We start from the raw sequence: 254,126 nt of genomic DNA on the forward strand, positions 1-254,126 counted from the left end.
TCGGGTGTTTTTTTTGAACCACTAGTTCATCCTTGAGTGGTCTCTTTCCGGGTCACTGTACCCCACTATTGTCTCTAATTTAATTACATTGGCTATAGTGTGTATTTTTTCATATTTGAGATCTGGTTGTTTGGTTCAATTATTGGAATTTATTCCTTATAGTACTATCACCTCATCTGTTAGGGTCATTTAGGGCCCGGAGGGATAGTCTTCATTCAGCGGGGGCGCCAAGTGCGCAGGCCTCTAGGGTGCCGACCTCCGCGGCAAGGAAGGGGCGAGTTTTAGGGCGAATCAAGGGTCAGGCCCCTACCTTGTACTTTTGGATATCTGTATTATAAATCTGATGTTGGGATTTTTCCCTTTTTAAGACTAAAATAATAAAAAATTGGAATTTTAGGAGTTTTTTGTTTAATCATTTTTTCACTGATCAATCAGAGCCTAAGTAATTCTTTTTTTTGTCTTGTATTCACAGATGTTTATTGCACCAAATTCATTAAAATTGGTGCATGTGGTTCAACAATTTGGTGCAAATAAAACAAAAAAAAAACAAAAACGGACGTTTCCTGTCCAACATGGTCAAATTGCATATTTGTGTTTTAATTTTTTTCTTCCCCTCTTTCAAGAGCCGTAACGTTTGTTTTTTGTCCACAAACAAAATGAGGGGCTTTTCTTGTTTGAATAATTGTACTTTTCAAATGACTGATTTATTTTACCATATAGTGTACTAAAAAAAAAACGCATCAGTATGCAAGGTTGTTTTTTTTTTTTCTTTGCAGCTATTAGGCAACTTTCATTTACAGCACCATTTACACTGTTCTATGTTGCAGTGGCGCAATATATAAAAAAAGAAGGGAATTTTGTTTACTTACCGTAAATTCCTTTTCTTCTAGCTCCAATTGGGAGACCCAGACAATTGGGTGTATAGCTACTGCCTCCGGAGGCCGCACAAAGTACTACACTTAAAAGTGTAAGGCCCCTCCCCTTCTGGCTATACACCCCCCGTGGGAGCACGGGTCCCTCAGTTTTAGTGCAAAAGCAAGAAGGAGGAAAGCCAATAACTGTTTCAAAACCAATTCAATCCGATAAACAATATCGGAGAACTTAACTTATCAACATGAACAACATGTGCACCCGAAAAACAAATACCCTAAGAAAAAACAGGGCGGGTGCTGGGTCTCCCAATTGGAGCTAGAAGAAAAGGAATTTACGGTAAGTAAACAAAATTCCCTTCTTTTTCGCTCCTAATTGGGAGACCCAGACAATTGGGACGTCCAAAAGCAGTACCTGGGTGGGTAAAAGAATACCTCGTGATCGGGCTGTCAGGCAGCCCTTTTCTTACAGGTGGGCCACCGCCGCCTGAAGGACTTGTCTACCTAGCTGGCATCCGCCGAAGCGTAGGTATGCACCTGATAATGCTTGGTAAAAGTGTGCAGACTCGACCAGGTAGCCGCCTGGCACACCTGCTGAGCCGTAGCCTGATGCCGTAATGCCCAGGACACACCCACGGCTCTGGTAGAATGGGCCTTCAGTCCAGAAGGAATCGGAAGCCCAGCAGAACGGTAGGCGTGAAGAATTGGTTCCTTGATCCACCGCGCAAGGGCGGATTTGGAAGCTTGCGACCCTTTATGCTGACCAGCGACCAGGATAAAGAGTGCATCCGAACGGCGCAGAGGCGCCGTGCGGGAAATGTAGATCCTGAGTGCTCTCACCAAATTGATGAACTGGATGCGGACACAAAGATGGTAAAGCGATCTCCTGATTGAGATGAAAGGAAGATACCACCTTGGGAAGAAACTCTGGAATTGGACGCAGTACTACCTTGTCTTGGTGAAACACCAGGAAGGGAGATTTGCAAAATAACGCCGCCAGCTCTGACACTCTCCGAAGAGACGTGACCGCCACCAGAAAAGCCACTTTCTGTGAAAGCCGAGAAAAGGAAATCTCCTTCATAGGCTCGAAAGGCGGCTTCTGGAGAGCAATTAGAACCTTGTTCAGATCCCAGGGTTCCAATGGCCGCTTGTAAGGGGGAACGATATGACGAACCCCTTGCAGGAACGTGCGTACCTTAGTAAGTCGCGTCAGGCGCTTCTGAAAGAATACGGATAGCGCAGAGACTTGTCCTTTAAGGGAGCTAAGCGACAAACCTTTTTCCAACCCAGACTGCAGGAAGGAAAGAAAAATAGGCAATGCAAATGGCCAGGGAGAAACTCCCTGAGCAGAGCACCAAGATAAGAATATCTTCCACGCTCTGTGGTAGATCTTGGCGGAGGAAGGTTTCCTGGCCTGTCTCATGGTGGCAACAACATCGTGAGATAAACCTGAGGTCCCTAGGATCCAGGACTCAATGGCCACACAGTCAGGTTCAGGGCCGCAGAATTCAGATGGAAAAACGGCCCTTGAGACAGCCATTCTGGACGGCCCGGTAGCGCCCACGGTTGGCCTACCGTGAGATGCCACAGATCCGGGTACCACGACCTCCTTGGCCAGTCTGGAGCGACGAGAATGGCGCGACGGCAGTCGGACCTGATTTTGCGGAGCACTCTGGGCAACAATGCCAGAGGTGGGAACACATAAGGTAGTCAGAACTGCGACCAATCCTGAACTAAGGCGTCTGCCGCCAGAGCTCGGTGATCGTGAGACCGTGCCAAGAAAACCGGGACCTTGTTGTTGTGCCGTGACGCCATCAGGTCGACGTCCGGCATCCCCCAGCGGCGACAGATCTCCTGAAACACGTCCGGGTGAAGGGACCATTCCCCTGCGTCCATGCCCTGGCGACTGAGAAAGTCTGCTTTCCAGCTTTCCACGCCTGGGATGTGAACTGCGGATATGGTGGATGCTGTGTTTTCCACCCACGTCAGAATCCGCCGGACTTCTTGAAAGGCTTGCCGGCTGCGTGTTCCCCCTTGGTGGTTGATGTACGCCACCGCTGTGGAATTGTCCGACTGAATCCGGATCTGCTTGCCTTCCAGCCACTGTTGGAAGGCTCGCAGAGCAAGATAGACTGCTCTGATTTCCAGAACATTGATCTGAAGGGTTGACTCTCTCAGAGTCCACGTACCCTGAGCCCTGTGGTGAAGAAACACTGCTCCCCACCCTGATAGGCTCGCATCTGTCGCGACCACCGCCCAGGATGGGGGTAGGAACGACTTTCCTTTTGACAATGAGGTGGGAAGACCACCATCGGAGAGAGTCCTTGGCTGCCTGAGAGAGGGAGACATCCCTGTCGAGGGACGTCTACTTCCCGTCCCATTGGCGGAGAATGTCCCATTGTAGAGGCCGCAGATGAAACTGCGCGAAAGGGACTGCTTCCATTGCTGCCCCCATCTTCCCTAGGACATGCATGAGGCGCCTCACGGAGTGGGACTGGCTCTGCAGGAGAGATTGCACCCCTGTCTGCAGAGAGCACTGCTTGTCCAGTGGAAGCTTCACTATCGCTGAGAGAGTATGAAACTCCATGCCAAGATATGTTAGTGATTGGGTCGGGGTTAGATTTAACTTTGAAAAGTTGATAATCCACCCGAAACTCTGGAGAGTCTTCAGTGTCACGTTCAGACTGTGTTGGCATGCCTCTTGAGAGGGTGCCTTTATGAGTAGATCGTCCGAATACGGGATCACGGAGTGACCCTGCGAGTGCAGGACAGCTACTACTGCTGCCATGACCTTGGTGAAGACCCGAGGGGCTGTTGCCAGCCCGAAAGGTAACGCTACGAACTGCAGGTGTTCGCTTTCTATAACGAAGCGTAGAAAACGCTGATGCTCTGGCGCAATCGGCACGTGGAGATAAGCATCTTTGATGTCTATTGATGCTAGGAAATCTCCTTGAGACATTGAGGCTATGACGGAGCGTAGAGAATCCATCCGGAACCTCTTGGTTTTTACATGTTTGTTGAGCAACATTAGATCCAGGACGGGCCGAAAGGACCCGTCCTTCTTTGGCACCACAAACAGATTGGAGTAAAAACCGTGACCTTGTTCCTGAAGAGGAACGGAAGTCACCACTCCTTCCGCCTTTAGAGCGGCCACCGCCTGCAGCAGAGCATCGGCTCGGTCGGGCGGTGGGGAAGTTCTGAAAAAACGAGTTGGAGGACGAGAGCTGAACTCTATCCTGTGCCCATGAGACAGAATGTCGCTCACCCAACGGTCTTTGACCTGTGACAGCCATATGCCGCCAAAGCGGGAGAGCCTCCCACCGACCGAGGATGCGGAAAGAGGAGACTGAGAGACATGAGGAAGCCGTCTTGGTAACGGTTCCTCCTGCTGTCTTTTTGGGCGTGACTGAGTCCGCCAAGAATCTGAGCCTCTCTGATCCTTTTGAGTCCTTTTGGACGAGGAGAATAGGGACCTGCCTGAGCCTCGAAAGGACCGAAAACCAGACTGACCCCTCCTTTGTTGGGGCTTGTTGTGTCTGTGTTGAGGTAAGGATGAGTCCTTACCCTTGGAGTGTTTAATGATTTCATCTAAACGCTCCCCAAACAATCGGTCACGAGAAAAAGGCAAACTGGTTAAGCACTTCATTGGAAGCAGAATCTGCCTTCCATTCTCTCAACCACAGGGCTCTGCGCAAAACCACAGAGTTGGCCGACGCCACCGCCGTACGGCTCGTAGAGTCTAGGACAGCATTAATCGCGTAAGACGCGAATGCAGACATTTGAGAGGTCAATGGTGCCACCTGCGGAGCAGATGTACGTGTGACCGAGTCGACTTGTATAAGCCCAGCTGAAATAGCTTGGAGTGCCCATACGGCTGCGAAAGCTGGCGCCAACGACGCTCCAATAGCTTCATAGATGGATTTCAGCCAGAGCTCCAACTGCCTGTCAGTGGCATCTTTAAGTGCCGCTCCATCTTCTACTGCAACTAAAAATCTAGCTGCAAGCCTGGAGATTGGAGGGTCCACCTTGGGACACTGGGTCCAACCCTTGACCACGTCAGGGGGAAAAGGATAGCGTGTATCTTTAAGCCGTTTAGAAAACCGCTTCTCAGGATAAGCGTGGTGTTTCTGGATTGCATCTCTAAAGTCAGCGTGGTCCAGAAAAGTGCTTAATTTACGCTTGGGATATCTGAAATGGAATTTCTCATGCTGTGAAGCTGACTCCTCCGCAGGAGGAGCTGGCGGAGAAATATCTAACATCTTATTGATGGACGCTATAAGATCATTCACTATGGCGTCACCATCCGGTGTATCCAGATTGAGAGCGGTCCCAGGATCAGCATCCTGATCAGTTACATCCGCCTCATCACCCATAGATTCGTCCCGCTGGGACCCTGACCAGTGAGACGAAGTTGAGGGCCCCTCATAACGAGCCCGCTTAGGTTGACTGGGACTGTCGTCCGAGTCAGAGTCGTCACCCTGGGGTGCATGTGACACCCCCGTAGCTTGGAAGTGTTCCAGCTGAGGGGGACCAGGGAGCAATGATGCAACAGTGCCCATGGTCTGAGTTACTGGTCTAGACTGCAATGTTTCAAGAATCTTTGACATGGTCATAGACAATCTGTCAGCAAAAGCTGCAAACTCCGTTCCTGTCACCTGGACAGCATTCACAGGTGGTACACCCTGGGTCACGTCCAGCAGAGGCCCCGGCTGTGCAAGTGCCACAGGGGCCGAGCACTGCACACAATGGGGGTCAGTGGAACCTGCCGGTAGAGCAGCCCCACATGCGGTACAGGCAGCATATAATGTCTGTGCCTTGGCACCCTTGCGTTTGCGGACGACATGCTGTTGCCTCCTTGTAATCTAGGAGGGTATATAGCCGAGAATCACCAGCGACTGTACAGTACAAAGTATTTGCAAACACAAAATACTCAGTATACAAACGGCACAAGTGGGGGTGAGCCCTAGAGGGCTGCTTACCGCCCGCTGAACAGCGGGTATGAGGCCGTAGAATCCCGTGTCTGGGTCTCCCAGTCTCCCCTCTGCAGCTCAGCGTGCAGGCAGGAATGGCTGCCGGCATTCTGTGAAGAGGGGCGGACCGTGGGCGTGCCACAAACAAAAGTGCGGGAAACTGCGTCCTACTGTGCCTGGTGTGAGGGCTGGAGTATGTAAAAAAGACTCCAGCCCTCAGCGCTGATGCTCTGTACAGCGTCCCGCCCTCCTCCTGACTGGCAGGTGCGGAGGCGGGAACGAACGAACTAGGCCGCAAAAGCCGGGGACTGTAGTAATAAGCGCGGCCGTGATATATGCACGGTCAGCGCGGAAGTCCCCGGCGCACCACAAGTCCCAGCCGCGTCGCAGTCCCAGCGGCCGGCGCGACCGTTCCCCCTGAGTCTACCCACTCAGCTAAGCTGAAGTGAGGAAATGGCACAAGCGCAGCAGCGCTGTTGTCCCCGGCGCACTATCACACCCAGCCATGCTGCGGTGTGCGCGCGTATGCACGGGGACACAGAGTACCTTGACGGAGCAGGGCCATGTCCCTGACGATACTCAGCTCCATATCCAGCGGCTTCTCCAGTGGCTGCGGATGGAGCACGGTCTCAGTGCCTGGAGACCGGTAAAATCCCACTTCGCCCAGAGCCCTAATGGGGATGGGGAAGGAATCAGCATGTGGGCTCCAGCCTCCGTACCCGCAATGGGTACCTCAACCTTAACAAGCACCACCGACAGAAAGTGGGGTGAGAAGGGAGCATGCTGGGGGCCCTGTATGGGCCCTCTTTTCTTCCATCCGACATAGTCAGCAGCTGCTGCTGACTAAACAGTGGAGCTATGCGTGCGTGTCTGACCTCCTTCGCACAAAGCAAAAACTGAGGGACCCGTGCTCCCACGGGGGGTGTATAGCCAGAAGGGGAGGGGCCTTACACTTTTAAGTGTAGTACTTTGTGCGGCCTCCGGAGGCAGTAGCTATACACCCAATTGTCTGGGTCTCCCAATTAGGAGCGAAAAAGAAAGTTAGATGGCATACGTATGATCGTGACAGATTTTTTTTTTCCTCACGCTCTTGGAGCTGCATTGTTGAGTCTTAGCCATTTTATGTGAGCATATGCAGCATGCTATGAATATTTTCCTCAGGCTGAAAACAGCTGAGGAAACCAAAAAAAACCCCACAAAATTGCAGATCAGCACTGTCTCATTGACTAACATTGGCATGAGTGCAATGTGAGCGAACCCTAAATGAGAGACAATAAGGCACACTTCTGAATTTTTTAATCCTATAATTCAAACATTGCAAGAAATGTTAATAGTTTAAAAAATAAATGTAGACTGACTTGATAGACAAATGTATATAAATAGATATCCTTTACAAGGACTAATAGACTTTGTATTGTTATAACAACTCTTCTTTATGAAGAATAATCTCATCGAATAATCCATGTTGGATCTTTTGCAATACTTGTATTTTCAGGGCCCAGGATCGCTGCTCCATGTGTGCACTGACCAATAGCTAAATATCTGCAAAAGAGAAAAGACAAAAATAATGGTTTGGTCATTACATTATTCATATTTTGCAGATTTAAGTATTAGTTTTTTTTTTATATTGGAACATTAATGTATTTTTCTAGTGTCTTTCAATCTTGTTTGTTTAATGCATGGTTTATTGCTGCTTCTGTCTTCTCTTTTACCTGCTACATAGTGCTCTGAATGCTACATAGTGAATAGACGTCTCCGCAATGCATATACCTGGCAAACAGCAGGGCCCTTATCTATTTCTCATAGCCTCCATTGGGGGAAACAATACACACTCCTTTGTTCATGGTGTGTGCATGTATATTAATGGAGATGTATCTTCTCTGCTCCTCCTAGTGTGTGTGTGGTGTGTGTGTGTGTGTGTGTGTGGTGTGTGTGTGTGGTGTGTGGTGTGTGTGTGTTGTGTGTGTTGTGTGTGTTTTCTTGCGTATTAATAAAGATTAGTCTTTTATGCTTTTCTCACTAACTGAATAGCTTGGTTGTCAGTAGACGGGTGTAGCACTGGTGACCCAAGGTTTTTTTTTTTCATTTTTGCCTTAGCATTCTGTCAGCCATACGTCTATCTTAATTTACATAAAATTGTGTTTTGTGAAGAACAGGATGTAGTTCTTTTTAATCATGTTTAAAGTAGTTCATTTTTTCAAAAAACATTTTTTATTCTGATTTCTACAAATGTCTATAGTTTAATTTCCTTGAAGTTTTGTCCTCTTCAAAAAAATGTACCCATGTGGACTACATCAACTGGTTAAGCAGAACATAACTTTAGTATGCCTTTGTAGATGTACATGTACACAGTAAACGTATCATGGTGCTTAAGGTACCCAAATGCCCGTCTCCATCTTACTAGTTTAGGATGTTGCCTATTAAGTCTTATTTTATCCTGTACTGAAATTCTTAAAAGAAATTGTGCACTACTTTATCATTGATGGCCTATTCTTAGGATAGTTCATCAATGTCTGGTCAGTAAGAGGTTAGACACCCCCTGGAGCAGCCGTTCTCGGTGCCGGTGGCAGCCGTAAATGCTCAGTTTCGGAGCTGTCCTATCTACTGATATCGCCCGCGGCCGGGTAATGTACATCCGCCTACCATTCAAATCAATGAGCCGGCCGCAGCCACCATCAGTTGACAGGGCAGGTCCGGAACTCCACATTTCCAGACGCCTGCTGCCGGCACAGACAACAGCTGATCAGCGAGGGTGCCGGGTGTCGGACGCCAGCTGATCAGACACTGATTACCTATCCTAAGAGTAGGCCATCAACCGGTTTAAACTAAAATACAGTGACAAGAGGCTGACCCCACTGTAAACTGTTACTGTAAATGCATTCTTAGTAATGGCCACACTTACCTGCTGGCGACATTAATAAGGTCGGAATGACTGACCGCAAACAACTGCTCTCTGTGCTTCTGTCTCATCTCATCGCTGATGCCGTGCAGGAAAAGATTCATACCTAATGATTAGATGTTGCAGGTGATTCATTGGCGCCAAACAAAGGTGAAGATATCACAGAACAGATGAAGATATGGAAAAAGTGTACAGTATACGCTGAGTGATCGTCAAAATATAATTGTTTTTAGATGGTTCCTATTACTGGTTTGGAAATAGCTGGCTTTAACCCCTTAAGGACTGGACGATTTTTCATTTTATGCACTTTCAGATTTCCCTTCCCTTATTCCAAGAGTTTATCCACATATGGTAAAATATAAATATATATATATGAAATTCTGTTTTTTTAAGTTGTGTTCATCCAATCGCTTGTGCTATGCAGAACGGGGCATCAGCAGAAAATCACAAACTTTGTCCACAGGGGGATCTTCATGACAGACAGAGTTCACCAGCAGACCCCCGACTGTCATGACAACATCGGCGCCCCAGAATCACGTCACGGGATCGCTGACGGGAGCGGGGAATGGCGTGTGTGTTAAATCCCTCTGTTGGAGATTGACAGCAGGATTTAACTGATTAGCAGCCACAGGCGAATCTATGATCCATCCGCGATGCAAGGAGTTTGTATGTTCTCCCAGTGTTTGTGTGGGTTTCCTTCAGGTTCTCCAGTTTCCTCTCACACTCCAAAGACATATAGATATGGAATTTAGATTGTGAGCCTCAATGGGAACAGTGTATATGACAGTATGTAAAGCGCTGCAAAATATGTTAGCGCTATATAAAAATAAAGCTTTTAATTTTTAAGATACAAGACAGCTGATCAGATCAGCCAACAGGTGCAGGAAAAGTTGAGAGCTCAGTGAGCAAACCCTCATCAAAGGCAGAGACACGACCCAAAACTGACATAGTACATCACTGGTTGTTAAGGGGTTGTTTAGTTAATACTGTTCACATAAAAATTGCATCATGGCTTATTTGGCTGAAGTTGTCAGCAAGAATAAATGTGATAGTAATGGTAGGAAAGATAGAATGATTACAGAAGGCAATGTGACTTTTCAAAACAAAGATCAGCCGATCGGTGCAACTTTGGCGTGGCCAAACCATTCTGTACACCTTCACAACAACACACATACACAATACAAATTGACAGCTCTGGTTTTATACAGCCAGTGACAGGTGGCGTTAGATGGAAGACAAGTTGGGAAGGTGCACTGAACTGTTTGGTCTGCGTGGTTCATGGAGAAAGAAGGGAATTTTGTTACTTACCGTAAATTCCTTTTCTTCTAGCTCCTATTGGGAGACCCAGACGATTGGGTGTATAGCTACTGCCTCCGGAGGCCACACAAAGCATTACACTAAAAAGTGTAAGGCCCCTCCCCTTCTGGCTATACACCCCCCGTGGGAACACGGGATGCTCAGTTTTAGTGCTAAAGCAAGAAGGAGGAAAGCCAATAACTGGTTTAAACAAATTCACTCCGAGTAACATCGGAGAACTGAAAACCGTTCAACATGAACAACATGTATACCCGAAAAAACCAAAAATCCCGAAGGACAACAGGGCGGGTGCTGGGTCTCCCAATAGGAGCTAGAAGAAAAGGAATTTACGGTAAGTAACAAAATTCCCTTCTTCGGCGCTCCATTGGGAGACCCAGACGATTGGGACGTCCAAAAGCAGTCCCTGGGTGGGTAAAGAAATACCTCATATTAGAGCTGCAAGACAGCCCTCCCCTATAGGGAGGCAACTGCCGCCTGCAGGACTCTTCTACCTAGGCTGGCGTCCGCCGAAGCATAGGAATGCACCTGATAATGTTTGGTGAAAGTGTGCAGACTCGACCAGGTAGCTGCCTGGCACACCTGTTGAGCCGTAGCCTGGTGTCGTAATGCCCAGGACGCACCCACAGCTCTGGTTGAGTGGGCCGTTAGCCCTGAAGGAACCGGAAGCCCAACAGAACGTTAGGCTTCAAGAATTGGTTCTTTGATCCCTCGAGCCAGGGTGGATTTGGGAGCCTGCAACTCTTTGCGCTTACCAGCGACAAGGACAAAGAGTGCATCTGAGCGGCGCAAGGCGCCGTGCGGGACATGTAGATTCTGAGTGCTCTCACCAGATCTCACAAATGTAAGTCCTTTTCATACCGGTGAACCGGATGAGGACAAAAGGAAGGTAAGGAGATATCCTGATTAATATGAAACGAGGATACTACCTTAGGGAGAAACTCCTGAATGGGGCGCAGCACTACCTTGTCCTGGTGGACCACCAGGAAGGGAGCCTTGGATGACAGCGCTGCTAGCTCAGACACTCTCCGAAGAGACGTGATCGCTACCAGAAAGGCCACTTTCTGTGATAGTCGAGAAAGTGAAACATCCGTCAGAGACTCGAAAGGCGGCTTCTGGAGAGCAACTAGTACCCTGTTCAGATCCCATGGATCTAACGGCCGCTTGTACGGGGGGGACGATATGACAAACCCCCTGCAGGAACGTGCGTACCTGCGGAAGTCGTGCTAGACGCTTCTGAAAAAACACCAATAGCGCCGAGACTTGCCCTTTAAGGGAGCCGAGCGACAAGCCCTTTTCCAACCCAGATTGCAGGAAGGAAAGAAAAGTAGGCAATGCCAATGGCCAGGGGGATACTCCTTGTACAGAGCACCAGTAAAAGAAAATCTTCCACGTCCGTGGTAGATCTTAGCAGACGTGGGCTTCATAGCCTGTCTCATGGTGGCAACGACCCCTTGGGATAATCCTGAGGACACTAGGATCTAGGACGCAATGGCCACACAGTAGGTTCAGGGCCGTAGAATTCAGATGGAAAAACGGCCCTTGGGACAGTAAGTCTGGCCGGTCTGGTAGTGCCCACGGTTGACCGACCGTGAGATGCTTGTCGCCAGAGCTCTTTCTCTGTCTTCCACCCCCAGCAGAATCCGGCGGACTTCCTGGGAGGCTCGCCGACTGCGTAGTCCGCCTTGGTGGTTGATGTATGCCACCACTGTGGATTGTCCGACTGAATTCGGATCTGTTTGCCTTCCAGCCACTGCAGGAAGTCTTGCAGAGCAATATACACTGCCCAGAGCTCCAGACAATTGATCTGAAGAGTGGACTCCTCTGAAGAGAGTCTTTGATCGTCTGAGAAAGGGGGACGTTCCTGTAGGGACATCGACTTCCCCTCCCATGAGCGAAGAATGTTCCATTGAAGTGGACGCAGATGAAACTGCGTGAAAGGGACTGCCTCTGGATGAGGCGTCTCCTTGAAGGAGAGACTGCACCCCCGTCTGTAGTGACCGCCGTTTGTCCAGTGGAAGCTTCACCATCGCTGAGAGAGTGTGAAACTCCATGCCAAGATATGCCAGCGAGTGGGTTTAACTTTGAAAATTTGAAGACCGACCCGAAACTCTGGGAAGTCTCCAGCGCCATGTTCAGGCTGTGTTGGCATGCCTCTTAAAAGAGTGCCTTGACAAGTAGATCGTCTAAGTAAGGGATCACAGAGTGACCCTGAGAGTGCGGGACTGCTCCCACTGCTGCCATGAACTTGGTGAAAACCCGTGGGGCTGTCGCCAGACGGAAGGGTAGGGCTACGAACCGAAGATGCTCGTCTTCAATAACGAATCGTAGCAAACGCCGGTGCTCTGGAGCAATCGGCACGTGGAGATAAGCATCCTGCTGTCTAATGATGCTAGGAAATCTCCTTGAGACATTGAGGCAATGACGGAGCTGAGGGATTCTATTCGGAACCGCCAGGTTTTCACGCGCTTGTTGAGCAGTTTAAGGTCCAGAACGGAACGGAAGGAGTCGTCCTATTCTGTCACCACGACCAGATCGGAGTAAGAAGCATCTCTTGTTCCTGAGGAGGAACAGGGATTACCACTCCTACTGCCTGCAGAAGAGCCTCGGCTCGGCCGGTGAGGAAGTTTGGCGACAAACTGTCTCTCACCCACCGGCCATTGACCTGTGGCCGGTAAATGTCGCTAAAGCGGGGGAGTCTGCCACCGACCGCGGACGCGGAGTGAGAGGGCTGAAAGTCATGAGGAAACCGCCTTGGTAGCGGTTCCTCCGACTGCCTTCCCCGGGCGTGATTGAGCCCGCCAGGAACCTGCGCCCCTCTGAGCCTTTTGAGTCCTGTTGGACGAGAGCAATGATGGTTCTTGTTTGATGTGGGCTGGGGTAAGGAAGAATCCGTACCCTTGGACAGTTGAATGATTTCATCCAACCGCACACCAAACAGTCTGTCACCAGATAAAGGCAATCTGGTTAAGCACTTTTGTGGAAGCAGCATCTGCTCCAATCCCTTAACACTAGGTGCGTAACAACACGGAGTTGGCGGACGCCACTGACGTACGGCTCGTAGAGTCCAGGACAGCATAAACAGCTTGAGTCGCAATGCCGACATTGCGAGGTGAAGGACGCTACTGCGGCCAAGATGTACATGTGACAGCGTCCCTTTGCGCAATACTAGCTGAAATAGCTTGGGGTGCTTCTATGGCTGCGAATGCCGGGGCAACCGACCCGCCGATAGCTTCATAGACAGATTGCAGCCAGAGGTCCATCTGTCTGTCAATGGCATCTTTACGTGAAGCCTCATCTTGCACTGCAACTATAGATCTAGCCGCAAGCCTGGAGATTGGGGGATCCACCCTTGGAGCGCTTGACCACGTCAGGGAGGAAGAGACAACGCGTATCCTCAATACGGTTGGAGAAACGCTTATCTGGATAAGCGTGGTGTTTTTGGACTGCTTCTCTGGAGTCAGAGTGACCAGAAAAGTACTCAATATACGCTTGAGATACCGAAATAGGGATTTCTCCTGCTGTGAAGCTGACCCCTCCACTGGAGGAGTTGAGGGAGAAATACCAAACCTTCCACTGATGGACGCTGTAAGATTATTCACTATAGCGTCACCATCCGGTGTATCCGGATTGAGAGCGGTCTCAGGATCAGAGTCCTGAACAGCTACGTCTGCATCATCATACAGAGAGTACTCCTGCTGTGACCCTGACCAGAGATAAAGTCGAGGGCCGTTCCTAGGGAGCTCGCTTAGGCCGTCTGGGACTGTCGTCCGTGTCAGAGCCTGCACCCTGGGATGCATGGGACCCCCCTGGAGCCATGATTTGTTTCGAAATCAGGGAGGCCAGGGGCATTGAAACAACATTGCCCAAGGTCTGTCTGGACTGCAAAGTCTGTAAGATGTTAGTCATAGTCACAGACAATATATCAGCGGAAACTGCAACCCAGTCCCTGTTCCTGGACAGGGATCACAGGTGGTTCTTTTGGCCACCTGTAGCAGAGACCCCATTGAGTAATTGCACACACTGGGGGTTCTGGAACAGTATCGCATGCAGTACAAGCAGCATAGAAAGCCTGTGCCTTGGCACCCATGCTTTTTTGCTGTTGTTGTCTAGCCATCTATGAGCATTAGCCAAGAATAGCGACCATACAGTGAATGTCTAGCATACAAGCATGAAGTACAATAAACACTTCAGCACATGCAAACACTGCAGCACATGCAATCCAAGCAGCATTGAAAGCTTGTGCCTTAGCACCCTTGCTTTTCTGCTGCTGTTGTCTAGTCATCAAGGAGCATTAGCCAAGAATAGCGACATACAGTGAATGTATAGCATACAAGCATGAAGATAAAAACTGCAGCACATGCAATCCAAGCAGCATTGAAAGCTTGTGCCTTAGCACCCTTGCTTTTCTGCTGCTGTTGTCTAGTCATCAAGGAGCATTAGCCAAGAATAGCGACATACAGTGAATGTATAGCATACAAGCATGAAAATAAACACTGCATCACATGCAATCCAAGCAGCATTGAACGCTTGTGCCTTAGCACCCTTGCTTTTCTGCTGCTGTTGTCTAGTCATCAAGGAGCATTAGCCAAGAATAGCGACATACAGTGAATGTATAGCATACAAGCATGAAAATAAACACTGCATCGCATGCAATCCAAGCAGCATTGAAAGCTTGTGCCTTAGCACCCTTGCTTTTCTGCTGCTGTTGTCTAGTCATCAAGGAGCATTAGCCAAGAATAGCGACATACAGTGAATGTATAGCATACAAGCATGAAAATAAACACTGCATCACATGCAATCCAAGCAGCATTGAACGCTTGTGCCTTAGCACCCTTGCTGTTTGCTGCCGCTGTCTAGCCATCTAAGCGGGTAGACAGCCAAGAATAGCCCTTACAGTGCCATGTAAAGCTGCAAGACAAGCAGCATATAAAGTCTGTGCTTTAGCACCCCTGATTTTTTGCTGCTGTTTCCAGGTCTGCATCCTGAATAGCGACCGTACAAAAGTACAACAGGACACTTCGGCATTAGTGGGTCAGCACTTTAGTTGCCGCTTACCGCCCGCACAAAAGCGGGTGTATGGTGCCGGAATCCTGTGCTGAATAGCTCAGCGCTTGTCTCCGTTTTCCCGCTCTGCGTGCCGGAATGGCTGCCGGCGTCCAGAGGAGAGGGGCGGGCTGAGGGCGTGCCCGAGACAAGAGCGGGAACCCGGCGTCTCACTGTGTCTAGTGAAGGGGGCTGGAGAATGCAAATAAGGCTCCAGCCCTCGGCGCTGCTATAGAACAGCGTCTCTCCCTTTCCCTGAGTGACAGGGTGGGGGCGGGAACGAAGCGGCGCTAGGCCGCAAAAGCCGGGGACTAAAGTTAGAAGCGCCGCCGCCGTAAAAGCGCGGTCGGCGCGTCCCCGGCGCACTACAAGTCTCAGCCGCGCCGCCGCTCTAGGGGCGGTCGGCGCGGCGGTCCCCAACACATAAAGTCCCCCAGAGAATCTGCAGGGACTATAACCCCAGCGGGCAGCGCTACAGTCCCCGGCGCACTAGCACACCCAGCAAGCCTGGAGTGTGTGTGGCCTGCCATACGGGGACACAGAGTACCTGAAAGTTGCAGGGCCTTGTCCCTGAACGGTACCTCGCTCAGCATCCAGCAGGTTCTATGGGTCTGTGGATGGAGCCCGGCCTCAGGGCTTGGGGGCCGGTAAGATCCCACTTCCTCAGAGCCCCTAAGGGGGATGGGGAAGGAAACACAGCATGTGGGCTCCAGCCTCCGTACCAGCAATAGGTACCTCAACCTTACAAACCGCAAGTGGGGTGAGAAGGGAGCATGCTGGGGGCCCTATATGGGCCCTCTTTTCTTCCATCCGATATAGTCAGCAGCTGCTGCTGACTAAACAGTGGAGCTATGCGTGGATGTCTGACCTCCTTCGCACAAAGCTTGAAAACTGAGCATCCCGTGTTCTCACGGGGGGTGTATAGCCAGAAGGGGAGGGGCCTTACACTTTTTAGTGTAATGCTTTGTGTGGCCTCCGGAGGCAGTAGCTATACACCCAATCGTCTGGGTCTCCCAATGGAGCGCCGAAGAAAACGGATTTTTGTGTACTCACCGTAAAATCGTTTTCTCTTAGCCATCATTGGGGGACATAGGACCATGGGTGTTATGCTGCCTATCCATAGGAGGACACTAAGTAGATGCAAAAGCATAGCTCCTCCTCTGCAGTATACACCCCCTGGCCGGGCCAGGTAACCTCAGTTTTAGTACACAAGCAGTAGGAGAAAAAAAACAAAAAAACAAAAAAAACAGTAAAAACATCTCAACAGAGGAACATGAGAAAAGAAGAGTCATAACCAAATAAGGTACTGAGAGAACCAAGGCCCAACAGGGCAACAGGGTGGGTGCTGTGTCCCCCAATGATGGCTAAGAGAAAACGATTTGACGGTGAGTACACAAAAATCAGTTTTTCTCCGACGCCTCATTGGGGGACACAGGACCATGGGGCTTCCTAAACCAGTCCATGGATGGGTAAACAAACAACGCAACCCAAGGACTAGGAACCAGTCCCAGATAGCCAGGAGCGCCTACAGAGATAGGTACCATCGTTTCCAGAATTTTCCTACCTAGGTTCGCCTCAGCCGAAGCATGGGTATGGATTCAGTAATGCTTTGAAACAGTATGTAGGCAAGACCAGGTCGCAGCCTTACACCTCTGTTCCACGGAAGGCTGATGCCTAATGGCCCAAGGGGCGCCAACTGCTTGCGTGGAATAAGTCCGCAGCCCACTAGGAATGGACTTAAGTTGCAAGTGGTAGACTTCCTGGATCGCAGAGCGAATCCAGCGAGGTCTATGAAGCTGCCTCTCCTTTCTTAGGCCTTTCAGGAATGACGAACAAGGAGTCTATGTTCCTAAAGGGGCTGTCCTGGGTACGTAATATCTGAGAGCCCTCACAAGATCTAGCGAATGTAGAAACTTTTCCACCCTATGGACTGGGTGTGGACAAAAAGGAAGTCAGAATAATGTCCTCGTTCATATGAAACGGGAAAAAAACCATCGGAACAAAATCCGGAAGGGGGCGTAGAACCACCTTGTCCTGATGAAAGATCAGAAAGGGTTCGCGGCAAGAGAGTGATGCCAGTTCCGAAACTTGTCTGATGGACGTAATCGCCACTAAGAATGTTACGTTCCAGGAGAGAAGAGCAAGAGAAGATTCCTTAAGAGGTTCAAAAGGGGACCTCTGGATACCGTCCAAAACGAGATTGGAGGTCCCATGGGTCCAGCGACCGTTTATACAGGGAAACTAGATGGGAAACACCCTTGAGGAAAGTCTTGACTTGCGGATTGCAAGCTAGGCGGTATTGATAGAATATTGAGAGGGATGAAACCTGCCCCTGAAGGGAGCTGAGGGCCAACCCCTTTTGCAAACTGACTGCAAAAAAAAAAAAAAGCAAAAAAAAACAAAAAAAAACAAGAATTCTGGGGATCGCCAGAGGCATAGGTTGGACATTAGATTTTCTGCACTGGGAAAGGAAAGTTTTCCACGTACGGTGGTAAATATGGGATGAAGGCCGGCTTTCGGGCACTGTACAAGGTGGAGATGACCGCAGGAGAGACTCTCCCTCTTTTTAAAGACCAGGTCTCAATGGCCAGGCCGTCAGCTTCAGGGCTCTGGAGTTCTGATGGGAAATGGGCCCTTGGGTCAGCAAGTCTGGGATGCTTACGAGGCGCCATGAGCAATTGTACTAATTCAGCATACCAGGCGCACCTGGGCTAGTCCGGTGCTATTAGTATCACCGGGAGTCCATCTGCCTTGATCTTCCTGATTACTCGCGGCAGCAGGGGCAGAGGCGAAAAACATGTAAGTTGGACGGAAACTACTTCAGGAGACTAGAGCATCCGCACCAATGGACTGTGGGTCACGTGACCTGGCTAAGAACGCGGGTACCTTTGCGTTCAACCTTGAGGCCATTAGATTATTATTATTTATTTGTAGAGCACCATTAATTCCACGTCTGGTGTACTCCAGTGAGTGCAGATGTGTGGGAACACTTCTGGGTGGAGAAACCACTCTCCGGCGGCCAGGCCTTGGCGACTTAGAAGGTCCGCCACCCAGTTTTCTACTCCCGGTATTTGTAACGTTGAAAACACAGACCCCCGTCGATTCGGTCCAGGTGAGGATCCTGAGGACCTCGAGATAAGCTGTCTTGCTGCTGGTACCTCCCTGCTGATTGACATAGGCCACAGCTGTTGCATTGTCCAATTGGACCCGAATCAAACGACCTGCTAGCAGAAAAGGGGAATGACCTGAGCGCGAGAAGATTGCACTGATTTTCAGGATGATTTCTGGGAAGGGAAGACGCCTGGGGTGTCCAATGTCCCGAAGCAGTGTGGAGCCAGTACGCTGCTCCCCAGACTAAGAGGCTGGCGTCCGTGGTCAAGAGTAGCCACTCCACTTGGGGGAGAAAAAAAAGAGAATTTTGTTTACTTACCGTAAATTCTTTTTCTTATAGTTCCGTATTGGGAGACCCAGACCATGGGTGTTTAGCTTCTGCCTCCGGAGGACACACAAAGTACTACACCTAAAAGTGTAGCTCCTCCCTCTGAGCTTATACACCCCCTGGTGAGCCAGTCCCAGCCAGTTTAGTGCAAAAGCTGAAGGAGAATACCACCCACAAGTAGAACAGAGCAAGAACAACCGGAGACTCTGTCCACGACAACAGCCGGTGATAAGACGCAGAACAAGAAATTGCCAACAGGCAACAGGGAGGGTGCTGGGTCTCCCAATACGGAACTATAAGAAAAAGAATTTACGGTAAGTAAACAAAATTCTCTTTTTCTTTATCGTTCCTTTGGGAGACCCAGACTATGGCACGTTCCAAAGCAGTCCCTGGGTGGGAAATAAACAGAAAAACTAAGAAGTAGGCAGAACCTAACTTCACAAGTGGGCGACAGTCGCCTGAAGGATGAGTCTGCCCAAGCTCGCATCTGCCGAAGCATGAGCATGCACTTGGTAGTGCTTCGAGAAGGTATGCAGGCTAGTCCAAGTGGCAGCCTGACAGACTTGTTTAGCCGTAGCCTGGTGCCTAAAAGCCCAAGAGGCACCGACAGCTCTGGTCGAGTGTGCCTTGATCCCCGGCGGGGGAGGCACCCGAGTACTCTGGTAGGCGTCCGAAATGGTCGATCTAATCCAACGGGCTAAGGTCGGCTTAGAAGCAGGGAGGCCCTTGCGCCGACCTGTGGTTAGCACAAAAAGAGAGGTGCACCTCCTGAGCGCATCGGTGCGAGATACATAGATCCGGAGAGCACGCACCAGATCTAGAGTATGCAGCGCTTTTTCAAAGCGATGAACAGGGGCCGGACAGAAGGAAGGTAAGGTAATGTCCTGGTTAAGGTGGAAGGGAGAGACCACCTTAGGAAGAAAGTCCGGAGTCGGACGGAGAACCACCTTGTCTTGATGAAAAACAAAAAAAAGGTGACTCCGAGGAGAGCGCAGCTAAATCAGAGACTCTCCTGAGAGAAGTTATGGCAACTAGAAAGGCCACTTTCTGAGAAAGACGATACAAAGAAACCTCACTAAGAGGCTCAAAAGGGGGTTTCTGCAATACCGTGAGGACCAAGTTAAGGTCCCAGGGATCCAAGGGCCGCCGGTAAGGCGGAATGATGTGAGACGCGCCTTGCATGAAGGTGCGGACCTGAGCCAGCCGAGCGAGACGCCGCTGGAACAGTACTGATAGAGCTGAGACTTGTCCCTTGAGAGAGTTGAGGGACAGTCCTAGCTGCAGACCGGACTGTAGAAAAGACAGAAGGGTCAGCAAAGAGAATGGCCAAGGAGGATAACCGGTAGAGCGACACCAGGACAGGAAAATTTTCCAAGTCCTGTGATAGATCTTAGCGGAGGAAGATTTATGGGCCCGAGTCATAGTGGAGATGACTTCAGGAGGAATACCAGAAGCCGTCAAAATCCAGGACTCAAGAGCCACGCCGTCAATTTGAGGGCCGCAGAATTCGGGCGGAAAAACGGACCTTGCGAGAGTAGGTCTGGACGGTCCGGGAGATGCCACGGCATCTCTACGGACAGTTGGAGCAGGTCCAAGCTCGCCTGGGCCAGTCCGGTGCAATGAGGATGACTCGACGGCCCTCCATTCTGATCTTGCGCAGGACTCTGGGCAAGAGAGCTAGAGGGGGAAACACGTAGGACAGACGAAACTGGGACCAGTCTTGAACCAGAGCGTCCGCGGCGAAGGCCTGAGGATCGTGGGAGCGAGCCACGTAAACAGGAACTTTGTTGTTGTGACGGGATGCCATTAGGTCCACGTCCGGAGTGCCCCATTTGCGGCAGATTGACTGAAACACTGCCGGATGCAGGGATCACTCGCCACCCTCCACGCTTTGACGGCTGAGATAATCTGCCTCCCAGTTTTCCACGCCTGGGATGTGGACTGCGGATATGGTGGACCTGGAGTCCTCCGCCCATTGAAGGATGCGTTGTACTTCCAACATCGCCAGGCGGCTGCATGTCCCGCCTTGGTGATTGATGTAGGCAACCGCTGTCGCGTTGTCTGACTGGACTCGAATGTGCCTGCCCGCCAACAGGTGGTGAAAAGCTAGGAGAGCTAGAAGCACGGCTCTGGTTTCCAGCACATTGATTGAAAGGGCTCACTCGGACGGAGTCCAAGTGCCATGAGCTCTGTGGTGGAGATGCACCGCTCCCCAGCCGGATAGACTGGCATCCATGGTGAGAATCACCCAGGACGGGGCCAGGAAGGAGCACCCTTGGGACAGGGAGAGGGGCAGAAGCCACCACTGAAGAGAGCTCCTGGTCCGTGGCGACAGAGACACTAAACTGTGTAAGGAGGAAGGCCGCTTGTCCCAACAGCGGAGAATGTCCAGCTGCAGGGGGTGCAGATGGAACTGGGCAAAGGGAACAGCCTCCATGGACGCCACCATTTGACCCAGCACCTGCATCAGGCGCCTGAGGGTATAACGGCGGGGCCTCAGCAGAGAGCGCACCGCTAGCTGGAGAGACTGCTGTTTGATTAAGGGCAACTTCACAAGTGCCGGCAAAGTCTCGAACTGCATCCCTAGGTAAGTGAGACTCTGGGTTGGAGTCAGAGTGGATTTGGGAAGATTGACAAGCCACCCGAATTGGGCTACAGTGGCGAGATTGAGCGAGACACTCCGCTGACAGTCTGCGCTGGATGGAGCCTTGACTAGAAGGTCGTCCAGGTAAGGGAGCACTGCCAACCCCTGGAGGTGCAGAACCGCAATCACTGCTGCCATGACCTTGGTGAATACCCGAGGGGCCGTGGCTAACCCGAAGGGGAGAGCCACGAATTGGAAATGATCCTCTCCTATTGCAAAACGTAACCAACGCTGGTGTGAAACTGCAATTGGCACATGTAGATAGGCCTCTCTGATGTCGATGGACGCCAGGAAATCCCCTTGGGTCATTGAGGCAATGACTGATCGCAGAGACTCGATGTGAAAATGCCGCACCCGAACATGCTTGTTGAGAAGCTTGAGATCCAGGATGGGCCGGAAGGTACCGTCCTTTTTGGGAACTAGGAAGAGGTTTGAGTAAAAACCTCTGAACCGTTGCCGAGCGGGAACTGGTACAATTACTCAGTTTGCCTGCAAGGATGCCACGGCCTGTGAGAAGGCGGCGGCCTTGGAGCAGGGGGGAGTTAAGAGAAAAAAATCTGTTTTGCGGGCTGGAAGAGAATTCTATCCTGTAGCCGTGAGATATGATATCTCTCACCCACTGATCGGAGACTTGTATTAACCAAGCGTCGCCAAAGTGGGAGAGCCTGCCACCGACTAAGGACGTTGCTGGAGCGGGCAGAGAGTCATGAGGAGGCTGCCTTAGTGGCAGAACCTCCTGCGGCCTTCTGCGGACGCGCTTTTGGGCGCCAGTTGGATTTCTGATCCTTAGCTGAGTTAGCGGACGAGGCGGAGGGCTTAGAGGACGACCAGTTGAAGGAACGAAAGGAACAAAACCTCGACTGATTCCTACCCTGGGCGGGTTTCCTGGTCTTGGTTTGTGGCATGGAAGTACTCTTCCCGCCAGTAGCTTCCTTAATAATTTCATCCGGCTGTTCACCGAATAGCCGGGAACCAGCAAAAGGGAGCCCAGCAAGAAACTTCTTTGAAGAAGCATCTGCCTTCCACTCTCGAAGCCACAAGATCCTGCGGATAACGAGGGAATTAGCCGAAGCCACCACAGTGCGGTGAGGAGCCTCTAGCATGGCAGATATGGCATAAGATGAAAAAACTGAAGCTTGAGAAGTTAAGGCAACCATCTCAGGCATAGATTCCTTGTTGAGGGAATGCATCTCCTCTAGAGAAGCAGAGATGGCTTTGAGAGCCCACACTGCTGCAAAAGTTGGGGAAAACGCGGCCCCCGCCGCTTCATACACAGATTTGGCCAGAAGGTCAATCTGACGGTCAGTGGAATCCTTAAGTGAGGTGCCGTCAGCCACCGACACAACGGTCCGGGCTGAGAGCCTAGACACCGGGGGGTCTACCTTTTGGGAGTGAGACCACTCCTTGACCACCTCAGGTGGAAAGGGAAAACGGTCATCAGAACCACGATTTGGAAAGCGTTTGTCAGGACAGGCCCTGGGTTTGGTCACAGCGGTCTGAAAACTGGAGTGGTTAAAGAACACACTCTTTGCTCTCTTAGGCGAGGTAAACTGGTGCTTTTCTGCTAGAGGGTTGCTCCTCTGATACTGGCGGATTGAGATCCAGTACAGAATTAATAGAAGCAATCAAGTCACTAAGATCTGAGTCACCCTTGGAAAGATCGATGGGGTACATGGAGTTAGCCTCCGAACCCCTGTAAAGGCATCCTCCTCATCTTGCGAGTCAGCTCTTGAATCAGAGCCGCGGGATGAGGAGGGGGAGGAAACCCTGCGCCTTCTCTTAGGAGGACGGGGTCTGGAACCTGATGATGAATCCTCTGTGAGCTCCGATGGACGGAGGTCAGAGGATAGGGCTCCTAAAGGACCCTTAGCAAGAGCATTAGAGGCACCCTGTGAGGAGGGCTGATGCATATTCATTAAAGTCCTGGACAAAAGTCCAATGGACTCAGCAAATGACTGGGATATAGACCTAGAGAAGGACTCTACCCAGGCCGGGGGTTCAGCCACAGGTGCAGAGGCAGCCGGAGAGAGACCACTGGGGGTGAGACTCCAGGCGGTGGCACTGCCAAGTTAGAGCAGACATCACAATGTGGATAGGTGCTCGGCTCAGGCAGCAGGAGCTTACATGCAGCGCATATAGTATAAAGCTTTGGAGCCTTGCTCCTCGTGTGAGACATGCTGCTGGAGTGGGGGCTCTGCAAGAGAATGAACCCCAGGGAGAATATACAGAGGTCCACAACCGGAGACCGGCTGTGGCTTACCAGACCGCTGGAAGCGGTGTTGTGTGCCCTCCAGATCCCGAAGCCCGGACCCCCAATGCACAGCACCTCAGCAGGGATGCAGAGTGCAGAAAGGCCCAGCGCAGAGTGAACTCTGCCTGAGAAATGGCCGCCGGAGTGGAGAGGGGGCGGGACTTGGGGGCGTTCCTGTAGGAGAGCGGGAACTGGAGGGCCATAGAGACCTGCAGGGGAGGAGACACGCCCCAGCAGTGGGGAGTGTCCCTCCCCTGTGCAGGACGGCCGCCGGGAGGAGCCGTGCCTGTCCCTCTGCATGAGGGACATGCGAGGGTAGTTAACAGAAACTAGGCCTCCGGCAAAGCCGGGGCCTAAATTTAAGCGGCGAGGCCGACGAGCAGGCACCATCGGCGCGGTTCTCGGGCGAAAGCTAGAGAACCCGCCGGAAATGCCAAAATAAATACATTCAGCATACTCTCCCCATACAATAAAGAACAGGGACCCCCAACACAAACATCTCAGGTACTTAGCTGCTGAGACGCAGGGCCATGTCCCTGGGGATGAGTGCTCCGGTCCAGCAGAATCCTCAAGGGGCTGTGGATGGAGACCGGTCTCCTGCCAGGCATGGAGACCGTGCTGGCTCCCACTTCAAGCCAGAGCCCAGGAGGGATGGTGAAGGAGCACGGCATGTAAGGCTCCAGCTTTGGAAATCAACCTTACAACACCGCCGACACAGTGGGGTGAGAAGGGACATGCCGGGGGTCCAGACGTGGACCCGCACTTCTTCAATCTCTTCCAAAGAAAAAAATCATGAGAATGCATGTGTGGATGTATGCCTCCTGAACACAAAGCGATAAACGGGCTGGGATTGGCTCACCAGGGGGTGTATAAGCTCAGAGGGAGGAGCTACACTTAAGTGTAGTACTTTGTGTGTCCTCCGGAGGCAGAAGCTAAACACCCATGGTCTGGGTCTCCGAAAGGAACGATAAAGAAAACTCCTTGATATGGAAGAGGACTGAAGCCACCAGTAAAGCGCATACCTGACTGAAGGTGTCAGGTGAAAAGTTCGTCCAAGGAAAAGGGGCTCTTGACCCAGGCAGCTAGAAGCGCAAGCTGCAGTGGGCGGTGGTGTGGCTAAGCGAGCAGCACTGTCTCTATAGCCGCCGCTATCGTACCTAGCACTCTCATACTGAATCGTATGAAGTGACAGGAGTACGTAGAGGGCAGTGTACCGCTTGTTGTAGAGCGGTCGCCTTGACTTGAGGGAGAAATATCAAGCCCCGAAGAGTGTCCAGGGACATGCCCAGGGAGGTGACAGATTTTGACGCGACCGGGGATGATTTGACTGGAGTCAGAAGCCGCCCTAAGCGGGATAGGGTGCCCACAGAGATCTGCACGCTGGTTGAGCCCTTGATGAGGAGGTCATCCAAGCAAGGCAGAACAGCCACTCTCCTGGCGTGAAGGGCACTCATGGCGGCCGCCATGACCTTAATTAAGACCCTTGGTGCTGTGGCAGAGCAGAGGGTAGGGCCACAAATGAAAATAAGAAGTCCTGAACCGCTAAGCGGAGGAACTTTTGGTGAGCTGGAGCAATTGGTATGTGCAGGTACGCGTCCCTGATAGTTAGGGAAGCAAGGAATTCTCCTTCGCCCATAAAGGTAATAATGGACCCTAGGAAGTCCATTCTGAATCTCCTTACGTGCACGTTTGCTCAGGTGTTCGAGGTCCAGGATGGGACGAACTGACCCGTCTTTCTTTGGCGACCACGATAGGTATTGCCTTGAACCTCTCGCCGTCCGGAACAGGTACCATCACCCCCGCCGTTTGGAGGGAGTGGATTGCTGAGGAGAAGGCCTCGTGGTGTTTTGGAGCGTTTGGGGGGGTTTGAGAGAAAAGACTGACCAGGGGATCGGGTCCAGAATTCAATGTGGTAACCGGAAGACACAAGGTATCACACCCATTTGTGGTCTGAGGCGGCGGCCCAGATGGAGAAGGACGAGACTTCTCTGTCTTTGTCTAGACTGCCAGGACTCGGTGGACTCTGGGAGGGCTGAGAAGGTAGGGCCCTGCGTGTCTAGTAAAAAACATCCTAGAGTTGAGGGAGAGAGGTACTCTTTTCCTCCCGTGGCGTCAGACAAAAAAAAAAAAAACAAAAAAAAAAAAAAAAAAAGAGCCTGTCCAGACGATCGGCAAACCATCGGTCTGGAAAGGAGAGGCTTCTTAGAGACCGAGTCCACTCTCCATTATCGGAACCAGAGGGCCTTATGGATGGCTATGGTATTTGAGGCGGCAATAACTGCGCAGGTAGCATGAGGTACTCCGCCGCCGCAGCAATGTGAACAGTTACATCTGTGAGGGTCTGAGGAAAACTGGTAGTCCTAGTGCCTGTGCGACCCACACGGAAGGTGAGAGGGACCCGCGGCCTCGAGGCAGAGCGATCGAGCTGCTCCACTTGTCTGTCTGTCGGGTCCTTGAAGGAGGATCCATCAAGTAAAAGACAGGAGGGTCCTTCAGGCAGGCAGAAGCCGGGTGAGGGTCCACCGAGGCCGGATCGGAACAGCCCTTAGAGACAGCTAAGCCAAAGGGGTACCGGGACTCCATGAGTTTACAGATACCGAAGCAGCGTCAAAAAGCTCTTTTTTTTTTGACGTTTCTTCACCCTTTTAAAGGAGACCGCAGGGTCAGTAGTAGTGGATGGGAGATCTTCCACATGCAGAGTTTTGGTAGATTGCTGCAATAAGGGAGTCCATCGCAGCTTGATCGCTCGGGGAGGTTGAAACCAAGGAATCATCCCGGTACAAACATCATTCCCCTTCCTCCGGCTCCTCAGAGACCGCGGAACATGTGGGAGAACCCCCATCTGTGAACCCCAGAAGGAGACCCATGGGGGTCATGCCCTTTTTCTGATCTGCAACCGGTGAAGCAGAGGGCTGATTCTTATCAGAAGGACCCTCTATAGAGGTGTCATCAGGCTGCGTTCTGTCCAGGGGCCCCGAGGGGTGTAGGATGATGTTGCATAGCCAGCACCAGGTTCTGGGAACTGTGCCCATTCTGGGGGACTGGGAGCCGTAGGCTCTGGGCTGGCAGTGGTTGCTGCGGTAGTGGCGGGGGCTACAAAGGCACCGGACTCACAGAAGGAAGAGGTGCCATCATCCCCTAGTAGCTCAGCGTGGCAGGATACATTAATAGTCTTATAGTTGTTGCTGTAGTTGTGCAGGGCATAAAACATGTGACTGCAGCCCCTGGCTGATGAGCCACAAACTCTGATTGTAATGAGGGAGCAATGCTCTGCAGACTTAATATGTAAGTGAGGCTATAACTCATCCAGAACCCTGATGACCCTTTCCCCCTCCTGCGTCACAGTTCCTGTGGGAAGGAGGAAGCCAGCTCTGAGAGACGCCCACAGGCTTTGATCACAAGAGGGAGCAATGCTCTGCAGCAATGCTCTGCAGATCCTGTGTGAGGAGGGTTACGCGCGCTTTCGTGAGGGAGCGTGGCTTATCGAGTGTCGTAGGGGGCAGGGCTTAGCTCTGACAAGGCGGCATGAGAAAATATAATAAACAAAAAAATGGTGGGAAGGGACTCCCCTTCCCCCCCCTCCATCCCTGCACAACAGTGGTGGACAGAAAAACCTCTAAGTGTACACGCCGCGTTCCCGCCTGTTGATGGTTTTGGAAAATCGGTCCCTGAAGGAACCATTGCCCTCTAAAAACAAAAAATTCTTGCTGCAGTAGTCTACAGAGATGTGCCTCCTATAGACACTAAGCTAAAACGGAGGGTGCCTGGCCCGGCCAGGGGGTGTATACTGCAGAGGAGGAGCTATGCTTTTGCATCTACTTCGTGTCCTCCTATAGATAGGCAGCATAACACCCATGGTCCTGTGTCCCCCAATGAGGCATCAGAGAAATACATAATTAAATCAAGTCCCCAAAGGTCTTTGTTTTTTTTTTTCTTATGAAGCGTTTCTCAAGCGTTTTACAAACAACCACCCGATTCTGCCGCTTTAAGTCCTTCACGTACCTTTGTCTGACGGAGCAACCGGAGAATCCACAGCTGAGAATACCGACAGTTTGGCTTCGTCAAGGTCTTGTGCAGTAAACTTCCCCGACTTAGCCCAGTCTATGGCCTTCTCAAATGTGGACAGTGTGGACAGTGCATTAGGATCTCTGTAAATGAGCAAACATGAGATCTACTCTCTTACAGCTGGGTTTTCATGAAGTGATTTCTTTTTCTTACCGATATGAGTAAAATGTGAAAACGCCATCAAAACTCAGCCTGGCCCCACCTCCATAGGCGCCTCCTTTTTCTCGGATCTCCCCATGGAGGAATTTTGCGGTCATTACTCGTGCAAGTAAACAGAGGCTGCATGGAAAACAAATAAAACTGAATATTTAGACAATTTCAATCTAAACAGTCATATACAATATAGAGAGTTGTCTACCCTTTAGGTTTTCAATTTCTCATGGAACAAACTCTGTAATTTGGCAACATGGCAGCAAAACCCTTGATGGAGTGATTCATATCAACCACAGGGTGGCCACAAAAACTCTCATCATAGACTTCTTGTGACAAAGTATCACAAAGAAGGGAATTTTGTTTACTTACCGTAAATTCCTTTTCTTCTAGCTCTAATTGGGAGACCCAGACAATTGGGTGTATAGGCTATGCCTCCGGAGGCCGCACAAAGTATTACACTCAAAAGTGTTAAGCCCCTCCCCTTCTGCCTATACACCCCCGTGCTCCCACGGGCTCCTCAGTTTGGTGCAAAAGCAAGAAGGAGGAAAAAGAATTATAAACTGGTTTAAAGTAACTTCAATCCGAAGGAATATCGGAGAACTGAAACCATTCAACATGAACAACATGTGTACACAAAAAACAGGGGCGGGTGCTGGGTCTCCCAATTAGAGCTAGAAGAAAAGGAATTTACGGTAAGTAAACAAAATTCCCTTCTTCTTTGTCGCTCTATTGGGAGACCCAGACAATTGGGACGTCCAAAAGCAGTCCCTGGGTGGGTAAAATAATACCTCGTAAAAAAGCCGTAAAACGGCCTCTTCCTACAGGTGGGCAACCGCCGCCTGAAGGACTCGTCTACCTAGGCTGGCATCCGCCGAAGCATAGGTATGCACCTGATAGTGCTTTGTGAAAGTGTGCAGGCTCGACCAGGTAGCCGCCTGGCACACCTGCTGAGCCGTAGCCTGGTGCCTCAAAGCCCAGGACACTCCCACGACTCTGGTAGAGTGGGCCTTCAGCCCTGAGGGAACCGGAAGCCCAGCCAAACGGTAAGCTTCGATAATTGGATCCTTGATCCACCGAGCCAGGGTTGATTTGGAAGCCTGTGACCCTTTACGCTGGCCAGCGACAAGGACAAAGAGTGCATCCGAGCGGCGCAAGGGCGCCGTACGAGAAATGTAGAGTCTGAGTGCTCTCACCAGATCTAACAAGTGCAAATCCTTTTCACATTGGTGAACTGGATGAGGACAAAAAGAAGGTAAGGAGATATCCTGATTGAGATGAAAGGGGGATACCACCTTAGGGAGAAATTCCGGAACCGGACGCAGAACCACCTTGTCCTGGTGAAACACCAGGAAAGGGGCTTTGCATGACAGCGCTGCTAGCTCAGACACTCTCCGAAGTGAAGTGACTGCTACTAGAAAAACCACTTTCTGCGAAAGGCGTGAAAGAGGAATATCCCTCATTGGCTCGAATGGTGGTTTCTGAAGAACCGTCAGTACCCTGTTCAGATCCCAGGGTTCTAACGGCCGCTTGTAAGGAGGGACGATGTGACAAACCCCCTGCAGGAACGTGCGTACCTGAGGAAGTCTGGCTAGGCGCTTCTGGAAAAAACACAGAGAGCGCCGAGACTTGTCCCTTAAGGGAGCTGAGCGATAAACCCTTTTCCAGTCCAGATTGAAGGAAGGACAGAAAAGTGGGCAAAGCAAAAGGCCAGGGAGAAATACCCTGAGCAGAGCACAGCGACAGGAAAATTTTCCACGTCCTGTGGTAGATCTTGGCGGACGTTGGTTTCCTAGCTTGTCTCATAGTGGCAATGACGTCTTGAGATAACCCTGAAGACGCTAGGATCCAGGACTCAATGGCCACACAGTCAGGTTGAGGGCCGCAGAATTCAGATGGAAAAACGGCCCTTGAGATAGCAAGTCTGGTCGGTCTGGTAGTGCCCACGGTTGGCCGACCGTGAGATGCCACAGATCCGGGTACCACGACCGCCTCTGCCAGTCTGGAGCGACGAGGATGACGCGGCGGCAGTCGGCCCTGATCTTGCGTAACACTCTGGGCAACAGTGCCAGCGGAGGAAACACATAAGGGAGCTGAAACTGCGACCAATCCTGAACTAAGGCGTCTGCCGCCAGAGCTCTGGGATCTTGAGACCGTGCCATGAACGCTGGTACCTTGTTGTTGTGTCGGGACGCCATGAGATAGACGTCCGGCACCCCCCAGCGGCGACAGATCTCCTGAAACACGTCCGGTTGAAGGGACCATTCCCCTGCGTCCATTCCCTGGCGACTGAGATAATCTGCTTCCCAGTTTTCCACGCCTGGAATGTGAACTGCGGAGATGGTGGAGGCCGTGGCTTCCACCCACAGTAGAATCCGCCGGACTTCCTGGAAGGCTTGCCGACTGCGTGTGCCGCCTTGGTGGTTGATGTATGCCACCGCTGTAGAGTTGTCTGACTGAATTCTGATCTGCTTGCCTTCCAGCCACTGCTGGAACGCTTTCAGGGCAAGATACACTGCTCGTATTTCCAGAACATTGATCTGAAGCGAGGACTCTTGCTGGGTCCACGTACCCTGAGCCCTGTGGTGGAGAAAAACCGCTCCCCACCCTGACAGACTCGCGTCCGTCGTGACCACCTCCCAGGATGGGGGTAGGAAGGATTTCCCTTTCGATAATGAAGTGGGAAGAAGCCACCACCGAAGGGAAGCTTTGGTCGCCTGCGAGAGGGAGACGTTCCTGTCGAGGGACGTCGGCTTCCTGTCCCATTTGCGAAGGATGTCCCATTGAAGAGGACGCAGGTGAAACTGCGCGAAAGGAACTGCCTCCATTGCTGCCACCATCTTCCCCAGGAAGTGCATGAGGCGTCTCAAGGTGTGTGACCGACCTTGAAGGAGAGATTGTACCCCTGTCTGTAGTGACCGCTGCTTGATCAGCGGAAGCTTCACTATCGCTGAGAGGGTATGAAACTCCATGCCAAGGTATGTCAGCGATTGGGCCGGTGTCAGATTTGACTTTGGAAAATTGATGATCCACCCGAAACTCTGGAGAGTCTCCAGGGTAGCGTCGAGGCTGTGTTGGCATGCCTCTAGAGAGGGTGCCTTGATCAACAGATCGTCCAAGTACGGGATCACCGAGTGACCCTGAGAGTGGAGGACCGCTACTACAGTAGCCATAACCTTGGTGAAAACCCGTGGGGCTGTTGCCAGGCCGAACGGCAGTGCTGCGAACTGCAGGTGTTCGTTCCCTATGGCGAAGCGCAAGAAGCGCTGGTGCTCTGGAGCAATCGGTACGTGGAGATAAGCATCCTTGATATCGATCGATGCAAGGAAATCTCCCTGGGACATTGAGGCGATGACGGAGCGGAGGGATTCCATCCGGAACCTCCTGGTCTTTACGTGTTTGTTGAGAAGTTTCAGGTCCAGGACAGGTCGAAAAGACCCGTCTTTCTTTGGGACCACAAACAAGTTGGAGTAAAAACCGTGGCCCTGCTGCTGCAGAGGAACAGGGACCACCACTCCTTCTGCCTTCAGAATGCCCAGCGCCTGCAGAAGAGCCTCGGCTCGCTCGGGAGGCGGGGATGACCTGAAGAATCGAAACGGGGGACGAGAGGTGAACTCTATCTTGTAACCGTGAGACAGAATGTCTCTCACCCAACGGTCTTTAACCCGTGGCAGCCAGGTGTCGCAAAAGCGGGAGAGCCTGCCACCGACCGAGGATGCGGAGTGAGGATGCCGAAAGTCATGAGGAAGCCGCTTTGGTAGCGGCACCTCCGGTGGTCTGTTTGGGACGTGACTTAGACCGCCATGCATCAGAGTTCCTTTGGGACCTGCCCGCGCCCCGAAAGGACCGAAACCTCGACTGCCCCTTCCTCTGTTGGGGTATGTTCGGTTTGGGCTGGGGTAAGGATGTATCCTTTCCCTTGGATTGTTTGATGATTTCATCTAAACGCTCGCCAAACAATCGTTCGCCCGAAATTGGCAAACTGGTTAAGCGCTTTTTGGAAACAGAATCTGCCTTCCATTCCCGTAGCCACAAGGCCCTGCGGAGTACCACCGAATTGGCGGCTGCAACCGCCGTACGGCTCGCAGAGTCCAGGATAGCATTCATAGCGTAAGACGCAAATGCCGACGTCTGAGTGGTTATGGATGCCACCTGTGGCGCGGACGTGCGTGTGGCTGCGTCAATTTGCGCTTGACCTGCTGAGATAGCTTGTAGCGCCCATACGGCTGCGAATGCTGGGGCAAAAGAAGCGCCGATTGCTTCATAGATGGATTTCAACCAGAGCTCCATCTGCCTGTCAGTGGCATCTTTGAGTGAAGCCCCATCTTCCACTGCAAGTATGGATCTAGCTGCCAGTCTGGAGATTGGAGGATCCACCTTGGGACACTGAGTCCAGCCCTTGACCACGTCAGGGGGGAAAGGGTAACGTGTATCCTTAAGGCGCTTAGAAAAACGCTTATCTGGACAAGCATGGTGATTCTGGACTGCCTCTCTGAAATCAGAGTGGTCCAGAAACATACTCGGTGTACGCTTGGGAAACCTGAAACGGAATTTCTCCTGCTGAGAAGCTGACTCCTCCGCCGGAGGAGCTGAGGGAGAAATATCCAACATACGATTGATGGACGCAATAAGGTCGTTCACTATGGCGTCCCCGTCCGGAGTATCAAGATTGAGAGCGGCCTCAGGATCAGAATCCTGATCAGCTACTTCCGCGTCATCGACCAGCGATTCCCCTCGCTGAGACCCTGAACAATATGATGATGTCGAGGGAAAATCTAAGCGAGCTCGCTTAGTCGGTCTGGGGCTGGGGTCTGTGTCAGAACCCTCAGCTTGGGATCCATGAGATACCCCGGGAGGACATTGTTGGTCCAGCAGAGGTGGGCCAGGGAACAAAGAATCAACAGAGTCCCTGTGCTGAGATACCGGCCTGGACTGCAAGGCTTCTAGTATCTTAGACATAGTCTCAGAGAGTTTTGCAAACTCCGTCCCTGTCACCTGAACAGTGTTAGCAGGTGGCTCCCCCTGGGCCCCCCCTAGCAGAGGCTCTGGCTGAGCAAGTGCCACAGGGGCCGAACAGTGCAGACAATGAGGGTCAGTGGAACCTGCCGGTAGCGGGGTCGTACATGCGGCGCAGGCAACATAATAAGCCTGTGTTTTGGCACCCCTGCCTTTCGTGGGCGCCATGCTATTATCTTCCCTGAGCAACACAATAGGGTATATAGCCAGAAATCAACTGTGCACTATACAGTGTAAAATAAACATATAATGTTACACTACTGCACAATGGGGCTAGCACCACAGGTGCTGCTTACCACCCGCTTAAAGCGGTTGTGAGGCCACCAGAGTCCCTGCCTGGGTCTCCCAGACTTTGTCCCCCTCTGCAGCGTCCGAGGAGCTGACAGGAATGCATCCTGAGGAGAGGAGGTAGCCGTGGGCGTGACCCAGAAAGTGCGGGAACTGGTGCCTGCACTGTGCACAGTGAGAGGGGTGGAGTATGCAAAGCATGCTCCAGCCCTCAGTGCTGCTCGTTCTATGCAGCGTCCCGCCCTTCCCCTGCCTGTCAGGGCTATGGGCGGGAGGAAAGGAAACTAGGCCGCAAAAAGCCGGGGACTCTAGTAATAAACGCGGCCGCTGTAAAAGCGCTGCCAGCGTGGAAGTCCCCGGCGCACTACAAGTCCCAGCCGCGCCGCAGTATTTCCAAGGCAGCGGCGGTCAATGCGGCAGTCCCTCTACATAAACACACTCAGCAACGCTGAGTGTGTAATGGCACATATTAACCCGGTCAGTTCCGCGGTCCCCGGTGCACTAGCACACCCAGCAAAGCTGGAGTGTTGCTGTGCGCGGTCCCCACGGGGACACAGAGTACCTTCAAGTAGCAGGGCCATGTCCCTGAACGATACCCGGCTCCTATCCAGCAGGCTCCACAGGAGATGTGGATGAAGCACGGTCTCAGTGCCTGAAGACCGATAGGATCCCACTTCCACCAGAACCCTGAGGGGGATGGAGAAGGAAAACAGCATGTGGGCTCCAGCCTCCGTACCCGCAATGGATACCTCAACCTTAACAACACCGCCGACAAAAGTGGGGTGAGAAGGGAGCATGCTGGGGGCCCTATATGGGCCCACTTTTCTTCCATCCGACATGGTCAGCAGCTGCTGCTGACCAATCTGTGGAGCTGTGCGTGCGTGTCTGACCTCCTTCGCACAAAGCAAAAAACTGAGGAGCCCGTGGGAGCACGGGGGTGTATAGGCAGAAGGGGAGGGGCTTAACACTTGAGTGTAATACTTTGTGCGGCCTCCGGAGGCATAGCCTATACACCCAATTGTCTGGGTCTCCCAATAGAGCGACAAAGAAAATATAAAAGGAGATATACAATTTAAAACCGGTATAAAATAAATTTACCTGGCATAGTCAGCGTGCATGTAAGGGACCGTCCTTATACATTCACCAATATAATTTACTGGAAATGGCAGAGAAAAGTGAGTCTTCATCTGACAAGGCTTGAAAGTTGGATCCTGTGAAAACAAGAGCACAATGTCATGATTTTAACATACAAAAATAGATCAAACATAAACACTTGTTGTGTCTGTAAGGTGATAGTTCTAAAAGCAAAAATTTCTTCTTAGGTCCTTGTGAAATCTCCCTTAATACAATGTATAAATGTTCAGAGACCTGACAGACTAAAGGGGTAATTTCATAATTATATAATGCAAAAGGCTTATAAAAACGAGCTTCTTTGAAATCTACTTGTTAAATGGTATCTGTCGGCAGATTTTTGCTATGTAATTTGAAGACCGCAGGTGATAGAGGCTGACACACACTTCAATGATGTATCATCTATTACCCTGTGTGCTGTTTACTTATATTGAAGGTTTTAATCACCTGGACTACATGAATCAGACAATGCCCCTACCCCCTCTGATTAGCAGCTCACTATCTATAGACATTGTATATAGAGAGCCTGGGGGTGTGGGTGGGGGAGCTTTTTCATCTTTGCTACATTGCTAAATCTAAAAGCTCTGATTGTGTCACAACTGCTGCACCCAGTAATCAGTGATACATCTTTGGATTCAGAGTCTCTGCCCCTGCATCATGCTGCTCACAGATGAGCTAGCAAAAACTGCTGACAAATTCCCTTTAAAAATACTCTCCATTCTTAAGAAAAGAGGGATTTATAATTTTTATAGTTTACGTGGGTTACCGGCTTCTACTGAAATATTCTAAATAAGACGTGCCGGACATACAAGCTCTTTTGTATAGAGCTCGTCAGCACTCCAGTGCCACTTTGAGCCTCCACTGCTGTAGAGGCAAAACTTCTGCCTGCAGCATTGGCGAGGGCACCGTTCTGGCCAGCAGCGCAAAAAATATCACCGGTCCAAACTGTCAATTACGAGTGCACTGCTCCTTTCCAAGATGTGACAGTCTTTCGCTATATTCATCCACAGGGAACACACTATGTTGGCACAGGTTGCAAACTCCAGCTCAGATCTGTGATTGTTTACCAAAAAACATGGTAGAAAAACTTGATAAACTGGTGCCAACCTGCCAGCCTATCCCAACACTTTAGTACATGATAATAAATCTCTCCCTCCATCCTCCCCACCCATCTCATCTTCCCTTCACATTTTCCTCCACATTTCACCCAGTGTCTCCAGACACACACGACCATCTCATGGCCTCTCCTGCTCTCACCTACTAACACTCTCTCTGCTTCTCCTCACTGCTGGAGATATCTCTCCTAATTCAGGTCCTCCTCACCACATCCCTATTGTCACTTCAAACCCTCATCCACAACCTATCACAAATTTCCGCAACCTCTTTAACCTCATACCCATCCACCCAGTCCCCGCTCCCGCAGTCTCACTAACAGGAGCTCTATGGAACGCTCGCTCTGTGTGTAACCACCTTTCCTACATTCATGATCTTTTCATCACTAATAAACATTCCATTCTTGCCATCACAGATACCTGGCTCACCCCCTCTGACACAGCCTCTCCTGCTGCACTTTCTTATGGCGGTCTCCAACTCTCTCACACCCCCTTGCCCCAGTAACAAGCATGGTGGAGGAGTTTGTTTGCTCCGGTCCTACCAATGCACCTTTACACCAATTCCACTACCACCCTCTCTTACTCTTCCCTCTTTTGAGGTGCACTCCGTACGCATCTACGCCCCCTCCAACCCTCAACTGGCTGTCATTTACCGCCCCCCAGGGCCAGCCACTGCCTTTTTTGATAACTTCACCACCTGGCTACTACACTTCCTTTCCACCGACATCCCCACCATCATCATGGGTGATTTCAACATCCTCATTGACACTTCCCACTCATCTGTTTCCAAACTTCTAACACTCACTTCATCCTTCGGCCTCACCCAATGGTCTTCAAAATACTCGCACACACCAAAACTCACACAATGAACAGGCAACCCTGGCACACGAGTCAGACTGAAGAACTGAGACGGGCTTCCAGAATTGCTGAGCGCAGATGGAAGAGGTCTCATTCCACTGAGCACTTCATTGAATATAAAGAGTCCCTCACCACCTTCAAGTCCACACTCACTGCTGCAAAACAAACCTACTTCTCATCCCTCATATCCTCTCTCTCACAACCCTAAACAGCTGTTCAACACTTTCAATTCTCTCCTCCGTCCTCCAGCACCACCTCCCTCTCCCCTCATCTCAGCTGAAGACTTTGCCTCTTTCTTAAAGTAGAAAATTGACATCGGAGCAAGCTTTGGCCCACAATCACCACGACCCCCCCATCATAGCTACTCAGCCCTCTTCCTCCAAATCCAGCTTCTCCACCATGACCGAAAACAATCTTTCCACTCTACTCTCAAGATCACATCTAACCACCTGTGCACTTGACCCGCTCCAATCGCACCTCATCCCCCAACATCACCGTAGTCCTCATCCCAGCCCTAACCCATCTCTTCAACCTAACACTAACAAGTGGTGTATTCCCCTCATGCTTTAAACATGCGTCCATTACACCCATCCTCAAAAAGCCCTCCCTTGACCCATTCTCTGTGTCAAACTATCGCCCCATATCCCTTCTCCCCTATGCCTCAAAACTACTGGAACAGCATGTCCATCTTGAATTGTCCTCATACCTCTCCTCCTCTTCCCTCTTTGACCGGCTACAATCTGGCTTCCGACCACATCACTCTACTGAAACTGCCCTAACCAAAAGTCACTAATGACCTACTAACCGCCAAAGCCAAGCGACAACTCCATCCTCCTCCTCCTGGACCTGTCCTCTGCCTTCGACACAGTAGAGCATTCCCTCCTACTACAGATTCTATCATCTCTGGGCATCACAGACTTGGCCCTATCTTGGATTTCTTCATACCTAACCGACCGAACTTTCAGCGTCTCTCATTCTCACACCACTTCCTCATCTCGCCCCCTATCTGTCGGTGTCCCCCATGGCTCAGTTCTTGGACCCCTGCTGTTCTCCATCGACACCTTCGACCTGAGACAGCTCAGAGTCCCACGGCTTTCAGTATTGTCTCTATGCCGATGACACACAGATCTACCTCTCTGGACCTGACATTACCTCTCTACTAACCAAAATTCTACAATGTCTGTCTGCTATTTCATCCTTCTCATTGTCATTCATTGTCTTTCCTCCTCCTCACTCATCTCCTCCAACAAGACTTTCCATCAAACTTGATGGTTGCTCACTCTCCCCAGTCTCACAAGCTCGTTGCCTTGGAGTAACCCTCGACTCTGCTCTATCCTTCAAGCCACACATCCAAGCCCTCTTCACCTCATGCAGACTACAACTCAAAAATATCTCCCGGATCCGTGCTTTCCTTAACCAAGAATCAACAAAAACATTAGTGCATGCTCTCATCATCTCCCGCCTCGACTACTGCAACCTCCTGCTCTCTGGCCTCCCTTCCAACACTCTTGCACCCCTCCAATCTATCCTAAACTCTGCGGCCCGCTTAATCCACCTCTCCCCTCGCTATTCCCCAGCCTAGCCACTCTGCCAATCCCTTCACTGGCTTCCCATCGCCCAACGACTCCAGTTCAAAACATTAACCATGACCTACAAAGCCATCCACAACCTGTCTCCTCCTTACATCTGTGACCTAGTCTCCCGGTACCTACCTGCACGCAACCTCAGATCCTCACAAGATCTCCTTCTCTACTCCTCTCTTATCTCCTCTTCCCACAATCGAATACAAGATTTCTCCTGTGCCTCCCCCAAACTCTGGAACGCTCTACCTCAGCATATCGGACTCTCCCCTACCGTGGAAAGCTTCAAGAGGAACTTCAAGACCCACCTCTTCCAACAAGCCTACAACCTACAATAGCCCTCAGTACAGTAGACCACTGCGCAACCAGCTCTGTCCTCACCTATTGTACCATCACTCATTCCCTGTAGACTGTGAGCCCTCGCAGGCAGGGTTCTCTCTCCTCTTGTACCAGTCTGTTTTGTACTGTTAATGATTGTTGTACGTATACCCTCTTTCACTTGTAAAGCACCATGGAATAAATGGTGCTAAAATAATAAATAATAATAATAATAATAATAATAATAATAAATCTGCCCCTCTAAGTTTATATGTAATCATATATAAAATGCAAGTGATAAGAAGAGATGAAATGTGTTAAATTAGCAACTTACATGAATTAGCTTTCTGGTGCCCTTGTGTGAACCATCTTGTCCAACTAAGGCAGGATTTAAAGATTTCTGCGAAAAAAAAAAAAAATATTAAAAACAAAAACATCCTAAATATTATCATTTGTCAGAATGTATGGCGGCAGCATGGCGGTTACTGATTTTTGATAAACCTGAAATATAAAATAGTCTGTCATCGTATTCACACTGCCCAAACCATAGACAACATGAATCAGAGCCTGATACGTAATTACAGCCAGCAAAAAGGGGGGAGCCCGCATTGCTTGGGAATGGCATGCAAAAAATTAAAAGTGAAAATTGACATATTATTCCAACTGTACTATAATGCAAATGAGATTTTTAGCAAATAATTGATCAAATTTTCAGCCGCACCTGCCACGTCACGGCAAATCTCAATAGGGGGGTCCCACTCTATGTTTATTATTTACATTGTACCATGCGGCCTCCTCAATTAATTAAAAGCAGAACCATATTAAAGCAACACATATACCTAGAACATTTCAGATACCGCTCCCATGTTTTCAAGGAAAGGCAACTGCGAATGAAGGCAATCCAGGTCCCAGCATGTGCAGCGAACGCCACACACGGCAGACCTTGTGGCCTTGCTGCATATGTTGGCACCTGGACTGCCTTTATTCACAGTTATCTGTCTTTGCAACATGGGAGCGGTTCTGAGATGGCACAGGTACATAAATTGCTTTTATATGGTTCTGCTTATTAAAATATTTAGGTGAATTATATAATTTAGAGTAGGACACCCCTATTGAGATTTGCCGTGACGTGGCAGGGGTGGCTCAAATTATTGATAAATTGTTTGCTAAAAATCTCATTTTGTATTATAGTACAGTAGGAATGAATTTGTGAATTTTACACTTTTTATTTGTTGCATGCCATTCTTAGGCAGTGCTGGCTCCCCCTCTTTAATAATTATAGACAGGTATACTTTTCTCCAGCTAGAGTCCTAGAAACTATAAACTATACAGTGGCAAAGAAGAGACAACTGTTTCCAGCCCGGCTCTAGGCGATTGATTGTCTCTCGCTATGGGAGGTGCCTGTCAATCACCTTGAGTGGCGCTAGGAAAAGCCAGCTGGGGCACAGTGCTGGACTCTGTTTATGGTCTTTATCACAACATTAGAGGCTATGGACATTTCTGATCTGGAACACTACACTACATTTAGTGTAACTCTTTAACTCAAGGTAACAAAGCTTCAGTCTGTCATGTTCATGCCATCATTTATTCCCATAATCTCTGTCATGGAGTTTGCAAAGTGCCCCTAGTTTCAGCTTTTTCTGCTTTTTTTTTTTTTGGGGGGGGGGTCCTCTCAGTAACAGGCTGAATGTGAAGTCTGTGTGCATCATTGGTGCTGCCATCTTCATCTCTTGTTAAGAAGCACAGCTTCATTCATGGTCTGTTTCCCCTCCTATAATCCATGATATATTGTTTTCTGTCTTGTGCTAAAAGACATTGATGCTGAGGAGGTTTTTTTATCCCCCTCCCTCAGCAAATTCACTCCTTCCTCCCCACACCCTGCTTAGTCTATTTTTATAGACTCACTCGTAAACTATCAGCTACGCGTTTCCTATCCCTGAAGGCCTGGATGATTAAACCCTCCCAAAATTATCCACCTCTCACCAAAATCTGATTTATGACTATTTGCTGATATCTACAACATTGGAGAAAAAAAATAAAAAAATATATATAATATAATATATATGTAAATAATCAAAGGTTTTTTTTTCTTTTTTGTTCACCCTGTTATAGAGTCTGTAGTGATCATTTGTAACAACACACAGGTTCTGTAGTCTAGAAAGTATTAAGTTAAGTAAAGATAGGCATAACATGACTTTGGTATTGAACGGTGTGCCTTACCTCAACGATATAAGGCCGGATTGCTTTGCGCTCTTTTTTATTCCGATGGATCCCAGCCAAAAAGCGTTCAACCTCCTTTGCTGCTGCAGACATCTGCTGAGGAGCCGCATTCACCGAGCACCTAGTAAGACAGGAGACACAGTCTGGTCACACCAATAAAAGGCATTCCTAAAAAGCTTTTCATAAATTTGACTGTGAGCTTAAAGGGTTATTCTTAACTTTAGATGTCAGACCCCTGGTACCCCAATTGATCAGATAGGGGGTAGTCACAGCTCATTTTATACGCTACGGGGCTGTTGGAAAAAGCCAAGCACTGTACCCGGGTATCATCTCCGAACCCCATAGAGAATGAGTGAAAGGGGGAGATGCGCTCGTGTGACCACCACTGCATACGGATGGCGCACACAGTCCTGTTTTAAGAATCAGTGATTAAATCACATCGATCAGCAGAAAAATGAAAGAACTGCTTAAACATGAATACAGCACGTAAAATCTAAAGGTCCAGTTGTCGCTGGTGTCTGCTACCTATCATATCCCTGCAGACACTTCCCCAGCCAGCCACAACATGCTTATTCCTCTGATAGTCCTTCATATGCAATTAGATGGGCATATTATCAAGGTATATTTATTACACGTTTTAGACACTTTTTGTACCTGCTCTATGCTTAATAGAGGCATGGCCTAAAATGCAACAACGTGCGCCAAAAAATGCGCCACAATTTGGGTGCAAATTTCTGACACAAAATAAGTCCATTAATAGGAGATCTGAATGCAGACAGGATAGCCAGATTTATCCATCAGCATGAAACCATGATAACATTTTAAAGAGGACTTGTCACTAGGTCAAACTTGGTCAGTTTTTGCACATATGTTATTCTTACCGCTCCCCTGAGTAATATGGCCCCGGAGATATAGGCCTTTTTTGTTATAGTTCTGACTAGGACTGTGTGTTTACAAGGAGTGCAGGTACTTTAAAGTATTTCAAGGAGATGCATTTCCATTCGGTCTCCCCTGCCTCCTGCTTGTAAGAGATGACATAGAGAAAGCAGAAGTCAGGAGAGCAGGTAGGTGCTACATCACACAGGATACTCCGTGTGAATTAGGGGACGGCACTGATCTACCACGAGCTTCCGCTACAAAGAACTAAGAGCAGATAAGGTTCCCCTCCATCTTTAGGCTATGTGCCCATGGGAGATCGTACCTGCGGACTTTTCTACAGGTATTTCCACAGAATCACGCAGCAACTTCCCGGAATCCGCAGCTATCCATTGCTGCGGTATATCTGCGGAGCGGTTGCGGTAAACCTGCGGAAACCGTGTGGAATTCCTGCGGAATTTCCGCTCTGCATCTCCATAGTCGAGAAGCGGGAATTCCACAGATAATTCCGCATGAATAATGGACATGCAGTTACGTGCGGCTGCGGGAAATCTGCAGCATTTTACTGCAGCCGCAAAATACCGCAGCGTTGATACAGCACTCCCCAAATCCCATAGGATAACATGGGGAGTGTCTGTACTTGAGTTAACCAACGGATTTATCTAGAAAATCCGTTGGTTTTCCGCTGCAAAATCCGGTTACTTTCTCCTGAGGGCACATGGCCTTAAAAGTCCCATAAATGTCAGCAATACACCTACTGTGTGTTAATATAAGCGGAACTCTTTATTGGACATTTAAAGTATATTTTAAAGAGGTTTAACCCTGTAGTCAGTAAGGCTATGTTCACATGCATCGTTGTAACCTTTTTTTCCCTTTAGCTAAAACCTCTGCTCTTGGCAATCAAAATGCTATGTTCAAGACACCCAATTTGCTGTGTTTTTGTGGCTTTTTTTGGGTGCAGATTATATGTGTGCTTTGTCTACTACAGAAAGTTTAACATGTTAGTTTTATTCACCAAAAATGCTGCAAAAATGATTGTTTTTCTTCAGCGTCTTTTTCACTTACAAAAAATACGATTAAGGAATTGACATACTGTAGATTTCAAAAATGCTGTATTTCTCAGTAATTCAGTCAGGGGGAAACAAAAAAAAAAAAAAGAGAATTTTGTTTACTTACCGTAAATTCTTTTTCTTATAGTTCCGACATGGGAGACCCAAACCATGGGTGTATAGCTTCTGCCTCCGGAGGACACACAAAGTACTACACTCAAACGTGTAGCTCCTCCCTCCGGGCTATATACACTCCCTGGATGACAATCTACCCAGTTCAGTGCAAAAGCTGAAGGAGGACATCCACCCATAAGTAGAGATAGAGTAAAACTCGGAATAACCGGAACTCTGACTACTAACAACAGCCGGTGAAACACACGGAACAAAAAAACTGCCAACAGGCAACAGGGAGGGTGCTGGGTCTCCCATGTCGGAACTATAAGAAAAAGAATTTACGGTAAGTAAACAAAATTCTCTTTTTCTTTATCGTTCCTTATGGGAGACCCAAACCATGGGACGTTCCAAAGCAGTCCATGGGTGGGAATAAACCAAACTGAGAAGTAGGCAAAACCTAACTTCACAAATGGGTGACAGCCGCCTGAAGAATGCGTCTGCCCAAGCTCGCATCTGCCGAAGCATGAGCATGCACTTGGTAGTGCTTCGAAAAAGTGTGCAGACTGGACCACGTGGCAGCCTGACAAACCTGCTGAGCCGTAGCCTGGTGCCTGAAAGCCCAGGAGGCACCGACAGCTCTGGTCGAGTGCGCCTTAATCCCTGGCGGGGGAGGCACCTGAGAACACTGGTAGGCATCGGTGATAACCGACCTGATCCAACGAGCTAGGGTCGGTTTAGAAGCAGCGAGACCCTTGCGCTGACCAGTGGTTAGCACAAAAAGTGAGGTGCACCGCCTAAAAACGGCGGTGCGTGACACATAGATTCGGAGCGCCCGCACCAAATCCAAGGTATGCAACGCCTTTTCAAAGCGATGCACAGGGGCCGGACAAAGAGAAGGCAATGAAATGTCCTGGTTAAGGTGGAAAGGAGACACCACCTTAGGGAGAAAGTCCGGAGACGGACGAAGAACCACCTTGTCTTGGTGAAACACCAAAAAGGGGGATTCCGAAGAGAGCGCAGCCAAATCAGAAACTCTCCTGAGAGAAGTTATGGCTACTAGAAAAACAACTTTGTGAAAGTCTAAACAAGGGAACCTCGCTGAGAGGCTCAAAGGGGGGTTTCTGTAAGGCCGTGAGGACCAGATTAAGGTCCCAGGGATCCAAAGGCCGCCGGTAAGGCGGAATGATGTGAGATGCGTCCTGCATGAAGGTGCGCACCTGAGCCAGTCGGGCGATACGCCGCTGGAACAATACCGCCAGAGCCGACACCTGTCCCTTGAGGGAATTGAGGGACAGTCCTAGCTGTAGACCGGACTGTAGAAAAGACAGGATGGTCGGCAAGGAGAACGGCCAAGGAGCATGGTCGGAAGAGCGACACCAGGACAGGAAAATCCTCCAAGTCCTGTGGTAAATCTTGGCCGAGGAAGACTTCCGAGCCTGAGTCATGGTGGAGATGACCTCAGAGGGAATGCCTGAAGCCGTCAGGATCCAGGACTCAAGAGCCACGCCGTCAATCAGAGCCGCAGAATTCTGGCGGAAGAACGGACCTTGAGAGAGAAGGTCTGGGCGGTCCGGGAGATGCCACGGCACCTCTACGGACAGACGGAGCAGGTCTGGGTACCAAGCTCGCCTGGGCCAGTCCGGAGCAATGAGTATGACTCGACGGCCCTCCATTCTGATCTTGCGCAGAACCCTGGGCAAGAGCGCTAGAGGGGGAAACACATAGGCCAGACGGAACTGAGACCAATCTTGAACCAGTGCGTCTGCTGCGAAGGCTTGAGGATCGTGGGAGCGAGCCACGTAAACCGGAACCTTGTTGTTGTGCCGGGATGCCATTAGATCCACTTCCGGAGTGCCCCACTTGCGGCAGATTGATCTGAACACTGACGGATGCAGGGCCCACTCGCCGCTGTCCACGGTTTGACGGCTGAGGTAATCGGCCTCCCAGTTTTCCACGCCTGGGATGTGGACTGCAGATATGGTGGACTTGGAGTCCTCCGTCCACTGGAGGATTCGTTGAACCTCCAACATCGCCAGACGGCTGTGAGTCCCGCCCTGGTGATTCATGTAGGCAACCGCTGTCGCGTTGTCCGACTGAACTCGAATGTGCCTGCCCGCCAACAGGTGGTGAAAGGCTAGGAGAGCTAGAAACACAGCTCTGATCTCCAGCACATTGATCGAGAGGGCTGATTCGGACGGAGTCCAAGTGCCCTGTGCTCGGTGATGGAGAAATACTGCTCCCCAACCGGAGAGGCTGGCATCCGTGGTGAGGATCACCCAGGACGGAGTCAGGAAGGAGCGTCCCTGAGACAGAGAGAGGGGCCGAAGCCACCACTGAAGGGAGCTCCTGGTCTGTGATGACAGAGCCACCTGCCTGTGCAAGGAAGAGATCCGCTTGTCCCAACAGCGGAGAATGTCCAGCTGCAGGGGACGCAGATGGAACTGAGCAAAGGGAACCGCTTCCATGGACGCCACCATCTGACCCAGCACCTGCATGAGGTGCCTGATGGAATGACGGCGGTGCCTCAGCAGAGAGCGCACCGCCAGACGAAGGGACTGCTGTTTGACTAAGGGCAACTTGACAAGTGCCGGCAGAGTCTCGAATTGCATCCCTAGGTACAAAAGCACCTGGGTCGGGGTCAGAGTGGACTTGGGCAGGTTGACAAGCCACCCGAACTGAACTAGCGTGGCGAGAGTGAGAGAGACACTCCGCTGGCAGTCTGCACTGGATGAGGCCTTGACTAGAAGGTCGTCCAGGTAAGGAATCACTGCCAACCCCTGGAGGTGCAGGACCGCAACCACTGCTGCCATGACCTTGGTGAATACTCGAGGGGCCGTGGCTAAGCCGAAGGGGAGAGCCACGAATTGGAAATGTTCCTCTCCGATCGCAAAGCGTAGCCAACGCTGGCGTGAAACCGCAATAGGCACATGCAGATAGGCATCTCTGATGTCGATGGATGCCAGAAAATCTCCTTGGGTCATTGAGGCAATGACCGATCTCAGAGATTCCATGCGAAAGTGCCGCACCTGAACATGCTTGTTGAGAAGCTTGAGATCCAGGATGGGTCGGAAGGAACCGTCCTTTTTGGGGAAGAGGTTTGAGTAGAAACCGCTGAACCGTTCCCGGGCGGGAACCGGAACAATTACACCGTTGGCCTGCAGGGATGCCACGGCCTGAGAGAAGGCGGCGGCTTTGGAGCAGGGGGGGGTGGACAGAAAAAATCTGTTTGGCGGGCTGGAAGAAAATTCTATCCTGTAGCCGTGGGAGATGATATCCCGCACCCACTGATCGGAGACGTGTTGCAACCACACGTCGCCAAAGTGGGAGAGCCTGCCACCGACCAAGGACGTTGCTGGCGCGGCCAGATAGTCACGAGGAGGCTGCCTTAGTGGCAGCGGCTCCTCCGGTCTTTTGAGGACGCGGCTTTGCGCGCCAGTTGGATTTACGATCCTTGGCTGCGGTAGTGGACGAGGCCGAGGGCTTAGAGGATGACCAGTTAGAGGAACGAAAGGAACGAAACCTCGCTTGGTTCCTGCCCTGGACAGGTTTCTTGGCTTTAGTTTGTGGCAAGGAAGTACTCTTCCCGCCAGTAGCTTCCTTAATTATGTCATCCAGCTGTTCCCCAAACAGCCAGGACCCAGCAAAAGGGAGACTCGCAAGGTACTTCTTAGAGGAAGCGTCTGCTTTCCACTCTCGAAGCCACAAGATCCTGCGGATCGCGAGGGAGCTAGCGGAGGCCACCGCCGTGCGGTGAGAAGCCTCCAGGATGGCAGACATGGCGTAGGATGCAAAAGCCGAAGCTTGAGAAGTTAAGGCATCCGTCTCAGGAATAGAGTCCCTGGAGAGGGAATGAATCTCCGCCAGAGAGGCAGAGACTGCCTTAAAAGCCCACACTGCCGCAAAAGACGGGGAGAACGAGGCTCCTGCCGCCTCATATACAGACTTGGCCAGAAGGTCAACCTGGCAGTCAGTGGGATCCTTAAGAGAAGTGCCATCAGCCACAGCTACGACTGTGCGGGCTGAGATTCTGGACACCGGAGGGTCTACCTTTGGGGACTGGGCCCAGTCCTTAACCACCTCTGGTGGAAAAGGAAAACGGTCATCTGAACTACGCTTCGGAAAACGTTTGTCAGGACAGGCCCTGGGCTTGTTAACAGTGGTGTGAAAGCTGGAGTGGTTAAAAAAACATACTCCTAGGTTTCTTAGGAGAGGTAAACTGGTGTACCTCTACCAGAGAGGGATGTTCCTCTGACTCTTGTGGGTTGAGGTTCAGTACGGAGTTAATGGACGCAATCAAGTCACTAACATCCGCATCACCCTCAGACAAGTCAATGGGGTACATAGAGGTAGCGTCTGAGCCCACAGTAAACGAATCCTCCTCGCCCTGCACCTCGGCTTGTGAATCAGAGCCGTGGGACGAGGAAGGAGAAGGTTCCCTGCGTCTCCGTTTAGGGGGACGGGGTCCTAGGACATGCTCTGAGGGCTCTGCAGAGCTCGGAGCCGCAGAGGCACCCTGAGAAGGGGGCTGATGCATGGACAGCAGTGTCCGGGACAACTGCCCCATGGAGTCGGCAAAAGACTGGGAAATAGCTTGTGAGAAGGAAGCTACCCAAGCCGGGGGTTCAGCCACCGGGGCCGGAGCAGCCGGAGGGACCCCTGAGGAGGCTCCAGGCTGAGACACAACCATATTAGCACAGGCATCACAATGTGGGTATGTGCTTGGCTCTGGCAGAATGAGCTTACATGCAGTGCATATAGCGTACATGTTTGCAGCCTTGCTTCGGGTGACAGACATGCTGCTGAGGTGGAAGCTCTGCAGCAAGAATACACTCCTGTAGAATGCCCTGAGAGTGTAATAAAGTCCACAACCGAAGGTTGTGGCTTACCAGGCCGCTCTCTGTGTGCCCTCCGGATTCCACCGCTCAAAGACCCTGTGAAGCGTCAGCCTTCCTAACAGTATGCAGCATCCAGCGCCTTCCAGTGTAAGAACGCTGAGAAAATGGCGCTGGGAGAAGGAGGGGGGGCGTGTATAAGCCCAACAGCGGGAAAAACGGAGGGCAGAGAGATACAGGGAGAGATACAGGGGAGGGAACATCTCCCCAGAGAGGAGTGCCCTCCCCTCTGCTGGTCGGGCGGTGGGCGGCGCTGTATGCAAAACATGCAGAGAAGCCGAAACCGAAACTAGGCCCAAACTGAAGCCGGGGCCTAGATTTTAAAAAGCGGCCGACGAGCAGGCACCTTCGGCGCGGTTCTCAGGGGAAACCCCCAGAACCGGCCGGAATTTACAGTAACGCTAAAACACATACTGTCCCCCTAATAAAAGTACCCGGGACCCCTGAAAAACGTCTCAATACTTAGCTTTTGAGACGCAGGGCCATGTCCCTGAGTGGGGGTTAAACGCTCCTTCCAGCAGGAACCAGACAGGGCTGCGGATGGAGACCGGTCTTCTGCAAGCAGAGAGGACCGTGGAGGCTCCCACTTCAAACCAGAGCCTCGACAGAGGATGTGAAGGAGCGCGGCATGTGAAGGCTCCAGCCTTATAAAGTCAACCTTAACAGCACCGCCGACAGAGTGGGGTGTGAAGGGACATGCCGGGAGTCCAGACTGGACCCGCTTTTCTTCCAAATCTTTAAAATTAAAATAAAAATGAAAAAAATATCAGAGAATGCAAGTGTGTGATCCTCCTGAAACACAAAGCATTGAACTGGGTAGATTGTCATCCAGGGAGTGTATATAGCACGGAGGGAGGAGCTACACGTTTGAGTGTAGTACTTTGTGTGTCCTCCGGAGGCAGAAGCTATACACCCATGGTTTGGGTCTCCCATAAGGAACGATAAAGAAATATCCCACAAGTGTGTGCATGAGATTTCTGAAATTCCATAGCTTTGTTGGTAATGTATAAAGCAGCTTTTAATTTCACATAAAGTGGCAAAAACAAAACCGCTGTATGTGAACATAGCCTTAGAAGGTTTATGTGATTTAGTCTTTACAATTTTTATTTATGTTCCCCAGTTCTAGTTTCAAAATAGCTGCCGTGCAGTTGCAGACCCTTCATTTTGTTAATGAATATCCTGAGACCACTTTCTATCCACACTACGTAGCGCAGATCTTTACCTTATGCTGTCACTCAGTAGTAAGAATTTCCTTATACGTGACATCTTCCGGAGTAATGGGCTCAAATCAGACATTTCGGCAATCCTTTTCATCGTTTTGATCTATGGTAAAGATATTGAAAATTATAAATGTGCCAACAGGAAGTCAGAAATCAAGAAAAGTGATTAAGAATAAACGGATTTTTGTGTACTCACCGTAAAATAGTTTTCTCTTAGCCATCATTGGGGGACACAGGACCAAGGGACCATGGGTGTTATGCTGCCTATCCATAGGAGGACACTAAGTAGATGCAAAAGCATAGCTCCTCACCAGCAGTATACACCCCCTGGCCGGGCCAGGCAACATCAGCTTTAGTACACAAGCAGTAGGAGGAGAAAAAAAAAAAAAAAACAGTAAAAACGTCTCAACAGAGGAACATGAGAAAAGAAGAGTCATAACCAAATAAGGTACTGAGAGAACCAAGGCCCAACAGGGCAACAGGGCGAGTGCTGTGTCCCCCAATGATGGCTAAGAGAAAACAATTTGACGGTGAGTACACAAAAATCCGTTTTTCTCTGAAGCCTCATTGGGGGAACACAGGACCATGGGACATCCTAGAGCAGTCCATGGGTGGGAAAAATAAAAGACGACAACACAACCCAAGGACTAGGAACCAGTCCCAGACAGCCTGGAGCGCCTACTGAGAGAGGTGCTCTACTGCCGTTTGCAGAATTTTCCTACCCAGATTTGCCTCAGTTGAAACCTGGGTATGGACTCTTTAATGCTTTGAAAACGTATGTAGGCTAGACCAGGTGCAGCCTTACACACCTGTTCCACTGAAGCCTGATGCCGAATGGCCCACGAAGCGCCAACTGCTCGCGTGGAATGAGCACGCAGCCCACTAGGAATGGGCTTGAGTTGCAAGCGGTAGACTTCCTGGATCGCAGAGCGAATCCAGCTAGCCAGAGTCGCCTTTGAAGCTGCCTGTCCCTTCTTAGGCCCCTCAGGAATGACGAACAAAGAGTCCGTTTTCCTAAAGGGGGCTATCCTGGATATGTAATATCTGAGAGCTCTGACGAGGTCTAACGAATGCAGAGACCTTTCCACCCTATGAACCGGGTGTGGACAAAAGGAAGGCAGAACAATGTCCTCGTTCAAATGAAACGGGGTAAGAACCTTTGGAAGGAAATCCGGAAGGGGGCGCAGAACCACCTTGTCCTGGTGAAAGATCAGAAAAAGGCTCGCAGCAAGAGTGCTGCTAGCTCCGAAACCTGTCTGATGGACGTAATTGCCACCAGGAATGTTACCTTCCAGGACAAAAGAGCAAGGGAGGATTCCTTGAGGGGTTCAAAGGGAGACCTCTGGAGACCGTCCAGAACGAGGTTGAGGTCCCATGGTTCCAGCGGCCGTTTGTACGGGGGAACTAGATGGGAAACGCCCTGGAGGAAGGTCTTGACTTGCGGTTTTTGAGCCAGGCGGCATTTGTAGAAGATTGAGAGCGCTGAGACCTGCCCTTTAAAGGGAACTGAGAGCCAACCCCGCTTGCAAGCCAGACTGTAGAAAGTCGATAATTCTGGGGATGGCCAGAGGCATAGGCTGGACGTTAGTTTCCTTGCACCATGAAAGGAAGATTTTCAACGTACAGCGGTAAATACGGGATGAAGCAGGCTTTCGGGCGCTGATCATGGTGGAAATAACCGCGGGGGAGAATCCCGCTCTTGTTAGTACCCAGGTCTCAATGGCCATGCCATCAGCTTCAGGGCTCTGGAGTTCTGATGAAACATGGGTCCACGGGTTAGCAAGTCTGGGATGTCTGGAAGGCGCCACGGTGCGTGCGTCTGTGAGCATTTGTACTAATTTGGCGTACCAGGCGCGCCTGGGCCAGTCCGGTGCTATCAGTATCACCGGGACTCCCTCTGCCTTGATCTTCCTGATTACCCGTGGCAGCAGGGGTAGAGGTGGAAATATGTAAGGCAGGCGGAAGTGTTGCCAGGAGCAGACTAGAGCATCCGCGCCGATGGACTGCGGGTCGCGTGACCTGGCTATGAATGCGGGTACCTTTGCATTCAACCTTGAGGCCATTAGGTCCACATCTGGTGTGCCCTAGAGAGTGTAGATGTGTAGAAACACCTGTGGGGAAAGACCATTCTCAACCGGCCAGGCCTTGGCGACTTAGAAAGTCTGCTGCCCAGTTCTCTACCCCCGGTATGTGTACCGCTGAGATCACTGATCCCGACAATTCGACCCAGCTGAGGATCTTGTGGGCCTCGAGATAAACCGCTTTGCTGCGGGTGCCCCCCTGCCGATTGATATAGGCTACAGCTGTCGCATTGTCCGACTGGACTCGAATCGGACGACCCGCTAGCAGAGGACAGAACGCTCTGAGCGCGAGGAAGATTGCGTGGAGTTCCAGGATGTTTATGGGTAGGAAAGACTCCTGGGGCGTCCAATGTCCTTGAGCAGTGTGGTGCCGGTACACTGCTCCCCAGCCTAGGAGGCTGGCGTCCGTGGTCAGGACCAGCCAGTTCACTGGGAGAAAAGATCTCCCCTTCGATAGGGATGATGACCGAAGCCACCAGCGGAGTGCGTACCTGACTGAAGGAGTCAGGTGAAGATGTCTGTCCAGGGAGAAGGGGGTCTTGTCCTAGGCTGCTAGAAGGAGTAGTTGCAGTGGGCGGAGGTGCAGTTGAGCAAAAGGGTCACCATCCTGCCGAGCACCTTCATGCTGAATCGAATGGAGCGAGGCGGAGGACGTAGAAGGCAGCGTATCGCTCGTTGAAGAGCGATCGCCTTGTCCTGAGGGAGAAGGATCAAGCCCGACGGGTGTCCAGGGACATGCCCAGGAAGGTGATGGATCGTGATGGGATCGGGGATGATTTGACCAGATTCACTAGCCACCCTAAGCAGGATAGGGTGTCCCTTTGGTGATCTGGGGCGATGTGTATGTGCAGGTACATGTCCTTGATGTCTATGGAGGCGAGGAATTCCCCTTCGACCATGGATGCAATAATGGACCTTAGGGACTCCATTCTGAATCTCCGTACGTGCACATGTTTGTTCAGGTGTTTGAGGTCCAGGATGGGTCGAATTGACCCATCCTTTTTGGGGACCACAAAGAGGTTGGAATAAAAACCCCCGAACTTCTCGTCGTCTGGAACAGGCATTATCACTCCTGCTGTTTGGAGCGAGTAGATTGCTGAGAAAAAAAGCTTTGCGTCGTTTTCAAGTCTTTGGGGGGTTTGAGAGAAAGAACCAACTCGGGGGTCGGGTCCGAAATTCTATGTGGTAACCGGAAGACACAAGGTCTCAGACCCATTTGTCGTCTGAGGCAGCAGTCCAGATGTGATGAAAGAGCCGCAGTCGACCTCCTACAATGAGTGTGTCTTCCGGGGCGCCGAAGGAGTCATGAGGGGAAAAACCGTCGTGGCCGAGTCTCCCTAGTCCTGGACTGTTTCGGTCTAGGCTCCCATGATGTAGAGGGTTTCGGGGAGAGCTGAGAAGGTCGGTCCCTGCGTAGTCCGCGGCTGGTGGCGGGGACAGCACGGGATGTCGACCAACCAATGAGTTCCGAAGGAGCGGAACGAGGACTGTGGACGTCTGGTGAAGGACGTCCTGGACTTCAGCTGGGGTAGGGAGGTACTCTTTCCTCCCGTGGCGTCAGAAATGAGCTTGTCCAGACGTTCGCCAAACAATCGGTCTGGAAAAAAGGGAAGGCCCGTGAGAGACTTCTTGGAGGCAGAGTCCGCTCGCCATTGTCGGAGCCAGAGAGCTCTACGGATGGCTATGGTATTTGAGGCGGCAAACGCTGCGCAGGTAGCAGCGTCCATGGAGGCCTGCATGAGGTACTCTGCCGCAGCGGCAATTTGAGCTGTTACCTCTGTGAAGGTATGAGTGAACTGGGATTCCTCAAGCGAAGTGTTAAGGGATTCTGCCCAGACCGAGAGTCTTTGCGACCCACACAGCGGCAAAGGAGGGCGAGAGGGAAGAACCCGCAGCCTCAAAAGCAGAGTGGGCGAGGTGCTCCACCTGTCTGTCGGGTCCTTGATGGAGGAACCATCGGGTAAAGACAGGAGCGTCTTTGTGGTAGGGCGGGAGACCGGGGGGGGTCGACCGAGGGCGGATCGGCCCAGCCCTTAGGGGCAGGTGAGGCAAAAAGGTACCGGGACTCCATGAGTTTTCGGTTACCGAAGCGCCTGTCAGGCTTCTCCCTTTGCTTTGTGAGGATATCCTGAAACTCTGGGTGATCAGCGAAAACCTTTTGGGGTTTCCTTGCCCTCTTAAAGGAGACTGCATGGTCAGTGGTAGTGGATGGGAGATCATCCACATGCAGAGTTTGGTTGATTTCTGCTATAAGGGAGTCTATTGGAGTTTGATCATCTGGGGAGGCTGAAACCAAGGAATCCTCTTGGTATAAACAGCATTCTCCATCCTCCAGCTCTTCAGAAGCCGTGGAGCGTCTGGGAGAGCCTGCCCTGTGTGCTCCCGAGGGAGAGCCCGCTGGAGACACCCGCCCGTGTGCTCTTTTCCTGATCCCTGCAACCGGTGAAGCATGTGCCCGGATTACCTCAGAAGGATCATCCATAGGGGTATCCTCAGGCTGCGTTCCGTCCAGGGACCCAGAAGGGTGTGGAAGACGACATTGCATAGCCAGCACCAGGTTCTGTGACAGTTTTTCCCATGTAGTGGGACAGAAACTGTGCCCATTCCGGTGGGCTGGAAGCCCTAGGCTCTGGGCTGACGGCGGCAGGGGGGTCTTGGGGGGCTATAGGGGCACAGGACTCACAGAGAGAAGAGGTGTGTTTACGTGGTAGCTCAGTGTGGCAGGCAGTGCAGGCTGAATAATAGACTATGTGGGCCTTAGCACTCTTAGTGCCCTTAGAATTCTGCATGTTCCTAATAGGAGTATGCCAGGAGGGGGAGCAATGCTCAGCAGGGCTACAAGTGAAGCAAGCACCTCACCAGAATCAGCCGATGGCCCTGTCCTCAGGAAGGATTAAGCTCTATGGAGATCTTCGCACGCTTTCCTGGGGGGGCGGGGCTTATTGCGGCTGGGGGGGGTAGCGCTAAAAGAGCGCGAAGATGAAGTCAGTGTGCCCCCCCCCCCCCCCCGCTGTGGGTAGTAAAAAATGGGGGGAAAGGAGCTTCTGATAGTTTACCTCCCTTTCCCTCCAGTCAGCACACAGCTTGTCACTGGTGGTTATCAGCCGGCTTTTCTGCTAGAACAAATAAACAGAGCAAATAAACAGCGTGAGTCCGTGAACCCTGGGCCCTCCCCCTGCCACCGGAAAATTATCTGCAGGACTTTCTGCAAACAGGAGTGACTTCCCCCCCCCCCCCTCCTCCTCCAGCCAGCAAGCTAGAGAAAAGTTAACACCGTGTGTGCAGGATCCTTGGGGCTCTCCTCCCTGCACTCAGCACAAGGGACTTTCTCATAATAAATACTGTAAATGTCCTGGGAGCCGTCCCTGTAGCGTCTTTTCTCTCTTTGTCTGGGAAACCAGTCAGGGGGGGATCTCACCTTAAAACACTGCTTCCGTCCAGGCAGTGAAAATAGCAGAGTCAGCTTGCTGTGTCCGGTCACACCGGTGCCATATTCAACTCAGAGCCTGCAAAGAGGGGCTGAGGAATTGGGCTATAGGGGCACAGGCCTCTACCCTGGGCTTTGGAAAATCGGTGTCTGTGGAACCAGTCATCTAGCCCAGGATCCAGCGTCGCAGGAGGGGGTACGTGGAGGCGACACTCCACGTTTCCGCCCGTTGATGGTAGTGGGAGATCGGTCCCAAAAGGAAACAGTCGCCCTCAAAAAATAACAAACCTTGAAAGGAAGTGCCTCCTACAGACACTAAGCTAAAACTGAGGTTGCCTGGCCCGGCCAGGGGGTGTATACTGCAGAGGAGGAGCTATGCTTTTGCATCTACTTAGTGTCCTCCTATGGATAGGCAGCATAACACCCATGGTCCCTTGGTCCTGTGTCCCCCAATGAAGGGTCAGAGAAACATCAATTTTTTGCACAAAAATTAGCATACAAGGAAAGGTTGGTTTAAAGGGAATCTGTCAGCAGATTTTTGCGACCTCATCGGAGAGCAACATTGATATAGGCAAAGAGATTCTTAAAAGGGTGCTTCACCCATATTTATTATTTGCTAGATCAAAATTATGTTGAGAAACAATATTTCTCTCAAATACCTTATGTTGGCAATAGTACCTGTGAGAGGCGCTATTGCGGACCCGTTCCCCTCCCCTGATCCACGGGCTCCGTAACCGCAGGGATCCGGTGACGTCACGTCAACTTCCTGTTGACCTGACATCACCGCGGCTGGCCCCAGTATCTGAGTGAGTGGGCTATGGGCGGTGTTTCGCCACTCGTCACAGCCCAGTGTGTCTCCTGCTTGCAGCGCTCTGCTGTGAGGGAGAAGGGAGCAGGGAGCTGACATGCCGGGTTGTGATGAGTGTGAAACATCGCCCACAGCCCATCACCCACGGACACTGAGGCCAGCTGCACTGTCCATGAGTGATGGGCTGTGGGCGATGTTTCACCACTCAGCACAGCCCATCAGCTCCCTCCTCCCTCACAGCAAAGATACTGTGGTGATGTCAGGTCAACAGGAACTTGACGTAACATCACCGGATCCCCGAGGTCACGGAGTCCGGGGGTCAGGCAAGGTGAAAAGTGGTCCGCAATAGTGCCTCTCACAGGCACTATTGCCAACATAAGGTATTTGAGAGACACATTGTTTCTCAACATAAATATCGATATAGCAAATAATATGGGTGAACCACCCCTTTAATCCAACGATGTATCACTTAGATTACTGGGTGCAGCTGTACTGATGCAATGATAATTTTTAGATTTAAGCAGAGCTGAGAAAGCTTGCTGCTCACATCAGGCTCACAGAGAGTACAAAGACAGTGAAGTTTCAGAGGAGGGGATGTACCAAACTGTCCTACGCCATGATATTGTCCAGTTGGTTACACAAACATAGCAAATAAACAACAGATCAGAAGACAGGCATCCCTGAAGTCTATTTTTTAACCCTTTCAGTATGCTGTCTTTAGCTTACATAGCACATACCTGCTGACACATTCTCTTTAAGGACTTTGCCAGTGTTGGATTTCATTACCTGATCCATCCCATTGAAAAGCTCCTGAACTTCTCCAGCAGGTGTCAATGTGCGACTTGCTCGTATAGCAGCATAACTATGGCCAGAATCGGGGATGCCATTAGACATCTCCTGTGCGCTCATCCGCACTAACACTCGGAGTCGCTCCTCATCATCAAAACGGGGGCTAAGGGAAAATGAACTAGTCATTATCTAGAACAGTTTACATGGTCCAGTGACAAAATAATAAATAATGATCGGAATCAACTGAATGTAAAGAAAGAGAATAGAGTAATATAGAGAAGAAATAAGTGTATACACACACAATATTATATATATATATAATATATATATACATACACACATATATACACACACAGACACATATATACACAGACAGAGATATGTGTCTGTCTGTCTGTCTGTCTGTCTGTCTGTCTATCTATCTATATACACACACTATATTATATATTATATATATATATATATATATATATATATATATATATATATATATATATATATATATATATATATATATATATATATATATATATATATATATATATATATATATATATATATATATATATATATATATGTCTATCTATATATATACACACGCTATATATATATATATATATATATATATATATATATATGTCTATATATATACACACACTATATTATATATATTATATATATATATATATATATATATATATATATATATATATATATATATATATATATATATTATAGTGTGTGTATATATATATATATATGTATATATATATATAGATAGACATATATATACATATATATATATATATATATATATATATATATGTCTATCTATATATATACACACGCTATATATATATATGTCTATATATATACACACACTATATTATATATATATATATATATATATATATTATATATATATATTATAGTGTGTGTATATATATATATATATATATATATATATATATATATATAGATAGACATATATATACATATATATATATATATATATATATATATATATATATATATATATATATATATATATATATATATAATATACACACATATATATATATACACACACACACACACACATATATATATATATACATATATACATATATATATATACACATATACACATATATACACACACACACATATATTATATATGTATATATACATATATATATATACACACACACACACACACACACACACACACACACAGACATATATATATATACACAGAGATACATACATATATTATATATATATATACATATATTATATATATATATATATACACATATATATTTATATATATATACATATATATTTATATATATATATACATATATATTTATATATATACATATATATTTATATATATACATATATATTTATATATATATATATATACACACACATATACATTTATATATATACATCTACATTTATATATATACATATACATTTATATATATACATATATATATATATATATATATATATATATATATACATATACATATACATATACATATATATACATATATATACATATACATATACACACACACAGACATATATACACACACACACACTCTCTGGGATTAATTACTGCTCTGCAAACACCATATCTAATATTCTAGAAACACCGCTAACAATCAAAAAGCAAAAAGCAATAAAGGAGTAAATACCTGTTAAATATTTCACTCCATAGGTGCATCATGTCCGGCATATTCCTGTCCAAGCAGAGAGATGAAAACAGCACCCCCTGGTGGAATAAAACCACATAACAGATCAATAACATGGAAAGGTCAAAGCTTTGTTTCCATTTGTTAGGCAGGAGAAAGGATAGCTGATGATAGGCAGGGTTTGAAGAAAAATGTTGTAAATTAAGGAAAGTCCCTGTCACCTGTTCATAAGTGTCCATGTTAGAGTCATCCGTTACAATGTGCGGACAGACGGACAGCCCTCCTGTCGTCAGCTCCATCTGTTGTGCTTGTTCTCGGTAGTTATAAACCCCGCAGCCCAACCTGCAGAAAGCAAAGCACATCAGTAGGAAAGTTACTAAAAATAAGGTACATTACAGAGAGCTGTGCTATCATCACAAGAAAAAAAAAAAGTAATTTATGTGACACATGCAGATGTAGCAGAGCTGCTCAGGTCATTCACCAAATTCTAAATTATGATCTTGCTTTTCTATGGAAGACCACTACAGATATTATAAAGGAGGCAAAAACACTTAAATCCGAGGAAAACCCCTTAAAGCAACTGTTTAATCACGAGCTCAGAGGTTATATAAAAATGTCAGTCCCAACTGGAGCGAGAAACCACTATTTATTCCCCTCCTTTATCCTTGGCGCTTTTTAAGCTCCGCTTTATTAGGGCAGAGCTGTGACTACAGGGGGCTGAGGTAGTCTGAGACACACCCATCCCATCATCATTGGCTCAGGCTTCTGCCCTCTACCTCCTCCTGCAGATTTCCCTCTCTCTGATTGGCTGGGGTGTAGAATTATAAATCTATCACAGGCCCGTCAATAACTCAGTGCTTGGAGAGTGGATATTTATTACAGCAAGGGCTCAATAATTATTAAGTAGTCAACAAACCATGAGAAAGATGGCCAGATCATTGTTAAACATACACAGTCTCTAATGAGTATTAAAGGCAAGCCAGGAAATACAAGCAGAGGCCTATCTAGGAGGTGCAGTATGGCATATTCCTGTACTGACGGTGGTTTTGGTGATGTATTCATGTACTGTTATTGATTCTGATCTTGTACACATGTAGCAATCAATAACTTGTCAGAAAACAACAGTGCTATGTTTATAAATTATATTGCCATCTGACAAGTTAAGGGTTACTACATCTGTATTTATGTTCATTATTAAATTAAGCCCTGTAGCATGCCCTGTCATAACAGCGTTTAATATACTCACTGTCAGGATTAGGCTCTGTTTGCCAATTGCAGTAGTTATCACATGACCACTGGTGTGTTTTCATACTTACGGTCACATGCCGAATAGATGCTCTTCATTGGCAGTGCAGGGGCAAAAATTTTTCATGGAACTTTGAGAGAATTAGGAAGAGCAGCTAGTCGGCATATGGCTAAGCGTGCAAATCGCATGAGTTTTTACATGACTACTCAAACCACATAAAGGGAACCTGTCAGATGCAATATGCACCCAGAACCACGATTGGTTCTAGGTGCATATTTCTAATCCCTGCCTAACTGTCCCAGCCTATAGTAGCATAGAAAAAGAGATCTTTAGGAAGAAGGGAATTTTGTTTACTTACCGTAAATTCCTTTTCTTCTAGCTCCTATTGGGAGACCCAGACAATTGGGTGTATAGCTTCTGCCTCCGGAGGCCACACAAAGTATTACACTGAAAAAGTGTAACCCCTCCCCTCCGCCTATACACCCTCCCGTGGATCACGGGCTCCTCAGTTTTGGTGCAAAAGCAGGAAGGAGGAAACTTATAAATTGGTCTGGGGTAAATTCAATCCGAAGGATGTTCGGAGAACTGAAACCATAACCAAAAGAACAATTCAACATGAACAACATGTGTACACAAAAGAACAACCAGCCCGAAGGGAACAGGGGCGGGTGCTGGGTCTCCCAATAGGAGCTAGAAGAAAAGGAATTTACGGTAAGTAAACAAAATTCCCTTCTTTGTCGCTCCATTGGGAGACCCAGACAATTGGGACGTCCAAAAGCAGTCCCTGGGTGGGTAAAAGAATACCTCAATAAAAGAGAGCCGAAAACGACCCCTTCCTACAGGTGGGCAACCGCCGCCTGAAGGACTCGCCTACCTAGACTGGCATCTGCCGAAGCATAGGTATGCACTTGATAGTGTTTCGTGAAGGTGTGTAGACTAGACCATGTAGCTGCCTGACACACCTGCTGAGCCGTAGCCCGGTGCCGCACTGCCCAGGACGCACCCACGGCTCTGGTAGAATGGGCTTTCAGCCCCGAAGGAAGAGGAAGCCCCAAAGAACGGTAGGCTTCAAGAATCGGTTCCTTGATCCACCGAGCCAAAGTTGACTTGGAAGCCCGCGAACTCTTACGCTGGCCAGCGACCAGGACAAAGAGCGCATCTGAACGGCGCAGGGGCGCCGTGCGAGACACGTAGGGCCGGAGTGCTCTCACTAGATCTAATGATTGCAAATCCTTTTCACACTGGTGAACTGGATGAGGGCAAAATGACGGTAAGGAGATATCCTGATTGAGATGAAAAGGAGATACCACCTTAGGGAGAAACTCCGGGACAGGACGCAGAACCACCTTATCCTGGTGAAAAACCAGGAAAGGGGATTTGCATGACAGTGCTACAAGCTCCGACACTCTTCGGAGTGAGGTAATTGCCACAAGAAATGCCACCTTCTGCGAAAGACGTGATAAAGAGACATCCCTCAGCGGCTCGAAAGGTGGTTTTTGAAGAGCCATTAGCACCCTGTTAAGGTCCCAGGGTTCCAGCGGACGCTTGTAGGGTGGAACTATGTGGCAAACTCCCTGCAGGAACGTGCGGACCTGCGGAAGCCTTGCCAGGCGCTTTTGAAAAAAATACTGAGAGCGCCGATACTTGTCCCTTGAGAGAGCCGAGTGACAAACCCTTGTCCATTCCGGATTGAAGGAATGAAAGAAAAATGGGTAAGGCAAAAGGCCAGGGAGTAAAACCCTTATCAGAGCACCAGGACAAGAAGATCCGCCATGACCTGTAATAGATCTTGGCGGACGTTGGTTTCCTGGCCTGTCTCATAGTGGCAATGACATCCTGAGATAACCCCGACGACGCTAGGAGCCAGGACTCAATGGCCACACAGTCAGGTTGAGGGCCGCAGAATTCAGATGGAAAAACGGCCCTTGTGACAGCAGGTCTGTGCGGTCTGGAAGCGCCCACGGCTGACCCACCGTGAGATACCACAGATCCGGGTACCACGACCGCCTCGGCCAATCTGGAGCGACGAGAATGGCGCGACGACAGTCGGATCTGATCTTGCGTAACACTCTGGGCAACATCGCCAGAGGAGGAAACACATAAGGGAGTCGAAACTGCGACCAATCCTGAACTAACGCGTCCGCCGCCAGAGGTCTGTGATCTTGAGACCGTGCCATGAAGGCCGGGACCTTGTTGTTGTGCCGTGACGCCATGAGATCGACGTCCGGCGTTCCCCAGCGGCGACAGATCTCTCGAAACACGTCTGGGTGAAGAGACCATTCCCCCGCATCCATGCCCTGACGACTGAGAAAATCTGCTTCCCAGTTTTCTACGCCCGGGATGTGAACTGCGGAGATGGTGGAGGCTGTGGCTTCCGCCCACAGCAGAATCCGCCGGACTTCCTGGAAGGCTTGACGGCTGCGCGTGCCGCCCTGGTGGTTGATGTACGCGACCGCCGTGGCGTTGTCCGACTGTATGCGGATCTGCCTGCCCTCCAGCCACCGATGGAAAGCCAATAGGGCTAGATACACTGCCCTTATCTCCAGAACATTGATCTGAAGGGAAGACTATCGGAGTCCAGGTTCCCTGAGCCCTGTGGTGGAGAAAAACCGCTCCCCACCCTGACAGGCTCGCGTCCGTCGTGACCACAGCCCAGGATGGGGGCAGGAAGGATTTTCCCTGCGATAGAGAAGTGGGAAGAAGCCACCACTGAAGAGAGGTTTTGGCTGCAAGGGAAAGAGAGACGTTCCTGTCGAGGGACGTCGACCTCCTGTCCCATTTGCGGAGAATGTCCCATTGGAGTGGGCGCAGATGGAACTGCGCGAAGGGCACTGCCTCCATTGCTGCCACCATCTTCCCCAGGAAGTGCATGAGGCGCCTTAAGGGGTGTGACTGACCCCGAAGAAGAGATTGCACCCCTGTCTGCAGCGAAAGCTGTTTGTCCAGCGGTAGCATGACTACTGCTGACTGAGTATGAAACTCCATCCCGAGGTAAGTCAGTGATTGGGTCGGTGTCAACTTGGACTTTGGGAAGTTGATGAGCCACCCGAACTGCTGGAGAGTCGCCAGAGCGACGGTCAGGCTGTGTTGACACGCCACCCGGGAGGGTGCCCTGACTAGGAGATCGTCTAAGTAAGGGATCACCGAGTGGCCCTGAGAGTGTAGGACCGCCACAACGGATGCCATGACCTTGGTGAAGACCCGTGGGCCTGTCGCCAGGCCGAAAGGCAGTGCCACGAACTGAAGGTGTTCGTCCCCGATGGCGAAACGCAGGAAGCGTTGATGTTCGGGTGCGATCGGCACATGGAGATAAGCATCCTTGATGTCGATTGATGCTAGGAAGTCTCCTTGTGACATCGAAGCGATGACCGAGCGGAGAGATTCCATCCGAAACCTTCTGGTGCTCACATGCCTGTTGAGCAGTTTGAGGTCCAGAACGGGACGGAATGATCCGTCCTCCTTTGGCACCACGAACAAGTTGGAGTAGAAGCCGTGACCATGTTCCTGAGGGGGAACGGGAATCACCACTCCTTCTGTCTTCAGAACGCCCACAGCCCGAAAAAGTGCGCCGGCCCGAGATGGGGGCGGAGATGTTCTGAAGAAACGAGTCGGAGGACGAGAGCTGAACTCTATCCTGTAACCGTGAGACAGAATGTCTCTCACCCATCGGTCTTGGACATGTGGCCACCAGGCGTCGCAAAAGCGGGAGAGCCTGCCACCGACCGAGGATGCGGTTCGGGGAGGCCGAAAGTCATGAGGAGGCCGCCTTGGAGGCAGCGCCTCCGGCGGTTTTTTGGGGGCGTGACTTAGACCGCCACGCATAGGAGTTCCTCTGGCCTTTCTCTGGCCTGTTGGACGAAGAGGATTGGGACTTGGCTGAGGGCCGAAAGGACCGAAACCTCGGCTGTATTTTCCGTTGCTGAGGTCTCTTCGGTTTGGACTGGGGTAAGGACGAGTCCTTTCCCTTGGATTCCTTAATAATTTCATCCAATCGTTCGCCAAACAATCGGTCGCCAGAAAACGGCAAACCGGTTAAGAACTTCTTGGAAGCAGAGTCTGCCTTCCATTCGCGGAGCCACATGGCCCTGCGGACTGCCACCGAATTAGCGGATGCTACCGCTGTACGGCTAGCAGAGTCCAGGACGGCGTTCATGGCGTAGGACGAAAAAGCCGACGCCTGAGAAGTCAAAGACGCAACTTGCGGAGCAGAGGTACGTGTGACTGCATTAATCTCAGACAGACAAGCTGAGATAGCTTGGAGTGCCCACACGGCTGCAAAGGCCGGGGCAAAAGACGCGCCTGTGGCTTCATAGATGGATTTCACCAGGAGCTCTATCTGCCTGTCAGTGGCATCCTTGAGCGATGAGCCATCTGCCACTGATACTACAGATCTAGCCGCCAGTCTAGAGACTGGAGGATCCACCTTGGGACATTGAGCCCAACCCTTAACTACGTCAGAGGGGAAGGGGTAACGTGTGTCATTAAGGCGCTTAGTAAAGCGCTTGTCCGGAAATGCTCTGTGCTTCTGGACAGCATCTCTGAAGTTAGAGTGATCGAAAAACGCACTCCGTGTACGTTTGGGAAACCTAAATTGGTGTTTCTCCTGCTGCAAAGCCGACTCCTCTATAGGTGGAGGTGGGGGAGAAAGATCTAGTACCTGGTTGATGGACGATATAAGATCATTTACTAAGGCGTCCCCCTCAGGTGTATCAAGATTGAGGGCAACGTCAGGGTCAGAGCCCTGAGCTGCGACGTCCGCCTCGTCCTCCAGAGAGTCCTCAAGCTGAGACCCCGAGCAGCGTGAGGAAGTCGGGGAAGATTCCCAGCGAGCCCGCTTAGCCGGTCTGGGACTGTGGTCCGTGCAGGAGTCCTCCACGTGAGACCTAGGGGCCACCCCGGAAGCACGCTGCGGCGCAGACCGAGAGGGGCCTGGAGGCGATGATCCAACAGTGCCCGGGGCCTGTGTAAGGACTGGTCTGGACTGCAAGGCTTCTAGTAGCTTGGCAGACCATTTGTCCATAGACTGAGCCATGGATTGTGAAAGCGACTCAGAGAGTTTCTCAGCAAAAACGGCAAACTCTGTCCCTGCTGCCTGGACAGTGGAAGCAGGAGGGTCTGCCTGAGCCGAGGGGCCCACTAGTGACCGAGGCTCCGGCTGAGCAAGTGCAACAGGGGTCGAGCATTGCTCACAGTGAGGGTAGGTGGAACCCGCAGGTAACATAGCCCCACAAGAGGTACAGGTTGCAAAAAAAACCCTTTGCCTTAGCGCCCTTGCTCCTTGTGGATGACATGCTGTTGTCTCCTAGGAGAGTGATCACTGAGGGTATATAGCCACAAGTAAACAACTCGGCCGAACAGAGAGAATATATATATTTTATATATAATATAGATATAGATATAGATATAGATAGATAGATATATACACTCCGGCACCCTAGGGGGACCAGCACCGGGTGACCGGTGTGGCTTACCGACCGCCCAAAGCGGAGTGTGTGTCCACCAGATTCCCTGCCTTAGGTCTCCCAGAGCTGCAGAGCTCGTTCCTGAAAATCCTCCACCGGCAGAATGTGTGTAAAAATGGCTGCCGGAGTTCTCAGGGGAGGAGGGAGCCGTGGGCGGCGACTAGTAAAGTGCGGGAATCTGGGGCCCACAGTGATCAGTGAGGGGGGGGGGAGGAAACAAAGTATGCTCCAGCCCTCACTGCTGACGTCAGGTCGACCGTCCCGCCCTTACCCCTGACTGGCAGGCCCGGGGGCGGGAGTTATGGTACTAGGCCGCAATGAAGCCGGGGACTAAATTCAATACCGCGGCCGACAAACAGGCTCGGTCGGCGCGGAAGTCCCGGTCTTCACAAACCAGCAGCTGCTGCAGCGTCTGTGAAACAAGCGCTCCATGCACAGTCCCCATGGGGACACAGAGTACCTTTAGATGCAGGGCCCTGTCCCTGAGGATACATAGACTCCTGTCCGGCAGATTCCCACAGGGGCTGCGGAGGGAGCCCGGTCCCAGTAAATGGATGACCGGTCAGGATCCCACTTCTCCCAGAGCCTCTAAGGGATGGTGAAGGAAAACGGCATGTGGCTCCAGCCTCTGTTCCCGCAATGGGTACCTCAACCTTAACAGCACCGCCGACGTAGTGGGGTGAGAAGGGAGCATGCCGGGGGCCCTGTGGGGGCCCTCTTTTCTTCCAACCGATAAAATCAGCAGCTGCTGCTGACTAAAATGGGAATGCATGAGTGGATGTGTGCCTCCTTCCACACAAAGCATAAAACTGAGGAGCCCGTGATCCACGGGAGGGTGTATAGGCAGAGGGGAGGAGTTACACTTTTTCAGTGTAATACTTTGTGTGGCCTCCGGAGGCAGAAGCTATACACCCAATTGTCTGGGTCTCCCAATGGAGCGACAAAGAAAAGTATTTCTAAAGATCGCTTATGATATGCTAATGAGGCCAGGAACTAGTCGCAAGGGCATTAGTTCCCTTGGCTAGTCGGCCCCCTTAGCATGTAAGCACACCCAAAGGGGAGTGCTAACATGCTAATGAATGTGCAGCATTAGAGGCATGGTCGTGCTCACCTGCTGCCACCACACCAGACACTTGATTTCGGCTCAGATTCCCGGACTTCCGGTCATGTGCACTATGAAGCCGGGTGTATGCATCCTGGCTCCAAACTGGTGTAATGTGCATGACCGGAAATCCAGGAACTTATGATCATGTGCACTGACCCCATGTCCAGCATTCTGAAGCAGTGCAATGGACACAGGCATGCGTGTCACCACCGATGTGGACGCTGAGCATTGAATAGCATGTTAGCACGACCCTGTGGGCCAGTGTGCGTGCTAACATGCTAAGACGGCGGAATGAGTGCAGGAACTAAGTCCCTAAGGATCTTTAGAAATACTTTTTCTAAAGATCTCTTCATGTTTGCTACTATAGCCTGGGACAGTTAGGCAGGGATTAGAAATATGCACTCATAAATGCTCATGGTTCTGGGTGCATATTGCACCTGACAGGTTCACTTTGAGCTGTGTATAGGAGGGGGCGCAAACCTGAATTTTTGCCCCTGATACATCACAACGATCTCCTCTTCTGACACTTCCTGGTTGTCACTGTTTTTTTCCCCCACCTGGTCCTTCTCAGCAAACAGCAAATGGCTTCTAAGCCAACACTATGGTCCAGGATTAGCTAAGCGGTCATTTGTTTGCAAAACGGGGCAGAAAGAGTAAAGCGGATACCCAGGGGGTGGAGAACAAGAGCGGCAGGGGATTGGTGGGGTAAATATTACTTCTGTTTTCTACACTTAACGATGACTTTGCAAACCTGATATTCCAGCGTCTACCTGTTCTACTATTCCTGGAGTCTAGTAGTACACATATCATTACAATCAGAATGGTGCAACCCTGGCACTTACTTTGTTATTACAGAGCAGAACAGAGGCACATACGGCTTTAGCTCCTCGGGAAGAGGATTAAGGCTGGAGATTGCTCGGAAATAAACCATGCCGTTAGTTGGCTGAGCACAATACTGGACGGGAACCTCACCTGAAACACAACACGTTACTTAGTAGTAACAATACAGATCATTTTGTTTTAAAGAGAACCTTGGTTAACGAGAACAATCCGTTCTGGGAGTGTGCTTGTTAATCAAGTTACTGGTTCAGCAGAGCAAGGTTTCCCATAGGAAATAATTGCAATGCAGACAATTCGTTCCACAACTTGTTAAATCTCCCATCCTGGTCCCCTATTGTGTTATTCCACACACGCACAAACACGCACACACACACACACACACGATGCTCACCTTACCTTCCGTTCCATCGCCGGCCTGCTGGATCTTGTAGTTCGCCAGTACGGGCTGTGTATCGGGGAACCAAGGCGATCGATGCGGGACCTTCAGCTCCCAGCGCGCTGACGTCAAAGGCAGGAGCCGCTTGCCTCTGATTGGCCAGCGTGCTGCCTTTGAGTAGCGCCTGACAGGAGAAGTTCCTCCCTTGTCGCCGATGGTTACCGGATACACATCCTTGAGCGGCGAACTACAAGAACCATGAGGGCAGCGATGGAACGGAAGGTAAGGTGAGCATAATGTGTACCTTCTGTTCAATCGCCGGCCTCCTGGGTCTTGTAGTCCGCAGGTACAGCATGTGTATCGACAAGCCTTGCGACGAGGGAGGACCTTCTCCTCTCAGGCGCTACTCAAAAGCAGCGCGCTGGCCAATCTGCTCCTGCCTTTGACGTCAGCGCGCTGGGAGCTGAAGGTCCCGCATTGGTCACCTTGGTTACCTGATACATGCAAGTTCCAGGAGGCCGGCGAGGGAATGGAAGGTAAGGTGGGCATATATGTGTGTGCTTGTTTGTGTGGACTGCAAGAGCAGGTCAGCGCGCAGTGGATGTACGGAACCGGAAGTGTGTGCGGTGAGTATTTTGCTCGTACAGCAAAGCTTTCTCGTAAACAGAGTTCCAAATTTACAGAAAGCTTTGCTTGTTAAGCAAAATTCTCGTTAAGTGGGTTACTCGTTAAGCAAGGTTCCACTGTATAAGAAAACAAAGATATAGATACACCCATTAGTAATTCATTGAAACCGTCACTGTTCTGGACTCACCTGCATAGGCCCAATCCAGATCTGTATGTGGGATTGTTGGCTCGATGTCAGATACTTTGAGAGCAGGGAGACAAGAAGCGTCCTGGGGTTTACTCTGCAGCTCTAGTAGCTGTAAACCTGAAATAGAAGAATAATTTTTATTAATATACATGAAACTACATATAGATATTCACTGCATTATTTCCTTTGCCTTCTGTACAGACATAGCCATCAACACGATAGCCGACACACTACACTAAGGCTAGGTTCACACTTGTTTTGGAGGCTATATTAGGACACCCCCTTCGTAAGGTTTTTAAGATTTACAGAAAAAAAAAAAAAAAAAAAATTGTGCAGCATGGCAGAGAGATTGCACAGCCGTCAACTGTTATCAGGCCCCCTCTAGTCTTCCACTGACCCCAATGGTGTGATATTTTGACTTTTGTTCAGATTAGTACTGCCCTTTACCAGTCAGAAAGGCTAGTGTCTCTCTAATATTCCAAAATAGAAGGGGTCTTCCATTTCATTGAAGGGGTGAAAAATGAGCATTTGATCATTCCCTGCACCTAGCCGAACAACAGGGCGTCTCTGACATTTACCAGCAGATGGTTAAGCAAATTTTTGTTCTCTTGATATTTCATGATTTTGTGGAAAAAAAAGAGAATTTTGTTTACTTACCGTAAATTCTTTTTCTTATAGTTCCGACATGGGAGACCCAAACCATGGGTGTATAGCTTCTGCCTCCGGAGGACACACAAAGTACTACACTCAAACGTGTAGCTCCTCCCTCCGGGCTATATACACCCCCTGGATGACAATCTACCCAGTTCAGTGCAAAAGCTGAAGGAGGACATCCACCCATAAGTAGAGATAGAGTAAAACTCGGAATAACCGGAACTCTGACTACTAACAACAGCCGGTGAAACACACGGAACAAAAAAACTGCCAACAGGCAACAGGGAGGGTGCTGGGTCTCCCATGTCGGAACTATAAGAAAAAGAATTTACGGTAAGTAAACAAAATTCTCTTTTTCTTTATCGTTCCTTATGGGAGACCCAAACCATGGGACGTTCCAAAGCAGTCCATGGGTGGGAATAAACCAAACTGAGAAGTAGGCAAAACCTAACTTCACAAATGGGCGACAGCCGCCTGAAGAATGCGTCTGCCCAAGCTCGCATCTGCCGAAGCATGAGCATGCACTTGGTAGTGCTTCGAAAAAGTGTGCAGACTGGACCACGTGGCAGCCTGACAAACCTGCTGAGCCGTAGCCTGGTGCCTGAAAGCCCAGGAGGCACAGACAGCTCTGGTCGAGTGCGCCTTAATCCCTGGCGGGGGAGGCACCTGAGAACACTGGTAGGCATCGGTGATAGCCGACCTGATCCAACGAGCTAGGGTCGGTTTAGAAGCAGCGAGACCCTTGCGCTGACCAGTGGTTAGCACAAAAAGTGAGGTGCACCGCCTAAAAACGGCGGTGCGTGACACATAGATTCGGAGCGCCCGCACCAAATCCAAGGTATGCAACGCCTTTTCAAAGCGATGCACAGGGGCCGGACAAAGAGAAGGCAATGAAATGTCCTGGTTAAGGTGGAAAGGAGACACCACCTTAGGGAGAAAGTCCGGAGACGGACGAAGAACCACCTTGTCTTGGTGAAACACCAAAAAGGGGGATTCCGAAGAGAGCGCAGCCAAATCAGAAACTCTCCTGAGAGAAGTTATGGCTACTAGAAAAACAACTTTGTGAAAGTCTAAACAAGGGAACCTCCCTGAGAGGCTCAAAGGGGGGTTTCTGTAAGGCCGTGAGGACCAGATTAAGGTCCCAGGGATCCAAGGGCCGCCGGTAAGGAGGAATGATGTGAGATGCGCCCTGCATGAAGGTGCGCACCTGAGCCAGTCGGGCGATACGCCGCTGGAACATTACCGCCAGAGCCGACACCTGTCCCTTGAGGGAATTGAGGGACAGTCCTAGCTGTAGACCGGACTGTAGAAAAGACAGGATGGTCGGCAAGGAGAACGGCCAAGGAGCATGGTCGGAAGAGCGACACCAGGACAGGAAAATCCTCCAAGTCCTGTGGTAAATCTTGGCCGAGGAAGACTTCCGAGCCTGAGTCATGGTGGAGATGACCTCAGAGGGAATGCCTGAAGCCGTCAGGATCCAGGACTCAAGAGCCACGCCGTCAATCAGAGCCGCAGAATTCTGGCGGAAGAACGGACCTTGAGAGAGAAGGTCTGGGCGGTCCGGGAGATGCCACGGCACCTCTACGGACAGACGGAGCAGGTCTGGGTACCAGGCTCGCCTGGGCCAGTCCGGAGCAATGAGTATGACTCGACGGCCCTCCATTCTGATCTTGCGCAGAACCCTGGGCAAGAGCGCTAGAGGGGGAAACACATAGGCCAGACGGAACTGAGACCAATCTTGAACCAGTGCGTCTGCTGCGAAGGCTTGAGGATCGTGGGAGCGAGCCACGTAAACCGGAACCTTGTTGGTTGTTGTGCCGGGATGCCATTAGATCCACTTCCGGAGTGCCCCACTTGCGGCAGATTGATCTGAACACTGACGGATGCAGGGCCCACTCGCCGCTGTCCACGGTTTGACGGCTGAGGTAATCGGCCTCCCAGTTTTCCACGCCTGGGATGTGGACTGCAGATATGGTGGACTTGGAGTCCTCCGTCCACTGGAGGATTCGTTGAACCTCCAACATCGCCAGACGGCTGTGAGTCCCGCCCTGGTGATTGATGTAGGCAACCGCTGTCGCGTTGTCCGACTGAACTCGAATGTGCCTGCCCGCCAACAGGTGGTGAAAGGCTAGGAGAGCTAGAAACACAGCTCTGATCTCCAGCACATTGATCGAGAGGGCTGATTCGGACGGAGTCCAAGTGCCCTGTGCTCGGTGATGGAGAAATACTGCTCCCCAACCGGAGAGGCTGGCATCCGTGGTGAGGATCACCCAGGACGGAGTCAGGAAGGAGCGTCCCTGAGACAGAGAGAGGGGCCGAAGCCACCACTGAAGGGAGCTCCTGGTCTGTGACGACAGAGCCACCTGCCTGTGCAAGGAAGAGATCCGCTTGTCCCAACAGCGGAGAATGTCCAGCTGCAGGGGACGCAGATGGAACTGAGCAAAGGGAACCGCTTCCATGGACGCCACCATCTGACCCAGCACCTGCATGAGGTGTCTGATGGAATGACGGCGGTGCCTCAGCAGAGAGCGCACCGCCAGACGAAGGGACTGCTGTTTGACTAAGGGCAACTTGACAAGTGCCGGCAGAGTCTCGAATTGCATCCCTAGGTACAAAAGCACCTGGGTCGGGGTCAGAGTGGACTTGGGCAGGTTGACAAGCCACCCGAACTGAACTAGCGTGGCGAGAGTGAGAGAGACACTCCGCTGGCAGTCTGCACTGGATGAGGCCTTGACTAGAAGGTCGTCCAGGTAAGGAATCACTGCCAACCCCTGGAGGTGCAGGACCGCAACCACTGCTGCCATGACCTTGGTGAATACTCGAGGGGCCGTGGCTAAGCCGAAGGGGAGAGCCACGAATTGGAAATGTTCCTCTCCGATCGCAAAGCGTAGCCAACGCTGGTGTGAAACCGCAATAGGCACATGCAGATAGGCATCTCTGATGTCGATGGATGCCAGAAAATCTCCTTGGGTCATTGAGGCAATGACCGATCTCAGAGATTCCATGCGAAAGTGCCGCACCTGAACATGCTTGTTGAGAAGCTTGAGATCCAGGATGGGTCGGAAGGAACCGTCCTTTTTGGGGACTAGAAAGAGGTTTGAGTAGAAACCGCTGAACCGTTCCCGGGCGGGAACCGGAACAATTACACCGTTGGCCTGCAGGGATGCCACGGCCTGAGAGAAGGCGGCGGCTTTGGAGCAGGGGGGGGTGGACAGAAAAAATCTGTTTGGCGGGCTGGAAGAAAATTCTATCCTGTAGCCGTGGGAGATGATATCCCGCACCCACTGATCGGAGACGTGTTTTCCTTAATTATGTCATCCAGCTGTTCCCCAAACAGCCGGGACCCAGCAAAAGGGAGACTCGCAAGGTACTTCTTAGAGGAAGCGTCTGCTTTCCACTCTCGAAGCCACAAGATCCTGCGGATCGCGAGGGAGTTAGCGGAGGCCACCGCCGTGCGGTGAGAAGCCTCCAGGATGGCAGACATGGCGTAGGATGCAAAAGCCGAAGCTTGAGAAGTTAAGGCATCCGTCTCAGGAATAGAGTCCCTGGAGAGGGAATGAATCTCCGCCAGAGAGGCAGAGACTGCCTTAAGAGCCCACACTGCCGCAAAAGACGGGGAGAACGAGGCTCCTGCCGCCTCATATACAGACTTGGCCAGAAGGTCAACCTGGCGGTCAGTGGGATCCTTAAGAGAAGTGCCATCAGCCACAGCTACGACTGTGCGGGCTGAGATTCTGGACACCGGAGGGTCTACCTTTGGGGACTGGGCCCAGTCCTTAACCACCTCTGGTGGAAAAGGAAAACGGTCATCTGAACTACGCTTCGGAAAACGTTTGTCAGGACAGGCCCTGGGCTTGTTAACAGTGGTGTGAAAGCTGGAGTGGTTAAAAAACATACTCCTAGGTTTCTTAGGAGAGGTAAACTGGTGTACCTCTACCAGAGAGGGTTGTTCCTCTGACTCTTGTGGGTTGAGGTTCAGTACGGAGTTAATGGACGCAATCAAGTCACTAACATCCGCATCACCCTCAGACAAGTCAATGGGGTACATAGAGGTAGCGTCTGAGCCCACAGTAAATGAATCCTCCTCGCCCTGCACCTCGGCTTGTAGCCGTGGGACGAGGAAGGAGAAGGTTCCCTGCGTCTCCGTTTAGGGGGACGGGGTCCTAGGACATGCTCTGAGGGCTCTGCAGAGCTCGGAGCCGCAGAGGCACCCTGAGAAGGGGGCTGATGCATGGACAGCAGTGTCCGGGACAGTTGCCCCATGGAGTCGGCAAAAGACTGGGAAATAGCTTGTGAAAAGGAAGCTACCCAAGCCGGGGGTTCAGCCACCGGGGCCGGAGCAGCCGGAGGGACCCCTGAGGAGGCTCCAGGCTGAGACACAAACATGTTAGCACAGGCATCACAATGTGGGTATGTGCTTGGCTCTGGCAGAATGAGCTTACATGCAGTGCATATAGCGTACATGTTTGCAGCCTTGCTTCGGGTGACAGACATGCTGCGGAGGTGGAAGCTCTGCAGCAAGAATACACTCCTGTAGAATGCCCTGAGAGTGTAATAAAGTCCACAACCGAAGGTTGTGGCTTACCAGGCCGCTCTCTGTGTGCCCTCCGGATTCCACAGCTCAAAGATCCTGTGAAGCGTCAGCCTTCCTAATGCAGCTGCAGCATCCAGCGCCTTCCAGTGTAAGAACGCTGAGAAAATGGCGCTGGGAGAAGGAGGGGGGGCGTATAAGCCCAAGAGCGGGAAAAACGGAGGGCAGAGAGATACAGGGAGAGATACAGGGGAGGAAATATCTCCCCAGAGAGGAGTGCCCTCCCCTCTGCTGGTCGGGCGGTGGGCGGCGCTGTATGCAAAACATGCAGAGAAGCCAAAACCGAAACTAGGCCCCAACTGAAGCCGGGGCCTAGATTTTAAAATGCGGCCGACGAGCAGGCACCTTCGGCGCGGTTCTCAGGGGAAACCCCCAGAACCGGCCGGAATTTACAGTAACGCTGAAACACATACTGTCCCCCTAATAAAAGTACCCGGGACCCCTGAAAAACGTCTCAATACTTAGCTTTTAAAACGCAGAGCCAGTCCCTGGGTGGGGGTTAAACGCTCCTTCCAGCAGGAACCAGACAGGGCTGCGGATGGAGACCGGTCTTCTGCAAGCAGAGAGGACCGTGGAGGCTCCCACTTCAACCCAGAGCCTCTCAGAGGATGTGAAGGAGCGCGGCATGTGAAGGCTCCAGCCTTATAAAGTCAACCTTAACAGCACCGCCGACAGAGTGGGGTGTGAAGGGACATGCCGGGAGTCCAGACTGGACCCGCTTTTCTTCCAAATCTTTAAAATTAAAATAAAAATGAAAAAAATATCAGAGAATGCAAGTGTGTGATCCTCCTGAAACACAAAGCATTGAACTGGGTAGATTGTCATCCAAGGGGTGTATATAGCCCGGAGGGAGGAGCTACACATTTGAGTGTAGTACTTTGTGTGTCCTCCGGAGGCAGAAGCTATACACCCATGGTTTGGGTCTCCCATAAGGAACGATAAAGAAAGTGCATGAAGACATTGGTGTAACTGGCATGTGTGAACTTGGCATATTATACACTAATTTTTAGTACGATACCAGAGCGGAGCCTTCATATCGCCAATGCTGACATCGCAAAAAAGAGAATTTTGTTTACTTACCGTAAATTCTTTTTCTTATAGTTCCGACATGGGAGACCCAGACCATGGGTGTATAGCTTCTGCCTCCGGAGGACACACAAAGTACTACACTCAAACGTGTAGCTCCTCCCTCCGAGCATATACAACCCCTGGATGACCAAATCTAGCCAGTTTAGTGCAAAAGCTGAAGGAGGACATCCACCCACAAGTAGAGATAGAGTAAAACCCGGAATAACCGGAACCTCTGTCTACAACAACAGCCGGTGAAAACACACGGAACAAGAACTGCCAACAGGCAACAGGGAAGGTGCTGGGTCTCCCATGTCGGAACTATAAGAAAAAGAATTTACGGTAAGTAAACAAAATTCTCTTTTTCTTCATCGTTCCTTATGGGAGACCCAGACCATGGGACGTCTCAAAGCAGTCCATGGGTGGGAAATAAACAGAAAACTGAGAAGTAGGCAAAACCTAACTTCACAAATGGGCGACAGCCGCCTGAAGGATGCGTCTGCCCAAGCTCGCATCTGCCGAAGCATGAGCATGCACTTGGTAGTGCTTCGAAAAGGTGTGCAGACTAGACCAAGTGGCAGCCTGACAGACCTGCTGAGCCGTAGCCTGGTGCCTGAAAGCCCAAGAGGCACCGACAGCTCTGGTCGAGTGCGCCTTAATCCCCGGCGGGGGAGGCACCTGAGTACATTGGTAGGCATCGGATATGGCCGACCTAATCCAACGAGCTAGGGTCGGTTTAGAAGCCGAGAGACCCTTGCGCTGACCTGTGGTCAGCACAAAAAGAGAGGTGCACCGCCTAAGAGCAGCGGTGCGTGACACATAGATCCGGAGCGCCCGCACCAAATCTAAAGTATGCAACGCTTTCTCAAAGCGATGCACAGGGGCCGGACAAAGGGAAGGCAATGAAATGTCCTGGTTAAGGTAGAAAGGAGGCACCACCTTAGGGAGAAAGTCCGGAGTCGGACGGAGAACCACCTTGTCTTGGTGAAAAACCAAAAAGAGTGACTCCGAAGAGAGCGCAGCCAAATCAGAGACTCTCCTGAGAGAAGTTATGGCCACCAGAAAGACCACTTTCTGTGAAAGTCGAAACAAAGAAACCTCCCTAAGAGGCTCAAAGGGGGGTTTCTGTAAGGCCGTGAGGACCAGATTAAGGTCCCAGGGATCCAAAGGCCGCCGATAAGGAGGAATGATGTGAGATGCGCCCTGCATGAAGGTGCGCACCTGGGCCAGTCGGGCGATACGCCGCTGGAACAACACTGACAGAGCCGAGACCTGTCCCTTGAGGGAACTGAGGGATAGTCCTAGCTGCAGACCGGACTGTAGAAAGGACAGGATGGTCGGCAAGGAAAAAGGCCAAGGAGCATGGCCGGAAGAGCGACACCAGGACAGGAAAATTCTCCAAGTCCTGTGGTAAATCCTGGCCGAGGAAGACTTCAGAGCCTGAGTCATAGTGGAGATGACCTCGGAAGGAATGCCTGAAGCGGTCAGGATCCAGGACTCAAGAGCCACGCCGTCAATCTGAGAGCCGCAGAATTCTGGCGGAAAAACGGACCTTGTGAGAGAAGGTCTGGGCGGTCCGGGAGATGCCACGGCACCTCTACGGACAGACGGAGCAGGTCTGGGTACCAAGCTCGCCTGGGCCAGTCTGGAGCAATGATTATGACCGGACGGGCCTCCATTCTGATCTTGCGCAGGACTCTGGGCAAGAGAGCTAGAGGGGGAAACACGTAGGCCAGACGGAACTGGGACCAATCCTGAACCAGCGCGTCCGCTGCCAAGGCCTGAGGATCGTGGGAGCGAGCCACGTAAACCGGGACCTTGTTGTTGTGCCGGGATGCCATGAGATCCACTTCCGGAGTGCCCCACTTGCGGCAGATTGACCGGAACACTGCCGGATGCAGGGCCCACTCACCGCTGTCCACGGTTTGACGGCTGAGATAATCTGCCTCCCAGTTTTCTACGCCTGGGATGTGGACTGCGGATATGGTGGACTTTGAGTCCTCCGTCCACTGAAGGATACGTTGAACCTCCAACATTGCTAGGCGGCTGCGAGTCCCGCCCTGGTGATTGATGTAGGCAACTGCTGTCGCGTTGTCTGACTGGACTCGAATGTGCTTGCCCGCCAACAGGTGGTGAAAGGCTACGAGAGCTAGGAGCACAGCTCTGATTTCCAGCACATTGATCGAGAGGGCTGATTCGGACGGAGTCCAAGTGCCCTGTGCTCGGTGGTGGAGAAACACTGCTCCCCAGCTGGATAGACTGGCATCCGTGGTGAGAATCACCCAGGACGGGATCAGAAAGGAGCGTCCGAGACAGAGAGAGGGGCCGAAGCCACCACTGAAGAGAGCTCCTGGTCTGTGGCGACAGAGCCACCAGCCTGTGCAAGGAAGAGGTCCGCTTGTCCCAACAGCGGAGACTATCCAGCTGCAGGGGACGCAGATGGAACTGGGCAAAGGGAACCGCTTCCATTGACGCTACCATCTGACCCAGCATCTGCATGAGGTGCCTGATGGAATGACGGCGGGGCCTCAACAGAGAGCGCACCGCCAGATGAAGGGACTGCTGTTTGACTAAGGGCAGCTTCACAAGTGCTGGCAGAGTCTCGAATTGCATCCCTAGGTACGTAAGTTTCTGGGTCGGGGTCAGAGTGGACTTGGGCAGATTGACAAGCCACCCGAATTGAACAAGCGTGGCGAGAGTGAGCAAGACACTCCGCTGACAGTCTGCACTGGATGAAGCCTTGACTAGAAGGTCGTCCAGGTAAGGAATCACTGCCAACCCCTGGAGGTGCAGAACCGCAACCACTACTGCCATGACCTTGGTGAATACTCGAGGGGCCGTGGCTAACCCGAAGGGGAGAGCCACGAATTGGAAATGTTCCTCTCTGATTGCAAAACGTAGCCAATGCTGGTGTGAAACTGCAATTGGCACATGCAAATAGGCATCTCTGATGTCGATGGATGCTAGAAAATCTCCTTGGGTCATTGAGGCAATGACTGATCGCAGAGATTCCATGCGAAAGTGCCGCACCTGAACATGCTTGTTGAGAAGCTTGAGATCCAGGATGGGCCGGAAGGAACCGTCCTTCTTGGGGACTAGGAAGAGATTTGAGTAGAAACCTCTGAACCGTTCCCGGGCGGGAATCGGTACAATTACTCCGTTGGCCTGCAAGGATGCCACGGCCTGAAAGAAGGCGGCGGCTTTGGAGCAGGGGGGAGTGGACAGAAAAAATCTGTTTGGTGGGCTGGAAGAGAATTCTATCCTGTAGCCGTGGGAGATTATATCCCGCACCCACTGATCGGAGACGTGTTGAAACCACACGTCGCCAAAGTGGGAGAGCCTGCCACCGACCAAGGACGTTGCTGGCGCGGCCAGATAGTCAAGAGGAGGCTGCTTTAGTGGCAGCGGCTCCTCCGTTCTTCTGAGGACGTGGCTTCGTGCGCCAGCTGGGTTTTCGATCCTTGGCTGAGTTAGTGGACGAGGCTGAGGGCTTAGAGGATGACCAGTTAGAGGAACGAAAGGAACGAAACCTCGACTGGTTCCTGCCCTGGACAGGTTTCCTGGTTTTAGTTTGTGGCAAGGAAGTACTCTTCCCGCCAGTTGCTTCCTTAATAATTTGATCCAGTTGTTCACCGAACAGCCGGGACCCAGCAAAAGGGAGCCCAGCAAGGTACTTCTTGGAAGAAGCATCTGCCTTCCACTCTCGAAGCCACAAGATCCTGCGGATCGCGAGGGAATTAGCGGAAGCCACCGCCGTGCGGTGAGAAGCCTCCAGAATGGCAGACATAGCATAGGATGAAAAAGCCGAAGCCTGGGAAGTTAAGGCAACCATTTCGGGCATAGAGTCCCTGGTGAGGGAATGCATCTCCGCCAGAGAAGCAGAGACGGCCTTAAGAGCCCACACTGCTGCAAAAGACGGGGAGAACGAGGCCCCTGCCGCTTCATATCCAGATTTGGCCAGAAGGTCAACCTGGCGGTCAGTGGAATCCTTAAGTGAGGTGCCATCCGCCACAGATACAACTGTCCGGGCTGAGATTCTAGACACCGGGGGATCTACCTTTGGTTAATGAGCCCACTCCTTGACCACCTCTGGTGGAAAGGGAAAACGGTCATCAGAACTACTCTTTAGAAAGCGTTTGTCAGGACAGGCTCTGGGTTTGGTCACAGTGGCCTGAAAACTGGAGTGGATAAAAAAAAAAAAAAAACAAAAAACACATACTCCTTGCTCTCTTAGGTGAGGTAAACTGGTGTTTTTCTACCAGAGAGGCTTGTTCCTCTGACACTGGTGGATTGAGGTCCAGTACGGAATTAATGGACGCAATCAAATCACTAACATCCGCATCACCCTCGGTCAGATCAATGGGGTACATAGAGGTAGCGTCCGAGCCCACAGTAAAGGCATCCTCCTCGCCCTGCGATTCAGCTCGTGAATCAGAGCCGTGGGACGAGGAAGGAGAAGAGTCCCTGCGTCTCCGTTTAGGAGGACGGGATCTGGGAACAGATGAAAAATCCTCTGTGAGCTCTGCAGAGCGAGTCGGAGCAGCAGAGGCGCCCTGAGAAGGGGGCTGATGCATGGTCAGCAGAGTCCGGGACAGCTGACCCATGGAGTCGGCAAAGGACTGGGAGATCGCTTTAGAAAACGATGCTACCCAAGCCGGGGGTTCAGCCACCGGGGCTGGAGCAGCCGGTGGGACCCCTGGGGAGACTCCAGGCTGAGGCACCACCATGTTAGAGCAGGCATCACAATGTGGATATGTGCTCGGTTCAGGCAGTATGAGCTTACATGCAGTGCATATAGAGTAAAGCCTTGCAGCCTTGCTCCTAGTGAGAGACATGCTGCTGAGGTGGAGGCTCTGCAGTAAAGAACACACTCCTTCAGAATGACCCCCAGAGAGTGTATAAGAAAGTCCACAACCAGAGGTTGTGGCTTACCAGACCGTTTTGTGTGCCCTCCGGATTCCACAGCTTGGACCCCCAGACAGATTGCAGAGCTGCAGCAGCCAGCGCCGATCAGTGTGTGAACGCTGATAAAATGGCGCCGGAGTGAGAGGGGGGGCGGGGTTTAGTCCAAGAGCGGGAACCGGAGGGCCAAGGAGAAATACAGGGGAGGGAAACATCTCCTCAGAGAGGAGTGTCCTCCCCTGTGCTGAACGGCCGGTGGGCGGCGCCGCACTGTTCCCCTGCATGACTGACATGCAGGGGCAGTGAAAACGAAAGTAGGCCGCAGCCGAAGCCGGGGCCTAAATTTTTCCATGCGGCCGACGAGCAGGCACCCTCGGCGCGGTTCTCAGGAAAAAACCAGAGAACCGGCCGGAAATCACAGCAAAGTTAAATAACACACTCTCCCCACAATAAATGTACAAGGGACCCCTCAATAACGTCTCAATACTTAGCTTATGAGACGCAGGGCCAGGTCCCTGAGGGATGAGCGCTCCGTCCGGCAGGGTCCTGAAAGGGCTGCGGATGGAGACCGGTCTCCTGCAAAGTAGTGAGAACCGTGATGGCTCCCACTTCAAGCCAGAGCCCGAGGGATGGTGAAGGAGCGCGGCATGTAAGGCTCCAGCCTTGTAAAATCAACCTTAACAGCACCGCCGACACAGTGGGGTGAGAAGAAACATGCCGGGAGTCCAGGTTGGACCCGCTTTTCTTCCAACTCTTTAAAATCAAAAATCAAAAAAGAATGCATGTGTGTGTGACCTCCTGAACACAAAGCATTGAACTGGCTAGATTTGGTCATCCAGGGGGTGTATATGCTCGGAGGGAGGAGCTACACTTTTTAGTGTAGTACTTTGTGTGTCCTCCGGAGGCAGAAGCTATACACCCATGGTCTGGGTCTCCCATAAGGAACGATGAAGAAACTATGGACTATTTGCCTTCTATTAAAGGGGTTGTCTGGCATTAAAAAGATTGTTTTTTTTTTTTCTGGGATGTGAGCTGTTCTAAAATAAAAAGGTAGGCTAGGATTGTGCCCATGTTCAGATGGCTAGGAGCTATGTGCTGAATAGGGGCCACAGCCAAAAAGGATGCCTAGACATCCTTCACATTGTGGAAAAATCACACAGCTCAATTTATACTGATTTGCAGTGCTCTTCTGTATGGGGAAAGTGAAATTTTAACAGCGCACCCACCAGGACACTGTAAATGCCACTGCTGAAGAATGATGGCGGTATTTAAACATTTTAACAGTTGCGGGTGGAGCTGTTAGGGTATGTGCACACGATCAGGACCCGCTGCATCCTGGACGCGCAGATCCTGCCGTGCGGGGACGCCAGTCTCCTCCGCAGGAGAACGCAGCTGCTTGTGCCCATTATCCAGGCTCGGGCAGTTGCAGTCTCCCTCTTCTGTTCTCCTACAAGCGTTCTCCACAGAAAAGAATTGCCATGCTTGGGCTCAGAAAGTCACAACGCTGGTCAGTATATGCTGCAGGCAGTACACGCACAGTGGGCATGGGATTTCTAAAAGTTCCATCCACTGTACTTGTACTGTACATCATAGCGTTTGGGACGCAGCTTAAAAATGCTGTGTCCAAAACGCTGTAAATCTTGATTGTGGGCACACAGTCTTAGGCCTCCTTCACATGTCTGAAAATCACACGTTTTTTTACAGACGTGTCAAAGGTGCGTATGGTCCTCCGTGTGCTGTGTTTATGGCACATGTGTGTTCTCCGTGTGCTATCCGTGATAACACACGGGGAAGGGAATTTTCTGCTCATCTGTCCGTGGTGTTGCTGTCTGTAATGCTGATCTTCGGTCTCCGGTCCTGCCGACTCCCCGCTGTTGCTGCTTCTGGCTTGCAGTGTAGTGAATATGCAATGAGCGGGGATCAGAAGCAAGTGACAGCAGCACTGGAGAAGGCGAGTGTAGAAATTCTTTTTATTTCACAGACACGTCTATTTTCTCTGGTGCGTGTCCCACGGATCACAGCCATGCGGTCCATGTGACACCCGTGATGACGGAGAAAAACTGACATGTCTACATGTGGAGCACACGTATGCTCCACATATACACACGGTCCATGGCAAAACACGCACGTGTGTGCAGACCCATTGATTTTAAAAGGGTCTACTTGTGCCCGGGTCTCCAGCACATGAGGAAACGAGCCAAACATGTATCGGAGACACGGACGTGTGAAGGAGGCCTTAGAAACAGATGATGGCTGAATTACATTATCTGCGGAAAACTGGGAGAGCTCAGCTTTCCTTTCATCCTCTGCTGACAAGCAACATTCATGTATGGCGCTAGTCACTAACCATTTATCAAATGGTTTTCGTTTTGTATGAGAACCAGTTATGTGCAAGTGACATGTCAGAAATGTTACGGTCACCTTTCTCATATACTTCTTTTTGCTCCTCTTCATTCAAAGCTTTAACCTTCTGATTTAGTTTTTCATTTTCTAATTGACCTTGCTTCTCATAATACTTGTCATCAGGACTCATAGATAACGTCATTGTGTGTAGATTATCCTGTAAAATGAGAGTATGAAAGCAATCTTTATTTGCACAATGGGCGAAATCTGTCTTAATCCAGAGAATGCTGGAGTAAAGGGTACCAAATTTATTATGAGACGCGGACCTCTTAATAAATTTGCAGCATTTTTAACAGTCCAAACCTAAGGCTGCTTTCGCACTACGTTTTTTAGCATGCGTCATGAACGTTTTTTGCGGCAAAAGCGGATCCTGTTTTTGCAAAGAAAAACGCATGTGTTATTTTGCAGGATCCGGTCACTAAGTTTATGGGCGGGAATTGGAGTCATGTGATCGGGAGTGAGGGGAACTGAACGTGAAAGACTGGGAGCCGACATCTGACAGCTGCAGACGCTGGTAACCAAGGTAACCATCGGGTAACTTGCTTGGATACCCGATATTTACCTTGGTTACGAGCGTCCTCCGCTCTCGGGAGGGGGAGAGAAACTGATCACGCGAGGCTGGTTTCTGGTCATGCTCAGTAGAGCAAGCAAGATCCTGTCTATCAGCATGCCAGCGTTCACATGCGTTTGCGTGCAGTATAGTCAGGATCCAGCAATTTGCAGTATTTGGACGCAGCTCAAAAACACTACAAGTAGCGTTCTTGAAAAAAGTTAAAAACTGCAAGTTGCTGGATCCTTACTATAACGCACGCAAACGCATGTTGACGCGAGTCCATTGCAAATGCATTGAAATGAAAACGCATTTGCACTGGATTTGTTTTTGCGTTAAAAAAAACGTTCATGACGGATGTTAAAAAAACGTAGTGTGAAAGCAGCCTTAGACTCGCTTTTCTATCATTTACCTGGAAATACTGCTTGACCTTTTCTTGAAGGAATTTGGGATTTTCTTTAAGACACCGTCTGAATTTATTTATTTTCTCACCAATTTGCAACAAGTCAACAGGATCTCCATCGTGATTCCAGCAGGAGGCAACGTACTAGAAGAGAAGAGAACAACATAGAGGATGGGGGCTACAGAGGAAAACTGCGCCACAACAACATCGCTGTTTATGTTGTACATCCCCCGGATTAGGTAATAGTAAGACCTACTGATGCCAATGCAAGGCCAAAGCTTGTAGACTGATGCTTCATCTGGATCTCCAGCTTGTGGAGAAGCGCTTCAATTCTTTCTGGCTCAAATCCCTTCCTATAGTAAAAAAAAAAAAAAATTCAGCATAAAACTCATCTTTCCTAGCATCTGAATGGTCCGCATTCTCCGATCAGTTATCGTTGATGGATCTTAAAGGGAACCTGTCAGCAGAAATTTCGCCCAAAACCTAAAAGATTCCCCCTCTGCAGCTCCTGGGCTGCATTCTAGGAAGGTCCCTGTTATTATTGTGCCCCATGTGAGACCAAAATAAAGACTTTATAAAGTGCTACCTTTTTGTATGCAGCTTCTGTAAATGGGACACGGGGGCGGGCTCTCTGCCGTCAGTTATTCTGCCTCCTGGTCCTGTATGCCGCCCCCATCGCTCCTTTCCATATCTGATGCACGGCCCACTGCTCCAGCCATCCACGCGCATGCCCAGTGCCAGTCTCACGGGTCTGAGCAGTGTGACCACTGATAACGTGTGCGCAGACAAGTGATTATGGGCGGGACTGTGACTGTTATCAGCAAGTACCCGCCCATAATCTCGTGAGCGCGCAAACCTCTCCAGCGGTCACACTGAGCTCAGTGTAGATGCTAGACTGTATGGGCTGCTTCCAGGGATGACGTCCCTTTGTCACAGGGGCGTGTTCAAAATACTATCACGTGACAAAGGGACGTCATCCCTGGAAGCAGCCCATACAGTCTAGCATCTACACTGAGCTCAGTGTGACCGCTGGAGAGGTTTGCGCGCTCACGAGATTATAGGCGGGTACTTGCTGATAACAGTCAAAGAAAAACTTGTCTGCGCACACGTCACCAGCGGTAACACTGCTCAGTCCCGTGAGACTGGCACTGGGCATGCGCGTGGATGGCTGGAGCAGTGGGCGGTGCCTCAGATATGGAAAGGAGCGATGGGGGCGGCATACAGGACCAGGAGGCAGAATAACGGACGCCAGAAAGCCCGCCCCCGTGTCACATTTACAGAAGCTGCATACAAAAAGGTACCACTTTATAAAGGCTTTATTTTGGTCTCACATGGGGCACAATAATAACAGGGACCTTCCTAGAATGCAGCCCAGGAGCAGCAGAGGGGGAATCTTTTAGGTTTTGGGCGAAATTTCTGCTGACAGGTTCCCTTTAATATGGTCCTACTTTTATATTAATATTGTATAGTGCGAATACCAGAGGTGGCCAAGTATCATAATAAAACATTTCCATTTATCTAATGAAATAAAATGAGAAACCATTGACAGAACTGCTCATCCCCTGTGAGGGGGCTTCAGTCTGTTATGCTGCCTCCTGCTTGTGATAGATTACTCCCTGTCAGTTCTTACAAGTTGAAGGCACAAGGAACAAAGGCAGAAGCCTCATCACATAGAAGGTACACAGCAAACAGTGCAAGATGTGTGTGTGTGTGTGTTGAGCTCTTACTGCTATTATATACACACACAATGAGCAAAAATATAAGCCCAACACTTCTTTTTGCGCTCATTTTTTATGAGATTTAAGACTTTTTCTATGTACAGAAAAGGCCTTTTTCCTCAATTATTGTTCACAAATTTGTCTAAATCTGTGTTAGTGAGCACTTCTTCGCAGACATAATCCATCTACATCGTTGTGACATATCAAGGTGCTGATTATACAGATTTATTATTGCACAGGTGTGCCTTAGGCTGGCCACAATAAAAGGCAGCTCTAAAATGTACAGTTTTACAGTACTACAGGTGTCCAGGAGGTGGGTGGGGGGGTGAAAGAAACCCAGTCAGTATCTGACATGATCCCCATTTGCCTCACTCAGTGCAGCACATCTCCTTCGCATAGAGTTGATCAGGTTGTTGATTGTGGTCTGGCAGGAATTTGAACACACTGTTGTATACACCGATCCAGAGTATCACAAACATACTCAATGAGTGACATGTCTGGTAAGTATACTGCCATGCAAGAAATGGGATGTTTTCAGCTTCCAGGAATGGTGTACAGATCCTTGCAATATGCGGCCGGGCATTATGCTGCCACATGAGGTGATGGTCCTGGATGAATGGCGCAACAATGGCCTCAGGATCCCGGTATGCCAACTCTGTGCATTCAAAAGGTCATCATTAAAATGCACCTGTGTTCATTATCCATAACATACGCTTGCCCATACCATAACCCCAGTGCCACCATGTCACAATATTGACATCAGCAAAACAAATCACCCACCACACAATGCCATTCATGAAGTTTCCCATCTGCCCTGTACAGTGAAACTGGGATTCGTCTGTGAAGAGAAAACCTCTCCAACGTGACAAACTCCATTGAATGTGACCATTTTATCCACTCAAGTGCGTTATGACAACGAACTGCAGTCAGGTGGGGACCCCGGTCAGGACGACGAGCAGCCGATGAGCTTCACCGAGACCTTCCTGACAGTTTGTGCACAAATGTTATGTACAGATTGTTGCAGCCACTGTCCGGGTGGCTGGTCCCAGACTATTTTGGAGGTGAAGATGCTGGATATTGAGGTCCTGGTCTGGTGCGGTTACACATGGTCTGCGGATGCGAGGCCGGTTGGATGCGACGAGGCCGGTTGGATGTTCTGCCAAATGCTCTGAAACGCCTTTGGAGATCGCTTATGGTAAAGAAATGAACACTCAACTCATAGGCAACAGCTCTGGTGGACATCCCTGCAATCAGCAGGCTAATTAATCTGAGTCGCTGTCCCTCTCCAAGTCTGTAGTTGTATCTGGACCCACATCACTCACACATTGAGTTCATGTCAGTGTTTGTTGTACTTACTCAACCACCTCATGAATAGTTTTACTTATTATTTCTTTCACAGACTGGACATCATCAGTATTTATTCCCTGTAATCCAATGCTGAAGTACGTATCCCTGGTGCAATTGTTAAACCTGATATTAAAGACAAAACAAAACAAAAAAACAGAAAATTACTTTTAAGCGGGACAAAAAAAAAAAACAAAAAAAAAGCCCAAAACTTTATTTTTTTTTTAATTTGTTCCTTTTCCAACTAAAAAACAAAAATTTAGAAGCGTAATACATGTTAGATAGTGCTGCATCCATAAAAGCCAAATTATGAAAATATAAAATTAAGCAAGATGAATTCAGCAAAGTAATTGGGATTAAGCCTTACAATAAAGCCTTACAATATACGTAAAGAAGGGAATTTTGTTTACTTACCGTAAATTCCTTTTCTTCTAGCTCCTATTGGGAGACCCAGACAATTGGGTGTATAGCTTCTGCCTCTGGAGGCCACACAAAGCATTACACTTTAAAAAGTGTAACCCCTCCCCTCTGCCTATACACCCTCCCGTGGACCACGGGCTCCTCAGTTTTGGTGCAAAAGCAGGAAGGAGAAAACTTATAAATTGGTCTAGGGTAAATTCAATCCGAAGGATGTTCGGAGAACTGAAGACCAAGAACCAAAAGAACAATTCAACAACATGTGTACACAAAAGAACAACCAGCCCGAAGGGCACAGGGGCGGGTGCTGGGTCTCCCAATAGGAGCTAGAAGAAAAGGAATTTACGGTAAGTAAACAAAATTCCCTTCTTTGTCGCTCCATTGGGAGACCCAGACAATTGGGACGTCCAAGAGCAGTCCCTGGGTGGGTAAAAGAATACCTCGATAAAAAGAGCCGAAAACGGCCCCCTCTTACAGGTTACAGGTGGGCAACCGCCGCCTGAAGAACTCGCCTACCTAGACTGGCGTCTGCCGAAGCATAGGTATGCACTTGATAGTGCTTCGTGAAAGTGTGCAGACTAGACCACGTAGCTGCCTGACACACCTGCTGAGCCGTCGCCCGGTGCCGCAATGCCCAGGACGCACCTACGGCTCTGGTAGAATGGGATTTCAGCCCTGAAGGGAGCGGGAGCCCAGAAGAACGGTAGGCCTCAAAAATCGGTTCCTTGATCCACCGAGCCAAGGTTGACCTGGAGGCCTGAGAGCCCTTACGCTGGCCAGCGACAAGGACAAAGAGTGCATCTGAACGGCGCAGGGGCGCCGTCCGAGACACGTAGAACCGGAGTGCTCTCACTAGATCCAAAGTGTGCAAATCCTTTTCACACTGGTGAATTGGATTAGGGCAAAAGGAAGGCAAGGAGATATCCTGATTTAGATGAAAAGAGGATACCACCTTAGGGAGAAATTCCGGGACAGGACGCAGAACCACCTTATCCTGGTGAAAAACCAGTAAGGGGGCTTTGCATGACAGCGCTGCCAGCTCAGACACTCTCCGAAGTGATGTGACCGCCACCAGGAAGGCCACCTTCTGCGAAAGACGGGAGAGAGAAACATCCCGCAGCGGCTCAAAAGGCGGCTTTTGAAGAGCCGTCAGGACCTTGTTAAGATCCCAAGGTTCCAACGGACGTTTGTAAGGTGGGACCATGTGACAGACCCCCTGCAGGAACGTGCGGACCTGCGGAAGCCTGGCTAGACGCTTTTGAAAAAATACGGAGAGTGCCGATACTTGGCCCTTGAGAGAGCCGAGGGACGAACCCTTGTCCATTCCAGATTGTAGGAATGAAAGGAATGTGGGTAAGGCAAATGGCCATGGAGGAAAACCGTTATCCGCGCACCAGGATAGGAAGATTTGCCAAGACCTGTAATAGATCTTGGCGGACGTTGGCTTCCTGACTTGTCTCATGGTGGCAATGACATCCTGAGATAACCCTGAAGACGCTAGGAGCCAGGACTCAATGGCCACACAGTCAGGTTGAGGGCCACAGAATTCAGATGGAAAAACGGGCCTTGTGACAGCAAGTCTGGGCGGTCTGGAAGTGCCCACGGTTGACCCACCGTGAGATGCCACAGATCCGGATACCACGACCGCCTCGGCCAGTCTGGAGCGACGAGAATGGTGCGACGGCAGTCGGACCGGATGTTGCGTAGTACCCTGGGCAGCATCGCCAGAGGGGGAAACATAAGGCAGTCGAAACTGTGACCAATCCTGGACTAAAGCGTCCGCTGCCAGAGCTCTGTGATCCTGAGAACGTGCCATGAAGGCCGGGACCTTGTTGTTGTGTCGTGACGCCATGAGATCGACGTCCGGCGTTCCCCAGCGGCGACAGATCTCTCGAAACACGTCTGGGTGCAGAGACCATTCCCCCGCGTCCATGCCCTGACTACTGAGAAAATCTGCTTCCCAGTTTTCTACGCCCGGGATGTGAACTGCGGAGATGGTGGAGCCTGTGGCTTCCACCCACTGCAGAATCCGCCTGACTTCCTGAAAGGCTTGACGACTGCGAGTGCCGCCTTGGTGGTTGATGTAGGCGACGGCAGTGTCGTTGTCCGACTGGATTCGGATCTGCCTGCCCTCCAGCCACCGATGGAAAGCCAATAGGGCTAGATATACTGCCCTTATCTCCAGGATATTGATCTGAAGGGACGATTCTATTGGAGTCCAGGTTCCTTGAGCCCTGTGGTGGAGAAAAACCGCTCCCCAACCTGACAGGCTCGCGTCTGTGGTGACCACAGCCCAGGTTGGAGGAAGGAAGGATTTTCCCCGAGACAGATGTGGGTAGGAGCCACCACTGAAGTGATGTTTTGGTTGCAAGGGAAAGAGATGTTCTTGTCGAGGGAAGCCGCACTCTTGTCCCATTTGCGAAGAATGTCCCATTGGAGTGGCCGTAGATGGAATTGCGCGAACGGCACTGCCTCCATAGCTGCAACCATCTTCCCCAGGAAGTGCATGAGGCGTCGTAAGGGGTGTGACTAACTCCGAAGTAGTGATTGCACCCCCGCCTGCAGAGAAAGCCGTTTGTCACGCGGCCGCTTGACTAACGCTTGCTGGGTATGAAACTCCATCCCGAGATAAGTCAGTGATTGGGTCAGCGTCAACTTGGATTTCGGGAAATTGATGATCCACCCGAACTGCTGGAGAGTCGCCAGAGTGACGGTAAGACTTTGTTGACACGCCACCCGAGAAGGGGCCCTGACTAGGAGATCGTCCAAGTAGGGGATCACCGAGTGGCCCTGAGTGCAGGACCGCCACGACAGATGCCATGACCTTGGTGAAGACCCGTGGGGCTGTCGCCAGGCCGAAGGGCAATGCGACGAACTGGAGGTGTTCATCCCCTATGGCGAACCGCAGGAAACGTTGATGTTCGGGTGCGATCGGCACATGGAGATAAGCATCCTTGATGTCGATCGATGCTAGGAAGTCTCCTTGTGACATTGAAGCGATGACTGAGCGGAGAGATTCCATCCGAAACCGTCTGGTTCTCACATGTCTGTTGAGCAGCTTGAGGTCCAGAACGGGACGGAATGACCCGTCCTTTTTTGCCACCACGAACAAGTTGGAGTAAAATCCGCGACCACGTTCCTGAAATGGGACGGGAATCACAACTCCTATCTTCAGAGCGTCCACTGCCTGAAGAAGTGCGTCGGCCTGTGCAGGGGGTGGGAAGGTTCTGAAGAAACGAGCCGCAGGACGAGAGCTGAACTCTATCCTGTAACCATGAGACAGAATGTCTCTTACCCAACGGTCTTGAACGTGTGGCCACCAGGCGTCGCCAAAGCGGGAGAGCCTGCCACTGACCGAGGATGTGGGTAGATGAGGCCGAGAGTCATGAGGAGGCCGTCTTGGAGGCAGTGCCTCCTGCGGCCTTCTGGGGGCGTGACTTGGACCGCCACGCATAGGAGTTCCTCTGGCCTTTCTCCGGCCGGTTGGACGAAGAGGTTTGGGGCTTGGCGGAGGGACGAAAGGACCGAAACCTCGATTGGATCTTTCTCTGCTGAGGTCTCTTAGGTTTGGACTGGGGTAAGGAGGAGTCCTTTCCCGAGGATTCCTTAATAATCTCATCCAGCCGTTCGCCAAACAAACGTTCGCCAGAAAAAGGCAAACCGGTTAAGAACCTTTTGGAAGCAGGAGTCTGCTTTCCATTCGCGCAGCCACATGGCCCTGCGGACAGCCACGGAGTTAGCGGATGCCACGGCCGTACGGCTAGCGGAGTCCAGGACGGCGTTCATGGCGTAGGACGAAAATGCTGATGCCTGAGAGGTCAAGGAAGAAACATGCGGAGCAGAATTCCGCGTGACAGCATTAATCTCAGACAGACATGCCGAGATTGCTTGGAGAGCCCACACGGCCGCAAAGGCCGGGGCGAAAGATGCGCCCGTGGCCTCATAAATAGACTTCACCAAGAGCTCTGTCAGTGGCATCCTTCAGGGATGAGGCATCGGCAACAGACACAACGGACCTAGCAGCCAATTTAGAGACTGGCGGATCCACCTTGGGTGAGTGAGCCCAGCCCTTAACGACTTCAGGTGGAAAGGGATAACGTGTGTCAGATTGCCTTTTAGCAAAGCGCATGTCCGGGACCGCTCTGGGCTTCTGGACAGCGTCCCTGAAGTTAGAGTGATCAAAAAACGTATTGCACGTACGTTTGGGGAATCGAAATTGGTGTTTCTCCTGCTGAGAAGCCGACTCCTCTACCGGTGGAGGCGGGGGAGAGAGATCCAACACCTGGTTGATGGACGAATAAAGATCATTTACCAAGGCGTCCCCCTCAGGGGTATCAAGGTTGAGGGCGAAGTCAGGGTCAGAGCCCTGAGCTCCCACGTCCACCTCGTCATCCTGAGAGTCCTCAAGCTGAGATCCAGAGCAGCGAGAGGAGGCCGGGGAAGAGTCCCAGCGAGGCCGCTTAGCCGGTCTGGGACTGCAATCCGGGCAGGAGTCCTCCGCCTGGGACCTAGGGGCTATCCTGGGAGCGCGCTGCGGCGCGGACCGAGAAGGCCCTGGAGGAGACAAACTAACAGGGGCCGGGGCCTGTGAAGAGCCCGGTCTGGACTGCAAAGCCTCAAGGAGCTTAGATGACCATTTGTCCATAGACTGTGCAATGGATTGAGAAAGTGACAGAGTTTCTCAGCGAAAGAGGCCAATGACGGTGACTCTGTCCCTGCAGCCTGCTCAGGAGGAGCAGGGGGATCTACATGAGCCGAGGGGCCCACAAGTGCCCCGGGCTCCGGCTGAGCAAGCGTGGCAGGAGTCGAGCATTGATCACAGTGAGGGTAGGTGGATCCCGCAGGCAACATAGCCCCACAAGAGGTACAGGCTGCGAAAAAAACCTGTGCCTTAGAGACTTTGCTCCTTGTGGACGACATGCTGTAAGCAATAAGTGTCCGTCAGGAGAGCGACCACAGAGGGCATATAGGAAAAGGCTCTACAGCCGTTCCGAATATATATAATATATACATATATATATATATATATATATATATATATATATATATATATACACATATACATACATACACATACATACATATATATATACATACATACATACATAGCATATATATACACATACATACATACACATATATACATATATATATATCACGGCACCCTAGGGGAACCAGCACCGGGTGACCGGTGTGGCTCACCAACCGCTGGTGACCTCCAGATTCCCTGTCGTGGGTCCCCCGGAGCTGTAGAGCTGTGCAGCTGCAGCATACACCGGCAGAATGCCAAACATGGCCGCCGGAGCTCTCAAGGGGGGAGTGAAGCCATGGGCGGCGCCAGTAAAAGGCGGGAATCTGGAGGCCCCATAGTGGTCCATGAGAGGGGAGGGGAGACATGCAAAGATGCTCCAGCCCTCTGTCGGTAATCCCGCCCTTACCCCTGACAGGCAGGCCCGGGGGGCGGGATTTTTCGCGACTAGGCCGCGATGAAGCCGGGGACTAAATTTAAGGCCGTGCCCGACAAGCAGGCACGGTCGGCGCGGAAGTCCGATGAAAAAACAACGGACGGCGCTACCGGGGGGAAAGGCGACCTCTCTCCCCGTACCGTCCCCATCTGGGGACCCAGAGTACCTTCAAGTTTGCAGGGCCCGGTCCCTGGGGATGAAAACGCTCCGGTCCAGCAGGTTCCACCAGGGGCTGCGGATGGAGCACGGTCTCAGCAGGTGAATGACCGGTGAAGCTCCCACTTCTCCCAGAGCCGCATAAGGGATGGTGAAGGAGACGGCATGTGGCTCCAGCCTTTGTACCCGCCATGGGTACCTCAACCTTAACAACACCGCCGACATAGTGGGGTGAGAAGGGAGCATGCCAGGGACCCCATAGGGGACCTCTTTTCTTCCATCCGTCATACTATGTATGAGAAATCTTTTTTTTTTTTTTTTTTCTATGAGTGGATGTGTGCCTCCTTCCACACAAAGCATAAAACTGAGGAGCCCGTGGTCCACGGGAGGGTGTATAGGCAGAGGGGAGGGGTTACACTTTTTAAAGTGTAATACTTTGTGTGGCCTCCAGAGGCAGAAGCTATACACCCAATTGTCTAGGTCTCCCAATGGAGCGACAAAGAAATCCGTTTTTCTCTGTCGCCTCATTGGGGGACACAGGACCATGGGTGGGTAAACAAACAATGCAACCCAAGGACTAGGAACCAGTCCCAGATAGTGGAGTACCTATCTCAGTAGGTGCTCGTGGCTATCGTTTGCAGAATTTTCCTACCTAGGTTGGCCTCAGCCGAAACAGTATGTAGGCAAGACCAGGTCGCAGCCTTACACCTCTGTTCCACTGAAGGCTGATGCCTAATGGGCCAAGAAGCGCCAACTGCTCGCGTGGAATGAGTCCGCAGCCCACTAGGAATGGGCTTAAGTTGCAAGTGGTAGACTTCCTGGATCGCAGAGAGAATCCAGCGAGCCAGCGTTGCCTATGAAGCTGCCTGTCCTTTCTTAGGCCTTTCAGGAATGACGAACAAGGAGTCTATGCTCCTAAAGGGGTTGTCCTGGGTACGTAATATCTGAGAGCCCTCACAAGATCTATTGAATGTAGAAACCTTTCCACCCTATGGACTGGGTGTGGACAAAAAGGAAGTCAGAACAATGTCCTCGTTCATATGAAACGGGAAAAAAACCATCGGAAGAAAATCCGGAAGGGGGCGTAGAACCACCTTGTCCTGATGAAAGATCAGAAAGGGTTCGCGGCAAGAGTGATGCCAGTTCCGAAACTTGTCTGATGGACGTAATCGCCACTAAGAATGTTACCTTCCAGGAGAGAAGAGCAAGAGAAGATTCCTTAAGAGGTTCAAAAGGGGACCTCTGGATACCGTCCAAAACGAGATTGAGGTCCCATGGGTCCAGCGACCGTTTATACAGGGAAACTAGACGGGAAACACCCTTGAGGAAAGTCTTGACTTGCGGATTGCAAGCTAGGCGGTATTGATAGAATATTGAGAGAGATGAAACCTGCCCCTTAAGGGAGCTGAGGGCTAACCCCTTTCGCAACCTGACTGCAAAAAAAAAAAAAAAAAAAAAAAAAAAAAAACCAAAATCAAGAATTCTGGGGATCGCCAGAGGCATAGGTTGGACATTAGATTCCCTGCACTGGGAAAGGAAAGTTTTCCACGTACGGTGGTAAATATGGGATGAAGGCCGGCTTTCGGGCACTGTACAAGGTGGAGATGACCGCAGGAGAGAATCTCCCTCTTTTTAAAATCCAGGTCTCAATTGACAGGCCGTCAGCTTCAGGGCTCTGGAGTTCTGATGGGAAATGGGCCCTTGGGTCAGCAAGTCCGGGATGCTTACGAGGCGCCATGAGCAATTGTACTAATTCAGCATACCAGGCGCACCTGGGCTAGTCCGGTGCTATTAGTATCACCTGGACTCCTCCTGCCTTGATCTTCCTGATTACTCGCGGCAGCAGGGGCAGAGGCGAAAAACATGTAAGTTGGACGGAAACGACTTCAGGAGACTAGAGCATCCGCGCCAATGAACTGTGGGTCACATGACCTGGCTAAGAACGCGGGTACCTTTGCGTTCAACCTTGAGGCCATTAGATTATTATTATTTATTATTATTTATTTGTAGAGCACCATTAATTCCATGTCTGGTGTACTCCAGTGAGTGCAGATGTGTGGGAACACTTCTGGGTGGAGAAACCACTCTCCGGCGGCCAGGCCTTGGCGACTTAGAAGGTCCGCCACCCAGTTTTCTACTCCCGGTATGTGTAACGTTGAAAACACAGACCCCCGTCGATTCGGTCCAGGTGAGGATCCTGAGGACCTCGAGATAAGCTGTCTTGCTGCTGGTACCTCCCTGCTGATTGCAACAGCTGTGTCCTATGTCATTGTCCAATTGGACCCAAATCAAACGACCAGTTAGCAGAAAAGGGGAATGACCTGAGTGCGAGAAGATCGCGCTGATTTTCAGGATGATTTCTGGGAAGGGAAGACTCCTGGGGTGTCCAACGTCCCGAAGCAGTGTGGAGCCAGTACGCTGCTCCCCAGACTAAGAGGCTGGCGTCCGTGGTCAGGAGTAGCCAGTCCACTTGGGGAAGAAAAACTCCTTCTCGATATGGAAAAGGACTGAAGCCACCAGTAAAGCTCATACCTGACTGAAGGTGTCAGGTGAAAAGTTCGTCCAAGGAAAAGGGGCTCTTGTGCCAGGCAGCTAGAAGCGCAAGCTGCAGTGGGCGGTGGTGTGGCTAAGCGAGCAGCACTGCCTCTATAGCCGCCGCTATCGTACCTAGCACTCTCATACTGAATCTTATGAAGTGACAGGAGTACGTAGAGGGCAGTGTACCGCTTATTGTAGAGCGGTCGCCTTGGCTTGAGGGAGAAATATCAAGCCCCGAAGAGTGTCCAGGGAGGTGACGGATTTTGACCGGGGATGATTTGACTGGAGTCAGAAGCCGCCCTAAGCGGGATAGGGTGCCCACAGAGATCTGCACGCTGGTTGAGCCCTTGATGAGGAGGTCATCCAAGCAAGGCAGAACAGCCACTCTCCTGGCGTGAAGGGCACTCATGGCGGCCGCCATGACCTTAGTTAAGACCCTTGGTGCTGTGGCAGAGCTGAGGGTAGGGCCACAAATGAAAATAAGAAGTCCTGAACTGCTAAGCGGAGGAACTTTTGGTGAGCTGGAGCGATGGGTATGTGCAGGTACGCGTCCCTGATAGCTAGGGAAGCAAGGAATTCTCCTTCGACCATAAAGGTAATAATGGACCCTAGGAAGTCCATTCTGAATCTCCTTACGTGCACATGTTTGCTCAGGTGTTAGAGGTCCAGGATGGGACGAACTGACCAGTCTTTCTTTGGCGACCACGATAGGTATAGCCTTGAACCTCTCGCCGTCCGGAACAGGTACCATCACCCCCGCCGTTTGGAGGGAGTGGATTGCTGAGAAAGCCTCGTGGTGTTTTGGAGAGTTTGGGGGGGTTTGAGAGAAAAGACTGACCAAGGGATCGGGTCCAGAATTCAATGTGGTAACCAGAAGACACAAGGTATCACAAACATCCTGGGTTACACTTGGGGGAGAGAGGTACTCTTTTCCTCCCGTGGCGGCAGACAAAAAAAAAAAAAAAAAAAAAAGCCTGTCTCGAAAGGAGTACTGTGAGAGGCTTCTTAGAGACCAAGTCCACTCTCCATTATCGGAACCAGAGGGCCTTACGGATGGCTATGGTATTTGAGGCTGCAATAACTGCGCAGGTAGCAGCGCCGAGGGAGGCCTGCATGAGGTACTCCGCCACCGCAGCAATAAGAACAGTTACATCTGTGAGGGTCTGAGGAAAACTGGTAGTCCTGGTGCCTGTGCGACCCACACGGAAGGGGAGAGGGACCCGCGGCCTCGAGGCAGAGCGATCGAGCTGCTCCACTTGTCTGTCTGTCGGGTCCTTGAAGGAGGAACCATCAAGTAAAAAAGACAGGAGGGTCCTTCAGGCAGGCAGAAGCCGGGTGAGGGTCCACCGAGGCCGGATCGGCCCAGCCCTTAGAGACAGCTAAGCCAAAAGGGGTACCGGGACTCCATGAGTTTACAGATAGATACCGAAGCGGCGTCAAAAAGCTCTTTTTTTTTTTGACGTTTCTTCACCCTTTTAAAAGGAGACCGCAGGGTCAGTAGTAGTGGATGGGAGATCTTCCACATGCAGAGTTTTGGTAGATTGCTGCAATAAGGGAGTCCATCGCAGCTTGATCGCTCGGGGAGGTTGAAACCAAGGAATCATGCCAGTACAAACATCATTCCCCTTCCTCTGGCTCCTCAGAGACCGCGGAACATGTGGGAGAACCCCATCTGTGTACCCCAAAGGGAGAACCATGGGGGTCATGCCCATTTCTGATCTGCAACCGGTGAAGCAGAGGGCTGAGTCTTATCAGAAGGACCCTCTATAGAGGTGTCATCAGGCTGCGTTCTGTCCAGGGGCCCCGAGGGGTGTAGGACGATGTTGCATAGCCAGCACCAGGTTCTGGGAACTGTGCCCATTTTGGGGGACTGGGAGCCGTAGGCTCTGGGCTGGCAGCGTTTGCTGCGGTGGTGGCGGGGGGGTGGGGGTGGGTCTACAAAGGCACCGGACTCACAGAAGGAAGAGGTGCTATCATCCCCTAGTAGCTCAGCGTGGCAGGATACATTAAGGCTATGTGCACACGTTGCGTACAGTTCACTGCAGAAATTTCTGCAGCGATCTGAAGAGCACATGTGCACTTTAAAATCGCTGCAGAAATGTCCGTAGTGAAGCCGATTCCATGCGCTCTGCCTGCAGCTCCTCCGCTACAAAGCGCAGCGTAACTGCATGTATTTACGCAACGTGCGCACATAGCCTAATAGTCGTATAGTTGTTGCTGTAGTTGTGCAGGGCATAAAACATGTGACTGCAGCCCCTGGCTGATGAGCCACAAACTCTGATTGTAATGAGGGAGCAATGCTCTGCAGACTTAATATGCAAGTGAGGCTATAACTCATCCAGAACCCTGATGACCCTTTCCCCCTCCTGCGTCACAGTTCCTGTGAGAAGGAGGAAGCCAGCTCTGAGGGACGCCCACAGGCTCTGATCACAACAAGAGGGAGCAATGCTCTGCAGCAATGCTCTGCAGATCGTGTGTGAGGAGGGTTACGCGCGCTTTCGTGAAAGAGCGTGGATTATCAAGTGTCGTAGGGGGCAGGGCTTAGCTCTGACAAGAAGGCATGAGAAAATATAATAAACAAAATGGTGGGAAGGGACTCCTTCCCCCCTCCAGCCCTGTACAACAATGGTGGACAGAAAAACCTCTAAGAGTACCGCAGCTGCGGGTGCACTTAGTCCAGGGAGTTGTCCCCTCCCCCCGCCACAGGTGGAATTCTGACCTTTGCTCCAGTTTCCTGTCAGGGAGCCAAATCACAGCCCATGTGCATCCAGTCAGTGTGACCTTTGTTCCAGTTTCCTGCCAGGGAGCCAGTGTGCAGATTCTGATGCCTGCTGGGCCCGGTCACAGAACGTGTATCAACTCGGAGCCTGTCAGAGGCACTGAGGAATGCTCTGGGGCTCTGGAAAAATCGGAATGATTTCACCTCAACTCCTGTGGAGATGGCAGTCTGGTCACGCTGGTGAAGTGGCCGCGGGTAAGACCGCAGCTGAGTTCCCATAATCTGCGCCAACAAAATCCCCACGCTCAGATTTTATGCAAGGGTACATTTCTTTACTGGTAAACATTTCAATGACACACGCAGCTGGTTTAGCAGCACACATAATCAGGGTTTACTATCAGTCTCGGACACACGGCACAGAACACAAAAAAAACAGCAATGATAAACAAGAATTCTGTCCCTGACTTGCCCTATGGGTTACATTACCAGTCCAAAACACAAGGAGGGAGGGCTCCCACGTAGCAGGCCTGGACTCCGGGTAAACAGCGGCGACTCCAAGGAGCAGAGATGGGGAAATCTTCAGCCCTCTCACCAGAGGACTAGCATATAGTCTCTTGGAATGGAGGAAGGAGACGGTCCGGAGGTCCCTTGAATCCAGTATCACCTCTGCAGCAGTTCTGGCAATTCCTCACACGTCAGCGATGAGGGCAGTCCGAGGCAGGTCTGCTCTGATTGAGCCACTGGAGCTGTGTGTCCTTTTTCCCGCACTTTTTCCTGTATCACCAGTGTCTGTGGGAGGGGGATCAGATTTTACAGCGTCCGCCTCTCGAGCAATTTCAGCACTTGTCCACAAGGTGGCAGCACCATCCTGTGTAATGTCAGTCTCCATGTTTTTTCAGTCACAACACAGTCAGAGCTGCTCGCATCATTACATATCCCCCCACTGAAAGGTTGGCAGTCCCTTTCAACATTCACAGGTTCCAGGGCAGCTAGGACTGAGGCTGTGGCAGGGGGAGGCTGAGAAGCGGGCCATACATACTGGTCCCTATAAGACTGCCCAGGAGGAACCCCGGCAGTGGTGCGGGTAGTACGCCGCAGGGGTCGATTTCCCTCCACTCTATCACCGGTTACACTCTCTACATCCGTCAGTTCCCTAGAGGGAGAGCCAGTCTGCGCAGGCGGGTAACCAGTCCCGGAGTCTACAAGGTCACTATGCTGAGTAATGTCAATGGTGTCAGTCATGTCAGCAGTGTCGTCCTCACCGGGTACTGTGGTCAGGGAGTCAGGCTGGGATCGGCAGGGGCGCAACATATTCCGGTGCAAGGTGCGAGAGTTGCCGCTATCTTCGCCCCAGACTCTGTACACATGACCATCAGGGTAGGGGCGCTCAACTACCCGATAGACTTCAGCTTCCCACTTAGCTTGGAGTTTTCCTTGAGGCTTCTTAATATGAACCAGGACTAGCTGTCCTACTTCTAAGGGTTCTTCCTGTACGGGGAGCGGGTCAGCATGTCTCTGGCCCCGGATTTGTTGGCCTACCAGTCGGTATACAGTTTCCATCTTCTGACGATGAGTGTGTAGCCAGGATGGATAGGTACCGCCGGTATTTTTTCAGGACTGGTCAGGTTTAGGTCATGGACCCCTTTTCCTGGGCGGCCAAAGAGAAGGGTGTGTGGGGTAAAACCCGTCACGGAGTGGACTTGATTGTTGTAGGCCCACACTAGATCCGGGAGGAATTGGGGCCATTGGTCTTTGTCATCGGCTAAGGTGCGGATCAACTGGAGTAGAGACCGGTTAAAGCGCTCACACGCACCATTCCCCTGTGGGTGGTAAGGGGTGGTTCTGGACTTCTGGATCCCATACATCCGATGCAGCTCCTCGATAATTTGACCTTCAAAACAAGCCCCCTGATCAGAGTGCAACCTCTCCGGACACCCATAGACCTGGATGAACTGTCGACAGATGGCCCGCGCAGCTGACTCGGCAGTCTGATCTTTGGTAGCAACAGCAACTGCGAATTTTGTGAAATAGTCTACCATAACTAGACAGTATTGGTAGCCACCACTCGCCGTCCCAATCGACAGGTAGTCCACCATCAACAGCTCAAGGGGCCGGGATGTCTCAACTGTTTGGACAGGTGTACGCTGCTCAGCGGACTTGTAAAGCTCACAGGTGCGACAGGCTTGGCAGACATCTTCAACCAGTTTGCGGAGTCCCGGACAGTAGATGGACTGTTGGACCCACCGGAAGGTCTTGTCTGGCAAAATGGCCGTTCCTCTTGTGTGCTTCTCCCACCATCTCACGGGCCATTTGGGCCGGCACTACAACCTGTAGGCACTCCTCCAGCATGTGGGATAGGAAGATCCTCCGGTATAGCACTCCTTCTCTCAGAATCAGATGATCCCATTGGCTGAGCAGGGTCAGGGTACTGGTGGACAGTCGTGACCGCGTGTCAGAGGACGGCTTCTGCTGCTGCTTCACCCATTGTTTGAGTAGGGCACATTCAGCATTCTGGTCCTGGATTCTGCACTATTCCTGTGGGGACCCTACTGGAGTGCCAGCCTCATCCACAGCATACTGGCGGCAATACATAATCTGCCGGGCTAATCTTGCAAAGTCAGGCATCTCGTCTCCTTCCAGCTCTTCGTCCCGGTCCTTAGTGGGCGAGGGGGATGTCCTTCTGGACAGGCTGTGCGCATTCTGATTTTCAGCCCCAGCTCTATATTTAATCTTGTTTAATCTTGTAGTTAAACTTGGAGAGCCAAGCCATCCATCGCTGCTCCATAGCCCCAAGTTTCGCATTTTCTAAGTGGGCCAAAGGGTTGTTGTCCATCAGAACTAGTACTTCTGTCCCCGTCAGATATCCGGCAAATTTCTCACTCATTGCCCACATCAAGGCAAACAGCTCCAGCCGGAATGAACTTTAATTGGTGGGATTCTTTTCACCTTCATGTAGGGACCTACTGGCATAGGCTACAACGCGTTCCTTGCCTTCTTGTACCTGTGAGAGTACTGCCCCCAGACCCTGTAGGCTGGCGTTGGTATGTAATTGAAAGGGCAGGGTGTAATCTGCATATGCCAGGATGGGGGACGACGTCAAGGCACCCTTTAGAGCTTGGAAGGACTCTTCTTGGGTAGGCCCCCAATTGATGCGGCGTCCTCTGGGACTGTTGGTGGTCCCTCGAAGCAGGTCATGCAGTGGTGCGGCAAGCCGGGCGAAGTTCTTGACGAACCGACAGTAGTAGCCTGCCAGTCCTAGTAAAGCCCTGACCTCCTTGACAGTTGTGGGCTGGGGCCAGTCTCGTATGGCGGCTATTTTCTCCGGCGATGGTTGAACACCTTCGGCCGAGATCCTGTGGCCCAGGTAATCGATCTCCTGCTGTAGAAGACGGCACTTGCTGAGTTTCAACTTCAAGCCATGTTCCCTTAACCTCTGTAACACGCGGCCCAGCTTCTGTAGATGTTCGTCGAACGTGGCTGAATAGACCACAATGTCATCAAGGTAGATGAGGGTGAAGTCGAAATTGAAGTCTCCCAAGCAGCGCTCCATCAGCCTCTGGAAAGTCCCCGGCGCGTTGTTCAGGCCGAAGGGCATCCTGTCAAACTCGTACAGGCCCATGGGTAGGATGAAAGCGGTCTTTTCTCTGTCCCTTTCGCTCATGGGTACCTGCCAATAGCCGCTGGCCAGATCCAGGGAGGAAAAATACTTGGCTTTCTTCAGAGCAGTCAGGGATTCTTCGATCCTCGGCAAAGGGTATGAGTCCCGGGTGGTGCAAGCATTCAGGCGGCGGTAGTCCACACAGAACCTCAGGGATCCGGCTTTCTTTTTAACTATTACCACCGGTGCAGCCCAGGGGCTCTGGCTCTCTCGTACCACTCCGGCATGGAGCATGGAATTCAGGAGGCTTTTCCCTTCTTGGTATTGCTGGGGTGGTATCTGCCGGTATCTCTCACGGATAGGAGAAACGTTACCCGTAGGGATCTCGTGTTGGATACTGGTGGTGCATCCAAAGTCGGTGTCATGCCGGGCAAAGGACGCCTGGTGTTCCTGTAGTAGTTTTTCCACCTGTGACACTTCCTGTTTAGAGTATTGGGATGTATCCAGCTGACACTTCTCTAGCAGCTCCTTTCCAGCTTCAGTGTCATCTGTGGTGGTGGCCATGGCGGAGACAGTCACTGTCCAGTCTCCCTCTGTCGATGGGGCAAACTGGAGGGGGCCCCTGGGATTCACCTCTGTAGGTAGGGCGTAGACTCTAGCGAGCTGTGTCCCCGCTTCTAGGTCGACGCCTACACTAGCCGTATTGCTCAGACGTATTCCCCTCTTCACGACAGCCAGAGTGCGAGCGACTAATGGGTTCAGTTTTCCTTCCCTCGGGGTTTGTGGCTCAATCAGTACCGCCACGCCTTCAAGCGGTCTTGTGGTGCTAAGGGGTAGCGAGATAATTGTTTCCTTTTCAGCCGGTAAGGTGATCCTAGTGTGGCGAGGCACGGTGATAGTGGCTATGGGCCGTTGTTCCTCTGCCATTTGCTGTAGGCTGCAGGCCCGAACCACTCTTCGGAATGCTTGGCGGGTGGCCCCGTGTGTGGTAACTTCCTGCCAGTACTTGGGTCCCCGCTTGGTAAACAATACCAGGTCCAGGTCTTTCAGGATGTTCATCCCAATAATCATGGGAGTTTCCGAATCGAAGCCTTCTTTGACCACGATTATCCCCCTCTTCCCGAGGTCCTGTCCACACATTTCGGTGCGCATCCAAGCTACTCCCGTTACTGGAATGGGTAGATTATTGGCCGCTTTGATCTTGATGACGGTACTCGGGTCATAAGCAGCCCGTGGTTGTAGATATTTCTCGTAAAACTGTTCTGAGATGGTGGACACCTGGGATCCAGTATCCATTAGTCCTTGCCCGGCAACCCCCTCTAGCATTACTTTCAGTGTAGGGCTGTTTGACGCAAGCTTGCTCCTTTGTTGGCTCCTTTTCTCCGTGGTCTTCCCGGTCGAGTGAGCCTCCTCAGCCGGGGTGTCTAGTTTAAAGATGCCCGCTGTTGAGAGGCACGGCTTGGCGGTTCTAGTGAATAGGCCTGGGGTTCCATCCGCTGTTTCGAGTGAAACTCCGCTTGCTGGGGTGTTTGAGAGTCCATTCGATGGAACGGCTGCGGGTCGGGTTGGAAGGAGTTCTGGGGGCAACGGTTTGCCCTGTGACGGGGGTCACCACATGTCCAGCACTTTCCCATAGGCCGGCTAGGTTGCCGTCTCACTTGCCTATCCGCCTGTTGGTCTAATGTGAGCTGCAGCACCTGCTTCTGTAAATCCGCCACCATCTGCTTCAGTTCTTCCGTGTCGCTGTTCGGAGTATTTGTACTGTACATGGATCTGCAAGTAGCGGTATAAGTCTCTGTTCCCGTAACAGGTCCCCTAGAACGTTCTATGGCTTCTTGTTTAACCTCAGCAAACGTAAGGGCTGGATTTATCCGGAGTAAGTCCTGCAATGAGCGGTTGAGATACGGATCTCTCAGTCCTATTACGAATTGGTCCCTCAGCACCAGGTCGCGGGAGGATGTACCAGCTAGATTTTCTCCATTTTTGCAGGCTTGTTCCAGCAGTACTTGGAGGGCATTCGCATATCGGGGAATGTCCTCCCACTCGAGCTGTGTACGCTGGAAGAAAATGTAGCGCATTGTTCCCAGGTATCTGGTCGGCCCATAGGTGTTCTCTAGCACCCGCACCAAGTGATCTAATGTACGCTGGCCCCTAACCGTCTCCAGTCTGACCATCGTCCATGCTTCCCCCTCTAACGTCAGCATAGCCATTTCCGCTAGGGTCTTAGGATCAACATTATACATTTCCCCCACTATCCTAAGTTGTTCCGCCCATTCAGGTACAGGGTAATTCCGTCCATTAAACTTTCTCACTTGATTTACAATAGACGCTGGAGGAGCTGTCTGACTATAAGCTACCACCGGGAGGGGATTTTGCTGGTCACAGATCCTGCAGACTACGCCAGATGAAGTGGCCGCGGGTAAGACCGCGGCTGAGTTCCCATAATCTGCGCCAACAAAATCCCCACGCTCAGATTTTATGCAAGGGTACATTTCTTTACTGGTAAACATTTCAATGACACACGCAGCTGGTTTAGCAGCACACATAATCAGGGTTTACTATCAGAGTCTCTAACTTCGGACACACTGCACAGAACACAAAAAAAAAAACAGCAATGATAAACAAGAATTCTGTCCCTGACTTGCCCTATGGGTTACATTACCAGTCCAAAACACAAGGAGGGAGGGCTCCCACGTAGCAGGCCTGGACTCCGGGTAAACAGCGGCGACTCCAAGGAGCAGAGATCTGGAAATCTTCAGCCCTCTCAGAGGACTAGCATATAGTCTCTTGGAATGGAGGAAGGAGACGGTCCGGAGGTCCCTTAAAACCAGTATCACATCTGCAGCAGTTCTGGCAATTCCTCACACGTCAGCGATGAGGGCAGTCCGAGGCAGGTCTGCTCTGATACAGCTCCAGTGGCTCAGTGTCCTTTTTCCCGCACTTTTTCCTGTATCACCCACTGTCTGTGGGAGGGGGATCAGATTTTACAGCGTCTGCCTCTCGAGCAATTTCAGCACTTGTCCACAAGGTGGCAGCACCATCCTGTGTAATGTCAGTCACCGTGTTTTTTTCAGTCACAACACAGTCAGAGCTGCTCGCATCATTACACTGGTGCGGAGCGAATATCAACTCAGAGCCTGCAAGAGGGGCTGAGGACGTTTTCATCTGCTCTGGGCTCTGGAAAATCAGTGCCATGAGACCTGTCGTCCAGTGAATAACAGCCCAGGATCCAGCGTCGCAGGAGGTGGTACGGGGAGGCAACACTCAGCGTTCCCGCCTGTTGATGGTTTTGGGAAATCGGTCCCCAAAGGAACCGTCGCCCTCTAAAAACAAAAAATTCTTGCTGCAGTAGTCTGCAGAGATGTGCCTCCTATAGACACTAAGCTAAAACTGAGGTTGCCTGGCCCGGCCAGGGGGTGTATACTGCAGAGGAGGAGCTATGCTTTTGCATCTACTTAGTGTCCTCCTATGGATAGGCAGCATAACACCCATGATCCTGTGTCCCCCAATGATGGCTAAGAGAAAACAAGTTTTACGAACACTGTTTATTGTAAGGCTTAATCCCAATTACTTTGCTGAATTAATCTATTCATCTTGCTTAATTTTATATTTTCATAGATTTGGCTTTTATGGACGCAGCACTACCTAACATGTATTCCTCTTCTAAATTTGTTTTTAGTTGGTAAAAGAGAACACAATCTTTTTTTAAAAAAATTGAAGAAGTTTTGGGTTTTTGTGATTGTAATCCACCTAAAAACTGCAACAAAAAAAAAAAAAAAAAAATGCAGTATATACCCAAATAATATAAAAGCATACCAATAAAAACTACAGATCCTCATGGCAAAATCATACCCTTACAACTTAATTGATGGAGAAAAAGAGAATTTTGTTTACTTACCGTAAAATCTTTTTCTTATAGTTCCGTATTGGGAGACCCAGACCATGGGTGTTTAGCTTCTGCCTCCGGAGGACACACAAAGTACTACACTTAAAAGCGTAGCTCCTCCCTCTGAGCTTATACACCCCCTGGAGAACCAGATCTAGCCAGTTTAGTGCAAAAGCTGAAGGAGAATAGCCACCCACAAGTAGAACCGAGCAAGAACCGGAACAACCGGACACTCTGTCCACGACAACAGCCGGTGATAACACACGGAACAAGAAAATTGCCAACAGGCAACAGGGAGGGAGCTGGGTCTCCCAATACGGAACTATAAGAAAAAGAATTTACGGTAAGTAAACAAAATTCTCTTTTTCTTTATCGTTCCTATGGGAGAACCAGACCATGGGACGTTCCAAAGCTGTCCCTGGGTGGGAATAAACAGAAAAAACTAAGAAGTAGGCGGAGCCTAACTTCACAAGTGGGCGACAGCCGCCTGAAGGATGCGTCTGCCCAAGCTCGCATCTGCCGAAGCATGAGCATGCACTTGGTAGTGCTTCGAAAAGGTATGCAGGCTAGTCCAAGTGGCAGCCTGACAGACCTGCTGAGCCGTAGCCTGATGCCTGAAAGCCCAAGAGGCACCGACAGCTCTGGTCGAGTGTGCTTTGAAAAGCTTGAGAGGTGCACCGCCTAAGCGCAGCGGTGCGAGACACATAAATCCGGAGAGAACGCACCAGATCCAGAGAATGCAGCGCTTTCTCAAAGCGATGAACAGGGGCCGGACAGAAGGAAGGCAAGGAAATGTCCTGGTTAAGGTGGAAGGGAGAGACCACCTTAGGAAGAAAGTCCGGAGTCGGACGAAGAACTACCTTGTCTTGGTGAAAAAACAAAAAAGGTGACTCCGAAGAGAGCGCAGCCAAATCAGAGACTCTCCTGAGAGAAGTTATGGCAACTAGAAAGGCCACCCTTTGAGAAAGACGATACAAAGAAACCTCCCTAAGGGGCTCAAAAGGGGGTTTCTGCAATACCGTGAGGACTAAGTTAAGGTCCCAGGGATCCAAGGGCCGCCGATAAGGCGGAATGATGTGAGACGCGCCTTGCATGAAGGTGCGGACCTGAGCCAGCCGGGCGAGACGCCGCTGGAACAGCACTGATAGAGCTGAGACTTGTCCCTTGAGAGAGTTGAGGGACAGTCCTAGCTGCAGACCGGACTGTAAAAAAGACAGAAGGGTCGGCAACGGGAATGGCCAAGGAGGATGGCCGGGAGAGCGACACCAGGACAGGAAAATTTTCCAAGTCCTGTGATAGATCTTGACGGAGGAAGACTTATGGGCCCGAGTCATAGTGGAGCTGACTTCAGGAGGAATACCAGAAGCCGTCAAAATCCAGGACTCAAGAGCCACGCCGTCAAATTGAGTGCCGCAGAATTCGGGCGGAAAAACGGACCTTGCGAGAGTAGGTCTGGACGATCCGGAAGATGCCACGGCATCTCTACGGACAGTTGGAGCAGGTCCGGATACCAAGCTCGCCTGGGCCAGTCCGGTGCAATGAGGATGACTCGACGGCCCTCCATTCTGATCTTGCGCAGGACTCTGGGCAAGAGAGCTAAAGGGGGAAACACGTAGGATGGACGAAACTGGGACCAATCCTGAACCAGAGCGTCCGTGGCGAAGGCCTGAGGATCGTGGGAGCGAGCCACGTAAACAGGAACCTTGTTGTTGTGACGGGATGCCATTAGGTCCATGTCCGGAGTGCCCCATTTGCGGCAGATCGACTGAAACACTGCAGATGCAGGGACCACTCGCCACCGTCCACGGATTGACGGCTGAGATAATCTGCCTCCCAGTTTTCTACGCCTGGGATGTGGACTGCGGATATGGTGGACCTGGAGTCCTCCGCCCATTGAAGAATGCGTTGGACCTCCAACATTGCCAGGCGGCTGCGTGTCCCGCCTTGGTGATTGATGTAGGCAACCGCTGTCGCGTTGTCTGACTGGACTCGAATGTGCCTGCCCGCCAAAGGCTAGGAGAGCTAGAAGCACAGCTCTGGTTTCCAGCACATTGATTGAAAGGGCTGACTCGGACGGAGTCCAAGTGCCCTGTGCTCTGTGGTGGAGATATACCGCTCCCCAGCCGGATAGGCTGGCATCCGTGGTGAGAATCACCCAGGACGGAGTCAGAAAGGAGCGCCCTTGGGACAGGGAGAGGGGTCGAAGCCACCACTGAAGAGAGCTCCTGGTCTGTGGCGACAGAGCCACTAACCTGTGTAAGGAGGAAGGCCGCTTTCCCCAACAGCGGAGAATGTCCAGCTGCAGGGGGTGCAGATGGAACTGGGCAAAGGGAACCGCCTCCATGGACGCCACCATTTGACCCAGCACCTGCATCAGGCGCCTGAGGGTATAACGGCGGGGCCGCAGCAGAGAGCGCACCGCTAGCCGGAGAGACTGCCGTTTGACTAAGGGCAACTTCACAAGTGCAGGCAAAGTCTCGAACTGCATCCCTAGGTACGTGAGACTCTGGGTCGGAGTCAGTGTAGACTTGGGAAGATTGACAAGCCACCCGAATTGGGCTAGAGTGGCGAGAGAGAGTGAGCGAGACACTCCGCTGACAGTCTGCGCTGGATGGAGCCTTGACCAGAAGGTCGTCCAGATAAGGAAGCACTGCTAACCCCTGGAGGTGCAGGACCACAATCACTGCCACCATGACCTTGGTGAATACCCGAGGGGCCGTGGCTAACCCGAAGGGGAGAGCCACGAATTGGAAATGATCCTCTATCGCAAAACGTAACCAACGCTGGTGTGACACTGCGATTGGCACATGTAGATAGGCATCTCTGATGTCGAAGGACGCCAGGAAATCCCCTTGGGTCATAGAGGCAATGACTGATCGCAGAGACTCCATGCGAAAATGCTGCACCCGGACATGCTTGTTGAGAAGCTTGAGATCCAGGATGGGCCGGAAGGTACAGTCCTTTTTTGGAACTAGGAAGAGGTTTGAGTAAAAACCTCTGAACCGTTCTCGAGCAGGAACTGGTACAATCACACCGTTTGCCTGCAAGGATGCCACGGCCTGTGAGAAGGCGGCGGCCTTGGAGCAGGGGGGAGTCGAGAGAAAAAAATCTGTTTGGCGGGCTGGAAGAGAATTCTATCCTGTAGCCGTGAGATATGATCTCTCACCCACTGATCGGAGACTTGCTTTAACCAAGCGTCGCCAAAGTGGGAGAGCCTGCCACCGACTGAGGACGTGGCTGGAGCGGGCCGAGAGTCATTGAGGAGGCTGCCTTAGTGGCAGAACCTCCTGCGGACTTCTGAGGACGCGCTTTTGGGCGCCAGTTGGGTTTCTGATCCTTAGCTGAGTCAGCGGACGAGGCGGAAGGCTTAGAGGATGACCAGTTGGAGGAACGAAAGGAACGAAACCTCGATTGATTCCTATCCTGGGCGGGTTTCCTGGTCTTGGTTTGTGGCATGGAAGTACTCTTCCCGCCAGTAGCTTCCTTAGTAATTTCATCCAGCTGTTCACCAAACAGCCGTGAACCAGCAAAAGGGAGCCCAGCAAGAAACTTCTTGGAAGAAGAATCTGCCTTCCACTCTTGAAGCCACAAAATCCTGCGGATAACGAGGGAATTAGCTGAAGCCACCGCAGTGCGGTGAGCAGCCTCTAGCATTGCAGACATGGCATAAGATGAAAAAGCTGAAGCCTGAGAGGTTAAGGTAACCATCTCAGGCATAGATTCCTTGGTGAGGGAATGCATCTCCTCCAGAGAAGCAGAGATGGCTTTGAGAGCCCACACTGCTGCAAAAGTCGGGGAAAACGCGGCCCCCGCAGCTTCATACACAGATTTGGCCAGAAGGTCAATCTGACGGTCAGTGGAATCCTTAAGTGAGGTGCCGTCAGCCACCGACACAACGGTCCGGGCTGAGAGCCTAGACACCGGAGGGTCTACCTTTGGGGAGTGAGACCACTCCTTGACCACCTCAGGTGGAAATGGAAACCGATCATCAGAACCACGCTTTGGAAAGCGTTTGTCAGGGCAGGCCCTGGGTTTGGTCACAGCGGTCTGAAAACTGGAGTGGTCAAAGAACACACTCTTCACTCTCTTAGGCGAGGTAAACTGATGCTTTTCTGCCAAAGAGGGTTGCTCCTCTGAGACTGGCAGATTGAGATCCGGCACAGAATTAATAGAAGCGATCAAGTCACTAAGATCTGAGTCACCCTCAGAGAAATCGATGGGATACATAGCCTCCGAGCCACCCGTGAGGGCATCCTCCTCATCTTGCGAGTCAGCTTTTGAGACAGAGCCGTGGGATGAGGAGGGGGAGGAAACCCTGCGCCTTCTCTTAGAAGGACGGGGTCTGGGACCTGATGATGAATCCTCTGTGAGCTCTGATGGACGGAGGTCAGAGGATAGGGATCCTCTGGCAAGAGTATTAGAGGCACCCTGTGAGGAGGGCTGATGCATATTCATCAAAGTCCTGGACAAAAGTCCCATGGACTCAGCAAATGACTGGGATATGGACCTAGAAAAGGACTCTACCCAGGCCGGGGGTTCAGCCACAGGTGCAGTAGCAGCCTGAGAGACCAATGGGGGTGAGGCTCCAGGCTGTGGCACCGCCAAGTTAGAGCAACCATCACAGTGTGGATAAGTGCTCGGCTCAGGCAGCAGGAGCTTACATGCAGTGCATACTGAATAAAGCTTTGGAGCCTTGCTCCTTGTGTGAGACATGCTGCTGGAGTGGGGGCTTTGCAGAGAATGAACCCCAGGGAGAATATACAGAGGTCCACAACCGGACACCGGCTGTGGCTTAGCAGACCGCTGGGCGCGGTGTTGTGTGCCCTCCAGAACCCGAAGCCCGGTCCCCCAGTGCACAGCACCTCAGCAGAGATGCAGAGTGCAGAATGTCCCAGAGCAGAGTGAACTCTGCGTGAGAAATGGCCGCCGGAGCGAGGAGAGGGGGCGGGACTAGGGGGAGTTCCTATAGGAGAGCGGGAACTGGAGGGCTATAGAGACCTGCAGGGGAGGAGGGACGCCCCAGCAGTGGGGAGTGTCCCTCCCCTGTGTAGAACGACCGCCGGGAGGAGCCGATCCTGTCCCTCTGCATGAGTGACATGCGAGGGCAGGAAAACGAAACTAGGCCTCCGGCGAAGCCGGGGCCTAAATTTAAGCGGCGAGGCCGACAAGCAGGCACCATCGGCGCGGTTCTCAGGCAAAAGCTAGAGAACCCGCCGGAAAAGGCAAAATAATCATATACAGCATACTCTCCCCATACAATAAAGAACCGGGACACCCAACACATAAACGTCTCAGATACTTAGCTGCTGAGACGCAGGGCCAGGTCCCTGGGGATGAGTTCTCCGGTCCAACAGGATCCTCAAGGGGCTGTGGATGGAGACCGGTCTCCTGCCAGGCATGGAGACCGTGCTGGCTCCCACTTCAAGCCAGAGCCCAGGAGGGATGGTGAAGGAGCATGGCATGTAAGGCTCCAGCCTTGGAAATCAACCTTAACAACACCGCCGACACAGTGGGGTGAGAAGGGACATGCCGGGAGTCCAGACTTGGACCCGCTTTTCTTCAAACTCTTTCCAAAAAATCAAAACAAAATCAGATGAGAATGCATGTGTGGATGTATGCCTCCTGAACACAAAGCGATAAACTGGCTAGATCTGGTTCTCCAGGGGGTGTATAAGCTCAGAGGGAGGAGCTACACTTTTAGGTGTAGTACTTTGTGTGTCCTCCGGAGGCAGAAGCTAAACACCCATGGTCTGGGTGTCCCATAGGAACGATAAAGAAATAAAAATTCAGAATTTCAGAAAATGGTGATAAAATAATTCAGAACTGTTTAAAACAAAATACATTTGTTTTTTGTTTATTAAAAATCTAAAAGCACGACAGACACTCTCAGAAAAGAGAGTTTCCTTACCCGCTGTCAGGAGAGAAATCTGTCCCAAGATTGGCTTCTATTAAGGCTTTGTAGAAAGGAGAATTTGGTCCATCAACCAACAAAGAGGACAAAAGGCTCAACGTAAATGATTCAAAAGAGTCTGTAATACTAGAGACAGAAAAAGGTTGTAACCACTTGTGTCACTTTGGTAAATTTACATCTTAAGCAGAATACTGGAATCTATACACATTTCCCATACAGCAATGTGTAAGTAAGATAATATTGTTAGGGAATGTGCCCACAATCAGGACTCACTGTCCTGGATGCAGCGGGTCCTGACCTGCAGGGCTGTGAGACTCCTCAGCAGGAGACCGCAGCTGACTGTGTTTACACTCAGGGTTCAGTGCACTGTGGTCTCTCGCTTGTGTTCTCCCTACGGAGGACGCATGTGAATAGGCAGTACTGCAGGTCAGTGTTTGCTGCAGAAAAATGAAGCACAGTGGGCACGAGATTTCTAGAAATCCATCCACTATGCTTGTACTGTACAAGGCAGTGTTTTGGACGCAGCTGAAGCATGTTGCATCCAAAACGCTGCAAACACTGATTGTGGGCACATACCCTAACATTATACATATATAAAACTAACAAATACCTGATATGTCTCCCTGACTAATTGGATGCGTCCAGGTTCCATTGCACCGAGGGCAATAATAGCATTATATGCTGCCCATACACAGATGTACATGGGCCAGAACTGCTGGGACTGGCAAACCATCTTATATGTATGAGGGTGTCCTAATTATTCCCGAACAGCAGATTTCAGAAGAAAGTAGACAGGTCTTCACAGATTTAAACATGATTGTTTTTACATCATCTAAAGGTTGATGGTTATCGCTAAAGATGTCTGGCAGCCTATCCCAAACTCTAGTGAGAACACATGAACGCATGGCAGTGCAAGCGGGAGTTGAGAATAGTGGGTGGATAAAACAAACATTTTTTTTCTTTTTAAGGGTAATTGACACCTGTGAGGTAAATCCTGACATATGAAGAGGAATTATGATGTCCAGTCATAATTTCTCTAATCGCTCCCTGATGGCACCCCTCCCTTCTCCCTTCACACACAGAAATCCTTTGCAGATTGGTGTCAAAGGAAAGGTGTCAAATCCAACTACACAGCCAGAGGCAATCTCCTATGATATGGAGATTAGCTGAGCTGTTAGCCCTGAGAAGCATCAAAAGACCCAGGAAGACCCCCCCCCCCCAATGACAGCATGGTAAAAGTTTGTATCTACCTAGCAGGCTTTGAAGTCTCCAGACAGCCAGGCTCCAGTAGAATGTGTAACGTTTCATGAACAGTGCTTCCTAGAAATATGGCAAGCAGAAATATGGCATCGGGGCCGGCTGACGAGTTCAGCACATATTTTATATAGCTGTGGGACCTTGGGAAGTACCCCAAACGTGATATAGGCCAGTGGGGAACCAGCAGACCAGCCATGTGTCCTACCATTTTGAAGTTAAAATCATAACTGTCAAAATGAGAGCATTGGCGTCCGCATACGACGTTCCCAGGCAAAGTTATGATTAATAATCACTTTGGATACTATTTTTGACTCGAGACAGGGGAGGGGCAGTGCTCCCTGTGAGGTCACTAAGGTAGGAGGGGACCTGGATTGAGCCAGGTTGATAACCTCAGTGCAGCCATTTTTTAGGTGTTCTTGCTCGGGGGTCTGTGTCTGAACACATGTGAGGAAGTTCCTGGAAACCTGGTCGAACAGTGCCCCCCTGTGGCCAGATGCATAAGGCAACTGCTTGAACTGTATGCCTGTTTGTAAACAATGTTTTATTTGTAACTGTACTCTGACCCATGTATATCCTGTAGATTCCATATTGTATATATTGTAGTTTCTAGTGTGCCTTAAGGTCCAGTCACACTAAGCAACTTACCAGCGATCCCAACAACGATAGGGATCGCTGGTAAGTTGCTAGGAGGTTGCTGGTGAGCTGTCACACTGCGACGCTCCAGCGATCCCACCAGCAACCTGACCTGGCAGGGATCGCTGGAGCGTGGCTACACGAGTTGCTAGTGAGCTCACCAGCAACCAGTGACCAGCCCCCAGTCTCCTAGTTACAGCACACATCAGGTTAATTAACCCGATGTGTGCTGCAGCTAAATGTGCACAGAGCAGGGAGCAGCGCACACTGAGCGCTGGCTCCTTGCTCTCCTAGTTACAGCACACATCGGGTTAATTGCCTGATGTGTGCTGCAGCTAAATGTGCACAGAGCAGGGAGCAGCGCACACTGCTTAGCGCTGGCTCCTTGCTCTCCTAGTTACAGCACACATCGGGTTAATTAACCCGATGTGTGCTGCAGCTACATGTGCACAGAGCAGGAGCCGGCAGCACAGGCAGTGAGAGCGGAGGAGGCTGGTATCAAAGGTAAATATCGGGTAACCAAGGACAGGGCTTCTTGGTTACCCGATGTTTACATTAGTTACCAGCCTCAGCAGAAGCCGGCTCCTGCTCACTGCACATTAGTTGTTGCTGTCTCGCTGTCACACACAGCGATCTGTGCTTCACAGCGGGACAGCAACAACTAAAAAATGGCCCAGGACATTCAGCAACAACCAACGACCTCACAGCAGGGGCCAGGTTGTTGCTGGATGTCACACACAGCAACATCGCTAGCAACGTCACAAAAGTTGTTCGTTACCAGCGATGTTGCTAGCGATGTTGCTTAGTGTGACGGGGCCTTAAGGCTGATTAAAATATATAATTAATCTTGGGCTGCTCTGTTATCGCGATCTTGAATCCCACGTCTGTGTGCTCGGTTAATAGTTACCGTAAATCGGTTGGTGGAAGCGAGTTTGTGCCAAGGATCATTGTGGGGCAGCCATTGAGATTTGGGGAGGTTTTTATATATTCCATTAGCGGAGGTCAGGGGAATAAATACCCTACTCTCACCGGGAGCCCTTCAAGCATCAGCACAGTAGAATAGTGACCTCCTTGCTTATTGTCGGGCAATTTCATAATTGGCCTGACTATAAGAGGGGCGCTAGAGAGCGCGTCACGTGCTCTGTCTGTCGGTCAGACGGGTGGTAGAAAAGAAGGATGTAATTCCCGCTTCCTGTATCCCCCTTTCGTGACATATTCCTGACACAACCTTTTGGTAAAATGATCCAATACAAGTCAAAATATACCACTTGCTTTCTTATTTACAGTCAAATTCATGGTGGGAACCAAGGATAATTCTTCCTGGGTAATTAAACTTTATTCAAAACACAATATTAAAATTTGCAGAAAAACATTACTCACTCTGATAAGAGGAAGCTCACGCTGACCATCGTCTGTTTAGCTAGATCAGATGCAAATGTGTCCACTCCACAAGGGATATGATATTGTTTCTGCAAATGAAAGAAAAATATAAAAAAAAAAAAAAAAAAAAAAAAAAAAACACGAACAAACAGCTGCCCTTGTTTATATTCAACCCACTAATAAAGATTAAACAGAGAAACAACAACACTCAACATCAACCATTGCTCCATCCAACTGCTACCTGGCATGATCAAGAAGCCGAGGTGGGGGTATGGTTCCAATGGATTCTGATATATGTACGTTACTAACATTTTAATTACCCACTGATTTACATGCAGATGGCTCTGACCAACATAGGCAGTTACTTGAATAGCAGAAATATATTGAAGTCAACTTGAAAGGGAACCGGTCACCAGATTTGGCGATAATAAGCTGCGGCCACCACCAGTGGGCTCTTATGTACACGATTCTAATACAGTGGAACCTTGGTTAACGAGAACAATCCGTTCTGGGACTGTGCTTGTTAACCAAGTTACTCGCTCAGGAAAGCAAGATTTCCCATAGGAAATTATTGCAATGCAGACAATTCATTCCATAGAAAAATGGTAGAGCACAGGAGAAATTCTCAGGTCGCGAACTGGCCATTGTAATTTGCAAGACCTTACTGCCTAGGCCCAACCTTGCCAAGACAAAAGGGTAAAAAGGTGTGTACGCTGCAAAAGTTGAGAGGGAAAAGTATGGATAACTAGGAAAACAGCCTAAAGGGCTGCTAAATAGAGGCCTGAGAGGGCACACTGTCCCTTGCCCAGTATGCATCCATGATGGCAGAGCAGATCTAGACCGGAAGACAATTATCATGAATCTCTGGATCACAAACATGAAAACCGGGAGTCTAAGGAAGTTGTCCTAGACAGACAGGGGCACGGAGATGCACTCTGACCAAGTACAATATAGCTTACAGACTGGTCTGGATGATGAAAAGAAAAACAGAATGAGAGAAGGCTCGCACAAGGGAGAAGAGCGTAAGCCGCCTTAGGGGTAGAGAGGAAACCAGGTGTGGGACCACCTTGTTCAGGCAAAGGTCAGGAAGGAAGGATGACAAGACAGAGTTATTACAGTGTTTTTTCCAAAAATAAGCCCTCCCCCAAAAATAAGCCCTAGCAGGGATTCTCAGCATTTTCGGTGTAAGGCTTAAATATAAGCCCTCCCCCAAAAATAAGCCCTAGCAGGGATTCTCAGCATTTTCGGTGTAAGGCTTAAATATAAGCCCTCCCCCGAAAATAAGCCCTAGTCTCAGATCAATAATGTGTCCGTGCAGCTAAAAAGGTTACAGATACTGCAAGACACTTCATTATATACAGCGGGCACCCCGTAATCACACTCAGCCGACGCTGAGCGGCAGGACCTGCAGTGATCACACACGCATCGGATCGCACACACACACACACGCATCGGATCGCACACACACACACACGCATCGGATCGCACACACACACACGCATCGGATCGCACACACACACACGCATCGGATCGCACACACACACGCATCGGATCGCACACACACGCATCGGATCGCACACACACACGCATCGGATCGCACACACACGCATCGGATCGCACACACACGCACCCTCTCAATCCACGACTATATGATTGGTAGTGTGTTCTTTAGGGGCTATACTACTTACAATTTTACTACAGTTTTACTTTTGTGCTCCATGATCACACACACCTCTCAATCCACGACTATATAACTGGTGGCATGAGTGCTTCTCATGGGCATTTGTAGATCGGCTATGTTCCATGTAATCTATATTCTATTATAGCTTTACCCTTGTGCTCCACGACTATATATGCCCATTGGAAACAGCTCTCACTTAATTTTTGTGGGTTGCTTTAGTTTTTATTGCAGCCTCACCTCCATGTTCCACGGCTATTTTTTACATCTGAATGGTTCCAGGGCTGGTTTATGGCTCGGTGGTGTATATTACTAAACTTGTTACTATTGTCATTTAAAAGGTTCCAATTTATCCTTTCAGGGATTCTTTATCCCTTTACCCCTCTGACAATTATACACCTCTCCGATCCACGACTAGTCCTCCAGCTGTCCCTCTGGCATGGTTCAGGTTCGGTGGTTGTAGGCTCATCATTGTGTTCCCTGCATATTTCATTTTTCCCACCCACTCTCTGTGGCCTTATTATTTCATATTTTCATGCAAAAATCATAACTATTTAATGATGATTTTTTCTACTTGTAGCATTTATTTCTTCTGATGTTTAATAAATTACTAATTTTGCATATTTCAGTGCCTCCTCTCTTCCTTTCTCATTGTCTAACATGTTTTGTTTGGAAGTTGGCACCCTCCCTGAGGGAATTTTTTGTGTTTTTCCCTCAGAGCATTAACTAGCCATGAATTGCTTGTTTATCATTTGCTTCTTTTCTGTGTTTTTCACAGTGTTAACCACGGCTACAATGAACTTTAGAGCACGCGACCAGGCGTGGCTCAACCAATTGGATGAGGCCACTAGAGGTTGTGGTGGTACACCATCTGCTAATATTTCTACTGGTGATGTTCCATCTGAGGATCAGTCCTTGCAGTCCTTGATGCACAAATACAGGGATCTATGTAAAAAGCGGATGCGCATTTGGTGGAATCGTGCGTTTTTAAACAAATATTTGGAGAGTGGCTGGATCCCCCGTGGATTACGCGTCCAGGTTTTTCCCTCTTTTCCTGTCCCAGAAGGGGATTTTAAAACCGATTGGGAGAATCACCTACATAGTTGTTCCCTCAACCTTTTGGAGCTTCTGTCAAAACAAAATTCGTCCATATTGGACCATATGGAGACTGAGCTCGAGACCCTTGAGCTCTCCATTCAAAAATTGTCGACTCCTGAAGCCTTGGAGTTATTTAACACCGAGATTATACGGGATGCACAAAAGTGGGAGAGGGAGGTCTGCGAATTCAAATCGCGGAAATTTCAGCGAGACGCCAATGATTACAGGTCAGGCCAAGTATATAAATGGAGCCACCGTTTCACAAGGGGAAGAAATCCATCCAGACATGGTCGCTCCTCTAGATCCCGGTCCACGTCGCTTGTTTCCGATTCCTCGGCTGAAGACCTTCCATCGGTTCCATCCGAGAAGACACGTTTTATGCCCCATACTAGCGGTATAACAACCCGCAGCAAGTTTAAAGAACCCCGTATACCCTCAAAACCTGCGTTGGAGACCAACACCTCCAAACATAAATTACAGGTAATTAATTTATCCACACGTGTCTTCTCGGATGTGGAACTGGATGTGTTGTCCAAAGGTCTTAACTTTTGTCCTACAAATTCTTTCAATTTATTTACAGCCTTGAAGGATATGAATCTATTCGCTAGAAAAATTCTATTAAAGAAGTTATATTCCCGTAAACAAGGAACAGGTGACTTGGACCCGATCGAGAGGAGTGCCCTACAGGACCTCCAGGATCTTCTGGAGGAGCAAAACCCCACTACTGGTAGGTCCCCTGATTTCTTGAAACCCAGGTCTACGAGGTTCCCCCCCTTGTCCCTCTGCCCGGCTATTGACATCTTCACTAGGCTTGTGACCGACGACTTTAACCCTTTCACGACCGGCCGATTTTTCGCTTTCCGTTTTTTTTTTTCGCCATTCTTTTTCTGAAAGACGTAACTTTTTTATTTTTCAGTCAATATGGTCATGTGAGGGCTCATTTTTTGCGGAACGAGCTGTACTTTTAAATGAAACCATCAGTTTTACCATATTGTGTACTAGAAAATGGCAAAAAAATTCCAAATGCTAAAAAATTGCAAAAAAAGTGCGATAGCACTATGGTTTTTGAGATATTTTATTCACTGTGTTCACTATATGGTAAAACTGATGTGTGGGTGTGATGCCTCAGGTCAGTGCGAGTTCGTAGACACCAAACATGTATAGGTTTACTTTTATATAAGGGGTTAAAAAAAAATCGGAAGTTTGTCCGAAAAAAGTGGCGCACGTTTTACGCCATATTCCGTGACCCGTAGCGTTCTCATTTTTCGGGATCTTAGGCTCAATGACGGCTTATTTTTTGCGTCTCGAGCTGACGTTTTTAACGGTACCATTTTTGCGCAGATGCTACGTTTTGATCGCCTCTTATTGCATTTTGCGCAAAAGTTGTGGCGACAAAAAAACGTCGTTTTGGCGTTTGGAATTTTTTTGCCGCTACGCCGTTTACTGATCAGATTAATTGATTTTATATTTTGATAGATCGGGCGTTTCTGAACGCGGCGATACCAAATGTGTGTATATTTTTTATTTTTTTAACCCTTTAATTTTCAATGGGGCGAATGGGGGGTGATTTTAACTTTTAGGTTTTTTTGTTTTTTTTTAATTTTTTAAAACTTATTTTTTTACTTTTTTTTTTTATTTTACTAGTCCCCCTAGGGGGCTATTGCGATCAGCATTCCGATCGCTCTGCAGTATCTGCTGATCACAGCTGGAAGGCTGTAAACAGCAGATACGCTGTCTTTCTCTTTTGCTGTGCCCCGGGCACAGCGAAAGTGAAACCAATTCATGTGTAGTACAGGAGTCATCACATGACCCTGTACTACCATGACAACTATCGGGAGTCACGTGATCGCGTCACGTGACTTCCGGTTTCGGCGGTAAGTAAAACTTTACCGCGATTGCGCTTATAATGGCGCTGTCATGTATTGACAGCGCCATTATAAGGGGTTAATCGGCACGAGCAGATAACGATTCTGCTCGTGCCTAGCAGGCACACATCTCAGCTGTGAAAATCAGCTGAGATGTGTGCCGATCGCAGCATGCTGCCGCCGGAGGACCGCGGGCAGTAAGATTATGTCATTTAGGACGTAATTTTACGGCCCGCGGTCGTTAAGGGGTTAAACAACTTTCGGTAAAACGTAGTTGTGATAATTTGAACCATCGCCAAAGAATGGCAATCAAACGGTTGCAGCTCTGTGATGATGTCGTTGTTAAGGCGGCGGACAAGGGGGGCAACATCGTGATCTGGCCTGTGGACAAATACGAAAAAGAGGCCTATAGGCAACTTCGCGACAAGTCCACTTACTTGCGCCTCACCTGTAATCCATTGACCACCTTCTGCCATGAGCTTAAGCGAATCCTAGTGGGAGCACATGAGCGGGGAGTCATTGACGAGAAGATGCTCCAGGGCCTGCTCACTGGCTGTCCACGCGTCCCAACTTTTTATTTACTTCCTAAAATCCACAAAGATGCCCTCAACCCCCCGGGTCGTCCCATAGTGTCCGGCATAGGAGGGTTGTGCGAGCCCATTTGTAAATTCATTGATTTTTACTTAAAACCTTTAGTCGAGTGCCTCCCCTCCTATGTCAAGGACACTACGGACGTCCTGCGGCGCCTTGATGGCATCTTTGTGGATGATGACTCTTTATTGGTTTGTGCCGACGTGGAGTCTCTTTACACCTGCATCGGACATAAGGACGGACTGGAGGCGGCCCGCTTCTACCTCACGACCTCCGGTCTGGATGGCACTTTGGTGGACCTGTTGCTCGAGCTCCTCGGTTTTGTCCTGACCCACAATTTTTTTGTTTTCAAAGACCTTTTTTATCTACAGCAGCGCGGCACTGCGATGGGCGCGGCCTGTGCGCCGGCCTACGCTAACCTCTTCCTGGGTTCCTGGGAGAGGTTGGTGTTTGGCGACGGTTTTCCACAGGCCAGTGCCCATGCGCAGTGCTGGCTGCGTTACATAGATGACATTTTTATTTTGTGGCAGGGCTCTTCTGAGCAGCTCGAGGACTTCATGTGTGGCCTGAACCGGAATTCCCTAAATATCAAACTTACCTACAGATATAGTCGAACCAATTTGGACTTTTTGGATATTGGGATTTCGGTGGATGGGCAGGGGGGCATTCAGACGGACGTCTTCCGTAAGGACACGTCCGTCAATGCCCTCCTCCTTGCATCCTCTGGCCACACCCCTTCCACCATACGTGCCATCCCGACCGGACAGTTCTTGAGGATGAAGCGGATCTGCTCCACTAATTCCAACTTTGAATCCCAGTCGTCTGATCTCCGATGCAGGTTTAAGGAGAGGGGGTATAGCAATAGGTGTATAAAGAAGGGCTATCTCCGTGCCAAAAATACCCCCAGGGATCAGCTCCTTCACTACCAACCACGTCGGCCAACCACGGACCATCAGATTAGATTTATTGGTACATTTAATTTTCAGTGGGACGCGATGAGGGATATCCTGGGCAGACATTGGCCGGTCCTTCTTACGGACCCGGTTTTGGCCGATCTTCTGCCCAGGAGGCCCCTCGTGACGGCCAGGCGGGCAAGGAATCTTGGGGATCTTCTTGTCAACAGTCACTACATCCCTCCCCGCTCAAACCCCTTTGGGACAGGTCCCCCTCTCCGAGGTTGTTTTCCATGTGGCCACTGTGTGGCATGTTCCAACATTCTGCGTATATCTTCCTTCACCTGTTCGGAGGGCAAGAGAACATTCGCCATCGATCAGCGCATCACGTGCGCTTCCACGCACGTGGTGTATTATGCCACCTGTCCGTGCTCCCTGATTTATGTTGGATTGACCTCACGTGAACTACGGGTTCGAGTCAGGGAGCACGTCAGGGACATCCAGGCTGCTGTTTCGGTGGAGGATGTTTCTCTGCTTAAGACACTTCCCCGCCATTTTCGTAGGTACCACGCATGTGATGCTAAGCTCCTGAAGGTTCGAGGTATTGACATGGTCCACGGGGGCGTCCGGGGGGGCAATCTGCGTAAGACTCTCGCACAACGAGAGTCTAAGTGGATTGTCTCCCTAAACACTTTGGTCCCCCATGGCCTTAATGAGACGGTCAGTTACTCCCCTTTTCTCTAAATTAACTCCATCCCTTTTTTCCATTTTTTTTTTTTTTTTTCCACCTTATGCGTATTCTTGAACTGCCTTTATTGGCCTTCAAGGGGGGGACATAAAACTTTCCTTAAGGGGAAAACTGTAGTTTTCTTACGTATCTATACTGATTACGTATTCCCCCGTTTTCTCATATGGTCTTTTTGACCTCCTGTTCCATCACCATAGTGAACACAATTGTTGTTTTTATGTTGTTTTTAAAAAATTTTTTTGTTTCATGCTAACTTTTCTCCTACCATCTTTGTATATGTTTTATTCTTAGGTATTTTCTTCCTTTCATCTATACTGCGGCCATGATGTTACTAGGATTCCCTCATCATCATCTTCTCCTTATTGGTGGATCCCTGAAATTTTATAAAGACTGGATCCATCTTTGGTTGCTGTTGCCATCATTCCTTGTTTTATATGGTGCATTCAGCTTTTTAATGTTGTTTCTGGCCCTTATTATTTGTTACCCTTATATGCAATGTACTTACTGTTCTTTACTGGTATGACCGCGCGCGTCTGCCGGCAGGCTGATTGCTAGGGGTCGATTGCGTGACACTGATCGCCTGAGGCGCATGCGCGTGAGCTATGAAGACGTCCGCTCTCCCGCGCATGCGCCCTTTATATGGTGATTTTTTGTTGTGCTTCGGTCTCTGGCCTCCGGCGCATGCGCACTAGCGATCTACAATCCATCATGATTCAATACACTTGTGCCGGACTGCTTATATGGCGCCGGCACTCCTATACACACACCATCTTCTTGAAAAAGCGCCTGAAGCGAAACGGTCGTTGAAGGAAGTTTCCTCTCCACCTTCCCGTCCAGCCATTCACTAGGTAACCTCTCTGGTATCTCTGCATCTATTCACTGCCTTTTTCTCTCCACCCCTCTGTCACTCTTTTTCTCCTTTCACGACTGCGCCACTGCCCAACGCAGCAGCATGTTACTTTTTCTTCCCCCTGGCTTTTCCTGTCATCACAGGTTCATGCATGTGGGGTAGTTACTTTCAATTGCTGTTGTGTTCGGCACTGACGCTATTGTCTCTTATTATTTACTTACTTTCATACCAGAAAAGGTTTCCTATAAGACTCCCTGGTGGGCTGCCGAGATTCTATATAATTCATTATTGCAACCCTCTCAATCCACGACTATATGATTGGTAGTGTGTTCTTTAGGGGCTATACTACTTACAATTTTACTACAGTTTTACTTTTGTGCTCCATGATCACACACACCTCTCAATCCACGACTATATAACTGGTGGCATGAGTGCTTCTCATGGGCATTTGTAGATCGGCTATGTTCCATGTAATCTATATTCTATTATAGCTTTACCCTTGTGCTCCACGACTATATATGCCCATTGGAAACAGCTCTCACTTAATTTTTGTGGGTTGCTTTAGTTTTTATTGCAGCCTCACCTCCATGTTCCACGGCTATTTTTTACATCTGAATGGTTCCAGGGCTGGTTTATGGCTCGGTGGTGTATATTACTAAACTTGTTACTATTGTCATTTAAAGGTTCCAATTTATCCTTTCAGGGATTCTTTATCCCTTTACCCCTCTGACAATTATACACCTCTCCGATCCACGACTAGTCCTCCAGCTGTCCCTCTGGCATGGTTCAGGTTCGGTGGTTGTAGGCTCATCATTGTGTTCCCTGCATATTTCATTTTTCCCACCCACTCTCTGTGGCCTTATTATTTCATATTTTCATGCAAAAATCATAACTATTTAATGATGATTTTTTCTACTTGTAGCATTTATTTCTTCTGATGTTTAATAAATTACTAATTTTGCATATTTCAGTGCCTCCTCTCTTCCTTTCTCATTGTCTAACACTTCATTATATACAGCGGGCACCCCGTAATCACACTCAGCCGACGCTGAGCGGCAGGACCTGCAGTGATCACACACGCATCGGATCGCACACACACGCATCGGATCGCACACACACACACGCATCGGATCGAACACACACACACGCATCGGATCGAACACACACACACGCATCGGATCGCACACACACACGCATCGGATCGCACACACACACGCATCGGATCGCACACACACACGCATCGGATCGCACACACACACACACACACACACACACACACACACACACACACGCATCAGATCGCGCGCACACACACACACACACACACACACACACACACACGCATCAGATCGCGCACACACACACGCGCATCGGATCGCACACACACACGCGCATCGGATCGCACACACACACGCGCATCGGATCACACACACGCATCGGATCGCACACACACACACGCATAGGATCACACACACACACACACACACACACACACACATCGGATCGCACGCACACACACACGCATCGGATCGCACGCACACACACACGCATCGGATCGCACACACACACACACACGCATCGGATCGCACACACACACACACACGCATCGGATCGCACACACACACGCATCGGATCGCACACACACACGCATCGGATCGCACACACCAGGGCTGTGGAGTCGGTAAGCCAAACCTTCGACTCCGACTCCGACTCCGACTCCTCAAATTCTCTTGCACCGGCTCCGACTCCGGCTCCGACTCCGGCTCCGACATATATTGCTTATAGTTAGGTGAAAAATTTATTGTAGTACATGAATGTGTGTATGTGAACATCAGACATTTAATAATTTTTATGATACAATAATCAAGATATTTGGATAGAACATAAAATATATTTATTGGAATACAACTTTAGAACACAAAAAACTGTAATAAATTGTAAATATGTAATACACTATGTAATATACAGTAGATTACATATATATCTTGTGTGTATATACACTATATATATATATATATATATATATATATATATATATATATATATATATATATATATATATATATATATATAACATATTTACAATTTATTAGTTTTTTGTGTTCTAAAGTTGTATTCCAATAAATATTTTATGTTCTATCCAATTATCTTGATTATTGTATCATAAAAACAATTAAATGTCTGATGTTCACATTGTACTACAATAAATTTATCACTTAAATATAAGCATTATACTAAATATTATTTAGTAAAATATTCAGCACATTCTGCATTGCACGACTGTCCGCAATTTATTATATATTTTAGGAGTCGGAGTCGGTGCATTTTATACCGACTCCGACTCCACCAAAATGAGCTCCAACTCCGACTCCGACTCCACGACTCCGACTCCACAGCCCTGGCACACACACACACGCATCGGATCGCACACACACACACACACACACACACACACACACACATCGGATCGCACACACACACGCATCGGATCGCACACACACACGCATCGGATCGCACACACACACGCATCGGATCGCACACACACACGCATCGGATCGCACACACACGCATCGGATCACACACACGCATCGGATCGCACGCACACACACACGCATCGGATCGCACGCACACACACACGCATCGGATCGCACGCACACACACACGCATCGGATCGCACACACACAAGCATCGGATCGCACACACACAAGCATCGGATCGCACACACACTCACCACATCCAGCGACACTGATCTTTTGTCGCCGGCAGAATCCTGAGAGCCTGTGCGGTGGCGCGCAAGGACCTGCAGAACAGGACCTGTGGCCGGACACGTGACTTGCGCTCATCATTCCCTGCGACTGGAAGCACTGGATGTGATTTAATGTGTGCGTGTGACTGCGACCGGCTGCATGTGACTGCCATGTCAGCCAGCAGCAGGGAGAGGACAGCGTGCAGCACCCACCGGAGATCACAGAAGGACCTGGGAGCCACGCAGACGTCCGGGTCTGGTGAGTATGAGTCTCCTGGGAAGTGGTGGGGGAGGGGGGTCTGCTTTTTTGGGGGGGTAAACTTACCCCCAATCCGTGTTTCTCCAAGAATAAGACCTGCTCCAAAAATTAGCCCTAGTGTTTTTTTGGGGAAAAACACGGTAGCTCTGAGACTTGACCGTGGAAGAGATTGTTGTTGGAAAATAAGCTTTCCGTGGAGCTAGAAAAAGAAAGACTAGGATGGATTCAAATGGAGAGTGCTATACAGTGTTTTACAAATCAAATGAGGTGTTAAGAGATCCATGGGAGGTCGTAAGGGTTTACCAAGCAGGCTAGCCTTAAAAGTAATGTTCATTCAAGAATAGGAACTAGAATCCGTTAAGAATAATTAAAGCGTAGAGACCGGACTTTAAATAAAACTGAGGAACAGAATTGGACTCAAGGTCCGACAGCAAAAAGGCCAGGAGGAAAGGGAAGACTGTTTCTTCCTTTTGATGAAGATCGATGACCTGATTGGAGACATCTGAAGCTTTTACAAAAAAAAGGGGAACAGATATGGAAGTTTCCATGAGATGTATGTGAGAATGTAGACTACCTCTGTAGACCTGAATCCTTTGATCATTCCAGAAGTAGACTGTTATGGACGGAAAAAGAAGATTTTGGGTACTAGCTGTAAAAATGATTCTTGGAGCCTTTATAGGGGGGGGGGGGGGGACACAGGACCCCATTGATGTATGCTGCTGCCATTAGGAGGCTGACTATGCAAAAAAGGTTAGGTCTTCCTCCATTACTATACACCCACCAACTGGCGGGAAGATAATCAGTTAGTGAGAAAAGCAGTAGGGTAAACAATAGTAAGGCAAGACCACATAAAAGTAACGTAGTTAAACAGCAGAACATATAACAACTGAATACAAGAGTGGGTGCCGTGTTCCCCAATAAAGGCTCCAAGAAACATTTTACAGTGAGTACGCAAAATCTTCTCCCTCTATTGCTTAATTTGTGGACACCGTAGACCATGGGACGTCCTAAAGCAGTCCTTAGGGGTGTGTACAGGCTATTACCTCAAGTCTGAGCATGGACCACAGTGGCCTCTAGTATCCTCCTACAAACTCTTGCATCCGACGAAGCGTCGGTTTGAACTCTGTAGAATCTTGTAAAGGTATGAATGGAAGACCAGGAGCCACCTTGCATAACTGCAAGACAGGGACCTGGTGATGGACAGCCTAGGAGGCCTCTACTGTTTGAGTGGAGTCTGAGTAAACTAATCCTGAAAAGGGAGGTACGCACTCCCGAAACAGTCTGCAGAAGCTCCTGAGCTAGGAGCGAGGGTACAGGGCAGTGTATGAGCAAAGAAGGGAATTTTGTTTACTTACCGTAAATTCCTTTTCTTCTAGCTCTAATTGGGAGACCCAGACAATTGGGTGTATAGCTACTGCCTCCGGAGGCCACACAAAGTATTACACTTAAAAGTGTAAGGCCCCTCCCCTACTGCCTATACACCCCCCGTGGGATCACGGGCTCCTCAGTTTTAGTGCAAAAGCAAGAAGGAGGAAAGCCAATAAACTGGTTTAAGTAAATTCAATCCGAAGGAATATCGGAGAACTGAAACCATTCAACTTGAACAACATGTGTATACAAAAAAACAGGGGCGGGTGCTGGGTCTCCCAATTAGAGCTAGAAGAAAAGGAATTTACGGTAAGTAAACAAAATTCCCTTCTTTGTCGCTCTATTGGGAGACCCACACAATTGGGACGTCCAAAAGCAATCCCTGGGTGGGTAAAATAATACCTCATGATAGGGCCGTAAAAACGACCCTTTTCTACAGGTGGGCAATCGCCGCCTGAAGGACTTGTCTACCTAGGCTGGCGTCCGCCGAAGCATAGGTATGCACCTGATAATGCTTGGTAAAAGTGTGCAGACTCGACCAGGTAGCCGCCTGGCACACCTGCTGAGCCGTGGCCTGGTGCCGTAATGCCCAGGACGCACCCACGGCTCTGGTAGAATGGGCTCTCAGCCCTGAGGGAACCGGAAGCCCCGCAGATCGGTAGGCTTCAAGAATTGGTTCCTTGATCCACCGAGCCAGGGTGGATTTGGAAGCTTGCGACCCTTTACGCTGGCCAGCGACAAGGACGAAGAGTGCATCCGAGCGGCGCAGAGGAGCCGTGCGGGAAATGTAGATTCTGAGTGCTCTCACCAGATCCAACATATGCAAATCCTTTTCACATTGATGAACTGGACGAGGACACAAAGAAGGTAAGGAGATATCCTGATTGAGATGAAAGGGGGATACCACCTTAGGGAGAAACTCCGGAATCGGGCGCAGAACCACCTTGTCCTGGTGAAACACCAGGAAGGGAGATTTGCATGACAGCGCTGCTAGCTCGGACACTCTCCGAAGAGACGTGACCGCTACTAGAAAGGCCACTTTCTGTGAAAGGCGAGAAAGGGAAACATCCCTCATAGGCTCGAAAGGCGGCTTCTGGAGAGCAATTAGAACCCTGTTCAGATCCCAGGGCTCTAACGGCCGCTTGTAAGGAGGGACGATATGACAAACCCCTTGCAGGAACGTGCGTACCTGAGGAAGTCGTGCTAGGCGCTTTTGAAAAAATACATATAGCGCTGAGACTTGTCCCTTGAGGGAGCTGAGCGACAAACCTTTTTCCAAACCGGATTGCAGGAAGGAAAGAAAAGTAGGCAATGCAAATGGCCAGGGAGAAACTCCCTGAGCAGAGCACCAAGATAAGAATATCCTCCACGTCCTGTGGTAGATCTTGGCGGAGGTTGGTTTCCTAGCCTGCCTCATGGTGGCAATGACCTCTTGAGATAATCCTGAAGACGCTAGGATCCAGGACTCAATGGCCACACAGTCAGGTTCAGGGCCGCAGAATTCAGATGGAAAAACGGCCCTTGAGACAGCAAGTCTGGTCGGTCTGGTAGTGCCCACGGTTGGCCTACCGTGAGATGCCACAGATCCGGGTACCACGACCTCCTCGGCCAGTCTGGAGCGACGAGGATGGCGCGGCGGCAGTCGGACCTGATCTTGCGTAGCACTCTGGGCAACAGTGCCAGAGGTGGAAACACATACGGTAGCCGGAACTGCGACCAATCTTGAACTAAGGCGTCCGCCGCCAGAGCTCGGTGATCGTGAGACCGTGCCATGAAAGCCGGGACCTTGTTGTTGTGCCGGGACGCCATTAGGTCGACGTCCGGCATCCCCCAGCGGCGACAGATCTCCTGAAACACGTCCGGGTGAAGAGACCATTCCCCTGCGTCCATACCCTGGCGACTGAGGAAGTCTGCTTCCCAGTTTTCTACGCCCGGGATGTGAACTGCGGATATGGTGGATGCCGTGTCTTCCACCCACGTCAGAATCCGCCGGACTTCCTGGAAGGCTTGCCGACTGCGTGTCCCTCCTTGGTGGTTGATGTATGCCACCGTTGTGGAGTTGTCCGACTGAATTCGGATCTGCTTGCCTTCCAGCCACTGCTGGAAGGCTTGTAGGGCAAGATACACTGCTCTGATTTCCAGAACATTGATCTGAAGGGTGGACTCTTGCTGAGTCCACGTACCTTGAGCCCTGTGGTGGAGAAAAACTGCTCCCCACCCTGATAGACTCGCGTCCGTTGTGACCACCGCCCAGGATGGGGGTAGGAAAGATTTTCCTATTGACAATGAGGTGGGAAGAAGCCACCACTGAAGAGAATCCTTGGCCGTCTGAGAAAGGGAGACGTTCCTGTCTAGGGACGTCGGTTTCCCGTCCCATTGGCGGAGAATATCCCATTGTAGTGGACGCAGATGAAACTGCGCGAAAGGGACTGCCTCCATTGCTGCTACCATCTTCCCTAGGAAGTGCATGAGGAGTCTCAAGGGGTGTGACTGGCCTTGAAGGAGAGATTGCACCCCTGTCTGTATTGAACGCTGTTTGACCAGCGGAAGCTTCACTATCGCTGAGAGAGTATGAAACTCCATGCCAAGATATGTTATCGATTGGGTCGGGGTGAGATTTGACTTTGAAAAGTTGATGATCCACCCGAAACTCTGGAGTGTCTCCAGCGCAACGTTCAGGCTGTGTTGGCATGCCTCTTGAGAGGGTGCCTTGATAAGTAGATCGTCCAAGTAAGGGATCACGGAGTGACCCTGAGAGTGCAGGACTGCTACTACTGCTGCCATGACCTTGGTGAAGACCCTTGGGGCTGTCGCCAGACCGAAAGGCAGGGCTACGAACTGAAGGTGTTCGTCTCCTATAGCGAAGCGTAGAAAACGCTGGTGCTCTGGAGCAATCGGCACGTGGAGATAAGCATCTTTGATATCTATTGATGCTAGGAAATCTCCTTGAGACATTGAGGCGATGACGGAACGGAGGGATTCCATCCGGAACCGCCTGGTTTTCACATGCTTGTTGAGCAGTTTTAGGTCCAGAACAGGACGGAAAGACCCGTCCTTTTTTGGCACCACAAACAAATTGGAGTAAAAACCGTGACCTTGCTCCTGAAGAGGGACAGGGATCACCACTCCTTCTGCCTTTAAAGAGCACACCGCCTGCAGAAGAGCATCGGCTCGGCCGGGAGGCGGAGAAGTTCTGAAGAATCGAGTTGGAGGACGAGAACTGAACTCTATCCTGTACCCGTGAGACAGAATGTCTCTCACCCAACGGTCTTTGACCTGTGGCAGCCAAATGTCGCCAAAGCGGGAGAGCCTGCCACCGACCGAGGATGCGGAGAGAGGAGGCCGAAAGTCATGAGGAAGCCGCCTTGGTAGCGGTTCCTCCGGCTGCTTTCTTCGGGCGTGACTGAGCCCGCCAAGAATCTGAGCTCCTCTGATCCTTCTGAGTCCTTTTGGACGAGGAGAATTGGAACCTGCCCGAGCCTCGAAAGGACCGGAACCTCGACTGTCCCCTCCTCTGTTGGGGTTTATTTGGTCTGGGCTGAGGTAAGGATGAATCCTTGCCCTTGGACTGTTTAATGATTTCATCCAATCTCTCACCAAACAGTCTGTCACCAGAAAATGGCAAACTGGTTAAGCACTTCTTGGAAGCAGAATCTGCCTTCCATTCCCTTAACCACAAGGCTCTGCGTAAAACCACGGAGTTGGCGGATGCCACTGCCGTACGGCTCGTAGAGTCCAGGACAGCATTAATAGCGTAAGACGCAAATGCAGACATTTGAGAGGTTAAGGACGCTACTTGCGGGACAGAAGTACGTGTGACAGTGTCAACCTGCGCAAGACCAGCTGAAATAGCTTGGAGTGCCCATACAGCTGCGAATGCTGGAGCAAACGACGCGCCGATAGCTTCATAGATGGATTTCAACCAGAGTTCCATCTGTGTCAGTGGCATCTTTAAGTGAAGCCCCATCTTCCACTGCAACTATGGATCTAGCCGCAAGCCTGGAGATTGGGGGGTCCACCTTTGGACACTGGGTCCAGCTCTTGACCACATCAGGGGGAAAGGGATAACGTGTATCCTTAAGACGTTTGGAGAAACGCTTATCCGGATAAGCGTGGTGTTTCTGGACGGACTCTCTAAAGTCAGAGTGGTCCAGAAAAGTACTCAATTTACGCTTGGGATACCTGAAATGGAATTTCTCCTGCTGTGAAGCTGACTCCTCCACTGGAGGAGCTAGAGGAGAGATATCCAACATTTTATTGATGGACGCTATGAGATCATTTACTATTGCGTCCCCCTCAGGTGTATCAAGATTAAGAGCGGTCTCAGGATCAGAATCCTGATCAGCTACCTCTGCCTCATCATATAGAGAGTCCTCTTGCTGGGACCCTGACCAGTGTGATGAAGTCGAGGGTCGCTCATAGCGAGCTCGCTTAGGCTGTCTGGGACTGTCGTCCGTGTCAGAGCCATCACCCCGGGATGCATGGGACCCCCCCGGAGCACGGATTTGTTCCAAATGAGGGGGGCCAGGGAGCATTGAATCAACAGTGCCCATGGTCTGAGGTACCGGTCTGGACTGCAAAGTCTCAAGGATTTTAGTCATAGTCACAGACAATCTATCAGCAAAAACTGCAAACTCCGTCCCTGTCACCTGGACAGTGTTCACAGGTAGTTCTCCTTGGGCCACCTCTAGCAGAGGCCCCGGCTGAGCAAGTGCCACAGGGGCCGAACATTGCACACAATGGGGGTCAGTGGCACCAGCCGGTAGAACAGCCGCACATGCGGTACAGGTAGCATAGAAAGCCTGTGCCTTGGCCCCCTTGCTTTTTGCGGACGACATGTTGTCTAGCAATCTAGGAGGGTATATAGCCAAGAAGCGACCGTACAGTGCAATGTATAGAATACAAGCATAAAGTACAAATGAACACTTCGGCACTAGTGGGGTCAGCACCAGAGGTGCCGCTTACCGCCCGCTCCAAGCGGGTGTGTGGTCGCCAGAATCCCGTGCCTGGGTCTCCCAGAGCTTGTCTCCCTTCTCCACTGAGACTGCAAACAGGAATGGCTGCCAGCGTCCTGTGAAGAGGGGCGGGCCGTGGGAGTGCCCCAGACAAAGAGCGGGAAACTGGCGTCCCACTGTGCCCAGTGAGGGGGGTTGGAGTATGCTAAGCAGACTCCAGCCCTCGGCGCTGACGTTCTGGCCAGCGTCCCGCCCTTCCCCTGACTGGCAGGCCTGGGGGCAGGAACGAAACGGAACTAGGCCGCAAAAGCCGGGGACTCGATTTATAAGCGCGGCCGCCGTATAAGCGCGGCCAGCGCGGAAGTCCCCGGCGCACCACAAGTCCCAGCCGCGCCGCAGCGCTGCCGCCGTAAAAACCGCCATCAGCGGCCGGCGCGGTAGTTCCTAACACATAAACTCACTCAGCAAGCTGCAGTGAGTATAGCACAAGCGCGCCGCGCTGCTGCCCCCGGCGCACTAACACACCCAGCAATGCTGGTGTGTGTGTGCGCGATTTGCACGGGGACACAGAGTACCTTAATGTAGCAGGGCCCTGTCCCTGACGATACTCAGCTCCATGTCCAGCAGATTCCCAGGGCTGTGGACGGAGCACGGTCTCCTGTGCCTGGAGACCGATAGGATCCCACTTCACCCAGAGCCCTAAGGGGATGGGGAAGGAAAGCAGCATGTGGGCTCCAGCCTCCGTACCCGCAATGGGTACCTCAACCTTAACAAACACCTCCAACAAAAGTGGGGTGAGAAGGGAGCATGCTGGGGGCCCTAGTATGGGCCCTCTTTTCTTCCATCCGACAAAGTCAGCAGCTGCTGCTGACTAAACAGTGGAGCTATGCGTGGATGTTAGCCTCCTTCGCACAAAGCATGAAAACTGAGGAGCCCGTGATCCCACGGGGGGTGTATAGGCAGTAGGGGAGGGGCCTTACACTTTTAAGTGTAATACTTTGTGTGGCTTCCGGAGGCAGTAGCTATACACCCAATTGTCTGGGTCTCCCAATAGAGCGACAAAGAAAGATAAATCGAAAGGTCCATGGTATAGCTTATGCGTGGAATAAGGCACCAACGAGAAGTCTGTCATGCAACATGACCCCAGGGAAAGAAAATTTGGTGAGCTCTTTGGAGAAATGCATGATAAACTGAAAAATCAAAGAGGGATGATAGCCATGGTGGGAGGGGGGTTTACTAGAGCTCTAGGGATAGACACGTTGCGCGCGCCCCCCCCCCCCACCCAGGTAACAGAGTTTAACCACGTGCTGCAGCCTGGTCGCCAAAGATTTGATGGAGACTGACCCAGAGGTCCCTGGTTTTGGTGTCTATGGGAGGGAGGCGCCGGTGTGCAGAGAAGGGAAGAGGGGGAGGTGACTCTAGAAAGCGCAAGCAGGGTTCCTGCACAGCTGTATAAGAGAGAGGCGGCCAAATAGGTGGTGGGCAGTGGGTGGGGAGGCGCACAAGAGGCGGCGTGTGATTTGCCGGACTGCTGGGGGCGAATCCGGTCACTTGGGTAGGACCAGCAAAAGCCAGGGACTAAATTTAGGAACGTGGCTGCCGGAGGGAACCAGGGAGGTGCAGAGGTTTGTTTGTTTTTTTTTTTTTATTACCACGAGCCCTTTTAACTGCCCAGGAGCTGGTAAGGCTTCCATCTTCCCTCCCTGCACCGGCTGCCTCTGGAGAGCGAGCGTGTAAGGAATGGTGGCAAGGACTGAGTGTCATAGAGCCGCAAACACTATGTGTAAAGGGGTGGTTAGAGTCCTGTCTCGTAGACCAGTGAGGATACAGTAGTGACAACTCCACATTGTGCTCTTGGTATCTATGTGGGATGACCGAGTGACATCTCTGTTGCCCAATCATAAGCCTCCTTCAGACACTAAGCTAAAACTGATCAGCTTGGGTCTGGTCAATGAGTGTATACTACTGAGGAGGAGGTAACTTTTTTCTTGCCTAGTGTCTGCCTTCTAGTGGCAGATGCACACACCCATGGTCTCCTGTGTCCCCCAATGAAGCGATAGACAAAACAGCATTTGGAAAAGTCCATGTCTCTGCAAATCTCGCACATGCTATTCCAGCTCCATAAACTGTTTACTTTTGTTGGTCACTGGACCTGCAGGTGCGATCTGTCCGACCCTCAGTCAGATATTAAGGACCCACCCTATATCGTAATCCTGGATACCCCTTTAGGCAAATTAATAGTTGCAACAGAATGATGCATTTCTAAAAAGGCAAAGAAAAACCTTGACCCTACCTCACTACTCCATCTCTGCTGTAGAGGAACCTCCGTGTGGGGCTCAATGCGCTCAAACCTGCTCAATGCATCTTCATCAATCTGTTTTAAGTGCTGCTCCAATGGAAGATTACCGTATGTAAAAAACCTAGAGAAGAAAAGCAAATGCAAACCTATTTTCCAGCATGGCACTGATACTTATATTTCATGAATTCATTACTTTTTGAAACAAATAGTCTCCATATCTGCAGCCCACAGTCATCATTAATACAGAATACTGGTCTCCAATTAATCTACATTAAGTTTGGAGATGAAAATAAATCTATACAAGCATAGAGATCTATAATCAAGACAAAATGGAAAAAAAAGAGAATTTTGTTTACTTACCGTAAATTCTTTTTCTTATAGTTCCGTATTGGGAGACCCAGACCATGGGTGTTTAGCTTCTGCCTCCGGAGGACACACAAAGTACTACACTAAAAAGTGTAGCTCCTCCCTCCGAGCATATACACCCCCTGGTGAGCCAGTCCCAGCCAGTTTAGTGCAAAAGCTGAAGGAGAATAGCCACCCACAAGTATAACAGAGCAAGAGCCGGAACAACCGGAGACTGTCTTGACAACAGCCGGTGATAACACACGGAACAAGAAAATTGCCAACAGACAACAGGGAGGGAGCTGGGTCTCCCAATACGGAACTATAAGAAAAAGAATTTACGGTAAGTAACAAAATTCTCTTTTTTCTTTATCGTTCCTTTGGGAGACCCAGACCATGGGACGTTCCAAACAGTCCCTGGGTGGGAAATAAACAGAAAAACTAAGAAGTAGGCAGAACCTAACTTCCCAAATGGGCGACCGCCGCCTGAAGGATGCGTCTGCCCAAGCTCGCATCTGCCGAAGCATGAGCATGCACTTGGTAGTGCTTCGAGAAGGTATGCAGGCTAGTCCAAGTGGCAGCCTGACAGACTTGTTGAGCCGTAGCCTGGTGCCTAAAAGCCCAAGAGGCACCGACAGCTCTGGTCGAGTGTGCTTTGATCCCCGGCGGGGGAGGCACCCGAGTACTCTGGTAGGCGTCCGAAATGGTCGATCTGATCCAACGGGCCAAGGTCGGCTTAGAAGCAGGGAGACCCTTGCGCCGCCCTGTGGTTAGCACAAAAAGAGAGGTACACCACCTAAGCGCAGCGGTGCGAGATACATAAATCCGGAGAGCACGCACCAGATCTAGAGTATGCAGCGCTTTTTTCAAAGCGATGAACAGGGGCCGGACAGAAGGAAGGTAAGGAAATGTCCTGGTTAAGGTGGAAGGGAGAGACCACCTTAGGAAGAAAGTCCGGAGTCGGACGGAGAACCACCTTGTCCTGGTGAAAAAACAAAAAAAGGTGACTCCGAGGAGAGCGCAGCCAAATCAGAGACTCTCCTGAGAGCAGTTATGGCAACTAGAAAGGCCACTTTCTGAGAAAGACGATACAAAGAAACCTCCCTAAGAGGCTCAAAAGGGGGTTTCTGCAATACCGTGAGGACCAAGTTAAGGTCCCAGGGATCCAAGGGCCGCCGATAAGGCGGAATGATGTGAGACGCGCCTTGCATGAAGGTCTGGACCTGAGCCAGCCGGGCGAGACGCCGCTGGAACAGTACTGATAGAGCTGAGACTTGTCCCTTGAGAGAGTTGAGGGACAGTCCTAGCTGCAGACCGGACTGTAGAAAAGACAGAAGGGTCGGCAAAGAGAATGGTCAAGGAGGATGGCCGGAAGAGCGACACCAGGACAGGAAAATTTTCCAAGTCCTGTGATAGATCTTGGCGGAGGAAGACTTACGGGCCCGAGTCATAGTGGAGATGACCTCAGGAGGAATACCAGAAGTCGTCAAAATCCATGACTCAAGAGCCACGCCGTCAATTTGAGGGCCGCAGAATTCGGGCGGAAAAACGGACCTTGCGAGAGTAGGTCTGGACGGTCCGGAAGATGCCACGGCATATCTACGGACAGTTGGAGCAGGTCCGGATACCAAGCTCGCCTGGGCCAGTCCGATGCAATGAGGATGACTCGACGGCCCTCCATTCTGATCTTGCGCAGGACTCTGGGCAAGAGAGCTAGAGGGGGAAACATGTAGGACAGACGAAACTGGGACCAGTCTTGAACCAGAGCGTCCGCGGCGAAGGCCTGAGGATCGTGGGAGCGAGCCACGTAAACAGGAACCTTGTTGTGACGGGATGCCATTAGGTCCACGTCCGGAGTGCCCCATTTGCGGCAGATTGACTGAAACACTGCCGGGTGCAGGGACCACTCGCCACCGTCCACGCATTGACGGCTGAGATAGTCTGCCTCCCAGTTTTCCACGCCTGGGATGTGGACTGCGGATATGGTGGACCTGGAGTCTTCCGCCCATTGAAGGATGCGTTGTACCTCCATCATTGCCAGGCGGCTGCGTGTCCCGCCTTGGTGATTGATGTAGGCAACCGCTGTTGCGTTGTCTGACTGGACTCGAATGTTCCTGCCCGCCAACAGGTGGTGAAAAGCTAGGAGAGCTAGAAACACGGCTCTGGTTTCCAGCACATTGATTGAAAGGGCTGACTCGGACGGAGTCCAAGTGCCCTGTGCTCTGTGGTGGAGATATACCGCTCCCCAGCCGGATAGACTGGCATCCATGGTGAGAATCACCCAGGACGGGGCCAGGAAGGAGCACCCCTGGGACAGGGAGAGGGGCCGAAGCCACCACTGAAAAGAGCTCCTGGTCCGTGGCGACAGAGCCACTAACCTCTGTAAGGAGGAAGGCAGCTTGTCCCAACAGCGGAGAATGTCCACCTGCAGAGGGCGCAGATGGAACTGGGCAAAGGGAACAGCCTCCATGGACGCCACCATTTGACCCAGCACCTGCATCAGGCGCCTAAGGGTATAACGGCGGGGCCGCAGCAGAGAGCGCACCGCTAGCTGGAGAGACTGCTGTTTGATTAAGGGCAACTTCACAAGTGCCGGCAAAGTCTCGAACTGCATCCCTAGGTACGTGAGACTCTGGGTCGGAGTCACAGTGGATTTGGGAAGATTGACAAGCCACCCGAATTGGGCTAGAGTGGCGAGAGTGAGCGAGACACTCCTCTGACAGTCTGCGCTGGATGGAGCCTTGACCAGAAGGTCGTCCAGATAAGGAAGCACTGCCAACCCCTGGAGGTGCAGAACCGCAATCACTGCTGCCATGACCTTGGTGAATACCCGAGGGGCCGTGGCTAACCCGAAGGGGAGAGCCACGAATTGGAAATGATCCTCTCCTATGGCAAAACGTAACCAACGCTGGTGTGAAACTGCGATTGGCACATGTAGGTAGGCATCTCTGAAGTCGATGGACGCCAGGAAATCCCCTTGGGTCATTGAGGCAATGACTGATCGCAGAGACTCCATGCGAAAATGCCGCACCCGGACATGCTTGTTGAGAAGCTTGAGATCCAGGATGGGCCGGAAGGTACCGTCCTTTTTGGGAACTAGGAAGAGGTTTGAGTAAAACCTCTGAACCGTTCCCGAGTGGGAACTGGTACAATCACTCCGTTTGCCTGCAGGGAGTGGCCTGTGAGAAGGCGGCGGCCTTGGAGCAGGGGGGATTCGAGAGAAAAAAATCTGTTTGGCGGGCTGGAAGAGAATTCTATCCTGTAGCCGTGAGATATGATCTCTCACTCACTGATCGGAGACTTGTTTTAACCAAGCGTCGCCAAAGTGGGAGAGCCTGCCACCGACTAAGGACGTGGCTGGAGCGGGCACAGAGTCATGAGGAGGCTGCCTTAGTGGCAGAACCTCCTGCGGTCTTCTGCGGACACGCTTTTGGGTGCCAGTTGGATTTCTGATCCTTAGCTGAGTTAGCGGACGAGGCGGAGGGCTTAGAGGACGACCAGTGGGAGGAACGAAAGGTACGAAACCTCGATTGATTCCTACCCTGGGCGGGTTTCCTGGTCTTGGTTTGTGGCATGGAAGTACTCTTCCCGCCAGTAGCTTCCTTAATAATTTCATCCAGCTGTTCACCGAACAGCCGGGAACCAGCAAAAAGGGAGCCCAGCAAGAAACTTCTTGGAAGAAGCATCTGCCTTCCACTCTCGAAGCCACAAGATCCTGCGGATAACGAGGGAATTAGCTGAAGCCACCGCAATGCGGTGAGAAGCCTCTAGCATGGCAGACATGGCATAAGATGAAAAGGCTGAAGCCTGAGAGGTTAAGGTAACCATCTCAGGCATAGATTCCTTGGTGAGGGAATGCATCTCCTCCAGAGAAGCAGAGATGGCTTTGAGAGCCCACACTGCTGCAAAAGTCGGGGAAAAAGCGGCCCCCGCAGCTTCATACACAGATTTGGCCAGAAGGTCAATCTGACGGTCAGTGGAATCCTTAAGTGAGGTGCCGTCAGCCACCGACACAACGGTCCGGGCTGAGAGCCTAGACACCGGGGGGTCTACCTTTGGGGAGTGCGACCACTCCTTGACCACCTCAGGTGGAAAGAGAAAACGGTCATCAGAACCACGCTTTGGGAAGCGTTTGTCAGGACAGGCCCTGGGTTTGGTCACAGCGGTCTGAAAACTGGAGTGGTTAAAGAACACACTCTTTGCTCTCTTAGGCGAGGTAAACTGATGCTTTTTTGCCAGAGAGGGTTGCTCCTCTGAGAATGGCGGATTGAGATCCAGTACAGAATTAATAGAAGCAATCAAGTCACTAAAATCTGAGTCACCCTCAGAGAGATCGATGGGGTACATAGCCTCCGAGCCCCCCGTGAGGGCATCCTCCTCATCTTGCGAGTCAGCTCTTGAGTCAGAGCCGCAGGATGAGGAGGGGGAGGAAACCCTGCGCCTTCTCTTAGAAGGATAGGGTCTGGGACCTGATGATGAATCCTCTGTGAGCTCTGATGGACGGAGGTCAGAGGATAGGGATCCTCTGGCAAGAGTATTAGAGGCACCCTGTGAGGAGGGCTGATGCATATTCAGCAAAGTCCTGGACAAAAGTCCCATGGACTCAGCAAATGACTGGGATATGGACCTAGAAAAGGACTCTACCCAGGCCGGGGGTTCAGCCACAGGTGCAGAAGCAGCCTGAGAGACCACTGGGGGTGAGACTCCAGGCTGTGGCACCGCCAAGTTAGAGCAACCATCACAGTGTGGATAAGTGCTGGGCTCAGGCAGCAGGAGCTTACATGCAGTGCATGCAGCATAAAGCTTTGGAGCCTTGCTCCTTGTGTGAGACATGCTGCTGGAGTGGGGGCTTTGCAAGAGAATGAACCCCAGGGAGAATATACAGAGGTGCACAACCGGAGACCGGCTGTGGCTTACCAGACCGCTGAAGCGGTGTTGTGTGCCCTCCAGATCCCGAAGCCCGGACCCCCAATGCACAGCACCTCAGCAGGGATGCAGAGTGCAGACAGGCCCAGCGCAGAGTAAACTCTGCCTGAGAAATGGCCGCCGGAGCGAAGAGAGGGGGCAGGACTAGGGGGCGTTCCTGTAGGGGAGCGGGAACTGGAGGGCCATAGACATGCAGGAGAGCAGACACGCCCCAGCAGTGGGGAGTGTCCCTCCCCTGTGCAGAACGGCCGCCGGGAGGAGCCGTGCCTGTCCCTCTTGCATGAGTGACATGCGAGGGAAGTTAACAGCAACTAGGCCTCCGGCAAAGCCGGGGCCTAGATTTAAGCGGCGAGGCCGACGCGCAGGCACCATCGGCGCGGTTCTCGGGCGAAAGCTAGAGAACCCGCTGGAAATGCCAAAATAAATACATTCAGCATACTCTCCCCATACAATAAAGAACCGGGACCCCCAACACATAAACGTCTCAGGTACTTAGCTGCTGAAACGCAGGGCCAGGTCCCTGGGGATGAGTGCTCCGGTCCAACAGAATCCTCAAGGGGCTGTGGATGGAGACCGGTCTCCTGCCAGGCATGGAGACCGTGCTGGCTCCCACTTCAAGCCAGAGCCCAGGAGGGATGGTGAAGGAGCACGGCATGTAAGGCTCCAGCCTTGGAAATCAACCTTAACAACACCGCCGACACAGTGGGATGAGAAGGGACATGCCGGGAGTCCAGATGTGGACCCGCATTTCTTCAATCTCTTTCCAAAAAGCAAAAAAATCATATGAGAATGCATGTGTGGATGTATGCCTCCTGAACACAAAGCGATAAACTGGCTGGGACTGGCTCACCAGGGGGTGTATAAGCTCAGAGGGAGGAGCTACACTTAAGTGTAGTACTTTGTGTGTCCTCCGGAGGCAGAAGCTAAACACCCCATGGTCTGGGTCTCCCAAAGGAACAAAAAAGAAAAAAAAATAAATAAATAAAAAAAAAAAAAGGAGTATAAAGCCGAAATAAATATTTATATAGCAGCTCCACCCCTTCAAAAAAAAAAAAAAAAAAAAAAAAAAAAATAGAAAGGGTGAAACCACAATTTAGGATACACACTGACACAGGAATGAAGTTGTTGGAGCCTCTGAGGTACCTGGCATTGCTCGGGTGATAGTGCGTGGCATGGAATTGCTTCAGCTGGGTCCAGGTGAGATCTGGGATGTCTGATGGTTCTCCTCCAGATACGACAGAATACGTGTGGTCCGGAAGAAGCTTGTTCTGCATCTGCTGTGCAAATACGCGCTCATTTTCTGTCTAAGAGAGATAATAAAATCATTTATAACAGACAGTACTGTTGGTGTGAAAAAAACGCTGAAGAGAAAGAATGCTTTATTTATAAAAAAATAAAAATAAATAAAAAAAAAAAAAAAAAGTGTTTTTCCAATCCGCAGCATGTCAATTTCTCTTGCGGATAGTGGAAATTCACCATAGACTGCATTCGATGTGGAAAATCTGCATGTGTTGCTAGTGCGTTTCCACGGCGGAAACGCATCTAATATGCATGTAATCCACACCTAACAATGTTAATACCAGGAAGTTTCACAAACAAAAACAGCTTTATTTAAAAGCAAGACACACCAAACAGACAAAACACGCAATGTTGTCAAAAACAAGTTAAAAATGCAGCGGAAAAATGCACAAAAAAAGCAATGAAAAAAATGCAAGTAAGCTAAGGTACAGAAATTCTGCAGCGTGAAAGAGAAAAACATAATGGGAACGTACCCCTATAGTTGTTTTTTTTCTAGCAAATTAAATTGCAAAGTGAGCAAGAGAAACCTAAAATTACATCAATATTGGGTGTGAGCATCGCATCAGCATCAGTTCTTCTGAGTACACTATCAAGACGTCTGAGATTTTGTAGGGTTATAGCTATGCAACTGAGTAATTATACCAAGAAGGTGATTATGATCATTTTCATATTTAGATTAATTGAAACCGAAAAATAATCATTTAAGAGGGTTAAAATTGGGTGAGGAACAGTCAATCTGCTATAAATATGAGCTTGTGGACAAGAAAGTCATTTGTCATACACCATGGCAAGACTGAAAACATCAGCAAGAAACAAGGTAGTTATACTGCACCAGCAAGATACCTCCCAGGCAAAGATTTAGAAACAGACTAGGGGTTCAAGATGTGCTGTTCAATTCCTTTGAAGAAGGGACAGAAGGATTTGCACAAGCCTCACACAGATTTATGGTTATTTCTCCAAGATGTTTGGAACAACTACTCTGCAGAGTTCCATCAAAAACACAAGTGTGCAAGTATACCAAGGAAAACTGATGCTGTTTAGAAGGCAAAGGGTGGTCATGGCAAATACTAATTTGACTTAGATTTAGCTTTTGTTCACTTTTCGTTAGAGGGAACCTGTCACCAGTTTTTCAGTGTATGAGCTAATCCCACCACCTTCCTTAGCACCTATGGTGTATTCTAAAAAAAAAAAAAAAAAAAAAAAAAAAAAAAAATGGTACATTAGGTTCTGACCCACCTGTATATACCCCAAAAATCCTTTTGAATCGCACCCGCGAAGTATGAAAATGCGACTGGTCGGGTCCGATGAGTGTCTTTGCAGCAGCTCCTGTCCATCCACCCAGCTGCTAATTGCCATCCTCCAGATGTGATTGATGTGGATGAAGCGTGCCGAGTCATCCACATAGCTGGACAAAATCTTGCACCTGCGCAGGGAGACTGCGGTTTGCACAGGCACACTTTGCTTTGCCCTGCTGTGGGCAGAGCCTGAAACCTAACCGCGCATGTGTTGGCAGCAGGGCAGAGCAAAGGGCACCTGAGCCAACTGCAATGTCCCTGTGCAAGGATTTTGCCCAGCGTGAGATTCTGTCCAGCTATGTGGATGACGCAGGACATAGAGTTTTAAGACAAGATGATGCAGAATTAATCATGGGGTATATGGGTTTACTAATACTGACATGTCAGGGGTGGTGACAGACCACAGCACATTATATTACACTTAATATTTCCAGCCCTTGTTTCATGTTGCGTATATAGCAGTTTAACATTTCTCTACAAACAGATCTCTATTTGGTCTGTAGAGTTCAGCATTGCAACACACAACAAAGATATTTCATTTAAATACTTCTGTTTTATTGCCATGTAATAGTTGGATCTCTGACTCTTTCTATATGGGAGCCCAGAGAAAAACGGATTTGTGTGTGCACACCGTAAAATAGTTTTCTCTTAGCCATCATTGGGGGGGGGGGGGGGGGGGGGGGGAGGGGGGACACAGGACCACGGGTGTTATGCTGCCTATCCATAGGAGGACACTAAGATGCAAAAGCATAGCTCCTCCTCTGCAGTATACACCCCCTGGCCGGGCCAGGCAAGCTCAGTTTTAGTACACAAGCAGTAGGAGGAAAAAAAAAAGAAAAAAAAAAAAAAAAAAAAAAATCGTAAAAACGTCTCAACAGAGGAACATGAGAAAAGAAGAGTCATAACCAAATAAGGTACTGAGAGAACCAAGGCCCAACAGGGCAACAGGGGGGTGCTGTGTCCCCCAATGATGGCTAAGAGAAAACAATTTTACGGCGAGTACACAAAAATCCGTTTTTCTCTGGCGCCTCATTGGGGGGGACACAGGACCATGGGACGTCCTAAAGCAGTCCATGGGTGGGAAAAATAAAAACAAAACAATGCAACCCAAGGACTAGGAACCAGTCCCAGACAGCCTCGAGTGCCTACTGAGAGAGCTCTACTGCCGTTTGCAGACTTTTCCTACCCAGATTTGCCTCAGCTGAAACCTGGGTATGGACTCTGTAATGCTTTGAAAACGTATGTAGGCTAGACCAGGTCGCAGCCTTACACACCTGTTCCACTGAAGCCTGATGCCGAATGGCCCACGAAGCGCCAACTGCTTGCGTGGAATGAGCCCGCAGCCCACTAGGAATGGGCTTGAGTTGCAAGCGGTAGACTTCCTGGATCGCAGAGCGAATCCAGCGAGCCAGAGTCGCCTTTGAAGCTGCCTGTACCTTCTTAGGCCCCTCAGGAATGACGAACAAAGAGTCCATTCTCCTAAAGGGGGCTGTCCTGGATATGTAATATCAGAGAGCTCTGACGAGGTCTAACGAATGCAGAGACCTTTCCACCCTATGAACTGGGTGTGGACAAAAAGGCAGGCAGAACAATGTCCTCGTTCAAGTGAAACAGGGTAGGAACCTTTGGAAGAAAATCCGGAAGGGGGCGCAGAACCACCTTGTCCTGGTGAAAGATCAGAAAAGGCTTGCGGCAAGAGAGTGCTGCCAGCTCCGAAAACCCGTCTGATGGACGTAATTGCCACCAGGAATGTTACCTTCCAGGACAGAAGAGCAAGGGAGGATTCCTTGAGAGGTTCAAAAGGAGACTTCTGGAGACCGTCGAGAACGAGAATGAGGTCCCATGGGTCCAGCGGCCGTTTGTACGGGGGAACTAGATGGGAAACACCCTGGAGGAAGGTCTTGACTTGCGGTTTTTGAGCCAGGCGGCATTGGTAGAAGATTGAGAGCGCTGAGACCTGGGAACTGAGAGCCAACCTGCAGAGGGGGGGGGGGGGGGGAGAGGGGAAGAAAAAAAAAAAAAAAAAAAAAAAAAAAAAAAAAAAAAGAAATCTGGGGATGGCCAGAGACAGAGGCTGGACGTTAGTTTCCCTGCTGCACCATGAAAGGAAGATTTTCCATGTACGGTGGTAAATGCGGGATGAAGCAGGCTTTCGTGCGCTGATCATGGTGGAGATAACCGCGGGGGAGAATCCCGCTCTTGTTAATACCCAGGAATCAATGGCCATGCCGTCAGCTTCAGGGCTCTGGAGTTCTGATGGGAAATGGGCCCTTGGGTCAGCAAGTCTGGGATGTCTGGAAGGCGCCAAGGTACGTCTACGAGCATTTGTACTAATTCGGCGTACCAGGCGCGCCTGGGCCAGTCCGGTGCTATCAGTATCACCGGGACTACCTCTGCTGCCGCAGGTAATCAGAAAAATCAAGGCAGAGGGAGAGGTGGAAATATGTAAGGCAGGCGGAAGTGGTGCCAGGAGCAGACTAGAGCATCCGTGCCGATGGACTGCGGATTGCCTGACCTGGCTATGAATGCGGGTACCTTTGCGTTCAACCTTGAGGCAATTAGATCCACGTCTGGTGTACCCCAGCGAGTGCAGATGTGTAGGAACACTTCTGGGAGGAGAGACCAGGCCTTGGCGACTTAGAAGTCTGCTGCCCAGTTCTCTACTCCTGGTATGTGTACCGCTGATATCACTGACCCTGTTGAGGATCCTGTGGGCCTCGAGATAAGCTGCCATGCTGCAGGTGTCCCCCTGCCGATTGATGTAGGCTACAGCTGTCGCATTGTCTGATTGGACTCGAATCTCATGACCCGCTAGCAGAGGGCAGAACGCCCTGAGCGCGAGGATGATCGCGAGGATTTCCAGGATGTTTATGGGTAGGGAAGACTCCTGGGGCGTCCAACGTCCTTGAGCAGTGTGGTGCCGGTACACTGCTCCCCAGCCTAGGAGGCTAGCGTCCGTGGTTAGGACCAGTCGGTTCACTGGGAGAAAAAGATCTCCCCTTCGATAGGAATGAGGACCGAAGCCACCAGCGAAGTGTGTACCTGACTGAAGGCGTCAGGTGAAGATGTCTGTCCAGGAAGAAGGGGCTCTTGTCCCAGGCCGCAAGAAGGGCTAGCTGCAGTGGGCGGAGGTGCAGTTGAGCAAAGGGTACTGCTTCCATAGCCGCCACCATCCTGCCGAGCACCTTCATGCTGAATCGAATGGAGCGAGACGGAGGACGTAGAAGGCAGCGTACCGCTCGTTGAAGAGCGATCGCTTTGTCCAGGGGGAGATAGATCAAGCCCCAACGGGTGTCCAGGCACATGCCCAGGAAGGTGAAGGATCGTGATGGGATCGGGGAGGATTTGTCTAGATTCACTAGCAACCCTAAGCAGGATAGGGTGTCCACAGTGATCTGTACGCTGGTTGAGCAGTCGCGGAAGGAGGAGGCCTTGATGAGGAGGTCGTCCAAGTAAGGGAGAACAACTACTCCCCTGGCGTGAAGGACGCTCATGGCGGCCGCCATGACTTTGGTGAAGACCCTTGGTGCGGTGGCAAGGTCGAAGGGTAGAGCTACAAATTGAAAGTGGGAGTCCAGAACTGCGAAGCGGAGGAACTTTTGGTGATCTGGGGCGATGTGTATGTGCAGGTACGCGTCTTTGATGTCTATGGAGGCGAGGAATTCCCCTTCAACCATGGATGCAATAATGGACCTTAGGGACTCCATTCTGAATCTCCGTACGTGCACGTTTGTTCAGGTGTTTGAGGTCCAGGATGGGTCGAACTGACCCATCGTTTTTGAGGACCACAAAGAGGTTGGAATAAAAACCCCTGAACTTCTCGTCGTCCGGGACAGGTATTATCACTCATGCGGTTTGGAGTGAGTGGATTGCTGAGAAAAAAGCTTCACGTCGTTTTCGAGTCTTTGGGGGGTTTGAGAGAAAGAACCGACTCGGGGGTCGGGTCCGAAAATCTATGTGGTAACCGGAAGACACAAGGTCTCGCAGCCATTTGTCGTCTGAGGCGGCAGTCCAGATGTGATGAAAGAGCCGCAGTCGACCTCCTACAACGAGTGTGTCTTCCGGGGCGCCGAAGGAGTCATGAGGGGGGAAAACGTCGTGGACGAGTCTCCCTAGTCCTGGACTGTTTCGTTCTAGGCTGCCATGACGAAGTGGGTTTCAGGGAGAGCTGGGAAGGTCGGTCCCTGCGTAGTCCGCGGCTGGTGGTGGGGACAGCACGGGATGTCGACCAACCAAATGAGTTCCGAAGGAGTGGAACGAGGACTGTGGACGTCTGGTGAAGGTCGTCCTGGATTTCAGCTGGGGGAGGGAGGTACTCTTTCCTCCCGTGGCGCCGGAAATTAGCTTGTCCAGACGTTCGCCAAACAATCGGTCTGGAAAAAAGAGAATTTTGTTTACTTACCGTAAATTCTTTTTCTTATAGTTCCGTATTGGGAGACCCAGACATTGGGTGTATAGCTTCTGCCTCCGGAGGACACACAAAGTACTACACTAAAAAGTGTAGCTCCTCCCTCTGAGCATATACACCCCCTGGATAACGAGATCTAGCCAGTTTAGTGCAAAAGCTGAAGGAGAATAGCCACCCACAGGTAAAGGCAGAGCAAGAATCGGAACAACCGGAGCCTCTGTCTGCAACAACAGCCGGTGATAACACGCGGAACAAGAAACTGCCAACAGGCAACAGGGAGGGTGCTGGGTCTCCCAATACGGAACTATAAGAAAAAGAATTTACGGTAAGTAAACAAAATTCTCTTTTTCTTTATCGTTCCTATGGGAGACCCAGACATTGGGACGTCTCAAAGCAGTCCATGGGTGGGAAAAAACAGAAAACTGAGAAGTAGGCGGAGCCTAACTTCACAAATGGGCGACAGCCGCCTGAAGGATGCGTCTGCCCAAACTCGCATCTACCGAAGCATGAGCATGCACTTGGTAGTGCCTTGAAAAAGGTATGCAGGCTAGCCAAGTGGCAGCCTGACAGACCTGCTGAGCCGTAGCCTGGTGCCTGAAAGTCCAAGAGGCACCGACAGCTCTGGTCGAGTGTGCCATGATCCCTGGCGGGGGAGGCACCCGAGTACACTGGTAGGCATCGGATATGGCCGACCTACACATAGATCCGGAGAGCACGCACCAGATCCAGAGTATGCAACGCTTTTTCAAAGCGATGAACAGAAGCCGGACAAAAGGAAGGCAGGGAAATGTCCTGGTGAAGGTGGAAAGGAGAAACCACCTTAGGGAGAAAATCCGGGGTCGGACGGAGAACCACCTTGTCTTGATGAAAAACCAAAAAGGGTGACTCCGAAGAGAGCGCAGCCAAATCAGAGACTCTCCTGAGGGAAGTTATGGCCACTAGAAAGACCACCTTCTGTGAAAGACGAGACAAAGAAACCTCCCTAAGAGGCTCAAAGGGGGGTTTCTACAAGGCCGTGAGGACCAGATTGAGGTCCCAGGGATCCAAGGGCCGCCGGTAAGGTGGAATGATGTGAGACGCGCCCTGCATGAAGGTGCGCACCTGAGCCAGCCGGGCGATACGCCGCTGGTACAGCACTGACAGAGCCGAGACTTGTCCCTTGAGGGAATTGAGGGATAGTCCTAGCTGCAGACCGGACTGTAGAAAGGACAGAAGGGTCGGCAAAGGAGCATGACCGTAAGAGCGACACCAGGACAGGAAAATTCTCCAGGTCCTGTGATAGATTTTTGGCCGAGGAAGACTTCCGAGCCCGAGTCATAGTGGAGATGACTTCAGGAGGAATATCAGAGACCGTCAAGATCCAGGACTCAAGAGCCACGCCGTCAATCTGAGAGCCGCAGAATTCTGGCGGAAAAAAACGGACCTTGTGAGAGAAGGTCTGGACGGTCCGGGAGATGCCACGGCACCTCTACGGACAGATGGAGCAGGTCTGGGTACCAAGCTCGCCTGGGCCAGTCCGGTGCAATGAGGATGACCAGACGGCCCTCCATTCTGATCTTGCGCAGAACTCTGGGCAAGAGCGCTAGAGGGGGAAACACGTAGGACAGACGAAACTGGGACCAATCTTGAACCAGAGCGTCCGCTGCAAGGGCCTGAGGATCGTGGAAGCGAGCCACGTAAACCGGAACCTTGTTGTGTGTGCCGGGATGCCATTAGATCCACTTCCGGAGTGCCCCACTTGCGGCAGATTGACTGAAACACTGCAGATGTAGGGACCACTCGCCAGTGTCCACGGTTTGACGGCTGAGATAATCTGCTTCCCAGATTTCCACGCCTGGGATGTGGACTGCGGATATGGTGGACTTTGAGTCCTCCGTCCATTGAAGGATACGTTGTACCTCCAACATTGCCAGGCGGCTGCGTGTCCCGCCTTGGTGATTGATGTAGGCAACCGCTGTCGCGTTGTCTGACTGGACTCGGATGTGCTTGCCCGCCAAAAAGTGGTGAAAGGCTAGGAGAGCCAGAAGCACAGCTCTGGTTTCCAGCACATTGATCGAGAGAGCTGATTCGTACGGAGTCCAAGTGCCCTGCGCTCGGTGGTGGAGACATACCGCTCCCCAGCCGGATAGACTGGCATCCGTGGTGAGGATCACCCAGGACGGGGCCAGGAAGGAGCGTCCCTGAGACAGAGAGAGAGGTGCCGAAGCCACCACTGAAGGGAGCCCCTGGTCTGTGGCGACAGAGCCACTAGCCTGTGCAAGGAGGAAGTCCGCTTGTCCCAACAGCGGAGAATGTCCAGCTGCAGAGGACGCAGATGGAACTAGGCAAAAGGAACAGCCTCCATTGACGCCACCATCTTACCCAGCACCTGCATCAGGTGCCTGATGGAATGACGGCGGGGCCTCGGCAGAGAGCGCACCGCCAGATGGAGGGACTGCTGTTTGACTAAGGGCAGCTTCACAAGTGCCGGCAGAGTCTCGAACTGCATCCCTAGTACGTGTCTGGGTCGGAGTCAGAGTGGATTTGGTTGACAAGCCACCCGAATTGGGTTAGAGTGGCGAGAGTGAGCGAGACACTCCGCTGACAGACTGCGCTGGATGAAGCCTTGACTAGAAGGTCGTCCAGGTAAGGAATCACTGCCAACCCCTGGAGGTGCAGAACCGCAACCACTGCTGCCATGAACTTGGTGAACACTCGAGGGACCGTGGCTAACCCGAACGGAAGAGCCACAAATTGGAAATGTTCCTCTCCGATTGCAAAACGTAGCCAACGCTGGTGTGAAACTGCAATTGGCACATGCAGATAGGCATCTCTAATGTCGATGGATGCCAGGAAGAAGGGAATTTTGTTTACTTACCGTAAATTCCTTTTCTTCTAGCTCCTATTGGGAGACCCAGACAATTGGGTGTATAGCTTCTGCCTCCGGAGGCCACACAAAGTATTACACTTTAAAAAGTGTAACCCCTCCCCTCTGCCTATACACCCTCCCGTGGATCACGGGCTCCTCAGTTTTGGTGCAAAAGCAGGAAGGAGAAAACTTATAAATTGGTCTAGGGTAAATTCAATCCGAAGGATGTTCGGAGAACTGAAAACCATGAACCAAAAGAACAATTCAACATGAACAACATGTGTATACAAAAGAACAACCAGCCCGAAGGGCACAGGGGCGGGTGCTGGGTCTCCCAATAGGAGCTAGAAGAAAAGGAATTTACGTAAGTAAACAAAATTCCCTTCTTTGTCGCTCCATTGGGAGACCCAGACAATTGGGACGTCCAAAAGCAGTCCCTGGGTGGGTAAAAGAATACCTCAATAAAAAGAGCCGAAACGGCCCCCTCTTACAGGTGGGCAACCGCCGCCTGAAGGACTCACCTACCTATACTGGCGTCTGCCGAAGCATAGGTATGCACTTGATAGTGCTTCGTGAAAGTGTGCAGACTAGACCACGTAGCTGCCTGACACACCTGCTGAGCCGTAGCCCGGTGCCGCAATGCCCAGGACGCACCCACGGCTCTGGTAGAATGGGCTTTCAGCCCTGAAGGAAGCGGAAGCCCAGAGGAACGGTAGGCTTCGAGAATCGGTTCCTTGATCCACCGAGCCAAGGTTGACTTGGAAGCCTGCGAACCCTTACGCTGGCCAGCGACAAGGACAAAGAGCGCATCTGAACGACGCAGGGGCGCCGTGCGAGACACGTAGAGTCGGAGTGCTCTCACCAGATCTAAGGAGTGCAAATCCTTTTCACATTGGTGAATTGGATTAGGGCAAAATGAAGGCAAGGAGATATCCTGATTGAGATGAAAAGGAGATACTACCTTAGGGAGAAATTCCGGGACAGGACGCAGAACCACCTTATCCTGGTGAAACACCAGGAAGGGGGCTTTGCATGACAGCGCTGCAAGCTCAGACACTCTCCGGAGTGATGTAACTGCCACTAGAAAGGCCACCTTCTGCGAAAGACGTGATAAAGAGACATCCTGCAGCGGCTCGAAAGGTGGTTTCTGAAGAGCCGTTAGCACCCTGTTAAGATCCCAGGGTTCCAGCGGACGCTTGTAAGGTGGGACTATGTGGCAAACTCCCTGCAGGAACGTGCGGACCTGCGGAAGCCTGGCTAGGCGCTTTTGAAAAAATACGGAGAGTGCCGATACTTGGCCCTTGAGAGCGCCGAGTGACAAACCCTTGTCCATTCTGGATTAAAGGAATGAAAGAAAAGTGGGTAAGGCAAACGGCCATGGAGGAAAACCGTTATCAGAGCACCAGGATAAGAAGATTTGCCAAGACCTGTAAAAGATCTTGGCGGACGTTGGTTTCCTGGCCTGTCTCATGGTGGCAATGACATCCTGAGATAACCCTGAAGACGCTAGGAGCCAGGACTCAATGGCCACACAGTCAGGTTGAGGGCCACAGAATTCAGATGGAAAAACGGGCCTTGTGACAGCAAGTCTGGGCGGTCTGGAAGCGCCCACGGTTGACCCACCGTGAGATGCCACAGATCCGGGTACCACGACCGCCTCGGCCAGTCTGGAACGACGAGAATGGCGCGACGGCAGTCGGACCTGATCTTGCGTAACACTCTGGGCAGCATCGCCAGAGGAGGAAACACATAAGGCAGTCGAAACTGCGACCAATCCTGAACTAACGCGTCCGCCGCCAGTCTTGGTTGCAAGGGAAAGAGAGACGTTCCTGTCGAGGGAAGTCGACCTCCTGTCCCATTTGCGGAGAATGTCCCATTGGAGTGGCCGCAGATGGAATTGCGCGAACGGCACTGCCTCCATCGCTGCCACCATCTTCCCCAGGAAGTGCATGAGGCGCCTCAAGGGGTGTGACTGACCCCGAAGAAGAGATTGCACCCCTGCCTGCAGAGAAAGCTGTTTGTCCCGCGGTAGCTTGACTACCGCTGACTGTGTATGAAACTCCATCCCGAGGTAAGTCAGTGATTGGGTCGGTGTCAACTTGGATTTCGGAAAGTTGATGATCCACCCGAACTGCTGGAGAGTCGCCAGAGCGACGGTAAGGCTGTGTTGACACGCCACCCGAGAAGGTGCCCTGACTAGGAGATCGTCTAAGTAGGGAATCACCGAGTGGCCCTGAGAGTGTAGGACCGCCACAACGGATGCCATGACTTTGGTGAAAACCCGTGGGGCTGTCGCCAGGCCGAAAGGCAATGCCACGAACTGAATGTGTTCGTCCCCGATGGCGAAACGCAAGAAGCGTTGATGTTCGGGTGCGATCGGCACGTAGAGATAAGCATCCTTGATGTCGATCGATGCTAGGAAGTCTCCTTGTGACATTGAGGCGATGACCGAGCGGATAGATTCCATCCGAAACCGTCTGGTTCTCACATGTCTGTTGAGTAGTTTGAGGTCCAGAACGGGACGGAATGATCCGTCCTTTTTTGGCACCACGAACAAGTTGGAGTAAAAGCCGCGACCACGTTCCTGAGGGGGAACGGGGATCACAACTCCTTCTGTCTTCAGAGCGTCCACTGCCTGAAAAAGTGCGTCGGCCCGAGCGGGGGGCGGAGAGGTTCTGAAGAAACGAGCCGGAGGACGAGAGCTGAACTCTATCCTGTAACCGTGAGACAGAATGTCTCTCACCCATCGGTCTTGAACATGTGGCCACCAGGCGTCGCAAAAGCGGGAGAGCCTGCCACCGACCGAGGATGCGGCTCGGGGATGCCGAGAGTCATGAGGAGGCCGCCTTGGAGGCAGTGCCTCCTGCGGCCTTTTGGGGGCGTGACTTGGACCGCCACGCATAGGAGTTCCTCTGGCCTTTCTCCGGCCTGCTGGACGAAGAGGATTGGGGCTTGGCGGAGGGACGAAAGGACCGAAACCTTGATTGTATTTTCCGTTGCTGAGGTCTCTTAGGTTTGGCCTGGGGTAAGGAGGAATCCTTTTCTTTGGATTCCTTAATAATCTCATCCAATCGTTCGCCAAACAAGCGATCGCCAGAAAACGGCAAACCGGTTAAGAACCTCTTGGAGGCAGAGTCTGACTTCCATTCGCGCAGCCACATGGCCCTGCGGACTGCCACAGAGTTAGCGGATGCCACCGCTGTACGGCTAGCAGAGTCTAGGACCGCATTCATGGCGTAGGAAGAAAAAGCTGACGCTTGAGAAGTCAAAGACGCAACCTGCGGAGCAGAATTAAGTGTGACAGCATTAATCTCAGCCAGACAAGCTGAGATAGCTTGGAGTGCCCACACGGCTGCAAAGGCCGGGGCAAAAGACGCGCCCGTGGCTTCATAGATGGACTTCACCAGGAGCTCTATCTGCCTGTCAGTGGCATCCTTTAGCGATGAGCCATCTGCAACCGACACCACGGATCTAGCCGCCAATCTAGAGACTGGAGGATCCACCTTGGGACATTGAGCCCAACCCTTAACTACGTCAGAGGGGAAGGGGTAACGTGTGTCAGTGAGGCGCTTAGTAAAGCGCTTGCCCGGAACCGCTCTGGGCTTCTGGACAGCATCTCTGAAGTTAGAGTGATCGAAAAACGCACTCCGTGTACGTTTGGGGAACCGAAACTGGTGTTTCTCTTGCGGAGACGCAGACTCCTCTACTGGAGGAGGCGGGGGAGAGAAATCTAACACCTGGTTGATGGACGAGATAAGATCATTTACTAAGGCGTCCCCTTCAGGTGTATCAAGGTTGAGGGCGACGTCAGGGTCAGAGCCCTGAGCTGCGACGTCCGCCTCGTCCTCCAGCGAGTCCTCAAGCTGGGAACCCGAGCAGCGTGAAGAAGTCGGGGAAGATTCCCAGCGAGCCCGCTTAGCCTGTCTAGGACTGTGGTCCGGGCAGGAGTCCTCCACGTGAGACCTAGGGCCCAACCTGGGAGCGCGCTGCGGTGCGGACCGAGAGGGGCCTGGAGGCGACGATCCAACAGGGGCCGGGGCCTGTGTAAGGACCGGTCTGGACTGCAAAGCTTCTAGCAGCTTGGCAGACCATTTGTCCATAGACTGAGCCATGGATTGTGAAAGTGACTCAGAGAGTTTCTCAGCAAAAGAGGCGAACTCTGTCCCTGCCGCCTGGACAGGGGGAGCAGGGGGGTCTACATGAGCCGAGGGGCCCACTAGTGACCGAGGCTCCGGCTGAGCAAGCGAAACAGGGGTCGAGCATTGCTCACAGTGAGGGTAGGTGGAACCCGCAGGTAACATAGCCCCACAAGAGGTACAGGCCGCAAAAAAACCCTGTGCCTTAACAGATTTGCTCCTTGTGGACGACATGCTGTTGTCTCCTAGGAGAATGATCACTGAGGGTATATGGGCAAAAAAGGGTATACAGCCCGACCGAACAGAAATATATATATAAATACGTATCTATTCCGGCACCCTAGGGGGACCAGCACCGGGTGACCGGTGTGGCTTACCGACCGCTAAAAAGCGGAGTGTGTGTCCTCCAGATTCCCTGCCTTAGGTCTCCCGGAGCTGCAGAGCTCTTCCCTGAGAATCCTCCACCGGCAGAATGCCAAAAAATGGCTGCCGGAGCTCTCAGGGGAGGAGTGGAGCCGTGGGCGGCGCCAGGAAAGTGCGGGAATCTGGGGTCCCCACAGTGATCAGTGAGGGGGGAGGAAACATACAGGATGCTCCGGCCCTCACATCCGACGTCGGTCGGCAGTCCCGCCCTTACCCCTGACAGGCAGGCCCGGGGGCGGGATTTTTGCTACTAGGCCACGATGAAGCCGGGGACTAAATTTAAGACCGCGCCCGACAAGCAGGCGCGGTCGGCGCGGAAGTCCGCCGGCCTTCTCAATTCAGCAGCTGCTGCAGCGTCCGGGAAGAAGGCGCTCCCTGCACAGTCCCCATGGGGACACAGAGTACCTTAGAGTTGCAGGGCCCGGTCCCTGAGGATGAATAGACTCCGGTCCGGCAGATTCCCACAGGGGCTGCGGAGGGAGCACGGTCCCAGTAAATGGATGACCGGTCAGGATCCCACTTCTCCCTGTGCCGCTAAGGGATGGTGAAGGAGACGGCATGAGGCTCCGGCCTTTGTACCCGCAATGGGTACCTCAACCTTAACAACACCGCCGACGTAGTGGGGTGAGAAGGGAACATGCCGGGGGCCCCGTGGGGGCCCTCTTTTCTTCCAACCGATATAACTAATATGAGAATGCATGAGTGGATGTGTGCCTCCTTCCACACAAAGCATAAAACTGAGGAGCCCGTGATCCATGGGAGGGTGTATAGGCAGAGGGGAGGGGTTACACTTTTTAAAGTGTAATACTTTGTGTGGCCCCCGGAGGCAGAAGCTATACACCCAATTGTCTGGGTCTCCCAATGGAGCGACAAAGAAATCTCCTTGGGTCATTAAGGCAATGACTGACCGCAGAGACTCCATGCGAAAATGCAGCACCTGAACATGCTTGTTGAGAAGCTTGAGATCCAGGATGGGCCGGAAGGAACCGTCCTCTTTGGGGACTAGGAAGAGATTTGAGTAGAAACCTCTGAACCGTTCCCAGGCGGGAACCGGTACAATTACTCCGTTGGCCTGCAAGGATGCCACACGGCCTGAGAGAAGGCGGTGGCCTTGGAGCAGGGGGGGGGGGGGGGGGGGGGGTTATAGAAAAAATCTGTTTGGCGGGCTGGAAGAGAATTCTATCCTGTAGCCGTGGGAGATGATATCCCGCACCCACTGATCGGAGAAGTGTTGAAACCACACGTCGCCAAAGTGGGAGAGCCTGCCACCGACCAAGGACGTTGCTGGTGCGGCCAGAACGTCAAGAGGAGGCTGCCTTAGTGGCAGCAGCTCCTGCAGACTTTTGTGGACGCGCCTTTGTGCGCCAGTTGGGCTTTTGGTCCAAGTCTGAGTTAGTGGACGAGGCCGAGGGCTTAGAGGAAGACCAGTTGGAGGAACGAAAGGAACAAAACCTCGACTGGTTCCTACCCTGGGCAGGTTTCCTGGTTTTAGTTTGTGGCATGGAAGTACTCTTCCTGCCAGTAGCTTCCGTAATAATTTCATCCAGTTGTTCACCGAATAGCCTGGATCCAGCAAAAGGGAGCCCAGCAAGGTAATTCTTTGAAGAAGCATCTGCCTTCCACTCTCGAAGCCACAAGATTCTGCGGATAGCGAGGGAATTAGCCGAAGCCACCGCAGTGCGGTGAGAAGCCTCCAGCATGGCAGACATGGCATAGGATGAAAAAACTGAAGCCTGGAAAGTTAAGGCAACCATTTCGGGCATAGATTCCCTGGTGAGGGAATGCATCTCCTCCAGAGAAACAGAGATGGCCCTGAGGGCCCACACTGCTGCAAAAGATGGGGAGAACGAGCAATTAACTCACTAACATCTGCGTCACCTTCGGACAGATCAATGGTAGCGTCCGAGCCCCCAGTAAATGCATGCTCCTCGTCCTGCGAGTCAGCTCGTGAATCAGAGCCGCGGGACGAGGCAGGAGAGGGAACCCTACGTCTCCTCTCAGGAGGACGGGGTCTGGGACCAGATGAGGAATCCTCTGTGAGCTCTGCTGAGAGAGCCCTAGCAGCAGAGGCGCCCTGAGAAGGGGGCTGATGCATGTTCAGCAAAGTCCGGGACAGCTGTCCCATGGAGTCGCAACAGACTGGGAGATTGACCTAGAGAAGGATTCTACCCAAGCCGGGGGTTCAGCCACCGGAGCCGGAGCAGCCGGAGGGACCACTGTGAGTACGATTCCAGGCTGAGGCATTGTCAGGTTAGAGCAGGCATCACAATGTGAATATGTGCTCGGTTCAGGCAGTATGAGCTTACATGCAGTGCATATTGAGCCTTGCAGCCATGCTCCTCTGTGAGACATGCTGCTGAAGTGGGGGATCTGAGCCAGAATGACCCCCAAGTATACAATAAGGTCCACAACCGGAGGTTGTGGCTTACCAGACCGTTTGTATGCCCTCCAGATCCGACAGCCCGGGACCCCAAGCAGCTTAGCAGGGATGCTGCAGCCAGCGCTGATCCAGAGAAAAAACGCTGAGAAAATGGCGCCGGAGCGAGGAGAGGGGGCGGGACCTGCTCTGAGAGCGGGAACTGGAGGGCCAAGGAGATTTACAGGGGAGGGGACATGTACTCAGAGAGGAGTGTCCCTCCCCTGTGCCGAACGGCCGCTGGGCGGAGCCGCACTGTCCCTCTGCATGATTGACATGCGAGGGCAGTGAAATCGAAAAGTAGGCCTCCGGCGAAGCCGGGGCCTAAATTTAAGTGATGCGGCCGGCGCGCAGGCACCATCGGCGCGGTTCTCAGGGGACAGCCAGAGAACCGGCCGGAAATGTCACAAAAGTTACACAGCACACTCTCCCACCATAATAAAGTACCGGGACCCCCCAAATATAAACGTCTCAGGTACTTAGCTTGCTGAGACGCAGGGTTCCAGGTCCCTGGGGATGAGTGCTCCGTCCAACAGGATCCTGAGGGGCTGCGGATGGAGACCAGTCTCCTGCAAAGCAAGGAGAACCGTGCTGGCTCCCACTTCAAGCCAGAGCCCGAGGGATGGTGAAGGAGCGCGGCATGTAAGGCTCCAGCCTTGTAAATCAACCTTAACAGCACCGCCGACACAGTGGGGTGAGAAGGGACATGCCGGGAGTCCAGGCTTGGACCCGCTTTTCTTCAAAAACTTTCCAAAAATGAAAAATCAGATGAGAATGCATGTGTGGATGTGTGCCTCCTGAACACAAAGCAATGAACTGGCTAGATCTCGTTATCCAGGGGGTGTATATGCTCAGAGGGAGGAGCTACACTTTTTAGTGTAGTACTTTGTGTGTCCTCCAGAGGCAGAAGCTATACACCCAATGTCTGGGTCTCCCATAGGAACGATAAAGAAAAAGGGAAGGCCCGTGAGAGACTTCTTGGAGGCAGAGTCTGCTCGACATTGTCGGAGCCAGAGAGCTCTACGGATGGCTATGGTATTTGAGGCGGCAAACGCTGCACAGGTAGCAGCGTCCATGGAGGCCTGCATGAGGTACTCCGCCGCAGCGGCAATTTTGAGCCATTACCTCTGTGAAGGTATGACTGAACTGGGATTCCTCAAGCGAAGTGTTAAGGGATTCTGCCCAGACCGAGATCGCCTTTGCGACCCACACAGAGGCAAAGGAGGGCGAGAGGGACGAACCCGCAGCCTCAAAAGCAGAGCGGGCGAGGTGCTCCACCTGTCCGTCTGTCGGGTCCTGTTACCGAAGCGCCTGTCAGGCTTCACCCTTTGCTTTGTGAGGATATCCTGAAAACTCTGGGTGATCAGTGAAAACCTTTTGGGGTGTTCTTGTCCTCTTAAAGGACACCGCATGGTCAGTGGTAGTGGATGGGGGATCTTCCACATGCAGTTTGGTTGGGGGCTATAGGGGCACAGAACTCACAGAGAAGAGGTGTGTTTACGTGGTAGCTCAGCGTAGCAGGCAGTGCAGGCTGAATAATCTCTTAGTACCCTTAGAATTCTGCATGTTCCTAATAGGAGTATGCCAGGAGGGAGAGCAATGCTCAGCAGAGCTACAAGTGAAGCAAGTACCGCACCAGAATCAGCAGATGGCCCTGCGTCCCCAGGAAGGAGTAAGCTCTGTGGAGAACTTCGCACGCTTTCCTGGGGGGGGGGGGGGGGGGGCTAGCGCTAAAAGAGCGCCAAGAAATAGTCAGTGTGCCCCCTGCTGTCGGTAGCAAAAAACGGCGGGAAGGGAGCTTCTGTGACAGTTTTTCTCCCCCTCCCTCCAGTCAGCACACAGCTTGTCACCTATGGATTATCTCTGCCGGCTTTCCTGCAATCAGAGCATGCAGCTAGAGCAAATAAGCAGAACAAATAAACAGTGTGAGTTGGTTGGCGTCAGACACAGCAATGCGTCCTGCAGGACATCGCCTTTGAAGAAAATGGTCCCAACCATTCTGCAACGACTAGCGATCTCACAGCAGGGGCCTGATCGCTGGTAGGTGTCACACATAACGAGATCGCTGCTACGTCACGGAAACAGTGACGCAGCAACGATCTAGTTAGCGGTTTCGTTATGTGTGACGGGGCCTTAAGTCATACATGTCCATAGACCATATATCCTACATGGAGCCATCAGCTGCCTTCACTGTCAACTGTAAAATGTGATAAATACAGTCATAAAAATCTGTACAACTCATTCCAGCATAAAAAAGAAAAAAAGTGCAAAAAAAAAAAAAAAGTCTTTTCTAAGGACAGATGATGAGGTGGGGGGGAGGGGGGGGGGGGGGGGGAAGGGCCTCAATTTTACTGACTGTCCAGGAATCTCTGGACGGCTGGCATCCTTGGCAAAAACCTCAAAATGCACACTGATGACATCCCGGTACGGTGTCTGTTTTTGCATACAAGGAAAAATTGATGAAAATCTGATCCAAAACACATATCCCTAAGAAATAAATAATGTATGTCTGAATCAGCCCGGGTAGAAATCTCCCTTGATGACAATCAGCGGAACACAAAGTGTCCCGTTGATGGGGAAACGCTCTTTGTATCCATTCTTCACTCTAGAAATGAGGCTCTCGAACAGAACACTGTTCAAAAAAAAAAAATTAAGTCTCTAACCTGATAATCCCTATAAGTGTGTTTGAAACATTGGCTGAAGGAGGGGAACAAACAAAAGCAGAGTTCCTCCTAGATGTTCACAAAATGTATGACATGAATAGGTGTAGCCTGGAAGCTAATACACCTGGCCGAGCCACAGATATTGGCAGAACCTCTAATTTGTATGTCAGTGGAAAGAAGGATCTGGCCTGTTGAATTTCCACAACTGTTCCTTGTATTCAACGCCAAGATAAGACACTGCCAGGAAATCTGACAGCAGCTTTATCATAGAGAACAGAGAAATGCTCTGGGGCGAGCTGAGCAATCCTATGCATCACGGAGTTGGACACTACTGATTGTCTGACCGCTATCAAATATGTATAGGAACATTTATATAGAGTGAAAAATAAAAAAAACAAAAAAACACATCATACACAAAAAGAAGCACAAGTCCCAGACATACACACTAAGGCCGGCGTCACACTTGCATGGAATCATGCGAGACCCGAGTCTCATCACCCGGTAACGTCCTGCCGCTCTCCGGACAGGAGTGTATAGCTGCATAGAGATACATACAGCTGCATAGAGATACATACAGCTGCATAGAGATACATACAGCTGCATAGAGATACATACAGCTGCATAGAGATACATACAGCTGCACGCTCCTGTCCAGAGAGCAGCAGGACGTGACGGGTGATGAGACTCAATTTTACACGAGTTACACGTAAGTGCAACTCCGGCCTAAAAGCAAGATGAGCCTAACTAGTGCGGTATTGTGTATTCACTATGTTTGTTATTGCTCTTCCACAAAAGCCTGGGACAAAAATGACATTTTGCACGTCAATTATTATAACTGACTTATGGCAATTAAAGCGTTATTTATGCCATTTAATGGGCATCAGCCAGTGACAGGATATCACTGTTCGCAGGATTCCCACAGACCTGGAGAGTCTGGCTCGGAGCTGTCCAGTGATCTAATGAGCCCCACCAGCTCCAATCCTTCTCTATGGGAGAAGTGATACTTTAAATTTAGTCAATAGTTCTAAAACCAAAATGTAATTCAATGACTTTCTTTACATTACACTTTCTATTTTGTCTATTTTATGTGCTTGATATAAACAAAAAAAAAAAAAAAAAAAAAAGAGAATTTTGTTACTTACCGTAAATTCTTTTTCTTATAGTTCTGTCATGGGAGACCCAAACCATGGGTGTATAGCTTCTGCCTCCGGAGGACACACAAAGTACTACACTCAAACGTGTAGCTCCTCCCTCCTAGCATATACACCCCCTGCTAGCCAGTCCTAGCCAGTTTAGTGCAAAAGCTGAAGGAGGACATCCACCCACAAGTAGAAAGAGTAAAACCCGGAACAACCGGAACCTCTGTCTGCAACAACAACAGCCGGTGAAGACACACGGAACAAGAAACCTGCCAACAGGCAATAGGGAGGGTGCTGGGTCTCCCATGACGGAACTATAAGAAAAGAAGGGAATTTTGTTTACTTACCGTAAATTCCTTTTCTTCTAGCTCCAATTGGGAGACCCAGACAATTGGGTGTATAGCTATTGCCTCCGGAGGCCACACAAAGTATTACACTTAAAAGTGTAAGGCCCCTCCCCTTCTGGCTATACACCCCCAGTGGGATCACTGGCTCACCAGTTTTAGTGCCAAAGCAAGAAGGAGGAAAGCCAATAACTGGTTTAAAGACCAATTCAATCCGAGGGAAACATCGGAGAACTGAACCATACCACATGAACAACATGTGTACCCGAAAAAACAGAAAAACCCCGAGAAAACAGGGCGGGTGCTGGGTCTCCCAATTGGAGCTAGAAGAAAAGGAATTTACGGTAAGTAAACAAAATTCCCTTCTTCTTTTTCGCTCCTAATTGGGAGACCCAGACAATTGGGACGTCCAAAAGCAGTCCCTGGGTGGGTAAAGAATACCTCGTGATAGGGCCGTCAAACAGCCCTTTCCTACAGGTGGGCAATTGCCGCCTGAAGGACTTATCTACCTAGGCTGGCGTCTGCCGAAGCGTAGGTATGCACCTGAAAATGCTTGGTAAAAGTATGCAGACTCAATCAGGTAGGTGCCTGACACACCTGCTGAGCCGTAGCCTGGTGCCGTAATGTCCAGGATGCACCCACGGCTCTGGTAGAATGGGCCTTCAGCCTTGAGAGAACCAGAAGCCCAGTAGAACTGTAGGTTTCAAGAATTGGTTCCTCGATCCCCCGAGCCAGGGTGGATTTGGAAGCTTGCGACTGTTTACGCCGACCAGCGACAAGGACAAAGAGTGCATCCGGGTGGCGCAGGAGCGCCATGCGGGAAGTAGAACCTGAGTGCTCTCACCAGAACCAACAGATGCAAATCCTTCTGAAATTGATGGACTGGACGAGGACACAAAGAAGGTGAGGTGATATCCTGATTGATATGAAAGTGGGATACCACCTTAGGGAGAAATTCCGGAACCGGACGCAGAACTACCCTGTCCTGGTGAAGGACCAGGAAGGGAGTTTGTATGAGAGCGTTGCTAGCTCGGAAACTCTCCTAAGAGACGAGACCGTTACTAGAAGGCCACTTCCCGTGAAAAGCGGGGAAGGGAGACATCCTTCAAAGGCTCGAAAGGCGGCATCTGGAGAGCAATTAGAACCTTGTTCAGATCTCAGGGCTCTAACGGCCGCTTGTACGGAGTGCTGAGAAGACAAACTCCCCGTAGGAACGTGCGTACCTGAGGAAGTCGTCGTTTCTGAAAAAATACAGATAGCGCTGAGACTTGTCCCTAAAGGGAACTGAGCGACAACCCTTTTTCCAACCTAGATTGCAGGAAGGAAGGAAACATAGACGATGCAACCGGCCAGGGAGAAACACCCTGCGCCGAGCACCGAGATAAGAATATCTTCCACGTCCTGTGGTCAATCTTGGCGGACGTTGGTATGCTAGCCTGTCTCATGGTGGCAACCACGTCCTGAGGTAATCCTGACGACACTAGGTTCCAGGACTCAATGCCACACCATCCGGTTGAGGGCCGTAGAATTCAAATGGAAGAATGGCCCTTGAGACAGCCAGTCTGATTGGTCTGGTAGTGCCCCCGGTTAGCCTACCGTGAGGCACCACAGAACCGAGTACCACAACATCCTCGGCCAATCTGTAGCGACGAGGATGGCGCGGCCGCAGTCGGTCTTGATCTAGCGCAGCACTCTGGGCAACAATGCCAGAGGTGGCACCTAAGGTAGCTGGAACTGCGACCAATGCTGAACTAAGGCGTTTGCCGCCAGAGCTCGATGATTGTGAAACCGTGCCATGAAGCTGGCACATTGTTGTTGTGCCGTGACGCCATTAGATCGACGTCCGGCCTCTGTCAGCGGCGCCAGATCTCCTGAAACCCGTCCGGGTGAGGAGACCATACTCTTTCGGCCACACCCCGGCGACTTAGGAAGTCAGCTTCCTAGTTTTCCACACCTGGGATGTGAACTGTGGATATGGTGGATGCCGTGTCTTCCACCCACATCAGAACCTGCCGGACGTCCTGGAAGGCTTGCCGGTTGCGCGTTCTTCCTTGGTGGTTGATGTATGCCACCGCTGTGGAGCTGTCCGACTGAAGTCGGATATGCTTGCTTTCCAGCTGCTGTTGGAAGGTTTGTAGGGCAAGATACGCTGCTCTGTGTTCAAGAACATTGATCTGAAAGGTGGACTCTTGCTGAGTCCACGTACCCTGAGCGCTGTGGTGGAGAAAAACTGCTCCCCCCCCTGATAGACTCGCGTCTGTCGTAACTATCGCCCAGGATGGGGATAGGAAGGACCTTTTTGACCATGAGGTGGGAAGAAGCCACCACTGTAGAGATTCTTTGGCCGCCTGAGAAAGAAAGACGACTCTGTTGAGGGAGGTCGACTCCTCGTCCCATTGGCGGAGAATGTCCCGTTGTAGTGGACGCAGTAAAACTGCGCGAAAGGAACTGCCTCCATTGCTACCATCTTACGTAGGAAGTGCATGAGGCGTCTCAATGTGTGCGACTGGTTCTTAAAGAAGAGCTTGCAGCCCGTAGTGAATGCTGTTTGTCTAGCGGAAGCTTCACTATCGCTGAGAGAGTATGAAACTCTATGCCTAGATATGTTATCGATAGGGTCGGGGTCGGATCTGACTTTAAAAAGTTGATGATCCACCCAAAACTCTAGAGAGTCTTCAGCGCAACGTTCGGGCAGTGTTGGCATGTTTCCTAAGAGAGTGCCTTGACAAGTAGACCGTCTAAATACGGGATCACAGAGTGACCCTGAGAGTGCAGGACTGTGACTACTGCTGCCCTGACCTAGGCGAAGACCAGTGGGACTGTCGCTAGCCGGAAGGTAGAGCTACGAACAGAAGGTGTTCGTCTCCTATAACGAAGCGTAGAAACGCTAGTGCTCTGGATCAATCGGCACGTGTGGATAAGCATCCTTGATGCCTAATGATGCTAGGAAATATCCTTGGGACCTTGAGGCGATGACATGGCGGAGGGATTCCATCCGGAACCGCCTGGTGTCCACGAGCTTGCTGAGCAGTTTTAGATCCAGAACGGGACGGAACGGCCCGTTGTTATAGGTACCGCAAAGAATTTGGGGTAAAAAACCGTGACCTTGTTCCTGAAGAGGAACGGGGGTCATCACTCTTTCTGCCTATAGAGTGCACCCTGTTTGCAGAAGAGCAGCGGCTCGGCCGGGAGGTGGAGAAATTCTGAAGAATCGAGTTGGAGGACGAGAAGTGAGCTCTATCCTGTACCCGTGAGACAGAATGTCTCACACCCAATGGTCATTGACCTATGGCAGCTAAATATCGCCAAGGCGGGAGAGCCTGCTACCGACCGAGGATGCGGAGAGAGGAGGCCGCAAGTCATGAGGAAGCCGCCTTGGAAGCGGGTTTTCAGACTGTCGCTTTTTTGGGCGTGACTGAGCCCGCTAAGAATCTGAGCTCCTCTGATCCTTTTGAGTCCACATTGGACGAGGAAAAATGGGACCTGCCCGAGCCTCGAAAAGACCGAAACCCCGACTGCCTCTTGCTCTGTTGGGGTTTGTTGCGTCCGGGCTGAGGAAAGGATGAATCCTTACCCCTGGACTGTTTAATGGTTACATCCAACGCTCACCAAACAGTCGGTCAGCAGAAAAAGGCAACTGGTTAAGCACCTTTTTTCTTTTTTGGAAGCAGAATCTGCCTTCCATTCACTTAACGAGCAGACCAGGCTCTGCTTAAAAACACAGAGTAGCGGAGGCTACCGCCGCACAGTTCGCAGAGTCCAGGGCAACCTGAATCGCGTAAGAAACAAATGCAGACATTTGAGAGGTTAAGGATGCCACCTGCGGCACAGATGTACGTGTAACCGTGTCAATCTGTGTAAGACAAGCTGAAATAGCTTGGAGTGCCCCAAGGGAGAGAATGCCGGAGCCAACGGTGCGCCGACAGCCTCATAGATGGATTTCGACCAGAGATCCATCTGTCTGTCAGTGGCATCTTTGAGTGCAGCTCCATCTCCCACTGCAACTGTGGATCTAGCTACAAGCCTGGAGATTGGAGGATGCCGCTTGGGACACTGGGTCCAGTCCTTGACCAAGTCAGGGGACAGGGATAACGTGTATCCTAAGCCGTTTGGAGAAGCGCATATCTGGATAAGCGTGGTGTTCCTGGACTGCCTCTCTGAAGGCAGAGTGGTCCAGAAAAATACGTGAAGCTGACTCCTCCACTGGAGGAGCTGTGAGAAATAACCAACATTCTATAGATGGACGCTATAAGATTATTTACTATGGCGTCACGATCAGGTGTATCCAGATTGAGAGCGGTCTCAGGATCAGAATCCTGAGCCGCTACTTCCGCCTCATTACACAGAGAGTCCTCTGGTAGGACCCTGATGAAACCGAGGCCGCTCATAGTGAGCCCGCTTAGGCTGTCTGGGACTGACGTCCGTGCAGAGCCGTGACTCTGGGATGCGTGTGACATTCCCGGAGCTGTTAGTTGTTCACACTGAGGGGGGGCCATGGATCAATGATTCAACAGTGCCCATATTGTGAGAGACATGTCCGGACTGCTAGGCTTCTAGTATCATAGCCATAGTCTCAGAAAAACTGTCAGTAAATACTGCAGACACCGTCCTCATCCCCTGGCCATTAGTGCATACAATGGGAGTCTATGTAACCTGCCGGCCGTATAGCCGTACATGCTGTACCAGCTGCATAGAAAAACATGTGGTTCTGCACCTTTGTTTTACACAGAATATGCTGATAACTCCTCCGCATAATCCAGGAGGGTACATACAACGTGCGACCAAACAGTGCAATATATATAGTACAAGCATATCTATAAGTGCACTTCTGCACTAGTGGGGTTAGCACCACAGGTGCTGCTTAACGCCTGTTGCAGCGATTGTGTGACTATCAGAATGCCAGGGTCTTCCACACTTGTCTCTGTATCGTACAGAAACTGACACTAATGGCTGCCGGCGTCCTTGTAGAGAAGGAAGCCGTGGGCGTGCCTGAGAAAGTGCGGGAATCCGGATTCACAGTGCACACAGTGAGAGGGGTGGAGTATGCAAAACATACTCCAGCTCTCAGCGCTGCTGTGCTATGCAGCGTCACGCCCCTACCCTGACTGTCAGGGCTGTGGGCGGTAACGAAGGGAGACTAGGCCCAGAAGCCGGGGACTCGAGTTAACAGCGCGGCCGCCGTAAAAGCGCGGGCCGCGCTGAAGTCCCCGGCGCACCACAAGTGCCAGCCGCGCCGCAGTCCCAGCGGCCGGCGCGACCGATTCCTAGAAGTGGCCAGCGTCCCGCCCCTCTCGTGACTGGCAGGTCTGGGGGCGGGAACGAACGGAAGCAGGCCGCAAAAGCCGGGGACTCTAGTAATCAGCGCGGCCCGCCGTAAAAGCGCAGGCCCCGCTGAAGTCCCCGGCGCACTACAAGTGCCAGCCGCGCCGCAGTCCCAGCGGCCGGCGCGACCAATTCCCATAAGTGAGCCTGCTTCAGCGAAGCTGAATGAGGCCATGGCACAAGCGCCGCAGCGCTGATGTCCCCCGGCGCACTACAACACCCAGCATGCTGCGGTGTGAGCGCCAAATGCACGGGGACACAGAGTACCTTGAGGAAGCAGGGCCATGTCCCTGATGTACTCCGCTCCATCCAGCATCTTCTCCAGGGGCTGTAGATGGAGCACGGTCTCAGTGCCTGGAGACCGGTAAATCCCACTTCACCCAGAGCCCTGTAAAAAGGGATGGGGAAGGAATCAGCATGTGGGCTCCTGCCGCCGTACCCGCAATGGGTACCTCAACCTTACAAACACCTCCGACATACAGTGGGGTGAGAAGGGAGCATGCTGGGGGCCCTTAGTATGGGCCCTCTTTTCTTCCATTCGACATAGTCAGCAGCTGCTGCTGACTAAAAAGTGGAGCTATGCGTGGATGTGTTGCCTCCTTCGCACAAAGCACAAAAACTGGTGAGCCAGTGATCCCACTGGGGGTGTATAGCCAGAAGGGGAGGGGCCTTACACTTTTAAGTGTAATACTTTGTGTGGCCTCCGGAGGCAATAGCTATACACCCAATTGTCTGGGTCTCCCAATTAGGAGCGAAAAAGAAAGAATTTACGGTAAGTAACAAAATTCTCTTTTTCTTTATCGTTCCTATGGGAGACCCAAACCATGGGACGTTCTAAAGCAGTCCATGGGTGGGAATAAACAGACAAACTGAGAAGTAGGCGAAACCTAACTTCACAAATGGGCGACAGCCGCCTGAAAAAAGCGTCTGCCAAAGCATGAGCCTGCATTGGGTAGTGCTTCGAAAAGGTATGCAGACTAATCCAAGTGGCAGTCTGACAGACCTGGAGAGCCGTAGCCTGGTGCTTGAAAGCCCAAGAGGCACCGACAGCTCTGGTCAAGTGTGCCCTGATCCCAGGCAGGGAAGGCACTTGAGTACACTGGTAGGCATCGGAAATGGCCGACCTAAGACGAACCAGGGTCGGCGTAGATGCCGAGAGACCGCTACGCTGACTAGTGGTCAGCACCAGAGAGAGGTGCACCGCCTAATAACAGCGGTGCGAGACACAAAGATCCGGAGCGCCCGCACCAGATCCAGGATATGCAACGCTTTTTCAAAGCGATGAACAGGAGCCGGACAAAAGGAAGGCAGGGAAAATGCCCCGGTTAAGGTGGAAGCAGCAACCACCTTAGGGAGAAAGTCCGGAGTCGGACGGAGACCACCTTGTCTTGATGAAAAACCAAAAAAGGGGGTGACTCAGAAGAGAGTGCAGCCAAAACAGAGACTCTCTTGAGGGAAATTATGGCCACTAGAAAGACCACTTTCTGTGAAAAACGAAACAAAGAAACCTCCCTGAGAGGCTCAAAGGGGGGTTTCCGGAAACCGTGAGGACCGGATTAAGGTCCCAGGGCTCCATAGGCCGCCGGTAAGGCGGAATAATGTGAGATGCGCCCTTGAAGGAGCGCACCTGAGCCAGCCGGATGATACGCCGCTGGCACACACTGACAGAGCCAAGAGCTGTCCCTTAAAGAGGGATAGTCCTAAGCTGTAGACCGGACTGTAGAAGGGACAGGAGGGTCAGCAAGGCCAAAAGGCCAAGGACACTTCGGAGCTCGAGTCATAGTGGAGATGACTTCAGGAGGGATACCAGAAGTCGTCAAGATCCAGGACTCAAGAGCCACGCCGTCAATCTGAGAATCCAGAATTCTGGCGGAAAAAAAACGGACCCTTTGAGAGAAGGTCTGGACGGTCCGGAAGATGCCATGGCAACACTACGGACAGATGGAGCAGGTCAGGGTACTAAGCTTGCCTGGGCCAGTCTGGAGTATGAGAATGACCCGACGGCCCTCCTTACTGATCTTGCGCAGGATTCTGGGCAAGAGCTAGAGGGTGAAACACGTAAGACAGACGAAGCTGGGACCAAACATGCACCAGTGCGTCTGCCGCAAAAACCTGAGGATCGTGGACCGCGGATGGACAGCTGAGATAATCTGCCTCGCAGTCTTCACGTCTGGGATGTGGGCTGCGGATATGGTGGACTAGGAGTCCTTCGTCCACTGAAGAATGCGTTGAGCCTCCAACATTACCAGGCGGCTGAGTGTGCCGCCCTGGAGGTTGATGTAGGTAAACGCTGTCACGTCGTCTGACTGGACTCGAATGTGCCCAGCCGCCAACAGATGGTGAAAGGCTTAGAGAGCTAGAAACACAGCTCTGATTTCCAGCACATTGATCCAGAGGGCTGATTCGGACAGAGTCCAAGCGCCCTGCGCTCCGTGGTGGAGAAACACTGCTCCCCAGTCGGATGGACTAGTATCCTGGTGAGGATCACCCGGGACGAGGCCAGGAAGGAGCGTCCCTGAGACAGAGTGGCCGAAGCCACCACTGAAACAAGCCCCTGGTCTGTGGCGAAGCCACCACCCCGTGGAAGGAGGAAGTTCGCTTGTTCCAACAGCGGAAAATATCCAGCCTCCGAGGAGAAACTGGGCAAGGGAATCGCTTCCATTGACGCCACCATATGATCCAGTACCTGTATTCGGTGCCTGATGGAACGACGTCGACCGCCAGCAGAGGGACTACTGTTTGACTAAGGGCAGCTTCACAAGTGCCGACAGTCTCGAATTGCGTCCCTGGGTACGTGAACTTCTGGTTCGAAGTCAGAGTGGTCTTGGACAGAATGACAAGCCACCCGAATTGGTTAGCGTGGCGAGAGTGAGCGAGGCACTCTGCTAAGAGTCTGCACTGGATGAAGCCCCGACAAGAAGGCCGTTCAGGGCAAAAGATCACTGCCAACCTCTAGGGGTGCAGGACCCTAATCACAGCTGCCCCAACCTTGAGAGTACTCGAGGGGCCGTGGCTAACTCCAAGGGAAGAGCCACGAATTGGACCACTCCGATTGCAAAACGTAGCCAACGCTGGTGAGAAGCTGCGATTGGCACATGCAGATAGACATCTCTGATGTCGATGGATGCTAGGGAATGTCCTTGGGTTATCAATTGATCCGGTGAAAACACCCGGAACAAGACCGAGACTCCATGTGAAAACGCCACACCTGAACATGCTTGAAAAGCTTGAGATCCAGGTCGGAAGTACCTGCCCTCTACGGGGACTAGGAATAGATTTAAGCAGAATCTCAGAACCGTTCCCAATTGGGAACCGGTACAATTACTCCATTGGCCTGCAAGAATGCCACGGCCTGTGAGAAGGCGGCGGCCTTGGAACAGGGGGGAGTTGACAGAAAAAATCTGTTTGGCGGGTGGATAGAAATCTATCCTGTAGCCATGGAGAAGTAATCCCGCCCCCACTGATCGGAGACGTGGTAAAAATCATACGTCGCCAAAGTGGAAGAGCCTGCCACCGACCAAGGACGTTGCTGGCGTGGCCAGATAGCCCGGAGGAAGCTGACTTAGTGGCAGCATCTCCTGCGGTTTCTGAAGACGCGGCTTCGAGCGCCATTTGGGTTTTATGATCCTTGGCCGAACTAGTGGACGAGGCCGAGGGCTTAGAAAACGCTCAGATGGAGGAACGCAAGAACGAAAACCTCCGCTGATTCCTGCCCTGGACAGGTTTCCTGATTTGGGATTGTGGCATGAAGAACTCTTCCCACCAAAAGCTTCCTTAACAATTTCATCCAGTTGTTTTCGAAAGACTGGTCCCAACAAAAGGGAGCTCAGCAAGGAACTTCTATAGAAGCATCTGCCTTCCACTTCCGAAGCCACAGGAGCCTGCGGATAGCGAGGAAAGTAGCCGAGGCCACCGCGGTGCGGTGAGAGTCTCCAGCATGGCAGACATGGCATAGGATGAAAAGGCTGAATCTGGAAGTTCAGGCAACCATTTCGGGCATAGAGTCCCTGTGAGGGAACGCATCTCCTCTAGAGAAGCAGAGGAGGCTACGAAAACCCGCACTGCTATAAAGCTGAGGAGAACGAAGCTCCTGCCGCCCCTAAACAGATTTGGCCAGAAGGACAACCTGGTGGACAGCAAAACTATAAATGAGGAGCCATCAGCCACTGATATAACGGCCCGGGCTGAGCCACCCTTGGTGAATGAGCCCACTCCTTAACCACCACTGGTGGAAAGGGAAACAGTCATCAGAACCACGCTTCATGGGAAGCGTCTGTCAGAGCAGACTCTGGGCTTGGTCACAGAGGCCTGAAAAACTGGAGTGGTTAAGGAACACACTCCTTGTCTCTTAGGCAAGGTAACTCCGGAGGATTAAGGTCCAGTACAAAAGTAATGTACAGTGGGATCCCTATAGAGGTGCCGTCAGCCACTGATACAACTATCCGGGCTGAAAGTCTAGACACCGGAGGGACCACCCTTGGCGAATTAGCTCACTCCTTGACCACCACTGGTGGGAGGGAGAAATAGTCATCAGAACTCCGCTTTGGGGTCTGACAGGACAGGCTGTGGGCCTGGACACAGTGGGCTGAAAACTAGAGTGGTAAGGAACACACTCCTTGTTCTGTTTAAGGTATACTGATGCCTTTCTGCCAGCGGGGAGTGCTCCCCTGATACAGGCGGATGGAGGTCCAGTACAAGTATAATGGACGCAATCCCATCATTAGCATCTGCGTCACCTTCGGACAGATCAATGGTACATAAAGTAGCGTCCGAGCCCCTGGTAGGGACATCCTCCTTGTCCAGTGAGTCAGCTCGTGAATCAGAGCTGCGGGACGGGGAAGGACAGGGGACCCTGCGTCTCCATTTTAGGAGGACGGGGTCTGAGACCAGAAGGAGAGTCCTCCGTGAGCTTTGCTGAGCGAGTAGCAGCAGAAACACCCTGAGAAGGGGACTAATGCATGCTCCGCAGAGTCCGGGACGGTCATCCCCTGGAAAGAGCGGATTCTGCCCAAACCGGGGGTTCAGCCACCGAAGCCGGAGCAGCTGGAGGGACCACTGATGAGCCTCCAGGCTGACTCTGCGTCTCCTGTGTTTATGTGCTCGGTACAGGCCGTACGAGTCCTCATACAGTGCAAATTAAAAACAGCCCTGCAGCCTTGCTCTGATGTGAGACATGCTGCAGAGGTGGGGGCTCTGACCAGAGTGGCCCCCAGCAGAGTATATAACAGATAAAATAAGCAGCTGCACAAACCGGAGGTTGTGGCTGCTAGGCCGTTTAATAGACATTTTTGTGCCCCCAGTCCCTCAGCCCAGGCCCCCACTTGTCACAATGTGGAATCTCTGTGCCTATGCAGGCACAGAGAACGCTGAGAAAATGGCGACCGGAGCGAGGAGAGGGGGCGGGGCCTACTCTGAGAGCGGCAAATGAGGTAGACAGTGGAGGGAATCCTTCCTCAGTGAGGAGTGTCCCTTCCCTGTGCTGCACAGCCGCTGGGCGGAGCCATCCTGTCTCTCTGCATGACTGACAAGCAGAGGCAGTGGAAACCGAAACTAGGCCTCAGGCGAAGCCGGGGCCTAGATTTAAACATGTGGCCGGCGTGCAGGCACCATCGGCGCGGTTCTCCAGTGAAAACTGGAGAACCGGCCGGAAATGTTAACACAAACATAAAACACACTCTCCCCACAAAATAAAGTATAAAGGACCCCTGGAAAGACCACTTTCTGTGGTAATAACGTCTCATGTACTTAGCTTGTGAGACGCAGGTGCCAGGTCCCTGGGGGATGAGCGCTCCGTCCGACAGGATCCTGAACAGCGCTGTGGATGGAGACCGGTCTCCTGCAAAGCAGTGAGAACCGTGTTGGCTCCCACTTCAAACCAGAGCCTCTCAGAGGGTGTTGAAGGAGCGCGGCATGTGAAGGCTCCAGCCTTGGAAAATCAACCTTAACAGCACCGCCGACACAGTGGGGTGAGAAGGGACATGCCGGGAGTCCAGACTGGACCCGCTTTTCTTCCAAATCTTTGATCCAAAGAAAAAAAACAAAAATCAAAAATCAGAGAATGCATGTGTGTGTGACCTCCTGAAACACAAAGCATTGAACTGGCTAGGACTGGCTAGCAGGGGGTGTATATGCTAGGAGGGAGGAGCTAAACGTTTGAGTGTAGTACTTTGTGTGTCCTCCGGAGGCAGAAGCTATACACCCATGGTTTGGGTCTCCCATAGGAACGATAAAGAAAAGAAGTACAAGGCGACCACTGAATTAAATAATTAAATAAAATAAGGGGTAAAATAAAAAATACAAACAACATGCACAACTTACAAATGCGCCTTTCATCTCATTAAATACAATGCCCTTGAATATCAGAGGAGAAGTGGAGTCGGTGGGATTTTTATGCTCTAATCGCCATCCTTCTTGCCTGCATGGAAGGACAAATTAAAATAGGTTATCAAACTATTACTTGGAGGAGTTTTTCCCTGTTAGAAATAAATTTCTTCCCAGCTGCAGTTTCTCTTAAATGCAAATTAGATTTTTTAAAAAAAAAAAAAAAAAAAAAAAAGAAATCTGAAAGCACATGTCCAATTTACACAGTCGTGTGACCAAGCCCTTACCAGAAGTCCAGCTCTCTCAGGCAAGGAAAAAACACGGCATCTAAATACACAGACAGCAGATTCTGGAAGTCCTTGGAATTTTGAGTTGAAAATGGGTACATGGTGTAATCATTGGCTGCGAACATAAAATAATAAGTGATTACTGAGCGCACTCAGGCTATGTTCTGCTTACTTTGTAACGTTGCATATCATCATTTTCTATCTACACCAGGCAGCCCGCTACTGGGGCTTCCAGTCCCATTTCTTCAGATATAGCCTCAAACATGGTTGTGTTACACATCAGCGTCATACAGACCCCATATTATGATATCCTCAGTCTCCCATAGGTCAATTTACCTCGTTGTGCATGCAATTTACATGGACACACAAGGGTTTTTCTACTCACAGATTTATCACAGTACAAAAATGTATGGAACATCTTATGTAGATATGTGTCAGAATACAGAGACCCAAAAGGAGACACATTAAGTGATCATGACTATGTAATACTTGCACAGTCATGTGCACGTACACCCAAATCAGCCCTTAAAGGGAATCTGTCAGCAGGTTTTTGCTACCTCATCTGAGAGCAGCATAATGTAGGTAACAAGGTCCTGAATACAAGGATGTGTCACTTCGATTACTGGCTGCAGCTGTTCTGATACAATCAGAATGTTTAGTTTTAGACTACGTGCTCACGTTGCGTTCTGCTGTGACAAATATTCTGCAGCGTTTTGTCACTGCATGTGCATTTCAAAACACAGCCGAAAAACTGCGTTTTGGATGTATTTTGAATGCAGATTTCATGCGTTCTGGATGCTTGCTCTCCCATACACTGGGAGTGGGAAAAGAACCCAAAATGCACAAAAGTGACATGTTGCTTTATAGAAGACATCGATTTTGTAAAAAATTTGGTATGCAAAACACTGCGTTTTAAAACGCAACGTGGGCATGGATTTTGCAAAACACTGCGTAAACACATGAAAAAACGCAATGTGCGCACATAGCCTAAGCCATGTAGCAGAGCTGAGAGAGAGCGGTCCTCGCCCACATCAGGCTCTCTATAGAGATTGCACATTGACATTAAGGTGTCAGAGGAGGGGGGGGGGGGGGGGTGCCAGACTGCGTGCATGTGACTTTGTAGTCCAGCAATGAGAAGGGTCCTACAGCTTAAACATAGCCAATAACCAACAGATCAGACTGAACAAGGCAGGAATCCCGGTATGGTCTCCGTGTTAACCCTTGCAGAATGCTGGCTTCAGCTTAGGGTACTTTCACACTTGCGTTCAGCAGAGTGCGTCACTATGGAGAATAGCGCAGTCCGTTAACACACTGCGCTATTTGCCATAGACTTGTATTTATGACGCACTCTAATGCAAGTGTCAGCGTTGCATCCGCTGGACGACGCAGCGTCGTTATTTTGACGCTGCGCCGGGAGGAACGCAGCATGTAACTTTTTTTGAGCAGCGCAATCCGTTGGATTTCACTGCGCATGCCCTCTCTGGCTCCCTGCATTGGTAACCAAGGTAAATATTGGGTAACCAAGGAAAGTGCTTTGCCGATATTTACCCTCGCTATGTGTCCAGGGAGCCCGACACTTCCCCGCATGGCCCCGCCCCCTCCCGCACTCCACATGTACACACACGTACACACCCATGTACACACACACACACACACACACACACACACGTCTTCAGCGCCATGGCCCCGCTTGGCTCCACCCACTCCTCACTCCGCCCCCCGCACACATTCTCAGCGACCGAGCGATCAGCTGATCACCCGGCGGCCGGCTACTGGGAGCGATCAGCTGATCGTTCACAATAGTCTGCTGCCGGTAAACTGTATAAAAAAAAAAAAATCAAAACGGATTCCATCGTTTTGCAGCATCCGTTGTGCCACTATATGCAACACATACGTTGCATCCATCCCACAACGCAATGCAACGGATACCGTTCAACGCAAGTGTGAAACTAGCCTAACATAGCAAAAGCCTGCTGACAGATTCCCGGATTCCCTTTTAGGCTACTTTCACACTTGCGTTGGACGGCTTCCGTTGCTATTCGCAGCCTTGAGGAATTACGGTAACCGTTGCAGGAAACCGTTATATGCCTCATAAACTTCTATTAGCTACGGATAGCAACGGATGGTCTTGCATTGCATCCGCCCCGCGGCGCATCAGTTGTTTTGACGCTGACCGTCGAGCGGATGGAACGCTGCATGTGTTTTTCTGCACTTCAAAAAAACGCAACCTGCAGGATTCCGTCGGCGTCCGTTTTTATAATGGACGCCTATGGTGCCGGATTCTGTTAGAATCCGTCATTTGACGGATTCCGTTAACACATCCGTCTTTACACAACTGAGCATGCCCAGATGTGTAAAGTCAAGGAAAAAAAACCTATAACAGATTGCGTTATTTTGTACGATCCGTTGCATCCGTTGTGCCACTATATGCAACGCATCCGTTACACAACACAATGCTACGGATCCCGTCCAACGAAGGGTGAAACTAGCCTAAAACACTCATTTGACAAAGGAACATTTCACACATAAAACAAGGCACTGACACACCCTTCCATCACAATTGTACATAACACTGAACAAGTGAAGCGTTCTTACCTGTGAACGCATTCATAAACGTGGACAAGGATCGATTTAACATCTTGAAGAAAGGGTCTCTACAGGGAAATTTCTGGGAGCCACATAAAACAGTATGTTCCAGGATATGTGGCACCCCGGTGCTGTCCAGAGGAGTGGTCCGGAACTGTACACTAAGATTGGGAGACACTGATGAGGGTGGATGACAAACATACTAAATAATTGCTCAAGGGCCACTAAAGCTGAAACGTAGTTTGTATGAATGCTCCGTCACAATCATTGTGCAAACACGATCATTATTTCACTTATGTCTGTGTGTTTTATAATGACATAAAAATCTTTGTCATCAGCACGTCCCCTGCTGCAAGCACTCATCTGACATTCAGAATTAATTTACCACATTAACTATATGATATAACTGACCTGGTGGTATGATTTCCTAGGTCAGTACGAGTACATAGATATCACAATATGTATAGGGGTTTTTTCTTTTTCTATTTTTTCAGTGGTGAAAAACAAAAAGAAAAAAAAAAATTGTAACAATTTTTTTTTTTTTTTGCTTGTGTCGTCATTTTCCCGTGTCCCATAAAGTCCTCATTTTTGGGTATCGGGGGCTGTGTGATGGCTTATTTTTTGCATCCTGACCCGACGTTTTTACTGATACTATTTTGGGTTTAATTTAATAGGATGGTTTTATTGAGTCTTTTTGCAATGTTGCGGCAATAAAGAAAAATGTAATTCTGGTGTTTTGATTTTTCTCATTACGCTATTTATTGATCATATTAATTTATTTTATATTTTGGTAGATTGAACATTTCTGAACGCAGCGATAAGTATTTTTTTTTTTTTTTTAACTGTTAACGGGGCAAAGAAGAGGAGATTTTTTTTTTTGCTTCTTTTACCGTATTTACTAGTCTCCTTAGGGAGCTTCAAGCGGCAATCGTCCGATCGCTTGTGCTGTACAGAGCAGGACATCAGCATCAGCACTGCTCTGTACAGTAGAAATCTTGTTGTATGAACATCAGAGGATCGCAATGACAAACGGCTGTAATGACAATCCATCGGCACCCTGCGATGACGTCACAAATGGAAGCGTGGAATGACATACTCACTGCCGACGCATATTAAATCCCACTGTGAGAAACTGACAGATGGATTTAACTGGTTAACAGCCATGAGCGGAGCTCCGATCCATCAGTGGTTATTAGGAGGCACATGACGGCCAATTAAATCAGATGTTTTGTTAAAGGAATGATGCGGGTTTGGCGTGCAAGGCAGGGAGACTACTTTTGATGTGCAATTGTTAAGTTACGAAGGGGATAAACAAAGCTGCTTTGATTTTGATACCCCCTGGTATTTGACTTTGTTGATACTTTATTGATACATTCAGGGGCGGAGTTCATGCATGTTTTACCTGCGTATTTTACACCATTAATGCAGATCTAAAGTGATTTTTGTACATGATAAAGTAACGAGTCTGCTCTACCGTATACCTGAATAGGTTATTGGCATCTTCCCTTGCAACGTGCAAATATTTGGCTCCGGTGCCTTCATGTTTCAGCCTTACTGCAGTTAAAAACAAGTCAGGAACAGGAGACACCTGTAGAGGAAAAAAAAAAAATGAAATAAACAAAACAAACAACAAAAACAGTAGCTTTACACTATACGGCTATGTGCACACGCTGCAGTTTTTTTTGATGCTGCGTTTTGGCCGCTAAAAATGCACAAAAACGCATGCGTTTTTACCGCGATTTGGTGCGTTTTGCATGGGGAGAAAACAGGAAAATGCAGGAAAGAATTGACATGTACATTTTTTTTTAAGCTCAAAAACGCAGCTTCAAAAAAAAATAAAAAAAAAAAAAGTTGTGTGTGAACAGCAAAAATGAAAACTCAGACTTTGCTGGGGAAGCAAAGTCATGCAGTTTTGAGGCCAAAACGCACCCGAAAAACGTGCAAAAACGCTGCGAAAAACGCTCTGTGTGAACTTGCCCTACCAGTACTTTCTGATCACATTTTTTTCCCCAGTAGGAGGACGTCTTACCTCCTTCACTGTGAATCCATGGAGCGTTTCGCCTGGTTTGTACTGTAAGGCTCGTTCACTTGCGGAGCTTGTTTTCCTTCTCCATGAAGTCTTGAAAAGTGCACTAGGGAAAAAAAAGAAAATAAAAAAAATCTCATCCATTGCGTCTCTATGATTTGTGCACGGAGGTGCAGGTTGCCACGTCTTGGAGCCTTTGGCTCGGAGATCCCTGTAGGACTCTGGCCATGGCAGTCAATGAGATATCTGGATCTCTCACAGTTCAGCAAAATTGTTCTGATGTTGAATTTCAGCAAGTCCAAGCCTTTAATTTTCCAGAAATATAAGCTGCCACTAACTGTGCTGGGCGGCACCTGGTCCCTTTTCCCCACATTATACATGGGGTGGGACCAGGATTGTCATAGAAAAACACTCAAAGCTTTATGTCTGCGTCCCCGCTGCAGTGATGCGTTGTACATTCATATGACCACTGCAGCACCTACAATCATCGCTGTGAAGTTCAGATATTGGCAGCAGAAGAAGGCAGAAATTGAAAGAGCAGTGGGGAACCAAGGAAGTTACTTCTCAGGCAGGGTGGATTGATTTAAATCACGCCGATTTAAATCATGATTTAAATCACGATTTAAATCAAAAGATTTTTTTCTATTTAAATCGGATCGATTTAAATCATGATTTTAATCATGATTTAAATCACTGATTTAAATCAAAAGGTTTTTTTTAATATAAATCACGATTAAAATGAGAAGTGAGAGCAGTGTGCATGTGCGCCCATAGTTACACGGACGAAACTAGGGGCAACGATCTAACGCCAGGGTGAGGGGGGGACCCCAAAGTAAGTAAAAATCTTTTTTGTTTTACTATATGGCAATAGGTAGGTGTTTAAAAGCAGCATGTCTTAATTGTATAAACTATTAATAGCCTCCACATTTTGTTCATACTGCCCCTTTAATTCCACACTTCTAGCTTGGTTTCAGTTTTGGTTTAGTTTCTTTTTCCCTGCATTCAGTTGACATGCCCAAACTTGTTGGATAGTCAGCAGTACTTGGCTCAGGCTGTAGTAACATCAGCAGTGCTTGGCTCAGGCTGTAGTAACAATCAAACTTCATAAGTGATCTGTGTGAGCCATGGCAGCAGGTCGTAAGAGAGACCCTATTTGGGTTCATTTTGTTGAGATGCCAGCAGCAGATCTTGGAAAGAAAGGTGCAAGAGCAAAGTGCAAATACTGTCAAAAGGATATCCAAGGACTTGTTTGCCGTTTGAAATCACATTATGAAAACTGCAACCAGAAGGGAAATGAAGATGTTGATAGTGATACAACTAATGTCAATGAACCCCCACAGCTTCTTATGCACCAGGAGCCTAGTACTAGTGGTAAGTCTGGCAATTAATTTACAACCTATTTTTTTAACAGACATTTTACTGAAGTGTGAATCTGCACCATTTCAAAAATACATGTTTGCAGATAACGTCGTTAATGAACTAAAACCACTGGACTGGTGGAAGTCGCAATCACTTGTTCTTCCAGCAAAGATAATAAATCTAGCTACTCAGCTACTGACTGCATCGGCTTCATCCGCAGGAGTAGAGATATTGTTTTCTTCATTTGGTTTTGTGCACACAACAGTCCGAAACCGCTTAGGAACTGCTAAAGCAGGACAACTGGTTTTCCTATTAAAAGTCCTAAATAAACAGTAGGCTTAAAGGACTGATGTATTCACTGAAGATGTTTGCTTACTTCAAACGTTAGAGATAGGCTATTGTTAAAAAGTACTTACTCTCTGTAGTTCAATTCTGAGTGTTTAATAGTGCAAATAAAAATTATTAGGTTTCATAATCAATTGTTTTAATATTTTTATTTGTGTAAAACAATTAGATTTGCAAAAAGACAAAGTTTTGCTTGTGTACAACTTGATTAAAAAATCTGATTTAAATCAAATGATTTAAATCAAAAAAATCTGATTTAAATCAAAAAAATCTGATTTTTTTGATTTTTTTAAAAAAATCAAGATTTTTATCCACCCTGTTCTCAGGTGGATGGCCCCAAACAGCCCTGTACCAAAAAAGTTATTATTATAAGAATATATTCCCTATTAAAAACCTTAGAAAACTCCGTCCACCTGCAGATCCCATCAGAAATGTGAGGGGACGGTCCACGCCTCATATATGTGCGATATCCTACCGAGGTCGCCCAAAGCTCGAGTCCGGCGGCCGCTCCAGACCGGGGCCACTGGCTCAGAAGTGCGAACCAAGCCATTGGGATTATTTACAAGAAAAACAGCCACGTGTGACTAATCCCAAACAGCAGGAAGAAGCCACGTTCAGTGATCTGACAGGGAAGAAATCACTCCTCCCCCATGTCTTTGGCGCACCAGTCATTTCTAGGTGACAGGATCTTCCCCCCCCCCCCCCCCCTGGCTTCGGACACCAGCAGACTTAGGCCCCTTTCAATTTGCGCTTTCACCTACGTTCAATGGTCCCATCGGGGCATCTGTCTGAAACCCTCCCCCCACAAAATGTGTTTCGGATGCATACACCGATGGGGCCATTGACTATAATGGTGCAGACAGAGTCAGCATGTTCTCCGTCTTGCACCATTTTCGGGCATATATGTTTTCTGCAGGCGGACCCCCAGATGTAGTAGACTACGTTCGAGTGTAGGTAGGTGAAAGCGCAATGTTAAAGGGGCCTTATTCCGGGTCGCCCAGTTTATGTCCAAATTTATGACTGTACAGAGCACGGGACAAATGTGAGCAGAGACGTCACAGCCATTATCCCACATCTATAGAAACCCTATTTTCTTGCCATTTTCTGGCTCTGTTCACACTGACATCACATTTTTCTGAAAACATGGAAAAGAGAAAAAAAAAAGCATTGAAAACTCATGGCTGACAGTGCTAGAGACACAACAGAACCACAAGTACCAGCAACACCAGACACTGACAGGAAGAAGGACAGGACTGCGCACAGGGACCCACAGCCTGACACACGTGTCACCTCACATCAACAGGAGACACCGGAGGAGCGAGACAGCGGGACAGGCACCCGGGCACAGCACCGTATACACCATGTATACACACCCGCACCGGCTCAGCAGCAGCAGCCCCGCTCCGCTCTGCCTCATGTCTCCTCTACACCCGGCCGCCGGCTTCACTCACTACGACAGGAGCAGGAGCGGTTTACAGCAGGAGGTCACATGACTGAGCAGGAAGAGGCGTGGCTATAAGACCAGGCAATAGGGGAAAGGGAAAGAGGCCACTGGGAGGGCGATTACTGCACAGAACTGACAGCGGGGAGGAGACAGCAGAGGAGTGAGACTGGGGGGAGTGTGTGAGAGGGCAAAGTACGTGGAGGTATGCGGGGAGGAGCCTGTGAGGGGGACATGGGGAGGAGCCTATGAGGGGGACATGGGGAGGAGCCTGTAAAAAAGGGGGGCCATGGGGAGGAGCCTGTAAGGGGGACGAGGGAGGAGTCTGCAAGGGGGAACATGGGGAGGAGCCTGCTATTGAGACAGGAGGAGGGGCCTGCTATTGGGACAAGAGGAGGGGCCTGCTATTGGGACAGGAGGAGGGGCCTGCTATTGGGACAGGGGGAGGAGCATGCGAGAAGGACAGGGGGAAAAGCCTGCAACAGGAACAGGAGGAGTCTGCAAAGGGATGGAGGGAGGAACCTGTGAGGGGGATGTGAGGAAAATTTCTGAAAAAATGCTTGAGTCCCCAATGACTTCCAATTCCAACTTCCCAATGAGTGCCCTCTCATCACAGTAGTTACAAGTACCCGAGCATGGTAGTGCCCTCTCATCACAGTAGTTACAAGTACCCGAGCATGGTAGTGCCCTCTCATCACAGTAGTTACAAGTACCCGAGCATGGTAGTGCCCTCTCATCACAGTAGTTACAAGTACCCGAGCATGGTAGTGCCCTCTCATCACAGTAGTTACAAGTACCCGAGCATGGTAGTGCCCTCTCATCACAGTAGTTACAAGTACCCGAGCATGGTAGTGCCCTCTCATCACAGTAGTTACAAGTACCCGAGCATGGTAGTGCCCTCTCATCACAGTAGTTACAAGTACCCGAGCATGGTAGTGCCCTCTCATCACAGTAGTTACAAGTACCCGAGCATGGTAGTGCCCTCTCATCACAGTAGTTACAAGTACCGGAGCATGGTAGTGCCCTCTCATCACAGTAGTTACAAGTACCTGAGCATGGTACTGCCCTCTCATCACAGTAGTTACAAGTACCCGAGCATGGTAGTGCCCTCTCATCACAGTAGTTACAAGTACCCGAGCATGGTAGTGCCCTCTCATCACAGTAGTTACAAGTACCCGAGCATGGTAGTGCCCTCTCATCACAGTAGTTACAAGTACCCGAGCATGGTAGTGCCCTCTCATCACAGTAGTTACAAGTACCGGAGCATGGTAGTGCCCTCTCATCACAGTAGTTACAAGTACCCGAGCATGGTAGTGCCCTCTCATCACAGTAGTTACAAGTACCTGAGCATGGTACTGCCCTCTCATCACAGTAGTTACAAGTACCCGAGCATGGTAGTGCCCTCTCATCACAGTAGTTACAAGTACCCGAGCATGGTAGTGCTCGCTCATCACTAGTTACAAGTACCCGAGCATGGTAGTGCTCGCTCATCACTAGTTACAAGTACCCGAGCATGGTAGTGCCCTCTCATCACAGTAGTTACAAGTACCCGAGCATGGTAGTGCCCTCTCATCACAGTAGTTACAAGTACCCGAGCATGGTAGTGCCCTCTCATCACAGTAGTTACAAGTACCCGAGCATGGTAGTGCCCTCTCATCACAGTAGTTACAAGTACCCGAGCATGGTAGTGCCCTCTCATCACAGTAGTTACAAGTACCGGAGCATGGTAGTGCCCTCTCATCACAGTAGTTACAAGTACCTGAGCATGGTACTGCCCTCTCATCACAGTAGTTACAAGTACCCGAGCATGGTAGTGCTCGCTCATCACTAGTTACAAGTACCCGAGCATGGTAGTGCCCTCTCATCACAGTAGTTACAAGTACCCGAGCATGGTAGTGCCCTCTCATCACAGTAGTTACAAGTACCCGAGTATGGTAGTGCCCTCTCATCACAGTAGTTACAAGTACCCGAGCATGGTAGTGCCCTCTCATCACAGTAGTTACAAGTACCTGAGCATGGTACTGCCCTCTCATCACAGTAGTTACAAGTACCCGAGCATGGTAGTGCTCGCTCATCACTAGTTACAAGTACCCGAGCATGGTAGTGCCCTCTCATCACAGTAGTTACAAGTACCCGAGCATGGTAGTGCCCTCTCATCACAGTAGTTACAAGTACCGGAGCATGGTAGTGCCCTCTCATCACAGTAGTTACAAGTACCCGAGCATGGTAGTGCCCTCTCATCACAGTAGTTACAAGTACCCGAGCATGGTAGTGCCCTCTCATCATAGTAGTTACAAGTACCTGAGCATGGTACTGCCCTCTCATCACAGTAGTTACAAGTACCGGAGCATGGTAGTGCCCTCTCATCACTAGTTACAAGTACCCGAGCATGGTAGTGCTCGCTCATCACAGTAGTTACAAGTACCGGAGCATGGTAGTGCCCTCTCATCACAGTAGTTACAAGTACCCGAGCATGGTAGTGCCCTCTCATCACAGTAGTTACAAGTACCCGAGCATGGTAGTGCCCTCTCATCACAGTAGTTACAAGTACCCGAGCATGGTAGTGCCCTCTCATCACAGTAGTTACAAGTACCGGAGCATGGTAGTGCCCTCTCATCACAGTAGTTACAAGTACCCGAGCATGGTAGTGCTCGCTCATCACTAGTTACAAGTACCCGAGCATGGTAGTGCCCTCTCATCACAGTAGTTACAAGTACCTGAGCATGGTACTGCCCTCTCATCACAGTAGTTACAAGTACCCGAGCATGGTAGTGCTCGCTCATCACTAGTTACAAGTACCCGAGCATGGTAGTGCTCGCTCATCACTAGTTACAAGTACCCGAGCATGGTAGTGCCCTCTCATCACAGTAGTTACAAGTACCCGAGCATGGTAGTGCCCTCTCATCACTAGTTACAAGTACCCGAGCATGGTAGTGCTCGCTCATCACTAGTTACAAGTACCTGAGCATGGTAGTGCTCGCTCATCACTAGTTACAAGTACCCGAGCATGGTAGTGCCAGCTCATCACTAGTTATAAGTACCCGAGCATGGTAGTGCCTGCTCATCAGTAGTTACAAGTACCCGAGTATGGTAGTGCTCGCTCATCACTAGTTATAAGTACCTGAGCATGGTAGTGCTCGGTCATCACTAGTTATAAGTACCCGAGCATGGTAGTGCTCGCTCATCACTAGTTACAAGTACCCGAGCATGGTAGTGCCAGCTCATCACTAGTTACAAGTACCCGAGCATGGTAGTGCTCGCTCATCACTAGTTACAAGTACCCGAGCATGGTAGTGCTCGCTCATCACTAGTTACAAGTACCCGAGCATGGTGGTGCCAGCTCATCACTAGTTACAAGTACCCGAGCATGGTAGTGCTCACTCATCACTAGTTACAAGTACCCAAGCATGGTAGTGCTCGCTCATCACTAGTTATAAGTACCTGAGCATGGTAGTGCTCGCTCATCACTAGTTATAAGTACCCGAGCATGGTAGTGCTCGCTCATCACTAGTTATAAGTACCTGAGCATGGTAGTGCTCGCTCATCACTAGTTGCAAGTACCCGAGCATGGTAGTGCTCGCTCATCACTAGTTACAAGTACCCGAGCATGGTAGTGCTCGCTCATCACTAGTTATAAGTACCCGAGCATGGTAGTGCTCGCTCATCACTAGTTATAAGTACCTGAGCATGGTAGTGCTCCCTGATCACTAGTTACAAGTACCTGAGCATGGTAGTGCTCCCTGATCTCTAGTTACAAGTACCCGAGCATGGTAGTGCCAGCTCATCACTAGTTACAAGTACCCGAGCATGGTAGTGCCAGCTCATCACTAGTTACAAGTACCCAAGAGCATGGTAGTGCTCGCTCATCACTAGTTATGAATACCGAGCACCCGAGCATGGTAGTGCTCATTCACCACTAGTTACGAGTATCCTCAGTGACAAAGTGAGGGACTACACCCCCCCGTGGTCTCAGGGCATTGACTCTTCTAAGGGTGGAAACACATCTATGCGAGTAAAATCGGTCCGACTGGGCTGAAAAAAACTCGGCTGATTTTAGTTCACGTTAGGTACGAGTGCAACGCAAGTGCGATGCTATTTCTGAATAAATTAATGATTCTACTATCGTGTGTAATGCGTGTGCAATGCTTGTGTAATGCGTGTGCAATGCGTATTTTTTACTATGTCATCTGCCATTCAGCGCTGCTACATGGCCACTGACAGCAGACACAGACAGCCATGTAGCAGAGCTGAATGGCAGATGACAGCAGACACAGACAGAGCCGCACAATCAGAATGAACTCGGGTGAACTTCACCCGACTTCATTGTCATGCTGCGGCTCTGTCTGTGCCACGTCCTGATTAGCGGTCACCAGTGAAGGGCTCACCGGTGACCGCTAATCTCCTGAGTGACTGAAGTGAGCAGCCCTCTCTCATACTCACCGATCCCCGATCCCCGGCGCGGCGCTGCACGGCATTCACACTGCTGCGGCGGCTTTTACTATTTTGAAAAAGCCGGCCGCTCATTAAACAATCTCGTATTCCCTGCTTTACCCGCCCACCGGCGCCTATGATTGGTTACAGTGAGACACGCCCCCACGCTGAGTGACAGGTGTCTCACTGCAACCAATCACAGCAGCCGGTGGGCGTGTCTATGCTGTGCAGTAAAATTAATAATTAAAAAAAATGGCGTGCGGTCCCCCCCAATTTTAATACCAGCCAGATACAGCCATACGGCTGAAGGCTGGTATTCTCAGGATGGGGAGCTCCACGTTATGGGGAGCCACCCAGCCTAACAATATCAGTCAGCAGCTGCCCAGAATTGCCGCATACATTATATGCGACAGTTCTGGGACTGTACCCGGCTCTTCCCGATTTGCCCTGGTGCGTTGGCAAATCGTGGTAATAAGGAGTTATTGGCAGCCCATAGCTGCCACTAAATCCTAGATTAATCATGTCAGGCGTCTATGAGATACCTTCCATGATTAATCTGTAAGTTACAGTAAATAAACACACACACACGAAAAAATCCTTTATTAGAAATAAAAAACACTAACAAATTCCCTGGTTCAGCAATTTAATAAGCCCCAAAAAGCAGGGAATACGAGATTGTTTAATGAGCGGCCGGCTTTTTCAAAATAGTAAAAGCCGCCGCAGCAGTGTGAACGCCGTGCAGCGCCGCGCCGGGGATCGGTGAGTATGAGAGAGGAGGGGAGAGGGATAGACTGACATGGACAGAGAGTGAGGGACAGAGATAGCGACCGACCGACAGACCGACAGAGAGATAGTGACCGACACAGAGAGAATAGAGTCCGAGAGGGAGAGACCGACTGACAGAGAATAGTGATTGACAGACATTGTGAGACATCGCTCGTTTCCAGTGTTTTAGGAAACATGCGAGAAATGTATTTAGAAAATCGGATGTCACTAGGATGGTGTGAGTGCCGTCCCGTGACATCCGATTTTTTACACGCTCCCATAGACTTGCATTGGAGAGACTCGCAGTAGAAACTCGCAAAAAAGCAGCATGCTGCGATTTTTTTCTCAGTCCGATTTGGACTGAGAAAAAAATCGCAGATGAGAGCTGAATCATTCACTAACATGTGTCCCATTCCAATGCGAGATTTTCTCGCATTGCTCTACTGCGAGAAACTCGCAAGTGAGAAGCAGCCCTAAGAGTGCTGCTCAACTGTTGGGGTGCAACTGTGGGACCCTATTTTCAGAGCTGATGTCCTGCACCCAATTCTCAAATAGCTGAAATGGTCTTCAGTATAGATGGGTAGTCAAGCTGAGCTATCAGACGGTCGCCTCTGTAGCGTTATCCTTCCTATGGTTCCAATGTGTAAAGTAAACCAAAAATTGTCACATCTGTAACGACATAAGGTATAAAACCGTACCATAACCATACAGTAAATGCCATTTAAAAAAATAAACACACCAAAAATGGTCATTAGGTGTAGAGAAAAAAAATATGGTATGACTAAAAATGTCATTTTGTCTTGCAAAGGATGCGGTCCCCAAATATTTTTTTTTTCTTAATGCAGCCTGTATATCCAGCAGAATTTGAGATTTCTGGCTAATGCTATATTCACACTTAGTTATTTAACCCCTTCACGACCGGCCGATTTTTCGCTTTCCATTTTTTTTTCGCCATTCTTTTTCTGAGAGACGTAACTTTTTATTTTTCAGTCAATATGGTCATGTGAGGGCTCATTTTTTTGCGGAACGAGCTGTACTTTTCAATGAAACCATAGGTTTTATCATATAGTGTACGTGTACTGGAAAACGGCAAAAAAATTCCAAATGCAGAAAAATTGCAAAAAAAGTGCGATAGCACTATTGTTTTTGAGATATTGTATTCACTGTGTTCACTGTATGGTAAAACTGATGTGTGGGTGTGATGCCTCAGGTCAGTGCGAGTTCGTAGACACCAAACATGTATAGGTTTACTTTTATATAAGGGGTTAAAAAAATTCGGAAGTTTGAAAAAAGTGGCGCACGTCTTACGCCATATTCCGTGACCCTTAGCGTTCTCATTTTTCGGGATCTATGGCTTAGTGATGGCTTATTTTTTGCTACTCGAGCTGACGTTTTTAACGGTACCATTTTTGCGCTGATACTACGTTTTGATCGCCTGTTATTGCATTTTGGGCAAAAGTTGTGGCGACAAAAAAACGTCTTTTTGGCATTTTGAATTGTTTTGCCTCTACGCTGTTCACTGATCAGATTAATTGATTTTACATTTTGATAGTAGATCGGGCGTTTCTGAACGCGGCGATACCAAATGTGTGTATATTTTTTATTTTTTTAACCCTTTAATTTTCAATGGGGCGAAAGGGGGGTGATTTGAACTTTTATGTTTTTTTTATTTTTTTTTAATTTTTTAAAACCTTTTTATTTTTACTTTTTTTTTATTTTATTTTACTAGTCCCCCTAGGGGGCTATTGCGATCAGCAATCCGATCGCTCTGCACTATCTGCTGATCACAGCTACACAGCTGTAAACAGCAGATACGTGCACTTCCAGCTTCCCTGGCCTCCGTGGAAAGCGAAAGTGAAAGTAGTTCATGTCTAGCACAGGAGTCATCACATGACCCTGTGCTACCATGACAACCACCGGAAGTCACGTGATCATGTCACGTGAATTCCGGTATCGGGCGGTAAGTAAAACTTTACCGCGATCGCGTTTATAATGGCGCTGTCACATATTGACAGCGCCATTTCAGGGGTTAAACGGCACGAGCAGATAACGATTCTGCTCATGCCTAGCAGGCACACATCTCAGCTGTGAAAATCAGCTGAGATGTGCGCCGATCGCGGCATGCTGCTGCCAGCAGACCGCGGGCAGTAACGTTATGACCGCTAGGACGTAATTTTACTGCCCGCGGTCGTTAAGGGGTTAAAAACGCAACAGTTTTCCATTAAGGAAAAAAAAATGTGTGCATTAGAGTTATGAAATCTCATAGCTTTTGTTGCTACTGTGAAAAAAAAAAGCTTTTAATTTGCATAAAACTCATTAGAAACGCAAAAAAACCTCTGTAGAATTGCAACATGTGAACAAAACCTTAATAGCCAGAATACCAGATGACAGCAGTGGAACATAAAGCCAAATCAAATGTTCCTTTTTTTCTGGTGTATTCCCATGCACTCCTTCCCACCCAAAAAAGGGTATTTTGGTTCATGGGTTCTTCTTTTTCTTGTCCTCTTCCTCCTCCACCATCAACAGGATCATCATGCGGCCCTTTCTCCAAATTTTTACAGGGCCAGCAGGCGGCCCTCACACATAATTTGTATCATACATGGAGTTGAGCCACATTTGAGGTCGCAATCACTGCTCACTCTCTCTCTGCTTAAGTTGATTCCATGGGTTTTCAGTGCCACCGAGGGCATAATAACTGATAGGTGCATTCGCTTGTCAAGTGAAAATGCTGACAGGCTGACTGTCCTCAAGTGAACAAGGCCTGGATTGGGCCAGAATTCTCAACCCCACCGGATGACAGCAGTGGAACATAAAGTCAAATCAAGTATTACTTATTTCTGGTGTATTCCCATGCAACCTCTTTCCACCCAAAAAGGGTATACAGTTCATGATTTCTTTACCTCCTCCTACACCATATCAACAGGGTAATCATGCGGTCCTTGCTCTCAATTTTTAGAGGGCTATCAGGCGGCCCTCACTCGTACATTTTGGAGGGAAAAAAGGTGGCACTCACTCATAAATTTAGAAGGGCTATCAGGCGGCCCTCGCCCATACATTTTGGAGGGCCATCAGGTGACCTTCACTCATACATTTTGGAGGTCTATTAGGCAGCCCTCACATAATTTTTGGAAGGCATCAGATGGCCCTCATGGCAATTTTTTTTTTCTAGGCTATAAATTTGTTTTAAAAAAACTTTACAGGCGAGTGCACGAAAAACATGGTCATCCACAAGACCTAGCTTCCTGTCTCACTTTTCAGGGGGGCACGGGACAACACTCTTGAAGACAGAATAGTGCAAACAGGTGATTAGCTGGATGGCAGATAATGCTTCTCGTCTGTTTCCCAGCACCACTGTTTCTTCCACACAGTCCAGTCTCACTAGCCAAGAGTCTGGACCACATAGTCTTTACCCTCATCCTCTTTCCTCCCACCATGGCGAGTCTGAGGAGACAAGAGATCCCACACGTGGACACTCAGAGGAGCTCTTTATATTTGCATTTCTTGATTCTTATGGCCTCTTGCCCTCCACGTTTCAAGAGGGACATGAGGAGATCATGTGTCATGATACCCAAATTTTTGAGCAGACGATGATGCAGTACGGCAATTTGTCTCTCAAGAGGTTGATGATGCAACACAGTTGCCAAAAAATGATGTTGTTAAGTCAACAAGTCAGGAAGCAAAGTGCCATGCAGAGCAAGGACAGCAGCGCAGAGGGAGAGGGATCCACAGCACTTCAACAGGCAGGAAGAGGCAGTGGGGTGGGCAGTGGGAGAAGGCAGCAAGTTACCAGGCCAAGGGTTAGGTCTTCCCCATTCTGGCACTTTTTAAAGAAAGTGCAGACTATAAAAGGACGGTCATTTGCAACTTGTGCCTTAGTAAGATCAGGAGCCTGACTACTATCATCTTGACCACCACTAGCATGCTCAGGCACGTCAAAGCATTCGACTAGGAGGGCCAAAAAACTGGATCCACAATCAGTGTCTGTGAGTGACACCACTGCTTCTTTCCCTGTGCTATGGGGTGCACATTGCACATTTGCAAACCCCATCAGCAATGTTGTGTGATTTTTTTTTGTCCCAGGACAGCATTCAGCTATCCCTAACCCAGGCCTTGGAACACAAATGCAAATACCCAGCCACCCTCCCATCCACAGGCCGAAACAGTAAACCGGCATATTTCCAGACTTATTGACCTGGAAATGTTGCCGTTTAGACTTATGGACACTGAGGCTTGCTGCAACCTTATAGTGGTGGCTATCCATTGGTGCTCGTTCTTCAGCCGCCACTATTTTTACTGGTGTGTTGTCCCCGCTTTACACCATTACATGTCCCATAACATCACCCGTGCCCTGACCAACATTTACTGGGAAGGTCCTCTTAATGACTGACACAGACAAGTGCTTGTGGCCAGTGACGCTATATTTCCCTGACAGTACACGGGGTAACCATTAAGAGTTCTGGCTCCTACAGACCAGTTAGATGCTCCTAATCAACTCGTTACCTGCATGAAAGATTGCTGTCTTATACAGTGCCTTGCAAAAGTATTTGGCCCCCTTGAATTTTACAACCTTTTTCCACATTTCAGGCTTCAAACATAAAGATAAAAAATTTTAATTTTATGGTAAAGAATCAACAAGTGGGACACAATTGTGAAATTGAATGAAATTTATTGCTTATTTTAAACTTTTATAACAAATAATAAACTGAAAAGTGGTAGGTGCAATATTATTCAGCCCATTTAAGTTAATATTTTGTAGAAAAACCACAAAGAACTATATCAAAAAAACACCAAAAAGGAGCCAAGACAAATGATATGTGCACACACAGAATGTGGTGAGCCTTCCTCATAAAGATGGCTGCAGCCGAGGTGCAAGATGCTGATGTCACAGCCACTCAACCTCCACACTAGGGGGGAGGGGCGGCTGCTTAGCATAAGACATGCACACTAATAAGGCTTGCACTGGGAGCCCATCATATAATGAGTGAAATGCACAGTGTCTGAACTGTAACCTATAAATGACGCCAGAAACCCAGGTCAGGCGGGTAAAACAGCACTATATAGGTGCATCTCGCACGGATACACGAGACGCACAGTGTCTGAATAATGGCCTATAAATGACGCACAACACCATGTCCAGGCGGGTCAGTTAGCACTATGAGACATAACACATGACAGGCTCACCATTTAACCACCTGAATTCAAAAGGTCCACACACATCCTGCAAAAATGGATAAAATGTGCCATACCTCAAATAGTGAGATATTAGTTTATATTTTGGCCCAAAATATGTAAGCTCGCAATCCGTTCGTCAAGGATTCTCACACTTGCGAGTCCCTACACTGAATTAGTTAGAAAAACCACAAAGAACTATATCAAAAAAACACCAAAAAGGAGCCAAGACAAATGATATGTGCACACACAGAATGTGGTGAGCCTTCCTCATAAAGATGGCTGCAGCCGAGGTGCAAGATGCTGATGTCACAGCCACTCAACCTCCACACTGGCGGGGAGGGGCGGCTGCTTAGCATAAGACATGCACACTAATAAGGCTTGCACTGGGAGCCCATCATATAATGAGTGAAATGCACAGTGTCTGAACTGTGACCTATAAATGACGCCAGAAATACAGTGCCTTGCAAAAGTATTTGGCCCCCTTGAATTTTACAACCTTTTTCCACATTTCAGGCTTCAAACATAAAGATAAAAAATTTTAATTTTATGGTAAAGAATCAACAAGTGGGACACAATTGTGAAATTGAATGAAATTTATTGCTTATTTTAAACTTTTATAACAAATAATAAACTGAAAAGTGGTAGGTGCAATATTATTCAGCCCATTTAAGTTAATATTTTGTAGCGCCACCTTTTGCTGCGATTACAGCTGCAGTTGCTTGGGGTGTGTCTCTATCAGTTTTGCACATCGAGAGGCTGAAATTCTTGCCCATTCTTCCTTTACAAACAGCTGCAGCTGAGTGAGGTTGGATGGAGATCGTTTGTGAACAGCAGTTTTCAGCTCTTTCCACAGATTCTCGATTGGATTCAGGTCTGGACTTTGACTTGGCCATTCTAACACCTGGGTATGTGTATTTGTGAACAATTCCATTGTAGATTTGCTTTATGTTTTGGATCATTGTCTTATTGGAAGACAAATCTCCGTCCAAGTCTCAGGTCTTTTGCAGACTCCAACAGGTTTTCTTCAAGAATGGTCCTGTATTTGGCTCCATCCATCTTCCCATCAATTTTAACCATCTTCCCTGTCCCTGCAGAAGAAAAGCAGGCCCAAACCATGATGCTGCCACCACCATGTTTGACAGTGGGGATGGTGTGTTCAGGGTGATGAGCTGTGTTGCTTTTACGCCAAACATATCGTTTGGCATTGTTCCCAAAAAGTTAAATTTTGTTTCATCTGACCAGAGCACCTTCTTCCACAAGTTTGGTGTGTTTCCCAGGTGGCTTGTGGCAAACTTTAAACAACACTTTTTACGGATATCTTTGAGAAATGGCTTTCTCCTTGCCACTCTTCCATAAAGGCCAGATTTGTGAAGTGTACGACTGATTGCTGTCCTATGGACAGACTCTCCCACCTCAGCTGTAGATCTCTGCAGTTCATCCAGAGTGATCATGGGCCTCTTGGGCATCTCTGATCAGTCTTCTCCTTGTTTGAGATGAAAGTTTGGATGAATGGCCGGGTCTTGGTAGATTTGCAGTGGTATGATACTCCTTCCATTTCAAAATGATCACTTGCACAGTGCTTCTTGGGATGTTTAAAGTTTTGGAAATCTTTTTGTAACCAAATCCGGCCTTAAACTTCTCCACAACAATATTATGGACCTAAAAACAGGAGGAAAACGAGTATATATGCAAACATGAAATTTTTATTAATACAAAGGTGCACACATAAACAACAACAATTGATCAAAGTTTAAAAACAACTACCAGTTAATCATGGGGGCATATGGTATTGAAATCAATAAGGTATTTTCTGTTTGTCTCCAATAGCCGTGGGAGAGGTGACACAAACCAAAAGATGATGATATATAGTAAATTGGCAAAACATGAGGCAAGAATGTGATGGAATATTTTCTGTGTCAAGTAGCCGTGGGAGAGGTGACAATGAGCCACATAAATGGTAAATGGTGAATTGGCAGAGCATGAGACAGAAGCGTGATGATGTTGTAAAGCTCCACCTGTGTATGTAATAAGATGTGAAGGCACCCGTTATGGCTGAGAGGATCCCAGGTATCAAAAAGCATGTAAAATGCTACACGGTGAATTTAATGTAATGTATTATCATACAAAAGGGAGCAATGAGCAACAGGGTGTGAAAAAAGAAGAAAACAATCTCCAGTCTACTCAGGACAAAGTAACCGTATGTAAAATTTGATGGAGAGTTTGTCTGAGGAGACTGGAATATCAGGGGAGTTGAACCACAATCATCAGCGTGTCAGGAACATTGTACATGTTTCAGAGACAATCATAAAATGCAGATTACTATGAGAACACCTAAATTGGAAACAATGATACCACAGAGATCCCTAAGTCAATCATAGCAGTATATAAAGGGTAAAGTTAAAGTGTAAATGCATCCAAGCTAGACTTAGGTCTGAGTGGCATCATGCATATACAATATACAGTTAGGTCCAGAAATATTTGGACAGTGACACAATTTTGGCGAGTTGGGCTCTGCATGCCACCACATTGGATTTGAAATGAAATCTCTACAACAGAATTCAAGTGCAGATTGTAACGTTTAATTTGAAGGTTTGAACAAAAATATCTGATAGAAATTGTAGGAATTGTACACATTTCTTTACAAACACTCCACATTTTCGGAGGTCAAAAGTAATTGGACAAATAAACCAAACCCAAACAAAATATTTTTATTTTCAATATTTTGTTGCGAATCCTTTGGAGGCAATCACTGCCTTAAGTCTGGAACCCATGGACATCACCAAACGCTGGGTTTCCTCCTTCTTAATGCTTTGCCAGGCCTTTACAGCCGCAGCCTTCAGGTCTTGCTTGTTTGTGGGTCTTTCCGTCTTAAGGCTATGTGCGCACTAGAGCTTTTTACCTGCGGATTTACCCGCGGATTTGCCCCGGAAATTTCTTGAGAAATGTCTGCAATCTTTGTGCAGACATTTCCCATGAAATTCAATGAGAAAAAAAAATAGCTGTGCGCACTGTGCGGATTTTTCTCAAGAAAATTTCTTGAGAAAATTTTCTCGAGAAACTTTCTTGAGAAAATGTGCATGTCCATTAATTTCCGCAGGTACCTGCGGTATTCCGGGGGTATTCCGCAGGTAGCAATGATGTGCGGTATACCACCGGAATAGCCGCGAATTACCTGCGGGAATGCTCATCGCTGCCTGCGGTTTTGCAGGAAGCGATGTCATTATGCCAGGAAGAGGAGGCGGAGCAGAGTAAACACAGACGTCACACTCCCTGGACGCCGCACAGAAGCACTTCCGTGCGACCTCCAGGTGCCCGTGCAGTCTGTGTCCTGCTCCGGCCTCGCGGCTGCCTGCACTGCAGTGTCAGTGTCTGCCCGCAGTATCAGCAGCTTGTCACGCTGCAGCGCAGGCAGACACTGACACCCTGCAGTGCTGGGAGCCGCGGGGATGACGATCGCTGCTGTCAGGAGGTGAGATGCTGTGACGATCTCCTACCTCCTGACGTCAGCGCTGTCACTGCTGTCTATGCCCGTCTCGCGAGCGGCCCGAGACTGTCACTAGCGGTGACGTCACGGGCTCTCGCGATACTTCTGACAACGCGGCGGGCATAGAAGTCAGTGACAGCGCTGACGTCAGCAGTACAGGAGATGATCACAGAAGGTAATGATCTCATCTATGCTCCTGATGGCAGCGCTCGTCATCCCCTGCAGTGACCTGAGCTGACCTATTGATGTAAGCTCAGGTCACTGCATTGCTCTCCCAGCCAATGGGGAACATTCTGTTCTTCATTGACTGGGACAGCGACTATGGTATGGATCGCCGTGCCCCCCCCCCCCTTATTGGATTACGCCGGACGTGGAATTGATTGTGCTCTTTTCAATAAATTGGTTAAAGAGGGAATGTTTTGGGGAGTGTTTTTTCAAATAAAACTTTTTTTGTTGTCTATTTTTTAATTATTACTGACTGGGTTGGTGATGTCGGGTATCTGATAGACGCCTGACCTCACCAACCCCAGGGCTTGATGCCAGGTGACATTACACATCTGGCATCAACCCCATATATTACCCCGTTTGCCAACGCACCAGGGCGCGGGATGAGCTGGGGCAAAGCGCCAGGATTGGCACGTCTAATGGATGCGCCACTTCTGGGGCGGTTGCGGCCTGCTATTTTTAGGCTGGGGAGTGTCCAATAACAGTGGACCTCCCTAGTCTGAGAATATCAGACCCCAGCTGTCCGCTTTACCTTGGCTGGTGATCCAATATGGGGGGGACCGCACGTTTTTTGTTTTAAATTATTTATATAATTTAAAATAGCGTGGGGTGCCCACTGTTTTGGATTATCAGCCAAGGTGAAGCTGCCAGCGGTGGTCTGCAGGCTGCAGCCGTCTGCTTTACCCTAGCTGGCTACAAAAAATGGGGGGACCTCACGTCGTTTTTTTTTAATTATTTATTTATTTTATGGCTAAATACAAGGCTAAGCACCCTTTAGTGCCACATGAAAGTCACTAAAGGGTGCCAGCTTAGAAAATGCAGGGAGGTGGAACATTATATAGGTTTTTCTCATCTATCTATCTATCTATCTATCTATCTATCTATCCCTCTATCTATCTATCCCTCTATCTATCTATCTATCCATCTATCCCTCTATCTATCTATCCATCTATCCCTCTATCTATCTATCTATTCATCTATTCATCTATCTATCTATCCCTCTATCTATCTATCTATTCATCTATTCATCTATCCATCTTTCCCTCTATCCATTATCTGTCTATCGATTATCTTTATTATTTATTGCAGGGACAAACCTGCGGTAAATCCGCGGTAAATCCGCGGCAAATCCGCGGCAAATCCGCGGCAAAACCGCATGCGGATTTGGTGCGGATTTCTTTCACTGGCAGAAGTTTCTCAAGAAATTTTCTTGAGAAACTTCACATTTCTAGTGCGCACATAGCCTTAGTCTGGATTTGAGCAAGTGAAATGCATGCTCAATTGGGTTAAGATCTGGTGATTGACTTGGCCATTGCAGAATGTTCCACTTTTTTGCACTCATGAACTCCTGGGTAGCTTTGGCTGTATGCTTGGGGTCATTGTCCATCTGTACTATGAAGCGCCGTCCGATCAACTTTGCGGCATTTGGCTGAATCTGGGCTGAAAGTATATCCCGGTACACTTCAGAATTCATCCGGCTACTCTTGTCTGCTGTTATGTCATCAATAAACACAAGTGACCCAGTGCCATTGAAAGCCATGCATGCCCATGCCATCATGTTGCCTCCACCATGTTTTACAGAGGATGTGGTGTGCCTTGGATCATGTGCCGTTCCCTTTCTTCTCCAAACTTTTTTCTTCCCATCATTCTGGTACAGGTTGATCTTTGTCTCATCTGTCCATAGAATACTTTTCCAGAACTGAGCTGGCTTCATGAGGTGTTTTTCAGCAAATGTAACTCTGGCCTGTCTATTTTTGGAATTGATGAATGGTTTGCATCTAGATGTGAACCCTTTGTATTTACTTTCATGGAGTCTTTTCTTTACTGTTGACTTAGAGACAGATACACCTACTTCACTGAGAGTGGTCTGGACTTCAGTTGATGTTGTGAACGGGTTCTTCTTCACCAAAGAAAGTATGCGGCGATCATCCACCACTGTTGTCATCCGTGGACGCCCAGGCCTTTTTGAGTTCCCAAGCTCACCAGTCAATTCCTTTTTTCTCAGAATGTACCCGACTGTTGATTTTGCTACTCCAAGCATGTCTGCTATCTCTCTGATGGATTTTTTCTTTTTTTTCAGCCTCAGGATGTTCTGCTTCACCTCAATTGAGAGTTCCTTAGACCGCATGTTGTCTGGTCACAGCAACAGCTTCCAAATGCAAAACCACACACCTGTAATCAACCCCAGACCTTTTAACTACTTCATTGATTACAGGTTAACGAGGGAGACGCCTTCAGAGTTAATTGCAGCCCTTAGAGTCCCTTGTCCAATTACTTTTGGTCCCTTGAAAAAGAGGAGGCTATGCATTACAGAGCTATGATTCCTAAACCCTTTCTCCGATTTGGATGTGAAAACTCTCATATTGCAGCTGGGAGTGTGCACTTTCAGCCCATATTATATATATAATTGTATTTCTGAACATGTTTTTGTAAACAGCTAAAATAACAAAACTTGTGTCACTGTCCAAATATTTCTGGACCTAACTGTACAGGTCATTATGAAATGCTAGGATCAAAAAGTGACAAAGGAAAAAGCCTGAATCATGTTCAATACCAAATGTACATACCCAAAGAGGAGCAGGATCACCACCAATGCGCGTTTCGCGGAGGTACTATTGCTTTCTCAAGGAGGAAACCCTACTGGCAATGCATACCAAGTGAGTATAAATAGCCCTGTAGTAAATTACTATTGCCATCAGGTGCAGAGACCCAGGAGTGGAAGGGGTTGTGATGTAACGAACAGAGACGCCTATACATGATTTGATAGGGTAATTGTCAAAGTAGGTGGGACAAGATAAAGATAGTTGATACAACAGAATAGCTCATCAGGTAAAACAGTGGACAGATCCTATGTCTCAAAGGTCACATATATCGCTGTAGTGCCAAGTCCATAGACTAATGTAGCTGGAAAAAAGATAAATCATGTGTTGTGACATCATATGGGGAGTATCCAGCTGTCCGGATGTCCCACCCTCCGGCTAGGCATGGAAGGAACACGTGGTGTCAGGGACACGTCACCCCAGCAACAACGTGATCCAACCCTGCACCAGACCCGGCAAGGTGAGAGACACCACGGGCTGAGGAATCCCCGGAAATCCCGCCTATAGTTGTACAAAGTGGGGAGAGGCACGGCGCTAAGGAGATATCTCCACAGTAGCCAGAGATCAATCAATTATACATTTTCAACAGAGCAAGAAGGGACGTAGATTGAGAGGTCTCAAAAGTTCACCGCCCACAGCCAACCAGAGTACAAGAATATACAAAGTCAATAACTGGGGGGCGTGGAAATGTGATGTAATGCAATACGATCCAGACGTCTTACTCAGGCTAGGAAGGAGCACGTGACGCCAGGGACGCGTAACCCCGGCAGCAACGCGATCCAACCGAGCACTGGTGACAACGGATAGTGGGCATCACAGATGGAGAACGTAGATTAGGAAGTCTCAAAGGTTCACCGCGCACAGCCAATCAGAGTACAAGAGTGTACAACGTCAATGGCTGGGGGGCATGGAAATGTGATGTAATGCAATACATGAGGTATCCCACGATCCGGACGTCCCACCGATTACCCAGGCGAGGAAGGAGCATGTGACGCCAGGGACGCGTCACCCTGGCAACAACGCGATCCAACCGAGCACTGGTAACAACGGATAGTGGGCGTTACAGATGGAGGAATACCAAAGAGTCCCGCCTGCAACTATGTAGAATAAAGGGAAAAACGATGCTGAAGAGACAAATCTCCGCGGTTATCAAGGGCCAATGAAATTGGATTAAAACAGGGAAAAAGGTGCCACAAATGAAAGACTCCCCAAGAAGGCCAGCCTATCAATATTCAGAGAGCACCAATATACAGTAAAAGAGGGCTCATCCAACCAAACGCCATCCAAATATTGAGGTGAAAAAATATAAATACATATAGGTGAGGGGAATGATAGTAGTGGGGGTCAATGGAGAATCAGTAACCTTATATATACATAATGCATGATATATTGCATCCATAGAGTGGTCGCCATGGCGCCCCAAACCTATTATTGACTGATCATATATAAGGAACAAGGTTCCCAAGAACTGATGTAAAGAAAGCCAATCCTGTTGACAGCAGAGCACATCACGGGGTGAAAGCACACCGCCCCAGGTACGCGTAAACACAGGGGCAGAGCGCAGACCTCCGGGATGGATAGCCAGAAAAACGGACATCACTGAACCTCAGAAAAGATGACAATCCGACATGTAATCAAATATATCTAAAAGCAACATGCTAAAAGACAACGTAATAAAGAGGTCTCAATAATATCAGTGAAAATAACATGTAGAGATTAGAAATGTCCATATATGAATATGAAGAAGCAAACAATGATGATGTTGGTTCATAGATCATCCAAGGCGTTCAAAGAAGGCAGCACAGGCTGGAAAGGGCAGCGGGACCTGCCTGTTGTGTTCCTTGGTCTTCATGATGCTCTCTGCGCTTAAAACAGAACACTGAGACTATCACAGAGCAGGCGCATTTATAAGGAGACTACATTACACACAGGTGGCTCATTTTTATCATCATCAGTCATTTAGGACAACATTGGATCATTCAGGGATCCTCAATGAACTTCTGGAGAGAGTTTGCTGCACTGAAAGTAAAGGGGATGAATAATATTGCACGCCCCAATTTTCAGTTTATTCTTTTTTATAAAAGTTTAAAATAAGCAATACATTTCGTTCAACTTCACAATTGTGTCCCACTTGTTGATTCTTCACCATAACATTCAAATTTTTATCTTTATGTTTGAAGCCTGAAATGTGGGAGAAGGTTGAAAAATTCAAGGGGGCCAAATACTTTCGCAAGGCACTGTATGTCTGCCACATAACATAGAATTACTGACAAATATTGTATTTACCACAGCAGTTTTCTGTTATCTGCTGATTAAATGTATTCTACGGTCTCTCACTAGGTGGCAGTAGATGCTTATATTTGGAGTTATGGCCATCGACATAACATGAAATACTTGAGCTTTGTCCTGACAGTTCTCCCTATTTTCTCTTTACTTTTAACAGATCTGTTTGCAAAAAAGCAGGAATTGCCGACTTTGCAATTGGAAAGCCCAGGGGGAAGAAAAACGCATTGGAGTAGCATTTTATCAATAGCAGAGAGTTAATGGCTCCTAAAAATGTACGTTATTCATGGCCCTCAGTATGTTGTAACATCATATTTGTCAGGCGTCTCGACATGCTGCGAGGACTTCATGTTCTGTACCAAAGACTTCCTGTCTTCATTTTTAGCACGGAGCAGAATACTTCTGAGCTGTTATCGCATATATTTCTTTAATCTTGCAAACTCGTGCTCATAGTTTCATCCATTGTCATCTGTTCCATGTCACTTTGGTCTGAGATGTGAGGATTCTAGACCGGGGACTCCCTTTTTGTTGCCGTGAGCAGAGGTTCCAGTTAGGTCACCCCTAGAGATAATTGGCCATCATGAGAAAAAATCCCTTTCAATTCAAGTTGTGGGGACGGTTTTTCAATTAGTAAAAAGTCTGTATTATTAGGACCCATTCTTTTTTGTTTTGCATCGAAAAAAGTTTCAATTTTCTCCAATGTTTTTATAATCCGATTTTGAAAAAAATCCCTACTCATTAGAATGTAAATAAAACAAACAGTAAGACGACAAACAGCATTCATGTGGAGTCTGTTTTTTCATGGATGTAAATAGGCGATTTTAACCAGCAGATTGTATCAAAAACCTATATACTGTATTTGGTTGTTTTTTTTAACCCATATACAATACCTGTCAATAGTTTGGACATACACGTTCATATGAAGGCTTAAGGCCACTTTACACACAGCAACATCGCTAGCGATGTCGCTGGTGAAAGCACCCGTCGGTTGTGCGTCACAGGCAAATCGCTGCCTGTGGCGCACAACATCGCTAGGACCCGTCACACATACCTGCCTAGCAAAGTCGCTGTGGCCGGCGAACCGCCTCCTTTCTAAGGGGACGGATTGTTCAGTGTCACAGCGGCGTCACTAAGCGGCCGCCCAATAGAAGCAGAGGAGCGGAGATGAGCGGCCGGAACATTCCGCCCACCTCCTTCCTTCCTCATTGTGGGCGGCCGCAGGTACGGTGATGTTCCTCGCTCCTGCGGTGTCACACATAGCGATTTGTGCTGCCGCAGGAACGCCGAACAACCTGCATCCTGCAACAGCAACGACATTTGGGATTAGAACGACGTGTCAACGATTAGGTGAGTAATTTTGATCAATAACGGTCGTTTGTGCGTTTCACACGCAACGACGTTGCTAACGAGGCCAGATGTGCGTCATGAATTCGGTGACCCTAATGACATCTTGTTAGCGATGTCGTTGCATATAAAGCCCCCTTTAGGCTGCTTTTACATATCCGATTTTTGCCGCTAGGCACAATCCGGCGAAAAATGGATAAAACGGATCCGTTGCCGGATGCGTTTTTTTCCCTGATGCCCTTGCGTTGCATCCATTGTGCGCCGGCGAAAATTTCTGTGTCCAGCTGCCGGAAAGGACGCAGCATGCAACGTTTTTTGGCTGCCGCAAAAAAAATGGACCGTGCCGTCCGGTATCATGCACAATGAATGCCTATGGGCGCCGGATCCGTCATAATGTGGCAAAAAATGCATTACAGCGACAAGTTGCGTTTTTTTCTACTTCGCATGCTCAGTAGCACAACGGATCCGTCCAAAAACTGAAGGAACTGATGAAAAAAACTGATGCAATCGATACATTTTTTCGACGGATCCGTCATATCAGTTTTTTTGCCAGATTGTGCGTGACGGCAAAAATTGGATGTGTGAAAGCAACCTTAGGGAACTCGTTCACGACTGTTGGAGAGTCATTCCATGTGATGGCCTGAAGAAACTGCAAGAGAGAATGCCAAGGGGTATAAAGCTAATAGAAAAAAGGGGCGTGCACACTTTTTTTGAGGGTGAGGTGCTAGTGAAGGGGGGAACCCCACTTAATATAAGCGTAGAGATACACTGCACACTCAGTTGCAAATGAATAATGTGTCAATTTATTAAAGGTTCAAAAAGCCATGCAAAGGAAAATGAACTAAGACAGAAAATTACTCTGACATTGTGGCCACCGGCCTTGTTCACAGAGTCTGCTGTGAAATAGAGTACAAACAAAAAAGATAAAATTACAAAGATTGTTCAGACAAATAGTATTTTACAATGGTTTTGACAAAAAAATTATACAAGAGTGAACAATGATATCATACATGTCAAAGGGGAAATTTTTTTTTATATAAAAATATACACAAGAGTAAATCATGTCTAGAGTTAACAAGTTGAGAACGCCTTTGAGGTGTCACATGTATACCCCCACCCCCTCTTTGACAAGATTATCTGTTGGTATCGTTACATTGACGATATTTTTTTCATTTGGAATAGTGACACAACCAACCTAGAAACATTTATCAGCGACCTTAACTCTATCAGAGAGGAATTATCTTTCACCTACACCTTTAGTCACACAGAGGTAGTTTTCCTAGATACCAGAATTTCTAAAAATCAACTAGGTAAATTAAGCTCCGACATTTATACCAAACCGACTGATTGTAACGGACTACTCTCTTTCAACAGCTGTCACCCGAAAGCCATTAAAACTAGTTTACCCAGATCACAATTCACAAGGGTACGCCGAATTGTTATGGATAAGGAAGTTTTACCTCTACAATTAAATGATATGTCAGAAAAATTTCAGGAGCGTAATTACCCCCCTACTCTATTAAAACAAGAAAAAGAATGAGCCATGAATTACAGGGATCCAGCTACTGAACTTAAATCACAATCAGAACGGATTCCTTTCGTACACAAATATCATCCCATAGTACCTAAAGTACAACATACAGTGCCTACAAGTAGTATTCAACCCCCTGCAGATTTATCAGGTTTACACATTCGGAATTAACTTGGCATTGTGACATTTGGACTGTAGATCAGCCTGGAAGTGTGAAATGCACTGCAGCAAAAAAGAATGTTATTTCTTTTTTCATTTTTTTTTTAAATTGTGAAAAGTTTATTCAGAGGGTCATTTATTATTCAACCCCTCAAACCACAAGAATTTTGTTTGGCTCCCCTAAAGTATTAAGAAGTATTTCAGGCACAAAGAACAATGAGCTTCACATGTTTGGATTAATCATCTCTTTTTCCAGCCTTTTCTGACTAATTAAGACCCTCCCCAAACTTGTGAACAGCACTCATACTTGGTCAACATGGGAAAGACAAAGGAGCATTCCAAGGCCATCAGTGATAAGATCGTGGAGGGTCACAAGGCTGGCAAGGGGTACAAAACCCTTTCCAAGGAGTTGGGCCTACCTGTCTCCACTGTTGGGAGCATCATCCAGAAGTGGAAGGCTTATGGAACTACTGTTAGCCTTCCACGGCCTGGACAGCCTTTGAAAGTTTCCACCCGTGCCGAGGCCAGGCTTGTCCGAAGAGTCAAGGCTAACCCAAGGACAACAAGGAAGGTGCTCCGGGAAGATCTCATGGCAGTGGGGACATTGGTTTCAGTCAATACCATAAGTAACGTACTCCACCGCAATGGTCTCCGTTCCAGACGAGCCCGTAAGGTACCTTTACTTTCAAAGCGTCATGTCAAGGCTTGTTTACAGTTTGCTCATGATCACTTGTAGGACTCTGAGACAGACTGGTTCAAGGATCTCTGGTCTGATGAGACCAAGATTGAGATCTTTGGTGCCAACCACACACGTGACGTTTGGAGACTGGATGGCACTGCATATGACCCCAAGAATACCATCCCTACAGTCAAGCATGGTGGTGGCAGCATCATGCTGTGGGGCTGTTTCTCAGCCAAGGGGCCTGGCCATCTGGTCCGCATCCATGGGAAGATGGATAGCACGGCCTACCTGGAGATTTTGGCCAAGAACCTCCACTCCTCCATCAAGGATCTTAAGATGGGTCGTCATTTCATCTTCCAACAAGACAACGACCCAAAGCACACAGCCAAGAAAACCAAGGCCTGGTTCAAGAGGGAAAAAATCAAGGTGTTGCAGTGGCCTAGTCAGTCTCCTGACCTTAACCCAATTGAAAACTTGTGGAAAGAGCTCAAGATTAAAGTCCACATGAGACACCCAAAGAACCTAGATAACTTGGAGAAGATCTGCATGGAGGAGTGGGCCAAGATAACTCCAGAGACCTGTGCCGGCCTGATCAGGTCTTATAAAAGATGATTATTAGCTGTAATTGCAAACAAGGGTTATTCCACAAAATATTAAACCTAGGGGTTGAATAATAATTGACCCACACTTTTATGTTGAAAATTTATTAAAATTTAACTGAACAACATAACTTGTTGGTTTGTAAGATTTATGCATCTGTTAATAAATCCTGCTCTTGTTTGAAGTTTGCAGGCTCTAACTTATTTGCATCTTATCAAACCTGCTAAATCTGCAGGGGGTTGAATACTACTTGTAGGCACTGTATCATTAAAAAACATTGGCCTCTTTTGAAGAAAGCACATCCAGAGATCGACCCTTTTGATCCACTGCCGCTTATGTGTATGAAAAGATCCCCCAATCTACGAGATCGCTTAATTAGAGCTGATATAGGCCCGTTTCACCGTAGCCCATTTCAAACCTTTTTTAGGTACAAAACGGACAGGGACTTTTCCCTGCCTTAGCTGCGCGGCTTGCTCTAATGTTATCAAAGGTAGCTCCGTAACCCATCCCAGAACTGGCAAATCCAATTAAAGATTTCTACACTTGTGACTCCAAGTTCGTCATTTATGTAGTCAAGTGCCCATGTGGTCTCCTATACATAGGGGAAACCACACAACATGTGCGGGATAGGATTGCCAGTCATAAATCTACAATACGTTGCAATAAAACCTGGCTCCCAATTCCATACCATTTCAAAGTAGCTCGACACTCGGTTTCGCAATTGAGATTTCAAGTTCTAGAAAAAATAGAACGTCCAAGACGTGGCAGGAACCACATACAGCTTCTTAAACAAAGAGAGCTATTGGATTAACACGCTGCATACATTAACTCCATTTAGTCTCAATAGGGAAATTGAATGGTCTATGTAATTTATGTCTAACATATTGTTTATTTTGTCTAACAGACATGAATATATGATCTACAATAAAATGGATCTTCACTCCTCTGCTTCTCTTCCCCTTCCCATATCCCGTCCTGATGGGTAAGACTGGTACGGCATCTTTTCTTCTTCACATCTTTTCCTTCCCTTTTTTCTTCCTTTTTCCCCCTTTTTCCCCTTTTTAGCTTCCTCCTTTTTACCATGCTCCTTACCCCCCCCTCTTTCTTAGTGTGGGGCTGAAGACTGCACACAAGCGTGACGTCAGACCCACACTTTGACTGTTTGGGGTCATTGAGGATCACTGCATCATGATGCAGTGCCTTTTTCCCCCCTTCCCTCCATGATCAGCAACCTGTCGGGTGTGGAATGATGACATCCAGCCATCATTTCTACACCCTTACATACACTAACCTCTGCCTATAATCCATGACAGTACCGACCCCTTTTTTTCCCCCTTTTCCAGCTAAGCTCTCCTTGCCAGAGATGAACGCTGACGATCGCGCATGCGCGCGGCGTCACACATATACCATGGCAACTCTGCCTTCCAGTAGCTCTGGGGGCTGTTATGAGGACCACGCGTGCGCGGGACGTCATTGCCCGGCCCCTCTCTACTTGTACATCCCCTTCCAGCCACGGACAGATGAGGTGATGTCTGCGCATGCGTGCGACGTCACCTCACAACCCGCGACTTAACACACAGAGGGATGGTGACCGCGCAGGCGCGCAACGTCACCTCCCCCTGGAATATCCCACTACCACGCATGCGCTAGACGCCAATGAGTCAGATACACATCCATATGGGATCTGACCACGTGGGTCCGTGATGTCATTTCCCCTCCCACCTGTTACCACATTTAAAGCGCGGATACACAATTGAAAGTAGCCTCCATACACAGCCAAGGCACGTGAGCGCCGGCATCCACAGGCTCAGGTAAGATTACATCCTCCAGACCTCCTTACTCTTTCTTATTGAACTAGGCTGATTCTCCTCCATTTGGTTTTTACACAGACTCCACGCCCCTGGCGTCCATGATACCCTTTGCATGCATTACCTTATAACTACAGGTAACTGTCTCTTATCTGAACACTAGCATGCATATTCTCTTTCTATTATTCCTTGTTACATATACATTTATATATATATATATATATATATATATATATATATATATATATATATATATATTTTCTCTAGCAATTCTCCCTGGGATTCAGAACTATAAGTGACAGGTAGTATTCTTCATTCAGACCACTCTATCACTTTATTCGTTTACAGCTGAAACACCATCTCTTCTCTTCCTTGAATATTATGCCGCTACCAGTTGCTCTACCCCCCTATTTCCACTCTCCATTGCCTTTTGTTCCCATTTCAATATATCTATCGACTCGCCTTTGGCGAATATTACTGCGAATTCTCAACTTGTTAACTCTAGACATGATTTACTCTTGTGTATATTTTTATATAAAAAATTTTTTTTCCCTTTGACATGTTTAATATCATTGTTCACTCTTGTATAATTTTTTTGTCAAAACCTTTGTAAAATACTATTTGTCTGAACAATCCTTGTAATTTTATCTTTTTTGTTTGTACTCATTTGTATTGTATTTGTTCTGTTGTATTTCACAGCAGACTCTGTAAACAAGGCTGGTGGCCGCAACGTCAGAGTAATTTTCTGTCTTAGTTCATTTTCCTTTGCATGGCTTTTTGAACCTTTAATAAATTGACACATTATTCATATGCAACTGAGTGTGCAGTGTATCTCTACGCTTATAAGGGGTATAAAGCTGCCGTCAGAGAAAAGTGGGGTACTTTGAGGAATTGAATGTTTAAATGGGTTATCCGGGATTTTACTTATTTTTCCCTTTGGGGTTGATAACTTACAGGTAGGTAGGTAGTTGTCTGTTAAGCACTGCGCCCAAGTCTGCCGGTTTCGAGTGCTCCTGCCGGCGATTCTGCAGCTTCCAGTGACATCACATTAACAGAGCCGCTTCTCTTCCATTCTGCTCTATCGACTGCCAATGTTATGAGGGTTGATTGCTTAATTGTGGTTGTTAATCAGCATGATGGTGGCAGTGACGCCCCATAGACAGAATGGAAGAGGTAGTGCTGCGGTGTTGATGTGAGGTCAAATGAAGCCGCAGAATTGCCGGCAGGAATGATCTGTGACTGCTGCGAGATGGCAGATATCAGCGCTGGGCAGAACAGGCAGGTAGTTAGCAACTATTTGCCTGCAAGTTCTTAAGGGTGCTTTACACGGTGCGACATCGTTAAGGATATATCGTCGGGGTGACGTCGTTAGTGACGCACATCCGGTGCCGGTAGCGACATCGCAGCATGTAAAACCTCTGAGCGACCTAAAACGATCGCAAAAGAGGTAAAAATCGTTGACAGGTGAGTAGCGATGTTGTTCGTCGTTCCTGCGGCAGCACACATCGCTATGTGTGACACCGCAGGAACGACGAACATCTCCTTACCTGCGTCCACCGGCAATGCGGAAGGAAGGAGGTGGGTGGGATGTTATGTCCCGCTCATCTCCGCCCCTCGGCTTCTATTGGCCGGCCACTTAGTGACGCTGCAGTGACGTCGCTATGACGCAGAACGAACATCCCCCTTGAAGGAGGGATTGTTTGGCGGTCACAGCGACGTCGCTGACAAGGTATGTGCGTGTGACGCTGCCGTAGCGATAATGCTCGCTACGGCAGCGATCACCACATATCGCAAGAACGGCAGGTGCTATCGCACACGACATCGCTAGCAATGTCACAGCGCGTAAAGCACCCTTTAGCCCTTTAGGGGAAAATAATCAAAGTCCAGAATAATGCTATTAAGAAATAATTTGTCTCATGGGTTTTTTTACTCCTTGTTTCCATGTATGGTCTTTTGTGGATTTGCTACCTTCAGTCTGAATCTACAAAGTTCACTTTCCAATAAAAAAACAATAGAAACCATTGCATGAACAGATATGTCCATTATTTTGACAAATAATGTGTCCACATTACCATAGAATAAAAGGTGTATGTGTTCTATTTGTAAAAAAAAAACTGAACGTGGACATCTGAATGAGGTGGGGACCGTTGCCAGGGACCGGCCTTCCCATCTAGTCTTGTTCGGTTTGGTCCTCAGCAACTATTAAACTATATTTTCGTCTGAAAAGAGTTTCATACTCAAGCATAGATGACTAAATCATGAAGCCAGTGTCTTATACATTCTGCCCATGGATCAGGCAACATATAAAAGCAATCAGTTGGTGTATGACATTGGAGGATATTCCGGTTCACTGGGTTCTGCCAGTCTTTAGTTCAGGAGTCCCCAACTCCAGTCCTCAAGGGCCACCAACAGTGCTTGTATTCAGGATTTCCTTAGTATTTCACAGCTGATAATTTAATCACCTGCACAGGGGATGATTCCAACATCTATGAATCCTGAAAACATACACTGTTGGTGGCCCTTGAGGACTGGAGTTGGGGTCCCCTGCTCTTAGTTAACAGTTCATTTCGGGACCCAGACTTGAACTGAACTTGTTCCTGGACCCCGAACCCCATATAAGTCAATGGGGACCTGAAGTTGCAGGCTCGACTTGAGTAACGAGTATAATTGAAGTCAATGATTGGGCAGTTTGGCTTTTCGCCTACATACAGCCAGCCATAAGCAGAGCACTTCCGGGGCAGGGAGAGTGTTTTTTTATTTTTTATACACAGCAACTGAAAATGTTTTTAACCTAGTGAGAGCCATTCAGAGACTGCAAGCGGCTCTTACTGGGCTGAGCATCAAGCTTACCTGGCACACTGATGGTCGATCGAGAAAAAAAGAGGAAACGACCAAACGTCCAATGTGTGACAAAAAAAGTTTTTTATTGATCAGTGCAAAAGGTGGGGACATACAGATAAAAGAAATTAAAAACAACAACCAGGAAGAACCGGCAGTGTGATGATCAAAGATGTGAATGCCAGACTGGAACAAACACCATATATATGGTTGCAAATTGCCAACTGTTATATAATAAATATGGGATGGAGCATTAATGGGTTAATAGTGTGGGGAGGTATGATCCAAAAACAGCCGCATGAGTTAGGCCACTCAATGATTATTCTTATGAGTCAAAACACCACTAGGTGCTGTGTATTAGACATATTAAGTTCACTAGATGGTAGCCGGTCATGCAGCAGTGAAAGGGTCAAGATCCACACATATCAAAAAAACAACATTTCCGAAATAACCAGATTGGCTGATATTTCGGCAACCGCCTTCGTCAGGGGGAGGTCGATCGAGTGGTCAGCATACGAACAGCACCCAAACTTGGGCATATACTTTTTTACTTTTTTTTTTAAAAGATTGTGTTCTGGTTCGAGCACCGGACACCCGGTGTTTGGTATGAATCCCAAACATTACAGGTCGGGTTCGCTAATCTCTTAATTGTAGGCCATGCAAGACTGGTTTCATTTGTTTTATGAGGCTGTTCAGGGCAGAAGACTCAGATGGTATGGACATCGTAGACCAACATTGCAATCGGTTGTACATTTTTTGGTTTAAAGGGAACCTGTCACCACTTTTTTGGACTATAAGCTGTGGCCACTACCACCGGGCTCTTATATACAGCATTGTAACATGCTGTATATAAGAGCCCAGGCCGCTGTGAAAACATAAAAAACACTTTATAATACTTACCTAACGGTCGCTCTGCGGTGGAATAGGGCCTAATGGGGGTCTCTGTTGTACGGTGCCGCCTCTTTCGGCCATCTTTGTTCTCCTTCTTCTCTAGCCACGGTGCATGACGGGTCCGATGTAATCCACACTTGCCGGCATTCCGGTCCTGAGCAGGCACACTTTGATGTGCCCTGAGCACGAAAGATCAAAGTATTGTAGTGCGCCTGCACAGGACCGGCGAGTGTGTATGACGTAGACGCGTCATGCACACAGGCTTCAGAAAGGCGACAAAGATGGCCGAAAGGGGAGGCGCCAGCATCGGACAACGGAGACGCCCATTAGGCCCTATTCCACCGCAGAGCGACCATTAGGTAAGTATTAGAAAGTGTTTTTTATGTTGTCACAGCGGCCTGGGCTCTTATAGCATGTTAGAATGCGGTATATAAGAGTCCGGTGGTGGTGGCCGCAGCTGATAGTCCAAAAAAGTGATGACAGTGTGGCGCCCTGGACAAGCCAGGGGCCACAGAGAACAACACCTACACACCCCACACTTCCGGTCAGGCACACCGAAGTCAGACAAAAACCCTTGTTGCCTTCCTCCAGGGGCTGATGTTCACACCAGGGGGTGGGCCAGGCAGTTGGCCCCGCCCACCGAGGAGTTCACAGTCCTGGAGGCGGGAAAACTAAGGCAGATAGAGTTGTGAAGTGAAAGTGGAAGGAGGAAAGTGGCAGTTAAGCAGCCTGAAGTTGGTCCGGGTGTGTGGCCCGGATGGAACAGCAAGGTTGGCAGATGGTGGTGACCGTCTGCAGGAGTGGCCTATTGGAGCTAACTGTAAGGACCGTGGACGGGCGGTGGCCCGGCGGTACCGGACCGGTACGCAAAGAGAAGCCAGCACCATCCGGCAGGGGCTTACGGACCCCGGCAAGGCTAGGAGTCGCCGTGAATTTGCCAAATCCGTTAGCGAAGGGAACCTCCTGGGTTTCCCAGCAGCCAAGTCCCGACAGAAGGCAACCATCCAATCGAGAGAGGGAAACACAGTCACCGCCAAGGCTAAAGTTCCCAGGGCCAGAGCCTGCGGGCAAAAGGGGCTCCTTCAGCACCCATCCAAGCTGGGGAGCGGGTTACCGGTGGGAACCCATTGGAACCGTTACATTACGTAGGTGCAGGGAAAGGCAGTCACCATCAACCTGCCGGGAGAAACAACACCGCAGCCGTCTGTGGGACCCGTCCATCCAGCCGTGTGTTTTACCAAGAACTGTGTCCTCATCATTGGCTGAGTGAGTACCACCGTGCCGTGCGGCACAGCGCTGCCCCCGCGACCCTGCACCTCACCAGGCCCCGTAACCCGCCTGCAATCCATCCCTACCCCATCACCGGGCCCCGGGACAACCAACCCCCTACCCACGGAGGGGAGAGCTAACATCAAAGCTGCTCCCTGTCACCGCTCCCGGGATCCCCGTCCAGAGCAGCGGTGGCGTCACCAATATCACCACAACCGTGGGTGGCGTCACGGACAATAACCAAATCCCCACCATCCAATCCCCACCCTTTTCACTCACAGGCGAGGAGCGCCGCTCGGGTCCCCGGGATCCGGCCCACCGCTCGAGCCACCACCGAGCAGCGGCAGCCGCAGCAGCAGCGGCCGGACCCGAGCAGTGGGAGAGCGCAGCGTCCCCTCCTCCGCCCGCGACAACAGGTTCCCTTTAAGTCATTTCATGTCAATATAGAGCAGATGACTTCTGCTGTGGAAATTTAATGAAATCTGTTGTGGATTATTTATAATGCAGATTATGCAGTATTGTAATAGAAATTTGGAAAAAATTAATGTCAGATAGTGCACGTTGCTAATATGAAACTTTGAGTTATCCTTTCAGGTCCCCCTAGAAGTTTTGGCCTTAAGTTTTAATTTTTGATATAGCAGATTACAAATGTATTTTGCATGAATATAGCAATATATGCGTCAGCGTATAGTAAAATCACTGTATAACATGGGAATAATGGTTATTTCATACCTTTTTTTTAAAAAAAGGAGCAAAAGAAAAGTCACAGATTGTTTTCCAAACGGCCTTTTTTAACAATGGCTCTAACTGTTCCCACATAATTTAGCTGAGCTCTAAAAGCTGAATCAGCTGCTGTGATTTGCGCTTCTGAAGTGTCGTTCCATTGCCAAAATGGTCATATTTGAACAGTGAAGCAATAACATTGCATGGCAGAGCCGACCCACCACCGAACATGACGGCGTTTCATCTCATATTAACAGATGGCAGATATCTTATTCTTCAAAATTGGCCTCATTTGAATACAAATGTTAACCCTGTTATTTCTCCCTTGGTCCCCTGCTACTTCAATTAATTGCCGCTAGAGCAGAAAATCGTATGTAATCAGTCACTGCATAATATAAAACCGCTGCATCGCTCAGAGATTATATTATCACTTCCCTTTATTTCTGTATAAAGAAATTATCCATTTTATCTTTAACAGATGTGTTTGAGGCATGATTTTGTATCACTAATTGTGATGGGCGGACTCGCAGATAACCGGGACCGGCGGATCTAACCGGATTTTAAAAAATATCCAGTTTCAGCCTGGAATTAATCCCAGATCTAGCTGGACGCCGGTCCCCATATAAGTCTATGGGGTCAGGATCCGGTGCATAAAAATGGTGGTAGAAGACATAAGGGAATTGGAGAAAGCGCTTCATATTTACCAAGTCTCTGGCACAGCTGTAACTGCTCACGCAGCCGCTCATTCTTCCGGGGCCACATATTACTGCTCATCCATATTCACTGTTTCCCCGGCCCACCGGCAGTCCTGGCATATGTGATTGGTGTAAGTGAGAGCATGTCTGGCTGCTTCAGATCCTGTCTGTGGCTCTATTGTGGTATAAAAATAAAGAAACTGGCGTAGAGTTCTCCCGTATGATACCCAGCACAGATAAAGCATACGGCTAAATGCTGCAGCCCCCTGCCATGTGCTTATTTTAACTGTTTATCAAAATAAGAGGAACCAAAAGCGTTTGTTTTTTTTTTCTTAAATTATTTAAATAATAAAAACCCGGCATGTGGTCCGTACAACAAGTTGTTGGCTGGTATTCTCAGGCTGGGGAAACCCAGGCTTATTGGGCCCCCCAGCCTAAACATAGCAGCCTGCAGCTGCCCAGGATTGCCACATCTATTAGATGTGACAATCCTAGAATTTTAACTGACTCTTCCCAATTACCCTCATGCGGTGGCATTCGGAGTTAATAAGGGATTAATCGCAGTTCACAGCTGCCACTAAGCCCTAGATTAGTAATGTGAGGCATCTATGAGACCCTGCCATTACTAATCTGTAAGTGAAAAGAAATAAACACAAACACCGAAAAAAAACCTTTATTTGAAATAGAATACAAAAATTCCACCCTCTTTTATCCTTTATTAACCCCCAAAACACCAAGGTCTGACGTAATTCACACGAGGTCCCAGGATGTTTCCAGCTCTGATACATCTGAAATCACAGCAAGTGGCCATAGAACAATGACCGCCCACTGTGAGCTTTAAGCCCACTTTACACGCTGCAATATATCTTACAATGTGTCGGCGGGGTCACGTCGTAAGCGACGCACATCCGTGTGACAGGTACGTGCGATTGCGATTGAACGTTAAAATGTTCATCGCATACACATCATATCTGTCTCTAGAATTGAACGTGTGGTTGTTCAATGTTCCCGTGGCAGCACACATCGCAGTGTGTGACACCCCGGGAACATTGAACAGAACTTACCTGCCTCCCATGGCTGCCGCCAATAATGCGGAAGGAAGGAGGTGGGCGGGATGTTTACGTCCCGCTCAGCTCCGCCCCTCCGCTTCTATTGGCCGCTGCCGCGTGACGTCGCTGTGACGCCGAACGTCCCTTCCATTCCAGGAAGTGGACGTTCGTTGCCCACAGCGAGGTCGTATGGACGGGTAAGTATGTGTGACGGGGTTTAATCGTGTGTGCGGCACGTTCAACAAATTGAACGTGCTGCACATACGATGGGGGCGTTGCAAATCGCATACGCTATCGCATGCAAAATTGCAATGTGTAAAGCGGGCTTTAGGTAGAGAATGGATTAGTTGCACAATCAATTTTGTGGTCATAGCTGGAGGTTCCACTATCCTCCACCTGTGATCACAGGTAACAAAGCTCAGCTACAGCTACACACACAGCTTAGCTATATTTACAAAACAGCTCAGCTACATCTACACACACAGTTCTGCTACATTCTGCACTACTCCACTGGCTAGTTTTCCTTTTATCAGTTGCCTAGTCACGTGACTTGAGAATATCCAAAGGACCTTGCAGGGCTTTCTGTGTTTACATAGACAAAATGGTGAAGGAAGGACCTGTTGGCTCTCTGCTCCATCATTCAATCATTATATTCAGCTGTATCTGTGTCTTGAAGACACAGATACAACCCTATCTACCCAAGGCAGCGGGAAAGCTCTCCAAATTCTGGACAACCCTACTGCCTGTACTTCTTAGTGCTTTCCTTATAGGTAACACAGCACAATCTCCTGTCTGCAGAACAGCTAATGATAGAGAAGTATGTAACCAGACCTGTCCATCAACTCCTCGAATGGAAAAATACTGCACATGGGCAATCCGTTTTACAATCGGAGTAGGTTGATGGACAGGTTTGGTCACGTGCTCCTCCATCAGCAGCCATATTGTGAATAAGACAACTGTGCAATCTGTGAGGAAGGCTGAATTCACAAGCATGAGGAGAACATGTAATACTTATATATTAGTAAATGCCACAAAATCACGTCCCCAACACATTTGATAAAGTGACCAACCCTGACAACTTCAAAATATTTTGAAATCTGTAGACACGTAGCAGGAGGACAAATTCACACCTTCTTCCACAGCCTTTCTTTTAAAATAACTATAAATTCTAGCAATATGTTGAACTCTAAAGGGTGCTTAGTAGTGATGAGCGAGTACTAAAAAGCTCGGGTGCTCGAAGCTCGGGCCGAGCCTCCCAAGATACTCGTGTACTCGGCCCGAGCACCGAGCCCAATGTTATCCTATGGGAGACCCGAGTATTTTTGTGAAATGACCTCCCGGCAGCATGGAGAAACCCTAAAAATGTCACAAAAGTCTCAGAAGAGTGCTCAAATGACATGGCATCAGCATGGGGAAGACCCCTTGAAGCATTTATCACTCAAAAGTCACAGATGTGAACAATTTTGTCCGAGTTTTACGCCATTTTTACGGACTCACCAGAAAACCTTCCAAAATGACACCAAAATGAATTTTCATGGCGGAAATGTTAAGGGCACATACCCAATAGTGAGATAGAGCTGGTGTATGTTACTTTTTGAGATTAATACATGAAAGATTTTACATGAAAACCTTGTGTGGCACTCCGATGTCCAAAACGCACGTTTTGTGCTTTTTACTAGCGATGTCGGTCATTTTTTTTTTTTTATTCTATCTCCCTCAGTCCGTCGGTCTGTCTCTCTCTGTCTGTCTGTCCCCCTCTCACAGTCTGTCGGTCAGTTCCCCCCCCTCTCTCTTACTTACCGTTCCCCGATCACTGCCGCGGCGCTGCACAGCTGTTCAAACTCCGGTGGCTTTTCCTCTTTTGAAAAAGCCGGCCGCTCATTAATCAATCTCCTATTCCCTGCTGTCCTGCTTTTCGGCGCCTATGATTGGTTGCAGTGAGACACGCCCCCACACTGAGTGACAGCTGTCTCACTGCAACCAATCACAGCAGCCGGTGTGTGTATACTGTGCAGTGAAATAAATAATTAAATAATTAAAAAAAACGGCATGCGGTCCCCCCAATTTTAATACCAGCCAGATAAAGCCATACGGCTGAAGGCTGGTATTCTCAGGATGGGGAGCTCCACGTTATGGGGAGCCCCCCACCCTAACAATATCAGTCAGCAGCCGCCCAGAATTGCCGCATACATTAGATGCGACAGTTCTGGGGCTGTACCCGGCTCTTCCCGATTTACCCTGGTGCGTTGGCAAATCGGGGTAATAAGGAGTTAATGGCAGCCCATAGCTGCCACTAAATCCTAGATTAATCATGTCAGGCGTCTCCCCGAGATTCCTTCCATGATTAATCTGTAAATTACAGTTAAAAAACACACACACCCGAAAAATCCTTTATTAGAAATAAAAAACACTAACAAAGTCCCTCATTACCAATTTATTAACCCCGACAAACCCTCCATGTCCGGCGTACTCCACAGTCCTCCAGCGTCGCGTCCAGCTCTGCTGCATGGAAGTGACAGGAGCTGCAGAAGACACCGCCGCTCCGGTCACCTCCACGCAGCTAATGAGATGAGTATAGCGATCAGCTGAGCTGTCACTGAGGTTACCTGGATCCAGCGGTGGATGCAGCGGTGGCCGCGGGTAACCTCAGTGACAGCTCAGCTGATCGCGCTACTCACCGCCGCTCCAGTCAGCTCCATGCACCAACTGAGGTGAGTAGAGCGATCAGCTGCTGTCACTGAGGTTAATCGCGGCACCGCTGGATCCAGCGGTGGCCGGGAGTTACCTGACTGACAGCAGCTGATCGCGCTATTCCCTTCATTAGCTGCGTGGAGGTGACCGGCGGCTTTTACTATTTTGAAAAAGCCGGCCGCTCATTAAACAATCTCCTATTCCCTGCTTTCCCCGCCCACCGGTGCCTATGATTGGTTGCAGTGAGACACGCCCCCACGCTGAGTGACAGGTGTCACACTGCACCCAATCACAGCAGCCGGTGGGCGTGTCTATACTGTGCAGTGAAATAAATTAATAAATAATTAAAAAAAAACGGCGTGCGGTCCCCCCCATTTTAATGCCAGCCAGATAAAGCCATACGGCTGAAGGCTGGTATTCTCAGGATGGGGAGCTCCACGTTATGGGGAGCCCCCCAGCCTAACAATATCAGTCAGCAGCCGCCCAGAATTGCCGCATACATTATATGCGACAGTTCTGGGGCTGTACCCGGCTCTTCCCGATTTGCCCTGGTGCTTTGGCAAATCGGGGTAATAAGGAGTTAATGGCAGCCCATAGCTGCCACTAAATCCTAGATTAATCATGTCAGGCGTCTATGAGACACCCTCCATGATTAATCTGTAAGTTACAGTAAATAAACACACACACCCGAAAAATCCTTTATTAGAAATAAAAAACACACACACATTCCCTGGTTCACCACTTTAATCAGCCCCAAAAAGCCCTCCATGTCCGGCGTCATCCAGGATGTTCCAGCGTCGCATCCTGCGCTGCTGCATAGAGGTGACCGGAGCTGCAGAAGACACAGCCGCTCCGGTCACTTCCACGCAGCAAATGAGGTGAGTAGCGCGATCAGCTGAGCTGTCACTGAGGTTACCCGCCGTCACTGGATCCAGTGACAGCGGGTAACCTCAGTGACAGCTCAGCTGATCGCACGGCTGTCTTCATTAGCTGCGTGGAGGTGACCGGAGCGGCTGTGTCTTCTGCAGCTCCTGTCACTTCCATGCAGCAGAGCTGGACGCGACGCCGGAGTCCGTGGAGTACGCCGGACATGGAGGGTTTGTCGGGGTTAATAAATTGGTAATGAGGGACTTTGTTAGTGTTTTTTATTTCTAATAAAGGATTTTTCGGATGTGTGTGTTTTTTAACTGTAATTTACAGATTAATCATGGAAGGAATCTCGGGGAGACGCCTGACATGATTAATCTAGGACTTATTGGCAGCTATGGGCTGCCATTAACTCCTTATTACCCCGATTTGCCAACGCACCAGGGTAAATCGGGAAGAGCCGGGTACAGTCCCAGAACTGTCGCATATAATGTATGCGGCAATTCTGGGCAGCTGTTGGCTGATATTGTTAGGGTGGGGGGCTCCCCATAACGTGGAGCTCCCCATCCTGAGAATACCAGCCTTCAGCCGTATGGCTTTATCTGGCTGGTTTTAAAAATGGGGGGAACCGCACGCCGTTTTTTTTAATTATTTAATAAATAATTAAAATTAATAATTAAAATTAATAAATAATTAAAAAAAACGGCGTGCGGTTCCCCCCATTTTTAAAACCAGCCAGATAAAGCCATACGGCTGAAGGCTGGTATTCTCAGGATGGGGAGCTCCACGTTATGGGGAGCCCCCCACCCTAACAATATCAGCCAACAGCCGCCCAGAATTGCCGCATACATTATATGCGACAGTTCTGGGACTGTACCCGGCTCTTCCCGATTTGCCCTGGTGCGTTGGCAAATCGGGGTAATAAGGAGTTATTGGCAGCCCATAGCTGCCAATAAGTCCTAGATTAATCATGTCAGGCGTCTATGAGACACCCTCCATGATTAATCTGTAAGTTACAGTAAATAAACACACACACACCAGAAAAAATCCTTTATTAGAAATAAAAACACACACATATACCCTGGTTCACCACTTTAATCAGCCCGAAAAAGCCCTCCATGTCCGGCGTAATCCAGGATGATCCAGCGTCGCATCCAGCGCTGCTGCATGGAGGTGACCGGAGCCGCAGCAGACACAGCCGCTCCGGTCACCTCCACACAGCAAATGAACACAGCCGCGCGATCAGCTGCTGTCACTGAGGTTACCCGCGGCCACCGGTGGATGCAGCGGTGACAGCGGGTAACCTCAGTGACAGCAGCTGATCGCGCGGCTGTGTTCATTTGCTGTGTGGAGGTGACCGGAGCGGCTGTGTGTGCTGCAGCTCCGGTCACCTCCATGCAGCAGCGCTGGATGCGACGCTGGATCATCCTGGATTACGCCGGACAAGGAGGGCTTTTTCGGGCTGATTAAAGTGGTGAACCAGGGTATATGTGTGTGTTTTTTATTTCTAATAAAGGATTTTTTCTGGTGTGTGTGTTTATTTACTGTAACTTACAGATTAATCATGGAGGGTGTCTCATAGACGCATGACATGATTAATCTAGGACTTATTGGCAGCTATGGGCTTCCAATAACTCCTTATTACCCCGATTTGCCAACGCACCAGGGTAAATCGGGAAGAGCCGGGTACAGCCCCAGAACTGTCGCATATAATGTATGCGGCAATTCTGGCCAGCTGCTGACTGATATTGTTAGGGTGGGGGGCTCCCCATAACGTGGGGCTCCCCATCCTGAGAATACCAGCCTTCAGCTGTATGGCTTTATCTGGCTGGTATTAAAATTGGGGGGAACCGCACGCCGTTTTTTTAATTATTTATTTATTTATTTTACTGCACAGTATAGACACGCCCACCGGCTGCTGTGATTGGGTGCAGTGTGACACCTGTCACTCAGCGTGGGGGCGTGTCTCACTGCAACCAATCATAGGCGCCTGTGGGCGTGGAAAGCAGGGAATATGAGATGGCTGTGTACAGAGCACAGCGCGCCGGCCGGTATAAAGGCTCGGTCACGCTGTGCAGGCCGGCCAATCACTGCAATTCCACAACTAACAGGGCTGTGGCATTGCAGTGGTCTGCCAGCCAATCCCTGCATGAGGGCTGGCTCTCAAAAGAGCGCCAACATGCAGGGATGAAGACCACGAGTAAAGCACGAGTATTGCAAAATTACTCGGTACCCGCCGAGCAGCCCGAGTACAGTGATACTCGTGCGAGTACCGAGTAGTTACAAGCATGCTCGCTCATCACTAGTGCTTAGCCTTGTATTTAGCCAAAAAAATAAATAAATAAATAAATAATTTAAAAAAAAAATCGACATGTGATCCCCCCTATCTTTTGTAGCCTGCTCGGGTAAAGCAGACGGCTGCAGCCTGCAAACCACAGATGGCAGCTTCACCTTGGCTGGTAATCCAAAACAGAGGGCACCCCACGCTGTTATTTTAAATTAAATAAATAATTTAAAACAAAAAACACGGGGTCCCCCCCAAATTGGATCACCAGCCAAGATAAAGCAGACAGCTGTGGTCTGGTATTCTCAGACTAGGGAGGTCTATTGATATTGGACACTTCCCAGCCTAAAAATAACAGGCTACAGCCGCCCCAGAAGTGGTGCATCCATTAGATGTGCCAATCCTGGCGCTTTACCCCAACTCATCCCATTGCCCTGGTGCGGTGGCAAACGGGGTAATATATGGGGTTGATACCAGATGTGTAATGTCACCTGGCATGAGGCCCTAGGGTTAGTGATGTGAAGAGTCTATCAGATACCCGACATCACCAACCCAGTCAGTAATAAAAAAAAAATTGAAAACAAAAAAAGTTTCATTTGAAAAAACACTCCCCAACACATTCCCTCTTTCACCAATTTATTGAAAAGAACAATCAAATCCAGGTCCAGCGTAATCCAATAAGGGGATCCCACGACGATCCATACCATAGTCAATGTCCCAGTCAATGAAAAACAGAATGTTCTCCATTGGCTGGGAGAGTAGTGCAGTGACCTGAGTTAACATCATTAGGTCAGCCCAGGTCACTGCAGGGGATGACGAGCGCTGCTGTCAGGAGGTTAGATGAGATCATTACCTGCTGTGACGATCTCCTGCTCTCCTGACGTCAGCGCTGTCACTGCCTTCTATGCCCGCCGCGTTTTCAGCGAAGAATCGAGGGATCCTGTGACGTCACCGGCGGGCATAAAAGGCAGTGACAGCGCTGATGTCAGGAGTGCAGGAGATCGTCACAGCAGGTAATGATCTCATCTAAACTCCTGACAGCAGCGCTCGTCATCCCTGCGGCTGCCCGCACTGCAGTGTGAGAAGCTGCTGATACTGCAGTGCTGTGTGGAAGCTGCTGATACTGCAGTGCAAGCCGCGGGGCTGGCAGGGAGCGGGACATAGACTGCACGGGCAGTGATGAGAAGCAGCGCTGCGCTCCCTCACATCAGTGCTTTCAAATGTCACAATCACAGATGCCGATACATTTGAATGTGCGATCCTGAGTAGGGGGCCTGGTGCTGGCGGTAACACCGTGGGCAGCCGCCGCCAGGCCCCTCCCCCAGGTCACAGACCCCACAGCAGTGCCGGGGGAGGTTGCAGGGAGAGTACGGGTGCGGGGGAATGTGTGGGAGGGTGCAAGGAAGGGGAATGGGGACTCCATGCACTGTACCTGACCAGCAGGGTGGCAACATGCTGTTCCTAGATTTGCATGTCAACATGGTCCTGCCCATGACGACATGAAATGACCGGAAACAGCAAAATTGCGGCAGGAGCGGTCACATGACCGCTCTGAGCCGGGGGAGAGGGGCTGACAGCAGGGCAGGTAAGTGGTCACTATCTACTTACCTGCCCCAATGTAGCCCAATAGGAAAATAATAAAAAAAAGTCAAAATAAGCTGGATAACCCCTTTAACTTGAGAACGGCGGAAGCTATGGCATAGAAGTGGTGTCTAGGTACAGTAAAGTATTCATGCGCTACGCAATGAAACCACCTATAGCGCCACCTGGTGGAAAACAACGGAGTTTGCATTTTTATCTCGAAAATGAAATGAGATAGAGAAAAAAAGTGAATTACCAAGTTGTAGGACATCATCAAGTCAATACGAATCGACACCTTGCATACAGAAATGCTATGGTTAGAACGTGTAAAACTCACAAGGCTGCGGACGTGAAGCGATACCTCATGGATACCTTCCTACAAGTCACTGGGTATGGTGGCTGCGTGGAGTGGCCTCCATGCTCATCTGACCTGACCCCATTGGGCTTCTTTCTGTGAGGTCACATTAAACAGCAGGTGTATGCGACCCCTCCACCAACATTGCAGGACCTACGACGACGTATCACAGAGGCTTGTGCAAACGTGTCACCTACCATATTGCACAACGTGCAGCAAGATGCAGTATGCTGTCCAGAGTCCAGATGTGCATTGCAGCTGATGGTGGCCACTTTGAGCATCAAAGTTAAAGGAGTGCAATATGCGTGACCAGCATTAAATGTTTTGGGGGGTCATGGGTTTCATATCATAGCATTTCTGTATGCAAGGTGTCGATTCGTATTGAATTGATGATGCCCTACAATTTTTTAATTCACTTTTTTTCTCTCTCGTTATGTTTTCGAGATAAAAATGCTAACTCCGTTGTTTTCCACCAGGTGGCGCTATAGGTGGTTTCATTGCGTAGCGCATGGCTACTTTACTATACCTAGACACCACTTCTATGCCTATAGCTGCCGCCGTTCTCAAGTTAATGGCGGTGGACACACTGTATTCTGCATAAACCTTTTTAAATTGTTCCAATCTCTGGTTTCACAGCATAGTTGACTCCATTTGTGCTTATTTTAATGTTCCACTTAGTGCAGGGGACAAATTTTAAGATAAATCAAGGTACTTTTTTAAGTTATGGAGATACCATGATAAAAACCTTGGTACTTCTTGTCACGAACCACCGGGGGGGGTCACTCAGAAATCCCCCGCGCTGGCTACCAGTACGTCACAATCGGGGGGTAACAAGTGGGGGTCACCCCTCCTTTATACCTCCCGACCGACAGACAGAGCACGTGACGCGCTCTCTAGCGCCCCTCTTATAGTCAGGCCAATTATGGAATTGCCCGACAATAAGCAAGGAGGCCGCTATACTACTTATGCCGATTATTGAAGGGTCCCCGGTGAGAGTAGGGTATATATTCCCCCGAACACGCGGGCGGAATATATAAAACCTCCCCGAATCTCACTGGCCTCCCCACAATAATCCTTGGCACAACTCGCTGCCACCAACCGCTTCACGGTAACTATTAGCCGAACACACAGACGTGGGATTCAAGATCGAGATAACAGAACAGCCCAAGATTAATTATATAATTTAATCAGCCTAAAGCACACTAGAAACTACAATATATACAATAGGGAATCTACAGAATATACATATGTCAGAGTACAGTTACAGATAAAGCATGGTTTACAAACAGGCATACACAGTTCCAGCAGTTACCTTGTGCGTCTGGCCACAGGGGGGCGCCGTGCACCAGGTTTCTAGGATCCTTCCCACAGATGTTTCCTACACGTGACCCCTGGCGAAAGAACACTGGAAAATGGCCGAAGTAGGGTTATCAACCTGGGCAAATCCAGGTCCCCTCCTACCTTAGTGACCTCACAGGGAAGCACTGCCACTCCCCCTGCATGGAGTCAGAGTAATATCCCAGAAGGGGCTATTACCTGCAACTCCGGACTGGGAGGTCCGATCGGGATGGTTCTGGTGCCATCAGATCCGCCCGGGTCCCCTCTGCATTTTGAGTCCAAGCACGACTCATTTACCGGACTCCTACTAGCAGTGCTCTATATCTCACCGCCCCAGGGTGCCATATACACTCCGAGGATATGCACAGATTCGGCTCGAAGTCCCGATTCTAACGATGTAGGGGGTGTATGGCTGAGACGCACGGTAATATCATAACTGGGTATGATATTACGGAGCCAGCAGTATGCTCTCCTGTGGTGATTAGCTTCCTTTTGGTTTTGCCAGGTCACTGTCCACTTTCTTTGATGAGCGGACACAGCTCCCAGGGGCTCTTCCTCTCTCTCTTTGTTTTAGAGGCCTGAGAGAACACTAATCTCCATATCAGAGGAGATGGCTGTTGGAGGTGTAAGTGGAACACAGACCAGTTCCTTTGACACCTATCTGCTAAGCAAACCGTTTATCCCTGTGGTAAATTTTCGGCTTGAAGGAGTTGTGTGAAGGAAAGGGGGGGTGACACCAGGAGAGGGCTTCCTGACATAACTTGAATATCATGATTTATCGTCATATCTCCGGATTTACCTCACACTTCTCCTATATATGATTTTTTTATTCTTAAATTTATACGAATTGTCTCTCCAGGAATGGAGACAAACTGTAGCGCAGCGCCACCTATTGGAAGTGGCGATCCTAAAAGTCAAAAGTGGATTTTTAACAATCCTTTGCATATGACTTAGGATTTATGCCAGAAAAGAATCCCAATTTGCAGACACGGTGTTTCGGGGTGCTTGCCCCTCGTCAGTGCAAAGCTTGGGGTGTCTGATCTGGCTCATGAGAAGCTATGTGGGGACCACTATTCTCCTTATGGACAAATTGTCTCTCCAGGAAAGGAGACAAACTCTAGCGCAGCGCCACCTATTAAATTTATACGTGCATGAATAGGAGTAGCAGTGAAAGTTGAAAATGGAGACAGGTGTAAATTTAGGTTGCAATTTTCAAATATTAAGGACTATGGTTCATAGGTGACAATTTTGGCTGCTATTTGAAGCTCTGCTTTTATTATCAGAGAAGCTGTAATGTAGACCCGTCAATGTGGCCACCACATAACACTGCTGAATACAGAAGAGATGGAAGGCAAAGACCACAAACATTCAAAAATATCTTAATGGCTGCAGGCAATTATTGTTTTTTTCTACATACATTTACAGGAACAATAGCAGTTATGTAAAACCATAACAAAAAATGTGAAGTTTTGCATAGCTGCTACAATTTCTTGAGGGTCAACACAAAAAAGTTGCAAAAATGACATCATCATTATCAAAACTGTCAACTGTATTGATGGTAATCAGTAAGTATTATAGTAGTTGTCCACTATTGGGCATACTTACCTCCTGAATTGGCTCCTCCTCTCCAAGCACTTTTTATCTCAATGATTTTGTGATGTTGTTTATATATGATCACTACTGACTATTAGCCGCATCACTCATGTTACATAATATCACAAGATCTTCAGGGGATACAACTCTTGGAGCAGAGGAGTGATGCCGATTCGGAAAGTTTCATCCTCATGTGGTTAAATGTGGGTGAAAAATGACATGTCCATCAAATTCAACTAAAGGCCGCTTTACAGGCTGCGATATCGGTACCGATATCGCTAGCGTGGGTACCCGCCCCCATCTGTTGGGCGACACGGGCAAATCACTGCTGAACAATAACGCCGGACCTGTCACACATACTTACCTGCCCGGCGACGTCGCTGTAAACGGCGAACCGCCTCCTTTCTAAGGGGGCGGTTCGTTTAGCGTCACAGCGACGTCACTGAACCGCTGCCCAATAGAAGCGGAGGGGCGGAGATGAGTGGGACGTAACATCCCGTCCACCTCCTTCCTTCCGCATAGCAGCCGGGAGGCAGGTAAGGAGAGCTTCCTCGTTCCTGCGGCGTCACACGCAGCGATGTGTGCTGCTGCAGGAACGAGGAACATCTTCGTTACTGCTGCAGTAACGATTTTTGAGAATGGGCCCCCATGTCATAGATGAGCGATTTTGGACGTTTTTGCGACAATGCAAAATCGCTCATAGGTGTCACACGCAGCAACATCGCTAATGCAGCCGGATGTGCGTGACGAATTCCGTGACCCCAACGACTTCGCATTAGCGATGTCGTAGCGTGTAAAGCCCGCTTTAGGAATGGAAAAGGATAAAAAGGAAGGAGATCATGAGCAACATACGATCATAATCCGGTCCGCTGCAAAATACTTCATCTTTTCCTCATGACCCCAATTGTTGATCAATGGGACAAAACATTCAGAAAATAATTTTACAGATTTACACCAATTAATGTTATTTTCTTCTTAGAAAGCATCTAACCCTTTTTTTTTTTTTCAAACTGTTTGTAACGTGATCCGTGGGCGAGGTATGCCCCATCTCATACGTCCTGCCATGCAACATAAATCTGGGAGTTCTGGCTAGGTGTGTGTGCCTTTGTCGTAATTGTAACCTGGGCAATATGCTTCAAGAGACTCCGTTGGATTTAGCAGGTCAGTACCAGACGGTTTACAATGAATTGAGAGAGACCAAAGTCCAAAAATACATCAGATAATAGGCGCAATCATTCACAGACATCTCACTTGCATGGTATGGGCACTTCTCAGTTACAATACATATGATGACACTCCATTTTCTTGGCACTTAAAACTCTTGCATCTCAAAATAATCCAGCCAACAATTCTGGGAGACTTCGTCTTCCCCTGTGAGAGACGCATGTGTAACACTACAGCTGCTCACAGCTAGTTTCAGTTACCTACTAAGTAATGAGGGCACGGTTCCTTGGGGTACATCAAAATGATTCCTCACTAACACCTTGAAAGTTCACTGTTCTTCGTAGAAGAATTTATGTCCCAATGTGTTGACCATAGTTATGTTTTAATATACACAATTGAGTTCCATTTCACCGTTGTCAACTGTTCACTAGCATCCTGCTGATACAAGTCCTTCCCTTTCTTTTCTTTCTGTCCCCCTTCACATGGGCCTTCTAATTGCCCTGCCTGGGTTCTGGTCTATCGAATTTTCTGGTCTTTCGAATGTTGCGGTCTATCATGCATCTCGTCACGTTTCCTCGGTCCTTAGGACATTTTATCTGATTTCTTCCCTAGTCTGTTAACTGTCAGTTCTTCGGTTGCACCACTCAACCTGGGTTCTGTTAACTTTCAGGGAATAACTCTCCTGTCTGGCCATATAACTGATCTCACTCTGGGCTAGTCTCAATCATTAATACTCTACATGTGCCTGACCAAATATATATCATTTGCTAAACACATAAAACCACATTTGAGTCAGTCCATTACATTACATAATATCACATTTTCTTTGTGGTAGTGTGAGGAGCATTTCCATTTCCTTACTCATTATCGGATTATTCCCGCTGTGACTAGCTTTTGAAGTAGACTATTCCACAGTTTAATAGTTCTTATAGTAAAGAATCCATATGTCTTCTGAAGATTGAACCTGCCTTTCTTCAGATGGATGAAGCACCTTCTTGAGTCACTCTACTTGACGTGGCAGTCCCGTTCAGACCAACAGATGTCTGATGCACAACAAAAATGCAACAAAACAATATGACAAGTAAGGGGGGGAACACCAGGGACACAATAACAATGGTGGGCTCTAGTTCTAGTGAGAGGGGTAGATGGAACAACTCCTATCCTCACCTGCCCCTGTCCCTACTCTCCTAGCCAGGCCCTATACAATCTCCTCAACTGTTGCCGAACAAGAACCCAAGACCATGAAAAAACCCTGCAGTTGCCCTGGCTAGAGTGTTGTCAGGTAGGGGATGTTAGCTCTACTGCTGCACTAAGTTGATACAAGGAAAGGTAAGACAAACAGGGGAGTCAGCAACAAAAGAATAAAGTCCTGCATTAGGAGCACTCCTTCACAGGTCCTTCCACCAAGGCAGCCAGAATACAAATGGATTTGTATAAGCAGCAAAGATTGCTGGGAAAACTAGCTATTTAAACACAAAGAGGCATGGCTACAGAGCAGGTGCAGCTGACCTGCACTGCTGGAAAGCTGCTAGAAGAAAACTGACATTAACTGTTTCAGCACCAAGAGAAAGAGATGAGTGCCAACTAGAGATGAGAGGCTCCAGTCCTAAAGCTGTCACTAGTCTCGATGACTGTGACACCTTGTCTTTTGAAGGTATTTTACATAAATGTATAGTAAGTTTACTTTTATTTTATTTTCCTAGACGCATTAGGGACATGGAAAAGGATTATCCAATAGTGTACAATCACTTTATACTGCAGGAAAACATTGTAAAATGAAATATGAATATAGTTGTATACAGCCATGCGAGGTAATAGTGTTGATTCAAGAGGCTCACTGCATTCACTAAGGAAAGCTAAAAGAGCAAATTGCTACTCAATGCAGAATAAGTGCTCTTGTGATTGACCTCTAAGACATTTCAGCTTTCTTTTTGCTATTTACATTACTATTAGCTATTCAGCAGCAGAGAATAAAGGATGCTCCACACTGAGTTCTATTTACACGCTGTTATTACATTTACTAATAATGTATTTCCTGTGCACCTGCTGTTCCTAATTTGTCTTATGAATTGATTTTAATTATCTTCCCCTTCTTTCCCAATCACCTCTGCTCCTCCATCTTTGAGCTTATTAATAGAGGGGAGCATACATGGCTATTTGCATTTTACGGGAATTTCTAAAAGACCGTTCGGATAACGGGGACAGTGTCAGAAATGCCTGCAGCTCCTCGGCTTTGTGTGAATAAATGTCTCTGCAATTGATGTTTCCATCAATAAAATATGGCATTTGCTCTATTACTAAGTCACAAAAATTCAATGGCCGATCATTTACTACACATTACCCTGATTATATATTTGCCCTCTTCTGACCAGCCCCTAGTATAACATATTTGTCATACTAACCTCTGAATATTTAAAGTATACTGAATATAGGGGGTCGCGCAAGTTATAATGGACTTAGGTTACAAGATTTTTAAAGTAGCCTGTTAACAAAAAACAAACAGTATTGACGTGCAGCCATAGTGATCATCTGCAGGTAAATATCATTTAAAGGGAACCTGTCACCGGATTTGGGGCCTATAAGCTGCGGCAACCACCACTGGGCTCTTATATATAGCATTCTAACATGCTGTATATAAGAGCCCAGGCCGCTTCTGCCTCTTGATCTATCCTCTAGATCAGTGATGGCGAACCTATGGCACGCGTGCCAAATAGGGCACGCAGAGCCCTTGTTGCTGGCATGCGCGCTGTCGCCATATTCAGCCACTCTGCACTGTCGGTGTGGTCGCGCCGACATGCAAAGTGGTGTTGGAACAGAGGAGACATTTCTCCTCCTTCTGACACTCCTCCTCTCCTGGGCTGCAGGCCTGTTGCCTAGGAGACGGAGGAGCGTCAGTAGGCGGCGCCGGCGTCTTGTGGCCGCGCGGGACCGGAAGTAACTGAGGACGCAGCGATGGAGCGGGTTCTGCAAGGTGAGTTGTTTTTTTTTTTTAATTTTTAAGCTGTGTGCGGCTGTGCCAAGGTGTGGGGGACAGAGCCAGCACGGGGGAAATGTGGAGCGCACGGGGGAAACATGGAGCGCACGGGGGAAACATGGAGCGCACAGGGGATACATGTGGAGCAAAGGGGGAACATGGAGCGCACGGGGGAAACATGTGGAGCAAAGGGGGAACATGGAGCGCACGGGGGATACATGTGGAGCAAAGGGGGAACATGGAGCGCACGGGGGAAACATGTGGAGCAAAGGGGGAACATGGAGCGCACGGGGGATACATGTGGAGCAAAGGGGGAACATGGAGCGCACGGGGGAAACATGTGGAGCAAAGGGGGAACATGGAGCGCACGGGGGAAACGTGGAGCAAAGGGGGAACATGGAGCGCATGGGGGAAACATGTGTAGCAAAGGGGGAAACATGTGGAGCAAAGGGGGAACATGGAGCGCACGGGGGAAACGTGGAGCAAAGGGGGAACATGGAGCGCACGGGGGAAACATGTGGAGCAAAGGGGGAACATGGAGCGCACGGGGGAAACATGTGGAGCAAAGGGGGAACATGGAGCGCACGGGGGAAACATGTGGAGCAAAGGGGGAAACATGTGGAGCAAAGGGGGAAACATGTGGGGCAAAGGGAGAAACATGTGTAGCAAAGGGGGAAACATGTGGAGCAAAGGGGGAAACATGTGGAGCAAAGGGGGAAACATGTGGAGCAAAGGGGGAAACATGTGGAGCAAAGGGGGAACATGGAGCGCACGGGGGAAACATGTGGAGCAAAGGGGGAACATGGAGCGCACGGGGGAAACATGTGGAGCAAAGGTGGAACATGGAGCGCACGGGGGAAACATGTGGAGCAAAGGGGGAAACATGTGGAGCAAAGGGGGAACATGGAGCACACGGGGGAAACATGTGGAGCAAAGGGGGAACATGGAGCGCACGGGGTAAACATGGAGCGCACGGGGGAAACATTGAGCGCACGGGGGAAACATGGAGCACACGGGGCAAACATACAGAGCACGGGGTAAACATGGAACGCACGGGGGAAACATGGGAGCACGGAGCAAACATGTGGAGCACGGGGCAAACATGGAGCGCACGGGGCAAACGTGGAGAGCATGGGGCAAACATAGGGAGCACGGGGCAAACATACAGAGCACGGGGCAAACATACAGAGCACGGGGGAAACATGGCTGCAAGGATGGGGGGAAACATAACTGCAAAGATGGGGGGAAACATGGCTGCAAAGATGGGGGGGAAACATGTCTGCGAGGATGAGGGAAAGATGACTGCAAGGATGGGGGGAAACATGCCAGGATGGGGTACATTTAGCAGGAAGCGGAACATGCCAGTAAGGGGTACATTTACCAGGATGGGGGATACATTTACCAGGATGGGGGGAAACATGAAAGGATGGTTGGGAAATATGCCAGGATGGGGGTACATGAACATGCCAGGATGAGGAAAAATGCCAGGATGGGGAACATTTAGCAGGAAGGGTGACATTTATCAGGATGGGGTACATTTACCAGGAAAGGGGGCATTTACCAGGATAAGGGAACATGCCTGGATGAGGTACATTTACCAGGATGGGGTCATTTAACAGCATGGGGGAACATGCCAGGATGGGATACATTTACAATGATGGGGTACATTTACCAGGAATGGGGTACATTTACCAGAGTGGAGGACATTTACCAGGAATGGGGTACATTTACCAGAGTGGAGGACTTTTACCAGGAATGGGGTACATGCCGGGATGGAGGAACATTTACCAGGATGGGGCCATGATGGGGACAAATATACCAGAATGTAGGAAATATATATCAGGATGGGGACATGTTTACCAGGAAGTGGCCCAGGATGGGGGACATAACTTCAGAATGAAAGGGGAGGGGAGCAATTTGTACGTCTTTATGGGATTTCAGGATGTTCAGACTTTGAAATGTAGATGTGGATTACAGGGTGACATCTGATTGCATTCCAGGCTAAAATCTCTGTCTAATATGCTGCAATTTTTTTCCAGAGGGATCAATCCAACTGCTGTGTCTGGAAAGGGCAGGGGCTCAGCTTCAATGTGTGGTAAGCATGCATGAGCGTGATGCCCCCTGCTGAAGAGAAGACTGCAAAGGTAAGGTTACAATCAATTATTTACATAATAGGATTGGTTGGCACTTCAGAAAAAAAAAATGGGTTTAGGGCTACAGTTTGGGCACTCGGCCTGTAAAAGGTTCGCCATGACTGATCTAGATGATCATTGGCGAACTTCAAACAGGCCTAGACATGTGCTGGCATGAGCAGGGGACCTTGTGTGCCCTGCAGGATTTGAATGCATGAAAACACAGTGTGTTACTAACGGTAATCTTTGAGTCTGTGGTCCCAGCTCAATTTAGGTCATTAATCAGGTCCTCTCATGTAGTTCTGGAATGGTTCCTGATCTTCTCAGAATCATCCCTACCCCATGAGGCGAGATCTGGCATGGAAACCCCAGACCGAGTAAGATTGACAGTCATCTTGTGTTTCTTCTATTTTCTAATTCATTGCGCCAACACCTGTTGCCTTCTCGCCAAGCTGTTTGCCTATTGTCCTGTAGCCCATTTCAGCCTTGTGCAGGTCTACAATTTTGTCCCTGGTGTCCTTCGATAGCTCTTTAGTTTGGCAATGGTAGAGAGGTTGGAGTGTGATTGATTGATTGTGCGGGACTGGTGTCTTTTATACAGGTAACAAGTTCAAACCGATGCAGTTAATAAAGATAATGAGGGTAGAGAAGGAGGGCTTCCTAAAGGGAATCTGTCAGCAGATTTTTCCTACCACATCTGACAGCAACAAAATGTAGGTAAAGAGATCCTGAATCCAACAATGTATGACTAAGAATACTGGCTGCAGTCATTCTTAAATAATCAAAGAATTGAGTTTTAAGCTTGTAGCTGAGCACAGAAGACCATCCCGCCCACTCCAGGTTCTCAATAGAGATTGTACATTGACAAAGACATGTCAATCACAGCAGGGGGACTCTGTTGGACCAGGGTGCATGTGAGTATCTAGTCTTGTAATATATATTACAGGGTAATAAAGCCATTAGTTTAATTAACAATAGCACACACACAGATAACAGAGGCATAGTTGCTTTTTGTTTTTTAACCTCTACATCATGTGTTGAGGAAATAACACATGCTGTACTCAGCTTACATAGTAAAAACCTGCTGACAGATTCCCTTTAAAGAAAAAATAATAGATCCGAGAGAGACAAAATTCTTACTGGTTGGTAGGTGATCAAATACTTAATGCAATAAAATACAAATTAACTAAAATGCAAATTAACTATTTAAAAATCATGCAATGTGATTTTCTGGGGTTTTTTTTTGTTTGTTTTTTTTTTGTTTTGTCTGTCACGGTTGGATTGTACCTACAATAAAAATTACAGCCCTCTCCTTTCTTTGTAGGTGGGAAAACTTGCAAATCGACAGTGTATCAAATACATATTTTGCACACTGTACACATACAATACGCAGATATGAACATGCAGAAATGCACATACACAAACATGTACAAAGACTCGTACACAGATACGTACACGTGCAGGCATACTTGAAAGCATAATTGAATATATATTCACAAAAATACATATAAATAGACAAATATATTCACACTCATATGGACTGATGTACTGTACATTGAAATACACATCATACATGCACACAGACAGACACATAAGAGGTATTTTTAATATGGGGAAGCCTCACTCACTTCCCCCTGATTGTCTCTCTTCCAGCTCCTCTCTACTGGGCATGTGGCTGTGCAGGGTGCGCTGCGTTCAGTTCACTGTGTGGCCGTGTCTGCTAACAGTGACTCGCAGTCATGGCGCACAAGCATAATGAAAGGCACAGTGACACAGATATGTGGGTAATTTAATTTGCTGTACAGCTGCAACATTGAATATGAGTGTCGTAGACTGAATAATACACAGATTCAATTTATATGGGAAGAGGTGAAACACTCAGTGTGATTGATTAGTGATATGGAATATTTTGCACTTGTCCTCTTGCATTTGGATTGGACAGGTACCTCCATATGTCTTGGGAACCCGATGACAGGAACTGGACACCTAGGCTGACCCTCAGGGAGGGGAAGCCTGTGCTGTCCCTCAACTCAGAGGTATGCTACATGGTAGCAAGGTCTGAGTTGCCATTGTGACCCTAATTTCTCTCCAAGCCCTGATGTAACTCCCCTCCCCCACCTCCACCCAAGGAATGAGCCGGGACCGTAAACACAAATGTACAACTACACACGGGCAAGGGAAAACTATAACTCGTACACATGGCAATCACACACAGAGGAGCAACTAAAGATGTAGAGGAAAAAACAACATAAACGGGGGACGTAAACAGACAACTGGTAAACAGCCACACCGCTAAATAAGCACACAATGAACTGCTGCAGTCAGCACCAATGCTGCAGCCAACACAGCAAGTAGCAGAAAATAACCGCCGCCCTCTGCTGCAAGCATAGGGAATATATGGGGACTGGGAGTAAACCATACCGAAATCACCTGAAGAGGTGAAGACATTCTTGCTGGAAAGGAATCCAGACATTAACCCTCTCCTAGCCAAAATAAAAAGAATACATTTAATGTGCAGAGTCTCAAAACAAAAAGACTCTAGCCTAGTACTTATCACTAATCTCTACAACAGAGAGACAACCATGACACCATAGCAATGTATTATTAAGTAATTTTTAGGAAAAGGGTTGAATTTTGATAGAAAATAAAAATCTAGAAAAAAATGTTTAAACAACATGAATGTTTATCTGTGCAGGTCTGTTTTTGTGCTCTTGCTTTACTATTTTGCAACAAATCAAAACTGCTGTGAATAATATTTTGGGGAAAATTAATCAAATTCAGTGAATTTAAATTTCAAAAGATTTATTCTTCTCTGATAATTACATAATGATATATTTTTCTACAACATGTATAGATAATGTATAGATAATGTATCTTAAAACATCAAAAAGTAAAATGTTTACACATGTGAAGAACATTTAGCAACCAAACACTATTTAAAATATTTTATAAGTGATTAAAGGGATATATAGGCCTGACCTAGTCTGATCCATGGGACCCTCACTAATTAGACGCTCAAAGCAGCCGTCGTTCTTCCCTCTATGTCTGATCCTGATATTGATGTATGTTATTGCAACTTTAATTGTTGCTATGCAACTATTTTTATGGTGAGATACCCCTTTAAGATTGTATCACAGGATTCCATCATGACATCACTGATGACATCATCGAGCACCATCACAGAATTCCATTATTATGGCAACACAATGCACCGCTTCTACTAAGTCAAGTGTTTGCAGCCCCGGTGTCACTTTTGTTAGTGATTTGCTACAGAGCTGGTGATTTACTGACTGCGCTTAGATTTGCTTAAAATGTCTGGAATTTCTCCCGACAAATTTGAGGGGTTGGCACAACTTCAGTGGATTCTTACCACCTATGACCCTGACATTGTGCTACCACTACCCGATGGCGTCCTCAGCTTCACTTACCGGCTGGTTATGGAGCTAGTGAAGGACTGCCTGACCAAATACAACCAAGGTCATATTAGCTCAGAATATCTTGAGCATTTACAGAACAACATCAGGACATTAGTACAACAGGTAAGTAGCAGACAATCTGCACAAAACATATAGAAATAATATTAGATAATAATAATAGAATACTAGTTTATTTATATATAATATTTCTTCAATTATATGTATACTAGCTGTAGTACCCGGCATTGCCCAGGATAGTAATTGTCCCCCTGTCGCTCTCCCAGTCTCTGTCTGCCTCCCTCTCTGTCTGTCTCTTTCTTTTTCTGTCTGTCTCTTTCCCTGTCTGTCTCCTTGTCTCTTTCCCTATCTGTCTCTTTTCCTATCTGTCTGTCTGTCTCTTTCCCTATCTGTCTCTTTTCCCATCTGTCTGTCTGTCTCAGGCTCTGTCTGTCTGTCTGAGGCTCTGTCTGTCTATATCACAAAACAAGGAAAGAACACACAGCTCCTAATAACAATATAATTCATATCAGGGGGTGCTGAAATGCTAAGTAAATTATTCAGAACAAGGAAACCAGCACTTAGCATATAGGAATAGCAGTCGCTCCAGGCAGTAATAAAAAAAAATATTCAAATTTTATTAGTAAACCACATAATAAACCCACATAAAGACAAAAAAGACAAACACATGTATATAAAAACAGATGATACCAAGTCCATCCCTATAAAGTGCCAGTCATGCAGAAGATAAATGCCTCTACCCATGATAAAGCTATCCTAGCGACACGCGTTGGGTGGATCAGGTGATATGGTGCCCCATCTGTCCCTGTGTCATACATTTTGCCATGCCATTATTGTGTATTTTGAGAAATCCTCCATTACTAGGTTTATGGGATTGATCATGGGTGGTTTCCTGTATGCCACATATTATATGATGATTTTGTCTATGTAGATTCCACCATAGTTCTACTTGTATGGCTTTGGCATCTGTGGAATCCTGTTTCAATACTGTTGATATTATTCTCATATTTATCTTCTGCATGATTGGCACTTTATAGGGATGGACTTGATATCTGTTTTTATATACATGTGTTTGTCTTTATGTAGGCTCTTCTGTCAGTCTCAAGCTCTGTCTGTCTGTCTCTTTCCCTGTCTGTTTTCCTGTCTGTCTCTTTCCTTGTCTGTCTCTTTCCCTATCTGTGTCTGTCTGTCTCAGGCTCTGTCTGTCTCTTTCCCTGGCTGCATTGTGACATGCCAACATTCTTCTGAAGTTCTTGCTGCATTGTGGCTCCCAGCTCCATTGACTTTAATGAAGGCAGGTTGTTTGGCGAATAACTGTAAAGCGCAGGGTTAAAATTTCACCTCAAAACATAGTCTATGACGTTCCCTGAGTCAAATAGGGTGTGTGTGAAAACTTTTGTGAATTTACATGCAATGGCGCCGATTTCTTTAGCAGACATACACACATACATACACTCAGCTTTATATAATAGATAACCTATACTGAATACACAAATATGTAGTAATTGAAGCTGAATTTAGAAGGTGTAAAATGGGGACATAAATGGCGTCCTACAGTCTCCACTTTCTCTTATGATTTCCCATTTTTGTTTATTTTCATCTTTATAGGCTGAAGAACGATCCCAAATTGGAGATTTGGCCTTTTTTAAACAATTGGCCCAAAATGTCCTGTATGTACTCGAGTGTCCGGCCCACTCACTGGAGCACCTGGTAAGTATCCATCATCTTCTATATCTCATGTCCAGATTTCCAGTCATATATCAGAACTTCAGATTTATGATGTCAGAGACCTCGGTGTTCGCTTCAGGCAGACACATGATACTGTATTAGTCATATGAAAAAGTTTGGGCACCCCTATTAATGTTAACCTTTTTTCTTTATAACAATTTAGGTTTTTGCAGCAGCTATTTCAGTTTCATATATCTAATAACTGATGGACTGAGTAATATTTCTGGATTGAAATGAGGTTTATTGTACTAACAGAAAATGTGCAATCCGCATTGAAATAAAATTTGACCGGAGCAAAAGTATGAACACCCTTATCAATTTCTTGATTTGAACACTCCTAACTACTTTTTACTGACTTACTAAAGCACAAAATTGGTTTTGTAACCTCATTGAGCTTTGAACTTCATAGGCAGGTGTATCCAATCATGAGAAAAGGTATTTAAGGTGGCCACTTGCAAGTTATTCTTCTATTTGAATCTCCTATGAAGAGTGGCATCATGGGCTCCTCAAAACAACTCTCAAATGATCTGAAAACAAAGATTATTCAACATAGTTGTTCGGGGGAAAAAGTTGTCTCAGAGATTTAAACTGTCAGTTTCCACTGTGAGGAACATAGTAAGGAAATGGAAGAACACAGGTACAGTTCTTGTGAAGCCCAGAAGTGGCAGGCCAAGAAAAATATCAGAAAGGCAGAGAAGAAGAATGGTGAGAACAGTCAAGGACAATCCACAGACCACCTCCCAAGACCTGCAGCTTCATCTTGCTGCAGATGGTGTCAATGTGCATCGGTCAACAATACAGCGCGCGTTGCACAAGGAGAAGCTGTATGGGAGAGTGATGCGAAAGAAGCCGTTTCAGCAAGCACACAAACAGAGTCGCCTGAGGTATGCAAAAGCACAATTGGACAAGCCAGTTACATTTTGGAAGAAGGTCCTGTGGACTAATGAAACAAAGATTGAGTTGTTTGGTCATACAAAAAAGGCATTATGCATGGAGGCAAAAAAACACGACATTCCAAGAAAAGCACTTGCTACCCACAGTAAAATTTGGTGGAGGTTCCATCATGCTTTGGGGCTGTGTGGCCAATGCCGGCACCGGGAATCTTGTTAAGGTTGAGGGTCGCATGGATTCAACTCAGTATCAGCATATTCTTGACAATAATGTGCAAGAATCAGTGACGAAGTTGAAGTTACGCAGGGGATGAATATTTCAGCAAGACAATGATCCAAAACACCGCTCCAAATCTACTCAGGCATTCATGCAGAGGAACAATTACAATGTTCTGGAATGGCCATCCCAGTCCCCAGACCTGAATATCATTGAACATCTGTGAGATGATTTAAAGCGTGCTGTCCATGCTCGGCGACCATCAAACATAACTGAACTGGAATTGTTTTGTAAACAGAAATGGTCAAATATACCTTCATCCAGGATCCAGAAACTCATTAAAAGCTACAGGAAGCGACTAGAGGCTGTGATTTTTGCAAAAGGAGGATCTACAAAATATTAATGTCACTTTTATGTTGAGGTGCCCATACTTTTGCAACCTTCAAATTTTGTTTAAATCAGGATTGCACATTTTCTGTTAGTACAATAAACCTCATTTCAATCCAGAAATATTACTCAGTCCATCAGTTATTAGATATATGAAACTGAAATAGTTGTTGCAAAAACCCACATTGTTATAAAGAAAAAAGGTTAACATTAATAGGGGTGCCCAAACTTTTTCATATGACTGTATATGGCAGCCTGTCTCTGCATCTTCGTCATCTGTGAGGACAGTCTGTACTCAGTGGTGCGGAGTTTGTATTTCGATCTCTGTCTCATGCTATCATCCCAATTTTCCATTCTTGTAAATTCTGCAGTTCTGATAATAGGTGTTTATTGGAGAAATAGATGTCCTTTATAAATTAATGTGGCTTTACTGGAAGGAACGGCTTTTTATAATCCAACCACTACTGAAATTATCAAGGAAATCAGTTTTAACCCTTTCTCTCTTATTCATATGGTAAGTTAGTATTTATGGAATGTTATAATAATTGTATATATTATATCCATCAGGAAACACCAGAAGATGACTCCGAAGATGGGCAAAGCCTAGATATCGCTGACCCGAATATCAGTCAGCTAGGATTAAATATTGATCTGATTGAAGGTAAGCCGATCATTTTGTACTGTTATGAACATATTACTATTATGGAAACACCAGAGAATATGTAGATTTACATCATCCTCTGTATGAGGTCGGTAACGACTCTTGAACCTCCTGTAGACAATAATGGAGAAGGATTTAAATTCCTTTGTTTCTCTCCTCTAATCTCATCTCAGCCCCAAAATATACAAAGAGCCTCATAAGGATCCCTATTGAAGTCATTGTCAGTTTTATGGTAAAGTAAATCTGTTATGGTCCCTGAGGGGCGGCGAGTGTCCGGGAGTGGACCCACTGGGCTGTACATGGACTCCCCTGAAGGAGCTAACTAGTAGAGTTGAGCGCGGTTCGTGGTTCGCGGTTCTCCAGTTCGCGGCTCGAGTGATTTTGGGGACTGTTCTAGATCGAACTAGAACTCGAGCTTTTTGCTAAAGCTCGATAGTTCTAGATACGTTCGAGAACGGTTCTAGCAGCAAAAAGCAGGGCTTTTTACAGCTACAGTGTGCAGGAGCCATCGCTGGCAGCCTGCCAGAAGCTGGTAACCAAGATAAACATCGGGTATCAAAGCAAAGCGCTTTGGTTAGTAATCCGATGTTTATCCTAGTTACGTGCAGGAAGCCCACACTTCCCCGCTCAGCTCGCTCCGCCCCCTCCTGCACGCGGCATGTACACACACACACACACACACACGTCCCCAGCCATGCAGTCCACGACACTGACGTCCTCCTGGCACTCTGCACACATGGTCCCGCTCGGCTTACCTGCGGTGATGAAGTCCCGACCTCAGCGCTGTCACTGTCCTCCATGGCCACCGCTTGTCACATCACCTTCTCTCGCTTCCGACCCGAGACTGACTAGCGGTGACGTCATGGGCCTCTCGCGATACTTGGCTGTGAAGGCGGCGGTCATTGAACTCAGTGACAGGTGCTGTCAGTGTGCAGGAGATCAGCGCAGGTAATGTACCTTGCTGACAGCAGCACTTGTCATGCCCTGCAGTGACCTGGGCTGACCCATTGATGTTAGCTCAGGTCACTGCACTGATCTCCCAGCCAATGGGGAACATCCTGCTCTTCATTGACTGGGACAGTGTGGATCGTCATGGCAACCCCTTGGATTACACCAGACCTGGATTTGTTTTTCTTTCTAATAAATTGGTTAAAGAGGGAATGCATTGGGGAGTGTTTTTTCAAATAAAAATGTGTTTGTCGTCTATTTTTTTTTATTACTGACTGGGTTGGTGATGACTTGATGCCAGGTGACATTACACATCTGGTATTAACCCCATATATTACCCCGTTTGCCACCGCACCAGGGCGCGAGATGAGCTGGGGAGAAGCACCAGGATTGGCACATCTAATGGATGCGCCACTTCTGGGGCGGCTGCGGCCTGCTATTTTTAGGCTGGGGGGAGTCCAATAACCATGGACCTCCCTAGTCTGAGAATATCAGACCCCAGCTGTCTGCTTTACCTTGGCTGGTGATCCAATTTTGGGGGGACCCCTACGTGTTTTTTTTTTTAAAATTATTTATTTAATTTAAAATAACAGCGTGGGGTGCCCTCAGTTTTGGATTACCAGCCAAGGTGAAGCTGCCAGCTGTGGTCTGCATGCTGCAGCCGTCTGCTTTACCCTAACTGGCTATCAAAAATAGGGGGAACCCTACGTCATTTTTTTTTCATTTTTTTGGCTAAATACAAAGCTAAGCACCCCTTAGTGCCACATGAAAGGCACCAAAGGGTGCAAAATTACAAAATCCAGGAGAGTGGGACATTATGTGTCTTTCTGCCATTATAATGACAGAAAAGACTGATATGAAGTGCACAAGCACAAGAAAATCACCAGAGCGCTCTACGCTGTGAAAAGCAGTAGAAAATGGCACTGGAGTGAACATGTGACCGCCTCATGTAGGATGAAGCTATGGATCCTGCGTAAATTTATGCATTTACCCTCCTTCAGTTTTTTTGCAGTACACAAAAAAAAAGGAAGGCACACGGATGACAAACAGATGACATACAGACCGTCTACGGAATGGAAACGGATGCCACACGGATGCACCCGTTAAAAAAAACGGACTGTTTTTTGCAGACCGCAAAAATGGATCGGTCGTGTTAATGTAGCCTTATTCTGATCTGCCGTTTATAAACAGCAGGCAGAAATAAGTGAATAACGCCCCCCAGCGTCCGAAAATCTCCGGGGTTTCAGGGCTAGCTGAGACCCTGGAGATCATGATTCAGGACGGTTTTTCCGGTCCCCGCTCACGTGATCACAGGTATACACCGTACACTGATGATCACGTTACAGTAAATGACAGCGCCGGTAAAAAATTATTTATCTCCCATCTGGCATGAACAAACATGATAAATCTCCTCCCCGGTCCCCTACGGTCCCCCGGTGTCGCCAAAGTGCCCCCCCTGATGCCCTCCCAGAAATCCAAGATGGCCGCGCGCACAGCAGCGCGCCGGCCGCATTCACCCTACTCCTCTGATTTCTGTCGCATGTGCCATGACACATGCGACAGAAAACTCCTCCCCAGGCCCTGCCAGGTCACCCCCTATAACCCCACCAGTGTTCCCCGGTGTCCCACGGTACCTGTGCAGCGTTGATCCCCCCACGGCCCTCTCCTTCACAATAGACGCTGCCGCATGCACAGAGCGGCTGTCAGCTCAGCTTCCTGTGTTCAGCCACAGTGAGTGGTGGTTATGCATCTGTAAGCTAAATGGGCGGCACGGTGGCTCAGTGGTTAGCACTGCAGTCTTGCAGCGCTGAGGTCCTGGGTTCAATTCTCACCAAGGACACCATCTGCAAGGAGTTTGTATGTTCTCCCCGTGTTTGCGTGGGTTTCCTCCGGGTACTCCAGTTTCCTCCCACACTCCAAAGACATACAGCGCTATGGAATTAATAACGCTATATAAATGAATAAATTATTATTATTACTGCAATGCCCTGCTCATGAGGTAAGGAACATAATTGATCAGGAGAGCTATATACTACATTTCCAAATGGAGGGATTTGCTTTTATAGTTTCCCTGCTGAACGACTACCAAACATGAGAGTCCGTTATACGCCACAAGAAAACACATCTAAATAGCGATCTCTGTTGTTAAGTATTCATTCAGCTGGATAACTGGACTTAAAGGGGTATTCTGTCGCGGGCGGGGAGGAGGGTGTCAGCAAACTACGCTCACCCCCTTCTGCTCGGGTCCGGCGGCCGCTGCTCAGTGGTGGCTCGAGCTGTAGGCCGGATCCCGGGGGTTCTCGAGTGGCACTCCTCGCCCGTGAGTGAAAGGGGTTGGTTGGGTGTGGGAATTGGTTATTGTTCGTGACGCCACCCACGGTTGTGGTGATTTCACCACCGCTGCTCAATACGGGGGTCCCGGGGATGGTAATGCGGAGCAGCCAGGTGTTGTGTTGCCCCTCCGTGGGTAGGGGTTGGTGATCCCGGGGCCCGGTGATGGTTTGGGAGGTGCAGGGCCCGGTGGGCGCAGGGACGCGGGGGCAGCGCTGTGCCTTGCGGCACTGTGGTACTCACTCAGCCTGAGACATGGACACAGTTTGTACGGTAAACCAAACGGCTGGATAGACGGTCCCACGGACGGCTGCACTTGCTCTCCCGGTAGGTGACGGTGATGTCCCTCTTCCTTGTACCTTGGTGTACTTGATGGTTGCGATGGGTCCCCACCGGTAACCCGCTCCCCGGCTTCAAGCTGGACCGGGGGAGCTCTACTCTTTGCCCGCAGGCGCTGGCCCTAAGAAACTGGTGCCCTGGCGGTGGCGGTGTCTCTTCTATACTGGCTGGGCTGTTGCCTTCAATCGGGACTTGGTTGTTGGGGGATCTACGTCCCCTTCACTGACGGATTTGGCAAATTTGGCGACTCCTAGCCTTGCCGGGGTCCGAGAGGCCCCTGCCCTGGTGCTGACTGTCCTTCGGAACACTGCTCCAGACCGCCGGGCACACAGCCAACGGGGTCCTTCCAGGAACTTCCAAACGGTCCCCCTCCAGACAGTCACCGCCGTCGCTGACCTTGCTGACCTGGTCCTACACACAGCTGGACCCTTCAGGCTTTCTTTCTTTACTGTCACCTCACTTGCTTTCCTCCTTTACCACTTTTCTACTTTCACTACTGGTTTACTCCTTCACTTCGCTCCTCACTCCTGCTCCTCCCTGAGCTTTCTGCCTGGTTTCTCCCGCCTCCAGAACTGTGAACTCCTCGGTGGGCGGAGCCAACCGCCTGGCCCACCCCCTGGTGTGAATCATCAGCCTCTGGAGGAAGGCAACAAGGATTTTTGGTTAGCTTAGATGTGCCTACCTGGGATGTAGGGTGTGGTGGTGTGTGACCTGTGTCCCCTGGCTTGCCCAGGGCGACACATTCCCCCTTAGCAAAATGCAGACCGTCCGCGGGCTGCCGTCCAACACCGGTTTTATTTTTCTGAAAAAGATAACATAATAATAATATAACATATTTACATTTTTAATAATAACTCTTCCCAAGACGGGAGGCACATTTCTTAAACGTTGCATAACGGTTTACGGTTACGGTTTCCGCTCTCTCCCACCCAAGCAACCTGGCCCTGATGCTGCCCCTAAAGCCCAGGCAGCACCTCTTGACCCACAATCCAGCACACGGTACCCGAGCGGGATCTGTCCTTCCCTCCAGAGGGTAGCCACCGGTTCCTTTGGTGGCTGGGCCCCAGCCTGCTCTGCTCAGGGCCCTCCCTCCAACCTGCCTTTCCGGAGGCGGCATTGCGGAAAACGGTAACGGTAAACAACATATTTACAAGCCACTAACGTTTGTGGTTGCCCTGCAAGTTCACGGGCTTGTCCATGGATAGTTCCCATGCAAAACTTTTAAACGGTCCCCACTGGGACAACGGTGCCGGCTCCAGCCGGTTGCAAATCACGGTAAATCAGGTAATGTACTCGGTCATCATTTTCTTATCATTTTTCAAACTTTTCAAACAAACAAACAAAGTGGTGGTCCCAACGGGGACTGTGCAGCGGCACTCCGCTGCCTTTTGCGGCTCAACAGTCCATTCTCACTCGTGGGGCTCTAGTGCCACCTTCACATGGTGCACCGCTCTGGACCCCAATGGTAGCTCGCTGCAGGCGATCTTCCATATTCATGCGGGCATGCACATCCGCTCTACACCCCTCTCGGGCATCGATCTCCCTGCACAGCTGCTGTTGCCGCCGCTCCCAGCCGGGAGTACTTTCTGTTTGCTCCGGTTCAGCGTGTGCGGGGCACGGACCCAGCCAGAGTCCCTCCGTGTCGGCTACGACCGGCACCTTCAGTAATGAGGGACCCCGCTGTGACATGGCCTCCTCTGCCTCCTGGCAGCTGCATCCCCGCCGTGCCTCCGGTGCATCTTTGCTGACGGGCTCAGCCTTTGGCTTCTTCCATAGAAGCGGTTCAGGGTGGTCATGAGCTTCTGCTGCAGGTCGGTCCGCCGGGGCGGATTGGCAGGGTACCGCTACCGGTGGTGGTGGTAGCGGGCCTAGTGGCGGGGCAGCAGCAGCTAACGCGGGTAGCGGGAGAGGCAGCAGGGTGAACAGGTGTAGGCCGGGCCCCTCAGCCGCAGCGGCCGATCCCTCGGGAATACAGGGACGTGGGTCTCTTACCCGTTCCTCCAAATCTTCCTCCACCTCACATCTCCGCGCAGCAGCCACCACTTCCACCATGTCGGCCTCCCACTCCTCCAGGAGGAGCTGCATGCGGACCTGCAGACGGCTGCTTAGCTGGGCGGTCCGGACTTCCACCCACGCCGCCATGCCGGGCGCGGGGACCACGGTGTTGTTGGTCGGACTCAGCATCTTTAGCAGCGGCCTCTTCCAGGAACCAATAAATGGCTGCAGGGTCCTGGCGTCCCTGCTTCCATAGCCGCGCTCACATGCGGCCAGCCGCCATTTCGTCCCCCTTAGCTCTTTCCGGCCCCTCCTCTCTCGGGGCGGGGTTTTGGCCTTCGCGCCTCTACTACTCGAGAAGACGCTCGAGCGGGAACTTTTCGCGCCAAAGATGGCGGCTTCTGAAATTTTTCTGCCGGATACCTCCGGCGGTAACAAGGCGCACCTCTACCAGACGGCAGAGCGGTAAGATCCTGTTCGTGACGCCAAGTTGTCGCGGGCGGGGAGGAGGGTGTCAGCACACTACGCTCACCCCCTTCTGCTCGGGTCCGGCGGCCGCTGCTCAGTGGTGGCTCGAGCTGTAGGCCGGATCCCGGGGGTTCTCGAGCGGCACTCCTCGCCCGTGAGTGAAAGGGGTTGGTTGGGTGTGGGAATTGGTTATTGTTCGTGACGCCACCCACGGTTGTGGTGATTTCACCACCGCTGCTCAATACGGGGGTCCCGGGGATGGTGATGCGGAGCAGCCAGGTGTTGTGTTGCCCCTCCGTGGGTAGGGGTTGGTGATCCCGGGGCCCGGTGATGGTTTGGGAGGTGCAGGGCCCGGTGGGCGCAGGGACGCGGGGGCAGCGCTGTGCCTTGCGGCACTGTGGTACTCACTCAGCCTGAGACATGGACACAGTTTGTACGGTAAACCAAACGGCTGGATAGACGGTCCCACGGACGGCTGCACTTGCTCTCCCGGTAGGTGACGGTGATGTCCCTCTTCCTTGCACCTTGGTGTACTTGATGGTTGCGATGGGTTCCCACCGGTAACCCGCTCCCCGGCTTCAAGCTGGACCGGGGGAGCTCTACTCTTTGCCCGCAGGCGCTGGCCCTAAGAAACTGGTGCCCTGGCGGTGGCGGTGTCTCTTCTATACTGGCTGGGCTGTTGCCTTCAATCGGGACTTGGTTGTTGGGGGATCTACGTCCCCTTCACTGACGGATTTGGCAAATTTGGTGACTCCTAGCCTTGCCGGGGTCCGAGAGGCCCCTGCCCTGGTGCTGACTGTCCTTCGGAACACTGCTCCAGACCGCCGGGCACACAGCCAACGGGGTCCTTCCAGGAACTTCCAAACGGTCCCCCTCCAGACAGTCACCGCCGTCACTGACCTTGCTGACCTGGTCCTACACACAGCTGGACCCTTCAGGCTTTCTTTCTTTACTGTCACCTCACTTGCTTTCCTCCTTTACCACTTTTCTACTTTCACTACTGGTTTACTCCTTCACTTCGCTCCTCACTCCTGCTCCTCCCTGAGCTTTCTGCCTGGTTTCTCCCGCCTCCAGAACTGTGAACTCTTCGGTGGGCGGAGCCAACCGCCTGGCCCACCCCCTGGTGTGAATCATCAGCCTCTGGAGGAAGGCAACAAGGATTTTTGGTTAGCTTAGATGTGCCTACCTGGGATGTAGGGTGTGGTGGTGTGTGACCTGTGTCCCCTGGCTTGCCCAGGGCGACACAATTCCATCTCCAAGATCCTATCCCCAATATATAGTAGGTGGAATAGCAATAATATCAGCAAATACCAATATTTGGAAATGTAGAATAGTTCTCCTGATTAGGCATGCCCTTACCTCATGAGCAGGGCATTGCAGCTTTGGTAGCAACCATTACGACATGGACTCTGCTGCTGTGGACCCGGGGAGAGTGAGTGCAGATTCATTGCACCCACACACATGAAGGGTCTGCACTCCTAGAAAATGGGGGATACGTTCCCTGAGTGTCTCCCCCCATATTCTAGACCAGTCATGGCGAACCTTTTACAGGCCGAGTGCCCAAACTGTAGCCCTAAACCCATTTTTTTTTCCGAAGTGCCAACCAATCCTATTATATAAAGAATTGATTTTAATCTTACCTTTGCCGTCTTCTCTTCAGCAGGGGGCATCACGCTCATGCTTACCACACATTGAAGCTGAGCCCCTGCTCTTTCTAGACACAGCAGTTGGATTGATCTTTCTGGAAAAAATTGCAGCATATTAGACAGAGATTTTAGCCTGGAATGCAATCAGATGTCACCCTGTAATCCACATCTACATTTCAAAGTCTGAACATCTCAAAATCCCATAAAGACGTACGAGTGGCTCCTCTCCCCTTTCATTGTGTAGTTCTGTCCCCCTTCCTCGGCCACTTCCTGGTAAATATGTCCCCCATCCTGATATATATTTCCTACATTCTGGTATATTTGTCCCCATCATGGCCCCATCCTGGTAAATGTCCTCCATCCTGGTAAATGTTACCCATTCTTGCATGTTCCCCCATGCTGGTAAATGTACCCCATCCTGACATATTGCCCATCCTTGTAAATGTTCCCCCATCCCTGCATGTACCCCATTCCTGGTAAATGTTCCCAATCCTGGTTAATTTACCCCATCCAGGTAAATGTACCCCTTCCTGGTAAATGTACCCTATCGTGGCATGTTTCCTCCATCCTGGCATGCATATTTCCCCATCCTGGCATGCATGTTTCCTCCATCCTGGCATGCATGTTTGATCCTTCCTGGAATGCATGTTTTCCTCCATCCTGGCATGCATGTTTTCCTCCATCCTGGCATGTATGTTTCCCCCCCATCCTGGCATGTATGTTTCCCCCCCATCCTGGCATGTATGTTTCCCCCCCCATCCTGGCATGCATGTTTTCCTCCATCCTGGCATGCATGTTTCCTCCATCCTGCCATGCATGTTTCCTCCATCCTGCCATGCATGTTTTCCCCATCCTGGCATGCATGTTTCCCCATCCTGGCATGCATGTTTCCTCCATCCTGGCATGCATGTTTCCTCCATCCTGGCATGCATGTCCCCCCCCCCATGCTGGCATGCGTGTTCTCCCCCCCCATGCTGGCATGTGTGTTCTCCCACCCCATGCTGGCATGTGCGTTCCCCCCACCCCCACCCCACGCTGGCATGTGCGTTCCCCCACCCTGCCATGTGCATTCCCTCACCCCCACCCCACGCTGCCATGTGCATTCCCCCACCCTGGCATGTGCGTTCCCCCACCCCCCACGCTGCCATGTGCGTTACCCCACCCCCACGCTGCCATGTGCATTCCCCCACCCCCACCCCACGCTGCCATGTGCGTCCCCCACGCTGCCATGTGCGTTCCCCCTCTCCCACCCCATGCTGCCATGTGCGTTCCCCCTCTCCCACCCCACGCTGCCATGTGCGTTCCCCTCTCCCACCCCACACTGCCATGTGCGTTCCCCCACCCCATGCTGGCACTGCCGCACACGAGTTATAAAAAAAAAAAAGCAACACGCAACTTACCTGCACACGCTCCCCCGCTGCACGCCGCTGGGTCCTCAGTTCCCACGCGGCCAGCAGACGGCGCCGGCGCTGCTCTCCGTTTCCTAGGCAACCCACTGCAGCCTGGGGGAGGAGGCGTATCGGAGCGGAAGAGACATTTCTCCTCCGCTCCGACACGCCTCCTCCCCCAGGCTGCAGTGGGTTGCCTAGCTCCAACACAAATTTGATCTGCCGGCGCGACGGCACTAGCAGACCAAAGCTGCAGCATCGGGCGACAGCACGCGTGCCACCAGAATGGGCTCAGCGTGCCCCTGGTGGCACGCGTGCCATAGGTTCGCCATCACTGTTCTAGACGGTCCAGAGTCGTCGTGGGACCCCTTTATTTTTTTTCTTACAATAAATTGGTGAAAGAGGAAATGTTTTGGGGACTGTTTTTTCAAATAAATTTCTTTTGTCGATTTGTTTTTTGTTAGTACTGACAGTTTATGATGTTGGGTATCTAATAGACGCCATGACATCACAAACTGCTGGGCTTGATGTCAGGTGACCTTACAGCTAGTATCAACCCGATTTATTACCCCGTTTCCCACTGCACCAGGGCACTGGATGAGCTGGGGTGAAGCGCCAGGATTGGCGCATCTAGTGGATGCGCCACGTCTGGGGTGCCTGCGGCCTGCTATTTTTAGGCTGTGAAGGCCCAATAACTATGGACCTTCCCACCCTGAGAATACCAGACCACAGCTGTCCGCTTTACCTTGGCTGGTGATCCAATTTGGGGGGGACCCTACTTTTTTTGTGTAATTATTAATATTTATAAAATAATTATAAAAAAAGAGCCTGGGGGACCTCCACATTGGATCCCCAACCACGGTAAAGCTGCCAGCTGTGGTTTTCAGGCTACAGCCGTCTGCTTTACCCTAGCTGGCTATCAAAAATGGGGGGACCCAACGTCATTTTTTTTTTAACTATTTTTTAAATAGAAAAAATTAATGGGCTTCCCTGTATTTTGATTGCCAACCAAGGTAACGGCAGGCAGATGGGGGTGGCAACCCATAGCTGTCTGCTTTATCTGCGCTGAGAATCAAAAATACAGCGGAGCGCTACGTCATTTTTTTTAAAGATTTATTTTTACAGCACTGTGATGTCCAGCAATCAAAATACAGGGAAGCCCATTTTGTTTTTAGTTATTTAAATAAATAATTAAAAAAAATATATATGGGCTCCCGCTGCATTTTTTATATTGCTAGCTAAGGGTAATCCAAGCAGCTACTGGCTGCTAACCCCCACTGCTTGGTGTTACCTTCACTGGCAATGGAAAATCCAGGGAAGCATTTTTTATTTTTTTTGCCAAAAAACTACAAAAAAAGGACGTGAGCTTCGCCATATTTTTGTATGCTAGCCAGGTATAGCAGGCAGGTGCTGGAAGAGTTGGATACAGCGCCAGAAGATGGGCGCTTCTATGAAAGTGCCATTTTCTGAGGCGGCTGCAGACTGCAATTCGCAGCAGTGGGGCCCAGAAAGCTCAGGCCAACCTGTGCTGGGGATTCCAATCCCCAGCTGCCTAGTTGTACCTGGCTGGACACAAAAATGGGGCGAAGCCTACGTCATTTGTTTTCTAATTATTTCATGAAATTCATGAAATAATAAAAAAAGGGCTTCCCTTTATTTTTGGTTCCCAGCCGGGTACAAATAGGCAACTGGGGGTTGGGGGCAGCCGTACCTGCCTGCTGTACCTGGCTAGCATACAAAAATATGGCGAAGCCCACATAATTTTTTCAGGGGGCAAAAAACTTCTGCATACAGTCCTGGATGGAGTATGCTGAGCCTTGTAGTTCTGCAGCTGCTGTCTGTCTGTATGGAGAAGAGCAGACAGCAGCTGCAGAACTACAAGGCTCAGCATACGAAGTTTTTTGCCCACCAAAAAAATGACGTGGGCTTCGCCATATTTTTATATGCTAGCCAGGTACAGCAGGCAGCCACGGGCTGCCTCCAACCCCCAGTTGCCTATTTGTACCCGGCTGGGAACCAAAAATATAGGGAAGCCCATTTTTTTTTTAATTATTTCACTTATTTCATGAAATAATTAAAAAACAAATAACGTGGGCTTCGCCCCATTTTTGTGTCCAGCCGGGTACAACTAGGCAGCTGGGGATTGGAATCCGCAGCACAGGTTAGCCCGAGGTTTCTGGGCGCCTCTGCTGCGAATTGCAGTCCGCAGCCGCCCCAGAAAATGGCGCTCTCATAGAAGCGCCATCATCTGGCGCTGTATCCAACTCTTCCAACAGCCCTGGAGCCGGGTGGCTTGTTGGGTAATCATGAGTTAATACTGGCTTTGTTTTACTAGCCAGTATTAAGCCAGAGATTCTTAATGTCAGGCACGTTTGACCCGGCCATTAAGAATCTCCAATAAAGGGTTAAAAAAAAGACACCACACAGAGAAAAATACTTTAATAGAAATAAATACACAGACACATTAGAGACTCCATCTTTATTGCCCCCTGTCACCCCTCCACGATCCATGGTCTTCTGTCTTTGTCGTTCAACAAATGCAGCTCTGCTCCATCACTGCTGCATGAGGGAAGACGCTGCTTCCAGTGCAGCCTTCACTCCGTGAAGGCTGCACGGGAAGCAGCGTGCAGCCTTCACGGAGTGAGAGATCAGTGCTGCTCGCTGCTGGCGGTGACAGACGCGTTACCATAGCAACAGGGCTCCGATCATGTGATTCCCAGAGCCGCGGTTAGCGGTGACGTCACCGCTAACTGCGTTGCTATGGCAACGGTGATCTCCGTTAATGACCGGCTGTGTTAGCCGGTCCCTAACGGAACGGGGAGTCGACCGTGTGCTACAGCATGTCGCCGGTACACGGCGATACACAAATGTGCACCGTGTACCGGAGAGATGCACTCGCAGGTCCTACATGACGCGTCATAGTCATGTGACCAGTCTGTAGCCAATGAGATAATAGCCACGTGACTGGTCACATGGCTATTTTGATGTCACGATAGGTCCTGCATCACTGCTGGCAGTGCTGGTCACCGGGAGGATTCAGCGATCATCGGATGGAATAGCGGCAGGAGACAGAGTGCAGGAGGGATCGCGGGGAACGGTAAGTGTTATGGCAATGTTTATTAACTGTATGTGTACATTTATAATGCGTTTTTATGTGTTTGTGATTGCCTCCCATTATATCCTATTGGTTCGAGTTCGGTTCGTCGAACGTTCGACGAACCGAACTCGAACGAGACCACCGAAATCGAGCCGAACCATGGCCAGTTCGCTCATCTCTACTAACTAGTAGCGAACCCCTATACAAGTATTGTCTGGCTCATCAACAGTGGACATAAATGCACGACTGCCAGGAACCAGTGGAGATCGGCTCTTACAGACTGATAAAGTCTTTTAATGTCCAGAGATAGTACCTCGGACTTGGCAATACGGAGATGGTAGCTCAGACGTGGGAGCACGGAGGTGGTGGTAGAGAGCAGGCTCTAAAGCCTGCTTTACACATTGCAATTTCGTATACGATATCGTATGCAATTTGCAAAGCCCCCATCGTGTGTGTGGCACGTTCAATTTGTTGAACGTGCCGCACAAACGATTAACCCCCTGTCACGCATACTTACCTGTCCATACGACCTCGCTGTGGGCGGCGAACGTCCACTTCCTGGAGTGGGAGGGACGTTCGGCGTCACATCGACGTCACGCGGCAGCCGGCCAATAGAAGCGAAGGGGCGGAGATGAGCGGGACGTAAACATCCTGCCCACCTCCTTCCTTCCGCATTGTCAGCCGGGAGCTGTAGGACGCAGGTATGATCTGTTCATCATTCCCGGGGTGTCACACACTGCGATGTGTGCTACCCCGGGTACAATGAACAACCTGCCGTTCAATTTTAGAGAAAGGTATGATGTGTATGCGATGAACGGATTTTTGTTCAATCGCAATCGCACGTACCTGTCACACACTGCAATGTACCTTACAATGCTGGATGTGCGTCACTTACGACGTGACCCCGCAGACACATTGTAAGATATATTGCAGCGTGTAAAGCGGGCTTAACACGAGACACAGATTAGGAACACGAGACTGGTACTAAGACACAATAGCAGAAGTAGACACAGTAGCATAATGGGACTTGAGAACTAGCAGCACACTAAATAGTAGGCAACGTTGCTCAGGCACCTCCTCTATGGGGGCAGTATTAAATACCTTAAGACTAATAGATGATTCCATTGATCCAGGGATCACTCCTGGGTAATGAGACGCCAGTCCTTTAAGAAAGGGGGCATTGACAGTGCGCGCACCCTATGGGCGCTCACTGAAGGTCTGCACGTGGCCTGCAAGCAGAGAGAGACCACAGCAGACCCTGGGGCAGGAGAGAGGAGCGTGGAAGCATCGGGCAGGTGGGGGTGCCGTGCTGGGACCAGGGCCGGGCGCTACAATATTTATCTATGGAGGTGCCATAATTATATACAGTATGTGAAGACTATGCATATAACTAGCATGATACCATATACAGAGCTCTTGCATTTCCAAATAATATTGATGCATTGTATATTAAGTACTGATATCGTCTAATACATGGTTTTATCTTCATTATTTTATCATTATTTTAGAGACAATTGAGCCGGCAAATGCCGATGGTGGAATATGTGAGACACCAGAGATCCACGAATCTGCAAGTGTAAGTATCGGAAGGAGACGTCTGTATAGCATCAGATAATGGGGTATGAATAACACATCTAGTATTATACCCCATATGACAATGGGAAATCTGTGTTCATAATCTAGATGAGACCTGGTATATGTGATGGTAGCATTATTATTCCTGTATCCTCTGTGTGATGTCCCTTATTATCCCCTGCAGTATAGTGATATATTATAATATAACAGTGTCTGGGGAGTGTCCCGCTTTTATCACGCTCTCTATATCTGCTACAGTGTAATCAGAAGGGACATAATATGTGTGGGGGGGGGTTGTTCCTGCATCTGGAGCTTTTATTTTCCTGCAACTTCTATGTCTTATTGTTATTTCTTATTCTTTTAGGCTGTGATTGAATCTTTGAACCCAACGAGAAAGCCTTGCAAGAGTGACTATAATTGGATCAAAATGATCACCTATGGAGCTTTTGGGTAAGCTTTATCTTGGTATAATATACTTTTTTCCAGAGTTGCTTACAATGATTCCTCCATCTACGTGTCCTGCCAGTATAATTTTAGCATAGGGAAATTAGGAGTCCACATCTGAGATCGGAACATTTTCTGAGATCGGAACATTTTAATTTTTTGGGCCAATATAGTTTGGTAAAGGACTGTTTTATTTGTGTGGTCAGCTGATGTGTTTAATGATACTACTTTGATATAGCATTAACTCAAATCCAGTCATTTAATCCACATCTAATTGTCACTATTCAGGCCAGTTAGGATCTGATAGATTAGAACCTTCCATAAGTGATCAGTTATGTAGCGCTATCTTAGGTATTTAGACATAGACAAATAAAAAGAGAGCGGTTCTGCACTACGATCCTCTACTTTCCCTGCGCCAAACAAGTAAAGTGGCCTGGGTGGAAACCCCTGATGACGATAATGTGGTGCTCACTCTTAAGGGTACGTTCACAAATGTGTATGACCCGGACGAGTGCAATACGAGAAAATCTCTCATTGCTCTCGGACCAATGATATTCAATGAAGGAGAGCAAATAGTCAGCTTTTTTCTCATTCAGATTTTAGATGAGCAAAAAGTTGCAACGATTGTCAAGGAGAAACATGTCACTCGCACCCATACAAGTCTATGGGTGTGAGTAAAACATCGGACTGCACTCGGATGAAATCCGAGTGCAGTGCGATAGTCGCATCAGGTAAAAATGGAGATGGGGGATTCATCCCTCCCTCTATTCCGCAGCTGTCATTCGATTGCAGGATTGGATCACAGTTGTATGACACTTGGCTCACACTGGCAACACAGCGGGAGTCGAGGGTCATTACCATATTGCTTCCGATGCACTCACATCGGATACCATATTATAGTGTGAATCCAGCCTACCACTCAGTCCTACTTTCCACCTGAATTTTTTTTTAAATGTCAAGACTCCAAGATGGTTCTTCAGGTTGTATCTTGTCTGTACTGGCAGGGGTATGAGAGCACCAGTCCTACACCTGTTTATCATCCACCTCAATATTTCTTATGTCAATAGTCTAGGAAGCTAATGGCTATATCAAAACAGTGAGGCTGCACTGTAAAACATATTTTTGCTGCTTTGGAAGCCTTTCGACTAGAGTTGAGCGCGGTTCATGGTTCTCCAGTTCGCGGTTCGAGTGATTTTGGGGGCTGTTCTAGATCGAACTAGAACTCGAGCTTTTTGCTAAAGCTCGATAGTTCTAGTTACGTTCGAAAACGGTTCTAGCAGCAAAAAGCCAAGCTAATTAGTAGCTGGCTTTCTGCTGTAATACTGTAAGTCACTCTGGGACTCACACTATTCTGAAATTTCAGCATATAGTCTGCGGGAAACAGCGCGTTCAGATCACTGCTGCTGGGATAATGGTGATCGACATTTTTTTTCTGTTCTTCCTTCCCTCCCTAAGCGCGAGTGTAGTGGGGCGGGCCAGCATGTCAGCCAATCCCAGACACACACACAGCTAAGTGGACTTTTAGCCAGAGAAGCAACGGCATGTGTGATAGGATGTCCATGTCACATGTCCCTGCATTATAAAAACGGACATTTTGTTCCAGCACGGCATTATCTGCCTTCTGCGTCTGGGTGTCAGTCACCGCAGGTGCAGCTCCTGTCTCCGATACTGCTGTGTACGCTCTACACACAGCGCTATACAGAATAGGGATAGAAGTTTCTTTCAGCCCTTGTAAAGGCTAATTACAGCAGGCTCAGAGCCATAGGTGACAGTCAGGTCCGTGGAAAGAGGTTTTAACAGCTACAGATAAGAGCGTCTGTGTAGCTAAGGTCAGGGAGTTCCTTGCTGCATTTCACCATTAGGAGGGATAGAAACTGAGGCTTCCTTTCCTCTACACTGACACACAACCCTGCCACTGTACCCTCCAGGCCTTTGCACACTCAAGCTCAATGTTACTAAGCCATTATACTAGCAAACACTGAGTAAACTTAGTGGCATCCTAAAAGTGGCTGTTGGACTTCCATTAGTGTCCCACTGGAGCAAACCTATGTGCAGCACCTCTGCATTGCACACTCAAGCTCATTGTTACTAAGCCATTATACTAGCAAACTGTGCTGCCATTTTAAGGGCCATAGTTTCGATGTCCAGGATAGTTATTGTTGTTTATTCTGCTGTCAATAAAGGTAGACCACCGCTGCAATCTACACCACCTCTCAATTTTTACTACCACATTTTAAGTGGACATTCTTGTCACTAGCAAAATCAGTAGCAAAATGGCAGATGCTGGTGGAAAGGGGAACAGGCGTGTTGGAAAAGGAAAAAAAGGTTGTGTCCGTGGGGAAGGTGGCAAAGCTCCATTAACATCTGCTGAAGATAGGCCATCTTCCAGCAAAAGTAAGATGTCTACTACTTTCCGTGGACAATCGGATGTGCTCCCTTTTTTACGAACACGAACAACTGGAACAAAGGTAGATGTTGCCCAAAAAAAGAAAATGCTTGAATGGATCTCAAGTGGTCCAACAAGTGCCCTCTCCTCCACCTCAACTACCGCATCTAAAAAACACCAGTCCTCTGAGTTGTCATCCCAATCACACTTGCTTTCTCCCAGCTCTCAAGTCTCCATCCGCCCTGCACAGTATGGTGGAACAGAGATGGCTGAGTCTGCAGAGCTGTTCAGTCACACTATAGCTTGGGAATCAGAGGTCTGTTCCCAAGCTACAGTGAGTACAGACCAGGAAATGGTCTGCAGTGATGCCCAGAACCTTTGTGACTCAGATTCAGGCCGTGATGAACAAGTTTCTGAGCATAATGTTGACCCTTATTCACAAACTGAAACACCTGTTGTAATAGACAATGAGGAATATACTGATGACGATGAGACGCAGATACCAGATTGGGATGACAACTTAAATATTCGTTCAGGGCAGGAAGAGGCTCGGTCTGAGGGGGAGGGGAGTGCAAACACAATGCTTGATGAGGAACTTATAGATCCCACCTACTGTCAACCCACAGTCAGGCCCTCGAGGAGGTCAACAGAGGCGGTGGAGGAGGATGCAACTGACGACGAAGTTACCTTGCGCCTTCCTGGACAGAGGAGGAGTACTGGTAGCACGTCTACAACTGCATCCTCAGCCACCACTCTGCCTCTGAGCACTAGTCGGGGTGGCTCAGCAGGTCGCATGCCCTCTAAGCCTTGCCTAGCCTGGTCCTTTTTTGACATAGCAAAAGATCGCCCAAATCATGTGATATGTAAATTTTGTCGTGATTCTGTTAGTAGAGGGCAAAACCTCAGCAGTTTGACAACTTCTTCCATGAATCGTCACATGAATAAATATCATATGTCCCAGTGGGAAGCTCACCGTGCTGCAATGCGGCCTAGCGGAGCGGACCATCCACCGCCTGCCCCTTCCAGTGCATCCACGCGCTCTTCATCTTCTAGGACTGTGGGGACAGCTGTCACACCTGGTTTTCCACGCACAACTTCCACCACTGTAACCGCAACAGGCAGTTTGCTTGGTAGGTCATCAGTTGGTTTGGAAGGGGAAACAAGTGCGTGTGTACAGCTCTCTCAGACATCGATAGCACCAACGTTGGATGAAGGCAACATCATGTCTACGCCTGCACTTTCCTCACAAACCTGCATTTTTCCAGGGACACCCTACTCACCACCGTCTACACACAGCAGCCATATCTCTGTCCCTCAGATGTGGACAAATAAAAGGCCATTTCCTGCGACCCATGACAAAGCTAAGAGGTTGACTTTATCCCTCTGTAAGCTCTTAGCTACCGAAATGCTGCCTTTCCGCCTAGTGGACACACAGGATTTTAGAGACCTTATGTCTGTCGCTGTGCCCCAGTACCAGATGCCCAGTCGCCACTACTTCTCTAAGAAAGGTGTGCCCGCGCTACACCAGCATATCGCACACAACATCACCGCTTCCTTGAGAAACTCTGTGTGTGAACGGGTGCATTTCACCACAGATACTTGGACCAGTAAGCATGGACAGGGACGTTACATGTCGCTGACTGGGCACTGGGTGACTATGGTGATAGATGGTGAAGGGTCTGCTGCACAAGTCTTGCCGTCCACTCAACTTGTGTGTCAATCCTCTGTCTGTCCAAGTTCATCCACTGCTTCTGCCTCCTCAACCTCGTCTGGATCCTCCACCTCCGCCCCAAGCCTGCCTGGTCAGGCCACCAGCATTGTAACTGCGCAGAAGGAATCACGCACCCTTCATTACTATGCTAACAGCAGAGCGCAACGGCATCAGGCGGTCTGTGTCTTGAAATGTCTTGGAACTAAAGCCCGCTACACACGCTTCAATATATCTCACAATCCGTCGTTGGGGTCAAGTTGTAAGTGACGCACATCCGGCATCGTTTGTGAGGTATCTGCGTGTGACATCTACGTGCGATCAGGATTGAACGCAAAACCGTTGATCGCAAACACATCGTATCTTTGTCTAGAATTGAGCGTTTTGTTGCACGAACCTAGTCAATTGTAACGTGTGACATCCCTCATACGATTTTGGTGTCTGATGCTATGTGCGCAGGTGTGCGCTCTGCACCGCAGCTTAAAAAAGGTCCGCTTCAGAGCGCAGCTGAAAAGCTGCGTTCTGAAGCGCCTCACAATTTCTGTCATTCACTAATCTCTGTCAGTCGGTCACTATCTCTGTCCCTCACTCCCTGTCCATGTCAGTCTATCCCCCTCTCTCATATACTCACCGATCCCCGATCCCCGGCACGGCGTTCACACTGCTCCGGCGGCTTTTACTGTTTTGAAAAAGCCGGCCGCCCATTAAACAATCTCGTATTCCCTGCTATGCCCGCCCACCGGCGCCTATGATTGGTTACAGTGAGACACGCCCCCACGCTGAGTGACAGGTGTCACACTGTACCCAATAACAGCAGCCGGTGGGCGTGTCTATACTGTGTAGTGAAATAAATAATTAAATAATTAAAAAAAACGGCGTGCGGTCCCCCCCAATTTTAAAACCAGCCAGATAAAGCCATACGGCTGAAGGCTGGTATTCTCAGGATGGGGAGCTCCACGTTATGGGGAGCCCCCCAGCCTAACAATATCAGCCAGCAGCCGCCCAGAATTGCCGCATACATTATATGCGACAGTTCTGGGACTGTACCCGGCTCTTCCCGATTTGCCCTGGTGCGTTGGCAAATCGGGGTAATAAGGAGTTATTGGCAG

The 254,126-nt window shown here is 49.4% G+C and overlaps 1 protein-coding gene across 2 annotated transcripts; it reads right to left on the bottom strand.

Moving 5' to 3' along the window:
• Positions 1–7,118: 7,118 nt before the first annotated feature.
• PITRM1 (pitrilysin metallopeptidase 1) lies at positions 7,119–177,888 on the bottom strand. 2 transcript variants are annotated; one of them, XM_075315477.1, is made up of 27 exons: positions 177,780–177,888; positions 174,706–174,808; positions 174,158–174,264; positions 172,686–172,837; positions 170,091–170,205; positions 169,801–169,897; positions 138,333–138,493; positions 131,913–132,039; positions 112,569–112,657; positions 109,296–109,424; positions 84,621–84,734; positions 81,803–81,899; positions 81,556–81,690; positions 80,612–80,750; positions 66,976–67,092; positions 65,788–65,917; positions 57,354–57,474; positions 57,136–57,212; positions 55,424–55,589; positions 48,324–48,424; positions 40,171–40,291; positions 38,285–38,350; positions 34,050–34,162; positions 27,651–27,776; positions 27,435–27,580; positions 8,742–8,844; positions 7,119–7,381 (listed from the first exon to the last, which is right to left on the bottom strand). In XM_075315477.1, exons 1-27 carry the CDS (start codon positions 177,821–177,823, stop codon positions 7,288–7,290), a joined length of 3,090 nt encoding a protein of 1,029 aa, XP_075171592.1. In that variant the 5' UTR covers positions 177,824–177,888; the 3' UTR covers positions 7,119–7,287. The 2 variants fall into 2 exon arrangements, with proteins under 2 accessions (XP_075171592.1, XP_075171594.1); XM_075315479.1 differs by having other exon boundaries at positions 177,786–177,882.
• Positions 177,889–254,126: the final 76,238 nt, after the last annotated feature.

Source organism: Anomaloglossus baeobatrachus, chromosome 6 (genome assembly GCF_048569485.1).
Source record: "Anomaloglossus baeobatrachus isolate aAnoBae1 chromosome 6, aAnoBae1.hap1, whole genome shotgun sequence".
NCBI lineage: Eukaryota > Metazoa > Chordata > Amphibia > Anura > Aromobatidae > Anomaloglossus > Anomaloglossus baeobatrachus.

Excerpts from the sequence above, each read along its gene's own strand:
- PITRM1 (XM_075315477.1), bottom strand. The coding sequence starts at position 177,823 with ATGAGGCAGAGCGGAGCGGGGCTGCTGCTGCTGAGCCGGTGCGG. Across the intron at positions 138,494-169,800 it reads ATGAGATGAAAGGCGCATTT|ACAGAAAATGAGCGCGTATT; the intron begins GTAAGTTGTGCA and ends TATCTCTCTTAG. Across the intron at positions 27,581-27,650 it reads TTCACATTTTACTCATATCG|AGATCCTAATGCACTGTCCA; the intron begins GTAAGAAAAAGA and ends GCTCATTTACAG.